At 39.1% G+C, this 288,358-nt stretch overlaps 2 long non-coding RNA genes across 2 annotated transcripts; one reads left to right on the top strand and one right to left on the bottom strand.

Annotated features, from left to right (window-relative positions):
* Nucleotides 1-69,639: 69,639 nt before the first annotated feature.
* On the top strand, nt 69,640-230,657 carry LOC103100969 (uncharacterized). Its single transcript, XR_001623785.2, has 6 exons — nt 69,640-80,676; nt 82,151-82,267; nt 184,487-184,544; nt 194,969-195,173; nt 202,657-202,735; nt 228,698-230,657. It is a non-coding gene; the product is annotated as an uncharacterized LOC103100969 (long non-coding RNA).
* Nucleotides 103,277-105,446, bottom strand: LOC130455408 (uncharacterized). Its single transcript, XR_008913360.1, has 3 exons — nt 105,343-105,446; nt 105,101-105,258; nt 103,277-104,326 (listed from the first exon to the last, which is right to left on the bottom strand). It is a non-coding gene; the product is annotated as an uncharacterized LOC130455408 (long non-coding RNA).
* Nucleotides 230,658-288,358: the final 57,701 nt, after the last annotated feature.

The raw sequence follows: 288,358 nt of genomic DNA on the forward strand, positions 1-288,358 counted from the left end.
CCTCCTCTCTCTGTCTCTGTCTCTCTCTGTGTCTCTGTCTCTGTCTGTCTCTGTCTCTCTGTCTGTCTCTCTCTGTCTCTCTCTGTCTCTGTCAATGTCTCTGTCTCTGTCTCCCCTTCCACTTTCCCAAGGGATGATTATTTGCCTTTGCTTTAAATATTTACTTTTTCTTTGTGAACTGTGAAATTTACTAGTAGTTTATATTTATTGTGTATATATGTGAGAAGAAAGAAATGAGAGAAAATATTCCTAGAGAAGATATAGCAATAGATCAAAATCGGAAATATTTTTCAAGGAGTGCTATCTCTTTTTTGGGCTCAGAGTTAACAAAAAGATAAAGAGAATTACAGATCTTATGATTCAACTTCCCAACACAGAGGAGCATCTAGACTGGGAAACCAATTTGGGCAATAAATCATTATTAAGGTGAAGGCAAAAAAGGGGTTGAGTCAGGCCAGCCACTGTAGCCTCTCTTTGAAACAACTACTTAGATAGCTAAGAAGAATAAGAGATCACTTTGGCTGGAAGAATTGCAAAAAACTTTCTTGGATAAAATGCCCTTTGAGTTTCTCTTTGAAGAAAGAGTAGGATTCAGATAGGCAGAGGTGAGAAGGGATGAAGGAGTTCATTTTAGGCATCATAAGCACTGAGGTAGAAAGGTATAGATGATCTTTATATTTATATATATAGATATTTATATATATAGATATTTATAAATATCTATAATATATGTCATATCATCTGCATTAAGAGAGTTTTACCCCCTCTTTGCCCATTCTGATTCCTTCAATTTCTTTTTCTTCTCTTATTGCTATTGTGTTGGGGCAATGGTCTCTAGAATGGGTTGGTTCAATCGGATATGTGAAGAGTGATAATATGAGATATGGCTAGAAAGGTAGATTGGAACTTGATTGAAGAGGTCCTTTTATATTTGGACAAAGAGTCTGGCTTTTATTTGGTAGGCAGGGTGAAATTATTGAAGGTTCCTGATCAGAGGAGTGACAGAATCAGAAGAATTATGCTTAAAGATGAAATCTGGTATGATGGGGGAATTGGAAGAAAGTAGTGAAAAATGAGACTCTAAACTGAGGTGGGGACTGATTATGGGAATGTTAAAGAGGAGAGAGATGTCTGGGAAAGTTATTCTGGAGGTAGCATGAACAAGAATTAGTAACTCATTATGGGTATGGGTATAGGAATCATACTCAAGAAAGCAAACAGTTTGTTATATAATTGAAAATAGTGGCTAAGTTGACCATTTGCAGAGACAAATTCACCAAAAGATAGCAAATCCACGAGAACTTTCTCAAGGAACACTAAGGATATTTAAGGGAAATAACTTGCACGTCAGTGGTCAATTAGTTGTTACATCTGATCAATTTTACAATCTAGAATGTATTGGAAATCCGTTCCCTTCTTCTACTTATATCTATAGCTTAAATAATTAGAACAACTTCAAAATTGGTCTTCCTGCTTTCAGTCCCATTTTTTCAATCTATAATCCGTACAGTTGCTGAATTGATATTCCTATGGAAAGATCACTGACCCTGAAGACAGAGACCCTGAATTCAAATCTTATTTCAGTTGTTTACTACTTACATGTCATATTGGGCAAGTAATTTAACCTCCACGGTTCTTAGTTTTCTCATCCTACCAGAGACACCAGCTCTGCGACTGTTCAAATCATATAACTTGTAAGTGCCTTAATTTCCTCATCTGAAAAATGAAGGAGTTGTAATTGATGGCCTGTAAAGTCCCTTCAAGTGCTAAATCTATGATTTCTCTCTTTAAAACCCTTCCCTTCTGTCTTAGAATCAAAGCTATGCATTGGTTCCAAGGCAGAAGAGTTGTAAAGGCTAGGCAATGGAGGTTAAATGACTTGCCCAGGGACACACAGCTAGGAAGTGTCTGAGGTTAGATTTGAACCCAGGACCTCCCATCTCTAGGCTTGGCTGTCAATCCACTGAGCCACATAGTTGCCCTCTAAATCCATGATTTCTTAAAATGAAAGGGTTGGCCTAGATGATTTCCAAGGCATTTTCTCTATATATGTGATTATATGGACTGTAATTTTCTTTAAAATTTAAAAACAATTGATTGAATTTTAATTATTTTTTTAATTTTTTTAAACATTATTTTATTTGGTCGTTTTCAACATTATTCACTGGAAACAAAGATCATTTTCTTTTCCTCCCGTCCCCTCCCCCCCTGCCTTTCCCTCTCCCATAGCCGACACATGATTCCACTGGTTATCACATGTGTTCTTGACTCGAACCCATTTCCCTAATAGAATTTATCCACAAGTATCCCCTCACTTCTCCCCCCTCCCTGAATCACAGAAGGCACCATCTTGGAGACAAATATATTCATACAAATTATGTCTTTCATATTTCTACCTTTTAGTTTAATCTTTCAAGGTGACATTCACAATTTATTCTTTAAGTATTAAACCTGTAGCTGTGACTGATATTTTCTTGGTTCTACTCATTTCACTGTTTATCATCTCATGTAATTCTAAGTTTTATTAAAATTAGTCTGCTCATAATTTCTTATGGTGTAATAATATTCTATCACAATCATATACCACGATTTTTTTAGCCATTCCCCAGTTAATGGACATCCTCTCAATTTCCAGGTCTTTGCCACCATGAAGAGAGCTGCTATGAATATTTTTGAAATTATGGGTTCTTTTCCTTTTTTTCTGATCTCCTTAGGAATAGTGTTGCTGGATCTAATGGTATACACAGGCATATAACTCTCTAGGTGAAATTCCAAATTGTTCTCCAAAATGGCTGCATCAGTTCACAGTTCCACCAACACTGTATTAGTGTGCCCATTTTTCCACATCCCCTCCAACAGTTGTCATTTTGCCTGTGTGCCATTTTAACCAATCTGATGGGTATGAGATGATATCTCAGAAATGATTGTGTTTGCATTTCTCTAATCAGGAGTGATTTAGAGCATTTTCCCATAAACCCACATATGGCTTTGATTTCTTTATCCAAAAACCATCAGCTATGAACTGTAATTCTAAAGCAAAGTTCTGACCATCCCATTCCCCTACTGAAGAAGCTCCAGCAGTTTCCTGTTGTCTCAAAGATAAAATATACTGATGTTATTCAAAGCCTTTTGTGATCTGGATCCAACTTGTCTTTTTAGATTTTTCTAACATTTGCTCTCTTGTACAGTTCCGGTCAAATTGGTCTATATGTGACATGACATCTCCCTTGCCCATGCCTTTGCCCATGCTGTTTCTGATGCCTATAAATGTGTGCATTCTCTGTCTCTCTCTCTTTGTCTATGTCTCTCTATCTCTCTGTCTATCTCTGTCTCTGTCTCTGTCTCCACTCCGTCTCTTGTGATCCTTAGCCCTACTTCATGCTCCCCTCAGATGTTGCCTCCTACAAGAGACCTTTCCTGATGCTCCTGCCTGTTAGCATTTCCTCCTGAATTTATTTTCTATTGACTTTTGTATACATCTTGAATTGACTTATCTGTGTCCATGCATTTTCCTTCAGTAGAATGGAATTTCCATGAGGGCAGGAGGTGCTTCCATTTTTGTTTTTATATCCTAAATGAGCAGGGCAGTGACTGGCACATAGCAGGCATTTAATAAATGCTTGTCAAATGGACTCTAATGAATGTCTCCCATAATTTGCCCCAGGGGCTGCCACTGGCAGAGATGGAATGCTGAGCAGGCGGGATTGTGAGTCGGACTCCCCTTGGCATTCCTTGAGGACTCCTTGTGTAACACAGTTGACTTAGTGGTCAAGGTTCATGAAAGCCTTTGGGATCTGGTACTTGAATCCTGGAATAAAGGGGACAATGCAAAAATGTTCCAGGAATTTAGATCCTACATAGCCTTGAAGGAATAGTTACTGTTGGGGACACTGAGTGGAAGTGTGGTATCACAGGAGATAGTCTAGAATTTAGCAGGTGACCCTGAGTTTAAATTGTGATTGCTTTTTCTTCCTTTTTCATTTTTTTAACAAGATTACTAGGTTGATAGGTCTGGGGAATGGTGTTCACATGGCCTGCTTTGATTTCAGCAAGGCATTGGTCACAGTGTCTTCTTTTCTAATCCGTACCTTCTGTCTTAGAATTAATAATAAGTATTGGTTCTAAAGTAGAGGAGTGGTAAGAGCTAGGCAATGGGGGTTAAGTTAAATCTGAGACTGGACTTGAATCCAAGATCTTCTGTTTCTAGGCTTGGGTCTCAGTCCATTGGACCACCTAGTTGCTCTTCCATAATATCTTTTGATATTCATGTGGACAAGAAGGAGAAATGTTTCCTAGATAAATACCATTAGTAGATTGGAACTAGATGAATGGCTGAACTTAAAGAGCTTAATAATTTAATTGATCATAAAAGTCTTTAATAGTCTAGCATAGGGAGTCTATCTTTGACCTTGCAGTCAACATTTTTTTAATTGACTTTTTTTGCTTTTTTGTTACATTAAAATATGCAGTTAACCCCTCCCTTGCTTCCCCTTCCCACATGAGAGAAGACATCCTTTGACAAAAGGATATATTATAAAACCACATCTTACTTATTTCTATTTCTCTCTTCTTTTTTCGAGGGCAGAGATGAAAATACCCTTAGAAAATTTTGCAGATGAAACTGATCTAAGAGGATTAATTGATATGAATTGTTGTTATTCAGCCATTAAATCATGTCTTATTCTTCATGACCCCATTTGGGTTTTTTTTGGTAAAGACTCTGGAGTGTGGTTTGCCATTTCCTTCTTCAGTTCATTTTACAGATGAGGAAACCAAGACAAATAGAGTGAAATGAAGCTTCCTCAGGTCAACCAGCTAATAATTGTCTGAGGCCAGATTTGAACCTAGAAAATGAGTCTCCCTGACTAGACCTGGTCCTTTATTCATTGCTCCACCTAACTTATAGATTACATAAATGTAAAAAAAATTGATTTAGGCTAGAACGATGCACCAAATTTAGTCTAAACAATTTAAGAATAAATACGAAGTCCTACTTTTGGGTTCTGAAAACCAACTGCTTAAGTACTGAATGGATGAAATGCTGTTAGACAAACTATTCATGTGGAAAAATGGTTTTAAGGGACTGCTTTAGGAATGGAGAGATAAAAATAAAAAATCATCCCTGCTCTAAAGGAGCTTACAAATTATCGTGGAGGTGAAACAATTTATACAGAGATAAGTCAGTACAGAAATATGCCATGTAATATAAAATGATTTTGGAGAAGAGCTAACAGTGGGGGCAGAGGAGGGGGCAGGAAAGACTTCTTAGAGGACGTCATACTTTAGCTGAGCCCTGAATGGATCTGAAGGTGCCAAATGATGGGGTTGAGGAGGGAAAACATTCCAAACATAGTAGGGGAAGTAGGAGCAAAGGCATGGGGGTGGGAGATGGTATGTCTTGTACAGGAAACATCAAGGAGGCCAGTTTGGCTAGAATTGCCCAAGAGGTAGCAATGTGAAATCGTTCTGGAATGATAGGTAGTCGCCAGATTAGGAAGTACCTCTGTGCCAAACAGAGAAGTTTATATTTCACCCTAGAGGCAATAAGAATAAGGTACCATTGATGATTATTTGAGCTGTGGAATGGCATAGTCAGACCTTTCCTGTAGCTCCTTTATGGTTTAGCTCAGTGCCTGACACATAGTAGGTGCTTAAAAATGTTTATAGATTGATTATGGATTTGAGAAAGGAGAGAATAGGCAGGGAACCCATTAGAAGACAATTGCAATAGACTAAGGGTTTGCTAATGAGGGGCTGAACTCAGGGGGAGTCAACAGGAGTGGAAAGAAATGGACTGATGTTGGGAAATCAGAATTGACAAAATTTGTTTAAAAATTTTTTTATGTATTCTCTCTTTTATTATTATTATTTGTTTTGTTTTTATTCATTTATCAAAAAAAATTAAATTAATTAATTATTTTTAAAATTTGGTCAATTTCAAACATCATTCCTTGGTGACAAAAGTCATATTCTATCCCTCCCTCCCCTCCTCCCACCCTTCCTGTAGCTGACATGCAATTCCACTGGGTATTACATGTGTCCTTGATCAGAACCTATTTCCATGTTGTTGGTGTTTGCACTAGGATGTTCCTTTAGGGTCTACATCCCCAGTCATATTCCCTTGACCCATGTAGTCAAACAGTTGTTTTTCTTCAGTGTTTCTACTCCCACAGTTTTTCCTCTGAATGTGGATAGTGGGCTTTCTCATAGATCCCTCCAGGTTGTTCAGGATCATTGTACTGCTGCTAGTAGAGAAGTCTATTACATTCAATTGTGCCACAGTGTATCAGTCTCTGTGTACAGTGTTCTCCTGGTTCTGTTCCTTTCGCTCTGCATCAAGAATTGACAAAATTTGAAGAGTATTTGGATTTAGGGTTGGAGGAAGATGGAGGAATCTAGGAGAGCTGTCGATGGGCTGGAGCTTCTCTGGACAAGGAAACTTAGGATCTGGAAGGGCTGGAGAATCACTCCACATGCAAAACAGTTGAAAAAATTGGGTCTATTTAGTTTGGAAAGAAAGAGAATTTTGATGAACATAATAGTTATCTTCAAGTTATATGAAGGATTCTGTCATGGGGAAGGACAATTCTCACCCCCCCCCTCCATTTGTCAGAATAAGGAGCAATGGGTAAAAATTGAAGAGAGCCAGATTTGGTCCATTTAACTTCTCATAAGGACTATGCCCATTGTAACCAGGCTGCCTTGGGAAACAATAGTTTGTACCTTGCTGAGATCTTCAAATGAAAGCTAGGTGACCATGCATTTGTTGGGGACATTGGAATAATAATAAAATAATAAACAATTAAATGTTTGTTAGCAGCAGCAGCCAAATCACTAATAAAAACAATGATACCAGTTATTTGGCATGCTGGATGGAATGTTAGACTTCCAGTCAGGAAGATCAGATTTCAAAATTAGCCTCAGATAGTCAGTGAGTGACACTGCATAAGCCACTTAATCTCTCTAAGCCTCACTTTTTCATCTTTTAAATGGGCACAATAATGGTTGATATGAGAATCAAATGAAATATTGTGTATATAATATATATATATAATATATATATATATATATATATATATATATAATTTTGTGAACCTTAAAGTACCCTAGAAATGTTAACCATTATTATTGGTGGTGGTTATTACCACTGTTATTATTTTATGTTTTAGAGGAGATTCTTGTCCAGGCATACATTTACTCGATGACCTCTGAGGTCCCTTTTTACTCTAAGATTCATGAAATGAAAAAAAAAAACAGAATAAGTGATTATCTACAGGTTGCTGATGATACATTTTAAAGCCCATTCCACATAGTAGGCACATTTGTTTCAATATATTGTCTTCAGCAAATTGAAGGTAACTCTTCAGGTCAGTTGTAACTATTGTCCACAACTGAGTGTGGAAGCATCTTTCTTGTCAAAGGAAGCCAGTACTGGAGGGGACTTAGAGATCATCCTCCCCACACCTCCCCCCTTCCCAAAGTCATAGTAATCATGGCAGTTCAGTGATTCAGATTTCAGTTATTAGAGGAATATTTATTATGTATCTAGTCTTGTAAAACTCTTTCTACCCCATTTTTCTCTCTTGTGCTTAAGAAACCCCAAGTAAGTTGAAACTTTGTAAATTAAACCACCTTTGGCATGTACTCAGGACCCATTTTTTTTAAACCCTTACCTTCCGTCTTGGAGTCAATACTGTATATTGGCTCCAAGGTAGAAGAGTGGTAAGGGCTAGGCAATGGGGGTCAAGTGACTTGCCCAGGGTCACACAGCTAGGAAGTGTCTGAGTTCAGATTTGAACCTAGGACCTCCCATTTCTAGGCCTGGCTCTCAATCCACTGAGATACCCAGCTGCCCCCGGGACCCATCTTTTTAAAGGAACCCTTCTTGGGAGCCTTTTGTGCTGCAAAGAATTATTCTCCATTGTATTTCTTTTAAGTATCAGTTGTCATAGCCTGGATTTTGTGAAACACACCTGTTGTTGCTTCTTACTCCTCTTGAATATTTATACACAGAAGATAAAGCTGGACCATTTTCACTTTCTATTTAAATTAGAAATTTAATAGAAGTCCTTTTTTCATAATATGGTGTGGTTTTAAAGTCTAAGGATTTTGTAGGACTAAAGGAAGATTTAGAGAAGCAGTGAAATAGCTTGGCCTGGCTTTAGAATGATGCTGGGCATCCCTTTCCACAAAAGGTCTCCAGCTCACCGCTTGACTGATGCAGGTTCAGTTCTGGGGATGCTGAGCTCAGGCTCTTTCTTATTGGATCTAGCTTTTGACATCTCTTCCCCAAAGCTCTGGGAGAAATCACTTAAGGTTTACATTTGTTTCATGTCTAAGGTCTCCCTAAAAGGGATTAGAAAATTATTCAATATACAGTGCACATCCAGCACGGGATAATTTTTTATTTCCTCTACTATAGAAAATGTGTTTAAAATGCAAAAGACATACATCTAAATGTACATCCACGGACTTAAAGCACCAAACAGTAAACCATTATTCTTATTAACCCTCCCAGGTTAAAACACGGAACACTTTTTGGACTGTGGAACAGGGACTTCATTTTCACCTTGGCTTTGCACTTTCTGAACAATTTTCTCGAGCTATATCTTCCTGCATGCTAGGGCATGGCTTGAGTTGATGTGTTTTGCTGTGGTCTTCTCCTCTGAGAAGGTGATACCTGCCTATTTATTATCTTTGACTAAGTAACCCAGGAACTCCCAAGCAACACTCCTGAAGTTGTCACATTCAAAGGTTCATCTTTCATGATTGTGCTTCACTCTGCTACGTGTAGGCAAAGGAATATAGAGCAGAAGAGGAAGCCAGAGGAACTGAGATCGAGGTTCAGGATCATTGACAATACCTATATTTGATGTCATGGGTGAACAGTGATCCCTCTGCTGTGTGAGAGGAGTCCTTCCTGCTTTCCCACAAGGAAGTCCCAGAAGAGTTCCAAACCACATATTTTAAGAGAAAGAAGGAAGAGAGTGAAGACAGAAGCGCCACCCCCCCCCCTTCAATCTACTGAGTGAACTGTTCTTGGTTGGCTGGCTGGTTCTCTTGAATATATTTCCTACTTCTGCTGGGTTATTATTATGGGGACCAAAGGATTGTGATCTAAGAACCCTTTGGGGCTGAACATATGCCTATGGAAGTGGACAGAGATGTTCAATTCAGTTCTATATATGGTCTAGTGGGATCACTTCTAATACATACGTGATAGCATGATCTAAACAGTAGAAAACTCAGTTCTCATCTGTCATCAAGAATTTTCATGAATTCAATTAAGCAAAAATCTCAAAATGTCTTATCTGTGCCACATTACCAATATGAAATATAAGATGATCTTGTTTTTAGAAAGCAGATGTCAATAGAGCTAAGTGGTTCTTTTACATAGCGTCAACTTCCCAAACCTTTAGTCATTCCATTGCACCGGGTATGTATTGTCCCTTCACTCATTTTTTCATGCCACGTATACTTTTTAGATTTTAAATTTTATTTCCATTTAAAAATCTCTCACTACCCCCTCAGCCACCCACTGAGAACACAAGAAAGAAAGTATCCATTATTCACAGGAAGTAATACAAACATTTCCACATTAGTCATGTTGTGGGGGCAAGTGGAAGAAGCAAAAAAAATGAAGAAAGTGAAAATAAGTCTCCTTCCTTCTGTATTTACAGTTCATCAATTCTCTCTTTGGAGGTGGTTAGCATCTTTCATCATGAGTTCTTTGGAATTGGTGTGGAACACTGATTATATTGAGCAGAGTAGCCAAGTCCTTCACAGCTGATCATTAATACAATATTGCTGTTTCTTTGTACAATATTCTTCTGGTTTTACTTACTTTACTTTGCATCAGTTCATATAAGTTCTCCCAGGTTTTTCTGAAATTGTCTTGTTTATAATTTTTTTATGGAACAATATTATAGGATAAATAGGATTCCATCACATTCACATACTACAACTTGTCTAGCCATTCCCCAGTTGATGAACATCCCCTTAATTCTTTCCAATTTTCCACAACAGAAAGAGTTGTTATCACTATTTTTGTACATATGGGTCTTTTCCCCTTTTCTTTGATTTCTTTGGAGGGCAGAACTAGTAGTAGTATTACTGAATCAAAATGTTTATAGTCAATTTTATAGACCTTTGAGTATAGTTTTCCAGAATGGTTGGGCCAGTCACAACTCCACCAACAGTGCATTAGTGTAACTATATTATGATATATGCCTATATTACATACCTATAATATATAACTTTAACTAAAATATAATAAATTAATAATGTGCATGTATATTATAATATACACCTAAATAAAATATATGTATCAAAATATAATATACACCTATATTATAGTATATGCCTATATTATACGATAGTATGTATGTTATAATGATTAAGAGAACACATACCTAGTTTCCCCAGCTTCCTTCTAAGCTCAGCCCAATTATTGCCTCCTACAAGGGTTTTATTTATCCCCCCAATACTTCCTAATACTCCCTCCCCTAATTGCCTTGCATTTACTGTATATATTTTATATGCTCTTCTATATGAGCATGTTGTTTCCCCAATATAATATAAGCTTCTTAAGGACAGGAATAGTTTTATTTTGTATTTGTAACCCCAATGTAACCCACGCTGCCTGCAACAAAGTTGGCACTTAAATGTTTATTGATTGATTGGATTGACTGACTCAAAGATTGAAATCTCAGATAACCCAGAGGGCAATGGAGAGATGAATTCTGGATTCTTGGAGGCCATAGCATGCAATCAACAATGAAATACTTGAGAGAAGTGGCATAAGATTTCATTTAGAAGTAAATCTGCCCATATGGCAGGAGAGAGGCACAGCAGATGGAGAGCCCAAATGTTACACCAGTACCCACAGAAGTGAGTTAGAGAAGAAGACTTCTGACCCATTGGGTAGATCTTCCTTGGAGTTCCTTGGCAAGAACATGGACAATGTCTAAAGGAAGGGTGGGCTGTGGAACCATGTTACAAAAGTCACCTTTCACATTTAAACAAAAAAGTGGTAGAGCATCATTCAGATCCCATTTATTTAAATATTTCTCTCTTGATATATGTAGTATATATACATAAACACATATATGTATATATTTGTCAGCTTTGGTTTGTCTCAGTTTCCTCATCTGTAAAAGGAGGATAATCATATCATCTGAATAAAGATCTTAGCACAATTCCTGGCATCTAGTAAATGATATATAAATGTTAGTCATTATTATATACTATGTACAGTGCTCTTTACAGGGTATCCCAAAGGTCTCAGTGCAGTTGAGCTATTTGTAAGGGTTAAATTAGGAATTTTGACAAAATAAGAGAGCAGCTTTTACTAAATTTTTTTAAGTTTTAAGTTTTTTTTAGTTTTTTTTAAGTTTTAATGAGAATATAGTAGCGTTGTAAATTAATATTCTCCCTTTAATTCAGAGAAAAGAAAACTTCTACCAGTTTTTAACAATTAACAGTTTAGTTTAATTAAAATAGATATAGTAAAAGAATCTAGTAAAATGAATATAGTAAAGGAGAGAAATATACAAGAGAGGTAGAAAAATAAAATTTCCTAATGCCGAAATAGATTCCCTATAACTACCTATAATTACTACCTAAACTGCCTATATCTACCAACCACCAACCAATCACCAACCCATACCACCAGCTACCAACCTCCAATGACCAACTCTGGCCCAGCAGCCAGCTTCCCTCAACTGCCAGCCCTAAGTCTGCAACTGACTCCTTTTAATAACCTTTTTACCTCACTTCCTATCTCTATGGTTCCTCCTTCCTGTCTCTATATATCTCCATGGTAAGAGGACCTCCAGGTCCCCCATTAAACTAAAAAAGGAATAAAGAATTCCTTTTGACATATTGAAGCTCAAAACCTCACTGAGATCCTTGAGATACCCACCACGTATGTATATTGTTGCAGACATGATGTCATTGGCATAGGAAGATGAAGATGAGGAAACCCCTTTTAATCCTGCAGCACCTGCTCAGCAATGTATTGTCTTAGACCCTTGCTTGGAACAAAGAAAAGTTAAGTGAATTTCCCCAGCATCCCAAGGCCAGTGGTGGATCTTCCTCTTACCAAGGCAACACTCTGGCCATTATACCTTGCTTTTCAATATAGAGGACAACACTGGATCCAAAATACAATGCTTTTCCAATACAATTAATACGACCGAGACTTAAGAGGAAATGTTTAAGCTACTAAACTTCTAAAGAGAGCACATTTTTTCAAGTAAATTAAAGGGAAACTAGGTGGCACAGAAGATAGAGTTCTGGACCTGAAATCAGGAAGACTCAGCCTCCTGAGTTCAAATCTGGATTCAGATTCTTATTAGCTATATGATCCTGGGCATGTTCTACAACTCTGTTTTCCTCAGTTCCCTCATCTGTTAAATGAGCTGGAGAAAGAAATGGCAAACCACTCCTGTGTCTTTGTCAAGAAAATCCCAAATGGGGTCACGAAGATAGACATGATTGAAATGACTGAACAACAGAAGCAAATAAAGAGAATGCTAATTGCCATTGACCTTTATTCATTGATACAAATGGGATAGGACTTCTATTTGATTTTCCTTTCAAGTTTAAAATTACTTTATATGCTTGAAAACAGCCTACTGTTTTTAGACCTTCCTTTCCTTCCCTCCAATTAGTTTGAATTATATTAGTAAGCTTTTTTTCTACAGATTCTACTTTTTTTTACATTTAATTGCTTTTCTCATTCAAGTTCTCATCCATCCTGGGTGCATGGCTCTGGATAGATGGGATTGTTAGGGTTAACCATGGGTATCATTTCAGCAAAGCCAAATGAGATTGTCCTTGAGTGGCCTAGGAAACCAGGATAAGTAGGTAACACTTAGATGCATCTTATTCTCCCTCCCTCCCTCCCTCCCTCCCTCCCTCCCTCCCTCCTTCCCTTGCCTTCCCTTTCTCCCTCCCTCCCTCCTTCCCTTGCCTTCCCTTTCCTTCCTTCCTTCCTTCCTTCCTTCCTTCCTTCCTTCCTTCCTTCCTTCCTTCCTTCCTTCCTTCCTTCCTTCCTTCCTTCCTTCCTTCCTTCCTTCCTTCCTTCCTTCCTTCCTTCCTTCCTTCCTTCCTTCCTTCCTTCCTTCTTTCCTTCCTTCCTTCCTTCCTTCCTTCCTTCCTTCCTTCCTTCCTTCCTTCCTTCCTTCCTTCCTTCCTTCCTTCCTTCCTTCCTTCCTTCCTTCCTTCCTTCCTTCCTTCCTTCCTTCCTTCCTTCCTTCCTTCCTTCCCTCTCTGTCTCTGTCTCTCTGCTCTCTCTCTCTGTCTCTCTCTGTCTCTCTCTGTCTCTGTCTCTGTCTCTGTCTCTCTCTCTCTGTCTCTCTCTCTCTGTCTCTCTCTCTCTCTCTCTCTCTCTCTCTGTCTCTCTCTCTCTCTCTCTCTTCCCCCATTTTCCCTGTTCTCTCTCTGTTTCAAAGGTTTTGGCTGACTAAATCATTTTAGGGAGAAAATGCTATGTGTGGCTTGGGTGTAAATAATGACTCAGCCTCAATCTGGTTCAAATGGACTAATATGGCAAAGATACAGCCTCCATAAAGAAGTTTCAAACCATGTCAGGCCAGTGCCATGTGTGGCTTCACTGACGTGGAGGAGTTCTATTTTCAGGTTTGCCAAGTGTCAAAATGAATACTTATCACCCGTGACTATGGCATGGTCGACTTACTATTGGAATAATGAACCTGAACCTTTTCCTAAAGGCAAGAGGCCCAGATTTTCAAGTCTTGAAATCTAAACTAAGGAAACCAACTATTTATACTGGGTGCTTTGAACATCCTCATCCCCTAAAACAATGCACCAATTCTCTCCAGGATGATAAATTTAGCTTTATCTTATAATACTTCCAGGACTCTGATGGTTGGAACAATAAGATAATGGTCAGCCTGGGAAGGTCATTAGGACACGGGTTGCGCTCAGGGCAGGCTTAGCGACCCAGAAACTTAATGGTTATTCCAAAAAGGGAAGTTTGAACTTGACATGGCTGTATGGCCTATTGCCTCCAGGGATTAATGAAAGTGATGTCAGTTCAGTTGAACAAAAGGTAGTATTCACAAGGCAACCATGCTAGGCCCTTGAGAGGCAAAGACAGAAATGAAAAACCTCACCTGCCCTCAAGGTACTTACCTTCTACTGGGATGGGACAGGATACATCAACACAACAAAAAATGGTCAAAATAATACAAAGGAACTTAAATAGGGAAAGGGTTGGGGGCAGCTAGGTTATCAGTGGATAAAGAGACAGGCATAAGCCAAGAGGTCCTGGGTTCAAATCTGGCATCAGATACTTTCTAGCTGTGTGACCCTGGGTAAGTTACTTAAACTCCATGGCCTAGCCCATACCACTCTTCTGCCTTGGAACCAATTTCCAGTATTGATTCTTAGATGAAGGTAAAGGTTTAGGAAAAAAAAAGAGGGAAAAGTCAAAATAACTAGGAAGATCAGAAAAATTGTAGAGATAACACCAGAGCTGTGCCTTCAAGGAAACCAGGAATTCTATGAAGCAGAGGTGAGTATGAGGTACATCCCAAATGGGGGGTGTGGGTGCTCTCTGTTCAAAAGCCTGCCAATGGGAAAATTGGCATCTCATAGCGAAAACAGTTAACAATTCACAACTGGAATAGAGAATGCAGAAAACCAAATAATAGGAAATCAGACTAGAAAGGCGAATGGCGAAAGGCGAACCCATGTTAAAGCTCCTTAAATACAAGGCCAGGATTTTGTATTTTTTCCTTGTTACCACAAACACAGAATTTTAGAACTGGAAAGGATGTCAATATCTATGTACTCCAAACCCATATTCTAAAGGACTATCTTCCATGCCATGAGTGGTAAATGGTCATTCAACCCCTGCTTGAAGGCTTTCAAGGAGGGGGGATTTACTATCTCTATAGGCAGCCCAATTTGCCTTGATAAAAGCCCAATATTTACCTTTTTCATCTCCAATCCATTACTCCTGATTCCATCCTTTGGGTCCAAATATGACAATTCTAATCTCTTCTCCATGGCAGCCCAGGTATTATGTCTCCCTTGAATCTTCTCTGTACAAAATATGCCCAATTCCTTCAATTGGTTTTTATATATGGCAGACCCAAGGTTCTTTGCCATCCTGCTTGCCCTTCTCCAGCTTATCATAGTGCTTCCCAAACTTAGACTGAACACAATGTCCCAGGTGTGGTCTGACCAGGAGAGAGTACAGAACATTGAGGGCCGCCATATTTCTAGAAGCTTTTTCTCTCTTACTGCAGACCATGATTGCATTTAGCAATAGAGAATCCTAAAGATTTTTGAATCCATGAGTGATATCATAAAACATGTATTGTAAGGATTATGGCTTGGGCAGCCATTTGGAGGATGGATTGGGGAGAAGAAAGAGTAAAAGCAGGGAGTTCAATCATAGATTATTGCTGAACTAGGGTTGGGGTCATGTGAGCAGAGAGAAGGGGGTGAATGAGGGAAATGTTATGGAGAAGAACAGAAGCTTGAATTAACATCCCAAATGGGACTATTTTGGAAAATTTCAATCACTCACCAAAATTCATTTAAAATGTTTTCCGTTTTTCTGTAGCAGTTTGAGAGCTGTCATGTCATCTCACTAATTCAGTTGTCAGTGTTCTACGTTCTTATTTAGGGAACTCATTCAAACTCAAGAATGAAAGAATCAAAAGAGTTTTCTGTGTTTAGTTAGCTTTTAAAAATCAATCTAGTATCCCATAGGATTCAATGCTTGAGATCTTTTAATGTGAAATTATAAGACAGTGGTGAGGTCACAGAGTAGCAGACAAAAATGTGCGAGCACAAGTTAATAATAAAGATCAGAGAAGCAAAAACTCTTACTTCAAGTTTTGTTTTTTGTTTTTGTTTTTTTTGTCATGAAATCTGGCTCCTGATGGAAAAACCTCTCAACACAGTTAGAACGAGATCAGTAAATCTGAAGATTAGAAATCTTATTCTGAATGAGAAAATTAGAAAAATCTTGTTTTGAGTTGCAGCTCAGGGACACTCACAAATTGTGTGTGAGACTTTGGGCAAGTCATTTGTATTTTGAAAGTTTAAAAAACAAAGATGTATCGGGGTAGTTCTGATGGCTTAAAACTCAGGTACATGTGGATATAAGCTGAACCTTAGTAAAGTCACCATTTGAAAAAAAAGTGAATGAATCAAAAGCATAAATAGAAAATATTTCTTCATAACCCCAAATGATTTTAGTGACAGCTCAGTGGTTCAGTGGATGACAACCTGGTCTAGGAGTCAAGAAGTACATGAATTCAAGTCCAGCCTCAGATACTTACCAACTGCATGATCCGGGGAAACTCAGTTTTACCCTTATCTTCCTCAGTTTCTTCAACTGTAGAATAGGGTTAATAATAGCAAATACCTCACAGGGTTGTTATGAGGATAAAATGAGATAATATTCATAAGGTGCTTTATAGAACTTATAAATAACAGTGCCTATTATTATTATCAATTCTAAGAAAAAAGAGTTGCAAGGAGTAGGCAGAATTAAGTGACTTGCCCAGGGTCACACAGTGAGGAACTGTCTGTGATCAGATCTGAACCTAGAACTTCTTGAGGCCTGGCATTCTATCCACTGTACTATGTGACTATTATTATTTAGGAGAGGTAGCTTTGGTATAGTGGAAAGAGCCATGAATTTGGAGGTGGAATATGTGGGCTTTCTTTCCACCTTATCTTCCTCCTCTTTAAAATGGTGATACTGCCAGCACTTCCCAGACCAGGATGTTGTGAGAGTCAATAAGAGACTGTAAGTAATTGAATCTGTTAAACAAAAAGCATCATTATCAGTAATGTTAACAACAATAGCTTATCCTGTGCTGAACTTTACAATAAATGTTGAAGTGAGTAGATTCCTTCATAGCTGTCTCTGCAGCAATAGATTCTTATTCCAGGACACCCAAAGATGTGGCAGCATTCCTTCTGTAGCATTGAGAATGAAAAAATGTTCAAAATCACTCTTGATTAGAGAAATGCAAACAACTGTAAGGTACCACCTCACATCAATCAGACTGGTCAATATGACAGTAAAGGAAAGTAATAACTTTTGGAAGGGATGTGGCACAATTGGGACACTAATGCATTGTTGATGGAGTTGTAACTGATCCAATCATTTTAGAGAGCAATTTGGAACTATGCCTAAAGGGCTGTAAGACAATACATACCCTTTATTCCAGTAATACCACTCCTTGATCTGTATACTAAATTGATTATAAAAAGTGGAAAGTTCTATTCATACAAAAATATGTATAGCAAAGAATTGGAAATATTATTCTATATGGTGATGGTGATGGTGATGGAGTACTATTATGCCATAAGAAACAGTGACTAGGATGATTTCAGAAAAAGCTGGAAAGATCCACGAGAATTGTTGCAGAGCAAAATAAGCAGAACCAGAAAAACATTGCATACAGTGACAGCAATATTGTACAATGATTAACTATGAAAGACTTCTACACTCAGTAATACAATGATGCAGGACAATTCTGAAGGACTTATGACAAAAAATGCTATCCACCTCCAGAGAAAGAACTACTGGAGTTGGAATGCAGATCAAAATATTCTATTTTTCACATTAGTTTGTTTATTGGTTTATTTCGGGTTTTGGTTTTAGGAGTATTCTCTTACAATAATGACCAATATGGAAGTGTGTTTACATGACAAAACATGTATAACCTGGATCAAATTGCTTACTATCTCTGAGAGTAGGGAAGGAAGGGAGGGAGAGAGACAATTTGGATCTTATGATTTTGGAAAACATGTAGATAATTGTTGTAACATGTAATTGGGAAAATAAAATATCTTTGAATAAAAAAAGAAAAGAACATTGAATTTGAGGCAAAGGATGCAGGTTCAAAATGGGTTCTGTTACCTATATGACCTTGGATAAAGCTCTTCACATTTCAGGGCCCCATTTTCTCCATATATCAAATAAGAGGGTTGTCATCTATGATCTCTCATTCTCTTTACATCTTTGTAAATGATTCTATAAGCCCTTTGAATATTACTTTTCTTATCAAGGAAATGGGAATAATAATTTATACATTTTCTACCTTGCAGAAATGTGAAAAAATATAAAATAATTTAGGTGTGTTGGAAAACTAAATATACTTGTGAGCTATCACTATTTTTAATGTAATTAAATAACATATTATGATTATATTGAGGGATCATAGTTTAGTGGATCGAATATTTGGACTTGTGGAAGACCTGAGATGAAATCTCATCTTAGTCTCTTACTAGCTGAATGGCTTTGTGTAAGTCACTCTACCTAAATATTAGTTTCCTTATCTATAAAAGGAGAGATTTGGGTTTAACACAAGGATCACGTGATCTTTCTCAGTATCTGGGCAACTTGCTCCCAACATATGACTAGCCTACATCTTTTTCCAATAACACTTCTCCCAAACTATACCTTTTGTCATTTCTGAGAACTCTCTATTTGTGACTGATGAGATGTGTGAAGTCTCAGCATCATCGATTCATGATGCATCTTTTCAGGTCCTTCCAGCTCATTCCATTCTGCATTGGTTGCTCTGCCTGGGAACGTATCTGTGCTAGGTCAAGCCCATCACTTTGAATCTCATTACCACACTGCAGACTCAAGCCTTGATTGACACCACATCCCTTAACCTCTTCTTTCCTCTCTGATTGGAGGACTGGCAGGAACAGAGTGAAATTCCCCCCAACGCCTTCCTTTATAAAGGAATGAAACCGGACTTTTGGCTTACTTCGTTCAACATCTACTGCCCTGCCTGATTTCAACATCACAGAACAAAAGGTCTTCATGACCCTCCTCACACAGTTGACCTCCTTTTGTATCTCCCCAGTAGATTGTAAGCTCCTTGAGGGCAGGGGCAATCTCTTTTTTTATTAATCATATCCCTGGAACTCAGCACGGTGCCTGGCACGTAAGTGCTTTTACATTTTTATTGGTTGGATCTTTCTATGGCCTTTTGGATTATCAAAAACTTTAATATCATAGCTAATCAACAAGAATTTATTAAGTGCTGAACATGTGCTTGGCCTTGTACTAGATGCCAGGGTTACAAAGACAAAAACAAACAATCCTTACCCTCAAGAAGTTTAAAGATCGGCTACCCCACAAGATTTTTGTGAGTACAGAAAAAAGAATTTTTGTGTCAGATTTCTTTGAGAACCACAAATTACAGGAGGAATAGATAAGACCACTGACTGGCTGTGGGATCTTGGCAAAGTCATTTTAGTTTCCTCATCTATAAAATGGGAAAGTCAGATTAGATTAACTATAAATCCTTCATAGTTATTATGGCCAATCATTTTATGGAGCCCAGTGCACACTTACTTGGTGGGCTAGAATATCTTTGAATCAAAGCCTCTCTAAACTCCAAGTGACAGTGGGGGAGAGAGAGAGAGACAGACAGACAGACAGACAGACAGACAGACAGAGAAAGAGACAGAGAGAGAGACAGAGAGAAAGAGGGAGAGGAAGAGAGAGAGAAAGAAAGAGAGGAAGAGAGAGAGAAAGAGAGGAAGAGAGAAAGAGGGAGAGAGAGGGGGGAAGGGAGGGAGGGAGAAAGGGAGAGGGAGAGGGAGGCAGAGACACATCAAGATAGACAGACAGACAGATAGACAGACAGACACAGAGAAAGTCATCCATATGACTGGTGTATGAGTATTTTGCCTGAGGAAGAGATGACTAAGAAGATTGCTAATGAACTTGATAGAAGATAGAAGTGGCAGAATATGAGGCAAATAAAACTTTAGGGGAAAATCTAGTAGTTAAGGGTCTAGAAGTACATTGTCCTTGGAATCCTAGTGGGGGAAATGAAATATAAAAAATGTTTCCAGACATTACTTTACCCTCTTTCTCCTTCCACCAAAATGTATGCTATATGCAGACATCATTGTTGGACAGACTGAGTTTTCTTAACTCATAAGCACTGGAGAATGTGCAATGGATTTGGAGTCAGAGGGCGTGGATTCAAATCACAATACTGTAACTAGTTAGTAAAAGTTACTGTGTGACCTCTCTTAGGTTACTCTCCTGTCCTTGCTCTACCTTTCCTCCACAATAGGCTTTCGATTCCCTCATATTTAAAAATGAGAGAGTGAGACCAGCCCCTGTCAGATTCTTTCCAGCTCTAAGTCTGAGAGCAGGACTTTGTGAATTAAAAGTAGATTCTCAGCCCTTCTCTAGTCACATTTTAGAGGGGGAGAAAAGAAGAGGAATGGAAGAGGGACAAGGAGAGGACTCCGGATCTGAGTGCAATAAAACCTTTAAACAGTTAAGAGTAAAGTCTTTCATTTAGTTTAAGAAAAGCTTTCCTTAAAAACAATCTTGCTAGCTGTAGGATTATTTGCACTGCTGGTGTTCTTATGCTCTTTTTACAGATGAGGAAACTGAGATAATGAAGTATAAAACGTCTTGTCCCCAATCTTGAGGCAAAGAAGCAGCCAATTCTGGACTTTGGGCACCAAGGCCAGTGTTTCTATTATGCCAGGCACAATCTATACTTGAGGGCCTTTCTTACCCCCTTCCCCAATCTCAAAAAGTGGGCACAGTTTAGTATTTAAACATGGAAGTCAAATAGACCAAAAAGGAGGCGGGGAGGCGTCTTTGTGCCTCTCCTTCCTCTCACTCAGTTCCTTCCTACTCTAGCTAATACCCCTTGGTATTTATGTTTTCCAGTGATTTCTGACCCTGCTAGTAAAGGGCCTGGATATGCCATGTCCTACAATCAGACAAGAGATTTTGTTTGAAATGTGGATTACATTGTGTTGACAAATACTGGTGTCTGTCAGGCATGGCCCTAAATACTGCCATGTGTTCAACATGAAATCCCCTGGTGTATGAGTCTGTCTCCCCAGGATCCCAAGGATGACAAGGGCCAACAGAAAGTGAGGATTTCTGTTTGTTTTCCTTCTGTGCCCTATTTATATACTGTATTTAGTAATGTCCAAGGGGCAGATCTGATTATCCTTAATATTCCTGGTCCTCTTTGCAACTGCCCTTCTCTTCCAGCCCCAGATCTTTGCAACATTCCCCTCAGGGGCCCCTCTCCCTCTCCTCCTTCAGTCTTTTCCATTCTTCTTTTTCTCTTCCCCCCAACCTTTCTTGTCTCTTCTTCTCTCCCATTCCCTTCTTTCTTCTCCTCTTCTCTCCCTCTCCTTTCCTCCATTCTTCCCATCTCTCTTCTCTCCTCTCCTCTCCCTCTCTTCCCACCCCCTCTGTTGTCTCCCTCTCTCCTCCTCTCCTTCACTTCTTCTCTCTTTCCCTTTTAAAACTTATTCCTACAACTCTAACTCCCAGGCCTTGAGACAAGGATGCTGTTGCGACACACCCACTGCTCCCCATGCCTTTGGCAGTGCATGCTTTCAATGTGCCAAAAAATCACGCAAAGGAAGTGTGCGTAATAATGTTTCCTCAGAATTGAATTCAAGTGGAAATCAAACCTTGAGCAGCACTTGTGAAAAATGTTCTGGTTCTTGGCTCCAGTAGAGCTGGACTAATGACACAGCTGTAGAATGGATCTTCCCCAAAACGTGATTTGGGAAAAGGTCATTTTACTACCCAACTTATTTATATCATGTCTCCATAGAACACAGAGTTCTGGCAGTGTGTGTATTTAGGAGGAGGGAAGGAGGAGGGAATAGGGAAGGAAGACTTCAAAGGATGTGACATATTGGGCAAAGATACTTTATTGGGCTAAAGAAAATCACTGGGATAAGGCTGGTGTCAGAAAGACTCAGATTCAAATACTACCTCAGATATTACGTTGTATGACCCTGGGCAAGTCACTTCTCAGGCTGAGAGAAAAACTGAGAATCTGGAAATCAGCATTTTAAAAAAAAAATTTTTTTTTAAACCCTTACCTTCCATCTTGGAGTCAATACCGTGTATTGGCTCCAAGGCAGAAGAGTGGTAAGGGCTAGGCAATGGGGGTCAAGTGACTTGCCCAGGGTCACACAGCTGGGAAGTGTCTGAGGCCAGATTTGAACCTAGGACCTCCCGTCTCTAGGTCTGGCTCTCAATCCACTGAGCTACCCAGCTGCCCCCAGCATTTTTTTAATGGAGGTGATTCCACTTTTTATTTTTTAAACCCTTACCCTTACTTTCTTGGAATCAGTATTGTGTATTGATTCCAAGACAGAAGAACAGTAAGGGCTAGATGGTAGGGGATTTCATGATCACAGAGCTATGAAGTGTGGGAGGCCAGTTTTGAACCCAGAAACTTCTATATCTAAATCCACTGAGGCATCTAGCTACCCACTGATGATACTTTTAGCAACTACTTCACAAGGTTATTTTAAGACTTAAATGAGATAATTCACAGAAATTTTAATGGGAGGCAGTCTAATATAGTAAAAAGAGCACTAGCTTTGGTGCTAGCGGTCCCAAATTCAAATCCCACCTATGGAGCATCCTGAGTGTCCTTAAGCAAGTCCACTCTCTCCAGTGTAAAAGGAGAGGGTGGGACTAGATGGACCTGGAGGTTACTTCTAGCTCTGGAGCTAAGATCTTCTGTAAACATCAGCTTTTATTAAAGAGAGTCTTGGAGCCATTCTTCTGTCCCAAATCATTCTTACTGAGATGACTCAAAGCACTTAGGATAATGACTGCTCTCCTCTCCAGCCTCCAGTGAGTGTTCATCTGTGTCAGGGAGTGAGGAGAGCCTCTGGGTGCCTTTCGAAGGTTTTAGCATCATGTGGCCTGCTATTGTAAAGAGCTTAGTTTTTTATTTTTTAAAGGGGGAGGGAGTGATTTAAAAAAAATCTCCCCAAAGCATGTGCTTGTTGCCCTCTAAAAAGACCTACAGTATTTAATATGGAAAGTTAAATATCTTTTAAAATAAAAACAGCTGGGCATCTTGGTTTATCTTCACATGGCTCTGGGTTGGGTATCCTTGTTTAACGTGTAATTTTAAACACACGGGTGGGATTTTAAATACCAAACTGCTAACAGCGACAAGTAGGATTTATTGGCTAAAATGCTTGTTTGGCCATAACATTTTATATATTCTCTCCCTAACCTGTCATGCTCATTGAAAGGGCTGCGACCTTCTTTTTTCCCATCATCCTTCCATCTCCTTTATGTTTATCCTTGATGTGCCCCCCAAATGGCAGTCGGGTGATTACAAATGAAAACCAAAGAAACAGATTTTCCCCCTCCTGTTTCTCTTCCTTTTAAGAATTTCTCTCGTGTTAAGACCTCATTAAACCTTGAGTTTCCCCTGCTGAAAGGTGCATTAAGAAGGAAAACAAAAGGAGCCCCAACCTTTAAGGTGAAGAACAAAAGAATGGAATCAGAATCAGGAAGGCTGCTTTACTTAGAAAGCCTCCCCTCCAAATCGTTGGTCCTTTTACTTCAATATCTTTTCTCTATGACGGTTTTTATAGGTCGGGCCTTTCAGCTTCCTCTGGTTATTCGATAGTGTCGATGGGATCTAAAGTGGCCTTGCCCAGACTTCCAGAGGAAGTCTGAGAAAAGAGTTCTCCCCTGATTGAACATTTCTGCCTTTTCTGAGCTGATTTACTTCTTATGTAACAATCAAATTAGATGGCTCCATGGAATTCCATATTGGTGAGATAATAAAAGGGAACCACTATGAATATCAACTGCCTTATGAGAGCATCACCCCTTCCCATGATTGAATTCTTCCCTGAGAAATAACAGCGAAGAAGTGATTTTGATGACATCAAAAAATTTGCAACGTAATATTACAAAGAACAGTATATTTCTTAAAGTGAAGAAGTTGATTGGGGACTTGGAAAAGATCTCCCTCAACCTTGGTGGCTGTTTTATTTTACTTTTTGGAATTATATTTTATTCTAATACCAAATTTCCAATATGTTTTTTGAAGTTATATGATTCCTATTGTCTCCCTCCCTTCTTCCTTCCCCTCCCCCAGAGCTGGCAAACAATCCAGTCTGGGTCTGTATTATCTTACAAAACCCAATTCCATGTTACTCATTTTTGTAAGTGAATTATCTTATAAAACCAAAACGCCAGATCATACACCCAAATAAACAAGTGATAAATCATATGTTTTCATCTGCATTTCTCCTCTAGTAGTTCTTTTTCTGGAGGTAGATGGCATTCTTTCTCATATGTCCTCAGAATTGTCCTGGATCTGTTAGCGCCGGGAGTGGGAAGGGAAGAGGGGAGGGAGACAACATCACTCATGTAACCATGGAAAAATATTAAAAAAAAAAGAGTTGTCCTGGATCATTGTATTGCTGTTTGATCATCCCACAATTTTTCAGTTACCACATCTGATGGTTCTGCCTATTTCACTCTGCATCAGTTCATGTAGGTCTTTCCAGTTCTTACTGAAATCATCCTATTCATCATTCCTTATAGCACAATAATATTCCATCATCATTATAAACCACAATTTGTTCAGCCATTCCCCAATTGAGGGACATCCTTTTAGTTTCCCATTCTTTGCCTTGGTGGCTGTTTTTTTAATTTATTTTATTTTTATAAAACCATTACCAGATGTCTTAGAATCAATACTGTGTATTGGTTCTAAGGCAGAAGAGTGGTAAGGGCCAGACAATGGGGGTTAAGTGACTTGCCCAGGGTCACACAGCTGGGAAGTGTCTGAGGTCAAATTTGAACCTAGGACCTCCTATCTCTAGGTCTGGCTCTCAATCCACTGAGCCACCCAGTTGCTCCCCTTGGTGGCTGTTGTAGAAGAATGGTTTGTTTTTTTTTTTCTGGAAACTCAACTTTTTTTTTTTATTGATAGTATTAAGACCAGATGAAGTTCATTGACCTTCTAGTCTTGTGTGGGTGATATTAGCTTGAAAAGCAGATGGCTCAACAAAACTGCATCAACAAAGTTTTTATTAAGCTTATTATGTACAAGGCACTATGCTAGGCTTTGATGATTGGGATGGGGATAGGGATTGGGATAGGGATATGGATACATATATAGAGAAGGAGGAGAAGGATTGGTCTTGTGGTTTTACTGATAGGGAAAGCTTCCAGAAGAGGAAACTCATTCTACCATTAGAACTCAATATCTTCTCTTCCACCCAGAGTCTTAGAGAGTTAATTAGAATACTGAGAGGCTCAGTGATTTGCAGTCATTTAACCAGCATGTGTCAGAGGCAGGATTTAAACCCAAGACTTGCTGACTCTGAACCTAGCTCTCTCTGCATTGGGGATATGAGGACAAAATAAATCACTTCTTCATTGTACACAGTAACAGCAATACTGTGGAATGGTCAACCATGAAAGACGTAGCTATTCTCAGCAAGACAATGATCCAGGATGATTCTGAGGGACTTATGACGAAGAAATCTGTCCATCTCCAAAGAAAGAACTGTAGGAGTTGAAATACAGACAAAAGCATATGATTTTTACTTTAGTTTATTTGGGGTTTTATTTGGGGAGATTATTTTTATATGATTATTCATTTATCTAATTATTATATGCTTATCTCTATATGATTGTATGACCAACCAACATGGAAATATGTTTTGCATAATAATACATGTATAACCCAGATTGAATTGCTTTCCAGCTCCGGGAAAGGGAAGGGAGACAACTTGGATCATATAAGTTCAGAAAACTTACATGGAAAATTGTTATGACATGTAATTGGCAAAATAAAATACCTTTATATGAAAAGTAAATGAGGAAATAAATTGGTTCTTGCCCTCAAGTAGTTTCTCTTCTACTAGAGGGATACTACAAGGAAATACAAAGTTTTTATTTATTTTTAGGACTGAGGCAGCATTAATGATTGAAGGAATCAGGAAATGCTATGCTTAGCTGATGCACCTGAGATGATCTTCAGGGAGAGCTAGGACTTCCAAGGAGGGTGGTGAGGTGAGGAGGGAGAATATACTATATGGGCATGGAAGTCAGCCCTTGCAAAGGAAACGGGATGTTGTGCATAAGGGGTAGCAAGTGGGGCATTTTGGGTAAAGTGATTAGGAGTACTAAGTCTGCAGAAGTAGACTGGAGACATGACTGTAAAGGGGTTTAGATGACAAGTTGGGTAGTTTGTAGCTTTTATCCTGGGTGGGGGGCAAAAAGCAGCTATTGAAGTTTCTTGAGCAGGGCAACATGATCAGATTGATACTTTAGTTACTTGTTTGGTAGCTGTGTGAAGGATGAACTGTAGAAGGGAGGGAATGAAAGTATAGAAATTATCTAAAAGGATATTGTTATAATCTAGTTAAGAGGTGCTAAACTAAGGAATTGGTCAGGGGGATGGAGAGAAGGGGGCAGATATAAGGGATTTTGTAGAGGTAAGATTAAAAAGACATGGCAGCTGATTGGATATGGGGACAATGGCAATGAGGGCTTGAGGATGACACTTGGGTTGTAAATGTGGGTATCTGGGAAGATGTTGGTGCCCTCAACAATAATAGAGAAGGGAGGGCTTAGGGGGAAATATGAGGTCTGCTTTGGACATGTTGACTTAGTTGGAGGCATCTTGGGGACAGCTGATCATCTTCATTGAGATGGCAATTGAATCCATTGGAGTTAGAGAGTAGAGTAGAGCTGGTTAGAGAGTAGAGAATAAGAAAGAGAGCCCAGGTCAGAGCCTTGTGATAAACCCATAATTATGGTACAGGCTATGGATGATCAACCAATAAGTGAGACTGAGGAGTGGTCAGATAGGTAGAGTTGTAAGAGAGAAATCAGATCCAGCATGCAAAAGACCAATCCAAGCAGGGGAAGGGCAAGGAAGACCCAAGATTAAAAAAAAAAACCCACAAAAAACTAGAAGAGCTGAGAGGATTCAAAGTAGTTACTTCACTTCTTCTTGGGAGCCTACCTGGAGTGGATGGTCTGAGAGGAAGCCTCTGAGACAGAGAGCCTTTCTGAACACTGATCATCTTCCAGTGAACCCCAAATTTCTCTGGTTCCAGCAGAAGATAATAAAAGTAGATTTGGGACTTTGTAGAAAGCCGTCTACTAAAGAATATTCTCTATCCACAAAATTGTCCTTGAACTTCATTTTACAACTAGATTAGATTAGGAGGAAGGACAACCTCAATAAATGACCAAAATTGGGTCAGGCAGACAGCCTGAACCCTCAGCCTTGTGTGTCCCCTAGTATAAAGAGTTATCCTTTTAGATCAGGTCTGCTTTCTTTTTTTTTTTTAATTTTATAATATTTTATTTGATCATTTCCAAGCATTATTCATTAAAGACAAAGATCATTTTCTTTTCCTCCCCCCACCCCCTACCCCCAGTAGCTGATGCGTGATTCCACTGGGTATCACATATGTCTTGATTCGAACCCATTGCCATGTTGTTAATATTTGCATTAGAGTTTCGTTTAGAGTCTCTCCTCTGTCATGTCCCCTCAACTGCCATAGTCAGGCAGTTGCTTTTCCTTGGTGTTTCTACTCCCACAGTTTATCCTCTGCTTATGAATAGTGTTTTTTCTCCTAGATCCCTGCAGATTGTTCAGGGACATTACACCGCCCCTAATGGAGAAGTCCATTACATTCGATTATCAGGTCTGCTTTCTAATATCACTGTAGGGGCCTTAAGCTGTGGGGTGAATTATATCTTTCTCCCCAAGGAGAGGAGTTAGCTCCAAACCAGGCTGTAGAGTGACTCAGGTCTAAAAGGGAGAAAGAGAGCAATTGGGAGATTGGGAAATCAAGGGGCAGGAAAATTACTCTGCCCTTCAACAACCAAGATCAAGAAGGGAGGCAGTGGGTCAATTCTCTAAGACCCTCTCCTTCAGGCCTTGACCTCCCTATTCAGTATAATCTCTGAAGGGACATATTATGTCCCACCAAAAGACAATTTGTACTATCTCCCCCAAAGGGAGGAGAGGGGAGAATCAATTTCTTCCTTCTCTCCATTTCTTTAGCTCCTTCACATCCTCCTTTCTCTAATTCCCCATTGTAAGTGTAGGGGACCTCATTCTGGTCTTATATTACAGAATGGAAAGAACACTATCATGGGAACTCAGGGATGAGAGAACATCTAGCAGGAGAGGATGGTGAACAAGGTCAAATGAGGAAGAGAGTTCCAGAAAGACGAGGACTGAGGAAAGGCTTCTGGATTTAACTAGAGGGAAAAATAAAGGAATACGCATTTATTAAGCACATGTCTACATGGGCACTGTGCTAAGCACTGTCCAAATATCTTGTTTATCTTCACAACAATCTTTGGCAGAAGGTACTCCTTCCTTTTTACAGTTGAAGAAACTGAGGCATATAGAGGTTAAGTAACTTGCCTTGAGTCATATAACTAGGAAGAATCTGTGATTGGATTTGAACTCAGCTCGTCCTGATCCTAGTCCTGATATTCTATTTACTGTGCTACTATCATCAATATCTTTGGAAAGAGAAGCTTCTGTTGAGTGATGAAGTCAAATACCAGATTAAAGAGTTTGGGAAGTGAGTGAGAGAAGAGGCAATGCATATAATTTCCCCCTAATTATTGAACTGTGTAAAAGAATAAAAGATAATGGCAATAACTTGAGGGGATGGCAAAGTCAAATGAGGATCTTCTAAGAATAGGAGAGAGCTTGGAGCTAGATAACTATTTGTAGACAGCAGGGAAAGTGCCAGCAGATAGATGAGAATTTATTTTCAGAATGAAGACTCATAGGTACCATGAGATCATTAGTCATTAAAGCAAGTTCATAATTGAGTTAATAATGACCCACTGAGCAAGGAAAAAGGAAAAGAGTGCTGGATTTGAAAGAACAGAAAATTTCAGTTTAAATCTTACTATCTGTGTGCCTTTGGGAAAGTCACTAAACCTACTACAGCCTCAGTTTCCTCATCTGTAAAGTGAAGAAGTTGGCCTAGGTGACCTCTGGGATCTGCTCTAATCCTGACTCTATGGACTGAAAAATGATCCTGGTTTCTTGAAGGCTATGGCACAGAGTAGGACTATGGCTCTGGCAGATGCTCCTAAACTGGAATGGTTTCCAGGACAAACACAAAGAGGGACTGGAAATGTTTTATCAGAGTATGAAATTAGCCTCATCATTATGGTGGTGAATTTTGTTTAGATACAGCACATCTTAATACCTTCAGGAAAGGGGTTGTGATCTGCATGATGGAGGGAAAATACCCAGACAAAAGCATAATGGCTTAAATTGTTAAGGTCTATATTACTATACTTACTAAGGCAGGAAACTGGACTGTTTCATGTAGAGTGACTTTGAACAGCCCACAAATAGATTTCTAGTTAGCATTCAGTTAATCAGAATTCATTCCTGAGATTTGCAATTAATCAAGGTTGGACTGTGCCAAGAATAAAGGGGTATGAGAACACAAAGCAGAGAGAGACTTTTAGAATATTTCCAGACTTCTGAGATGCTTTTATGTTTTCCCTTTCTGATCCCTCCTGGAGTGGTTTACAATCAAGTGTGCTTGACCTTTCATTAAAGACTCTAGAATATTATCTGGGTGAGTAAGACTGATATGAAGATTAAAAGAATCCTAGACTTTCAGAATTGGCACACTGATTCCAAATTTAGCTCCTCCTTCCCATAAGTCACCCAAGATTTGTGAGTTGAGAAGGCAAATCAGAAAAGTATATCTCTTCCCTTCCCTGCACCCTAACCCAAGGTGTGGCAGTTTCAACATGGCTTTGGGATTTGAAGTGGAAAAATCTGTTTAGCAGAATCCATGAGGCTTTTTTTAAGCCTTTACCTTCCATATTAGTATCAATACTGTGTATTGGTTCCAAGGTAGAGAGTGATAAGGGCTGGGCAATAGGAGTTAAGTGACTTGCTCAGGGTCACACAGTTAAGAAGTGTCTGAGGTCAAATTTGAACCCAGGACCTCCCATCTCTGGGACTGACTCTCAATCCACTGAGCTATCCAGCTGCCCCTCCCATGAAGTTTATAAAGGTTCAAGGGAGTTGGCATTGAAGAAATACAGTATTATATCAAAAAAGGAAAAGTCAAGATGGCTCCATTGGTACCAGCAAATTTTCATCAGTCAAAATGACTTCCTCTGGTTGTGGAAGGTGCCCAAGGAGGCAATGGGAACTATTCTGAAAATTTGGTTGAGGAAGCAACATTATTCCCCTAATCAATCAGTTAAAAAACAAATAAAATCTATCCTTTTTTTACACTGACCTTGAAAGAGAATATATTTCTGATTTTATTATATTTTTTTGCCCCAAAGTCATTATCTCTAGGGCAAGAAGGTTTCTTTGGTTGTTTCATAAATGCATAGCTAAAATGATAATAACGATGATTATGATAACTTCTTACTAATAATACAGAGCTAGATATGGCCTTGGATTCAGGAAAATCTGAGTTTAAGTCTCACTTCTCACATACACTGGTTATGTGACCCTGGGCAAGTCACTTGAACTTCAGTGAGCCAGTGAACAATTGCTGATCTCCATTGACAAGAATGCCTTTTTTTTTTAGGATTTTTTTCTGCTACTGAAATAAACAAAAGCTCATACTTATTAACCTACCAATATTAGGATAGCAAGGCAGGAAGATCCAATTCAAATCTGGCCTTAGACACTATCTATGTCAACCTGGGCATCTCTGTTTGCCTCAATTTTCTCAGCTGTAAAATGGGGATAATCTCAGATTTATGATAAAGATCAAATGAGATAGTAATTGTAAAGCACCTGGTACAGACGGAAATTTGTTAGCTTTGATGATGGTTATCATTTTATAGAAGAGGAAATGGAGATCAGATGAGGGACTTGTTCCAAGTTACCCAGTCGGTGGTTCAGAAGTGGGAATTCGAATGATGTCTTCTAGATTTAGCATTCATTGCTCTGTAACTCATTCTTTGAGTCTGTTTCCTCATCTGTAAAATGGAGATAATGATTACAACCATCCGGCTGGGTTGAGGTGAGGATCAAGTGAGATAAAGTGTGTAAAACTGATTGATTAATTCAAGTACTCTGCAAACGTTAAAGTCTTATTTAAATGTTAGTTCTTCTTATTATTATTACACTAGGCTAACTCTCAGAGAAAACCTAGTGACCTATTACCCCATTGTCCTTCTGTAAGCAATCTTTCCCACCCAGGAATATTCTGGTAGAGCACTTAAGAGCAGTGCATTTGAGGAGGAAGATAAGAAACACGTCCAAGGACTTTTCTCGTGACGTGCTCTTAGGGGTTCAGGAGGAGAACACGTCAGCCGGCCTTGGTCCCAGCGCTGTGCATGTTGTGGCTGATTGCAGAGCTTGGCGCTGAGCACTTAGAGTAGCCATCAGCTTGGGTCTGAAGCTGGAAATGGTTCTAGCAGCCAGGCAACGGGGGCTATAAACAGTTCAAGGAACTGCCTCCTTGTTCCTCCAGGAAGAAGCGGAATTCACCAAGCCCTGACTCCTCTGAAAACATAAAAAAGAGAGAGAGATTCTGTGTGTGTGTAGGGGGGGGGGAGAGAGAGGGAGAGGGAGAGGGAGAGGGAGAGGGAAAAAGAGGGAGAGGGAGAGGGAGAGGGAGAGGGAGAGGGAGAGGGAGAGGGAGAGGGAGAGGGAGAGGGAGAGAGAGAGGGAAAGAGAGAGGGAGAGGGAGAGGGAGAGGGAGAGGGAGAGGGAGAGGGAGAAGGAAAGAGAGAGGGAGAGGGAGAGGGAGAGGGAGAGGGAGAGGGAGAGGGAGAGGGAGAGGAAGAGGGAGAGGGAGAGGGAGAGGGAGAGGGAGAGGGAGAGGGAGAGGGAGAGGGAGAGGGAGAGGGAGAAGGAGAGGGAGAGAGAGAAGGAGAGAGACAGAGAGACAGAGAGACAGAGAGACAGAGAGACAGAGAGACGGAGAGACAGAGAGACAGAGAGACAGAGAGACGGAGAGGGAGAGAGAGAAGGAAAGCAAGAGGAAAGAAGAAATTAATGGGACACAGGCACTCTGGATATGGATATGGAGCATATGGTCATTGAAAGGCATCTCATGGGGCCATCACATAACAGGATTAGACCAACACTACAATTACTTTCCATATGAAGAAACTGAGTCATAGGGAATGGAAGTGATTTCCAGGTCACCTAGTTAGTAAGTGGCAGAGGTGATTTGGGAATCATTCCCAATTCTCAAAGCACTGCATAGCTTCTAAGAAATGTCAGGCTCTTCTTGAAGTGAGCTAATGGCCATGCATTATAGGAGATATATAATGACATAATGGATAAAGTACATGGATTTGAGTCAGGAAGACTTTTATTCAAATCTTGGTATTGACTCTCATTAGCCTTGTAGTTACCAATACTTCTTAACCCTGGGGTAGGTAACCTCTGGCCATTCTTCAAGACTTACCTATTGGAGGCAGCTGGGTAGCTCACTAGATTGAGAACTAGGCTTAGAGATAGGAGCTCCTGGGTTCATATTTGGTCTCAGATACTTCCTAGCTGTGTGCCCCTGGGCAAGTCACTTAACCCCCATTGCCTAGCCCTTACTGCTCTTCATTTGAGTCTAAGGTGAAAGGTAAGGGTTAAAAAACAAAAAACAAAACATTTACCTATTAGAGTTGAATTAGAATTGTTGTCAGATAAGATTTTTTTAGTTTTATTTTTTTTAAAACTTGGAAAATTTTATTTAATTAATTAATTTAGAATATTTTTCCATGGTTACAAGATTCATGTTCTTTCCCTCCCCTTCACCCCTCCCATAGCCTATACACAATTCCACTGGGTTTTACATGTGTCATTGGTTAAGACCTATTTCCATATTATTGATATTTGCACTAGGGTGATCATTTCGAGTCCTGATCATATCCCCATCAACCCATGTGATCAAGCAGTTGTTTTGCTTCTGTGTTTCTGCTCCCACAGTTCTTTTTCTGGATGTGGATAGTGATCTTTCTCATAAGTCCCTCAGAATTATCCTGGGTCATTGCATTACTGCTAGTAGAGAAGTCCATTACATTTGATTGTACCACAATGTATAGGTCTCTGTATATAATGTTCTTCTGGTTCTGCTCCTTTTGCTCTGTATCAGTTCCTGGAGGTCTTTCCAGTTCACATGGAATCCCTCCAGTTCATTATTCCTTTGAGCACAGTAGTAATATTCCATCTAATAAGATTTTTTAAAAAAATCCTTATTTGAAGTTTCCAGGCCTGGCTCTCTATTCACCCAACAGTCCCCAAGCAATATGGATCAGGTAGATAATACAAGTCTAGAGTCAGGAAGACTAGAGTTCAAATCCAGCCTAGACATTTATTGGCTGTGTGACCCCAGGCAAACCACTTAAACTTTGCCTCAGTTTCCTCACCTGTAAAATGGTGATAAAAATAGCACCTACTTTCCAGGACTATTGTGAAGGCCAAATGAGATATTTGTAAAGTGCTTAGTACAATGCCTGGCACATAGTAGGAGTTACATAAATGTTAGCTATTACTATTCCTCTCTCACCTTGACATTCATTCCTACCCAATAATATCTTGTGGGAAAGGGGAATCCTGCTTCCTGTTCCTTGGTTAGAGCTATAATTGTCACTTTTGACATGTGGGTAAAACTTGCTAAAAAATACATTCTGGTGCAGAGGACAAGATACCAAAGGGGGCACAGCTTGGTACCAAGGAACAAAGAGAGGCCACTGCTGAGGACTTGGGTGGCCATGCGTGTATGTATGTGCAAGAAGGAGTGAGAAAGGGCTGGCTAAATGGGAGCTTACCTAGAAGAGAGGCTGAGGGTGTGGAGGAAAATCTTCTAGTGGTTTCCTATTTCAACAAACTATTCTTCCCAATGAAGGGCTACCTTTGGTTGGTTCTACCCAGCTGAAGACTCGTAAGCACTTCCAGAATCCTCTAAACTTTGGAGAATCCCCGCCTCCAGACACGTCGCTGCCCTTCCACTATGTGGGCAAAGCACTGGGAGCCCTTTGCTGCTTTCCCAAGTGGGATAATTCATCTATTGTTTGGGCTGTGAGAGAGGAAGGGGGGATAGGGAGAAAGTAAGAGGGGGAGGGAAGGAGAGGCTGGGGGATGGGGAAGAGGGAGAGAGACAGAAAGACAGAGACAAAGAGAGAGGGAGGGGAAGGAAGGGAGAGATGAAGAGAAAGAGGAGAGGGAAGAAAAGGGAGAGAGTGGAGGAGAAAGAGAGAGGAGGGGGGAGAGGGGAAGACAGAGAGAGAGGAAGACAGAGAAAGCACATGCACATGAGAAAAAGAGAGAGAGAGAGAGAAAGACAGGAAGACAGAGAGAAAGAAAGGAAGACAGAAAGCACAGGCAAATGAGAGAGAGAGACAGAGAGAGAGACAGAGAGAGAGAGAGAAAGAGAGAGAGAGAGAGAGAGAGAGAGAGAGAGACAGAGAGAGACATAGAGAGAGAGAGAGAGAGAGAGAGAGAGAGAGAGAGAGAGAGAGAGAGAGGAGGGAGGAAGCGAGAGACAGAGAGAGAGACAGAGACAGAGACAGAGACAGAGACAGAGAGAATTTGGTTTTTATTACTGAAGCCCAAGGACAAAGCAGATGTAAATATGTCATTTCCCTCTTGCTGCCTAGAATCCCCTAGGTGGGTGGGTGGCTGGGGGTATTTCAAGGCCTTCAGCCTCTGGTTCTAGTCACCCCATTTCTTTCCTTCATTAGCAGATGCTACCATTAAAACAACAAGCCGAGTCACAGTATACACAAAGGCATATTCATGCTACTTACCAATTCTCTTCCAAGGCCTGGCTCTTTGAACGGGCATTAAAGTCTGTTTCTCATAGAAAGCAATTTAGTTAATTTCAAATGTGCTCTGCGAATATCAACAGACCACCCAAATGTTTACCTCTTTAGGCCGTCTTCATGTAGGTTCCAAAAAGCCCATTTGCTTTTGTAGGGAAGAGAGAGAGGAGGGGGTGGAAAGCCATCCATGACTATAAAGGGCGCCTTCTGTATTCAGGTGGCCTGGCTTATTCCCTTAGGGAGGCAGGAGAACCCCCCCATCCCGAAGGGCCCTGGTTCTGTCCTCTCAAACATCCCTTCAGACTTGCTCCAGGTGTTGGCCTTTATCTTCCCTCGTCTTCTACAAATGAAGAAAAACTCCAGGGCCAGAGACCTGGGTGCCTGGCAGTAAGTAGCCTGCTGCCTTGGATCTCCTGCCTGTGAACATTCTCTTGGATCCGCAAGAGAAGAAAGTTCCAGATTCAAAGAATTGTCCTTGGAAAAATCCCTTGCCTCTGGCTCCATAGTCAAATGCCAAATGAAGCTTTGAGCTGGGTGGACGCCAGAGCTCTAACTGTTGGACCTGGAAGAGAGAGACACCCTGAGGTGGTGGCTGGCACCTGGCTGGATCTTTTTCTCTGTGTCTGTCCCAGTCTCTGTTTCTTTCTCTTCCCTCCTTTTCTCCATTTCTCCCCTCTTTCTCTCTTTTCTCTCTACCCTCCCTTCCTTTCCCCTCCCTCCCCGAAGGCATTTCAGAAAGAACAGTCAGAGCCCATCACTGAACTCACAGTAGTCCCAGTGTTCTGCCAACTGGAATGTTTTGGGTTTTCGACACCAGGCCTAATTGACATCCTCACGACTGTGCAGAAGAGTATATTCCAAGAGTCATATTGTAATCCGTTGGACAGGAAACCCTTGGTGCATTTCTTCTAGCTAGGCAGGGCACCAGAATCCTTCTACTGCTTTGGCCCAACTATAAACCAGGCTTTCTCTCATCTTCAAAACATTCTGAATGGTTGCCTTAAAAAATGACATCTCGACTCGTTAGTTTATCTTTTGAAAGTGTTTAGATGTAGGAAAATGCAGTATTTAAACATCTTTGGGCAAACTTGCAGAAGCTACCAGACGTGTCCCACCTTGGGACTGTGGCGTATAGACAGCATTAGGCAAGGTACTGAAGCTAAACTGGATAACATACAAAGCCTTTGGATGGGGGGCCATTTAATTCAGCTCAGTTCAAAGACTGAGAACTAGGAGGCCATTAGACCAACCTTTTCATGCTGCAGAGGGGGAAACAGCAGCCCACGGAGGTTAAATGATTTATGGAAGATTGATTTCAGAGGTGGTAAGTGTATAACTTAGTCTTAAAAGCATTTATTAAACTCCTACTGCATGCAAATACTGAGGATACAGACAAAGAAAAAGCCATCAGTATCTGCCCTCAAGGGACTTCTATTCTCCTTGTGGTGAAAAGAACTTATATATGAAAGATGTAAAAAAATAATTTGGGTGGGTAAGAGCAGAGAGTACTAACAAGAGAAAAGATCAAGAAAGGCCAGGTACTGGGAACAGTTAGGTGGCTCAGGAGAGAGCCAGGTCTAGAGACAGCAGGTCCTGGGTTCAAATTTGTCCTCAGATTCATCCTAGCTGTGTGACCCTGGCAAGACACTGAGCCCTTATTGCCTAGTCCTTATCTACAGAAGGTAAGAGAGAAAGGAAAGGAAAGGAAAGGAAAGGAAAGGAAAGGAAAGGAAAGGAAAGGAAAGGAAAGGAAAGGAAAGGAAAGGAAAGGAAAGGAAAGGAAAGGAAAGGAAAGGAAAGGAAAGGAAAGGAAAGGAAAGGAAAGGAAAGGAAAGGAAAGGAAGAAAAGAAAGACCAGGTACATAGAAGATGGTATTTGAGATGAATCATATAGAGGACTGGGGATGCTAAAAGACTGAAATGAGGGGGAAGAGTCTTCCATTCATGGGATACAACTTGTTAAAATGTTTGAAAGCTACAGATGAGGTGTTATCTAGAAAGAATTCAAGTGGGCTCCTTTGGCTAAATGGTAGAGAGAATAGAAGGGAGTAATGTGAGATTAGCCTAGAAAAGTAGGCTGGAAATGGATTATGAAGGGTTTGAAATGCCAAATGGTGGACTTTATATTTTCTCTTAGAGGAATTAGATAGTCACTGAAGCTTCTTGACCAGGTGAGTAGCATGGTCAGACCGTACCCCAATCTGGTTTCCATCTGTCCATCCAGGATTATTTTCTACTATTCCCTTTCAGTTACTCAACCTTCTAGCCCAAATTGGATCATTAGACTTCCTTCATAGTGGATTCCTTCTTCATTGCTATGGATATCGTACAGGCAGACTTATGTCCATTTAGCTTTTCTTATTTCCTGAGCCTGGAATACCTTTCTTCCTCACATTTCCCACTCAGATGGCTTCATTCTTGAAGACTCATCTCAGATGCCCCATGTGTGGAAGCCTCCCCTGATTCCCTTCTCTCCTCAATTATGCTTAGCTGGCTGCATGCTTTGTGCCCCTTGTAGAATTGAAACAGTTTGAGATGGTTTTGCCTTTTCATATTTTTGTATCCCTATCACCTAACACAGTGCCTTGCATATGTAGTAACTGCTTTTTAATAAATGCTTGCTTCATCGAACTGAATGATGGTAGGACTTTGTCTATTGGAAATTGAATACTTAAGGACAATTTGGGCAGGGCTGGGGTTGGGGGTCACTCAGAATCCTGTGTTGAAATGCAAACCTCAAGTTTGGAAGAGAAGAGGTTAGGAATAGCTAGTGTTTATATTGGTACAGTGGATAGAATACCAGACCTGGATCCAGGAAGGGTCATCTTTGTAAGTTCAAATGTAGCCTCAGACACTTACTAGCTACATGATGCTGAGCAATTTAGCAACTTACTGAATCCTGCTTGCCTCAATTTATTTATCTGTCAAGTGAACAGGAGAAGCAAATGACAAACCCCGCCAGAATTGCCACCAAGAAAACCTCAAATGGGCTTACTGAGTCAGACACAACTGAAAAATGTGTATTTTTTGCTTAGCGCTTTATAAATGGAAACATGATGTTTCTTAAGATATAACAACAGAATAGATGATATTTCTTAAGATACAATAACAATAGATAATAGATTTATTCTCATTTGGTCCTCATAACAACTGTGTGTGATGTCCTATTATTGTCTTCATGTTACAGATGAGAAAACAGACTAAGAAAGGGTAAATGATTTGCCTTGGGTCATGTGTACAACTAGGGCAAATCTGAGGGAGAATTGACTCTGTCAGGCACTCTAACTTCTTCCACCCCTAAAATTTTGCTAAAAGCAGATCATCACTGAAATAAAGTCAGTCAACAAACATTTATTAAACGCTTTTTGTGTGCCAGGTACTGTGTTAAGTGTTAATGATACTAAGAAAGGCAAAACAACAAGAACAAAACAGTCCCCACTCTAAAGAGACTGATAATCTAATGAGGGATTGTGGTGGAGAAAACAAGACAGCTATGTACAAACATGATAACTATAGGGGAAACTGGAAATAATCTCAGAGGAAAGGCACTAAAATTTAGGAACCCTAGGAAAGGCTCCTTGTCTAAGGCGGAACTTTAGCTGAGCCTTGAAGGAAGCCAGGGAAGCTAGAAGGCAGAGATGAGGAGGGAGATGCTAACAGACTTGGGGAAAGCCAGTGAAAATGCATGGAGTAGAGAGGAGTGTTGTGTGTAAGGAACAGTTGAGGGATCAGTGCTACTGAATCCTGCATCACAGAGTATATAGAAATGCGGCTGGGCTGGTAAGTATAAGAAGACTGGAGAGGTCTTCCAAAGGGGTCAACGTATGAAAGTCTTTAAGAGCCAAAGGATTTTATATTTGTTCCTGGAGAGGACAGGGAGCCACTGGGGTTTATTGAGGAGGAATAGAGGTGGCATGGACAGACCTATGTTTTAAGAAGATCTTTGAGAGCTGAGTAAATGATGGACTGGAGTAGGGGGAGATTCAAAGCTGGGAGATCGACCAGGAGGCAATTTTAGTAATCCAAATTTCATTCAGCGAGGACTTGCACCAGGGTGGTGGTGGTGTCAGAGGAGTGGGTGGGACAGGGGGGTATATGCAAGAGATATTTTGAAGGTAGACAGAATTTGGCAAGTGGTTGCACATGGGAGTGGGGGTTAAGTTTCCAGAAACCCTGAGGCTTTTGCTTCCAGTTGAACAATGAAATACCCCCACTTATGTATGAAGAGGTTGGAATCCCAGCCTGTCAATTTATAATCTATTATATAAACCCAGAGAGAGCATGGTAGAGTTGATAGGGTGCTGAATCTTCATTTAGGAATCTCTGGGTTCCAGTGTTGTCTCTTGACATTTACTATCCATGTCATCCCCAAGCAAGTAATTTCACTGGAACCTCAGTTTCTTTATCTATAAAATGGGGATAACAATTTTCATTCTATCTCACAAGGATTGCTGGGAAGCTCAGATGAAATAATGTATTTTAAGTGCTTTGCAAACCTTAAAGTTCTATGCAAATGCCTCTTATTATTATTAAAATTCCTACTTTCCATCTTAGAATCAATATGAGTTATCAGTCCCAAGGCAAAAGAATAGTAAGGGCTAGGCAACTGGGGTGAAGGGCCTTGACCAGAGTCATACAGCTAGGAAAGATCTGAGGCCAGATTTGAACCCAAGACCCCAGGTCTCCAGGCCTGACTCTCTCAATCCACTGAGCCACCTACTTGCCCCCCTATGATTATCATTACCATTATTATTATTTCACAGCAGTTAGGCAAGCCACCCAATCTTTTCCAGACTTAATTTCCTAATTCTTAAAATGAGAGGATTAGCCTGGGCAATCCCTAAGGTCCTTCCCAGCTCTAATTGCTCTAGCCTTGTAACAAGCCAACTGAACTTGAAGCAGCAGCTGCTGCCCATCTCCTTCTCCAAGCTCTCTGTCTCCTTATGTGAAAGGGGGAACATTACAAATGAACCAGCTTGGCTCCTCCTGGCCCTGATCTGATCAAGTGGACAGAGGGGAAGCCTTAAATAGAAGCAGCTGCTTGATTCCTCAGGTCAGTCCACAGGAGACTATTTACTCAGCTCCAAGGAAACTATTTTATTTGGCAGATTACAACTTTCAAAGTTTTCTTGTATGGAAATGTTAGCATTCCCACCCTCTATCTGTTGCTTTATAAGTGTAGTCAATTAGTCTCACATATAGGCTTTCCCTACCCATCAGCATCCTCACTAGCCCTGACCTCCCTTGTCAGACCTGGAGATTTGACAGTGGCCTGAAGGAGCACAATTCTGGCATTGGAAGTCAGTAAGTGGTCAAGGAGCATCTTTTCTGAGGTTGGTGAAAATTCTGCTATTCCCACTGCCAGAGTTTGAAGAGTTATTAATATTTGGTGGATTCAGAGCTGGGTTGATGATACACTTGCTGTCCTCTGTGCTGGTGAGAGCACACCTGGGGAATGGTCAGCTCTGGGTATCAGAGAGGGCAGCCAAGATGGTGACGGCCACTGACTTCATGCCATGTGTGAATGAAATTAGACCAAAGGGATGGTCGGCTTGATAAGAAGACTGATGGGGGACATAGGAGGAAATCTATGGGCTCTCTTCAAGTTTTTGAAGGGCTGTCGGATGAAAGAAGCCTTAGACATGCTTTGCTTGGTCCTCATGGGCAGAATAGGATGGGTGCAGGTTGCTGGGAAAGTCTGCTTACCAGAATCATGCCAAAGGAGAATAATGGGCTGCTGCAGGAAGTAGTGGTTTCTCCTTTCCCTGGAAGCATCTGGATGAATGACAACTCACTGGTATTGGGGTCTAAAGGATGTTCCTTATTAGCTATAGGTAGGCCTAGAAGAACTCCAATGTCTCTTTAGGGAGATATGTAAGAGGAATAGTCAATCAGTATCATAACAAAAGCTCACACTCAAATGGCACAAAACACCTTACCCATATGATTTTATTTCCAACTTGATTCAAAACACACATCATCTACTACATTCAATGTCTTGTGTCCAGTGCTGGGAATTCAAAATTTTCAATTTAGTGAAAGAAGAGGCATCTATACGAATAAAGATGAATTCAAATGAGAAAAGAATCTAAGGAAGGTCAATCAGGTAGAGAACAAGAAAGGGGGGGGGGAGGAAGGAATTTCCTTGAGTCTAGACCAGGGGGTTCTTTTTTTTTTGTCATAGATTCTTTTGGCAGCCTAGCAAAGCCCATGGACCCCTTCTTAGAATAATCTTCATCTTCTACATTTATAATTGTAAGAGTTAAAATTTAGGGGAGACTGAGGCAAGATAGAAATTAGTTTCTCTCTGCAAGGAGTATTATATTTTTATGAGGTTTATTAAAGGTTAAGGATTAAAGAAAATACAGAATAAGAAAGCACATGTCTAGGCCAGAGAGGCCTAGACAAGATAACCTCACATCATGAAAGAGACGCGTCTAAAACCGAAGTGGAAGAGAGGCCAACCCTATTCACAACCAGGTTTAAATACTCCATCTCGCTCTTGGCCCAGGTGAGAATTCAGTGAGATTAGAGGGCATTCTGGGGAAGTGGAGCAAGGATTTCTGGGGATTGAAGTCCTGGATTCGAGTCTATTTTTACATAATGGATATAATATATAATGTTAATTTTATAATGTTATATATATATATAAAATGGTATATATATGTATATATAATATAATGTTAAATTTCAATGAGAGGCTAATAAAAATAAAGATATGAGACTTTTCCCATCCATGTTGATAGAGCCCCTAAAATATAGCCATGGATTCCAGATTCTGGGAAAGCTGGTCTAGATGATCAAGGATGGTTTTAGAGAGAGGGTGATATCAGAACTAGACCTTTAGGGAAGGGAATGGTTTTTAAAGGTGAAAGAGTGGAGGGAACCATTCCTAAGCATTATGCACAGTATGCTCCCATGAGTTAAGGTGGGAGAAGATAGGGAAGTATGGCAGCATCCTTAGGAGTCTAGTTCATCTGGAACACAAAGCAGGGTAGCATGAGATAAGGCTGGAAAAGTTGGGGTAAGACTCAGACTAAGGAGGGCATAGTAAGGAGTTTATAACGCATAAAAGGCATGATCAAATTACTTGGGCAATGGGAAGGATTCATATGAAAGGGATGAGACTCCCAAATCTCTCAGCTACTGGAGCCTCCTCCCCAAAATTGTCTACAAGTATGCATGCATATGTGTATGTATATATGTACATATACATATATAATGCTTTTGTTTTTAGTAAGCAGATATGTGTAAATGTCCCTCCTATAAAGCAAGCACAAGCTCCTTGAAGATGGAGACTATGCCAGTTTTTGTGTTTGAATTTCTAGATGTTTGTTGATTGAGTGACTGAAAGGAATCAGATAAGAGGCTATTACAAAAGTCTCAACCAGAAGTCAGGAGAACTTTGGTGGTGACTTTGGGAATTGAAGCAGGTACACTGTGAAATTAAATTGAACAATATTTGGCATCCAGATATTGGTATATTAATGAAAGAAGAGATTAAAATAATTTTGAAATTTTGAGCCTGGGTGACTGACATCAATAGAAAAAGATAGCAGGAGCAAGGGCAAAGTTTCTGGGGAAAGGATAATGGTAATGAGTCAATAGTTTGGAATGAATTCAGTTTTGTACACGCTGGGCTTGAGGTACAAAAAAGAGGACTTCAAAGGTGGAAATGTACAGCAAGCAGTTGGAAACTGGGGAGTGGAGCTTGGGGGAAAAGTGTGAAGACAGGAAATTTGGAAACCATCTACATATAGATAGATGATCATCAAAGCTATAGGAATGAATGAAATATGGCAAGAGAAAATGGAAGACCTAGATTCAAGGAGGAGGAATGACCAGTCAAGGACATCAGGAAAGAGCAGTAAGAAAGATGGGAAGAGAGCCAGTTAAGAGTGCTGTGTTTCAGCATGTAATGCCCAGTGGATTTACGCGTCGGCTATGGGGGGTGGGGAGGGTGGGGGGTAGGAAAAGAAAATGATCTATGTCTTTAATGAATAATGCTTGGAAATGATCAAATAAAATATAATTTAAAAAAAAGAGTGCTGTGTTTCAGAATGGAAGAGAAGCAGAGTAAGGAGACAGGCGAGTGTTGGAATTCACGGGGTTACAGTGAGTACATGCTGAGGAAGTAAAGACTACTTTTTGTTGATTTTAGAATCTTGGTGCTAACTGGGAGGAGAGAATTTGAGTGATAACTTGAAGATGTAGAAGCATTAAAGGAAAGGTTTTTCGTTGTGCAGGCTAGAAGAAAGCTATGTATGTTTGGAGGTAGAAGGAAAGGATTAAGCCAGACAGAGAGATAAAGATAGAGACCAAGAGAAAGAAAGAGACAGAAAGAGAGAGAGAGAAGATTATGGAAATTAACAATGGCTGGAGGTCCTGGAGGACTCAAGAACAAGATGACTTGAGGAAAACTGAGATCTAGGCAGGAAGGGGGCTATCGTATTCGCTTTGACTTGAGGAAAAGGAGGATGACTGGGTAAAGAGGCATTTCTTTCCTTCTTAAGATCATAGTTTTAGAGCTATAAAGTCCAACCTCTTAATTTTACAGATGCGGAAAATAAGTCACAGGAAGGTAAATGACTTGCCCAGGATAGCCAAGATGTGTGAAGGATAGACTTTGAAGGCAGGTCTTTCTAATTCCAAGGCCGACTCTGATCATTATATGGTTCTGCCCCTCCTATATAACAAAGGTATAAACATGTAACTATTTTCAGATCTCTATATTGTTATATACAAAATAGGTTCTTGGTAAATTGTGTGCGTGAAGGGATGAGGTAGTGGGAGGCATTTGAGGGGAAAAGGTTTCATGTAAACTCTTGACATCTTAGGTGAGCCTTGAAGGCAAGTGAGCATTCTAAGAGGCATAATGAAGAGGGAGTGAATTCCAGGCTAGGGGGCGGGGCTCACAGCACAAAGTCACAGAGATGGGAGATGGGCTGTAGTGGATAAGGAAGAGATAAAATTTGACTAGAATGTGGAGTGACTGAAGGGAGTAATATGTAATGAGGGCTGGGAAGGTAGGATGAGACAAGATTCTAAAGGGTTTGAAGTACCAAACAGAATTTAGATTTGATCCTTAAAGTAATAGGAAGCTACCCAGTACAGTAGATCATCATCTGAGACAAAGATGGTGGGATAGAATTGGAGATGAAGACAATTTGGAACAGCCCCATGGAGACTGTGATGGAGAGATGGCCAGTAAGGGATAGTGTGCAGCTGTGAGAGCCATCTCTATGGCAATTAGCATCAATGCATAGGAGGGGCAGTTTTGTGACATCTTCCAAGAGGGCCTAGCCAGAGGAGCACTACTAAGTTTTGGGCAAATGGAGACAAAAATGATGTGCTCTCATCTCCAAGCCATATCTATTCTACTTGGACAGATGTGCACTAATATAAATAAATATAAACAAAGTCAATTCACTCTAACTGGAGCAGAGGGGAGTTAGCAGCAGCTGGAGGATCTTCATGGAGAAGGTGACATGAAGGTGACTTGATGGAAACCATCGTTCTAAGAGTTGGAGGTGAAGAGGCCCATGTAAATAGACAAAGGAGAGGCATGGATGAGGAACAGCAAGAAAGCCACTCAGGCTGCTCTGTAGAGTTGTAGAGTTTAGAGAGGAGGAATATATGTAATAAGAACAGAAAGTTATTTAGGCACCTCCTTGGAATTGGGTTGTAAAGGGCTTTAATGGCCAAACAGAGTTTTTCGTTGCTCCAGGAGGCACTAAGGAGCTACTGAAGTTTATTGGGTAAAGGGGTAACTTTGCCAGATCTGTGTTTTTGAAGAAAAAAATCCACTTTGATAGCTATGTGGAGATACCTGAGGAATAGAGAGCAATTGGTTTACTGTAATAACCTGGGTAAGAGATGATGAGGGCTGGGTCAGGATGTTAGTTGCCTAAGTGAAGAAGCCCCCTGTTGTTGTTTAGTCATGTCTAATTCATGACTCCATTTGGGGTTTTCTTGGCATGGAGTGGTTGGTCATTTCCTTTTCTGTCTCAATTTATAGACTAGGAAACTGAAGCAAACAGAGTTAAGTGACTTGCCCAGGGTCACACAGCTAGTTAGTGTCAGAGGTTTTATTTGGATTAATGTCTTCCTCACTCCAGCACCCACACACATTCTGTCACCTAGCTGCCCAGAAGAAGCCCATACCCATTTAAAAACTACTACCTTATAGTAGAGTGGCCACACTATGGGCTCTGAGTCCCAGGAGTTGTTAATCTTCAGGTCCTTTAAAGTAAAGCTAATACGAATTTACTAAAGTACTGACTGTGTGCCAGTCAGATCTTTGCCTTCGAAGTTCTCCAAGCAGTGACCTTCCACGTGTAAAAAAAAAAATAACAGTGGAGCCCAGGGCCCAGAGGGCTAGCAAACCCATCTCTTCATTAGCTGCAGGTGGCTGAGCTCAAATGGTCTGGGGATACCACTCTGATCCCAGAATCCCTCTCTCTCTCCAATGTGCCCCGGGCTCCAATGTGCCTCACTGGGCCAGCTTTGGGGAATATAACCCCAGGAGAGAAGGGGCGGAAGGGCAGCAGTCTGCCTATTGTAGGAAGCCTGTGCACCGGCACTTGTTGATGCTTGACTCCCCCCAGGGGTCAGGAAGGCAGGGGTGGGAGGATGATGGTTTGCCCAGAGATGTCGGAACTTTTTTCCCCCTGGAGTTTTTCTAGAGGAAACCAAACCCCAGATGCAGAGAGCACAGCTGTTGCGACATTTCCACTCCAGCCCTGGCCTTGTGGGGGCACACAGCTTGGCTTAACGCAGATTGGAAAGAACCACGCAGGGAACGTAACTCCTCCTGGGAGTCTGGCCCCAAGTTCAGGAAGGGAGCCAACCTGGACAGTTCCAGCAGCTGACCTCTTACCTGGAGGCTCTCTTTGCTGCTTACAAAGAATTCAAAGGGGAAATGGACTTATTTCCTTAGGGTTGCTTCTGCTGACTCAGGCTTTGGAGCATTGCGGGTAGGAAAGCCTTGGTGGGGGTGGAAGTTTAAAATGGTAAAGCAGTCCAGGCCCCTTAATCCCGCTGTGGGTGAAGAGAGCATGTTCTTGTATTCTTCTCCTGCTGCCGAGCCTGGGGAAGGGTGGCCCTTTGGATTGCATCACAGAAAACACAGCTGGAAAAAAACAGTGACCTCTTTAATTTGGCCTTTCTTTAGAAAAAAAAGTTAATTATCCTACTTGAGGAAGTTACACAACTATCTCCCCCCTTTCTCTCTCCTCCCCCTCTCTCTCTCCCTCCTACACCCCCTCTGTCTCTCTTTCTCTTTCTGTCTCTCCCTCTCCCTCCCTCTCTTTCTCTCCATCTCCTCCTTCTCCTCTCCCTCTCTCTCTTCCCCCCTCTCTTTTTCTCTCTCTTCCTCTCTTCCTTCTCCTCTCCCTCTCTCCCTCCCCTTCCCCCCTCTCCCTTTCTCTTTCCCCCTCTTTTTCCTCCCCCCTTGTTTTTTTCCTCCTTTCTCCTTTGACATTTCTTTCTCTTCTATATCTTTTTGCAAAGTTTTGAGAAAGTGCGAAATCCTTACTCTTGTCAGAACTACAGAAGTTCAGACTGGTCTCACTGACCCCCAAACCATGCCAGGTTTGTTTGCCAAAAATATGTTTGTGGTTGTTGGAGATTCAGTGAAATAAATGAGCAAAAAGACACTTTTTAATTCAAGCAAAATGTTCCTGGAGTGAAGCTGAAGGCTTGGTGTTTGTTTAAAAGAAACTCAATGATGCTGCAGCAGCAACTAGGGTGATCCAACTGGGGCTTTGGCCTAGGATACTAAAATCTTGCAAACTCAAAAATTTAAAGTTATTTTAAAACATTTTGAAGTTTTAATATTTGTTATACTTTTATTTGCCTAGCAGCACACTTCTCCAATTTCATAGGAAGAAGTGAACTTGGATTCTAGTCAGGAAGAATAAATGATTGAAAAAGAGCTCATGGATGGTTCTCTTCCTCCCTCAGAGCAGCTGCACCCCAAGTGGACACCTTCTGGCCCTGGTCTGGCCCCATCTCCTTTACTGTCAGTATGTTCCCCAGCAGTCTCACTGTATTCTGGGGTCTCTTTCCCCTGAACCTCAATTGAATTTGTCTTAGTTACTTTTTGTATTATTATCTGTATCTGTATCTGTTGCCCTCGATTATACACAGAGGAGTTCATTGATTTTAGGAAAGATTTTGTGCTGCTTGTCCTGGGCATCCAAGTTATTAGTTATGGCTGTGACTTTCAGCTTAGTTTTTAGGGAAATAAAATTTGAGGGTTTATTTGAACAAATGAACTCCGTCTGCATCTCCATTGTTCTGGTTTCACTAACATTGCAGACTACTACCCCACCAAAAGTAAATATGGATATTTGTTAAAGGCAAAGTCCAAAGGGAAACCTCTTGTTCTTCTTATGTTAAATGATCAGGTTGGACTGTATAGCCTCCAATACTAGCTAGGTTTTTTTTTTCAATATCCTGACAGAGCTTTAACAATGACAAATTATCTTCCTCTTCCTAAAATCACATTTATGCATGACAGAAGACAATCCCCTATGAAAGTCATGGATCTCCACAGCTGTGCTTTGGGCAAAAGATGGACTTTCTTATATGACTTAGTTGGTAAGATTTTCTTAAAAAACCATTTCTGGGTTTAAAAGATTTATATTTAATGTTTATAATTTCATAATTCTAGAATTTAGCATTAAACTGAATATGCAAAATACTGGTCAGTCATCTGGATAGCATCCATTATGCACCAACTATGTGTTAGACACTGTGCTAAGTGCTAGAGATGAGAAAAAAAGCAAGAAATAGTCTTTATTCTTAAGAAGTTTATAGTCTAGATCAAAGAAAAAGGAAAAGGCTCCATGTGTACAAAAATATTTTTTTGTGGTGGCAAAACTTTGGAAATCTAGGGGGTGTCCATTAATTGGAGAATGGCTAAACAAGTTGTGGTATATGATTGTATTGGAAAACTATTAGACTCTAAGAAATAGCAAGCAGCACGATTTCAGGAAAAACCTGGAAAGACTTCTATGAACTGATGCAAAGTGAAGTGAACAGAACCAGGAGAACACTGGACACAGTAATAGCAAAAATGTATGATGCTCAACTGTGAATGATAACGATTCTCAGCAATACAGTGATACAAGACAGTTCTAAAGGACTTATAATGAAAAATGCTAGCCACTTCTGGTGAAAGAACTGATGGAGTATGAAAGCATATCAAAGAATACTCTTTGTTAAATTTATTTTTAGTCTGTGTTTTCTTTTGAAACATGTCTAATATGGAACTATTATGGAAATAATATAATAAAACATAATATATTTTATTATGTTATATTATACTATTACTTTATAGCCAAATACACATTCTAATAAATAAATATTAATTAAAATTAAATAAATTAAAAGCAATTAACTATATTAAATGTAATAAATACTAACATGGAAATATGTTTCATATAAGTACACATATATAGTCTATATCATGTGGTTTGCCTTTTCAGGGAGTTGAGAAGGGAGAAAGGGAGGGAGAGAATTTGGAAATTGAAATTTAAAATAAGAGTATTAAAATTGTTTTCACATGTAAATGGAAAAATATTTTTCAAAATTTAAAAGCAAATATAGTCTAATTTGAAGGAAAGTAATCATCACAGCTGAGTTGAATGAACTGTAATAATTAAAATTGGGTGGCCAAATGTAATAATGAAAAATTTGGTTTGACAAAGATAATAATGGTTAAAAAAGAATTGTGGTCACTGTTTATAAAAATTAAAAATTAAACTATGAGCCTGTTAGTAGCTTTAGTAGCTTTATTTACGACAAGGTAGAAGTATTAAAGTGGGAAATATAGGAAGGAGGTAGAAAAAATATCACCTGGCTAAAAATATCCCAAGTCCAAATCCTAGTGCCTTTAGACCACGAATGTGAATCCAAATTTGAATCTCACCAGAATCCAAAATCTGGATCAGGAAGCGGAAATCCAAATAGCCAAAGATGCTGCAAATCCACAGAGAACCTTCAGTGTACGTGAGGCCAAGACTGCCATGAATGAAGAGCTCACAAATCAAGAGCTCAACAATAAGACCCCAAATCTCTTTTAGACTCCCACTTATATACATACAGTTTTCTCCACCCATCAGTTCTCATCACATCTCAGGAATCATTCACAGCCTTTCAATTTTCCTGGAACTGACTGGGGTGGGGGTCAGTGCTTGTGGCTTTTTAGGACATCAACTTTCTTTGTTAGTGACTGACTAAGTGTTAAGTAGGGATACTTTAAGTTCTCAATTGATTAACTTAAAATAGACAAAGGGAATAAAAATTCCTTTTCACAGAATGAATGATGGAAAAGCATTTAACTTTTTCTTAGATGTCTATATCAAGTGCTAGAGATGCTGATATTAAAAGCAAAGACTCCTTGCTTCAACTAACTTGCATTCTAATAAGACTTGACATCATGTCTAATACCATTGGCCCAAACCAAATTTTCATTCTTGTACCTTTCCCCAATATTGATTACTAACTAGTTAATATCTTTCCTCTATCATTCATTGATTGTATGATTTATTATCCTAGTATCACAAAACCAAGTAACCTCAATTAGCTTTTATAAGTGATATTTACAGAGATAATATATACAAGTATAAAACATTCTCCTAGAAATTGGGACATACTTTTCTCTCTACCACCTCTATGCCTGGGGAGAGTGGGCTCCATCTTTAAACAGTTGATTAAAAACATTTCCTTAATCAAGTTTACTTCCAAATGTAGTATCAGTTAATGGATAAGGTCCTTCCTGAGAACATCATCTTGACTCCTAGGTCTAGTTTGATGCTTGATTGCTCCTCAGGACCTTGATGATGCTCTCACTAGACCTCTGGTCCTCCAGGCTTTTGAGTCTCACAAGGTCAAAGCCAAAGACTGTTTTATCTTTAATATTCCTTCACCTAAGAGCAGAAAAGTATAGATACAACAAGCAACAGTAGTTTTGAGCACTCATGGGACAACTGGTATCTTTCAAGATGTCATTCTACTTTAAGACAACTCTCATTGTTAAAAAGTTGTGGATTATACTGGTGCCTTCCTAGAGCTAATTTTTTTAACCCTTATCTTCTGTCTTAGAATCAATACCAAGTATTGGTCTTAAGGCAGAAGATAGGTAAGGGTTAGGCAATGGGGATTAAGTGACTTGCCCAGGGTCACACAGGAGGCCAAATCTGAACCCAAAACCTCCCATCTCCAGGCTTAGCTCTCTATTAACTGAGACACCTATCTGCCCACCTAAGTTTTTGAGACTGATCTCCCTCACCATTCCCTTTTCCCATTCTGTTAATATATTAGGGAAAAGGTAAGATTTGAAATTCTTATCTGCAAATGATATACATTTCTAATAGTGGTCCAGAGCCCTGATTATAAAACTCCAATGTAAAGGGCACCTTTGTAGCAGAGAGAAGTCAACTACCCTTAAAAGAAGAAATGTAGGTAGTCATGGATTACTACAACCTTTCAAAATTGCTTAAATGGAACCGTGTAGTGTGCAGTTTTTAGAGTTGGCTCCATTTCTTTCCCAAGAAACAGCTAAGTGTTACTGCTAGTTTCATTGAATGTATGTCCTGTTCAGTCCACCTGGTTTGGAGTGGGGGCTACACTCTGCAGTTACTACTATTAGGAAGGGAATCAATCTATTATCAGTTTGCAGCATCCTTATTTCTTCCTTCCCAGGTTTTTGCTGTAGCAAAATTAATTCATCATGCTAGTGGGTAGTAGTAATACAGAAAGCATTTTTTTCTTTAAACATATATTATGCAGAACTACCAGATCCTAGGACTAATCCAAAATGGTATTGATGGGAGGAAAAAGGTATTTAATTGATGTGTTGAATACAAGTTGGGATTACTTCCTTGTCTCCAAAGCTTGGTAAATGTGAATCTTCCTAAGAGTGTGGGGGGACTAAATCATTGGGTGCTATGGGAATATTTATCCAGGGTCATGCACAATTATGACACTGGTACTCAGTTCCCTCTCTCCTCTCCCTTCACTGACCTGTGAAATCTTTGTTCTCATTAATTGCATGACTTCCTTAAGTCTTCTGTAATATGCATTTATTATCACTTTTAGCCTTCATATCAGTCTCCCTGTCTTGCTTGCTGAATCTCATGGGAACATTCATGTAAAATTCTTTTCTCAAAGAGTGATGCATTAATGGGCCTCGTTTCATTACAAGTCTCTTGGTAACTTTTGGAGATGTTTTATGGGGGGAAAATCTATACCCATTGATATGTATTTTGCAGCATCATTAAAAGGACCATTGAACAACACCCAGCTGTAATGAAGCACTCTTATGAATGTTTTATATGAATGAAACATACGTAGATAGTTGTAAGGCATTTTATTTTTTTCTGGTGGGGTGCTCTGTAAATTTTGATTTATAAGTATATTGAGGGTATTGGCTGAAAAAAGTGTATGCATATATATCTATACACGTGCGCATACACACACACACACACTTAGCTTTTATGTATTTTGAAACATGTTCTGCCTTACAAAGAGATAATAGGCCTTTTGTACTCAGCTTTTGATTTTTAAGTGAATAAGCTTCTTAACACATAATAAACTTAGAAATTAAAAAAAAAATAGTTTCTCCTGCCATCTAGCCTAAATTGGCTTCTGTGCATTCACCTAAAGCAGTGATGGCAAACCTTTTAGAGACTGAGTGCCCAAACTGTACCCTCACACTACATGTGAGCCATCCCTTTACTCCAGACAGGGGAGGGAAGAAGTGATGCCATTGGGCTGCTGGGCAGAGGGGTAGGTGTAGTGAAAAATGTCTTTTGGGGCAGCTGGGTAGCTCAACGGATTGAGATCCAGGCCTAGAGATAGGAGGTTCTAGGTTCAAATCTGGCCTCAGACACTTCCCTGCTATGTGACCCTGGGCAAGTCACTTAGCCCCCATTGCTTAGCCCTTACCACTCTTCTGCCTTGGAATAATACAAAATATTCCAAGACAGAAGGTAAAGGTTTAAAAAAATGTCTTCAGGTGTGGTGGAGAGGGGGAAGAGGAGCAGCCCCTTCCATCAAGGATGTCATAGGTTCTCCAATAGGGACCTGTAGACTCTGAGATATAGCTCTATACCTCTGAGACCAAGCATATTAAATCTGATTTCTTTTCCAAATACAAAAGACACCTATGATATCTCCTTCTAAACCCCAAGGTTAATCTTCTTTAGAAGAGAAGGGAAGAATAAACCTATTCCTCATAAATGAGGGTATAGACGTTAAAAACAACAACAACAACAAAACCCTACACAACAGCAACTGTTTAGATCTGGGAAATTAGATTACTGTTCATCTCTAAGCTCTACTATGGCTCTAAATCCTATTCAATGATCCAATATCATAGGTATCCATAATCAAATAGTACTGTTGGTAAAACTACTGTGTAAAAGGAGTCAAAGTCATGGGTTGATCTGTGACATACATACCAAAGGTGGCATAGAGATACTTCAAGTATCATCTTTACCCCTTTCTCTTGCTTCTGTTTCCACTATTTGTAGAACTGAGACTATTACACACATCAATCCTATTAAAGCTATATGTTCACCCTCTAAGATTATCTTTCATTTACAGTGTATATACCTTTATGCAAATACTATTACATTTTATTATGTGTGAGTCCCTCTGTCCCTTTTTTCATTGTGAACTCTTTCCCCATCCAGTGATCTGAAAGATAACTTCCTCCTTCTCTAGTTTGTTTATGATGTGCCTTTTATAGGTTACATATCCATTTGGTGCTTGTCTTGGTGCATGGTGTGAAGTGTTGGTCTAAACCTAATTTCTGCTAAACTTTTGTCCAGTTTATGTTGTCTTTTATGTAGAATTATTTGCATATTGTCTTTTCTAGTAGAATGGGAGTTCCTTTAAGGTGAGGACTACAGTTTTCTCTTTCTTTGCATCCCTAGAGCCTAGCATGTATGAAATGCTTAATAAATACTTATTGACTGATGACTTTATTTTGTCCTCTTCTTTGGACAGAGGAAACACTGCCTCTCTAAATCTAACCAGATATTTTGCAAATATGTGTCCTTATTCACAAAAAAATGGAAAGTTGGGGCCAGTGACAGATCTATCCCCACTGCTAGAAACAGAGCTCAGAGTATATGGAACATCAACATTTTTGGAAAAAGCAATAATTACTTTCAGACTTAGGTGAATTACATTCTTGGATGCTGAAAAAAGCTCAGTTATATGACCATGAAAATACTTTGGGGTAGACTTGTACATTTATGGTTCCAGGAGAGTGGAAATTGGTAAATGTTGTGCCAATATTCAAAAAAGGGTAAACATATTTTGGACATATGAAAAAGAAGAGCAGGAGAAAGGATGCTATAGTAATGGTTACAGGGGGGTGGAGGCTACACTGTACGTAGGTTAGGTTAATATATTTGTGTATGGGTCTTTAAGGAAGAGTAGCAACTCTGGTTTGATGGTTTGCTAAGTCCTTTTCAGAGGTGCTTATTCAGCTTTGGTGTCCATCTGGAACTTAACTTTTGCCTGTGGCTCCAAAGAGATATCTTGTGTATAGTGGCCACACCCCAGCAAATCATCTTATCAGCTGGGCTAAACCAATTGGAGGGTAACTGATGGGCCACAGGCATATTGGTGAGTTATGACAAATGGCTACTGGAATTTTATGAAGACTTACTCTGGTGGAATGGGTACATGAGAACAATCTGTTCCAATGACTGAAGCAGATACTGTGGAGTTCTTAGACCTTGGTCAGACACTGAAGATGCAATCGTCATTCACCACATCCCAGGACATTGCCAGTTGTCCTGAATTTTGTCTTGCTACTGGACTTTGGAAGAGAGAGTGAAGCCTTTGTGCAATTTGTAAAAGTTAAAATTAAATCTTAATAATAAAAATATTTATATTTAAGAGATTTATTAAAGATCATTAGAAATCAAGGAATAAAGAAAATACAATAATGACCACATGCCCATGACTGATCAGCCAGTTCAAATACCTGCCTTATCCCACCAAGATTAGGATAGGAAGTAAAGAGCTGGGACCTTCCATGTGCCTGCCTAATATCCCCTATCTACAGGAAGTATGTAAGGACAAGAAGTCAGTGGGCTCCTGGGAAATGTAGTTCTTTTTTAGGGTAACAGATTTTCAATTATACATTACCTCCCTGAGATCCATAGAAGATTGGTTTCTCCAATAGATCTTGTAAACATAACCAAATTTGAAATTACAATAATTTGGGGGAAAAAAGGAAAAGAGAACAAAACCAATGATTGCCCCCTAATTTGGATTTTTGTCAACGCACCTAGCAAAACATTGTTTTTTTTTCTCTCTCTCTCTTTTCTATTTCCCTCTCATCTCTATTGTAATTTCCTCTTAGAAAGTGAAATATTGTATACATTTGTAGTTAGAAGTTTTTAGGACTACAAGATGATTATGTTAAATGATCAATGGGGAGACTAGTCTCCCAAAGATCATTATGGGGATTGTGAAGATTGAATTTGGCTCTCCCCTGATTGTAACAGTGAAGGTACTTAGCTCTTCCTTGATTGTGAAGATTGAATTGTAATTCCCTGTCTATTTTTAGATTTTAATGCCTAAAGTGTAAAGCACAGTACTTGAAGTTGAGTATGGAGATCTATCCATTTTGGATGTTAACCACAAAAAAAAAGTGTGAACACCCATTTCATACACTGAGTGGGAAGTCTGTGACCCACCTGTGAAAGCATGGGCAGTCCTGGAATGGAGTGTCAGCTGTGATTGGTAGATGTAAAAATTTAGGGGAAGTGACTCAAGAGAAAAAGGTCTTTAAAAGTGGAAACAGACACACACTGGAACTTGGCCATGGAACTCAAATTTGGAGGAGCTCATTCGAAAGAACTCAGACTGCTTTTCTTTTAGATGGTCACCGTGGGGAGTATAAAGGCTGACTTCCTTCCTTGCCCTTCCTGGAGGTGTGAGCCTCTGGGAAAGGCCCATCTTTCTGACACTCCTTTCCCCTGGCTGGGGCCTTAGAATTTCTACCAGGCTCAGAGGAAGTCAGAGTGTTCTCTCTCTCTCTCTCTCTCTCTCTCTCTCTCTCTCTCTCTCTCTCTCTCTCTCTCTCTCTCTCACTCACTCCCTTTTCTCTTCCTTAATATCTTTCCTCTATTCTAAAATAAACTACCATAAATTCCATTTGACTTTAATAATAATTCATTTTGGGAATTTAGAAATTAAATCCATTGCAACCAATTAAATATTCAGGTTAACCATAAAATTAACAAATTCTATCACTTAAATCCCATCAATGCACAAGTCAGAACATCATCCTGTGATGGCATTGAACCTCTTAAAAAATGATTGACAAATAACAACAATATTTGTCAAATCAGGATAGCTATCATATCTCCTCTGAAGCTTCTCTTTTCTCATCAGCAATGGTCTAGTCCTTTCCACCAGTAGTGACCCTTAATCCATTTGTTACACTTTGTTATTCTGTGTTGGTAGTTTAACCACATCTTTTGAGTAATTCTAGATCTCATTTATCATTCTCCACATTGTTTCAAGGCTTGATGGAATCCATACAAAATCATCTGTAAATAAATAGAGCTGGAGAGTTTCTACCCTAATCCCTTTTCCATTTGGACTCTATGTAGGATATATTTCCTAACAGTGCACACACCTCTGGTGAGCCCATGTTTTCATGTTTTATATCTTACTTGATATTTAATAATCAGACAACAGTCAAAATTATCTACATTGTTACATATTTCAAGGAAATGTATAATTTAAACATATATATTAGACAATTGCCCCACCACATTGTTGGAGTAGAATTTATAAGGTGGGTTTTTTTCTCTAGCAAATCAAATGCATTTTTTCTGGTCCACAAACAAGCACAGTTGGAGCTGGTTTTCTCTATGCCTTGTAATCAGTTGTGTGATTTTAAAGATACAGTCTGCTATAGAATAACATTTGTGGGAGACTGCTTCTTCATTCTCAAAACAAGCATCAAATATCTTTCACAAATATGTGGGGAATTCTCTCAAAAAGGAAAGTAACCATTGGGATCACTAGTTACTGATAATTCATTTCTTTTTGTGTGTCTGTGGTTTTAGTCCCCCCTGCCCCTAAAAGCCTATGGTGTACTTTTCTCTTTCAGATACTTTGAGAATTAACTCTTCATTGCTCTCAAAACTGGGTTGCCTCCAATGGAAAACTAGGGCTATTTAGATTTGGGCTAGTCCAGCTGTTCTTCCTGTTTTGTTTTATATAGTGCCTTTCTTCTACTTTATATAGTCTATCACAGACTGTGTGATCTGAGAGTCTAAATCTGGTGGCTTCGCTGTCATTGATGGAGAAAAGAATTTGTTATAGAAATCTTGACAGATCTTTTCCATTTCTCCTCTGTTCATTGTCCTCTTTCTCAGTTCATCCTTAAATGCCCTTGGGGTGATTTTACTTAGATCTATCTTGCCAAGCCTCCTCTAATCTTGTGTTGTTGTTGTTGTTTTCTGCACTACTCTTCACTGTTTTATGAGGTCCTACTGTTCATAGTACTCTTGTATAAGAGTTAACAAATGAGTTTATATTCTAAACCAGTATTGCCAGTTGAGGACCATTTTGTATTTTTCTTTGTTTCCAGAGTTGCCATGGCCAAAGAATTCATCACCAAGTCACCAGCCTGCTGGTAATGAGTCTGTCTCTACTTAGCTAGGCTGATCATTGGAAAACAGATGTATTCTGTTGCCAGGACTGTGCTTAAAGCCTTTCCAGTATGGTAGAACCTGCCAGAACTTTTGCACTGTTGGAATATCTAAAAGAACACACAGGGTCACCTCCATTCCAAAAAAAGGCATCAGAGGACATTGTGAAGGATACTGACTTTAAAAACATTCAGAAAAAATAGAAAAGAAAGATTGCAGTCTGTAGACAGAATTTTTACAAAAAAAAATCTCTAAAAATGTATAGGTGGAGAACTAATCACAAGGGGAAAACATATTTTTAAAAGGATTAAAAAGGAAGGGAAATATTGATAATATATCTGGTATGTTTACTGAGAAACTGACATGTAATCAATTTAATGTTTATGGGTGATTTTCTGTTCTGCTTAGCTGTCTTCTCCGCTTTGAAGTTTTAAAGAAAATTACTCTTGATTCTATTGATTGGGAGAAATTATCACAGTGAATATTGGTGGACTTTAAAGAGGATACAAATGGTCACTAGGGCTGCCAGCTGCTGGTAGTTAACTGATTAGAAATTACTTGAACATAGAATAGGTGTGTAAGGAGGCCAGTCCCCTGCATATCTGAGACAAGGAGAAGAACAGGCTTTGCTTAGGAGGAGGATTGAGAATTGATATTTACTTTGTGTGGATTTGTAAAGGAAGGAGACTCTGTTAGGCTAACTGAATGGTGCTATGACTCCGAAAGAGTGATTCCGGGGTTTGGGTGTTGTGTGGGGATGGGGTGTTCCTGTGCAATTTGATGGGGAATTTCAGAATGATGAAGATATCTGGAACCAAGTAAGTAAATCTTTACTTGTGACTGTCTGGGGTGAGTAGGATGAAGAAAACGTAGGCAGCTCCTGCCTGTCTTATAGGCTCAAGAGGATGGGCAGCCCTAGATCCTTGGAGTGAATCCTACGGAGTGGTATAAAGAGTTTGGGAGCTGGAGTGACAAAGCTGTAGCAGATATGGATTTGTTAATGTACATATTAATAATGTATAAATTCACCTGAAGTTCCCAGTAATGTCTGTAATTGACAAGTACGACTGACCAGGGCAGGGGATGCAGGTAGTCCCAGAACCAAAGCTCTGGGTTTTAGTATTCCGTGGGTATGAAGTATTCCGTTCAATGGCAACACTACAACTCATCAATGTGGCTATTTCCATGTGTAAGTTTATTATAAGGATTCTTCCCAGTGTGCTGGGGGCCTTCCTAGTTTCTCATGATAGCTTGAAGATACCAAAGGAATTCCCTCTTAAAAAATGAACAGAGGGGTAGATGGCTTAGTGAATTGAGAACCAGGACTGAGATATGGAAGGTCCTGAGTTCAAATTTGGCCTCAGACATGTCCTAGTCATGTGACCTTGGGCAAGTGACTTAATTTCCATTGCCTAACCCTTAACACTTTTTTGCCTTAGTATTGAAGGACAATATTGACTCGAAGATGGAAAGTAATGGCTTAAAAGAAAAGATAAAAAGTGACTAGCTAAAAAAAAATTTTTTTTTTGGTTGGCATGCCTAGGAAGCTCAGTACTGGGCCTGGAGTCCGGAAGACTCATCTTCTTGAATTTGAATCTGGCCTCAGATTCTTATTGGTTGTGTGAGCCCTGTTTGCCTCAGTTTCCTTATCTGTAAAATGAGCTAGGGAAAGAAATAGCAAACCACTCTAATATCTTTGCCAAGAAAACCCAAATGAAGTCACAAAGAGTTGGACATGACTGAAAAATGACTAAACTACAACAATCTTCTTTACCCTTCTATGTCTTTGATGACATCATTTATTCCATATTTACATAAATTCCTATTGCATTCTAATCCCCAAGAACTCCACTTTTGACTTTCCAAACCCTAGGGAAATAGCAAGGTGACAGAATGCCTGGAGTGCTAGACTTAGAGTCAGGGAAACCCTACTATGTGACCCTGAAAAATTCACTTAATTTATATTTGTCTCAGTTTCCCCAACTGTAAAATGGGGATAATAATAGTACCTACCTCTCAGGGCTGTGAGACCAAATAAGATAATATTTGTAAAGTACTTAACACAGTGGTTGGCATATAGTAGACACTATAGAAATTATAGTTATTATTATTATTGTTATTGTTATTATATTGCAGCCTACCCTCATATACTATACACTTTTCATTTTTACTTCATCAGAGACTGTCTGTTCCATGTGTCATAACCAATATCTCCTCTCACTTCCACCAACCCATACTTTAAAAAATCCACATTTTATTGATGTCTTTTATTTCTATAACAGTTATTTTTGAATATATCTTTCCCATCTTCTGCCTCAAAATTGAACCCATCACGGAAAAAATAAGCAAAAAACCTACTAGAACAGTTGACAGTTGAAATATTGATATGCTTATCAATATATCACCACCTTTCTGCTCTTGTAGTCCCCCGATTCTCTGCCAAGAAGATATTGATATGTTTCATTTCCTGTTCTTTGACACTATTATTGATTTTTTTAGTTATCCAGAATTTAGATTCCTTTCAACGATCTTTTCATTGACATTATTATAGCAGTTAGATATGATGAGTTTAGAGTAGAGACCTGGGGTCACATGGTGGCTCTGCCATCTATAATCTATGTGACATTGGGCAAGTCAATGGGCTTTAGGCTTCTAATTGATAAAATGAGGGGTTGCTTTGTACTAGATAGCTATTTAATGTCCCTTCAAACTCTAAATCTATGATCCTATTATTCTGGGAGTCATTGTATATATTTATCTCTCTCTACAAGGTTTATTATGCTAAAATTTACTATATAAGCAGTCCATTTATTAGTCCCTGTCTCTGTAGATATGCTATAATTTGTAAAGTGAAGACACATTTGCTTTCATATTAGTCTGTAGTGTAATCATTTGGATATAATGCTTTGATACTCTAGTAGGTTTCTGATCTCATCAATGTAGAAATTCTTTCCAATATGTGGATCATAATCCACCCATGCCTTTCCATTCTTGTTACTCTTTTCCGTGCCCCCCAATAACTTACCATAGGGGGTCTATCCAATGTACTTTCCTCATGTTCTCTTAACTTTGGGAGGATACTGATGGAACATTGTTGGCTCTCCATCAGTCGTCCATTATTAGAAACTTAACCCTTTTGAATTGAGAACTTGATTGGTGGTCTCCTATCTCTAGCAAGTCCAAGCCATGCTGGGCCATCCATCCTGACTATCTTTTTGCTTTCCTTCCTACTTTGGACCTTTCCAACTTTGTAATCATAATCAAATCAGCCCTACCATAGCTACTCAGGAAAAGGTGGTCATTCTAAACCCTAATAACTCTACTTTAGACTTTCCAAATCAAAACACCCCCTCCCAAGTCACCACCCCCCTGTATATGCTGTCTCACCCCTTCAGAATCCCAAGATAATTGAGGAAAGGGACTGAACTACTTGTATTTGTATCAAGACAGTTCTTGGTATAGGAGACCTAATCAATACCTTTTTCATTCATCCATTTATTTCTCCTTTCACTAATCCTCCAAATGACTGATCCAGCTTCTTTCCTTGTCATACATTTCTCTGATATCTTTTATCCCACTTCTCCAGCTTAATTCCTCATTTTTGAAGTGTCACAGCCTACTCTTAGCCATCATGCCTCTCTCCATTGACCTTTGCAAGAGCTTTGCTTCAGTTACACAGAGACCATAATATTCCTTGTCTTATAGCTTGTTATGGTATCATGATGCAACCAGGTGGATCTGTGGATAAGCAGGATCAGAGGAAGACCCCAGTTCAAATCTTGTCTTAGACATGTTCTAGCTATATGACTCTGGGCAATTCACTTAACCTCTCTGAGCATCAGTTTTCTCATCTGTAAAATGGACACAATAGTAGCATTTGCCTCACAGGTATGTTGTGAGGATAGCATAGATAATATATATATATATATATATATACATATATATATATATATATAAAATATAGTAGTTCCCTGCTCTCCCCCTTATCCATAGTTTCCCTTTCAGTGGTTTCAGTTAACCTTATTCAACCTCCAATTCCAGAAGGGAGACCAGAATGGGGCAGCATTGGATGAGAGACAGGGCTGGTGCTCAGTTCAAGAACCTATGGAATCCAGGAACAGACATCAGTGTATGAGTGTATACATGTGGAAGAGAGATATGGGGGCCAGCAGCCGGGCAGGTAGGGAGAAGCAAAGGTCTCCTGTCTCTGTGCTGGAGGTCCACCTGCAGCGGTGGTCTCTGGTCTCTCCATAGGACAGTTCTTCTGTTTTCACTTAAAAGGTTCTTTTTTACAGGGTCTGTTTTTTTTTTCTTTCTTTGTAGTAGTGATGGTGATGGTGGTGGTGGGGGAAGCCAAGCTGAGGGGCAGGAGCCTGGAGACAGCACAGTGTTATGAGGGTAGAATTTATATTAGTGTCAAAAGTTAAGGGTTCTAGAACAGGACTACCCAGGTTTTCATCCATCCACAGTAGGTCTTGAGACACGTCACCTTGTGGATTCAGGGGTCCTACTGTATACTGATGTGTGTGTATACACATAGCCATATGCATATGGATAACTGAATATTATGAAGTGCTTTACAAGTATTAGATACTAGCATTGCTAGAAGAATATTGGCTTTAAAACACTCAGTCTCTTCAAGGAAGAGCTCCCCTTTCCCAGAAGCAATCCAACCCACCCTCCTCTTTAGTCTTGGGCCGAGTGCATTGCCTGGTTGCTACATCTATTGCAGATAGGCATACGGAAAGATAATGCCTGTTAAAATATTGAAGATTTTTATAAGATATTGTGTTTATGGGATTTTTTTGGGGTGGGAATGGCACAGAACAGAGATGGGCAAGGGGAAATAATGATAAGACCTTCCTTAGGGCATAAAGGAGCAATAGTTATAAAATACACAGGGCAGCTCATCGGTAAGAGAGAAGATGAGGGAGAATCCATCGTGTCTTGGCAGCTAGGTGGCTCAGTGAATAGGTGCTAGGTTTGGAGTCAGGAAGACTCATCTTCCTGAGCTAGAAAGCTTTGTGCCTTGCCTCTTTATCCTATTTGCCTCAGTTCTTCATCTTTAACATGCATTGAAGAAGGAAATGGCCAACCACTCCTGTATCTTTGCCAAGAAAACCCCAAATGTGGTCATGAAGAGTTGGGCACAGCTAAAAAATCTGAATGACAAAAACCCATTCATTATAATTGATAGAATCAATGGCGAGATTGGTCACCAGTCAAGGGTGGGGAAAGGGGTGAATGAGGCATGCCTTGAGTTAGTGTCTATTATCAGTAATAACCACAGATGACATTTATATAATGCTTTAAAAGTTGGAGGGTGCTTTGCAAGCATTACCTCTGATGCCTGGGATGCTTCAGGCAATTTGATCCCAAATTTTCAGAAATGGAAACTGAGGATGAGATTGGTTGAATGAGTTTATTGTAGTCATAAAATAAGGATTTGAACCCACTTCTAGAAGTAATGCAAAAAATGAAATAATCTTTCCTCTCCTCTCCATGAATTTTTAACATCTAGTCATGATTTTGCTGATCGTCACACACAGGACTCCATCTCCCATCACTATGCTGTGCCCCTTGCCTGGAATTTTCTCTCTCATTTTATAATTCTTGACTTTCTGGAAGAGTCAGAGCCAATACCCGTAGTAAAAGTTCAGCATTCTATCTGAGCCAAAAAAAAAAAAAAACTGTCAAAGCTCAGAATCCAGATCTGACAACAGTACTTACCTTACCTCTGTGGTCTACAAGCACTAACCATTTGTTTAGGCCAGTTTCAAATACCACAAATAATTCTGTTTTCTTTGGAGGTTATTATAAGAGAATTCTAAATGTGCCAAATTAAAACCACATTGACATGGATGGGAGGTAAAACAATGCAGACACAGAGCAAAGAAGTTACAGACTGCACAGAACTCCAGTTATCAGGAAGACTCCTGGGATTTTGAATGCTGGATTATCACCACTAGCTATGTGATTAGGAGAAAGTCTCTCCGAGCCTGCTTTCTTCTTTGAGAAGTGGTGATTACAATACCATTAGGACTTATTTCATGAGGTTGTTATGAGGATCAAATGGGTAATAAGGGCAAAGAACATGTTTTAGAAATTTTAAAGGGCTCCAGTAAAATTTAATGAAAGCTAATACTATGAGCATGCTGAGGCCCAAAGAGGAAAAGAGTATTAGATCAGAAAACCAAGGTCCTGGGTTCAAATCTTACTTTTACCACTATCTGTGTAATCTTGGATAAGTGACTTATCTTTGGGCCTCAGTTTCCTCAGGTGTAAAATGAGGAGAGTTGGTCTAATGACCTTTATGGTCCTTTACAACTCTATATCTATGATCCTATAAAAAGGTAAATAATTATGATACCTTCTATGCCATGAAGGTTTTCTAATGATTCCAGTCCAGAATATTCTCCCTCTTATTTCAGCTCCTCTAATCCTTCTTTCTTTACCCTTAATTTAATTCTTAATCGCATATTGAAACTTGCTATGTGGAAATGAATAACATTTATTAAGTACTAGCTATGTGCCAGGCATTGTGCAAAGTCCTGGGCATACAAATACAAAAAGGACAGGTCCTGCCCTCAAAAAGCTTTCATTCTAATTGAGGAGACTATGCATATAGTGGAGTGATGGCCAGAGCAGAGGGTTTTAGGTTGAGGCACAAGAATCTTAATTGGAGCAAAAGGCAATTGATTATAACATCTGAGATTCACCCAGAGATCCTTTGTATTTCATCTTTAACTTTTTATTGTCTTAAAACTTTTCTCCCAAGTAGCTTATAAGCTCTTTGAGAATTTATTTTTCATGTATTCTGTTCATTCCTATATACTAGGGAGCATTACTGTATATTCATGTATCTGGGATTTGGGTCAGAGATATCACCTAGTCTGCTCCTTTTTGAATTTTCTTTATCCTTGGGAATCCCAAGAATAGCTTCTTTTGTAATAGAATTTGGTTAATAAATGGAGGGAGAAGGGTTCCTTCAACTTCACCTGTCAGTTTGAGGATGGGGGTCTGATGGACACCCTCTTAATTAGCCATCACCAATTAAGGATATCCTAGGATGATCAAGAGAGGCTGAATAATGAGCTACTAAAAAAATCTATTTATCAGACTGCCTAGTCCAGCTCAGGAGAGTCATGAAAATCTATATCACTTTATTTATTATGATGCTGGGCTAACTAATAAACCTGACATAATCAATAAACATATATTCTTACCCCCAAATCATCCTCTTAAGATAATTTTAATCATACACTAGATAAAATTTATTTAGTTAGAACTTTGCAAAATACTCTGGACCTAGTAGGTACCTAATAAATATTTGTCAAATGTGTAAATAAATGAGTGAGTGAATGAATGAAGAATACTGATAGCTCCCCTCTTCTATGAGCCATCCAGATGACATCTGTCTTGTTGTGTTCAGTTTCAAAAGCAACATTTTAGGTTAGGATAGAGTCACGTGATCACTGTCTTCTAGTGATATCCCCTGTTAGACACTGAAAGTCTTTCCTTCCTTCCCTCCTTCCCTCCTTCCCTCCTTCCCTTCTTCCCTCTACAATAAGGAAACATTCCTCAAGAGACTAAGTGACTTCTACTTAAAGTCATATAGTAGCAGAGCTGGTATGTGAACCCTACTTGTCTTAGTAACTCCATGGTACCATGATGCTTAAAGGGGTATATTCTTGATAGAAGGATGATTGCCTAACAATTAGCCCTCACCAAAAGTGGAAAGATCTATCTTTGGGGCTATTTTTTTTTAACTCCTAGAAGTCCTCAGGAACATTGTAGAGGCAATTCTTATTGAGGTATGAGTTGAACTAGATGACCACTGAGGTTCATCACATGAATGAATGAACAGATAGATGGATGGACTGAATGAATAAAATTTCCTAATACAGGCATTACCTTTCTCCAATACCCTGAAACACCCAAACATGTGATTCTTCTGTGATTGAATGACGGAAACATAAAACTCCTGGCACCCTATTTTGATGAGTTTTCTTGAGAAAGAAAAAGAGGTCAGAAAAATGCCCTTTCTCTTCCAAAATGAGATTGGTATAGTAAGCAGAAAAACCTAATGCAATCTTGGACTACAATAAGGAAGGCACAGTGACACAGTTTCCAGGCATAAGCAGGTGATAATCTTGCCCTGCTTTATGCCCTACTCAGAACCATCTAAAGTATTCCGTTTTATTCTAGGTACTGCAATTTAGAAACAACACTGATAAGTTAGAGCATGTCCAGAATAAAGTAACCAGAACTGCAAAGGGCTTCAAGTCCTTATCATTTGAGGATCACTTGATGGAACTAGAAATGTTAACTCCAAGAAGACTCAAAAAAAAGGAGAGTAATATGAAAGTGGTCTTTAAGTGCCTGAAAGCCTAGATGGGGAAGCTGAATTAACTATATGGATTTGACTTCAAAAGACTAGGAGGAATGGGTGGAAATCAAAGAGGAAAATTTGACTTGATATCTAGGAAAACTTCCTACCAATTTGAATTTTCAGAGTAGAGTGGGCTCTTGGTGGTAAGTAAATTCTCCTTCCCAAGAAGTCTTCAAATGATCATTTGTTCAGCATGTTCGAGTGGGGATGTTTTCAGGTGTAGGTTGAAATAGGTGACCATTGATGTAACTTGCAATTCTGAGAGTCTGATTCTTCACTAAGTTGCCAGCAAAACAACCTTTTTGGCAGTGGGTCTAGCCTCATCTGAACCTATATTTTTTTTACAAAGTAAGTTTTGCTTACTTTGCATCAATTCTTTTAGCATATTTTTTCTGAAGCTATCCTGCTTGTAATTTCTTATGGCATTGTACTATTCCATAACAATTATATACCACAACTTGCTCAGCCATTCCCCAATTAGTGGGAATTTCCTCAATTTCCAAATTGTTGCCACCACAAAAAAAGATCTGCTATAAATATTTTTGTATATATAGGCACATTTTTTTTTCCTTTGATCTCTTTGGGAATCAGAACTAGCAGTGTATTTTGGGGTTTGCAGTTTTATTGCCTTTGGAGCATAGTTCCAAATTGCTCTTCAGAATAGTTGGACCAGTTCACAACTCCACCAACAATTCATTTCTCTTCCTATTTTTTCACAACCCTTTCAGCATGCGTCATTTTCTTTTTCTGTCATATTAGTCAGTCTGATAGATGATAAGTGGTGCCTCAGAGTTATTTTGATTTGCATTTTTCTATTCAATAATGATTTAGAGTATTTTTTTTTATTTCACTATAGTCTGCTTTGATTTCTTCTTCTGAAAACTTAGTGTTCTTATCTTTTGACCATTTATCAATTAGGGAATCATTTGCATTTTTATAAATTTGGCTCAGTTTCCTATATATTTGCAAAATGAGATATTACTTGAGAAACTTGTAAAAATTCTCTGTTTCCAGATTTCCTTTTGATTTTTACTATATTGATTTTTAATTCCCTGTAATCAAAATTATTCATCATAATGCCCATAAACCATTATATCTCTTATTTGATCAGGAGCTCTTCCATTACTGTTAGATTGTTAGATTGGTTGAAGGCCTTAAACTGTAACAGTTAAAAGAGTGATGTAAATTGTAGTGAGTTAAAATGGTGGAAGATATAAATTGTGATAGATATAAGAGAGGGTGAGTAAATTTGACTGCAGAAAATATGTTTCACTACAGTGTCTTGGTTTTTAAATCAAATATAAGGTGGTCGCCGGGGAAATATTCCCAATTATTCAAATACCCAAGTCAACTGGGTTTTATAGAGATTTTAATTAATACAAATGTGGAATTAAAGAAAAGAGAGAAAGAGAGAAAAAAAGAAATAAGTATGAAGGGCCTTAAGCTAACTTAAGAGAGAGAGAGAGATCAGTCAGTCAGTCTTATCACACACAAGGCCTGTCTAAGCAAGGATTCTAGGGACACCAGGCCAGCTCCATCTCAGCTGACTTCACCAGAGAGAGTTCCAGCTAGAGACTGTTCCAAAGGGCCTCTCTCCAGAGCCTCCAGAGGGACAGAGTCCCCTCAGAGGAGCTCCAACGAGACCTCCTTAGCGATTGTCCTCCAAGAGCTTCCCTTCTCCAGAGCCTCTCTCAAGAGATTCTTCCCAAGCGATCCTCATAAGAGCTTTCTCCAAAAGGATTCTTTTTTTTTTCAAGAGATTCTGCTTTTTCTTATATAGGGGTTTTTCTCCTATGTCACCTCCCCTAAGTCCTTACATCTACCAATCACTGTAGACGTTTTCCAAAGGACTGCCCATCTGAATTCCTGCTAAGTCCACTAATCTCCTCAGTAAATCTGAACCAGAAAAAATGCTGCTGTGTTGACTAATCTCATTAAGAGAAAACTTGCCCAACCCTTTTAGGTACCTAGCATCTCATTGTATCATTTCTAAAAAACAGGCATGGCTCAAAGAACTCCTTGCCTTATTATAAGCATGGGTCCAAGTACTTTCATTGTTTAGCAAGGAGTTTTCTCCCCTAAAGCAGTCTTATAAGTATGGGTGGAGTAGAGGTCCTCCCATAGCAAGGATTTTTCTCCCCTAAAGCAGTCTTAAGTACCGGTGGAGTAGAGGTCCTCCCATTTCTGATCCTGGCGAGTTCTCACATCAAAATGGGAAATGTTTCCCAGTAGGGAATTTGTTCCAATGGAGGATTCCTCAATGTGGAAATTTTTAACATTCACAAGTCTGAGAAATTTCAAGATTTACATTACCCTGACAGATCTGACAGATAAAATTTCTATGCTCCTCTAATTTGCTTATGTCATCACCCATTATGTTTAAATCATGTCCCCATTTTGTTCTTTGTTGTTATATGGTGTAAGACATTGGTCTATGCCTAGATTCTGCTTAACTGCTTTCTAGTTTTCCTAGCAGATTTTGACAAATAGAGTTTTTGCCCCCAAAGCTTGGGTCTTTTAGCTTATTGAATACTAAATCACTCGTCTTTTACTACTATATATTCTATACTTAATCCATTTCATTGATTCACTGCTCTATTTCTTGGGTATTAGCAGGTTGTTCTGATGATTACTGCCTTATAATATAGTTTGCAGTCTTACCTCCCTTCATATATTTTTTCATTGATTTCCTTGATATTCTTGAATTTTTGTTCTTCCAGATGAATTATTACTTTTTCTAGATCTAAAAGCTATTTCTTTGGTAGTTTGGTATGGCATTGAATTAGCAGATTAATTTAGGTAGAATTATAAATTTTTTCATATTGCCTTGGCTTGCCCACTAGCAATGAATAATTTCTCCATTTGTTTAGTTTGTTTTTATAGGTGTGAAAAGTGTTTTGTAATTTCGATCACATAGTTCCTAGTTTGTCTTAGGAGGTAGATCCCAAGTATTTTATTTTGTCTACCATTATTTTAAATTGAATTTCTCTTTCTATCTCCCCTTGCTTTGTTTGTTTGTTTTTGTTTGTATACAAAAATGCTGATGAGCTATATGGATTTAGTTTAAGTTCTATAACTTTGCTAAAGTTGTTTTTGTCTCAACAAGTTTTTAGTTGATTCTCTAGAGTTACCCAAGTATACCATCATACCATCTTCAAAAAGTTCATAGTTTTATTTCCTCATTGCTTATTTTTAGTCCTTTAACTTTATTCTCTTTTATTATTATAGCTAGCTTTTTGAATACAATATCAATTAAGAGTTGTAAGAATGGACAGTATAGATTTGCTCTTGATCTTTTTTGGGAACATTTCTATTTTATCCCCATTAGAGATACTGTTGTGTTTAGTTTTGGATGCTTATCATTTTATGGAAAACTCCATTGATTCCTACACATGAACTATTATATCTCTTATTAGATCAGGAGCACTTCCCTTATCCATATATCTGATGTAAAATTTTTGAATGCTTTTTAAATTAATTAATAGTTTGTTATATTAAAATTTCCAAGTATCTCCCTCCCTCCCCTCCCCACACTAGAAAAGGCATCATTTGACCAAAATAAAAATAACACATATGCATATATAATATGACTTCATGCTTGTTTTTTTGATCAGTTCTTTTTCTGGAGCTGGACATACACAATTCATTTTTCAAATAATATTTCGGTTACTATATTTAATGTTCTCTTAGTTCTGCTCATTTTACTCTTTATAATTTCATGTAGGTCTTTCCATGTTTCTAAAAATATTAACCTCATTATTTCTTACAGGGCAATAGTATTCCATCACAATAATATGCCACAACTTGTTTAGCTATTCTCAAATTAATGGGCATTCCCTCAACTTCCAGTTCTTTGGCACCACAAAGAGAGCTGCTAAAAATATTTTAGAATGTATTGGTTCCTTTTCTTTTTTCCAACACCTCAGGAAAAAATCCTAATAGTGGTATTGCTGGGTCAAAAGGTATAGGAATGGGTATTGTATTTTGTCTAAAGATTTTCTATATCTTCTGAGATAATCATATGATTCTTGTTGTTTTTGTTATTGATATAATCAGTAAAGCTTATGGTTTTGCTTATTTTGAACCAGCCTTACCTTCCTGATATAAATCCTACCAGTTATTAGTCCATGATCTTTGTGATATATTGCTGTAATTTCCTTTGCTGTTATTGTTCAGTTATTTTTCAATCAAGTCTAAATCCTTATGACTGCATTTGGAGTTTTCTTGCTAGTCAGATAGTCAGATAGCTAATAAGTGTCCAAGGCTATAATTGAACTCAGGAAGGTGAATCTTTGGTCTCCAACTCTGACACTCTATGCACTGTTACCTAGCTGTGTTACCTTGATAGTATTTTATTTAAAATGTTTTTTTTTTTAATCAAGGAGAAATTGGTTCTAATTTTTTTGTATGTCTTATGTCCATCCTATTTTCTTCTATTTATCCTTCTCTTTCTCTGACTACTTGTAATATTTTCTCCTTGACTTGGAAGCTCTGAAATGTGGCCATAATATTCCTGGAAGTTTTTATTTTGAAATCTCTTTTAGGAGGTGACAAGTAGATTATGTGAATTTCCATTTTACCCTCCAAGTTCTAATATATTGGGGCAGTTTTCCTTAATAATTTCTTGTAATATGAAGTCTAGGTTGTTTTTTGATCCTGGCTTTTAAAGCAAAATAATAATTCTTAAATGATTTCTTCTCAATCCATTTTCTTATTTAGTTTTTTTTCTGATGAGATATTTCACATTTTCTTTAAAAAACTTTTTATACTTTGGCTTATTTCTTGATGTCTTATGAAATAATTCATTTCTACTTGTATAATTATAATTTTTGAGAAATTATTTTCTTCAGCGAGATTTTATATTCCTTCCCCATTTAATCAACTTTGCTTTTTTTTTTTGGACTTCTTTTCTTCATTGAATTTTTATTTTCCCTTAACCATTTGGCCAGTTCTGTTTTTCAAGATGTTATTTTCTTTAGTATTTTTTGGGCTTCATTTACCAAGCTATTAATTCTCTTTTCATAATTTTCTTTAATCTCTCATTTCTTTTTTAAACTTCTTTTCTACCATTCTCATCTCTTTCTTTAACTCTTTCAGGAATTCCTGTTGGCCTTCTGTCCATTTCACACTTTTTTCCTTTAAAGCTTCACTTGTAGCTACTTTGACATTGTTGTCTTCTGAGTTTTGTATTGATTTTCTCTATCACCATAGTAAATCTTTTTATGGTCAAATTCTTTTTTGTGGTTTTGCTCATTTTCCAAGCCTATTTTTTTGACTTTTTATGTCAAGGTTGGATTCTACTTATGGGAGAGTGGGAAGACATTGTTCCAAACTTTAAAATTTTTTATGCTGCTATTTTAAGAGCTTATTCTGGGCTCTTTAAGTTTTCAGTGCTCCCAAGGTAGTATGATCCAAGGATGAGCATGGTCACTTTTCTCCTAGTCTGTACTCTCCTCTTTACCTAGGAAGGACCCTACAGCCACAATAAGCCTTGGAACTATTATAAAGTTATTGCTCCCTTGTGACTTGACCACAGGCTCTCCTCCTTTCTCTGAAACTATGATCTAAAACTGTGCATGGGCAATGGAGTTGCCAAAAAGAACGAAGTCCTTTACCCAGTGCCAGTGAAAGCCTTGTAATCTCTTTTTGACCAGTTGTTGGGCTCCCTTACTGTTTCTGGAACTCCAGACTCAGCTACTGCTACTATCACCATTTTTGAGGCCCAATGCTGCTGCTATCATCTTGTATTATGCCCAGCTGGCTCCCTCCACTTTGCCCCCCTCAATGTCGCATACCTTTCCTTCTAGTTGTATTGAGCTGAAAAAAACAAAACAAAACAAAAAGTATGACCTTTTGTTGTCTCTGCTTCTCCAGAATTCAATTTGACCCATTATTATTAAGTTGTTTGAAGGAGAATGTTGGGAGAGTTTTGCAGGGTGACTGCCTGTACTCCACCATCTTGGATCTATCCCCACCTGAACCCATGTTGAAAGGTTTTGTGAAGATGATCAGGTGTCATTAGTGCAGCTTAGTACACTTCAATTCCCAAATTTCCCCCCTGCGTAAGAACCCTATTTGGAGTGTAGAACAAAGTTCCATCGCCTTAAGATAATTTCAAGAAATCTTATATTTTCTTGAACACTCGTGCCTCTCTAAGCTTTAGTATGTGTAGAATACAAAGTAAGATTATTATTCTGCAGACCAGAATACTAGAAAAGCTCACAGGGAACCTAGGAAAAGGAAAATTCACAAATACCTGGAAGAATGGGGTTTGTGGGTGGAGATGGGTGGTGGGTAGTGGTCTCTGGGCTGGTTTGGGCAGGGCCCTTCCACAAGGAACCTACCCAAACTTCCATGTCCTTTACGCCTTTGTACAAGTGGTAAGAAGGCGGTGGGGGGGGTGACAATTAAAATGAAAAATTGCTAAGAGAAAGGAACAAAGAAAGGAAAGGGGCCCTTCCAGGTTTCAAGGTAATGTTGCTAAATGAATCCAAGATTTAAACTAATTGGTTGTAATCATCTTAAGGAAATCAAAATTTTGATCCACCCCCACCCCCATTTCCTCTTTTGGGATTTCCATGCTTAGAGAACCTGCCCCTTTGAGTCACTGGGTTTCAGAAATGATAAAGTAAATCAGATCAAGCAGATTTCTAAGCCTGGTTAACCCTATGCTGACATTTGGTCTTTTTTTTTTTAATGACTGCCCTTGTTCCTCTCCTCTTTCTTTTTTTGATTTTCAACCTTTTTGATCAGGAAGTAACAAGTTGAAATATAGGGGTGAAACTCTAATATAGAACTGAAAGGGAAGGGGCAGCTATGTGACTCAGTGGATTGAGAATCGAGCAAAGGGAAGGGAAGTCCTAGGTTCAAATCTGGCCTCAGACACTTAGCTGTGTGACCCCAGGCAAGTCACATAACTCCCCTTGCCTAGCCCTTACCGCTCTCCTGCCTTGGAACCAATACACAGTATAGATTCTAAGATGGAAGGAGTACGTGTTTAAAAATAAACCTGAAAGGAACTTTAGAAAAATCATTGAGTTCAATCTTTTCATTTTATAGATGAGGAAAATGAGGTATGGAGAGCTTACATCATTTGGCCTAGGTCACCCAGCTACAAAGGTTCCAGAACCTAGATTTGACCTCAGGTCCTTTGACTCCAAACCCAGTGTTCTGCATTTGCTACTTGTTAACAGCTGGGTAGTATTTAGGATTGGTTTTCCCATCTATACTCTGAAAAGATTAGACTGGGTTCATTAATCCCAAATGCTTGTTAAGCCCCTGCCACAGACAAGGAATAGGTTAAATAAGAATAACAGACAAAAAATCAAATGGTCTCTGCCCTCTAAGAGTTTATCAGAGAAATGTAAATGGATGCAGATAAGAAAATAGAAGGTAATTTAAGGAGACAATGAGCAACTAGAAAGAGGGGCGGATGTATCATGGGAGATTCTGCTTCTAATATCAGGTTTAGCATTCTACATATAGAAAGGATACTTTCTATCCTTTCAGTGGCCCCCTATTGAATCTCAGATAAATAACCACTCCACAAACAGTGTGACATTTTAAGAGCACCAGAGTTCATCCATAGCTTACTTCTCCAATCTTGCTTTACCTTACTCCTCTTTATGTCACCCACAAAGCAAATGACTCAACAGTTCCTCAACATGGACTTCTATCCCTTCATCCAAATTGGCTGAAACTGACTCCTCCTAGAGGCCTTCCATTCCCTCCTAATTCTAAGTGCCTATAACCTCCTTCAATGATCTTATAATAATTACTTCCCCCAATAGAGAAAGTCTTTGGGTGACCATGGACAAATCAGTGATTCACATCCTCTGATAATCACTTTAATTGGCTACAAATTGGGGACAGTCACATCACTCCCTTTACCTTCAACAGAGGAAAGTACTTCATGGATAGAAGGCAGTGTGACCCATGGATAGGAAGCTGGCCTTGGAGTCAGGTCCCTTGGGAACATAATACTTCCATGACTATAGGCAAGTCAGTTACCCTTCTAGCATCCCAGTCTATAATTTTTTTTAACTCTTACCTTTCATCATAGAATAAATACTATATATTGGTTCTAAGGCAGAAGAGTGGTAAGGGCTAAGCAATGGGGGTGGTCTAGGGTCACACAGCTAGGAAGTCTCTGAGGTCAGATTTGAACCCAGGACCTCCCATCTCAAGGCCTGGCTCTCAATCCACTGAACTACCCAACTGCCACCCAGTTGCCCCTCACCCCAGTCTACTAATTACAATGTAGTTGTTGTTGATCAAGTATATTTCCTTGATGGGAGAGCTGTACATTAATGACATTGTAAGAGAGTACAAAGATATGATATTATTTTAGGGAAATATGACCTATGCTATATTGCTTCATTCATTCATTGGAGCTCCATTTTTGGTTCTCCTTTTATTGAGTCTAGAAAGAAGGAATGGGGTTTAGAATTCCCTCTATTCCATTAGCCTTCCTAGTATAATAGTTGCTTAAGTACAATGCAGTTGATTTAAAATAACCATGTGTGAAGAAGTGATACACTCCAATCCATCCTCCAGGTTCTTTCAGGGCAAAAACTGTCTCACTTTTTGTATTTGTTTACCCAGGGTTTAACACTGTGCTTAATATGTAGTCATCATCAAAATACATATCACTTTTTCATTCCTTTTAGTCCTTCATTAAATCCCTAAGTCTTCATTTTTTTTCTTGGCATTTGACTCTCTCTACCTTCTTTTTTTTAAACACTTACTTTCTGTCTTGGTAACAACCCTATGACAGAAGGTACAGGATAATGCAAATAGGGTTAAATGACTTACTTAGGATCATATACATAGGAAGTGTCTGAGGCCAAATTTGAACCCAGGACATCCTCCTGACTCCAGCTCTGGCACTCTCAGATGTCCCTTCCTTTTCTAGTCTTCTCTACACACTTAACTCCCCTCTGTACACTGTGATTCAACTGTTCCATACATAAAACAATTCATCTCCTGCTAGCTTGCCTTTATATCAGCTTCCCCCATGAATGTAAAATATTCCTTCTTTCCTTCATTTTTTGAAATTTGTCATTCTTCAAGTCTCAGCTCAAGTACATCCTCTTTAGGGGGTTTTGCTTCGTCCCTTTAGCTCCTAGCATGTTCTATCCCAAGCTACCTTGTATTTATTTTGCAAACATTGTTATATATATATGAAGCTTCCTCAAACCCGCGAGAAGCCTCAAGATAGGAAGATAGAGGAAGGATAGAAGTTCTGTATGCCGCGAGGGGGATGGCGGAGCCCACTTAGAGATATGAGGTGGCAGGAATGAGTCAGAAATCCAGGCCTTATTAATTATCAAGGAGCCACAGCAGAAACTCCGATCAGTGGACTACTCAGAAGGCTTATACCTGTCCAGTGATCCAAATTTAATACCACACAGGTCGGAGACATGATAGAGAAAAGAGAGTGCCTGGCCAAAAGCCAGGTCCCAGGTGAGAGAGGTAGATCAGGAAAGGAATCAAAGATGGAGCTTGGCCAGAGGCCAAGCTCCAGCAAGGACAGGCATCAGTGAGAGCTGAGATCCAAGTGAAAGAGAGAGAAGAGAGGCGGAGCTTGCTGTGGCACGGTATTTAATCTCTTTGATATGCAAATATACACAATACATAGAGATAATTATCATTGGTCAATGACAAGGTATAGGTGTGGTTTCTCTTAGCCAGGTGAACACAAAGAAACCTGTTTTCCTGACTAACCTGGGGGAATCTGGGGTCAAGGGTCAGAGGCTTTCCCAGCCATGTGCAAGACTGAGCATGCTCAAGACTGAACATGCTCTCTTCTAAGCCATTCTGTACATACTAACTGTTTCCCTTGCCCATAGCTAGGGGTGGACTGCTACTTCTCCCCCTTTTTGTTTAACATAACAATAAGTAGTGCAATATCAAAATGTAACAACATTATAGCATTAACAAATACAAACACTCTGGTGCATAATCATATCCAGATACAGAGATGAAAAACCAAACCAGATTGTAGAACTTAGATATAAAAATCAAGTGTGAACATCAGCATAAACTGATTCAGTGATCAATCTAAAAAACCTAAACTGATCTTTTTTTCTACCTGTCTGCATATCAAAATCAATGTAACAGTCTTAGTAGATATAAAAATGTTAAGAAAATAATTTTCACTCTACTGATCCTGGTTTAATGAGGTAGAATTCTATGGCTCACATGACAGGTGCACTAATCAAACATGCCACCTTTCACAGTCTGGACTATCAGAAGTTGGCAGTCTTTTCAACAGTTAGCAAAATACTATCTCTGGAGATGAAGGATAAGTCCTTCCTCTCTCGTACTGATACTGTATCTTGGGGATCTATTCATGTTCACTTCCAGATGCCTGCCACATAGGAAACTGGTTGGTAGCTCGATGCCAGGACATCCAGCAACTGAGAGCGTCAGTGTGCCATGTCTCTGCATTTCCCAACCTCAAACATCCATTTCATATGGAAAATGCATAAGCGTGACTAAGTCTGTCTGGTCCATAATGAAAGATTCATTATGATTCCTGTTTCATGCAATCAGACATCACTCTCCAGAATAGTCATCTGAAAATTAACAAATACTGTCATGTTCTCGTAGTCTCATACTTCCACGTAGCTGAAACAGTAACATACTTGCACCTTTGTAATCCTGGATCAGAGCATCAACAGTACTTTCCTTGTACTTAAAATTCTGGCAATAATTGTGCAACAGAAAAATCAAAATTGAATACTTGAAAATGAATCAAAAGTGTTCTCTCAAATGAACATACTGATATCTATAAGATTCTTCTCCCTTTTCTTTTTGTTTGTGTGTTGGGAGAGATCTCTTCAAAGAAAAACATCCTCTCTGAACAATTCTGGAGGACCATGTATATAACATATCAAATGATCTTAGAAAATGATCCTGGGAACCTGATCCCAAAATTAATACAAAATTCTAGATTCTTGGCTCACTGTTTATGTGGTATCTTTGAAACTGAGCCAATGTGTAATATCAGAACTTATATTCCAAATGGTTTCTAATTCCTGATCTAAATAGATCAAAATTTGCCTTGTATATGAACATAATTTTGCACCATTAAAGGCCTTGCAAAAATATTAATACAACAATTATTGTGCAATTTTTAACAAATACCAATATTCCCATACACTTTACATTCTGATTTGTAGCTTAAATAACCATGATGATGATAATGAAGTAATATTTCAAGTTCCAACTGCATATTTCTCATATCATTCTTATTTAAATCTCTGCTTGTATAAATAAACCCATCAATATGATAACCAAGCATATAACATTACCAATGTTTGCAAAATTCATTCTACCAAACCAATGTTTGGCATAAGTTGTTTTTCACATAGGAACAATTTCTACAGTTTCTTGTACCTATAGAATTTGACATAGCTTTTTCATTCCTAGTTGTCAATGTATAATATTCAATGTGCTTTTTCTACAAGCTTATCCGTGCCTATTGTGTCATGTTTTCAATACATACCCCAGAAAAGTAAAACTTAAATTATACTTTGCCCTTGCTCCATGCATTTGTGTATAATAATTTGTTCCACCTAGGAGAGACAATGACTGCGCGTCCACAGAAATTGTCAAACCCAGAGTCCTCAGTGTGCTCCTGAGGTCTTACTTCTATATACCAGAACGTCTTCCAGTATATGAAAGGGAAGCCAATAGACCCCGAATCCAGAGGCCATCTGAATTTTGGGACTGTTAGGATAGAGCAAGAAATTGTTCCTATCAAGATATTACCCACAAAGACAGGGTATCGGGAGTAATGGTTAACAATGGCATTAACACTTAACTACACCTATGGTAGTCAGCCCGTAATGTCCATCCAGGTATTGTCAGTAACATAAGCTTTGTCTGGATGTCAATGATCTTTTACAATAACTCGAGGTTCCTGATTAAAGATTTCATAGTGCATTTTGCCTGATCTCTCATCCTTTCTTGAGAGTAACATCAGTATCATCTGTCCATTAAACATGCCTGTGCAGCATTTTTTGCTTAGCACCTCATGTTTGTTGTCAGAGGTATCAGATCTATGCTATGAATGAAAGTTTTCTATTTCCTACTCTTTGGAGAGTCATACGAATGTCTATACCCTTGTTGATAGGAGCATTTCTTACAATACAAGTAGTAGTTTTACAGTGCATACAAAATAAATTCCTTTTGACAGTCTCATATACAAAATACAAGGTATACATTAGTAGCTAAACAATTGTAGCTATTTCATCTCAATCCCATAGTAAAGTCTTTGGAGTGTGGGATATATCTGGTGTCTTATATAGACATGAGTGTGTCTTAGTCCTTCTGAGTTAACATCCTTGATGTTGTTCTGGGTACCACATATCAATGGATGTCAGCATGACAAGTGTCTATCAGTAGCCTAATAGCAAATGTCTCTAATAGTGTAATGTCATTGTTCTGGAGTGATATTAGTCACCAGAGAAGTGTCCTTCCAGCATGCCTGGATTGCTGCTGGCATGTAGATAGCTGATGTCAACAGCGTCCGTCTGCTTCTCTTCCTGACCTGTGTCAGCTGGCATGAAGCATGACATGGGTGACCAGATGTTTTCATTATCTGTGAACATACAAACAAGACCTCGACCTAACGTTATTATCCCCTTGGGTCCCTTACAGTCTTAATCTCTTGTGATATTCAGCCCAAATCAGGTATATCATACAATGTAATCTTTAACATTATATTCAAACTGTTATTACAGTATTAGCTCATATTCATTTTAGGGTGAGGAGGAGCTAGATGGTTAGTGATACCATATCCACCCTTGTTTCTTATGAAAGTTGAAATGCCATAGCTAACAAAATTGACTTTTAGATAAGTCTGATTCTAATGAAGACATGCTGTTGTTTGCACATATAATTGACCCTTTAAGACAATAATCATATAAACATTTTGGATAGGAACAACAGTTTGTACTGCAATTGGACAGTATTCAGTGTGGGGTCATAACATTCACAATTGCACCCTTTGATATTTGATCAAAGTTGGCTAACATGGAACAATTCCAATAAAATAATTGTAAGTTACATATTGTACCAATACCATTCAAAATTTTCAGTCATGTGATAAAGTTAGATCTTATGACAAATACCCATATATTCATAGAACAGAATATCTGTCAGTGACTTAACGATATTCTTCTGCATGTAAATAGTTTTTCATACAAGTACATTTGTGTGAATAGTGTGTTAGACCTGCCTATAGGGCAGTGATGATCTTTCCAGCTCATTTGCTGTTTTCCTGGTGTCCTGTGCCAGACACCTCTGCAGTCTGTCCTTTTTCTGGGCAGATTTTCTTGCCATCAGATGCTCTTGGTCATCTTCCATGGACTTCAGGTATCTGAGAAAATAGACATAAAATCTCGACCCCAAATGAAAGCCTCATTGGATTTTGTAGAGTTAGAAAGTGACAGAACATATATACCTTCAGTTTTTGAACCTTGGGGCTCATAAATGCCTTTGAGCTCTATTTACCATAGCTTGCATTTAAGCCATGAGCTATCCAATTCAGCCCATGCATTGCTGTTAAAAGCACTGCTCTCCCAAGCTGTTTGGAATAGACAATTGCGCACAATTATTTACAAGATCTGTAACCACTTTGCTCACTTCTTCATTTGAGCTTGAACCCATAAACCAGGAGAGTAAGTACCTCCTATCATTTCTCACAGTTCAACCTTTATGCCAGGAGCATGTTGAAATGCATCCTTTGCTCTAAAATATGCAGTAGATAGCTATCAGGGGTGGAATTAATCCACAACAGTTTGCATTGATAAGCAATATCACATGCTTGTACAGGATATAGATGTACAATAAATTTGGCCCTCTGCTAGAGCAGAGAATGCTAGCAGCTGTGCGCTCAAAGCAAGCCGTTCTGCAGCTATTTGTGTGTGCCTTTGCAAACCAGCATGCATAGATGCTTAACCATTTGCCTTTTCAGACCCGTAATCATAAAACCATCACACCATAAATCATGTATGATTTCACCCATGTGTGCTGGGATTTGTCTGTCTGCACACAATTTTTGCTTTTTGAAGAAATTCATATTGTGCAATCATTAAAATTGTAGCATTGTCTTGTGCTATAAAAGTATGCACAGCATTATCAAACAGTTGCACAGGAGTTATTATTTCTGAACTATTGCAGTTAACTTCATAACTGAAAAGATCTTGATACTGTGACTAGGATTATTACCTTCATCTGCCAATTCTGCAAACCTTCACTGCAAAAATAGATCACATTGTGCAAGTAACATTTGAATTTGCATTATTATCATAGGTCTCATTTCAATATCATGATCAGCTTCAATATCTGTAATTTGAGTACATGGCAGTATTGCCCATTTCAAATCATTAATAAATCACTGTACTGATTGACAAATTACTTGATAACTTTAGTAATTAACTACTGGTAAACAGATTGAATCCTTCTAACCATGCTTTCACTCTGCTGAGCATGTGTCTTAGTTTTCATAGTTGAAGCTATTCTAGTTATAAATCATTTGCTTTCTGGATACAGGTGCATTAATGTGCCTCACAAAAAGTTTCTGAACTGCATACAGGTTGTTTGAATAATCTCTGCCCAAGTTTTGTCTTGGTGCCCTTATGTCCTGCTTAGGAAAGTGTTAATAATTCCTCCATAGTTAAAATGAGAAAGCATTATAAATTCCTTTAAATCATATTCCAATTCATGCTTATCATATCTTAGTATTAAATTTTCCTTCTGGTTAATTACAGCGTTAGTGATAAAAACTTGCCGGGATGCTGCCTTCCACGTGGCTTCAGGTAAGCCATGTGGCTGAGAGAGAAAAAAGTTTCATGCAGCTTTATATTTAAGCCCAAACCTTAAAATTAATGTTTGCACTTTACCTGGTAATTTATGCCAAAATTCCATTGCAGAGAAAACATTTCTAGTCCTGATATTCTGTAGCATATGACAAAAGTCAGAGAAAGATTTTTATCTGTTTAACTCCTCTATCAAGAAATATAAGCAGACATTCCTTTACAATTTTGCCTTGTCCAACCCAAATTAGAAAGATTTGAGTTTTTTAAAATTCACTTTACCCTCTTTAAAGTCAGAGTTTTCCTTCAACAAAAGCCTGCCTTTACCTGGCCGGACCTCAAACAAAGGATTTCCTAGGACCCTTTTCAAATGCTAAAGTTGTGGCGCGGTTAGCTGATAAGAAAAGCAGTTTGCCCTGTCCCGGACTACAGAATCATAAAATATCTTTTCAAACTAGGCTTTTTAAAAGTAACTCAGGATTATTACCTTGATTTATTAATTTTGCTGATACCTGTGGTTTTATTAGAAAAAGTTTTTAGAAATTATCTCTGTTGCCAATTGATTCTGATTCCTTTCTCCTTTAGCTAAATGAACTTGATTAACATACTGCTCATTTGCATTTGTTTAGAAGCCTGAGTCTTTGAGCCTTTGTCTTAGAACCCGGTAACTTTGAATTTGCACTTTTCTAATGAAATCTTAACTCCTGCTTTTTCTTTTCCTACCTGCTCTGTTTGAAACTCACTATGCCAAGGTAATTCTGGTAGAATTATGCTTTGTGGTGAACTGCCTGTTGTAGATAAAGGAGATTTCCCAAGTTACAGAAATTGTGTCAGTGAGAGGTTGGGGGTGGGGTTACAGCCTTCATGGCTTCAGAAGTCCTTTGCTAAAGTCAGATCCAGCTGACAGCTACCAATCGCTGTGGTGAGGTTTTGCTGGGTTGAAATTCTCCCCTTCCTCCCCCACCTCAGACTTAGCCTCAGGTTAGCAAGCCTGTAGTATTGTATTTGTTTCAAAGGAGAGGAAATCTCTGAGCTTTTAAATTGGTATCTCCCTGGCCAGCTCCTGCCTGTTCCTGCTTTGTGCTGAAGCCCGTGGCTTTGTTTCCTGCGTTTGAGAAATTGCTTTATCTCCAGAACTACAAGTTTGGAAAGGTAGAACATTTAAAAATCATACTCCGACCGACCATGTTTGACCATGTTCAATAGTTTGCCTGCCTAAGTTTCCCTCATCCTGATATTTTTCCAATCTTAGTCTCAGGTAGTTTTGCTTTTGAGATCTTACTTCCTCCCCTGTCAATCAACGACATTAAGAGTTGAACAGGTTTCAGAGGAACCAATCACTCCACCCCCAGCAGAGGAAGACTTACCATCTCAGGCCAAAAAGACCAGCAAACTTCCTCGGACTCCGTCACCACCAAGCCTTCTTTTGATTTTCCCTCGTGTGAGGGGACACGTCCTGCCCCAGCTGTGTGAAATAAAGGGTTGAAAGCTACAAGGGCACCAGAATGAAGCTTCCTCAAACCCGCGAGAAGCCTCAAGATAGGAAGATAGAGGAAGGATAGAAGTTCTGTATGCTGCTAGGGGGATAGCGGAGCCCACTTAGAGATATGAGGTGGCAGGAATGAGTCAGAAATTCAGGCCTTATTAATTATCAAGGAGCCACAGCAGAAACTCCAATCAGTGGACTACTCAGAAGGCTTATACCTGTCCAGTGATCCAAATTTAATACCACACAGGTCGGAGATATGATAGAGAAAGGAAAGTGCCTGTCGTAAGGCCAGATCCCAGGTGGGAGAGGTAGATCAGGAAAGGAATCAAAGATGGAGCTTGGCCAGAGGCCAAGCTCCAGCAAGGACAGGCATCAGTGAGAGCTGAGATCCAAGTGAAAGAGAGAGAAGAGAGGCGGAGCTTGCTGTGGCCCGGTATTTAATCTCTTTGATATGCAAATATACACAATACATAGAGATGATTATCATTGGTCAATGACAAGGTATAGGTGTGGTTTCTCTTAGCCAGGTGAACACAAAGAGACATGTTTTCCCGCCTAACCTGGGGGAATCTGGGGTCAAGGGTCAGAGGCTTTCCCAGCCATGCACAAGACTGAGCATGCTCAAGACTGAACATGCTCTCTTCTAAGCCACTCTGTACATACTAACTGTTTCCCTTGCCCATAGCTAGGGGTGGACTGCTACAATATAGTATTCATTCATGTGGTCTCCTTCATTTAAGTAAGCTCCCTGAGGGACAGGGATTGTTTGTCTTTGTATCCCTAGAGTTTAGCACAGTACCCACACATAGTAAACATTTAATAAATACTTATTAATTTATTGATTGAATAATCATAGAGACCCCATAGTTTGAGGAAGAACCAGATTAGAAGCCTTTTCTGGACCCTTACTAGCTATCTCTGTATCCTTAGGCAAATCATTTGCTTGTGCTATAATTTCCTCTTCTTTTAAATAAGTGAGTTGGAGTACATGGCCTCGAAGCTCCCTTCCAGCTCTTAATTGAGAATCCCAAGACCTTTTTCTGTAATATGTATCAGCAGTTACCCAGCATCATTTTTGGCTCAGAAATGTTGACTTTATCATGAATTCTCATTCTTTCTTGTGTTTTCCAATCTTAGGAAATCTCCTTCTCCTTAAGAAGATGTGGGTAAAACATGAATAAGGCTAGATGAAGAGAGGAGGAAAAGAGGCCCAATATTCCAAATGGGCAAAGAATCCAAGAAGTTAAGTGAAAGGTGAGTCATTAATGACCGATTTGACCTTTCCCGGGTGACCTTTTGTTCTGGCCTTTCTGATTGTAAGCTTCTATGTTTGTTGTTCTTATTTCTGAGTATTAGCTGTGATGGGAAAGTGAATCCTTTCTTTTTCCCCCTGGAAATGACTTCCTTTTTTCATAGACTATCTAAACCTGATTGCTCTACTTAACTCTAAAAAAGTAGAAGTGATTTAAATTTCCTATGTTTTCCAAGAGCTGAACTGGGCCAAGATGACCTCTAGATACAAGGCTGGTTCATCTTCACTCCTGTTGCCAGCTTGGAGAGAGAAGGGTTTTTGAAGCCTGAATGTTGTCATCTTTAGATGGAATTTTAGTCCTGGTTATACTAAGGGCAAATGTTAGGATTTAAACTTGATTTTTAGGGAAGCTTTTGGGCCCCAGTGAGGCACTTTTCCAAAATCTGTGGAGAAAACCAGATCTGGCCAGGCTTATGGCAAGCAGAGTCACATGTTTTCTCAGATGCCCTAAGTTTCCATGATTCTCTCAGGCTCAGCCTGCTTTCTGCTTTCTGTTTTTGGTCCCTCATGCTTCCTCTACTCTGGACCATTAACTGCAACTCTCTAAGCATTTTTGGTTTCCTTCATTCAAGACTAAACTTTAGCACCACCATCATCATAAAAACTTCTTTCCTGATGTTCCCAGTGGCTGGTGCCCTCCTCAGATCCCTCTCATTTTTCTTGAGGTTTATTCTGTATATACTATATATTTTAATCTGGACATCATGAGCTTCCCCCCACCCCAAATATTCATCTGCATTTTAATAAATTTGATTTTCTTTGAAATCATTTATTTTATACAATTAAAAGCACGAGTCTTAGAAGTGGTCCATAGGCTTCATTAGACTCTTAAGTGATATTCCCAGAGTCATGCAGACAGTTGATATCAAAGGTAGACCCTGAACTCAGGTCTGGTTGGCTTCAAGGCCAACAGGTTTCTCAGTACACAGTAGGCACTTCATTAATGATTGTTGTTTGATATAGAGATTGATGAGGTCTTTGAATACCTGGTTAAGGACTTTGATTTTATCCTGTGAGAGATGTCTCACCAAATCTTACCCACCAATCATGACCCAGTTCAAGTCTTATTTAATCCTTCCTTAATATGAGGGAGTTCCCTTCCCAGGATAAATTTCACCAAGTAGGTAATTGATCATTAGTACTGATCACTTTGGTGGCCACCTTTGGGAGTAGTGGCATACATCCACCTCTTTTCTGATCCTCCATTCACAGATTAGTCAGAGTCCTCTTTCCATGATGCCTCAGGCAGCTGCTGTTGCAATCTTCAGCAATTTATGGTGTTTGGGATATAAAATTTGGCTGGAAGGAAGCGTTTTACTTCCTTGGGAGCCATGACCTAGGTCTCTCCTTGGCTTACCTACTAAGCCATTGGGACACGCATGGCCAGGGGAATGGGTCGAGTTCCAGGCTTTTTCTCTGAGCCCCCTATAAATCCACATTGGAGTTAGACACCCAAGAAAAATTCCAAAGCAAATAAAGGAAAAGCTATAACACTGAAGTCTGAAGACATCAACATTGAAACTTACAGAACTTTTCCTTATTAAAGCAGTAAAGTTTTCACCCCATGCAACTTTGCAATCAATTGTACCAACCTGCTTCCACTCTGCCCCCAAACTAGAAAGGCTACAACAAATCACTGTTCAGAGCTCCTGCTCTGATTCTGAAGAAACCCAATAATCCTGTTCAGAAGGCCAGCTGACTTCCCTGAGCTTTTTTTTTTTTTAACTTCTCAAATGGAAAACTTGGAAATCCACAGATCTGTACTAAAAGGGAGAAATAAGCCACAACAATGAAAAAATGTAACCCCTTCTCTCCACCTTTCAGTTTCTTTTTGTGTGTTGTCTTCCCTCATTAGACTCTAAGCTCCTTGAGGGCAGAGGTCTTTTCTTTTTCTTATCTGTGCTGCCCCATATTTAGCACACTGCCCGGCACATAGTAGGCATTTCACAAATGTTTATTGAATTAAATGGAACATAAAAGCACCCATATTTAAGGATTATTAACAAGTGAATTCTGTAGATACCTCACATTCATCATATCTAATAGCAACTCTTTTCCAGTAGACCCTCCCTTCTTCCTTAAGGCCCAATTTTTGTAGGGAATACGATAGTCCTACTAGTCACCATGTGATAGAGGATATCTTCTTCTCTCTTCTCTGTGGCTCACCTCATATAGACAGAGTCAGTTATAAAATCCTATTGATTTTACCTTCTCGACATCAATGGATGTAAGTATCCATTCCCCTCTCGACTCTCATGTTGGAGCGGCTAGATAACTCTGGAGTCTCCCTGAGTTCAAATCTGGCTTCAGACACTTTTTAACTGTGTGACCCTGGGCAAGTCACTGAACTCTATTTGCCTCAGTTTCCTCATATATAAAATGATCTAAAGAAGAAAATGGCACACTACTTTGGTATCTTTGCCAAGGAAACTCCAAATGGGTTGGAAGAGTTAGACGTGACTAAAATGACAACAATTTTCATGCCATCACCCTAGTTCTGTGTTGGCGAAGACAAGGCATGAGTATCTTGGTGTGCTGGAGAGGGCTGCTCCATTCCCCCTCTCCACAGCACCTACGGGCATTCTTTGCATGCCCTGACCAATGTGAACACTTCCTCCCTTCTGTCTCTGGGGTAATTGGAGGGCTCAGATGGCTTGAAGGTGCAGTTTGGGCATCTGATCTCTAAAAGGTTTGCCAATGCTACCCTAGTTCAAAATCCCATCGCTTGTTGCCTGGACCATTTCCATAGTCTCTTAATGAATCTCTCTGCCTGTTTTCTTTCCCCATAGCCACCAAAATAAAAGTCCTAAAGCATAGGAAGCATTTTTCTTTGGTTAGAACCTCCAATGGCTCCCCATTTCCTCTTGGTTAAAATACAAACTATACTAACATTTGTGTTGTTCAGGCATTTCGGTAGTGTCTGACTCTTCACGACCCCATTTGGGTTTTTTTCAGCAGAGATACTATAGTGTTTTGCCATTTCTTTCTCCAATTCATTTTATAGATGAGGAACCTGAGTTCAGCAGGGTTCAGTGACTTACTCAGGACACAGAACTAGGAGGTATCTGAGACTGGATTTGAACTCATAAAGATGAATCTTCCTGATTCCAGGCCTGGTACTCTATGCCACCTAGCTTCTTTCTTTTAGGGACCTTAAAATCATTCTAGTTTAGCCCCTCCCCTTATCTTTTACATGAAGAAAAGGGGGTGTGGAGGGGCAGAGTGAGCTGGCCAAAGTCATTGGCCAATTGGTGGCAAATATTATGATAAACTCATGTCTGTAGACTTTCTATGAGTAAAGGATAGGAGAAGAAACAAAAACCCAACTCCTATCTGTCATGTTCTAATCCCATTCTCAACATTAACCTCCATCTAGGTCTCAGTTTATTCTGTAGATCTTGTTTGTACATGGCTGTTTGCTTCTTGGCTTTCCCATTAGACTGTGAGCTCCTTAGGAGCATGAACTATTGCTTTGCTTCTTTGTATTCCCTGGCATGTAGTAGGCCCTTAATGACTGCTTATTGACTGATTGTCCTTTATTTTTCTTTGTATCCCTGGCACTTAGCACAGTGCCTGGCACATAGTGCTTACTGGTTTGAACTGACATTGAACAGAGGGACCCCAAGCTCTAGAACATCCCCTACATGACTTCAAGACTGACCTAACCATGTGTTACAGCAATGTGTAAACCTTTCAAGCACAAAATCTCTCTTTCAAAAATACTTTAAAGCAAGAGAGCCTTGAGGAACTTGAGAAAGAAAAGAGCAAAGAGAAATCAGACTGGCTGCAACATGACATCATCAACACTGTAGTAGTCTTGGAGTCAGGAAGACATGGATTGGAAGCCCACATCAGATACTTACCAACTGGTTGATTCCAGATAAGGCATTTATACTCCTGGAGCCTCAGTTTCCTTATCTGGAAAACAAGAAGGTTTGATCCAGTGATTTGAAATATCTTTCTACTTCTTATGCTGTTTTCCTTTGACCCTAACTTAAATGTTTAAATTCCCTTAGAACTTACAAACCCAGAGTACACTTCTTTCTCTCTCATGCTTTTATAAGAGTTTTGTCTCTGGCACAAGTACAAATGGGAATTTACTTGGCAATAGCATCTTTGAGGTTCAAGAAGCTAGAAGAAGGAGTTTATCCCAATTTTTAAAATTGGATTCCTTTTAGTAAGGGGGAAAGGACTTTCTCTGAATGAATGGGATGACTTCCCAGCCATCTCCTCACTCTGATGCCTGCTCTCCAGCCATCATTCTCATCTCCTTCCCACCCTAATCTTGAACTGAAACACTCCTGGATCCTCTGGTTCTCATGGATGAGTTTTCACCTTGTCTTGCTCCAAATCAGACTTCCTTGCCACTAACTGCCCCTCTCTCTACTTTGCCAACATGGGAGTACTTGCTTTTTGCAGTTCCCTTTTGTATGCTGTCTGAATGTAAGTACCTTGAGGGCAGGAGTTATGGCTGTTGCTTATATTTGTCCCTTCAGGGTTTAACCCAGTGCCTAGAACATAATAATTTTAATAAATTTAATGAAAAATAAATTGTAACAAATGTTCCTTCTCTCTCTCTCTCTCTCTCTCTCTCTGTCTCTCTCTCTCTCTGTCTCTCTCTCTCTCTGTCTCTCTCTCTCTCTCTCTCTCTCTCTCTCTCTCCCCCCTCTTTTCTTTGTCGCTCTTGTTTTCTGTCTCTCATCTTCTCTGGGTTCTGGATTTTTCTAAATTATAAGTCTTCCTGTTATCTCCAGAAGCAAATATCAAACTCTTTGTTGACCCTTTAAAACCATTCTGACCCATCTTTCCCTTTCCTTGACTTGCCTTGATATTTGATCTTTGAGGTAAAGGGTAGAAGGGTGGGAGAGACAGAGACAGAGTCAGAGAGAAAACATTATTAAAAACTTTCTATGTTGTAAACACTGTAATAAAGCCTGAGGATATAACTACAAGCCATGGAGATAATCCCTGCCCTCAAGGTGCCTACTTTAATCCTCTCCAAACACTCTATGATCCAGCTGCCCTGGCCTCCTGGCAGCTCCTCAAACATAAGGGGGCATCTCTTGACTGTGCTTGGCATAGCCTGGCCCCATAACTACAATACTCTGCCCCCTCACCTCCCTTTCTTTATTGCCTTGGCTTCCTTGAAGATTCATCTCAAATCTTACCTTCTCCCAAGTTTTTGCCTGGTTCCTCCAGCTAGAAGTGCTTTTCATTTCCAGTGAAATTCCATATTCTCTAGAAATATCTTGCTTGTACCTAGAGATTTCTCTGTTGTCTTTCCCAATTAGAATATGCTCTTTGGGAGCAGAGACTGTGTGTGCGTGTGATTTCTTCTTCTTTTTTGCTGTATGGTTTTTGTTTGTTGGTTTTTCGCCTTCCTATCCCCAGCCCGTAGAACAGTGTCTGGCATATAGTGTTTAATAAAGGCTTGTGGGCTGACAAGATAAGAAGAAAAGGGGAGAGAGGATGATTGAATCCTGAAAGCAAGCCTGGAGAAAAGGCAAAGAAAAGTTCTTTAAGAATCTGATAGAGACCCATCTGCCTAACGTGGTTGATGGAAACCTGCTTGGAGACAAAAAAAGTGGACACTGTCACCTCGATAGGTTTTTTCCTTTTTCTGGTTTGAGGGTATGAAACAAAATAGACTTTTCTGAAGTTTTTTCATTCTCAGGTAGGGCCCAAGAGTGGTTTGGAGGCTGTTTTTCTATGAGCAGAAGAGGGACAGAAAGAGTGATTGTGATACAGAAATGGGGGAGAGGGAGTAGTTAGACTGTCACTTCTTCCAGGGTTTGAGCAAAATGTGGGCACTAGCAGAGCTGGAACAGGATGGGGTGGTGATGGAGGCCAAAGGAGAACATTTTAGGCAAAATAAAAGGATTGGCATGATGGTGGCCACTATGACAATGGTAGGCACCAACAGATGGAGAAATGTTTACCCATTTCCAGGGAGGGAATTTCCACAACCCCCCAGCTTGGTTGTTGGCAAAGCTCTGTTTGCCTCTTGCTAGTTACGGCTCTATTGACTAGAGAAATATTTACCTCCATAATGTAGGTACTCCATGCCAACGATCTTCAAAATGAAATGATTTTCTTTCTAATATTTTTGGACCCGATGCTGACACGACTGGCCGCTGCAACTGAGCAACACATTCCTCTCCGATTCCAAAGCATCTTTGTCAGGCACTTTCAAACATTCGGCTCCACATCATTAAGAAAACTGCCCTCACCAATAGCTGATTTGTAGCTCTTCGGCTCAGAGTACATACTTTCCTAATGAGGACATGTTGGTAGGCTGGTCCTAAATATGCCTACAGTAGTCAGAGATAATATCTTGGGGGCTTGGTACAATGTAAATTAACCCCCATTACTGAGAGTTGTTCATTTCTTATCACTTCAAATATCATTTGTCAGTGTGCCATGCTCCTGGGGCCTGGAGCTTTGATAGCAGGATGACTATTTCATCATCTGGGTCTCTCCACCGCTGTCTTCAGGAGACCTCCCAAGCTCTCCAAAGGCTCAGCTCCCTGGCAGACATCTTCCTCTCAAGGAGAGTCGCCATAGAGAAACAACCCCCTGCTGAAAGCTTTTAAAGTTTTTTGCCTCTATTGCTTTTCCTCCCCATCGCAGCCATCTTTCTTCTCCTTGAAATGATGCTCCTCCTCCCCTTCCTCTCCAGAACCAATTTGGTCTATTCCAGGCCTGCAAATTCTTCCCAGGCCAGTTTCAATGCCACCTCCTCCTAGAAGCCTTCTCTGACTACTTCGGAAGTTCAGTGACTCTTATAAATCCCTTCTCCTCATCATCTTTGTGGCCTACATTCAAAACTTAAGGAAATGCTAAACCTCAGTGTAAGGTTAATGAAAATAAAGATACTCTTTTCCATCCAAATCCATAGACTTCCAAAATTCTATCTGTGACCTATGGTCCCAAGGCTAAGAATCTTTGATGTCAAAAATAGTAATGAAAGCATGTCTTTTTTTTTTTAATTCCATCTTAGAATCAATTTTGTATATTGGTTCCAAGGCAGAAGAGTGGTAAGGGCTAGGCAATGGGGGTTAAGTGACTTGCCCAGGGTCACACAGCTAGGAAATATCTGAGGTCAGATTTGAACTCAGGGCCTCCCATCTCTAAGCCTGGTTCTCAATCCACTGAGTCAACCAGCTGTCCCTTTAAGGTATATATATGTCATCTATATTAGTAATATTGCTAATTTTATATATGTATACATACATATATATGTATACATATATATACATATATATACATATACATATATATATATATATATATATACACCTTTACCTTCCACTTTAGAATCAATACTATGCATTGGTTCCAAGGCAGAAGAGTGGTAAGGGCTAGGCAATGGGGGTTAAATGACTTGGTGACTTTCCCAGGGTCACACAACTAAAATGTGTCTGAGGTCAGATTTGAACCTAGGATGTCCCATCTTTAGGCCTGGCTCTCAATCCACTGAGCTAACAGCTGCCTCCTTTAAGGTATATTTTGATGGAAGAGAGGCTCTAATAAGTGGAAGTAACAAAGCAATGTCTCCAAGGCATGAAGGATGGCCACTTCAAAATCATAGACTCAGGGCATGAAATATTCTATGTGAGGAACAGAGAGATCATGGAATGTAGAGGGGCAGTAAAGTTGAATGAAACTGGAAAGAAAGATTAGAACCCTTTAAAAGAACATTACAAGAGTTTGTATTTTACCTTCAAGTCTCTTAAGAGCAGGGACTATTTCACTTTGTTTTTCTTTTCCCAGTGCCTAACACAATGCCCGGAACACAGTAGGTGCTTAATAAATGCTTGCTCAGAGATTCTATCTGTGTCCTATGTCACATGATAGATTGATTTATTGATTTACTTTTGTTCCTGTTACTTGAGGATTAGGACTTTATAGTCTGTATTCTACTCTTGTCAATTCTTTGATGTTAATAACAGTTCCATTATTTTGTCCCAAATGAGTTCTAGGACTTTTCCTTGGTTTTACCTAGTGCTCAAACTTCCGTATCCTCACTTTTCTCCTTCCTCTTACCAAAAGACCAGCATTAAAAGGAAGCATTTGTTGTATTTCATCTGAATGCAGACAAGTTGACCACTTTGAGAAGGCAAGAAGGAATTTGTACGTGAAAGACATCACTTGCTGGAAGTTTGCAGAGGGGCCAGAGGATAAGTAGGATCACAGTCAAAGGCATTTTCCTGGGATGAAAGCTGTCATCACCTCTGTCCCACTACTGTTCTGTACTTCAGTGCACTGCTGTTGGGCAAAACCAGTTCAAAGGAGAGAATGAGCTCTCTTCCCATGCATCATGGGAGTGTACTTTTCATAGGTTTGTGTCAGCTGTTGGAGATAGATTGTTCCTAATTCATAGGAATTGGTCATTTCCTCCTTTATGTGCTTTCCTGGAAGATAAGGGAAGTGATGAGGATGAAGTAAAAATGAGCTTCCTTTCCTGGAGAATCTTAATGGTCAGCATCCCGGAATTACCTGGACTTGTTCAGTTGAATTGCAATGGATCACTTGGTGACTAACTTTCTTACTAGTGAGTTATTCATGACCAAAAGATATGAGGAAACAAAGTCTGTGCTATAAGGTATTCAGACCCCTTTTCACATTTAGTAAAGGGTGTAAATGAATTCTTGAACCACATGTCCCTGAGCCAGGAAATACTCAATTAGAAAGTTTATATTGTTGTACAAATATGAAAAAATCATTTTCCATTCTGTAGACTTATCAAATTTTCTGAAGGATGCTATATATTGATGATATATATATATATATATATATATATATATATATATTGTCAGCACTTTTATAAGCCTCCAACCTGAGAAGGCTGGCACTTAATTTACTCATTTTGAATTCTCTACACTTACTGAAACTCATAAAAGCCAAAAGTTTCCTTTTATGGAAAACAATAGATTTTCATTAAGTAGTCAAAGACACATTGCCAGGAAGAGGTGGGTAACTGAGAGAGGCAACTAATTTCCTAAGGTATTGTCCAAGGGAACTAATCCCACACATCCCCAAATCCTCAGAGTTCCTTCCAGTCATTACCTTGACCGTAAAATATCTTCAAATATCCAACACTCACCATTAGCTTGTTGAAGGTGAACTGTATTCTAGTCAGAGTTAGGAAGTGGTTTCATATTGACATTTGATAGAAATGATAACATTGGGGGAGCTAGATAGCTTAGAGGATTGAGAATCAGGCCTAGAGAGAGGAGGTCCTGGGTTCAAATGTGGATTCATATACTTCCAAGCTATGTGACCCTGGGCAAGTCACTTAATCCCCATTGCCTAGCCCTTAACTCTCTTCTGCCTTAGGACTAATTCACAATATTGATTCTAAGATGGAAGGTAAAGTTTTGAAAAAAATGAGTGATAGTGTGATTGCCATGTAGCCTCAGGTGTATCCTGTTTAAAAGGAAGAAAGAACAGGGAAGTGAATGAATAGACAAAGTGAAAGATAGCCTGAAACATATGATAATGTTTGCTCAGTCATTTTTCAATCATGCCTGACTCTTCATGACTCCTTTTGAGGTTTTCTTAGCAAATGTGACAATATAAAATAATAAATTCACATTAAAGAAACATTCCACATCAATTGTATTTATAGAACTTTTCAAGTTGCCTTTGTGACAGAGGTTATTTGACCCATTTGGGGGGATCCCCATCTTCTTTTATATTATCTCTCCCACCCAGGAGACTCGTGGGAATGCATGTATAGTGCCTACCAGTATACTGAAACTGACTGCCCCTCTGAAGGCAAATAGTTCACAGTAGCACAGAAAGAAAATTTTCTTTCCTTTTCTTTGTTTATATCAGGCAAAACAACTTCTGTGTGGACAATGTCTAAAAGAAAAATATGAGTATGTACAGTAGTAGTAGTAGTAGTCTCTCGGTAACCGAGGATGGCGATTGTCTTTGTGCGTTTTCATCTATGGTGTATAGATGAGTGTGCACAAAGACACTTGTGCGTGAAGGAGATTTAAGTGGAAGAGTCGGTGCACAGAGACAGTCCACTCTCTCGGCGTTGGAAGCCTGGGTCCAGTGGCACGAAAAGTCGTTACACATGAAGACTTCCTCAGCTGCATTGGATGGCCGTGTTGTCCTTTGTGCTCCAACACGCCCTAAGCACTCCACAGTGCCTTGCTGCGTCGCCATCTCAGCTGTTGAACCTTCTTGTTGGTTTCTTCCACCTGTTCCGCTGAAGCAGTCTTCACATGCTGGGTGAGCAAAGCCCTAGTTCACCAGGGGTCGACGTCGACCCGATGGCTACCCTCACAAGGTTCAGCCGGCCTGTTGAAGCCGTTGCCCGGGGTGTGGCCGCTGCCGCATGCTAGCAGCTACTGGGAGCCACAAGTGAGAGCTGGGTGTCAGGTGGGGGTCAGTGGCTGGAGAGCTGCCCTAGAAGGGCACGACAAGCCCTCCATACCAGAGATACTATCCCTCCCTGAGCACCCCATACACCACACACACATACTGTATGTGTTTCATTCTGCCTTCTGCGTCTTTCATTTCCCTATGAGGACATGAGTAGCCTATTTCATTATTAGTTCTCTGGAATTGTGGTTGTCCATTAATTACCCTGTCCAGAGTTCCCAAGTCTTTCAAAGTTGCTTGTCTTTACAGTATTATTGTCTCTCTCTAGTTCTCCTCCTGGCTTTGTTCTCTTCACTCTGCTTCAGTTCATAGAAGTCTTCCTAAGATGCTCTGAAAAAATCCCTTTTATCATTTCCTATGGCATACATTATTCTACACAGTCACCTAACACATCTTGTTCGGCACTCATTCCTCAGTGGATGGGGGAACCCCGCTTCTGAGTTTCTGATTCTTTGCTTCCACAAATAGAGCTGTTATACATATTCTTCTTAACATGGGTCCTGGGCTCCTCCTTGCTCAGAATCTTAGCATCCCCATTTCTTTGAAGCTGGGACTTCAGGAGTGGCTTTCTTATCCAAAAATCAATCTCTTGAGATAACATTAATTACAATAACTTCAACCTAACTTTCTAGGCTTAGGCTGTAAATTACTGTGCACTTTTCTACTTTGTGATGGGTGCATAACAGACAAAAATTCTTCCTGCTTTTCTTCACATGAGACACGCTATCTTCTATCAGGGCAATAATGCTGACTGTCCTCCATGCCTGGAATGCATTCTGTATCACCTTTGCTGCTTACAACTTATGTTTCCTTTAAAGCTCAGTCTAAATACTTCCTGCCACATGAAGCCTTTCCTAATATTCTTCTTCCCCTAAACAATTTCCTTGACTTGATTTTGCATGTATTCACTTAGGCACATTTATCCTTCTAAAATATAAGCATAAGCCTCTTGAAGACAGGGACGTTTTCACTTTTTATCTTTTTATTGCTCATTCAGTCTGTGTATACCATTGATTTTTCAGAGCACAGAAGGCCCAGGACTCTCTTTATAAAAAGTAAATATGATTGAATTCCTGCCCTCATGGGACTTGGAGTCTAGTAGCAGGTTATGACATGTAATCAAATAACAAATACAATCTATAATGAAATACAAAATTATACATTTTTCTTCACAGACAGAATTTTGATCTTTGAATCCAAAAGGACAATTTTTTGCAAAAAATACCTAAACCTGCATAATCCCTCTTATCACAACGTGAGGGATGTCTCCTTACCCTGGTCTCTAGACTGAATCGCCTTCATCACAGAGAGACATAAGCATGGAGAGCTCAAGTTTCCTTATTCTTTTCCTCAACCAGTGTTGATTATTAGATGGTCATTGGTCAGGTTCATTTCCTCTTATAACATTTCTCAAGAATCTGGAATGATCTTCATATAAATATTGGGAGATACTTTGTACAGTAAAATCCCGTAAGTTCTTTTGAAGTGAAACTTTTTAAAAAAAATTAACGATAAAATAAAATAAACAAAATGGCGGCTTTTCTTCTCTACATCTCTGTTAATTGTGACATTGTAAAGATGTGGTTATTCGTTTATATGAAATGTTTCCTACATGTTTCCTTAGTGAAGATGCCTTTAATTCAAGTATAGATGACTCTCACAAAGTTTTCTTATAGAGTAGAGAATAGGTATGTGGGTCAGTAGCTGCTAATGTTTCCTTACGCACCTTTTGTTGGTGTCATTAGAGTCCTAGACATATTCCATCCCTTAGATGTTTGGTAAATAGTTCCTCAATGTCCTCACAATTGCAGCTCCTTCAGCATGGATCTTTCTCCATATCCCTGATCCAATATGGCTTCTTCCCAGTTTTATTTCCTTTAGTGCCAATTTAAATTCCTTTGAAAATTCCTGGGCTGTAATATTATGGTCCACATGGGATGACTTCACTATCCTTAATGGAGAAAACAGTATGTTGCCATCATTTTTGCAAATTGTTTCTATTTTTCTTCTGTTTTTAGTCTCTTCTGTCTTCATCCTTAAGTACTCTTGGGATGGCTTGACTTAGTAGGATATCTTGCCATGCTTTATTTAGAATAGTCTTCTCTGCCAATTCTTCTCTCTGCTTTGGAAAATAACAGTGCTCATAATCATCCATCATGCTTCATAAGATTTTACAGGTAAGTTTATATTCTAACCTGATGTTGCCTTTGAAGCCATCTCTCTCCATTTGGCAATTTCAAACTTTGCTGACTATGGTATTTTCTAGTCTCTTTTGATCTTTGCCTTGTAGCAGTTAATTTACATTTTCTTAACTTCTGGATGAAATTATTATATAGAATATCAATGTTATTTCTGTTATCTATCTCCTTTTTAGAAAAAATGTAATAGCTTGTTCAAATAATTCAGGGTTAAATCTTCTTAAGTGTATGCCACATGTTATTATCATTACTATTCTTTGTTCTTGTTCATTATAAATTCTGATCTTAGCTCTGATGAGATGATCTGCCTATGCAAGGACAGCTGACTCAAGGGTAGCTCTCAGGTTTATACATTTTTCTGATCTGTTAAAATAGTGAGTTTCATTCTTTATGGTGTTATTTAGTTCTTACTATGTGCCTAACAATTATTCTTGTGTTATTTTTTTATTACAGTTTTCATGATTTAGAACCATGAAGCTTCTATGCAGTATACAAACCTTTGACATTTCTCACTTCTTACTCATGAACAATACTTTCTCATATATTGTTCACCATCTCAATCTATGCGTTGAAGTCTCCAGTATTAGTCTATGTTGTTTTGATTTTGTTGGTCTCATCAAATGTTTCATACAATTTCTTCTTTCACTTCAACCTCCAAAATGTAAAATTAAAATTAATTTTCAATAACTCCAAGTATTATATTTTATGAGATTTATTAATAATCACTTGAAGTAGAGGAAAGCAAAAACAGTGAGTAAAGAGCAGTTTTTCCCAGACTGAGTTTGTGGGAGAAGAGAGAGAGGGCAGAGTTACACAAAACTTTATCTATTCAACGAAAGTACATAACATGGGGACAAAAGGAAAGGGATTCTGGGAGATGAAGTCCAGGGGTACAAAATTCTAACTACACAGCAACCAGTGTTGTTAATCAAAGATGTAATTTTTTCATAGTAGTTTTTTTCAAGTACTTATTAATATTGTAATGCAAAATGACTAGATATCTAACAAAATAATGTTTTTGGTAAACTTTGGGATATATAAAAATCAATTCTGACAACCCTTGTCTTTGCTTCTCCAAGGGATACGTGGGGCCCATACTTCCATTTAACTCCAAATTCCTTCTTTCTTTTGGTTTCAATTATAGTAGGACTGTTAAGATATTATAATTCGGCTTCTCTAGCAACAGATCCATTCATTGGACAATATTGGTTATTGTACCAACAGAGAAAGCAAAGTTTGTCACTACCATGTTTTATTTACATAAAGTGAACTACCTCATCCTATTTATTGATAAATTAATTTTAATAATAATTTAATTATTGATAAAATGATAAAAATTGAATAATAAATTAATTTTCTTTTTGGTACATTCAAATAGTAGTCACCCTATTTCGGTTAAAGGTAGATGCAATCCAGAAGAAAGCAAGCCTGATTTTTAGTTAGGTCAGAGGACTGGAGTTCAGATTCCAGGTCTGCCACTTGCAGTTTCCTCATCTGTAAATCAAGGGGGTTGGACTAGATAACCTCTGAGGTCCCTTCCAGACTTAAGTCAGTGAAGCTATTCCAGTTTCTCATAGCGGTTCTAAGGCGTGGTATCAATTGATAGAGAGATAAATAAATGTATGTTGAAAAGGACAAAACTTGAAAGTGATCGATATTTGAATTTAGGTTTTCATCACCCCTGTTCTCTCAGTAAATCACAGTAGTAGACAATTCTTCTATTCTCTTGGATGTTTTTTAGTTTGATAATGTACTGAGCATCCCAGTGTGTACTTGAGGATCTACAGAGCCCATGCAAGACATAATCCTCTGCTCTTACAGAGCTTACCTGCTAAAGAGACAAGATGTTCTTGAAAGTGCCATCTTTTGGGATGGGGATTATTTGTCTTTCTAAACTTGGAGTTGAAAAGAAAACGTCGTCATTCCCTTCTCCTGACGCCTCCCACCCTCTGGATGTACAGTTTCATATAGGAAAATACTTCGCCACTTTCTTACATTTCCAAATGGAGCTGAGTCTATCAGCTGAGTTGAATAGAAAGAATAGCCCAGGTTTAGCCAACTCAGAATTGCCTCGGGGGCCCATGCAGGTGCTGAGCCTGAGACACTGAAGTTTTTGGCAACATCTCCACCTTCTGGGCCTTGGAGAAGGGTGGGGAGCTCTTCTTCTACTCCTGCTCATCAAAGGAAGTGTGACATAGTAGAACAAGGGATGGGTTTGGAGTAGAAGGACCTGTTCAAGTCTTGCCTCTGTTTCTTAGCACTTGTGGGATAGGGAAGAGTCACTGAACCCCTCTGGGCAGTTTTTTCCCCTCATTTAGGGGAATGGACTTTCCAAGGTCTCTTCTAGCACCGAATCTGTAATTCTGTGATTTCTTGTGTGGGAAGAAAGGGAGAAAATGGCTTTAACTCTGACCTTTGTCTATCCCAACTACAAGGATTAGTTCCAAATGAATAATATAATAGCATTGTTTTTCAGAGAGTTTTACGCCACATTATCTCTTTTGATATATAGAACAGTTGTATAGGGGAGGCACCATTTTATCCCCCTTTATAGATGACGAAACCTTGAGAGTTTCATCAGGCCCAGAGAGGAAGCTGCAGAGACCTTCATTGACTCATACCTGTGTCTGAGGTGGGATTTGAATACAGATCTTCCTGACTCCAGTCACTCCTCCAAGTATTCTATTCACTGTATAGCACAGACCCTGTATCTGGGGAAATGCTATTCATCCTTTTTCTTTTTTTTTTTTAACATTTATCATCTGCCTTAGAATCAGTACTGTGTATTAGTTCCAAAGCAGAGGAGTATTAAGGGCTAGGCAATGGGGGCTAAATGACATGCCCAGCCCCTAACACTCTGTGCCTGGGGAATTGCTATTTACCTTTTTCTTAAAAAAACCAACAACAATAATATATATTTTCTGTCTTAAACCCCATGGTTCTGGGGGCAACTGGGTAGCTCAGTGAATTGAGAGCCAGGCCTAGAGATGGGAGGTCCTAGGTTCAAATCCAGCTTCAAACCCTTCCCAGCTGTGTGACCCTAGGCAAGTCACTTGACCCCCATTGCCTAGCCCTTACCATTCTTCTGACTTGGAACCAATACAGAGTATTTAAACAACAAAACAAAACAAACAAACAAACAAAAAACCCAATGGTTCTAAGGAAGAAGAATGGTAAGGGTGAGGCAGTGAGGATTAAGTGACTTGACCAGTGTCACACCACTAGGAAGTGTCTGAGGTCAAATTTGAACCCAGGACCTCCCATCTCTAGACTTGGCTATCAATCCAGAGCTACCAGCTGCCCCCTATTAATCCTTAACAATCACATGTTCTCCCCTGAAGATCCATACACATGTTTATATTTGAATGAAGCTTGGATTTCATCAGTTAAGAGAACTCTTCACATAGAACATCCTTCTACCAAAACAGATGGACAATATATAAATAATAACCTTATTCTAGAAATATTTCTACACATTTCTATTTATATATATGTACATGTATATGCACATACACATAAGGAAGGGTGTGTTAGATCCAGCTCAAATCATCTGGTAAGAGCTGATTATTAAATTTAGAGACCGAGATTAAATTTTTCTTCTGACACTAATTTTGTGCCCCTGTGCAAGTCATTTAATGACTCAGTGTTGAAGATTCTATTTTAAAGTTTCACACACCCATGAACACATTTATAAACACATATGCATGTAAATATATGTATTTATGCATAAATTTATATTTACAATATATATATATATATATATATATATATATATATGAAATTTATTTTATAAATGCATTAAATAATCTAGAGTTGGTAGGGAACCAAGAAGCCATATAGCCCAGTTCCCTGGATTGCCATCTTTTGTAGACATTTATTTCTTCCTAATATAGACATATTTTGTAGACATATATTCCAATCCATCATAGTTTTTCAGAAGTGGAGTTGGGTTATCCCTGGTATTTACTCAAATTCTGCATGGACCACCCTCTAGTAGCATTCAGACTTTCCTTTGAACTTATGTGACACACAGGAAATGAGGTGAGGGCTCCTAGTCCTGCCCAGAAACACACACGCTCTTAAAAAGTCATAGAGATTTTCAGAGTTCGAAGATACTCCAGTGGCCATCGGGTACAACTCATACTCTTCGTGCCCATCACCAATAAAAATATAGAACTCTTCCCCCAAGGATATGACCATGGAGACTTTGGGGACCTAGGTGTATGCAACCTGCCCTGATTTTCTGAGGCTTTTGACTTGGAAAAGAGAGATACCACATGGCTGAGAAAGGGGAAGAGAAGGATGGATTGCATCAGGTCCCTGCTTCTCCACTGGCACTGGGAAAAAGGAAAGGGAGCACAGTTACCTCTATTCCCTTCTACCACATAATTCAGGGGATGGTACGAGCTATCTGACCTAGAGCAGAGATGTAGTACTGAATGGGGATGGGATTAGTCAGCAAGTACAAACTAGAATCTAGAATAGATCATGTTGATTCAGAAGACTGGAGATCAGTGAGATGACTGGAGTCCAGTACACAATATCTTTCTTTCCCTTTGCTTCCTGGAACACTGGATGGTAAGTCACTGTCCACTGAGCTGTCCAACCATTAATTTCACACTCTTTCCCCAATCAGTGGAAAGAGGTGGGGGGAAGACATTCAATTGTCTGACTAAAGTCATTGTGACCTACTGTTAAAAACTTTGTGCCTTTTTTTGTGCTCATCCATGTCTCTATGCTATTTAAAACTTGTCTTTAAGTGTGATCTTAGAGATTGTGAGAGATTTTCCCAAATTCAAGTTCTGCTTAGAAGCTACAAGTTAATTAGAGAAAGATTCTGTGATTTTTAATAATCTCTAAGATATGTATACCTTAAACTACCTTGATGAACCTGGAGGGCAAATGAATGAGAAGATGAGCCAGTAACCATGAGAGATCAAATCTGTTATATGAGTTCAGGGAAGCACACACAGCATCCATTGAATCTTCCCCTAGCTAAAAATAACAGTAGTTGGTGTTTTACTAGATATTAGGGTTTTCTTTTTTCATTTTTAAAAGTTTAATTAATTAATTAAGAATATTTTTCCATAGTTACAAGATTCATGTTCTTTCCCTCCCCTCCTCTCACCCCCCTCCCATAGCCAACAAGCAATTCCACTGGGTTTTACATGTGCCATTGATCAAGGCCTGTCTCTATCTAAACCCTTTTCCTTCTTCCTCGAGTTTGGGAGAACTCAGGCTTTGGCAGCCTGAGCCCCCTGAGAGAAAGTCAAGTTGACTCACACTGGGTTTGGCCCCTTGGCCACAGTTCAGACTGCAACAGGAGTTGAGGTAAAGTCTGCTCAGGTTTCTCTTCAGAAAGTCCCTTCAATTGGGAAGTGTTGGGGGGAAGATTTCTAGTCACCAGCAGGAAAAAGTGGGTAACCCTCAGGAGAAAGTCTTTTCCCGCCTACTCTCTTCAGCTTCTCAAGACTGAAAGACCAAATCCTCTACCAGCCAGAGTCTTCTCCTCCTTTAGATCTCCTTTAGATTCCAATCCTTTGGGGCTCCTCCCTCGTCGAGGTGATCAGTTTCACACACTCTTCAGCCTGGCACTTTTTCTTGAGTACCAGCCTCTGTCACAATACCATTAATATTTGCACTAGGGTAATCATTTAGACTTTACATCCCCGATCATATCCCCATCAACCCATGTGATCAAGCAGTTGTTTTTCTTCTGTGTTTCTGCTCCCACAGTTCTTTCTCTGGATGTGGATAGTGTTCTTTCTCATAAGTCTCTCAGAATTGTTCTGGGTCATTGCATTGATACTAGTAGAGAAGTCCATTACATTCTATTGTACCACAGTCTATCAGTCTCTGTGTACAACATTCTCCTGGTTCTGCTCCTTTCACTCTGCATCAATTCTTGTAGGTCATTCCAGTTCACATGGAATTCTTCCAGTTCATTATTCCTTTCAGCACAATAGTATTCCATCACCAACAGACACCACAGTTTGTTCAGCCATTCCCCAATTGGAGGGCATCCCCTCATTTTCCAATTTTTTGCCATCACAAAGAGTGTTGCCAGAAATATTTTTGTACAAGTCTTTTCTGTATTTGTCTTTGGGGTACAAACCCAGCAGTGGTATGGCTGGATCAAAGGGTAGGCATTCATTTAGAGCCCTTTGGCTATAGTTCCAAATTGCCCTCTAGAATGGTTGTATCAATTCACAACTCCACCAGCAATGCATTAATGTCCCTACTTTACCACATCCCCTCCAGCATTCATTACTTTCCTTTGCTGTCATGTTAGCCAATCTGCTAGGTGTGAGGTGATACCTCAGAGTTGTTTTGATTTGCATTTCTCTAATTATAAGAGATTTAACTTCTTCATGTGCTTATTGATGATATTAGGGTTTTAAAACACTTTATATACATTATCTTATGCAACCTTCAGAAAAATCCTTTGGGGTAGATGTTAAAAAAAATTCTTCCTACAAACTTAGAAAAAGGGAAGTAGAGGAAGGGAAATGGTCTGATTTCAATTCTAGAAACTGAAATATACCATTGAAATTTAAAAAAAAATTTAATTAAAATATTTAAGAAATGTAATTTAATTAAAATTTAATTAAATTGAAACATACCATTGAAATATGTTATTGAAACCCTTTCATCCAAAATGAGCCTCATTGTCTTCTCTCCTAAACCCACCCTTCCTCCAAACTTCATTATTGTCACAGTAGCCAGTGGCTACAGACAATGGCGATGAATTTTAATTCTTCCTTCTTCAATTCCATATAATAATAATAGTAGCTATCATTTGCAATGTGCTTTAAGGTTTGCAGAAACACTTTTACATATATTCTTATTTGACCCTTACAACAACCTGGAAGGTAAGGGGCTTTTGTTATCCACATTTTACAGATGAGAAAGCTGAGGCAGATAGAAGTGTAGTGACTTGCCTGGAGTTAGACAGCTAGTAAGTATCTGAGGTCAAATTTGAACTCGGGTCTTCCTGATTCCAGGCCCAGCGCTTTATCCACTGCACATCTGGCTGCTGTATTTCATAGATTATCTATCTCTACACGATCTGACCCCTTTTCTCCACTCACATGGGCTCCCTTCATTCACAGAATCATCACATTTTATAACATATTTCTAATATAACCCTTGGCTTACAGTCTGTTCCCTCACCAATCATCCCTCTATGCAGCTGCCAAAACAATCTTCCTAAAGTCCAAGCCTAATTAAACCTCTCTCTTATTTGTGAATCTTCAGATGTTCCCTGTTTCTTTTAGAATAAAATACAAAAGTCTCATCTTGCCATTTAAAACCCTTAAAAATGGGCACCAGCCTGCCTTTCTAGATGACCCACAACTTCCTTTCACAGTCTGTATCCCAGTCAAATAGGCCTACTTCCTCTTTCCTCAACTTGGTATGCCCACTGCCCCCCCCCCCACCTCCCACTTATACAATCTGTCTCCCCTTGCCTGCAAGGGATGCTCAGCCTCTTAGAAATCTTGATTTCCTTCAGGGCTCTTTTTATTTATTGAGCTTATGGGAAAACTTTTCCTTCTGATCTTTCTAGTCTTTAGTGCTGTCTCTCTCTCACTCAAATGATCCAGCATAAACCCATCAATTCGCATGTGGCATCCAACATTCTCATCCCCATCCCAATATTCTATAAACTGGAACACAGGGGCTACTCCTACCCCCTCTCCATTGCATCTGTGGTACTTAGCACAATTTTGCACATGGTAGGTTCTTAACAAATTCTGAGGATCTAAAAAATATGGTGAGTGATTAGAGAGACAACTTGTCGCCATGGGTGTTGAACCTAGAGTCAAGAAAACCTAGGCTTGAACCTTGCCTCTGGCAACTATTAGTTGTGTGACCCTGGATAAGTCATTTAACTTATTCAGCCCTAGTTTCCTCATCCATAAAATGAATTGATTAGACAGTATGACCTCTGATGTCCCTCTGAGCTCAAAAATCTATAATCTGATGGTTCAAGATTGCCTTAAAAAGGCCCATGACCTTCTTACCAATGGTTATGTTCATTTTGTAATCTGAACTGAATGAATCATTTTACAAATACACGCCTTTCGAACTCAGCTCTCCTCAAGTAAGCACATCTTTCCCCTCATTTCTCATAGAAGAGATAATTAAATTGCCCTCAGGTAAAGGATGGGCCAACACTCTCATGACATGTTTGTTGTATTTGTTACCCATTGAAATCAGCCTCATTGGACTTGAGAGCTTTCACTCCCACAATCACCATCTGGCACCCACATCCTCTGCCTTAAGAATCAAATAAATTCTGATTGACTTCAGAAATGATTGCCAGCAGTTGGTTTACTAGAAAAATACCCGATTCCTCTTCTTTTAAGACATTGTCTCTCATAATACCCCATCACAATATATATCTATCTATTGGGAACAAATGTCAGGAAAGTGCACTCAATCTTTTTGGCGGGCTCAGGGAGGGAGAGAAGCTGGCTAGACCTTGTGATTTCTCTCCACTGGCAATATCTTAATCCGAGTAGAGCCTGCATATGTTACATCGACATGCTGACTTGCTGAGCTCTGAAGACTTCCTTTGCCAACTCATTCTTTTGTGGCTTAGGGAATGTATAACTCTGAGGCATGTTTCAATCTGATGATGTATGTACAGAAGAATGGATATATGTTGAAAAAATAGACCTTAAAATCCTTAAATGATCATGTGTCATTGTGTTCCTCGAAAACCCTGAGGAATTCTTTGTCAGACTTGATCCCCAAACCTCCCCCTTGGCACGTCAGTGGCTAACATCTATTGGGGCAGAGCGGAGCACTGGCACCCTTCACTTCTTTTCTGGAACAAAAAATGAAGCATAGAGTGCGTTAAGCTTTTTTTCTTTTAATGCTCTAATTGTTCAGAGGTGCTATCTCAGCATCACCTCGAGTCCAAGAAGGGCTTATAAAGGCTTAGGCATCTCAGCAGAGACATGAGACACACACGAAAGTTAATTTTTCCTTTCCTCTTTTGGGTGAAATGGGTTCTAAGCAAGGGCACATATTGACACCGAGTGGAAACTAGCTCTACTTTGGTGCTGATGTCTTAATGGGGCAGGGGATGAGAACTTTTCCTTCTCTCTTATTATTGCAATCCAGAGCCGGCGTCTGAATTTTCAGTGTTCAGATTGGGCGTGGGGTGATTTAAACCAATCCCTGGTAGAATCCATGGCTCTCTGTATTTTCTTTCAATGAAAGGAATTGAGTAATCCATAGACATTATGTAAGTAGAGGGCCCCCTGAGTCTTCATCTGGAGTTTGCATCAGCTTCAGATGCTTTCTGTCCCCATGACAGTGAAGCCGGGTCTAGATGAGGTGAGCATATGCAAGAAGATGGGGTGATTTGGCCTCAAACTTTCTGTGTACTCCTGCCTACACAGAGGAATGAGAGAGCAAACATATGGTAGACATTGGGAGAGCTCCCTGGTGCATGCCTTCTACACGCCCCCTCATCCTACCTTGGCTCTTATCCTAGAATACAGGATGTTAGCTTGGCTGAGATCTCTGGGTCCTCCCAAATGGACCCAGTAACTCATCTCCAAGCTGATCCTATCTAGGAGCCATCAGACTAAGGAGTTTGTTCCATCTATACCTGAGTGTTAAATGGTACAAACAATTTAGGAAATAAATGAAAAATATAAAACTGGAACTTTGTTACATGTAACCACTGGACACAGACAGCTGTCCATCTAGCTGTAGATTGAATTGTAGCACATAAGCAAAGAGGCGTGAAAAAGAACCCAGGCTTCCAAACCACTGTTTGGGGACTGGGGGACTGACCTGTGATTTCACTGGTATAGACACTCCAAAGAGGAAACTTTCTATCAATGCAAATCTGCACCTCTATTGCTACTTTCAGCCCTTAAGACTTGACTGAGTCATGGGGAGGCTAACTGAAGTGCCCAGACTTCATCTCCCATTGCCCTTCCTTTGCACTGGCTCTCCTCCATACTTGGAATGCAGTCCTCACCTCTCTTTCATAGAATCCCTTTCTTCCTTTGAGAGGCAGTTCTTCTACCGCCTTCTCCCATGAAGTCTTTACTATTCCTGTCAACAGCTGTTGCCCTCCCATCTACATTGTATTTAACCCTCTTCTATTTATTTTGATTGGGCCTGTATATGCTCATGTATACCTTTGTTGCTTACCCTGTTAAGCTTCTTGGTAGTTGTAGAGTTGTTTCAATTCATCTTAATTTGTATCACCAACATGTAGCACAAGACCTCAACATAGTGGATGCTGATCGTAGATTTTTATATCACTTCGGTTTTTTAATATAATCCTCCTCCTCCCCAGTGATCCATCCCTTATGGCAATGAATTAAAAAAGAGAAGGAAAGTAAGTACCAGTGGACAAAAGCAGAAACAGTTCCTGCCCTCGAGGAACTTACTTTCTCATTGAGGAGAAAACCCATGACCAGGAAGTGGTATTTTGATTTCTAAAGCTAGAAGGGTGGTATATGGAACCAGAGAGAAGCTTCCTTCTCATGTATCCTTTATAACAATGGCAGTGTCGATTTGACTACGGTTCTAGAACTAGAAAACAATGGGGAGGTTGGGAAGGGGCAGCAATAGCATGGCTAAGCAGATGATGCCAGGATGGAAAGTAAAGCAGAGATGAAGCAGTTGGTTTGCTATCATGAGCCACACATTAGGCACTGAACAATTGGGAAGTTCTGGCATTGAAAGCCATCGGACATAAAGTAGTAATAGCATTTATATAATGCTATAAGGTTTGCAGGGGTGTATGGGGTGCTCAGGGAGGGGTAGTATCTCTGGTATGGAGGGCTTGTCATGCCCTCCTAGGGCAGCTCTCTAGCCACTGACCCTCACCTGACACCCAGCTCATACTTGTGGCTCCCAGCAGCTGCTAGCATGCGGCAGCAGCCACACCCTGGGCAATGGCTTCAACAGGCCGGCTAAACCTTGTGAGGGTAGCCATCGGGTCGATGTCATCCCCTGGTGAACCAGGGCTTTGCTCACCTAGCATGTGAAGACTGCTTCGGCGGAACAGGTGGAAGAAACCAACAAGAAGGTTCAACAGCTGAGATGGCGATGCAGCAAGGCACTGTGGAGTGCTTAGGGCATGTTGGAGCACAAAGGACAACACGGCCATCCAATGCAGCTGAGGAAGTCTCCAGGTATAACGACTTTTCGTGCCACTGGACCCAGGCTTCCAACGCCGAGAGAGTGGGACTGTCACTGTGCTTTGACTTTTCCACTTAAATCTTCATGCACAGGTGTCTTTGTGCACAAAAACGCAAAAAGACAATTGTCATCCTCGGTTCGAGAGACAACCAACCATAAGGTTTGCAAAGAACTTTATGTATATTATCTCATTTGATCCCAACAACAACTCTGTTAAGGTTTGTGGTGTTGGTAGCTTTCTTCTTTCTTCCTCCTCCTTCCTCTGCCCTCCTCCTCTTCTTCTCCTTCTTCTTCTCCTTCTTTTCCTTCTTCTCCTTCTTCTTCCTCTTCTTCCTCTTCTTCCTCTTCTTCCTCTTCTCCTTCTCCTCCTCCTCCTCCTTCTCTTTCTCCTCCTCCTCCTCTTCCTTTTTCTTTCTTCTTCCATCCTTATTAACCACTTTACAGACAAAGAAACTTAGGATAAAAGAGGTTGGGTGACTTCGCCAGGGTCACACAGATAATAAATGCCCGAGGCAGGATTTGAATTCAGATCTTCCTGTCTCCAAGATCAGTAGTCAATCTACTTCATCACAATATACCCAGGTTTCTCTAACCATAGTTTCTCATCTTTGTAAAGAAAGTGCATAGACCATTTAACTATTTATCTGCTAAGTGTTTTATCCTAAAACCCTTCTCTCTCTATAAGGAGGTTGACAGCATTATTTTCTTGTCTAAACCACTGCCTTGGCTCCTAGTTGCTTTACATGGTTCATTAGATGTATTCACATTCTTTTGATTTGCTGTTCCTACCTTCTTAATTAAATTGTACTTATCAGATCATAATGGAGGGCCCCATCGGGAGGGTAAAAATCCCTAGGAGAGGAGATGAATGAAGGAAGCATCTTAACCCATATAACTTATACCTTCCCCCAGGTAGCACCCTGGTAGTTTGTGTTGGTGGACTAGATACCAATTCAAAGACATAAAGATCAAGGGAGGGAGGGGAGGGAAGGGGAAAGGGGGTCAGGGGAACTTGGCCCAAATTCCTTACTGGAGTTGAAATTAATTGGCTTTCAGGATGACAAGCTCAAAACTGAAAATCATGAAACCAGGAATCAAATAAACTATTCCATTAGCCCCACTGAAAAGAGTGAGTGCCCTTATAAAGGAATAAACTTGTGAACACCTTTCCCTTTCAATCATCCCATTGAGCCTACACATTTCTCCAGAATGGCATATGAAAGAGTTCTTCTTCGTTTTGTAACAACATTTTCTTTTTTATGTTGTAACAAATATGCCCATTTATCTATATGGAATAAAACACACTGAGTTCTCACCCAAACCAACACCACTGGATTTATCAGCCACAAAGCTAAGGGGTCAATGAGAAAAGTTATGGTTCTGATGGATCGGAAGAACAGAAAACTTCCATATTCTCCCACTATATATGTTGAATCTGTTTCAAAGTCTTATTTCTAATCTCACCAAATCTCATATCTGTCTTCTCTCTAATCACATAGCTACCACATCAACTCTAACTTAAACTCTCAACATGCCACTTCTCCACCCACACCAACCATTTGGTTCCCTTACCTTAAGTCTCTCCTCACTCCAATCCATCTTCCACCTGGCTACTAAGCTGATTTTCATAAAGCCCACATCTGATCATGTTGCTCCACTGCTCAGTAAACTCCAGTGACTCCTGTTGCCTCTGGGACCAAATATGGATATCTCTGTTTGTCATTTTTAGCTCCTGCCTTCCCAGGCTTATTTCCCACTGCTTTCCTTTCTATACTTGACAATCCAGTCCAAATCAACCTGATTGTCATTCCTCAAATAAGATGATCCATCTCTTAGTGCCATCCCTTTGCATTGACTGTCCCCTCTTATTAGCACACTCTTCCTCTTCATCTCTGCCTCTTGCAATGCCTAGTTCCCTTCAAGACTTAACTCAAGCATCACCCTGCACAGGAAATATTTCCTGATCTCCTTTCCCTAGTTCTAGTTCTTCATCGCCCATTCCTTTTGTCCTGAGGGGGCAGTCAAGGATGAGGAACTCTTTTTTTTTAACATTTAAAAGTTTTTTTTTTTTAATTTCTTTATTACATTAAAATTCCCAGGTATTTCCTTCCCTCCTTTCTTTCCCCACACTATTCTTTTTCTAAAAGTTTACTCACATTCTTATTTTTAGACCTTTACCTTCCATCTTAAAATCAATACTGTGTATTGGTACCAAGGTAGAAGAGTAATATGGGCTAGGCAATGGAGGTTAAGTGACTTGCCCAGGGTCACATAGATAGTATTATAGATAAAAATTAATCTTGAGACTTTATACTAAATTAGAAGTATTTATTAGTAAAGAGAAAGAGAGAAATAAGGTTTCTGGCCTAACACCCCAAAGTTCCCAGCCTTGGTTGCAAGTTCAATTTCCTTGATTCAGTGGTGGCCCTTTTGCTGCACTGCAAGATGGCTCACATAGATAAGCGCTAGTTCCTCCAGTGAGAGGGAGCTCCTTTCATAAGCCCAAAGATGGCAGTGTATAATTAGAATTTTGTACCCTGGCCTTTGTTTCCCAGAATTCCTCTTTCATCCTCACATTGCATCCTTATGTTTTGTAGATAAAGTTTCTGTAACTCTACTCTCGCTCTCTCTCTCTCTCTCTCTCGCTCTCTCTCTCTCTCTCTCTCTCTCTCTCTCTCTCTCTCTCTCTCTCTCTTTCTCTCTCTCCCTCCCTCCCTCCCTCCCTCCCTCCCTCCCTCCTCTTGCTTTCACTGTCCAGAAAGCTGCTCTTTACTCACAGTTTTTACTTTCCTCTTCTTCAAGTGATTATTAATAAATCTTATAAAATATAATACTTGGAGTTATTGGATATTAATTTTAATCTTACAGCAGAGAGTCTTTCTGCTTGTCCTGGCTCTTTTATGTTACACCTACTCTGCAGTCTGAGTCATATGTTCTGACCTCCAGGTACATAATCATATCATGCCTCTGGGTAAGGGGGATTTCATCCTACCTTAATGAGCATGTGCCAATTACGAATTGTATTTCTATGTTAATTTCACACACTAGGAACTATCTGAGGACAGATTTGAACCCAGTAACTCCCATCTCTGGTCCTGGCTTTCTCTCTATCCACTGAATCACCTAGCTGCTCCCTTTTCTTTCATCCTTAAGCCATTACCCAATGGGAAAATGTATTGGGCAACAACAACAAAACTTGTGCTGTTTATTGTGTTATTTAAAGCACAAGACTAAATAATTGCAGAAGAGAAGTTTTCCCTTTCGTGAATGAGAGCTATTTTGCTCCACAAGACTGGGGTCTAGACAGAACCATACCCATGGTTAGAGAGAGCATGTTGTTATGTTCTAAATGAGCTCTGCAGGTTATCTTTAAAGTCAAATACAGAGGGTAGCAATTGTGATCTCAAACAAAGCAAGAGTGAAAATTGATCTAGTTACAAGAGAAAAGGAAGAAAATGACATCTTGATTAAAGGTACCATTGGCAGCGAAGTAATATTAATATGAAACATGTATACACCAAATGGTAACCCACATGAAGTGATGCAAAGTGAAATGAGCAGGACCAGGAGAACATTGTATATAGTGACAGCAATAAAGTATGATCATACGCGAATGACTTAACTACTATCAGCAGTACAAGGATCTAGGACAACTGTGAAGGACTCCCAATGACAAAGTCTATCTACTACCTTAGGGCAAACAGATGGGAGTCTGAATGCAGATTGACACATGCCATTCTTCACTTTATTTCCTCCATGAATTTTTCCCCAGTTGCGTCTTGTTTCACAACATGATGAATGTGGAAATCTGTATTGAATAATAACATGTGTACAATCTATATCATATTACCTGCCATTTTAGGGAAGGGGAGGGATGGGGGAAGGGAAAGAATATGGATCAAAAGAAATCAGAAAATGATGATAGAAAATTGAACGGATATGTAATCTGAAAAAAAAATCAAATACAAAAAGATATGCTCAAGATAATTTTCTTAGTGTGTCCAAATTACCTTGAATTTATTTGTCAAATTTTTTACAAATATTTTTTAATGTAGAACCTGAATCTCCAAATGAAATCCCAGCTTCTTGAGGATAGATGTTGTTTTTCCTATGACATGGTGCCCACCATATAGTAGTTACTCAATAAATGCTTAATTTATTGATGGATTGAGTTAAACAATGATCTCACAGCTGGGAAACCTTCCAAATTTGTCTCCCAATTCCCTTAATGCCAGAAATGTTAATCTCTTATGGTTTATTCTGAATAAATTGATTCTGAATTTGTTCAGATTGATCATGAAAACTCATCGCTTTTATGATTCTGCTTAAGAGAACTCTCCAGAAAGAGCATTGACTCTAGAGTTATAGTACAGGCATTCAAATCAAACCTCTGCCACATGTGACCTTGAGCAAACAATGTCACTTCTCTAGACCTCAGTTTTCTTCATCTGTAAAATAACACAATTGGACTAGGCAGCATCTTTGGCCTCTTCCAGCTCTAAATCTATGACCCCAAATCCCAGAACTCAGTGTTAACTTTTTTTTTAAACCCTTACCTTCTGTCTTGGAGTCAATACTGTGTATTGGTTCCAAGTCAGAAGAATGGTAAGGACTAGGCAATGTGGGTTAAGTGACTTGCCCAGGGTCACACAGCTGGGAAGTATCTGAGGCCAGACTTAAACCTAGGACCTCCCATCTCTAGGCCTGGCTCTCAATCCACTGAGCCACCCAGATGCCCCCTTAACTTTTTTTTAATGGTGGTGGTGTCAAAATTGTTCTCTCAGAGATGAATTGAGAGAAGGAAGTCAGCATTTTCTGCTGTGTGCTCAGTTTTAGGGGCCGTCATGGTCCAACCTGTGATTAGCCTGTCTAACAAGGAAAGGGAAAACAAAAAAATGGCATTTATTAAGTACCTGCTCTAAGCCAGGCATTGTGTTAAGCACTTTACAAATATTATCTCATTTGACAATCCTCAGTAGTAAGTTACGATCATCCTCATTTTCCAGTTTAGGAAATTGAAGTAGTCTAAGGTTAAGTGACTTGTCTAGGGTCATACAGCTAGGAAACATCTGAGGTAAGATTTTAACTCAACTATTCCAGTCTCTAGACCCAGCACTCTGTTCACTGCCCCACCTAGCTACCTTCAGGCAGTGGGAAGGTATTCCTATGTGTGTCAGATATATTCTTTTCAAATTTGGGGACCTTGGAGTCTGGTCAAGAAATGCTCTTCCTATCTTGAGGGACTGTCAAAGGGCATGTGGATTGGGCAGAATTTTCTCAGGAAATAGAGAGGATTTAGAATCCTGGGTATCTAGGAAGCTTCTAGAGAACATTTTAATTTTTCACATTTTATGGTCATTGTGTTTAGATCGCACAATTAGATTCAGAAGGAACCTTAGAGAACATCTAGTCCAACCCTCTTGTTTTATATGTTCAGGAAACTAAGACCTAGGAAGGAAAAATGTCTTGAAGGGTCATACAGAGAGTGACAGGACCAAGATTTGAACCCAGGTCTCTAATTTCACATTGATAACTGTTTTGCCTCTGTCACAAGGCACCTCTATATTTTCTCTCTTCCAAATGGCACCATCCTGCTGTTCTGACTCATCTCTAGAGAAGAAAATTGGATCTTTTCCTCTGCTGAGATAAGGAAGATTTGATAAATTAGAGTCAAGCCTTCCAAGGGAATGCCTCATTTACCTCCAAGGGCACTCTGCTCCTAGCAAGCAATCTGGTAAAAGAGCAGGGCACAGTGTCCTCAGCCCACATTCCTCAAGGGGAGAAGGAACTTGACATTTTTATACCTGAGAATTGTGACCTTTGCTATTTCCAGGAATTTTCTCTTTAATTCTTCCATGCATTTACCATACTATACTAGGATTCAATTGTCTGGTAGGCTCCGACCTTCCATAAAGAATAGAAATTTGAAAGATGCAGTGACCTTGAAGACAGGGTTCCCCAGGAGAAGGGAGAGGTGACCTATGCTGAGACAGAACCTTTCAAAGGAAAAAAAAAAAACCTATCCCTTGCACAGCTGCCAAATAAATTCTCTGAAACCAAAAGTCTGACCACTCCTTTGCTCAAGAGCACTCAGTGCTTAGATATGTCCTAGAGGTGTGACCCTGGCTAAGTCACTTAACCCCAATTGCCTAACCCTCACTGTTTTTCTGTCTTGAAACGAATACTTAGAATCAATCCTAAAATAGAAGGCAAGGGTTAAAGAAAAACACTCGGTTCCTAATTAACTCCAAAAGTAAAATAGAAACTATCATTTAAAAGTTTTCTCCTCTTCCCATGCTCTTTGTTATAACCAGTTGGTCTACTTGAGGTTCTAGATGGCATTCCTGCCCCTAACCCCATAATTTTGAGTGGACTGATCTCTGCATCTGGAGGGCACTTCCTCCTGGACTTTGCTTCCTTTAGAGCTCATTTTAAATGGTACTTTCCCAGAAAGTCTTTCCTGATTCTCTGGTAGCTGCTAGTGTCCTCTCTCTCTCTCTCTCTCTCTCTCTCTCTCTCTCTCTCTCTCTCTCTCTCTCTCTCTCTCTCTCTCTCTCAAATAGGATGTATCCACTTGATATCTATTTTTTGTATTAACTTAGTTTTCACTTATTTCTATTTGGAATAATAGAGTATAATCTCCCTGAAGGCAGAAACTGTTTTTGTTTGTGTAAAATGGAGATTTGAACCCTAGACTTCAATCCCCATAAGTCCTTGGTATTTCCAGAATTCCCTATAATCTCACCTGAGTTTCCACCTGGGCTAGATCACAATTAGTATTTAAACTGGCAGTAACACCTACCTCGCCCCTATGCTCTTCTATGCTCACGCTTTCTCTGTTCGGCCATTTGCAAGATGTAGTAAGTAAGTTTTGAATGGGCTAATAAACCTTAGGCACATGGTTTTCTTATTTGTATTTCTTTATTCCTTGATTTCTAATAATCTTTAATAAACCTCATAAAATATAATATTTCTATTACAGAGACTAATTTAATTTTTACATTGTTTTGGTAAGTTTAAAGATAAGCTCAGTGCTTGATACAATGTAGACACTAAAAAAATCTTTACTTTCATAGTAACAACGCTAAGGCAGAAGGGCAAAGGCTAGGTAAACATTTAAGTGACTTGCCCCAGGGTCACAAAACTAGGAAATGTCTAAGGCCAGACTGGATCCCAGATCCTCTCAACTCCAGGCCTTATGCTCTGTCCATTGTGCCACCTACCTGCCCCTACATTTGAGATTCTTAATGAAATCCATATTGAATGGATGAATTGGTAGATGCAGAATAAAAAGCATTTGGAAGTGATGCCCCTGATACCCCACAATGGCATAGATACATGGCATCTCCTTCTAAAAGTGGTCAATTTGAGGAAAATTGTATGGCAGAAACTAGGTATAGACCAGTATCTTACACCCTATACCAAGATGGGGTCAAAATGAGTATATGATTTAGATATAACGTGTGATACCATAAGTAAATTACGGGAACATAGAATAATTTAACTGGCAGACCTATGGAGAAGAGAAGAATTTATGACCAAACAAGAGATAGAGAGTATTATAAGATACAAAATGAATAATTTTATATTAAATTAAAAAAAAAAACTTTTGTACAAACAAAACAAATGTAACCAAGATTAGAAGGGAAACAAAATGAGAAAAAAAAATTTATGACACATTTCTCTGATAAGATCTACTTTCTCGAATCTATAGAGAACCAAGCCAAATTCATAAGAATACAAGCCATTCCCCAATTGACAAATGGTCAATGGATATAGACAAGCAATTGTCAGATGAAGAAATCAAAGATATCAATAATCATGAAAAAATGTCCTATATCACTCTTGATGAAAGAAATGCAAATTAAAACAATGCTGAATTACCACCTCAAACCTACCAGATTGGCCAATATGCAGTAAAGCAAAGTAATAAATGTTGGAGGGGATGTGCAAAATTGGGACATGAAGGGATTGTCGGTGGAGCTATGAAGTGATCCAACCATTCTGGAGGGCAATGTGGAAGTATGTCCAAAGGGCTATAAAACTGTGCATACACTTTGTTCTTGTAATATCCATACTGAGTCTGTATCCCAAAGAAATAATAAAAAAGGGGAAAGGACCTACTTGTACACCAATATTTATGGCAGCTCTCTTTGTGGAGGCAAAGAATTAGAAATTTGAAAGATGTCCATCAATTGAAGAATGGCTGGACCAATTGTGGTACATGTTGGTGATGGAATACTATTGTGCTCTATGAAATGATAAGTAAGATGATTTCAGAAAAAGCTGGAAAGATCTGTATGAACTCAATAGAACAAAATAAATTGCCTGGGAGAGCATTGGCTCCAGTAACAACAATATTGTATGATGATCAACTGTGAAAGCTTGACTACTCTCAGCAGTGCAATGATCTGGAACAATTCTGAAAGACTTATGATGGGAGGTGCTATCCACCTCCAGAGAAAGAACCGTTGAGTCCAATGGAAGCAGATTAAAGGACACTGTCTTTCACATCAGTATATTTACAGTTTTATTTGGGGTTTTGGTTTAGTATGAGTGTGCTCTTACAGTGGTGACCAATATGGAAGTGCATTTTGTGTGATGATACTTAATGCATGGCCCAGATTGAATCGTTTACCATCCCTGAGTGGGAGAGGGAAGGACACTGTTTGGATCTTATATATGTTGAAAGTTATTATTAAATGTAATTGGGAAAATAAAAAAAATCTCTGAATCTTAAAAAGTGGTCAATCTGAGCAGGAAGAGTGGCCCCAATTCCAACAGAACATATGGATTTGTATAACTCCAAGATCCTTGTTACAAAGTCTTGGCACCTACGATGGCCATCTAGTTATAGAATAGTGAGTGGGGGTGACTGGTGCGGAGCTTCCTTCCTTCTCCCCCGCTGGGTGAAGATATTTGGGATGGCATGGGATCTGTTGACTGCTGGCTCAGACCATGGCTGAATCCTGCACCACTGGGCTGGAGCAACATCAGTGAAGTTGATGGAGAGTGGCCTTAGGTCACCTTGGAGCTCTGCCTAGCCTTTGAAAGAAGTTTGCTTATAAGGATTCTGAGCCTCGCACTTTCCATAAACATTTTAATCACTTAATTAAAACAACCAATGTGGAAAGGAACTCAAAGATGAGCTGCTTATGTGTTAATATAGGTCTAGAGACCCCTGGCATCGGAAATAGAGCCATAGAAATAGAAGGGAAAAGACACTGAAGGTTACTTTAAGATTATTGGATGTACTGTGGAGATGTAAAAACCCACCGAGAAGGAAACACCAGAAATTCCATCCGCGTTTAATCTCAAGGTCACTTTACTTTACAGGGGGCAAGATGTGGGGGGTAGCAGTTCACTTTATATTTAGCCTAGTGAGATAATTCAGGGCACAGGGTACATTTGTTAGCAATTAAGACTCCTGGCATTTCTGATGGCTCAAAATAATGGCAGGGTTTGGGTTTGTTTTGCTAATGTCTCTACCAAATCTGCTTTATTTGTTTTTATTGCCATCAAGATAAACTGGAGAGAAAAGAAAAATCCATTGCAAGGGGAATTTTCAAGATATGGTCCCCTGAAGTTGTCTTTGGATGTGAACCCCAGCATTTCTTTTAACTTAATTTAATAAGGAGCAAAGTAGAACATTCTGGAAGCCCTGGTATACTTTTTATAAATGAAGCCAAGGCCACAGGCCACTTAGAAAGGAAAACATGCTTGGCTCATGGACGATTCCATGCTTTTCCTTTTCATGTTCTTCCTTCTCTCTCATCCCCTTTTACTCTAGAATCCAGAGGCATAATTAACAGGCTGGGGGCCACTAATCAGGACTGAAATAATTCAGAAACTGAGTACAGTATCATGCTAATGTCAACGTACAAGTCAAAACGTTTCTTACCTTAAATTTTGACATGTAGCCAGAGTGAAGATGACCAATGGACAGTTAGAATCATCCGCTAGTATCCTCGAAACATCAAGAGAAAGCAAGGATGGTCCATAGAATGTTGGGTGGATCCTAACTGAGATCTCAGATTGGAGTATTAGACTATCTTCTGTGACTCTAAGAGGGTTCCATCATCAGGGGATCTTAGCCATTGGCCTGAAATGTCTCTTTAAAGAGACTGATGTAGATGCAAGGAACTCACTAACTTATTTATAATTCTGAAAGATTCCATATATAGTATTGATAATAAAATGGAAAGTAAAGATTAAAAGAAAGAAAGAAAGATAATGGAGAGTGAGAAGGGTGCCGCAGGCCTATGGAATGGTAAATATCTCGATTTTCAAAAAGAAGACTGAGGAGGAATTTTTAAACTCTAGTCTAGTAAACTTGATTTTAATTTTTGGCAAAATTCTAGGATGTGGGGGCAGCTGGGTAGCTCAGTGGATTGAGAGCCAGGCCTAGAGACAGGAGGTCCTAGGTTCAAATTTAGACTTGGACACTTCCCAGCTGTGTGACCCTGGGCAAGTCACTTAACCCCCATTGCCTAGCCCTTACCACTCTTTTGCCTTGGAACCAATACACAGTATTGATTCCAAGAAAGAAGGTGAGGGTTTAAAAACATTCTAGGATGTGACATTAGAGGATACCTAGTGAACATCTAAAAAAGGAAAGGGTGATCATAAAATACCAGTATGGGATTCCAGATTAATGTTATTTCCTTTTTTGTGTGTGTGTGACAATATTACTAGTCTGAGAGACCTGGGAAATACTGAAGAAATAGTTTACCTAGATTTTAATAAAATATTTACAAATAACAAAGTCTCATGCTATTCTTTTAGATGCGATAGGGAAATGTGGAAGATGTGAAAGTATACCCGTCATTTGAATCTGTTTGAATGCCTGGACTCCCAAAGTAGTCACTAATGGTGTTTTTCTCAGTGGCTTAGATAGATATATGGATGGATGACATGCTTATCAAATTTTCAGATGCTATTGAGCTAGGATGGAAAACTAATGTGTTGCAAGATGGTGGCAGAATCCCACCGCCACCCAAAAATATCTCACTGTAGAATATTGGGCTGAATAAAGTAAAATGGAATTATTTAGAAATAAATGGAAAGTCTTCCACTTGGATCAAAAAATAGATTTTACAAGTCCAAGATGGGGGTGGGAAATGGCGTTTATTGCAGAAAGACCTAGGGGTTTTAAAGGACCACAAGCTTGATATTAATGAGCTTCATGCTATGGCAGCCCAAAGTAGGAATGCAGGCTTAGACTGTATTGAGATGCATGGCTTCCAGGAATAAGGTGGTGTTCATTGTAACATATTTTGCCTTGGTTGGTTCCTATCTGGAGTATTTTTATTTTGTTTTGGGTGCTTTCAAAAGGACTTTTCTAAACTGGCCAATGTCCATTGTTTAGTGTTCAAAACCTTTTTTAACTTGGTTAGTGTCCAAAGAGAGCAGCTAGAATGATGAGGGGTCTTGAGCCCGTGTTCTATGGGAATAGGATGAAGAACTAAGAATGTTCACCCTGCAGAAGAGAAGACTGAAAATCCACGTGACTGCTCTCTTCAATGATTGAAGAATTATTATGTGTAAAAGGAATCGGACTTCTATGTGGACCCAGAGGGTAGAACCAGGAACAATATGGCTGTTTCTAGTGAAGCAGCATCAGAAGTCTCCATTGCTGTTCCTCACATGTATTTTTGCCCTGTGAATTCCCTATGTCTTGGATCTCTCCATTCATGATTTCTGGGTGTGTCCACACTCCCCACTGATGCTGGGTATCTGCTGCAAAGTGTGTCCCAGGCTTATGGGGGACTTGTTGTGTTATGAATTTTCTTACTATGACATGTCAATAAATGCCTTCACTTTGAGCTACTTGAGTCCTCTAATTTTTTAAAATTCAAATGAATGAATTGGTTATATTAAAATACCAGTGTAACTCCCTCCTTCCCTCCCTCCCTCCCTTGCTTCCCCCCATTAGAGAAGGTATCATTTGACAAAAAGGTTTGTGTATATCTATGACTATGGTCAACAAACCAGTGGGGGCTTGGGAGCCATGATTTCGAGTATAGCTCTATAGAATACCTCGAAACTGGGGTAGTTATCCTTTTGTGGGTCAAACCTAGGAGAGCAAGTTGGGGCATTGCCCAAAGGTGGTGCTACTGGAAGACTTACGCCTTCATAAAAAAAAAATGACGATTAGTATTACCTCACAGTGGAATGGGTGATTCAGGAAGTAGTTAGCCCTTCAGTCACTAGATTGACTCCAGCAAAGGCTACATGAAAAGTCCATCAGGCACATTGCAGAAGACATTCTCATCCAGACAGGCTTTGGATTATCTGGTTCCTTAGGTCCCTTGAACATAGAGATCCTGTGATTCTGGTTTATCTAACAAAAAGACAGTCAGAAAAAAAAAATTCTACTTCCTTTTTTATTTTTATTTTTTTAAAGAATAGGGATTTTTTTTAGTATTGTAAGAATGGGAAAATGAAAGAAGGTTATAAAATGGGCATAAGAAAAATGAGGTTTGGGGCAGCTAAGTGGCTCTTTAGATAGAGAGTCAGGTCTAGAGATGGGAGGTTCTGGGTTCAAATGTGACTTCAGACATGTCTGATGTGTGACCCTGGACAAATCACTTAGCCCTAATTGCCTAGCCCTTACCTCCCTTCTGCCTTGGAATCAATATGTAGTATCATTCATAAGAAAGAAGGTGTTTTTGTTTTTGTTTTTAAAGAAAGATTAGGATGGCAATGGAAGACCTTATAATTTTCCCCTAGGAGTACAAGTGACCCGACTTTCATCAGTTTCATCTATTTTTCAGTAAGATTCAGACTGATACTTCACTTTGTCTTCCATAAAGATAATTTGTCCCTCATCCAAGTAATATGTCTAGCCTGAGTTTTGCTAGATGAAGTTTTTCAAATGAGAATTATTCCTTTAAGACTAATTTAGAGAAGTAATTCCAATGAATCCATTCAGGTGTTGTCATCTATTGAATTATCTTCAACATTAATATATTTTAGTAATTAATTGTGAAAAGAATGATGATTCACTTACCTCCCCAAAGTAATATAATCTCCTTTAGTCCATGGCCATTGGTCCAAAAATCATATTTTAATTTGATATGTGTGTGATTCCATGAGTAATCTGGAATTGGAAGAATATTAATGCTCCAATTTTTACATACCTTTGATGAGAGAAAAGAACTCCATTGCCAACTTAGCTCTCTGCTGGGGAGGGTATTGGCCAACTGGGAGGTAGGTAATGAACATCAGAACACCAAGTGCGCCTCAGCATTCCATTCCCATTAGCGCCAACGTGGGGGAAAGGCATTGACATGAAAGCTGGGAAGAAACTGGAGCATGGGAGTGAGATGAATTCTTGACTAGATACAGGATGAACAGTATTTTGGGATGACACATCTGGAGCCAGAGAGGACCTCACCGGCCATGTACATCAACCCCTCCCACATTTTCTAGCTGAGAAAACTGAGGGGCCGGCCCATGAAGCCTTACTCCCACCACTCCATACCCAACAGTTTTAATGCAGATTTCAGAATGCTTCTTATTTACTTGCTTGTTTCATTCATTCTTCAACACATCATTTATAAGCCTGGCAGAGGCAATATGGCGGAGTCCGTAGTGAGCTTTCTCAGTCAGGAATACCTGGTTTTAAGTCCTGCCTCTGACATAATGGCCATGTGACTCTGGACAAGTCATGACAGTTCAGGGTTCTAGGCAATTCTTTAAGACAGTAAGTTACAGAGTAGGGTGTGTCTGAGTGCAGAGCCCCAGGGTACAGGTGTGGGAGTCCCCCTCCTACCCAGTCTGGGAGTAAGCCTTGATTTGTGGGTATATAGAATATGGACCCTGGGCTGGCCAACCTTAGCCCAGATGCTTTCAAATATTCTGAGACTGGTCCGATTCTGGCTTGTAACGCCTTTCCACATAGTGACATCAATGTCGATCTGCCTGGATAGAGGGAATTTCATCACTGAGAATTTCCTATATCAGTAAGTCCAGTGTGGGAGGGAGAAGTGTGCCAGGCACTGGGCTAGGGGCCTGGGATTCATAAAAGCAAAGCAGTCATTGGCCTCAAGGAACTTTTATTCTATTTGGGGTAAACAACACACACCCAGATATGTAACTGCAAAGCAGTTCCTTTGAGAGGGAAGGAAATAGCAACCAAGGATCAGCAGTCCTCATCTTTAAGATGATGTTTGAGCTTAGACTTATAGGCAGCCAAGGATTCTAGGAGCAGGAGGAGAGGAGTAAATGCATTTCACGTTAGGTTAACCACCTATGCAAAGACATGGAGGTAGTAAATGAAATGTGTGTGGAACACAATAGGAAGTTCAGTGTGGCAGGAACAAGGCTACCAGGGACTGATGTTTTATTAGCCTGCAAAGGTTAGGCTGATGCTAGATGGGGAAGGACATTAAAAGCCAAACAGAGCCAAGCCTGGAGAGGGGCGGTCCTGGACTCAGATATGGTTACACTTCTAACTGTGTGACTCTGGGCAAGTTACTTAGCCCCAATTGGGTAGCCTTTACTACTCCCTTGCCTAGGAACTAATACTTAGTACTGAATCTAAGTCAGAAGGGAAGCATTAAAAAAAATAGCCAAATAGGAATTTGTTTTATATTTAAGGAAAGGAGAAGCTATTGGAGTTTCTTGAAGTGGGCAATGTCATGAACACTTTTGTGCCATTTGTTCATAGAATATATTTTGGAAAGTGCATACTTTATTTCTGGTGTCTCATGCAATAATGTTTTTTTGGCTTTCATTGGACCATAATGGGAACAGTATAGTGCCATGTATTGTTTTTGGCAGTCTGTAGCCCACCTGAGGCCAAAGGTGCTGTTCTAATGGGAGGTTGCCAGATGCTGCTCTATAGCATCATAGAATACCAAATTCCTAACCAACTTTGACACAGCCCTTCCTTGGGGCAGTGGTGCCAGCTTACTCACCTGCTTGCTCATTTATCTCAATCACTCTCCAAAATCCTCATCCACCTGGTCTCCTCCAGGTGTTTCTCTACTTTCCTCTCCTCTGCTCTGCTCTCCCCTTATCTGCTCTCCCCTCCTCTGCTCTCCCCTCCTCTGCTCTCCTCTCCTCTCCCCTCCTCTGCTCTCCCCTCCTCTGCTCTCCCCTTATCTGCTCTCCCCTCCTCTGCTCTCCTCTCTTCTGCTCTCCTCTCCTCTGCTCTCCCCTCCTCTCCTCTCCTCTCCTCTGCTCTCCCCTCCTCTGCTCTCCTCTCCTCTGCTCTCCTCTCCTCTGCTCTCCCCTCCTCTGCTCTCCTCTGCTCTCCTCTCCTCTGCTCTCCTCTCCTCTGCTCTCCCCTCCTCTGCTCTCCTCTCCTCTGCTCTCCCCTCCTCTGCTCTCCCCTCCTCTGCTCTCCCCTCCTCTGCTCTCCTCTCCTCTGCTCTCCCCTCCTCTGCTCTCCTCTGCTCTCCTCTCCTCTGCTCTCCTCTCCTCTGCTCTCCCCTCCTCTGCTCTCCTCTCCTCTGCTCTCCCCTCCTCTGCTCTCCTCTGCTCTCCTCTCCTCTGCTCTCCCCTCCTCTCCTCTGCTCTGCTCTCCTCTCCTCTGCTCTCCCCTCCTCTGCTCTTCCCTCCTCTGTTCTCCTCTCCTCTCCCCTCCTCTGCTATCCCCTCCTCTGCTCTCCCCTCCTCTACTCTCCTCTGCTCTCCTCTCCTCTGCTCTCCCCTCCTCTGCTCTCCCCTCCTCTGCTCTCCTCTCCTCTGCTCTCCCCTCCTCTACTCTCCTCTGCTCTCCTCTCCTCTGCTCTCCCCTCCTCTGCTCTCCTCTGCTCTCCTCTCCTCTGCTCTCCCCTCCTCTCCTCTCCTCTCCTCTGCTCTGCTCTGCTCTGCTCTGCTCTCCTCTCCTCTCCTCTGCTCTGCTCTGCTCTCCTCTCCTCTGCTCTCCCCTCCTCTGCTCTCCCCTCCTCTACTCTCCTCTGCTCTCCTCTCCTCTGCTCTCCCCTCCTCTGCTCTCCCCTCCTCTGCTCTCCTCTCCTCTGCTCTCCCCTCCTCTACTCTCCTCTGCTCTCCTCTCCTCTGCTCTCCCCTCCTCTCCTCTCCTCTCCTCTGCTCTGCTCTGCTCTGCTCTGCTCTGCTCTGCTCTCCTCTCCTCTCCTCTGCTCTGCTCTGCTCTGCTCTCCTCTCCTCTGCTCTCCTCTCCTCTGCTCTCCCCTCCTCTGCTCTCCTCTCCTCTCCCCTCCTCTGCTCTCCCCTCCTCTGCTCTCCCCTTATCTGCTCTCCCCTCCTCTGCTCTCCTCTCTTCTGCTCTCCTCTCCTCTGCTCTCCCCTCCTCTCCTCTCCTCTCCTCTGCTCTCCCCATCCTCTGATCTCCTCTCCTCTGCTCTCCCCTCCTCTGCTCTCCTCTCCTCTGCTCTCCCCTCCTCTACTCTCCTCTGCTCTCCTCTCCTCTGCTCTCCCCTCCTCTGCTCTCCTCTCCTCTGCTCTCCTCTCCTCTGCTCTCCCCTCCTCTGCTCTCCCCTCCTCTGCTCTCCTCTCCTCTGCTCTCCCCTCCTCTGCTCTCCTCTGCTCTCCTCTCCTCTGCTCTCCTCTCCTCTGCTCTCCCCTCCTCTGCTCTCCTCTCCTCTGCTCTCCCCTCCTCTGCTCTCCTCTGCTCTCCTCTCCTCTGCTCTCCCCTCCTCTGCTCTCCTCTGCTCTCCTCTCCTCTGCTCTCCCCTCCTCTGCTCTTCCCTCCTCTGTTCTCCTCTCCTCTCCCCTCCTCTGCTATCCCCTCCTCTGCTCTCCCCTCCTCTACTCTCCTCTGCTCTCCTCTCCTCTGCTCTCCCCTCCTCTGCTCTCCTCTCCTCTGCTCTCCCCTCCTCTACTCTCCTCTGCTCTCCTCTCCTCTGCTCTCCCCTCCTCTGCTCTCCTCTGCTCTCCTCTCCTCTGCTCTCCCCTCCTCTCCTCTCCTCTGCTCTGCTCTGCTCTGCTCTGCTCTGCTCTCCTCTCCTCTCCTCTCCTCTGCTCTGCTCTGCTCTCCTCTCCTCTGCTCTCCCCTCCTCTGCTCTCCCCTCCTCTACTCTCCTCTGCTCTCCTCTCCTCTGCTCTCCCCTCCTCTGCTCTCCCCTCCTCTGCTCTCCTCTCCTCTGCTCTCCCCTCCTCTACTCTCCTCTGCTCTCCTCTCCTCTGCTCTCCCCTCCTCTGCTCTCCTCTGCTCTCCTCTCCTCTGCTCTCCCCTCCTCTCCTCTCCTCTCCTCTGCTCTGCTCTGCTCTGCTCTGCTCTGCTCTGCTCTGCTCTGCTCTCCTCTCCTCTCCTCTGCTCTGCTCTCCTCTCCTCTGCTCTCCCCTCCTCTGCTCTCCCCTCCTCTGCTCTCCCCTCCTCTACTCTCCTCTGCTCTCCTCTGCTCTGCTCTGCTCTCCTCTCCTCTGCTCTCCCCTCCTCTGCTCTCCCCTCCTCTGCTCTCCTCTGCTCTCCCCATCTCTGCTCTCCTCTCCTCTGCTCTCCCCTCCTCTGCTCTCCTCTGCTCTCCCCATCTCTGCTCTCCTCTCCTCTGCTCTCCTCTCCTCTGCTCTCCCCTCTTCTGCTCTCCTCTCCTCTGCTCTCCCCTCCTCTACTCTCCTCTGCTCTCCTCTCCTCTGCTCTCCCCTCCTCTGCTCTCCTCTCCTCTGCTCTCCCCTCCTCTACTCTCCTCTGCTCTCCTCTCCTCTGCTCTCCCCTCCTCTGCTCTCCTCTGCTCTCCTCTCCTCTGCTCTCCCCTCCTCTCCTCTCCTCTCCTCTCCTCTCCTCTGCTCTCCTCTCCTCTGCTCTCCTCTCCTCTGCTCTCCCCTCCTCTGCTCTCCTCTGCTCTCCTCTCCTCTGCTCTCCCCTCCTCTGTTCTCCTCTGCTCTCCTCTGCTCTCCTCTGCTCTCCCCATCTCTGCTCTCCTCTCCTCTGCTCTCCCCTCTTCTGCTCTCCTCTGCTCTGCTCTGCTCTGCTCTCCTCTCCTCTCCTCTGCTCTCCTCTCCTCTCCTCTCCTCTGCTCTCCTCCTCTGCTCTCCTCTCTTCTTCTCTCCCCTCCCTTCTCCTCTTCTCTTCTCTTTTCTGTCTTCTCTTCACTCTGATTCTTGTACAGACACTATCTTCTCTGTTCTCCATACTCTGCTCTTGGTACCCACCATCACAAATACCCAGAACTCATATCTTCTCTGCCAGAACACAATCACCAGTTTTATGACTTTGATGTTACCAAAAGAGTGAGGAATTGATGGATGTAGCTAACAACTGCAGGTAGCTGCATTTCTGGGCTGCCTCTCCCACCCACCCATCTGTTCTTCAACTTGGGTGTCTCTAGAGACTAATAGGTGAGATCTGGTTGCTATCTTGAGCTCCTTTCCACTCCAGTTTGAGTTACATTCAATCATCTTTTCCATATTTGGCCCACTTCACCCCATGGACCAAATGGTACTTTAGTGAACACAAAGAGTTATTGTGTATTAAGAACTGCCTAACTCATACCAGGGAAGTTAGTCACCCTCTAGAACAATTGACCCCAGTAATTGCCCATTTGGATGTGGGAGTTTGTTGGTTAACTTTTAATTGTGTGGTGTAGTGGAAAGAACATTGAGTACATAGCTGGAAGACATGAGTTCAACTTCTGGTTCTGTTGTGTGACCTTGAACAAGTCATTAAGTCATTGAGCTCTTTGGGCTTCCATTTCCTCACCTGTAAAATGAGAACTTGCACAAGTTGACTTCCTAATATTCCTATAACTTATCTTCCCAACTTTACATGAGAACGTAGAATCATAGATCTAGAAGGAACCTTTAAAGGCCATCAACACTCATTTTACAGAAGAGGAAACTGAGGCCCACAGTGTCTAACTGACTTATTCAGGACCCCAGCAGGATGTCAACTCAGGTCTTGATGACTTTTAAGTTCAGTGCTCTAACTCCCACACTTTAAAGCTGCTGGCTCCAACAATCTAATGAATCTGTGTCTTCTGGATGTTTATCCAGTGACACCAATCCCAACTATCCATGCCTGGCTATCCTGGGCAACTCTGGTTCTCATACCCAGCCTAAGATCATAGAAGATCAACTCATAAATCAAGTCCTTTGTATTTCTCTAGAAAGCTGTTGAGGAGTTAGTTAGTGGTTCTCTACTTCACAAAGATACAAAGGCATCCACATTCCACTAACAGGATGTAAACCCTAAAGTCCATTGTTAAATTGTTTTGGCTTCTTTCAATATCTGTGACAAATGGAACAGCTGAAGAAAAATGGACTCCCAAAGTGTGTGTGTCAAATCTGTGATTTTTTTTCTAGCCAAAAAGTTTACACGGACAAATCATCCCACCTACAGCTGCTAATTACAAGGGAACACTTATTTTTGCATATGTACTTGACTTTGTCATTCCTTTTCTTTTTAATGACAAAACCAAAACCAATATATAAAATTTACATCATATTTTAAGGTTTATGAAATGATTGAAAATATTATCTTATTTGATTCTCCTCACAACCCTGTGAGATAGGTGCTATCATTATCCCCATTTTACAGTTGAGGAAACTATGGCCAAAAGAAGTTAGACTTACCCAAAATCACATAGCTAGTAAATATCTAAATCAGGATTTGACTTTAAGTCTTCTTGGTTCTGGGTCTACCCTTCTCAGTATCCTTTTTACCTAGACCTATGTTGGCCAACCATGTGTCTCAGAGCTTGCCAGAGGGAGCTGCTTCCTTATCCCTCTCCATGCATGCCTGAGGTCATTTCTCACATGATCCACCCCTCTGACCAACAACCCAATGGGAGCGCTTCTTCCCTTCCCTGTCTGGGGTTCGGTGGGAGGAGGGGGTGAAGGAGTGGATCACATTCCCTTGCATAAAGGTTGTAGTTTGGGTACTCAGGTTCACCATCACTGACCTAGACTTTTGGGATAGTCTTCTAATTGGCCTCCCAATCTCAGATCTCTTCCCAGTCCAATTCATCCTCTATTCAGTTGCTAAAAGTGCTTTTTCTAAAGCACAAAGCACAAATCTGATCTTATTACTTCCCTAATTCCATTTTAGTGGTAAGTCCCTGATATGCCACCTAGATCAAATATAAAATGCTTTGTTTGGCATTTAAAGCCTTTAACAATCCAGGTCTTTTCCAACTTTCCAGTTTTTTCTTTTTTTTCTTTTAACAATTTTTTCCCTTCTTGCGTTCTACAATTTGGTCATACTGGCCTTGTCATTGCTCACGCACAAGAAGATGCCTCTCTACTCTGGGCATTTCCTTGGCTGTCCCCCATGCCTCTAATGATCTTCCTCTTCAATTCAATCTTTTAGCTTCCTTCAAGACTCAATTCACTTATATACAGAGACTGATACATTGTGGTACAGTTAAATATAATGGACTTCTCCACTAGTAGCAATGTAATGACCCAGGAAAATTCTGAGGGAATCATGAGAAAGAACACTATCTACATCCAGAGAAAGAACTGTGGGAGCAGAAACACAGAAGAAAAACAACTGCTTGATCACATGGGTCGAGGGGGATATGATTGGGGATGACTCTAAACAATCACCCTCATGCAAATATCAACAATATGGAAATAGATCTTGATCAAAGACACATGTAAAACCCAGTGGAATTGCGTGTCGGCTACAGGAGTGGGGTTGGGGAGGGGAGGGAAAAAGCATGAATCTTGTAACCATGGGAAAATATTCTAAGTGAATTAAATAAAATTCTCAAAAAAAAAAAGACTTAGTTTAATCTCACCTTCTTTAGGAGGCCTTTCCACTACCTTCCTTGCTCTACACTGCTAGTGTCTTCTCCAAGAGACCTCCTACATTATATATATGAATAGTTATTTCTATGTTGTCTCCTCCATTAGAATGTGAGCTCTCTGAGGGCAGGAAAAGGGCTTTTGGCTTTTGTTGTACCTTCAGTGCTGACCTACTGTTTTTCTTCACTGCAACACATAGTACAGACTTTTATTCATGCAAGATGTCTCAAAGTCTTAGTGCAACACATGGTATTATTCTTCATTGACCTAGAACCCTTCCCTATTGCAATAAAGACATTTCTTTTAGTAAGAGAAATCTCATTAGTCATACCTGACAATATATGTCAACCTCTGGCGTACTTTGTACCTAGAGTCCCCAACTAGAGTCCCCCAGAAGAGGGAGTTCCGCTTCAGTAAATCCTCTGAAGTCATGATGGGTCCCAGCACTAATCAGAGCTTTGGGGTCTTTCCTCCTGTCTTTGAGCTACCTGGAAATAACTTCAGGCAGAAAAATCTCTTGCATCTTAAAGTAAAATCTGGTGCTGGTGGCCCCTTTAAGTCCATTGGCCCTGTTTAACTAGAACTTGCTGGCTGTCCTAGAAAGGCCATGAAGTCCTTTTTAGTAACACAGGGAGGTTTTACAACAGTGAGTCACCATTACCTACAAAGCCAGACATGTCTTTTTGCTTCTCATGCCAAACCGGCAAGGTCCCAGTTGGCGAAGACAAGAGTTAGAGGGGTTAAAAAAAAAAAGGTCTCATTTACAGATCTAATTAAACATGAAAGCTTCCAAGGAAGAAAGTGCCTTTCTTTGAACGACTCCAACTGATGGCTGATCCAAAGGCCCCCACATACATCAGGGAGCTAATTTGTAATGATTTATACAAAGCATCAATTCGTCCCAGATCGGAAAAGAGGCACGAGGAAGACTGGTATAAACGCTGCCCCTGTGGTGTGCATGGGCAGACCAGATGACTGGGGAGCTGATTGAAATACCTGGCTTCATCTGGGCTCATTGGTTTATGCCTCTGCATGACGCAGTGGAAATACCAGCTCATCTCTAGCTTTCCGAAGATGATAATGATCCATACAGCACACTCTAGCTCCAGCCAGGGGTTACATCTTAAGACAATCCCTCCACCAAGCCACCCTCCCCCTCCATCCCCAAATGGTCCAAGCCAAGAAACCTGATTCTTATTTTCATAATGCTGCAGGCATGCATAGCTAATAACAGCTCCTCTTCAGCTTAGCCAAGAGCCCACCATTTTAGCTGGAAAAGTTTGTTGTTGCCCTAGTCCTTTCTTCTCAGGGAACCTATTTCCCAGAAGGAGAAAAACAAATAAATTTTAAAACAGAGGACTGAATAAATGGGGAGAAATCAACATGAATCATTTTAATGTCTAAAGGAATTTTGTATTTTCATGATGACAACAAGAATAAAGAATGATGACATTTCTATAGTGTTTAAGCACTTTCAAACACTGACTTCTTTGATTTTCACACTAAGTCTTTATGAGGAAGCCATTACAGCTGTGACCATCACAGGAAACTGAGGCTCTGGGAAGTTGGGGGCCTTGCCTCTGAGTCACCCAACTACTCACTGCCAGATTCAGGATTCGAGTCCAGGTTTCTGATAGAATGTGAGCTCCTTGAAGGGAAGGGCAATTTTGTGTTCTCTTCCCCCCAAAACCAAACAAATAAGCAAACAAACTTTGACTTTATTTTGAATTATACTATACATATGTTCATGTTGTCTCTTCCTCCCTCCCCCAGAACATAAGCTTCCGGGGAACAAGAACTGTTTCACTTTTGTTTTTATATCTTTGATGCCAATCCCAGTAGTTGGAATATGCTATGAGTGAATGAATGAATGAATGAATGAATGAATGAATGAATGAATGAATGAATGAATGAAGAAGCCTTTATTAAGTGCTTCCTACTTGCCAAACACTGTGCTAACAGTTGGACATACAATTACAAAAGGAAAGACACTCCTTGTCCTCACAAGAGTTTACATTCTAAATGAGTGACAAGGAATTGAGGTGAATGGTGGTCAGAGCAGGATATTTTAGTTTGGCAAGTTATGGGAGTAATGACTGGAGTCTTAGGGGCGTAGATGGGCACACTCTTTCCGGGAGTAAAGGCGGAGATGATTTGAACATGGTTCTTTTCTCGAAAGAGCTTAATAAATATTTGCTCATGGACAGGCCCTTTATAAATGTTTACAGATTGACCGACTCTTGAATCCAAGTTCCTCTATCCACCAAGCATCCATTTGTTCATGAGTCCAGGCTGGGTTGGTTTTTGAGTCAGCAATGGCTCTCTAGTGCTTAGAAACTCTGACACGATTATGTTTCAAGACCAATTTTCTTGATTTTAGTGGAATGTGCCCCAATGTAACTCTCATGACTAAAATGATACAAAGAGAATGTCCTTGCATTCTCTGTGGAGGTGGCAGGAGGAGGAGAGGGAGACAGTAAAACTGATGGCTTTATAGTAGAAGTGAAAAAAAGTGGTGAGTTCAAATCCTGAGTGAATGTTCCCCATCAATTAATACCTGGAAACCTCGGAAATATTCCCCTAGAACCAGAGGAAAAAAGAAGACATTAGGGCTGCCTGCAAGTGAAGAAGGCATTATTTTCTGAAATGGCATTTTTTCAGGCTGATGGAGGCCTTTGCTTAGATTAAGTTGCTGCCCACTGGACCACAACTGCTTTTAATTTGGTGTTCTGCACTGTTAGTACTCAATAAATGAATAATATCATCCCAATAGTGATAAGGAGTGGACACCATTCATTGAGCCAGCGTCTCTGCATTCCAATGCCTCTGTCTCAAGCAAAGATATTTTTTACTGAACAAAGAAAGGAACTTTTAAAGTGATATTTACCGTTGAGTCCTCTTGTGGACCTTAGTCTGAGCAGGAAGGAACTTCACATTCCATTCTTAGTCCACTGTGGAGTGTCTTGATGTTAGTTAGGGTGCTTCAAGTACTGCCTGTTTTCATCTTCAACAGATGGATACAGTCTCTCCGCCATTTCCTTTTGCTTAAAGAGGGGAAGAGAGTACATTTGAGGAGAGGGTCTGAATGACTTCAGGCAGCAGAAGAGAGTATTTGGGGCCTGAATTTTCTTTAGGAAGGGAATTTTCATGGGATATGCAAAATGTCACCTGAGGCATGGGCTTCCTAGTATCGTACCCTGCATGGTAGACAGCAAATGCTCAGAAATGAGCCGCTCTCCCTACCCTTTCCTCATCTCTTCTCATACTCATATGTACCACAAACAACGGTCCTCCTTTGATCTCTCCCCCCCCAATATGGCTTATGACAAAAGTCACTTTTTCTTTGTCTTTAACTTTATTCTGCAGCTTTAGGACATTCTGATTTTTCACCGTTGTGATGCTATTTTGAAGGGTTCCCTTGGTCTTACCAGTTGCCTCTCTGCCACAGCCTCTAGATCCTTGCATTACCATTAGTTGGATTTATCCTAAGCTTTACCAGTCCTTGCCATCTGCCTTGCAGGTGAACCTTTCTCTGATACCGACACCTCCCCCAGTTGGAATGTTACTTTTTGGGGAGCAGTGGCTGTCTTGCTTTTTTATATTGTATCCTCTTTTGTATGTTTGGCACATAGTAAAAGTTTTTTCATTCATGTTTTATTGCCTGTAATAGGGTCCTCCATCTGCTGTACATATTTTTGAAAACTCTAATTTGGTTAGGGAGTTCCCTATGCATCCATATTCAGCTCTTTAGAAAACTCTTTCTTTTATTCTTCAAAATTGTTTCTCTTTGGGGGCAGCTGGGTAGCTCAGTGAATTGAGAGCCAGGTGTAGAGATGGGAGGTCCTGAATTCAAATTTGACCTCAGATACTTCCCAGCTGTGTGACCCTGGGCAAGTCACTTGACCCCCATTGCCTAGCCCTTACCTCTCTTCTGCCTTGGAGCCAATGCACAGTATTGACTCTAAAACAGAAGGTAAGAGTTTAAAAAATTATTTCCCTTTGAATCTTTACTATTTCATTTTTTAAAATCTCACCACTCTTTCTGGGCTGATTTCCCCTATAGAATTTGCATACACAATATCCTGCCTATCTTTTTTGTCTGACTCCTTTGAAATTTGTTCTCCATAAATCTCAAGGACATGCCAATTTATGCTTGGCTTTCCTCTCTTGTTCTGTTCTGAAGTAAAAAATGGAGGGCTTATTTTCCATGAGGATTTTTGCTCTTTCTTCATTGGCACGTCTTCTTCCTCATATTCATACACTAACAAGAATCACAGAATCATGGAATATACTTGGAGATAATTTCAACCAAATTCCTCATTTATAGATGAGGAAACTGAGAGTTCACTAAATGGCTTGCCCCAACTAATGTACATCTAGGAAATAGTACATTTAGAACTTAAACCAAATGTTCCTACTTCCAAGTTCAATAATCTTTCCATTTCATTATCCCTCTTTTTTGTTTTTCAGTTTATTCAACAAAGGGATTTCTCAGATGGGAAGATGGAATATTAAATTGGCTTATTTCATAGCAATATGCCAATGACTGGTATGAGGGATTTCTTCAGATAATGCCATGCTAGGCATTTGGTTCCAGTTAATCACTTTTCCAGTACATGGGAACTAATTTCCATCTGTTCCTCAATCATCATCATGTAGTGCCAAGACTAAGTGTCCCAGGATGGAAAGTCATGTAAGAAATGTAGCCTAAAGCCCCCAGGTTAGGAAAAAGTCATGTTCAGTTCATATGAGTTGTTATTAAACGTCTTGGAATGAAATTGTGCCTTCTCACCCATTACTCTAGAAAGACAAGGGCCGAGAAAAAAATATGATTGAATATCATTAATAATCCACATTTCCAGGGGCAGCTGGTTAGCTCAGTGGATTGAGAACCAGGCCTAGAGATGGGTGGTCCTAGGTTCAAATCTAGCCTCAGACACTTCCCAATTTTGTGACCCTGGGCAAGTCACTTAATCCCCATTGCCTAGCCCTTACCTCTCTTCTGCCTTGGAACCAATAAACAGGATTAACTCTAAGAGAAAAGGGAAGAGTTTAAAAAATAAGCCACATTTCCTTAGTGCCTTACAATTTAGAAATACTTTCATATATTTAATCTTCTTTGATGTTCACAAATGCTTTTTTTCTGTGGATATGAAACATTCCATTTGCTCCATTTCATAGATGGGGAAATTAAGTTTCAAAAGGAAAAGCCATTTTTCCCAGTATCACAGTATTAGTAAATAGTGAACAAAGTTTGAAACTTTAGTTTCTTAGGTCTTCTAAATCTTTCTAGGGGTTTTAAACTCTCTCTCTCTCTCTCTCTCTCTCTCTCTCTCTCTCTGTGTGTGTGTGTGTGTGTGTGTGTGTGTGTGTGTGTATGTGTATGTGTGTATGTGTATGTGATAGAACCCTTTAGTAGTCTGGTGATATCTATGGACACCTTCTTGGAATAATGTTTTAAAGGCCTAAAATACATATGGTTAGTATGGGAGAGATTAGGTTTGGATCAACATTTCACACCCTCCACCAAGATAAACTCAGAATGGGTGAATGATTTGAATATAAAGAAGGAAACAATAAGTAAAATAGGTGAACATAGAATAGTATACCTGTCAGATCTTTGGGAAGGGAAAGATTTTAAAACCAAGCAAGTTAGAAAAAAATCACAAAATGTAAATTGTAAAATAAATAACTTTGATTACATCAAATTAAGAAGTTTTCATACAAACAACACCAATGCAATCAAAATTAAAAGGGAAGCAACAAATTGGGAAACAATCTTCATAACAAAAACCTCTGACAAAGGTCTAATTACTCAAATTTATAAAGAGCTAAATCAATTGTACAAAAAATCAAGTTATTCTCCAAATGATAAATGGGCAAGGGTCATGAACAGGCAATTTTCAGTTAAAGAAATCAAAACTATTAATAAGCATATGAAAAAGTGTTCTAAATCTCTTATAATCAAAGAGATGCAAATGAAAACAACTCTGAGGTATCACCTCATACCTAGCAGATTGACTAACATGACAGCAAAGGGAAGTAATAAATACTGGAGGGGATGTGGCAAAGTTGGGACATGGACGGCTGGTGGAGTTGTGAACCGATCCAACCATTCTGGAGGGCAATTTGGAACTATGTCCAAAGGGTGATAAAAGACTGTCTGCCCTTTGATCCAGCCATAGCACTGCTGGGTTTGTACCCCAAAGAGATAATAAGGAAGAAGACTTGTACAAAAATATTCATAGCTGCGCTCTTTGTGGTGGCAAAAAAATTGGAAAATGAGGGGATGCCCTTCAATTGGGGAATGGCTGGGCAAATTGTGGTATATGTTGGTGATGGAATACTACTGTGCTGAAATAAACTGGAGGGATTCCGTGTGAACTGGAATTACCTCCAGGAATTGATGCAGAATGAGAGGAGCAGAACCAGGGCACATTGTACACAAAGATTGATATACTGTGGTACGATCAAATGTAATGGACTTCTCCATTAGTGGTAATGCAGTGATCTTGAACAACCTGGAGGGATCTACAAGAAAGAACACTATCCACATTCAGAGGAAAAACTGTGGGAGTAGAAACAATGAAGAAAAACATCTGCCTGATTACATGGGTCAAGGGGGATAGGATTGGGATATATTAATCTAATTTATTATTATTATATTATTATAGATAATTAATCTAAATTATCATCCTAGTGCAAACATCAACAACAAGGAAATAGATTAAGGACCCGTGTAATTCCCAGTGGAAGGAAGGGTGGGGGGAAGGGAGGGAGGGAAAGAATATGATTCTTGTAACAAAGGAATAATGTTCTAAATTGACTAAATAAAATAAAAAATAAAGAAAAAATAAAATACATAGGATTGCAAAAGAAAGCAGTTATTTGAAATATAGTTATCAAAATTAAAAAAAAAAAGGTCATGAATCCCAGGTTAGGGAATGAGAAATGAGAGACAAAACTGTCTCTATAAAAAGCTACTGGTCTTCTAAAGCCACAGGGATTGAAGTTGGATGAGTATAACTAGTAGAAACTTGAACCAGACCTGTCAGGAATCCCTTCACGCTTAAAGGAGAAAATTTGAATACTGATTAGCATACTAGGTTGCATGGGGTTATAGGCTGATCCTGATTCAGGCAGCTCTGTTGCATTAGACTCAAATCCAAATGAAATAAGACACACTTATAGACCATTAATAATTAATAAAAGAAGGTTCAGTTAGCTATAGCAGAGAAAGGATATTCAGCAAGAATACAGCATTGATTCACTTGGTGTTAAATTTATTGGTTGAGATTGAATATCAAATTGGTGGTCACCAGGGATTTAATTTCTAAATCTCAAAAATGAATTACTAAAGTAAATGAAATTTATGGTAGTTTATTCACAATAGAGGGGAGATATTAATGAAGAGAGAAAAGGGGAGAGAGAGAAGGAGAGAGAGAGCTCTGGCTTCCTCAGAGCCAGGTAGAAATTCTAAGCCCCATCCAGGGGAAAGGAGTGTCAAGTTAATGGGCCTTTCTTGAAGGTTCATACCTCCAGAAAGGCAAGGAAACTAAGTCAGCCTTTTACACTCACCATGATGACTGTCTAAAGGAAAAGCAGTATGAGGTCTCCTGCGCGAGTTCCTTCCTTTGGGGTCCAGTTCCACGGCCAAGTCCGAGTGTCTGTCTTCCAGTCTCTCCTCAAGTGTCTGTTTTCCTTCCAGCTCTGAGTGACTGATCCTCTTCAGTCTTTGTTTCCTTTATTTAAAGACTGTTTTCTCTTGTGTCACCTCCCCTAAATCGTCTACCAATCACAGCAGAAGCTCCTCTCCAGGATTGCCCACTCAATGTATGAAATGGGTGTTCACACCTTTTTTGGTTAGATCACACCTTTTGTAGTTAGTTATTTTTTGTAGTTCAAATGGATAGATCTCCTTTAAATACTGAGTTAACACTTTGGGGATTAAAATCTAAAAATAGACAAGGGATTACAATTCAATCTTCACAATAAAGAAAGATCTAAGTACTTTCATTGTTACAATCAGGGGAGAGTCAAATCCATTCTTCACATTGGTTACAACTTCCCTGCCTCTATGTAGGACATGTTAGTCTATTGGTCAAAAACCTAAGAGGGGATAACAACTCCTGACTCCTCCTGATCTGGCTTTTATATTTAAGCTATCAGGAAGCTGCCACAAAGGTCCAATTTTAGGCCTCTGAGCCAATTAAATATTGATAGTTTTAATACCCTTTAAGGAAAAAATTAGCCTAGTCCACAGGGCAAATATTGCTCTTAATACCCGTAGCAAAACATTTATTATTTCTGTCCTCAGTTTCCCATCTGTAAAACGATTATACTACAGTTAGCCTAGTTGAGCTTTGTTAAGCCTCTTTTAGCTTTAACACTTTGAGTGCTATACAAAATTTTACCTTCAGTGGTAGTAGAGAATTAAAAGACCCTGGGAAATGAAAGCAATTGCAAGGGCTATCTATCCAATTATATTACTTTACAGATGAGAAGACTGAAGTTTAAGGTTAAAGGTTCCCCCAAGCTCATAGAGGTTGCAAGATTTATAAGTAGGATTTGAATTCAGGTTCTTATTCTTCCCACTGTACCAGCAAGAAGAGTTTAAGTAGACTAAATATGTAAATTCAAATAGTTCATGGAATAGAGAAAAACTATAAAAATCTGAAGAACAAAGAGCCTTGAACTTGGAGGTTTATGTCGTATGTAATAATTACGTCCTCATGCCTGAAGATTATTCATGCCAAATTAGAGCTCAAACATCGAGGCATGATGGACCAGCATTTTTAAAAGGAATTTGGTTTTCTCAAGGGGTTTTATATTTGTTGTTCTGACTTTTATTTGCCCTCATCATGACCTACCTTATATCACACTAACTCTTACAGTGTCTGATCTGGGAATTATTACACTGTAATTCTCTTGAGAGCGGGGGACTACCCTCCCCCCCAATTTCTTCTGTGTGTTCCTGGTTACAACAAATTGCCATTTGTTAACAAATTAGCATTGAAAAATGGAATTGATGAATCTTGCTTAATCTTAGAAAAAAGAATCCCAGCTCCACATAAGACATATTATTTTCTGTTCTAGGCATCATGCTGTAAGGGAAATGAGGATCAGGGTTCAGATAAGCGATGCTAAAAAGGGGGTCTGAAAACCATAATCTAGGAACAATGGTGGAAGGAACTAGGAAAGTTCATCCAGGAAGAGAGAAGACTCAAAGGTCCATGATGGTTGTTTCCCATTTGGGAAGTTCTGACATATAGGAAGAGGACTAGATTCATTTAGAACACCCAAGAGGATAGGGCTAGAAGCAAAAGATCGATTATGCTGCAAGGCAGATTTCAGGGCAATATGAACCACTTTCTAAGGAAGAATACAAGAGCCTTGAGATCACATGATATGGTGGAAAAAATATTCAATTGATAGTTAAAGAACCTGGGCTCAAATCTACTTGTGATCAGTGTGACCTTAGGTGAGTCACTTAGCTCTCTGTTACAGACTTTATGGGAGAGACAGCCTGAAATACTGGATAAAGCTCTGGTCTCAGAGTTAGAAAGCCCCAGAGTAAAATTCCACCTAGTTGGGTGACTCTAAGTAAGTCACTTCTATTTTGTGGGTCTCAGTCTCCTCATCTGTAAAATGAAGGGATTAGACTTGATGGCCTCTAAGGTCTCTTGTACTCTGGGTCTATAATCTCTTGAATTACAAACAGAGGTGGGAGAGAAAGTTTGAAAGAGATGATTTCTGTGGTGCTTTCTAGTCCTGAAGCTATGATCCTCTGACAATTTCACTTTTAGTTGTGTGTCTCCAGTTCTCTGAAAATCTTAAGGGTCTAAAAAATGTTTATTAAATTGAATTGAATTGAATTGAAGTATCTAAAAATGGCCGGGTGAATTCTCTGTCACTGGAAGCCTTCAAGGAGAGGCTTAATGATCCCCGTCAGTGATATTGCCAAAAGGATTCCTGCTCTGGGTAGGAAACTGAGCTAATGACTCCCTTCCTATTTTGACCTTCTGCTGTCTCATCTCTTTTGCGGGAAAGGCTGCAGCCATCTTCTGGAGCAGCAGAGAGGTGTCTATGGGGCTAGGGGGCATCAAAGAGAGGACAGACAGACAGTAGACTTGGAGAATAGCCTCCTCCCTATTCCAGCTCAGCAATCATTGGTTGTGTAAGTTTTTGATTTGGGTCAATGGAACTGGTGCCAAAAAAACCCCAAACCAAACCAAAACAAAAAACCCTCTTAAAATCTGATACTAACTTCTTTTTCCTCCCAAACATATCTCTTTTGCAATGATGAAGCTTTGACCCAAATCTTGACTGCAGCCCCTAGCCATCTGCTTGCCACAGCTGTTGGTTTCACAAATTATTTTTTGGGCAGTCCCTGAATCGGAAATGTCTCTGAAGGGAGCCATACATAGAATGTAACCCTTAGAAACAGGAAGTCTTGATTTACATCTGGCCTCAGCTACTTCCTAGCTGTGTGACCCTGGGCAAGTCACTTAACCCCCATTGCCTAGCCCTTACTGCTCTTCTGCCTTAGAACCAATACATAATATTGACTCTAAGTCAGAAGGTATGGGTTGTAAAAAAAAATAAAATATAACCAAAACTTGGTACAGGAGATGTGTTCATGGGGGTGTGGGCAGACCTACAGAGCAAAATGAAATTAATAAAGGTGATCTCAGTCAACCATGGCTTTGGCATAGCCCGGTACAGGTGCCACCAGGCTACTCCTCCCAGGCTTCTTTCCCAAGTTGGCAGAAGAGCGGAGGATTTTGGCATCATGCTGAACTTGTGTGGTCCTGCAGAGACACACTTTCAGGGCGGTGCCCATCCTGCTGCAGCCGCTGCCAAGCACGGGCTCTGTCCATGCTTACTGCCTTGTTATTGCCTTGAACTATTTTAACTTTGAAAGCAAACTCCCTCCACGGGCTGTTTACGACATGTCTTGGGTGGCTGCGCCAGCGGCCCCTGAAGATGTTCGAGTGTTTCTGTAGGCATGAAGGAAAGAACCTGGTGAGGTTGGCTGTTTGAGCAACAAAAGTCTAAGGTCAAACATCATGGAGGAGGGCTTGAAACCATCATGCTTTCACAGACCAGGGGCTGGAAGGGACCTCAGGCATCATCTAGTCTAACTCTCATTTTGCAGATCAAGAAGCAGGGAGGATCAAAGACTCCCTACTGGAGTGACCGTCAGAAGCCTTCTAGTCCAACGCTCTTGTTTTAGACGTCAAGAAACTGAGATCCACAGAGGGACGAGGATTTGCCCAAAACCCGAAACTCCCATGAGTTTTCATGAGCAGAGCTGAGAAACAAATCTAGATCCTGGGATCCCAAGTCCAGGGTTCTTTCCTTCACTTTCCTTCTCCCCCGACGTGTTTCTACAAATGTCCCCCTGGTGCTATCCATTTCTGACAGTTGCAAATCAAACTAGAAAGGGTTGGAGTACAGGCCTAGAGACAGACAATGCCTGCTGTCTCAAGGCCAGGGTAACCCACCTTAGGGAAGCTTCTTACTCCCTGGTGACTTTTTTTGGGGAGGGGAGCACATTGTAGGTATAATATTTTTTTTTGTTGTAGTTATTTTTGGATCTTTGCCTTCTGTCTTAGAATCAATACTGTGTTGGTTCCAAGGAAGAAGAGCAGTAAGGGCTAGACAATGGGAGTTAAGTGACTTGACCAGGGTCACACAGCTAGGGAGTGTCTGAGGTCACATTTGAACTCAAGATCTCCCATCTCTAGACCCAGCTCTCAATCCTCTGAGCCACCCAGCTGCCCTAGCACAATACTTCTTTTTTTTTCTTTTTTTTAAAATATATTTTATTTGATCATTTCCAAGCATTATTCGTTAAAGACATAGATCATTTTCTTTTCCTCCCCCCCACCCCCCATAGCCGACGCATAAGTCCACTGGGCATTAGATGTTTTCGAACCCATTGCTTTGTTGATAGTATTTGCATTAGAGTGTTCATTTAGAGTCTCTCCTCTGTCATGTCCCCTCAACCTCTGTATTCAGGCAGTTGCTTTTCCTCGGTGTTTCCACTCCCATAGTTTATCCTTTGCTTATGAATGGTGTTTTTTTCTCCTGGATCCCTGCAAGTTGTTCAGGGACATTACACCGCCATTTATGGAGAAGTCCATTACGTTCGATGATACCACAGTGTATTCGTCTCTGTGTACAATGTTCTCCTGGTTCTGCTCCTCTCGCTCTGCATCACTTCCTGGAGGTTGTTCCAGTCTCCATGGAACTCCTCCACTTTATTATTCCTTTGAGCACAATAGTATTCCATCACCAACATATACCACAATTTGCTCAGCCATTCCCCAATTGATGGGCATCCCCTCGTTTTCCAGTTTTGGGCCACCACAAAGAGCGCAGCTATAAATATTGTTGTACAAGTCTTTGTGTCCATTATCTCTTTGGGGTACAGACCCAGCAGTGCTATGGCTGGGTCAAGGGGTAGATATTCTTTTGTCGCCCTTTGGGCATAGTTCCCAATTGCCCTCCAGAATGGTTGGATCAGTTCACAACTCCACCAGCAATGAATTAATGTCCCTACTTTGCCACATCCCCTCCAGCATTCATTACTTTCCTTTGCTGTTATGTTAGCCAATCTGCTAGGTGTGAGGTGATACCTCAGAGTTGTTTTTATTTGCATCTCTCTGATTATAAGAGATTTAGAACACTTCTTCATGTGCTTGTTAATAGTTTTGATTTCTTTATCTGAGAACTGCCTATCCATGTCCCTTGCCCATTTATCAATTGGAGAATGGCTTGATTTTTTGTACAATTGATTTAGCTCTTTATAAATATGAGTAATTAAACCTTTGTCAGAGGTTTCTATGAAGATTTTTTCCCAATTTGTTGTTTCCCTTCTGATTTTAGTTACATTGGTTTTGTTTGTACAAAAGCTTTTTAGTTTGATGTAGTCAAAATTATTTATTTTACATTTTGTGATTCTTTCTATATCTTGCTTGGTTTTAAAGCCTTTCCCCTCCCAAAGATCTGACATGTATACTATTCTGTGTTTACCCAATTTACTTATGGTTTCCTTCTTTATGTTTAAGTCACTCGCCCATTTTGAATTTATCTTGGTGTAGGGTGTGAGGTGTTGATCTATTCCTAGTCTCTCCCACACTATCTTCCAATTTTCCCAGCAGTTTTTATCGAATAGTGGATTTTTGTCCCAAAAGCTGGGATCTTTGGGTTTATCGTATACTGTCTTGCTGAGGTCGCTTTCCCCCAGTCTATTCCACTGATCTTCCTTTCTGTTTCTTAGCCAGTACCAAATTGTTTTGATGACTGCTGCTTTGTAATATAGTTTTAGGTCAGGGACTGCAAGGCCCCCATCATATGTGTTTTTTTTCATTATTTCCCTGGATATCCTTGATCTTTTGTTCTTCCAAATGAACTTTGTTATGGTTTTTTCTAAATCAGTGAAGAAGTATTTTGGTAGTTCAATGGGTATGGCACTAAATAGATAAATAAGTTTGGGTAGGATGGTCATTTTTATTATATTGGCTCGTCCTATCCATGAGCAGTTAATGTTTTTCCATTTGCTCAAGTCTAGTTTTAGTTGTGTGGCGAGTGTTTTGTAGTTGTGTTCATATAGTTCCTGTGTTTGTCTTGGGAGGTAGATTCCTAGGTATTTTATTTTGTCTAAGGTGATTTTGAATGGGATTTCTGTTTCTAGTTCTTGCTGCTGAGCTGTGTTGGAGATATATAGAAAAGCTGATGATTTATGTGGGTTTATTTTGTATCCTGCAACTTTGCTAAAGTTGTTGATTATTTCAATTAGCTTTTTGGTTGAATCTCTAGGACTCTTTAAGTAGACCATCATGTCATCTGCAAAGAGTGATAACTTGGTCTCCTCCTTGCCTATTTTAATGCCTTCAATTTCTTTTTCTTCTCTAATTGCTACTGCTAGTGTTTCTAGTACAATATCAAATAATAGAGGTGATAATGGGCATCCTTGTTTCACTCCTGATCTTATTGGGAATGCATCTAGTTTATCCCCATTGCAGATGATATTAGCTGATGGTTTTAGATATATACTGTTTATTATTTTTAGGAATGACCCTTCTATTCCTATGCTTTCTAGTGTTTTTAATAGGAATGGGTGTTGTATTTTATCAAAGGCTTTTTCTGCATCTTTTGAGATAATCTAGCACAATACTTCTTAAAAACTATCTATTAAAGGCTAGAGGAGTTTATAATCTGTCAAAGGGATGGAGATAGAAGGAGCTACTGTACTTTGGACTGGAGAAGGGAAGTCTAAGAGATGTCATTCGGGCCATTAACTGTCTCTTTATTAAGGACAGCAACCGACTATTTTCCATTTCTTTCTGGGACTAATTAAGAGTTAATTGGCATCACTTGCAATAGGAGTAAGGAAGGATGCCTTGATAGACAAGGTTGCTAAACAACCATACAACAACCAAAGGAGATCATGGAAACCCATTACCTGGAGAGTTTGGAGCATGAGATTGATACCATCTGTTTGCAGACCTGCCTGGAGAGAGAAGCTTTGAGAAGGCTGGGTTGCTTTTAGTTTTCCAATTCACTGTAGGAGGAAAGGTTAGCCACTGTGGGACTAGTTGACCAGACCTTTGCTACATTCCCGAAGGTCTGAGGCTAGTTCTTGTTCATGTTCACAGAGGGCTCGAGGATGAGGATGAGGATGAAGAGTTGGCCATTGAGACTGGACATGAAGGGTATCATGGATGATCTACAGTTTTAGTAATAATTACAATAGCAAAAATTTATATGGAGTGTCTAGCATAAGACTGGTAAAGCACTTTCCATGGATTTTTCTGTTTGAAACCCACAGTAGGTGCTATGACTATACATATTTAAAAAATGATAAAACAGACTAAGAGGAGGTTGCTCAAGACTACACAGCTAATAAGTGTCTGAGGCAGGATTTGAACTCAAATTCCCTAGTTGCAAATCCTGTGCTCTATCCACTAAGCCACCCTTACCTTCAGTGACCAGTTGGCTGGGGCTAATGAAGGAAGTACAGGTGAGGAAACCAAGGCAACTGGAAGAGATCACAGAATTTCAGAGGGATTTGACTCAATACTTACCTGAAAAGAAATGCACTTGAAAGCATGGGGAAGGGAATAACCTTTTTTTTTCCAATTTAAATTCATTTATTTTTTGTTTGTTACATTAAATTTCCTATGAATCTTCCTCCTTCCCCTCTATGTTCTAGAGAAGGATCCATTTAACTACATTTCTATACAGATAGAGACATATTTGTTGATATCTATATCTTTCTCTATAGATCTCTATAGATAGATATCTCTACATATATCTATTGATATCTTTATATCTCTCTCACTATATGTTTATGAATATCTGTATCTATTCATATTCATATCTATATAGATCTCTTTTTATATATAGAGAGAGCTAGATCATTCATGTTTCTATTTCTCAGTTCTTTCTTTGGATGTAGGCATACACAAGTCATTCTTCAAATAACATTTTTGTTGCTGTATTTAATGTTCTCTTGGTTTTACTCATTTCACTCCATAATTTCATTTAGGTTTTTCCATGTATGTTTTTTTAACTTGCTTGTCCTTTTTTACTGTGTAGTAATGGAATAATAATCATTTAAATATCACCTACTGTATGTCAGATATCATGTTAAGTTTTTTCAAAAATATTATCTCATTTGATATCAATTTGATGCCAATGAGGCAGGGATTATTATGATCTCTATCTGTATAGTTGAGGAAACCAAGGGCACATGACTTGCCCATGACCACATAGCTAGTGTCTGAGGCTAGGTTTGAACCCAAGACTTTTTGACCCCAGGCCCAGATCTTTATTCACTGTGCCACCAGTTACCTTGACCTTGAATGCTTAAGAAGAAGAATATCTAGCTTCTGCTTGAATATCTCCATTAAGAAAAAGGCCTTCAACTTCTCAGACAGAATTACCTCCAATTTTTTTGAATAATTCTTGTTCATGAACACAGATCTAAAACTGAAAGGGACCTTAGAAGTCCTCTAATCCAATCTCTTTTCACAGTAAAAGAAACTGAGGTCCTGAGATGCTAAGGAAATTGTTTAAGGTCACATAAGTACCATCAGAGGCAAGATTAGGACTCAAGTGTTCTGACTCTATCAAACCTAAATCTGTCTTTGAAGCTTTCTGCTAATGTCCTTTGAACCAAATGAAAGAAATCAGGCCCTTCCCTAGGTAACATTCCTTCCAAAATCAGAAGACAGCTACCATTCCCTTACACCCTGAAATCTATGTTCTTAAGATTCTAAGTTCCTTCTGTTTCCCTTTTTAAGTTTTCCTTCTCACACTTTCTTCCTTTGATCAAGAACCTTCTTAATTAGCTAATTCAACCATGATAGATGAATGGACTGAGGTCAGGAAGGGTAAATCTACTTATCAAAGATGTCATAGAAGTCTAAGCCAAAATTTGAACCCAGCTCCTCTAAAAGATTTTGTGTTTATTTTACTTCCCTCTACTGCCTGATTGATTTTAACCCATTTAAACTAGTTATTTTTATTTTTTGTAGGCAGGAAGTATAAACTTGTCTTTATACCACAGTTTTCTTTCCTTTACTCTTCCCACCACCGATAGATTTAAAGCTATTTGAGAGCTGAATCTTTGCTCCATTTTTATACCTTGATCACTAGAGTGCCTTGCACATAGTAGATACCTAATATATGTTTCTCTGTAGCTGACCCGTGCAGTGATCTGAGATCTTAAATCTTTCAGAGTTGTGTTTCCTTATCACATTGTAGTCAATATCAAATTGTTCTCCAGGTTCTGCTGACCACTCTGAATCAACTCATACAAATCCTCTCAGGTTTCTCTGAATCCCTTTCTTTAATTATTTCTTATAGTGAAATAACATCCCATAATTTGTTCAGCCACCACCCCACTGCCCAAGTTATATAGCACTGATTAAGTGTTTCTTAAGTGCCAGGTTCTGTGTTAAATAGTGGGAATACTGGGAGTACAGAGAAAGGCAGAAGCAATTCCTGACCTCATTCAAATGGGGGAGATAGCATGTAATTAACTAGGATGTATCCTTGGGATGGAAGCTAATCAAAGGAAAAGAATTAAGAGAAGGAGACCAGGAAAGGCCTCCTACAAAAGGGAGAATGTGAACTCAGACTTGAAGAAACCAAAGAAGCTAAGAAGACTGAATAGTCTAGGAGTGAAGGACAAAGGTAGGGAATAGCTGGATTGTAGCATGTACAAATAGGAGTAATGTGTGAGAAACCTGCAAAGTTCATAGAAGGGAGTCAAGTTATTGGGAGGGTTAAGTGTCAATTAGCATATTTCCTATTTGACCATGAAAATAATAAGGATCCTCTTTCAGGGCTCTGCGTATGGCTTTCTATTGCCACAGGAACTATAAAGCATAGGATAATACTTTTAAAAACCAAACAAACTCTAGGGCAAAACAACCTCTGTGTATCTGAAGAGCCCATGAATGATATGTCCAGTTTCATCTCTTGACGAGGTGTCTTGGCTTCCTCTTGCAAACGTAGCAAGTTCCTGGGGCTCAGAGAGTGTTTAGCTGGGCTTCTCCACATCGGTGCCATAGAGCTGGCTAGGAAGACTTCCAGCTCCTAGTTAGGAGATCATGTAATCCAGCTTCTTGCCTACAGGCAGGACCGCTCTCCAAAAGTCCTAGAAAGGTGGTGGCCTGGACTTGTTTTGAAAAAGTCCAAAGAACATACTCCCCTGAGCAGCAAGAATAAGAAAACAGTCTTGAGAATTTCAGAGTAACTTTTCAGTTTGGTTTGTAAAGATCTGGGATTCCACTGCTCATCCTTTTCAATTTAGTTCAAAGAAATTTGGTGAATTTAAATTCAAGGATGCAACAAGCGTTTATTGGGTGCCTGCTTCATACTGAGTGCTGTGCTAAGTGCTGGGTATACCATGACAAAAATAAAATAAGCCCAGCCCTCAAGGAACTTTGGTTCTAAGTCTGGATCAACGGCTGAGATGGCGACGCAGCAAAGCACTGTGGAGTGCTTAGGGCATGTTGGAGCACAAAGGACAACATGGCCATCCAATGCAGCTGAGGAAGTCTCCAGGTATAAGGACTTTTCGTGCCACTGGACCCAGGCTTCCAACGCCGAGAGAGTGGGACTGTCTCTGTGCATCGACTTTTCCACTTAAATCTCCTTCACGCACAAGTGTCTTTGTGCACACTCATCTATACACCATAGATGAAAATGCACAAAGACAATCATCATCCTCGGTTTCCAAGAGACTACTATACTAGGGATATAAGACACAAAACCAGATAGCTACAAAACACAGTATTACATAACAAATTGCTTTAGGTAGGTGCAAAAAAAGTGCTGTGCAAGTGCATTGATGAAGATCATTGGGGAAGTAGGGAGAAGGGAGGGGGCTGGGAAGTCTTAAAGAGGAAAGTAGTATTTAACTTGGGTTTGAAATAATGGGGAGGAATTCAATAGCCAAAGTAGGAAAGGAGGGCATTCCAAGAATAGGGAAGAGCGTGAACAAAGGCCTGGAGGAAGGAAACAGATTTATAGATAGAAGGGACCTTAGAAATAATTTGTTCCAAATCCCTCACTTTTCAATGGAGGAAATTAAAGCTCAGAAAGACAACAGAATGCTAGGATGTCTGGGGTCAGAGGACCTGAGTTTAAAGCCTGTTGCTGATGTTTACTTACCACATGTGTGCCCTTGAGTAACTCACTTACTCATCTGTAAAATAAGGATGTTGGACTATATAGTCTTTGTGATCCTCTACAACTCTAGATCTATGATCCCATGAATCTTTCTTTCCTCTCTTCTCCACCAGGGCCAGTTTCTTCATCTGTACAATGAGGGGGTTGGAATAACTGAATACTAAGGTCTCTTCCAGCTATGAGGTTAAGTAACTTGTCCAAAATCACAGGATTCAAACCCACGTCCTTTGACTGTAATTGTAGCACTTCTTTAACTTCATCTCTGTCCTCATGGGAGAGAGAGTTTTCCAGGTTAGCTGGATAGTAGAACACATATGAGGGAAGACTGGAGAAAGGGGGTGTGGCCCCAGCTCATGCTGTTTTCTTTATTTCATCCCCCCCCCCCAGTAATTAATGCCATTGCTCCCCCCCCCATCATCTTTCCATGGCATTAGCCTAACATTCATCCTGACTGACTCCCCCATCACTTATTTGATCCTTGCTTCTTGGATCTTGCCAAGGAAGAAAGGGACCCTTTCCTGCTGCCACACCCCCTTCAGAGGAGCTGGCTCTGAGAACTCCAGCATCAGCTCCTATTTAGAGTCTTTCTTTCAGACCACATGCCATCTTGAATACTTGCTTTGAAGTATCCTAGCTCGACATTGTCTCTTAGCAACATCTCCTCCTGCCTCTTCATTGCAGGGACCCCAAGAGCACCTCTTCCTTTGATTTTTCCCATTCTCCATTTTCCCAGATCTGTTTTTCTGGCATGGGGAGGGGGGCAGACAGGATCTGAGGGGGTGAGATGGAACCATCCAACTCTAAGCCTCCTGTATATAGTAGGAGTCAGGCGTGGATAGCCTGTGCACGTGTTTATGTTAACAGTGCTGAGCAAGAGAACAGGCTGTTCTGGGGTCTGCTTTCCAAATGTCACATAAATCAGTTGGGAAACATGTTACCATTTTGAAGAAAGAGCAGAAGAGAGCCACACATTCTGGGGGTGGACTCTTCTCAAGCTCTTATTCTAGTAACTCAGGCATCTCTTGTGATTCATTGGAAGGGAGAAGGAGAAAGGATTCACTAGAATCATGTTTGTTAGATCTAGAAGGAGCCAGAAGTGCCTTCAGTCCCCACCCTCTCATTAGGAAAGTGAGGAGGCTACAGCCTCTCCAGAGAGAGAAAAGAGACTGATTTATCTAAGATCCCTCAGGTAGTTATCACATAAGACAATGTATGTATATGAGGCTGGCATTTTTAGTGTCTACTATGAAAAAATTTCTGTGCTAGGCTCTAGGGATACAATGTCAAAAATGAAACAATTCCAGCCCCCAAGGAGCTTACGATGTATCGGGGGAGTCAATATGTGTCTGTATATAGTACATATATATTTTGGAGATCTTTATCCAAATTCCCACTCATCCCAAAGAATTAGAGCATAGACACTAACATCCATCCATGGGTCTAGGAGTAGCCCTGGAGCACTGGGGGTTACTTTTCTAATGAGATAGCACACAAACCTCTACTGGTTGATATCCCTCTCCTTGATTATCATGAATCTGGTTATTCAGCTAGACTTAAGGAGCTTGGATAAAGAGGCATTTACTGGGGTCACATAATTGGAATAGTTAGTATAAAACTTCCCCAAAGTCTACATATAGAGTCCAGGGGAAAGTGGGTTCCAGCTTAGAGAGCACATGTTCTGAATGGGTAACTAACAGCTCCTTTGAGTCCTTTACTGGAGTTCTTGAGATGTTGTCATTGGGTACGGCATAGCTTTGTTGTTGTTGTTGTTTGCTTCTTTCAGCTACTTTCCTCATTGAATTCCACTTTGGCTCTTGATGAAGACAGACATCAATATCACACATTCCAGGGACACTGCTAGGATACCAAGGAAAAAGTCCAGTTCCTCCAGAACTTCCATTGTTCACAATGGAAGCTCTGGGGATAGGAAAGGAGAGGGATGGGGAAGAGAGTGAGACTAAAGTTGAGTTAGTTGAGGTCGAAGTCTTCTCTATTCTCTTCCCCTGCCCCTACCTCTCCAATTTATTGAGCTTAGCTAGAATATTCTTTCCTCTCAACTGGAATCTCTTGAATTCTGAACCTACCCTCTCATTTCATATAGTGCCAGCAGGGAGTCACCAAGCCTTGCCCCTGATGAGAACAGATTTCCTGTGCAACTAGTTGAAATGTCTTAATTCAAAGATAAGTCAACACCTTCTTGACACCTTGTCCTGGTCGATTCAATCAAGATGTGTTCTCATCTGGCAATGGACATTACTCTCAAGTGGGATCCTTACTCTTATATAATATTGTGGAGAGAGAGAGAGAGAGAGAGAGAGAGAGAGAGAGAGAGAGAGAGAGAGAGAGAGAGAGAGAGAGAGAGAGAGAGAGAGAGAGAGAGAGAGAGAGAGAGAGAATATGAATGAGAACATTAACCCTCAAAGTCAGCAAGAAAGGCTTCATGTCAGAGATAGAAACTAAGGTAAACTTGGCTAGAAGAAGATAAGAGTGCAAGTGAATGAGTGCAAATTGGGAGAGGCAAGATAACTTGTCCAAAGTCACAGAGGTGAGAGATGGACCTCGGAGTTTGGGGAAAAGCAACAAGGCCAAGAACATGTAAATAGATAAGAATGTATGTGATCATCTGAGAAAGGAGGCAGCCCTAATGACAGTCTTTCAGAGCAAGCCATTTTACCATTATTTGTTTCATAGAGGGAGAGAGGGAAAGAAAAAGAGAAAGAAGGAGAGATGGAGAGAGAAAAAGAGAGAGTGGAAGGAAGGGAGAGATAAAGAGAAAGAGAAGGAGGGAAGGAAAAAGAGAGAGAGAGGGAGGGAGAGAGAATGTCCTTCCATACTGTGTCCCCATCATGATTTTTGATATATCATGGGTTGGCATAAGAAATTAAATGGGAATTCTTTGGGAGTTTTGCAAAAGCTGAAGATGGCATGTGAAGACCATCAGATGACACAGAAAAGGTTTAGAAACTCATTTTTACCTAACATTTGTAAAATTTAAATTAATATCCAATAACCCCAAGTATTATATTTCATAAGATTCATTAATAATCACTTGAAGTAGAAGAAATAAAAGGATAAAAGTAAAAGTAAAGCCAGCATTCCCAGATGCCATCAGGTGAAAAGAGAGAGAGGGCAGAGCTACACAAAATTTGTATCTTCCCTACCTTAGTATGTAACATAGATACGTAAATGGAATGCTGGGAGAGTCAGTCCCTGGGGAGCAAATCCTAATCATACACATCTGTTTACATCTATCCTATGTCCAAATATGCCACATTTCACAATAAGGTACTGTAAACACCCCATAAAAGGAAAAAAGTCAGACTTCTCTGCTATGAAGGGAGGGCCAAAAGTTTTTATTCAGAATTTATAGATGATGAGGGTGCCATTCCCCCAACCCCTACAATATGGATGGGACACCTGCCTAACATAAGGGGAAGGGGAGGCACTAATAGCTGAGGGGATTAATAAAAGCCTCATGTAGATGGTGGCACTTGAGGGCATCTCTGAAGGAAATGACATTCTAAGAAATGGGCTTTAGAGAACGCTCTAGAAGAGAGGAACATCCTTTGCAAAGCCACGAAGTAATAGTAATGGTAGTAGTAGAGGTGGTAATAGCAGTAGTGGCAGTAGTGGTAGTAGTAGTGGTGGTGGTGGTGGTAATAGTAGTAGTAGTAGTAATAAGAGTTACTAAATGGTCATGGAAGTAGTAGTGGTAGTAGTAATAGTGATAATAGCAGTAACAGTAAGAGTAATAGTAGTAGTAACAGTAGTAGCAGGAGCAGCAACAGTAGTGGCAATAGTGATAGTAATAGTAGTGGTGGTGGTGGTAATCATAATTGTATTAAAAGTAGTGGTAGTAGTAGCAGCAGCAGCAACAACAGTGAGAAGTAGGAGTAAGAATCTGTTATAGAATAGTGGAGAAAATGTTATGGATTTGGAATTGGGAAGTCTTGGGTTCAAATCCTACCTCCAACATTTATTGGCCATGTAACCCTGTGCAGTGGTCAGGTAGCACTGGCTGCTCAGTCTCGAAGACTCCTTAGAGCTCTAAGTCTCTGCGCCTCCCATCGGGACTCCCAACGCCATGCTCTTTCTTCTCCTATCAGGCTTTTATCTACTCTATTAATGCTCCAGGTGGCTGCTATCTCTCTTTAACCCTGACTTCCCTTGAGCAAAGTGGTTGGGGGAAGCGTGCCAGTCCGAGGTGGCAAGCTGCTTTGGTTCCCAGAGAGAATAATACAGTCATTGATCTTACCGACCCGTGTACACGCTGTCCTGATGGAATCAGAGCCCGGATATACAGTTGCGTGCAATGCGTCCTCCCCGGGGGCTCTTGGGTCTGAAGGTTGGGGACTACACACTCCCCGGGGGCTGGGATTGTTGCCCCCTCCCGCCTCCCCCGCCCGGATTGTACCCTGCACCTGTAGGACCTCAGTTAAACTCCATTATTTGTTATTATTCAAGAGGGTAATAAATGTATACTTTGGCAAAATAAAAAAGCATCCGAGGAGCCTGCCAAGACATACAGACATGGTAAAAAACCAGCCTGGGCTCTTTTGTCTGCCTTTTGGCCATTTGTTTGGTTGGGAGCTTCTCTAGGAGAGGCTGAGCAGACCATGGGGAGAAGGTGAAAGCCAAGTCAAGGCCAATTTTGTTCCTTCCTTACAGGGCTTGTAAAACAGAGAGGAGAGGAGGCTGCAGAGAGCTGGGGTGGTGGGTGGAGGGCAAGAGCTGAGGACTTCTGTGAATATCAAAGCTAAGCGATCTCTGCCCACCCTGAGAGAGAAGCATCTAGAATGCGCTGTCCATGGGCTATTTGTTGGATGACTGGGGGATAGGGAGGGGGGGCATGTGTGGGTGTCCATATGCAGATTTTGAGAGGACTCTTATCCCTGCTCACACCCAGCCCCAGAAAGGAGGGAGGGAGGAAGGGAGAGAGAAAGAGAGAGAGAGAGAGAGAGAGAGAGAGAGAGAGAGAGAGAGAAAGAGAGAGAGAGAGAGAGAGAGAGAGAGAGAGAGAGAGAGAGAGACAGAGACAGAGACAGAGACAGAGACAGAGACAGAGAGACACCAAGGGACAGAGGGACAGAGACTGAGAGACAGAGGGACAGAGATAGAGAGAGAGAGGAGGGAGGGGGAGAGAAAGAAAGAGACAGACAGAGAGAGACAGAGACAGAGACAGAGAGACCAGGGACAGAGGGACAGAGAGAGAGAGAGACAGAGAGAGAGACAGAGAGAGAGAGAGAGAGAGAGAGAGAGAGAGAGAGAGAGAGAGAGAGAGAGAGAGACACCGAGGGACAGAGGGACAGAGATAGAGAGAGAGAGAAAGAGGGAGGGGGAGAGAAAGAAAGAGACAGAGAGAGAGAGGGACAGAGATAGAGAGAGAGAAGGAGGGAGGGGGAGAGAGAGAAAGAGATAGAGACAGAGACAGAGGCAGAGAGACACACCCAGAGAGACAGAAACAGAGACAGAGTCAGAGACAGAGACAGAGGGACAGCAAAAAAGAAATGGAGAGAGAGGGAGGGAGAGAGACAAGAGAAGAGAAAAGGGGGGGGGGGCAAGAGAAAGGGAGAGAAGGGGGGGTTGGGGGGAGGGAGAGAGGGAGAGAGAATGGGAATGAGAATGTGTTTGTGTGTAGGGGAAAGGAGTTGCTTTCTAACAGCTGTGGCATTTCTGGGATACTGAGCTCTGCACCAGGCCCTCCCATCTCCACTCTCGAGTTTTTACTTGGTTTTGACCTCCCTTTTATTGTTAAGGCAAACACATGTGGGGAAGCTGCTCTCAAAGAACTAACGGAGTTGCAAATGTCAGAAAACATGAGAGATTCTGGAAAGTGCCTGACCTAAATTCCAGAAAAATGGTAGCATTTCACCCCTCTGAAAGAGGCAGGAAGATCCACGGGCTCCCAGGAGACTCCCATCCCACCCTTCTTGAAAGGTGAGGATCCCTCTTGTCTCTACTAGCAGAGGATGTTTGGGCAGTGCCCGAATCCCACAAAGCAGGGAGGGAATGCAGGGCTCTGCTGGGCCTGTTTGACTGCGAACCAGCCTCTAAGATGTGAAGTGAGTTGCTAGAACCACACCCCTCGTTTGTGTCTGGGCTGGGACTGGAACTGCAGAGTTCCAAGGCCAATACCATTTCCACCATGCTGTGCCATCTTTGTTTTATAAAGTATCTGAAGAACATTTTAAGGAACAAATATTTCCAGTGGGTCCGTCCCTGCCTCTACCCCTCCCCGCAATGAAAGGAATCATACAAAAAACCAAGTCCTCAATCTATTTATTTTTATCCTCGCAACAACCCTGGGATGTTGGTGCTATTATTGTCTCCATTTTACAATTGGGGAAACTGAGGTTCAGAGACGTGAAATGACTTGCCTAGGGTCACACAGCTAGAAAATGTATGAGGTCACATTTGAACTGGGGTCTCTTTTTTTTTCAGGTCTAGCACTCTATTCTTGGTTTTTCCTAGTTAAGATTAATTTCTAGTCCCTTAGCAGTATATCCCACAGTCCCTCTAACTGACTATTCCTATATGCCCAATAGTTGACCATCAGTCCTTCTGGGAAATTCTTTCTTAGGTCTGGTTTTCATATTTCATGCTTGACCTTAAGATAAATTTCCCTTTTTCTCTTGTTATTGGAGACTGGAAGCAGCTGGCATAACACCTCTTCCTTCACGGGTCTTCTCCATTCATTTTAAACAACAGTCATATTTATTAAATATTTATTATTTTTGAGGCATCATAGTCAGTATGGGTTCCGTGATACTGGTCTAGCCTTCATCATGTGTACCACCATCTCCTGCCTTCCTTGTGAAACTTACAGTGAGGTTATGTAAATTGGCCATAATAAAGTGAGCCTCTAGGTCTCATAGGTAACTTTTGGCTCATATTTATCCCAGACTTTCTTATAATCATCAAGATAAAAATAAACCTAAATCATAGTTATCAAACTTAATGTCAGAGGCTCTTCATATTGGTTCATGTGGCTCAGATCTGTTAAAGGGGAGTATATTCCTTTGCTGAAGAAATAAATGGATTTTTCTGCCTTCTAATTGTCTTGGCCTTTATTTTGAGCTAATGGAGATAAATATTACTGCCTGGCTTTGTTCTTCACTGATGCAGAGTCGAGTGCCAGGCATTTCTGAAGCATCTTGTGTTTAAAAAAAGAAAGAAAGAAAGAAAAACTCTTAAAACCAAAATAACTCTGAGAAGGTCTTATCCAGATTTGATCATAACTCCTCCTAGTCATTAATTGAAGTTGGAAAAACCAAGCATTATTCCTTTTTCCATTGTAATTTTTTCTTAAGTTGAGAACAGGTGAGAATCCTTGGGAGTATAAATAGATTGGGTGATTTTGCCAGAAACATGATAATGATAATTGGTCCTTGATTGCCTCTGTACTAAGAGAAAGAGGAAGAAAATTTGCTCATAAAAAGTAATGTCCTATGGCCAGGCAAGATTCTTGATTTTGAGCTGGAAGGAGCTTTAGAGGGCATCTAATCTAAAAACCCTCATTTTATAGCTGAGGCCTAGAGGGGATAAAGGATTGGCCCAAAGTCATCAAGAAAATAAATGGAGGGACCAGAATTCAAACCCAAGACTTTTGAACTCAAAACTCTGCTTCAGATATCAGAACCTTCCCAGCAGTAATCTCCATATGCATGCCAGATGGCAAAATCGCCGCTATATCAAATCCTATGACTGTATTGGTGAACCTATGACAAGGGTGCCAAAGATGACATGCCCACAGAGATTACTCTACATGCCATCTTTGGCACCCTTGTCATAGTTTTCTCCAACCAGTAGCCCAATGGGAATACTTCCTCCCTTCCCTGTGTGGGGTAAGGGGGGAGGAGAATGGCACTTGGTCTCTGGGAGGGGTTTGGGCACAACATTGGGTCTGGAGGGTGGGGTGTGGGTGGGACCTGGTACTCTGCCTCTAAAAGGTTTGTAATCACTGTCCTATGAGATATCCTTTGCTGGAATAAAATGGGTCCCACCCCAATTAAACACAGAAAGTCTAGATTTATTGATGGAACCAAACAAACAAGAAAAAGTATAAATTGAATGTGAACAAGTCCTGGATATCTCTGTGAAATCAATCAGTTTAAAATTGTAAACTAGATATGAGCAAATCCTTAATCTGTTTGAAAGGAATAAAATACTTTGACCATATGGGATGAGATCAGATAATGCTGCAGAGGAAACATAAAGGGACTGGTTCAAAGAATCAGACACACCTCTGAGCTTAAGTTTATTATAGCAAGTCAGTTTAGAATCATATATTCCAGAGGGAGATTCCAACAATCAGCCAGTCTAGTGGTGACCAGAGAACTGCCACGGGGGGGATTGGGAGTCTGGGTGAAGATTGTGTTGCTTTTCCCCTTTTTCTTGTAAGAACTGCCTTTCTGCTTCCTGATTCCCAAAGCTTAGCACATACAAAACACATAATAATCCTTCTTGGAGTGAGTTCTTCCCTTCTAACCACCCTTCCCAGCCATTGACCAGGAAAAAAATTTGTGAACTTTGAAAGGTCAGAAGATGTGAACTTCTCATCCATTTTTGTATCAGTTTCCCGGAGAAATAATGGTTGATGGTAGTGTCTACACTGGAACCAGAGAAACCCACCAAAGACAAATCAGACACACTGGAGAAAGGTGACTTCAAGAGTTTACAAAGACATTGACCTTCAGAGTCTCAGAGACTTTTAGGGCCAAGGATGGTGCTACACTAAGGGTGCCACAAAAAGAAAAAAGGAATACCAGTAGCCAGAATCTGTTAATTACCCCTTGGCCATGTGTGCTGTCTCTCTAAGCCTGGGTTCAAGCATTGGTTGGCATTCAATAGGGGGAAAAGGGGAGAGAGGACAACCTGGGCATAAAGAACCAGCCTGGAGGCAATCCAATGGCTATAGAACCTTTCAGGTCAAAGTATCTTGTTTTCTTAATTCAGCCATGTCCTATATTTCATGACTCTTTGGGATTTTCTTGGAAAAGATAGTTTGTCATTTCCACCTCCAGATAAAAAAACTGAGACAAAGAGCACAATTTTATGAGCACAAGATGGAGAAGCATGGTTAGAGGGAAGTTGTGGAAAGAAGATCTGGGGATTTTAATAGTCTGGAGGATCAGAATGAGCCAACAAGGTGTTGGCGTAATAAAAAATGTAAAAGCAGCCATCCATTGAGATAAATAATATCTAGGACTATGTAGGTCCTCTTGTCCTCTGGAGTATTATGTTCCATTATGGGTACTCTAGGATGGGAAGAACAGTGATCAATTAGAGAAGGACCAAAGGAAGGCAGCTAAGAAGAGGCAATACTTGATTCTATGTCTGGTTGATGGACCTATAGCTCTTTAGTTTGGAGAAGGAAAGGTGGGTGTGTGTGGTGGAAGGGGAAGATGATATGGTAGTTGTGTTCAAGTATTTGCAAATATTTAAAGGGCTGTGGATGAGGGTTGGTGGGGAGGAAGAAACAAGAGAAGAAGGGAGAACTTGAAAGGAAGCAAATTTAAATTTGATAGCAAAAAATTATTGCTAACAAGTAGAACTTTCTCGTCAGAGAAACCTGGTTTCAGATACCAGCTCAGACATTTGTCATCTGTATGACTAGGCAAATTACTAACTTCATTCTGCTTCAACTAAGCTAGTAGTAGAGTAAATAGAATGCTAGGGTGGAGGGGAGGGGGAGGTTCATAAAGGCTAAACTCAATCTTGACCTCAGATATTTGCTGGCTGTATGACCCTAGGAAAGTCACCTAATCTCTGTTTGCCTTAGCGTTCTCATCTTTAAAATGGGGATAATAAAAGCATCTACCTCCAAGGCTTGTTGTGACGATCAAAAGAGATAATAATTATAAAGTGCCTGATACATAATAAACTCTATATAAATGTATGCTCTTGCTATCTATGGGACACCTGGGTGGCACAGTGAATAGAGCACTGGACCTAGAGAAAGAAAGACATCTTCCTGAGATCAAATCCAGCCTCAGTCACTTGCTAACCCTGTGACCCTGGCAATTCATTTAACCCCATTTGCCTGACTTTCCTCATCTGTAAAATTTGCTGGAGAAAGAAATGGCAAGCTACCCCAATCTCCTTGCCAAGAAAATGCCAAATGGAGTGACTGAGCCACAATTATTATATATAAAATAAGAGTTGGAATAGATAATCTTCTATGATCTCTTCCAAAAGTGGAATGGGCTGTCTAGAGACGTGGTGCTTACCACCTCCTTCGAAGTTTTCAGGGCAAAGTTGGATGGCTACTTGTCAGATTTGTTCTAGTGGGGATTCCTTTCAGGTATCAGGCACTCTAGATTTTGCCAAGTTTCTTTCAAAATCTCAAAATTCTGTGATTTTGTCTTCTAATTATCATTCAACTCCATGCCCTGGCATTCAAAACTTTGCTCTATTTGGCCCTACCTTGTCATCCTAGTTTTCCATCAAATGACTTTCCCCTCCAAGATACTTGAACCAGGAAGATTCTGTAGCCAATGAATTGCTTTCATGCTGGTGGGGGCTTTTCATGGGATGTCCTCCTTCCTCTTCTTCCCCAGCTTTGAATGCCAACCCATGCTTTGAAATGTACCTCCAGGAAGTCATTCTATTTCAGTTGGTAATGTCCTTCCCCCTTGGGCCCTTTGTTTCTCAACTCAGTGGATCTATTATGTAATATTATCTGATCATACTTATCTATATTGAAGGATGTTTGATGCCTGTCTAGATTGGGAAGCTCCATGAAGGAGGACTTTATCTGATCTAATATTTGTATCTGTCTTAATGCCTAACAGAGGGATCTACCCACAGTAGGTGCTTTGTTAATACTTCTTCAATGAATGAATGAATGAATAAATGAATAATTGAATGAATGAAAGACTTTTTCAACTACTCATAATTTTAGTGCCTTCCCTTTCTAAATTATTTCCTATTTATCCTGCATATAGCTTGTTAGTTTATTTTGCTTGTTGTCTTCTCCATTAGATTATAAGCTCCTTTGGTATAAAGACTGTCGTTTGCCATTTTGAATCCCCAGAGCTTGGCACAGTGCCTAACACATAGTAGTGGTTTAGTATATGTTTATTGATTAATTGAGTGATCAAAGGAATGAATGAATGGTTTTTAAAAGGCTTTCACAAACAGGGTTTGTCAATTCCGTATTGATCATTTTAAAAGTGGCTTATGTAAAGTTTAGGCACAATACAAGAGATGTACTTACTTTTGAGTTTTAAAACTATTGTTCAATAAATGAAATATTTACTTTAGTTCTCCACAGTAGACCCAATACGTCTCTGTCTTATCTACCAAAATTATGATTTGTTCCCTGAGCAGAATGCCTGGCATGTTGCAGACATTTAAATACTTCTGGAGGTATTGACTTGAATTGTTGAATTTCTTCTTGCTGTCATGGATATGGGTGTATTAAAAGAATATGATCATCTCCTCCTTTCCATGGCTTGGATCATACTGTTCCATAATTGAGTGGATGCTAATGACTCCAGAGCTAGGAACTCCTTCCCTTCCTACATAAAAGGGGAATTAGTATTTTTGCTTCCCCACCCTCTTTTCATTGGATCATAGATTTAGAGCTGCAAGGAATCTTTTTTTATTCAAAGACATTTTATTTTGTGCAATTGCATGTAATAACTTCCAACATACATTTTCTGAAATTATAAGTTCCAAATTGTCTTCCTCCATCCCTCACCTCCTCTTCCTCAAAGACTGTAAGCAATTTACTCTGGGATATACATGTATTATTATGTAAAACATACTTCCATATTAGTCATTTGTTGTAAGAGAACATTCATATAGTGTAATTAGAATTTTGTACTCCAGGACTCCATTTCCCAGAATCCCACTTTCATCCTCACTTTACACCCTTATGTTTTGGAGATAAAGTTTCTGTAACCCTGCTCCCTCTTCTCCCTTCTCCTGTGAACACAGCTGGGAAAAACTTCTCTTTACTAAGGCTTTTCTTTTGTCATTTTATTTCCTCTATTTCAAATGATTGTTAATAAATCTTACAAAATACTTGGAGTTATTGGATATTAATTTTAATCTTGCATTTCAAAATCAAAACCCCCAAATAAAACAGTAAATGAATGAATGTGAAAGATTTTGATCTGTTTTGATCTGTTTCTGACTCCAACAGTTCTTTCTTTGGAGGTGGATAGCATTCTTTGTCACAAGTCCTCCAGAAATGCCCTGGACCATTGCACTGCTGAGAGTAGTTACGTTTTCACGGTTGATTATCAGACAATATCAATGTTACTATGTATAATATTCTGGGGTTCTGCTTACTTCATTCTGCATCTGTTCATGTAGACTTTCCAGGTATTTCTCAAATCATCCTGTTCATCATTTCTTAGGGAGCAATATTATTCCAGCATCAACATATACCACAATTTATTCAATTATTTCCAGATTAATAGATGTCCCTTCAGTTTCTAATTCTTTGCCACTACAAAAAAAAGTGCTACAAGGAATCTTAAAGGCCATCAAGTCTTACTGAGTCATTTTACAGATGAGGACACAGAAAAGAGATATTAAGTGATTTGCCAGGGGCCCCACAACTCATAAATATCAGAGACAGGATTCAAACTTGGATCTTCTTGAGTCCAAGGCCAGCCCTCTATTCACTTCAACTCACTGCTCTCCTTTCTCTTTCCCCCACAAAGCACAGTACAGTGGGTAACTGATGAGGCTTGTCAGGATTCAAGAGGTACAGTCATACATTTAATTTTTTCTCTATCCATTTCTCCATAAAGCTTCTTTTCTAAATCTAAAGAGAGACCCAGATAATTTTCTCTCTTCCCAAGTAGACTTGGTCTAAGTCAAACAACTCCCATCTCTCTTCAATGCATCATTTTCTTGCCTTCGGTCATACCATTTCTGCCTCCTCCATAATATCTTCTCCCTTAACCCAGGAATCACGTTCTTAATTGCTAACATCCCTCCCCTTCCCAGAGTTCTTTATTATTATTTTTATTGTTATTGTATGTTATTGAAGATATTCTGGTGATGATAATGATAGGCTTCTTGACATAATGAATAAGGGACTGAACTTGGTTCCAGGAAGACCTGGCTTCAAATCCTGCTTCTGACAGCATACTAGTTCTGTGACTGTGGACATCATTTAGTCTCATAAATTTTAAAAACCATACATTGCAGATGGGGTAGCAATCTGCATTGGTGGGGGGAATTTCCACCTGGGCAGTCTTCTGGACCAACGAAGTCACAAGTCTAGATTGATTAAGTAATAATAACGATACCACTAATTTTTCTATCATAAAGGTAGTTGATTAGAGTTCTCTGAACTGAGTAATAACATGTTTATATATAACACATCACTTGTAAAGCTCTTTTTATGATTTTTTTTTTGAAAGAGCTATTTGTAAAAGGTAAATTAATCCCATGGTTATATCAGTGGGACTTAATATCATCACATACATTGACTGGTGAACTTTGAAAAAGCCCTGCCAAGAAGGCAGCAAAAGTGTTATTATTTCCATAATGACGAAAAAATGAGGTTTGGGCAAACTCAGAGATGTGACTAGCATTTAGTCCCAGAGTTGTTTGGGAGAGTGGATCAACCACAAGAGGATACCATCCAGGTAAAAGCTTCTATGAAACAAACTTGGTCACTGAGACTTTCTGTGTGTCCAACATGGTGCTTGATGGAACCCTAAAATTCTAGAATTCATAGATTATAGACTTAGAATTCAGAGGGAACTCAGAGGTCACCTGATCTAAGCCACCCATTTACAGATAAGGATATGAAGGTATGTAAAATTTTCATGACTGGCCCCCAAATCACAGGAGGTATTAAGTGACAGCTAGTAGGCACTCCAATGGACTTTTAGTTCGGCCCATGACTGAACAAGGATCCTTGCCTAAAACAGGTCCCCCATGTTTATCTTTCAATAAAGAGGAACCCTCTGCCTCTGGAGGCAGCTCATTCTACTTTGGGACAGCTTCCATTGTTACGAAGTTCTCCCTGATCTCTTTGCAGATTCTACCTATTGTTTTTCCTTCTGCCAACTAGGGCCAAACTTTTCTCCATCTCTTATAATTCGAGACTCAACTCAAATGGTACCATTGTCAGGAGGCCTTTCCCAAGATGCATGCTTTCCACCTACTCTGAATATTTCTAGTATTTCCCATCAAGGTGTCTAGTCTATAGTGTCTAGTATTTATGTACATGTTTCCTTCTCCATTTAAAAAGTAAGCTCCTTGAGGGCAGAGACTTAAAAAAATTAGATAATCAAATGAATTAAATGAATTACCCAGCCTGTTGACAGGGTAGTTGATTATCTCCTGGCATTCATTCACTTTGTTTGTATCTGTTGTCCTCATGGGTTGGACCTCCGCATGACCTCACCATGTCATTATTCATTTAATCAATTGGCTCAGTCCAGACTTTTCCCTTTTCCTCTAGGTGTGTTCTTTCCCACTGGACCTATCCGTTGTTCTTAATCACCCATGGTGGTGCCTACTCCCAGTACATAGCTGATAAGTAGTGGAAGTGAGATGGCAATCCAGTTTTCCTCACCCCCGGTGCAGCTCTTTTTCCACTAGGCTGGGCCATTTACAATGAGGAATGCCACCAGCTAGAATCTCACGTTTCAAAGTTCTCCCCCATACACTTCCCACCAATCCCCATCTTGTAAACTAACCAGTAAAATCACTCCATAAATTACTAACAAATTATGTGATTCACAGGTACATTTACATCTTAAACGAAATGTATAACAGCTGACATCTTAGCTGACAGCACTTGGGTCCTAATGGTGGAATTTTAGACACCATCATGGGCCAGTGGAGGTGGGAGAGAGAGAGAAAAAACGGCCTAGTTCCTGTTTTTGATCTGACTTTGGAAATTATCTTCCCAGTCCCTCTTGGCACATATTATATAGGTACCTTGGCATAAGGCTATCCCTACCACCAAAGCAAGGGTAAGCAGGCCTGAGAAGCCCAGTGTCTCATGGGAGATAAACTAGAAAGGCAGCCAAGGTTTAGTTTCTCTTCTTCTAAACCATCATGTTACAGGCCATGGATAACAAACTTTCCATCCAGTCCTTTGCCCTAGATGAAATGCAGACACACAGAGGTTTAATGTGGTCACCATAAAGGAGAACTTGCAGGGAGCGATAAGGATCTGGACTGGCCCTCTGGCCCTGCTCTGGATTTCTTGTTATCACGACTAAGTCTCCTTTTTATTTTATTCTGGGGCAGAAGGAGCTTTCTGGCATGGTTTCAGGTTACAAACAGAAATGTCAGCCAAGTACTCAAGGAGGTCAAGGTTTGAATAAACCTGAGCCAGTATAGGCTGTGGGTAAAAAATCATATGAAACTCAGGAGTCTCTCAAGGCATTCTGTGAAATGTTACATATTTCAGTGCCCTGGGCTGCAATCCACACCCTCAAAGAGAAATGAAAGCCCTAGACAGTATAACCATAGCTTTTCCTCCCATTATAATCCCCTGAAGTGTTAAGGACAGAGCTGGGGGAGGTGGAGGAGTGGGGGGGAACTATAAATACCACCTTCATGTAGCTTGGGGAATATAGACTGATGAATGCATTGTGGATGATATTGAGGGTCTCAGACAATGGAAAGAACTCCCAGAGTCACAGGGTCTGATTTGAAGTCTAGGTTTTGTCACTGATTTGTGAAAATGGGACCTTGGAGAATCTGGAACCTTGAGAAAGGAAGCATCTTCACTCTTCCTGTCTGTAAAGTGAGGGCTAAATCAAATGAATTCTGGGTTCCCTTCCAATTCTAGATCTGTAATTCTAAGTCAGGGTCAGTGGATTTTGTTATTCTCTTTTTCTGTTCTCTTAGTGACTTTAATGACATCACAGAATGAGTTAGTAGGAGAACCAGGGCTAAGAACTATGGTCCTCCTCTCATACTTAGTAGCCACTTAGATCTGGAGCTCAAGAAAACCAGAGTGAAAGACAAGAAAAGGAAGTGAATATTTGGATATAATTTACTGAGAGGAGAAAATTCAAGTCATGGAAATAATGAATATTTCCAAGAGGGAGAAAATATGTAGAAAAGAAGAGGAATGAGGCCAGAAACATGGTCAATTTGAGAGGTAGCAGGAGGAAGAGAAGATGTAGAATGAGACAGAAGAGAACCAAGAGGCTGTAACATCATGGAAGCCAAAGAAAGAAAGAGTAGCAAGAAGGAGGCCAGGATCAAAAACATAAAAGTACCAAAGTGAGATGGAAAGAAATAGTGATACAAAGTTTGAAATCTTCTTTATAGATTTTGACCATGAAAGTAAGGAAGAAGGTGGAATTAGAGGTTTAGGGAGGTTATAAGATCAGGGAAAAGTTTTTATTGTTTATACCATTAAAATTGCTTTAACCTTCCATTTACAAGGGTATGTATTTAAATATTTGAAGAGAAAAAAAAAACAAACAAATAGCAACCCCATTGAAAGAGTTGTATGGGATATTAAACATAGGTGTCATTCTACCTATTTCCATTATCCCAATTGTTAACCTCAGTCTTAAAATGTGGATAGTAACTTTGCCCCATTTGCTCCACTAATCTCTGGGTACTGCTGCTTTGCCTGCCAATGTTCTCTGAGGATCTCCCTGCCTTGCATCTATAGCTTCCTAGACATATTGTCTTCCTCAATTGGAACAGGAACTGCTTGAAAGCAGGACCTATCTCTCTTTTCTATGTGTTATCATGAGTATAAAATGAAACAATATTTGTAAAACACCGCACAGGTTAAAGGCTAGATAGATGCTAGTTGGAGCTATTATTCAACCATTCTAGATTTGAGTTTGGAATCAGGCAGAAAAAGTGACTAAAATATCAATATAATTTGACCTGGTGGTCCTGCTGCTGGGGAGGAGGGACAGAAGTAAAGATTATATACATACATGTATGTGTGTGTAATCAATCTGAATTAAAGAGAATTACCAAAATAGCAAAAATAAAGAGTCTTTAATCAAAGTGAGATTAGAATCTGGGGTCATCTCATAGCACAGGTCAGGGGGTACCCAAAAGGAGCAAAGGGTAGGGAAGGGTTAAATATGCTTCTGGAGACTCATGGGAGGCACAGCCTTAAGAAGCTGCTGCAAAAGTTGTTTTATATAACACTCTAAAGTCCACAGAGGAGGCTAGAGAGACTGGGAGGCATAATCACTCTCAGGCAATTCATGGCTTTGGGAATGGAGAAATCATCTTATAACGAGCAGCCGTATTTAACTGTGTGTATATACAATCATCTCTATTTATAATTGATATAAATATAATGATATATGTTATAATATGATATGATATAATATAACACAATATGATACGAGATATGATATAACTATATAATATAATATGATATAATAAAATAGGATACAATATGATTATAATATGATATAATATGATGTAATATGATATAATATAACATGATGTAATAAAATATGATACAATATTATTATAATATGACATATGATATAAAATATGATATATGATATAATATATGATATAACATAATATAACATGATATGAAATATAATATAATATAATATGAGATATAATATAATATAATGTGATGTTATAAAATATGATACAATATGATTATAATATGATATGATATAATATAAATCTCCCATCTTATTCCATTCATTCACATCATGCATTCTTTTCAGCTATTCTCTAGTCAATGGGATGATATATTTGAAATATATGCACATATATAAGTGATCAAAGTGCATCTGGGGACTCTTCTGTGCTCTGAAGGTGCCTTGATGATTACTCCAACACATGGGAATGGGGTGCTATTTAGGGAAGAGGTTCATTCCTCATTGGAATTCTTCATTGCTAATTGGGAACAGCTCTTGTTTCCACAACTTCCATTTGAATTGTGACTTTGGCCTTCTTCCTGGGGAGGCAGGTTGGTAATTTTCCTCTTACCACCACTGCAAGACCTTGAGTGGTGATAGCGTAGCCTGTGCTCATTCAGAACAGGAAAGTGTGACATCTGTGCAAAGACTTAGCTCCAAAGAAGGCTTTCTGTGTCAGCATCTATATTAGAACCCGGAAACTAATTTCTATAGTGTTGGCTGTGTTGTAATCTTGACACCCTGACTTTGGCGGTGGGCCATCATTGAACCTTTCCCAAGTCACATTGACATTTGTAAGTCGGACATCCCAAGGAAGGCAACCTTTTAAGAGGCTGAATAGAGACATTGTGAGAACTCCATTGAGCCCCAAAGGAGTGTGCTCTTGGTAAGGGTGGGAAAGCCGGTCTGGTGGCTGAGTTCTTTGGAGGGGTGTTGCCCTGACTGATGTTTATGAAGACTATGGGCCCAGCTGGGGAGTCAGTTCTCACAGAAGGCTTATAAACCACTAGAGAGTTGCTTCCAAAGAATGTTAAACCTTAGACTTCAATGGCTACCAGGGACTTTAGAACATCGCATCTATTCCCTGGTCCCAGGGTATTCAGAGACAAATGTCTATAATCAACCAATCCTTGACAACAAATCTTATTTAAGTATTTACTCTATGCCAGGGACAGTGTTAGTGATAAAAATAAATAAATATTTCCTTACCTTGCTAGATTTACTGATTTCTGTTTTTGTAATTTATGAATAGAAGATGGTATTCTTCAAGTTTAAGTCCCTCTTGGCCTCAGTTTCCCCATTTGCAAAATAAGATTGGACTTTAAAGATCTCTCCCCCAAATTACTCACTCCTTGTCCCCCCAATCTTCTCCTTTAAGAAAAAGAGGAAAAAAATCACATAACTGGTAGAAGTATGGAATTCATAGAGTAGGGTATGGGATTAGGGGTACAAAGGTTTGGGAATCCTGCCTGATATAAAAGACTCACCAGTTGTTTTCATTATTTCCCTTCTCAGACTCTATGTTGTAGTCAAACTGGGCTCGTGACTTCTCACTCTCTTTTTGTCTTCTTTCTTTTTCTGTGCATTTATAATCACCTTCCTCCTGTCTTTAGTAAACAAGTCTTATCCCACCTCCTAGCCCCATCTTTGCCATTTGAAGTCTTTCTCTTCCATCAAAACCAAGCTTAGGTGCCCTTTTCTCCCTGAAACCATCCCTAACTATCTCTATCTCCCAGCTAAAGGGGACCACTGTCTCTTGTATTCAACACAGTATAATACACTATAATTTGCTGCAATATGTCAGCATTAATTAAATACCTGTTGTATGTAGAACACTGAAATAGATGCTGAGGAAGATGCAGAGCTCCATATGTCATAATCCTGGCTCTCCAGGAGCTTACAGTCCATTGGAAAGAAAAGGTATGAGAATTTGTTGTTCAATTGTGTCTGATTCTTCATGATCCTGTGAACCATAGCACAGCACTACCCTCCATGGAGTTTTCTTGGCAAAGACACTGGAGTAGTTTGCCATTTCCTTCTTCAGTGGATTAAGGCAAATAGAGGTTAAGTGACTTGCCCAGGGTCACATAGCTAGTAAGTATTTGAGGCAAGATTTGAACTCAGGTCTTCCTGACATCACTTCTAGTACTCTATGCACCCAGCGACCTAGTAAGGAGTTTGCAAACCAGGAGAGAGACAGCATAGTGTGCTATAATTCACAAAGTCCCATCTGAGGTTTTGAAAGGAAGATTACCATCACCTGAGGGCAGGGACTCTTCTTTTTTTTTTTCCCTCCATAAATTCAGCGCTAAGTCAAAACTTTAAATAAAGGGATTGGGGCTGGACTTTGTGATTTAATTGGTAGAGGAATTCTTAGATAAAGAAACTCCCTTTACTGAGGCAGATCAGCGTCTTCTCTGCAACTTCATCTTAGAGGGTTGTTCAGAACACGAAGACTTTATATCATTTGCCTGGGGTTCCATAAAGCAGTCAGAGGTGACCCTGGAACCCAGGTGTTCCCGGCTCTGAGGCCAGCCCTCTATTCACTAAAACTTATTATTTCTCCTTTAGACAGAGGAGGATGTCAAGAAATCTTGTAAAACTCATATTATTTCATTCTGGTCTTTGATGAAAATGCCCAGCTTCCATGCCACCCCTTTCAAGCCTCCAAGCTAAGAGATTTCTCCATTTCCTGGAATCCTCTTGTGCATATTATACTTTTTAATGCCCTCTTATTCTGTTTTATACTAAAGTTAGGGGACAGCATGACAGAGAGCCCACCTGAACAAGTCAGATCTTTCTTCAAATATTGCCTCTAACACATACTGACTGGGTGACCCTAGTCAAGTCACTTAATATCTCAATGTGTCCCTGTTTGAGCCAAGTATTGATATTCCTCTAAAGGGTTATAACTGACACCATATCCAATTGACCTGCATTGATACAGAGAGTTTCTTCATTCAGGCATTCCCTATATTAGTGAAGTTACCAGGTTTAGTCTCTCTACTTATTTCCTAAGTCTTATATTGACATCTAGATGGCTCAGGGAATAGAGCTCAGGATCTGGAGTCAGGAAGACTTGAGTTCAAATTCAGCCTCAGACACTTAACTAGCTGTGTGACTCTGGACAAGTCTATTGCTTCTGCCAGATTGGTGGTCAATTCCTTATTATCTAATAATTCTCCAATAACCGAAAGGCACATATTTTTATATCCTCTGTAGTAAATGTTCAAAGAATAGTTCTCAGCACTGGAAGATTTTTTATTAGAGGGTGTAAGTCCACTAGAAGTCTACTTGGATGGCAGTGTAAGGCATCAGACGGTTTTGTCTACACCCAGAAGGGGTGGACGGTGTTCACGTGGTGGTGCCCATCCAAATGCACAGTAAATAATTCAATGGAAATCGATTGAGGGTTCTTAATGGCTGTGTCAGATTGTTTAATTTCAGGCTGTACTCTGGTTCTCCCTGGTATTGAGTGGTGCATCTCCCATTGCTCATAGACAGGACTGGCATTCAGCTAGTCCATGAATAGCCTGGAGCGTGAATGCTGTTTCTGCAAACTTGAAAATTAAACAAAGAATGTCCATCTCCGACTTGGAAGGGACCTCGGAGGCCGTTCGGTCCTTTCCCTTTTGAACACGAAAGCCCTTTACAACATGCCCCCAAAGGGACTCTTGAGCCTTTTTTTAAGAAAGACTTCTTCAAAGAGAGAAGCCTCTGCCCCTCTGGGTACCCCATGCTCCTCCCGGATGGGACACTTTTCCTGCCATGGAGCATCGATTTGTGAACCACTCACTGTTCTTACTTCTGCTCTGGAGCCAAGAAGGACACATCGAATCCCTCTTCCACCTGACTGCCCTTCAAATGCCTGGACTTCCCTCTAAATATTCTTCCCTCCAGAATAAACATTGCTATGCTTTCTGCTTAGCATGACCTCAAGATTACTCCGCAGCAGCCCAATGGCTCTCCCTTGCCCACTCTCTCTACTAAAAAATAGTGCTTAGAACTGAACATGTTATTCCAGATAGTGTCTGACCACAGAACACACAGCTCCACCATTCTGACCATTGTATTTTTTAAACCCTTACCTTCAGCCTTAGAATTAATACTAGGTATTGATTCTAAGGCAGAAGAGTGGCAAGGGCTAGGCAATGGGGTTAAGTGACCTACCCAGGGTCACACAGCTAGGAAGTATCTGAGACCAGATTTGAACCCAAGACCTCCTGTCTCTAGGCCTGGATCTCCATCCATTGAGCTACCAGGCTGCCCTTCAGTGTGTTTTTAATCAGAAATAACAGGGTTTAAATCTTGCTTGACACTCAGGACTTGGGCAAATCACTTGCCTTTGGTAAGCCTCAGATTCCTTATATAAAATGATGGGGTTAGACTCTGGCTTCTAAGGTCCTTCCAGCTTTGTATCTATGATCTAATTTTCCTCCCCGGTGGAAGAGGGACAAAATGGACAACATTTGCTTTTATCTAATCCTATAGGACCTTTCCCATTAGCCATAATTTATTGAAGATCACCGATGATGCTTCTGCAGTCACATCTGTTCATCATATCATCGTTCAGTAATTTTTCAGTCATGTCCAACTCTCCATGGTCCTATTTGGGTTTTCTATTCAAAGAAGCTTCAGTAGTTTGCTATTTCCTTCTCTAACTCATTTTACAGATGAGGAAACAGAGGCAAACAGGGTTCAGTAACTTGCCCAGGGGTACCTAACTAATTAAGTGTCTGAGGCTGGGTCTGACTAACAAAGATGAGTCTTCCTGATTTCAGGTCCAGTGCTCCATCCATTATACCACCTGGCTGCCCCTGCTCATCATGGTTTCCCCTTAATATTCATTCCTGTAGTTTGAGATTACATCTCATCTATTATTTAACTAAATAAAAATTTTCTTTTTACAAACAAAACCAATGCAACCAAGATTAGAAGTGAAACAACAAATTGGAATTGGGGGAAATTTATAGTGTGTCATTGATAAAGGCCTCATGTCTCAAATGATAGAGAACAGAGCCAAATGAATAATACTGGGAATTTCCCAAATGATAAATGGTCAAAAGATATGAACAGACAGTTCTCAGAAGAAATTAAAACTATCTAGAGTCATATGAGAAAATGCTCCAAATTGATTAGAGAAATAAAAAATAAAATAACTCTGAGATACAAACTCACACCTATCAGAGTGGCTAATACAACCAAGAAGAAAAATGATCAATGTTGGCAGAGATGTAGGAAAATTGGGGCACTAATTTACTGTTCTTGGAACTGTGAACTGATCCAGTCACTCTGGAGAACAATATAGAACCATGACCAAAGGAACATAAAATTATACGTATCATTTGACCTATTTACCACATCCTTATTCTAAAAAGATCAGAGGTAGGGGAAAAGGAACTACTTGTAAAAAATATTTTATTAGCTCTTTTTGTAGTGGCAAAGAACTGGAAACTGAGTGGTTGTCCATCCCTTGGGGAATGGCTGAATGAGCTGTAGTAGATGGTTGCAATAGAAAGCTATTGTGCCATAAGAAATGATGGAACAAGATGATTTCATAAAAAACATGGAAAGACTTATATGAACTGATGGAAAGTGAAGTGAGCAGAACCAGGAAAACAAATTACGTTTGTCCCCTATTCTTAGAAAACCATCACTAGGTCTTACCTTCCCCCCAGATTCTAATACTCTATATTTCTCCTTTGTTTGGCTCTTAGAAATAGATGTGAATATTTACTGCCTCTGTAATCCTTTGCCATATGGCTTTGGATCTCATGCTAAACCGAGTCTTTTCTCTCCAAAGTTTTCAATGATTTCTTTATTGCTAAATATCCCTCTCTTCTTAGGTCCTCCCTGCTCCATGACTTTGGGTGACACTGATCTCTCCTGGCTCTCTTCTTACCTGTACAATTAATCCTTTTCAGTCTTCTTTGATGGTGATGGTGGGTGTCTTCTAAGTCTATGTCCTGGCTTTTCTTTCCTTCTTACTCTAACAATCACATTTGCTCCCATGATTTTTGTCATCACTATGGAAGTGACTTCCTCCATCTCTATATCTAACTCAAGTCTTTTCTGAGCCTCAGTTCCACATAACTTCCTGATTACAGGAAATTTCAAATCCTACCATTCTTTCGGTATTCCAGGCTCCTAACCTCAGCATTAGGCTAGGCTAGGAATTCCAGCACTCAGCTCCACAGCTCATATCTTGTCCAAATTTTGCCATTTGTACTTCCACACATTTTTCACATCTGACCCCCTCTCTCCATCCTCCCAGCTACTAACCAAGTTCTCACCCTCTTCGCCTCTCACCTGGGTCATTACAATGGCTCCCTCGATATTTTCTTAACTCATGTTTTCCTTCTCCAAAATACACTCCACAAAGCTGTCAAAATGATTTCCTTAAACACAGATCTGACGGTCAGTTTCCCCCTCAATAAACTCCACCAGCGTCCTACTGCCTCTAGATTAAAATATAAACCTCTCTGTTAGGTTTTATAGCCTTTCACAACTTGGCCCCAGTCTATCTTTCTGGCCTCATTACACATTATTTCTCTTCTTATATCCATTCAGTAGTTCATCCACACTGGCCTTCTCTTTGTTCCTCATCCATAAGCCTCCATCTCCTGGGTCTGCGCCTTTGGAGTCGACGTTTTCCATATCTGGAAAGTACTTTCTCCTCTTACTTCTTAGAATCCCTCCCTTCCTGCAAGACACAGCTCAAACATCACCTTCTGTGCAATGTCTTTCCAAATCCCACCATGAGCCATTGCCTTTCCTCTCAAATGACTTTGTATTTCTTTTGTATTTATTACGTATATGCTTATTCTTTATATACTTGTCATATACTCTCTCCTAATAGATTGTAAACCCCTTAAGACCCAAGATTCATTCCCTCTCCTCTCTCCTTCCCTTCTTTTTCTTTCTTCCTCCCTCCTTCCCTCCCTCCCTTTCTTCCCTCCTTTCAACTCTATCCCTCTTTTTTTTATCTTCTTCTCTTTATCTATTTCTAGAGACAGTCTAGCATAGTGCTTAGTGGATAATATAGCTTTAATAAATACCGATGGACTGTATGATTGGTTGATTAGATAGAATCTGTTCTCAGTTCCTCATCAATTTCTCCTTTCTCTTCAGGTGCTCTGGAGATTATTCCATTAAAAACATCACTTCAAAGTCTTTATTTGTTGATTTTCATTTCAACGTTGTCCATCATACCAAAATACCATCAGGTTCTTGTAATTTTCCTTACGTGAATGTATTTTCTTATAATGGTCCTACTTTTCCTTTGCTTTTTGAATAAATGACACTCCTCCAAAGCTGTATTATAGTTTGGACTGTCATCCTACCAAGGCTCTGCAACACAATGGTATCAAGTTTGTTTCCTTGCATTAGTGTTTCTAGTTCACCCTGTTTATTATCCATACCTGATCTGTTCATGTGTAGATTTCTGAGGTCAAACAGTTTATTCCTAACTCCTTTCTTGGATTCCATCTCCTATAAAATTCCAAGTATCTCTACTACTGTTATTTTCCCTAGATTTTAGCTATCCCCTGTGATACCTAGATAGGTTGATACATGGAAGTAATTTCCTAATACCCCCACCCTTCCTGCCCTTTTCTAGGAAACTTCTGAACTCATTCATGACTCATGCTTCTACCGTCCAAACTTTGCTAACTGACCTCTTGTGTCTCCCTGCCTGTGATGTTAAAATAGGGAAATTGGTCAGGCATATCTGAGCAAAGCCTCATTCCTTCCATGTGGAATCCATTGAGTACTGATAAAGAATTGGTGTGAGCAGTTCAAGGGCCACCTCCCCACAGGATCATTGCTGGTGGCCCTTCCCCATCTTGTTATGACCCAAAGATCATCAGACCTATGGTTGGGCAAAATTTTCCTGACTGAAGTCTTCCCTTGATCCCTCCCTCCTCTGTGTTTCTGCCATGAAAGCTCCTTCTATTAGACCTTCAGATTTCCACTGAATATTAAAATATACTCTAATAAAGATATAAAACATCAGTGATCTGTCTGACTCTTTTTTGAATACCTCCTTTTTTGGTCTCCAAACCATGGAAATAGACTGGAACAGTCTATATGTTTAGTGTTTAATAGACAAAGACATAATAGTTAAAGTTAAATAAAAATGAACCTCATAAAGAAATTCAGAACCAGTTAAAGTGAATAAAGAAACAGATCATTTCTTTCCAGAGAAAACAATTCTTCCTCAGATCTCCTCCTCAATTCATAAGACAAACCTTAGGATGAGTGACAAAAACCTGAAATTGGACAACTGCTTCCATGTTTACAGGACAGCTGCTTGATGACATCATAAACCAGGAAAATTGCCCTGCTGTGGAGGGAATAAGCAGATGAAAAGGAAGGGAATTTATAATGGAATATGTGAACTTAACATTTTTTTCTGTCTCCTCCTATATATCCTTCTTAGTTAGGTTCACGCAGAGATGAAGTTACATATGTATATGTTTAGAGAGAACTTGCCACGTAAGACATAACAACATGATTGAGACATGAAATAATGAAGGCTAAGTTTTTCAAGATTTGTTTTGGTTGCTTGCCTGCCTGCCAAAGTTGGGGTTGGGAGATTCCACAAGGGAGTAAATCGAAACATTGTACAATGCCCACTCTCCCACCAAAGGACAGAATCTAAATGCCAAGAAAGTGCCAATGGGCATCACCTTAGCATCTTTCTTAATTTTAAATGTGTACTTCTGAAATCTGGAATGTTGGCAAAAGGTTTGAGCCTTTAATACAGAGTGCCTGAGTAGAGCTCTGGGAAACTCAAGAAGGGATCAAAGTCAAGGCCAATTAATTAGAGGTTCCATCATTGCTATAGTTACTGGCAAAGTCAGGTTCTAAATGGCCTGGGATAAAGCAGGAAAATGGAGGCCCTGAGGCATTTTGGAAAAGTCCATGCAAGGAGAAAAAGAGAATAATTATTGCAAGAAGAGAAGCTAGAAGTATCTGAGTGACTCTAGTCAGTCTGTTAGTCAATAAACCTTTTTAATGTATTTGTTATGTACCTGGTAGAGCAGTAGATGAATGTTGGGCTTGGAATCAAGAAGATTCACTTTCCTGAGTTCAAATCCAGCCTCAGACCCTTACTAGTTCTGTGACCCTGGGCAAATCACTAAACTGTTTGCCTCAATTCCTCATCTGTCAAATGAGCTGGAGATGGAAATGGCAAATGACTCTAGTGTCTTTGTTGAGAAAACCCTGAAATGGGATCATGAAGAGTCAGGCATAACTGAAGAACATATGTGCCAGACCTAAGTGCTGGGGGGCCACAAATACCAGAAGAGAAAGACAATTCCTACCCTCAAAGAACCCCCTCCTCTGCATATTAGAAATGAATGAATATGATATTTCCTTGGAAATATTGACGTCAACTCAAGAATAAACCAATATCATCATCCCTCCCTCATAGGCAACCATTAAGTTAGACATAATTTCTACCACCTAATTCACTTCTCCTGAAAGGTTTCCAGGCTTTAGGTTTCTCTTGTCATGCCGTGATTTGAGTTGTCTCATTTGGGAATCCTTAACACGATGAATGTAAATGGTGAAAGAGCCCTCCACTTTGTGTTTCCAGGATAATCATCCCCCCCCTCCCCATAGTGGAAGCACAAATGCACACATTAATTTGTTAGACCCATATGGATGATGAATTGCCCCAACAATTTCCATCAGTCTCAGGTAGAAGAATACCAGAGAGAAAATAACAAGCTGATTACTGATACAAAGCAAATTGGCCGCTTGAATGAAGGTTCAGTGATTAGAATGACAGATGATATGATGGAGGTCGTCATCAATGTCTATTCTTAATGATTAGTCCCATTGCTAGGGACCAGCTTCCATCCCTTTCTTTCTTTGCCTGCTGATGATTTTAGATGAGTTTGACATTATTTTGCAGATGCCACTGGTACTTCCCAAACTGGTGAACAAACAACTTTGATGTACTAATGATGAACTCTAGTTAAGCTTCAGAGCACAGAGATAACAAATCCTCCAAATTTGTCTTTGAAATGTTTCTATATGAAACGAATTCCTGGCTGGCTGGGTTTTGATTATGTCTCTCTTTAAGTCAACCTTCAGAGTGTGTTGGTTTGGAGAAGGGTATTACTTGAAAGTATGAATTACAAGGATCTTCTGGGTTGGATCAAATGAGATAGTCCAGGTTAATCACTTTGCAAATCTTAAAGTACCATATTTATGCATTATTTAGCATCGTTATTATTTTTAATAGTGATGATGTGAATTCAAATTTGAAATTTGGGGGAGAGGTTACCATGCAGAGAGGCTGGGTCATAATCTATTGTTTGCCTAATAAATACAACAACATAGAGGCAGTATGATTGGGACATTGATTGGTCCTGGGTTCCGAAAGACCCAAACGCAAGTCTCCCCTTTCACATTATTTGTGTGACTAAGGGCAACCCAACTTCTTTGTGTCATAGGCAAATACCAACTAATTCATAGACTGGTCAGATCCTGCTGATGGAGGGAATTCCCATCCTGGAGCACACTGATAACATCACAGATTCTTTGTGTATTTGTCTAAATAATAGAAAAATCACGAGATTAAAGTTGATACGTGATCTTTACTACCAGAGTTACTGAATAGGATTAATCTACCAATATTCATTGAGACACTGTCTCAGTTGACTGGTAGTTACTGGAGGAAAAACGAAAAGATGGAACCCAACTCCTGTCCTTAAGAAACTTGCCATGGAAATGGGGAGAGGATGTGTAAAGTCATGAACATATAATTAACCGTTGTTCTGTTGTTTCAGTTGTGTCCAACTCTTTGGGACCTCAGTGGATTTTCTTGGTAAAGATATATGAGAAAACAAATCAGGTTAAGTGATTTGCCTAGGATCACACAGTTAGGCGGAGTCTGAGATCAAATTTGAACTCAAGTCTCCCTGATACCAGGCCAGGTGATTTATCTACTGAACCACCTCGCTGCTCCATAATTATAGCATGATACAGTCAACATCGAATGTCTATTGAGAAGTATATGCAATAAATATTATTGAGGGTTAGTGATGTACTTTATTTGAGTACACTCATTTGATGCATTCATTTGAACCTTACAACAATCTTGGGATCGATTTTGCACTTGAGGAAACTGAGGCACCAGACTTGCTCAGGCCACATAGCTAATAAGTGACAAAGGCCAAATTTGAACTTAAGTTTTCCTTACTGCAAGCCCAGAGCACCATCTACTTTGCCACCTGGCTGTTTGAAATGATAAAATGTTATGGAGAAAATATATTTGAGAATCACATAAAATTTCTACATTAATCTAGCTTTCTTGACAATAACTTTATTAATAATCACACTCAATTTTCACCTTCTTTCATGTAATTGCTATGAATGACAGTGTTTTTGTTCAGCAGAAGTAAAAGGGAGCTGTTGAAGGGAGAGACCCTCCAGAAGGCATTTTCCATATAAAATCCAGGCAGCAAAACTGCTCAGGAAGCACTTTATAATTTATATTCATATTAATGATTTGAAGTCTAACCTAATAATTCATGGAGATCTATGGGATAAGAAAGGATTATGCTATAATCAAAATAAGTTGTTTTAAGATCAATTTTCTTATGACCAATGCCATTTCCATTTATTATATTGCAAGTAAATGCCTTCTAGTTAGTTAACTTTGCTATATCCTTGAGGCAAGCATGAATATTCTTTCGTTCATGAACTATAAATGGAGATTTTTCTAAAAAGAAACTATAAACAAGTGTGGTTTAATAGTCTTGATGAGGGGAAAAGAATAATAGCTCAAGGCTCTCGTTTCTTTTCTCTTCCTGGGAGGTATCTGCCCCATGTCACTAAAATGCTGATCAGCACCATTCAAGAACAGAACAAAGACATATTCAATCATGCAACATTCATGTGTCCTCTATGTGTAGAATATTGCACTGAGGACTGAGCGCTTGGGGTAGGATGCAAAGTTTTAGAGAAAATGTGGTTGCTGCCCTCCTGGTGGGTACCACATAGCATGAAACGTGGTCTTTATTTTGCTTCTCTTTCCCAACTTGATGGAATTCCTTGCTACTTTGCTTAGGTTCAGAGTGGCATGTTTGGGGGAATGGATTATGGAACTTGACAGCTTGAGCCCCACTCAGTTCATTCATCTTCTCTTATTCACTCATCCATTTAGTCATTATTTGAGTGGTCCAGCACTGTGCAATGAAATTAAAAACAAACATCCAACCAAAAACCAGTTCCCGACCTCAAGATGCTTACTTTCTTTTGGGGAAAACAAAGACCCAGATAAATAAACAATATATACAAAATACAGTGTGCCTTCAATAGCCCCCTTTATCTGACATCTTTACTGGTTCCTCCAGTGCCAAGAGTCTTTTCCCCACTCCATCCCCAAATGGTTTATATTTATAGAGTAGAGATGTATTCCTCATTACTCATTATCTACTTCAATAAAATGTAATCTCCTTAAGGGCAGGGCTGGCTTCATTTTATGAAGCATGGTGCCTGACACATAGTAGGCAATTAGTCAATTCTGGTCAATTAATTGATCTATAGCACTTTCATTTATGCCTACCTTCAAGACACAGATGGTGGAACCTTATCATATAGGCAAAAGATAGAAATAGCTAACATTCCTGTCACATAGTAAGGACTAAACAAAGATTGTTGACTTGGATGAGAGTCGGGATGTAAAAAGATTTTGACAGGCTAGAGAATTGGACCAGACTTAATAAAATGAAATTCAATAGGGATAAATGTAAAGCCTTACACTTGCATTTTTTTCTTAAATCAGCTTTAAGAGATGGGAGAGAAATGATAGCAATTTGCTAAAAAGGAGCTGAGAATTATGCAAACTGTAAGGTCAATATGTGTTGATAATGAGATGTGGCAGTCAGAAAACTTAATGCAATCTTGGACTATGATAAGAATGGCTTCTAGAAATAGGAAGATAATGGCCCCTCGTCAGGCAACATCTAGAATAGGGATTCTGAATTTTTTCTGTGTCCTAAACCATTTTGTCAGCAGCCTGGTGAATCTTATTAAAACAGAATGTTTTAAGTGCATAAAATAAAATACTAGGATTATGAAGAAAACCAATTATAATGAAATGCAGCGATCAAAATACTTTGAAAAAATGCTAACGCACATTAGGTTGAATACCCATCATCACATTTATGAGGACATTGGTAAGTTGGGCATTGTACAGGATCGGCAACCAAATGGTAAATGACCTTTATTCTATATATTCAAGATGGGTTTACTTTCTAATGCATTTTAAAAATAGGAGGGAACCCTCCAAATCCATATTCATGATGAATAGGATTTCCTCTTTAAGGAAGAAAAAGTATATTAATTTTTTTAGTTCCTTGTTGAAGCTTCATTTTGTCAGGTTATAAATAGAATTAAGCATAACTGTCAATTTGAAAACTGGAATGGCTCTCTACCAAACTCTAGTATCCCCAATTATAGCCCTTAAATCTGATCCTTCTCTCATTTGAAAAATAGCAAGGGAGGTGGGAAATGGGATACATGAGCCCCAGAGTAAAGCTCATGGCATCACAAATTTTGAGAACGGGGAGGGACTTCAGAGATAATCCAGACCAATTCCTTCATTTTACAGATGAGAAAGCTGGGGTCCAGAGATGGGAAGTGACTTCTCTAAAGTTGCCCAGATTTTAAGTAACAGAACTGGAAACCAATCCAGGTCCTCTGACATAAAATCTGGTGCCATTTCCTCTGAATCATGCTGACCCTCTCCAAATAGATCTCAAGAGTAGGAGTGATGAATTAAGAACTTTGCTCTACCTCTCTCCTCCTTCGGGACATCCTCCCCAGTGTATTTTCTCTCTCTTAAGAAGGCAAATTTTTTTGTATTCACTTATCTTGGTAATGTCAGAACTGAATGTAAACTCCTTAAGGGCAATCATCCTGTCTTTGTATCCTGTATACTTAAAATAGGGATTCAAATGGTTTTAGATTCCACTGAAGCACTGAGTATAACCATTCATTCTTTCTTTTTTAAAAAATTTTGATTAATTAAGAAAAATTTTCCATGGTTATCTGATTCATATTCTTTTTCTCCCCTCTTCTCCCCCTCCCCCCTCTCCATAGTCAACGTGCAATTCCACTGGTTTTACATGTGTCATTGATCAAGACCTATTTCCATATTATTGATATTTGTACCAGGGCAATCATTTAGACTTTACATCCCCAATCGTGTCCCCATTGACCCTTGTGATCAAGCAGTTGTTTTTCTTCTGCGTTTCTGCTCCCACAGTTCTTCCTCTGGATGTGGATAGTGAATAACCATTCATTCTTTCGACAAAATTACAATAAATACTAATAGATCACTAATTCTTCCTCTCTAGAGCTCCCACTAAGGGAGGTTGCTGTTACCTCATCTGGGAAGGAACAAGGAAATGAATAAAGATGCATGTGGATTTTTACTGAACCAACTCAGGCAAAGAACTCAGTCTGGAGACCTTAATCAGTCTATTGTTATTGAGTCAAAGCATTGCTACCATCTAGTAGTTCAGGCATCACATGTATTGACTCACTGTCCTATCACAGGAATTTTACAAGACTAGGATTTGTCATTCTTCACCTTTCACCATCAAGAACTCAATTGTCTGGCAAAAGTTCCCAGGAAACCAAGAAACCATGGATATTACAAGGCCCCTTCAATTTTGTGTTCTTCCATTGTAAGTCAAAGTTTGAAGATGAAGTCTACTTTCCTTTTGGCTGCTCATATAATTTCAGAAATCTTTGATCAATTCACCAAATCTACTCATTTAACAGTCGTTTATTAAGCCACTACTATGTTCAACACACTTTGATTAGCATTGGTGATTCAAAGACAAAATAAAATATGTGTTCTGAAGGATATTAGAGATATAACATCATCTGTTTATAAATTTAGAGAGAAAAGGGCTCAGAGGCAGCCCTGATTGACTTATTGGCTAGAACATTGGGTGTAAAGTCAGGAAGATCCGAATTCAAATCCAGTCTCAGACACTTACTTATGGTTATGTGACCCTAGGCAAGAAACTAACCACCGTTTGCCTCAGTTTCCTCAACTTTGAAATGGAGATAAATTAGCACCTACCTCTCAGTGTTGAGAGGATAAAATGAGTTAAAATTTATAATGAATTTAGCACAGCGTGTGGAACACTGTAAATGCTTAATAAATATCCCCTCCTTTCTTTTCTCTCTTAGAGGTTGTTTAGTATAACTTCCTCATAAATATTAACATATGCAACTAAAACTTGTATACTCTGGCCCCACTCTCTCAAGGCTGACTGCTACTATTCTCCTCAGATTCTAGAGTACTCTGAGGGATTTATGGGTATCTCTTCTCTACTGCTTTTAGCTGGAGTCTCCCAGTAAGGGTTTCCACTCCTCGTTCCATTTAGCTATTTAATAGATTGGTTTTTCTAAAGAAATAGATACTTCAATGTTGATTTGATCAGGGTTCTAGGATGGAGGAGTTCAGAGGGGGTTGGAAAGCTATCCAGAAGATAGTCAGGGAATAGGAAATGACACCTGCATGAAATGGTGGATTAGGTGAGACAATCACCAAGAGGGCAACTGGGCCAATATTTGGAGATTTATAGGCTAAAAATCTCCAGAACATAATTCTGGTTCAGGTAACAATGTTACTGTAAAGGCTATTGAGAAGATGGCCGGGGAGTGAGGAGAACAACCCTCTGATGTACTGGGAGCAAAAAAAGAATTTAGAGGGGACAGTGAGGTGGTTCAGTGGATAGACTTAGAGATGAGAGGTCTTGGTTCAAATCTGGCCTCAGACATTTCCATGCTGTGTAACCCTGGGCAAGTCACTTATCCCTCATTGCCTAGCCCTTACCACTCTTCTGCCTTGGAACCAATACTTAATACTGATTCTAAAATGGAAAGTAAGGATTTAAGAAAGAAACAATGAATGAGTTGGCTGGGTGAATGAAGAAATAGAGAGAGAGAGAAGTACTCCAAGAAGGTGGAAGGGACCAAATTATAGAGAGCCTGAAATACAAGTCTAAAGAGTTTGAACTTCTTCTGCCAGACTGTGAGGAGCTTTAGAGATTTTTAAACAGAGGTAGCGGGTGCAAGGTAATATTTGAGGAATAAGAATTTAGCAGGTCTGTAAGAAGGGAAATTGGCCCTAAAGAGACCCATCGCAGCAGGTGTACATAGGACGAAAACCAAAACTTTAAATAGAATCTAATAACAATTTATAACCAGTGACATTCTTCTAGGAGGTTGCTACTTAAACTTCATTAGAACAGAAAGGCCTTTGAAGGACTGCTAATTAGGCATTTTTCATTTCACTTTTACTTCTGTTATATATCTGCTAGCAAAATCGCAAGACTTGGGACAATCCTCTTGTTGATGGCCATCTTTGCTAATATAGAAGCTTTTCCTGTTGCTACCTAATGTCTGCTCCTGTAACTACTTCTCTCACTGGATCCGGGAACTCAGGCTATTTCATTATCCCAGCTGTTCCCAAGCTTTTATACATCCACTTTGGTATAGTCTTTGGCTTAAGATCAGGGAGGAAAAAAACACAAAAGAGGAAATCTAAAACTAGACTCAGTCTTGCCCAAAGAGGATATGTGCATTAGAGGTGCACATAGGGATGGGACCAGCTGCTCCATTCTCTAACCATCTTTCAGGAAACTCTTCATAAAAGTCCAGCTCTATTTGAAGTTATAAAGGAAGAGAAAGGATGATGGTTGAGTAGGCGAATCCTCTTTGTACAGCTTCTGAGTCCTAAGCTTGTTCGGTACCCCAGTTAATAATGCCACTCTTCATCAACTCAAATTGCAAACATCTCAGTGATGAGTCATATACAGACAGAAACAAGCAGGCTAAACTGCCAGGTAGTCACCAGAATCAGAAATGGCTACTCCAAGTATGTCTCTATGTTTTAAATTATTTATGTAGTAAGGATGTGAAAACTGATTGGCATCTTTAGGTTTGTAGTTCAGGAGGACTGGCATTCCTATATCAGCCTTGAACTTGGAACTCTCACTCTTTCTTTTTTTTAATTTGGAAAATTTTATTTAATTAATTCATTTAGAATATTTTTCCATGGTTACAAGATTCATGTTCTTCCCTTCCTCTCCCTTCAACCCCCTCCAGTAGTCAATGTGCAATTCCACTGGGTTTTACATGTGTCATTGACCAAGACATATTTCCATATTTCTATAGTATTGATAATTGCCGAAGGGTGATCGTTTAGAGTCTATATCCCCAATCATGTCCCCATTGACCCTTGTGATCAAGCAGTTGTTTTTCTTCTGTGTTTCTACTCCCATAGTTCTTTGGATGTGGATAGCTTCTTTCTCATAAGTCCCTCAGAACTGTCCTGGATCATTGCATTGCTGCTAATAGAGAAGTCCATTACATTCGATTGTGCCACAGTGTATCAGTCTCTATGTATGAGGTTCTCCTGGTTCTGCATCAATTCCTGGAGGTTGTTCCAGTCCCCATGGAATTCCTCCACTTTATTATTCCTTTGAGCACAATAGTATTCCTTCACCAACAGATGCCGCAATTTGTTCAGCCATTCCCCAATTGAAGGGCATCCCCTCATTTTCCAATTTTTTGCCACCACAAAGAGTGCAGCTACGAATATTTTTGTACATGTCTTTTTCCCAATTATCTCTTTCTCTCACTCTCTTTGACCAGGGTAGTGGGATTAAATCAGACTCTAGGTTTCTTAAATGGAGACAGTGTGAGAGACAGACTGAAAAGAAGGAATAGGAACCTCAAGAACTGAACCAACCCTATTGCTGGGGTTAGCCTCCTTAGCTCCAACCAGAACTTAATAAACTGAGTTGAAAAGAATTGATGGCATAGGGCAATGGAGGAATAGACCAAGTAAAATGGAGACCAACACCTCTCCTACCCTTCAACTGCATCTCAGAGCATAAGACTCAGGCTGAAGATACTGGTTGTGCTTTTCCCCACACCTCCATCAAAAAGTGAAGGAAGTTAAAAAATAAAAAAAGGTCTAACCCCCCCCCCCCATTTCCCCCTTCTGTGACTATTTGGTTATAAATATTTTTTTTATATTCTGCTCATTTATATTACCTAAACATTTCTTATACTCTTATTTTTTCCTCAGACATAAAGAATTTAGCTAAAAATAAGTATAAATTTAAATTAGGGCAAAGAGACAAACTTCTGCCTAATAGGAGAAATTTTAAAGGGACCTATTTATTTTAAAAAATGCTTATAGCAGTTCTTTTTGTGGTGGCAAAGAATTGGAAACTGAGGGGATGCCCATCAATTAGGGAATGGCTGAACAAATTATAAGAAATAATGAGCAGGAGGATATATAAGAAAAACCTGGAAAGATCTACATGAACTGATACAAAGTGAAATGAGCAGAACCAGGTTAGGACAGTGTACAGAATAACAGCAATATTGAACAATGATCACCTATGAATGACTTAGCTATGCTTAGCAATACAATGATCCAGGACAATTCCAAAGGACATATGGTGACAAATGTTCTCTACCTATAGAAAAAGAGTTGATAGAGGGGGGCATCTGGGTAGCTCAGTGGATGGAGAGCCAGGCCTAGAGACAAGAAGTCCTAGGTTCAAATCTGGCCTCAGACACTTCTTATCTGTCTGATTCTGTGCAAGTCACTTAACCCCCATTGCCTAGTCCTTACTACTCTTCTGCCTTGGAACTAATATATGGTATTGATTCTAAGATGGAAGGTAAGGTTTTAAAAAAAAAGAACTGATAAAGTCTGAATGAGATTAAAGTATATTATTTTTCATTGTATTTTTGTGGGGTTTGTTTTATATGAGTCTTCTTCTACAATATGACCAAGGTGGAAATATGCTTTACATAATTGCAAATGTATAGCCTAGATCAAAATTTTTGCCATTTCAGAGAGGAGGGTGTGTGAAGGGAGTGAGGGAAAGAATTTGGAACTCAAAGTTTTGGAAAATGAATGCTAAAAATTGCTATTACATATAATTAGAAAAAGAAAATATTATATATCAAGAAAAATAAAAGATGAAAATTTCCTAACTGGGGGCTATGAGCTATTGTAATTCTGCTACTAGCTTTTCATCGGATATAAATTCCATAAAACAGCAAAGGGGCAAACCACATAAGTCTGACGGGTAATTTTATTATCCCCAAGATTAAAAATGAACTGATATTTGTGACACAGTAGTGGATTAAATTTCCAGAGATAAAGAGAGCAAAAAGGAGAGGGCAATGAAATGTACCACTGTAAGTTTTAAAAATATTGTGGCCAGGGGTGACTGCATCCCCCAGCATGCCCCAGGGGTCCCTCCCCGCTACTTCCTGGTGTGGGATTGGTTTTGCCTGGGAAGGGACCACGCCCCCCACTTCCGAGCACCGGATTGGTCTACATAAAGACCAATCCCGAGCCAAGGAAGGGGGTTAGCCTGTAGTTAATTTCAGGCTAGGGAAACTCCAGGTGTTTTTTCTTTAAATACAATTTTTGAAAGATCAAAGTGAGGTAGTGTTCTTTCAACTCTACACCCTTAGGAAATTGTATCCTCCACAAGGCAAGTGGAAGAAGGTTTATAACCACAGTCATGATCTTTCATCAACCAATTAGAGTGAATGCCCCTTCAGGGTAAGTTTTCTTTAATTTTGCTCTTTGTATCGTAGGCTCCTAGCCCAGCACCTGTTTCCATAGCAGGCAAGGCGACAACCATTTATTAAGCACTTACTCTATGCCAGGCACTGAGCTGAGTGTGAGAGATACAAATAGTAATGAAAAAGAAAAGAGTGTTTGCCTCAAACAGCTTACATTCTAATGGAAGAAGACATATAAAAGGGAGTTGGGCAGGGGGAAGAAGGTCCTCCTATAAAGAAATGATGCTGAAATCAAGAAGGACTGAAGCAGTCAAGAGAGGAATGAAAAGTGGTAGTTTTGGGTTCTCCCAGGTCCTATGAGGAACTTACCACTGAAAGAAGGGAGCTGGCATGGCAGGAAGATATTTTAGGATGAAAAGGCTAAAAGGAAAGATGCACTATCCAGGATAAAGTAGCTCCAAATGTTAAGGGAAATTTCAGGGTGATGATAGTAATGTAGTAAAATTTGAAATTTGAATCTCTTTCAAATAGTGATTTTTTTGCCAGGGATCTCAGACTAGTGTCCCCATTCAATGCTCCACACTTCAGGTTCATTCCTACCTCGTTTCCTTTGCTCACTCTCATTTTCCCAGTCTGTTATTTTGTTTGCCATCAATCCATATCCTGCCTTGCCTTCAAGGTCCAGGTCTAATCTCTTAGGTTTAGTGGAAAAATCCCTGAATTTAAAATAAGATCTGGGTTTGAATCCTGCATTTACTGCTTGTTTACTTTATCTGTTCAACCTTAGGCAAGTCAGTTCATCTCAATGGACCTCAGTTTCTCCACCTGTAAAACAAAGGCACTGGATTAGACAATTCCAGACTTCATTTCAACTCTTAATTTCTAATCTCCCATTAAGCCTTCTCTAATTTCTCAAAATTCCATAATCTTTGTCTTCTCTGGACTCTGTTTTCTCTTTCTAGTCTATCCCACATTGCTTAGCCCATAATCGTTTCCAAATTGTTTCCTTTCTGTGGGATTTCCCTCTTTAACTAGAGTCATTAGCTTGTAAATTCTGTGGGGGGAGAGATGATAGTTATATATTTTTGTGCTGCCTATCGTATTTAGCACAGTGCTGAGCACATAGTATGAGCTTGTTGATGCAAGGAGTATATGGGGAAAAAAAACTGGCTGAAATTTTAGCCAGGCTGCATTTGGAAACTGCATCATGTCTTGGAGGCCACGATGGGACTATTTATTATACTCCCAGCAGAGATCATGCTGCTTCTAAAGGGGCCTAATCTACTCTCATGTCATTGGTTATGTTCTGGGGGGAAATCTGGCTCAATGTGTGTTTATTATTATATTGATTTGTTATTATTCAAGTTATTATTGTACATAATTATGACCCGATTCTCCAGTCCTGGGGTCAGATTCACATTGTACACCACTCCAGGGGGAAACTCGGAGATGGTTACAAAGGATATAAACTTGAGCTTATCTTGCCTGAACTCTGATTGACTTCTCTGGGATGGCAGGCTCAAGCTATAAATGTTTTACAAAATAAAAAGTGAACAAAGACACTTATGAAATGCGTGCTTAGACGCTATGTTGTTTCAGGGAGGGTACCGGCTTTGATTCTTGGGATTGTACGGATCCGTGGTGATTGGCTAGAGCTAAGATTGTGGTCGTGTCATATGAGGATGGTGTGTTTGGATGAACTGGATAATGCTGAAGAGGCAGCTGCTGGAAATCTGCAGGCTCTGGGGTGTGTCCACATGAGCATTTTAACAGCAGGCGGTTTTCACTGGGCTTTCCAAAATTACTTCTCTGGACCAAGTTAAGACAGGCTCTCACGGCAGAGAAATCTCACCCTAGAACTACATTAAGCTATATTCATTGGTGAGTACCAATGAAGAGCCACCGTGCCATCCAAATATCCTTGTAAGCTCGGCAGACGTAGATTTTTCAATGGGAGAGTCCATATAGTGTTCATTATTAGAACATGGCAGTAGGGTAAAATCTGGGCACTTGTAACTTCAACCCAGTGCTGCATTTTTTCTCTTTCTAGATCTCATGCCATGGCCCAGTGGAGAGAGCTTATAGCGGAGGGACCTCAAGTCAAAAAGGTGAGACCTCAGATTCCATGTCCTCCCAAATCCAAGATTTCTGCTGTCTGCACCGCCATCTTCCTAGTGTCTTGGGTTCACCAGCCCAGAGTCATCCTCGACTCTTTCCTCTTATGAACTCTCATTTCCAGTCAGTTCCCAAGTCTCAAGTTCTCACATCTTTTCCTTTCTCTTTACTGATTTAGCTGCCATCTAGTTCAGGACTTTATCAGTTGCCATCAGACCCATTTCAGTAATCTCCTAATTGAATGGATCTCCCCTTCTTTAATCCATTCTCTCCACCTGCCAAATTGTTATTCCTAAATCATATATCTGACCATCCTAAAAAAAAAAAATATATGGTTCCTAATGGCCTCAAAAGCAAAACCTTCTACAGTGTGACTTCCAAAACCTTCTTTTAAAGACTTCCAAAATACAGCTTCTGTCTACTTTTTTCAATTATTTTCACCAACTCTCTGTTCCTATCAAACTAACCTTTTGAAAATTTTTAGGTTATTTCTCATTTGTGGGCCTTTGAACAGACTCATTTATATCTAGAATGCCTTCCCCTTCTTGCTACCTCAAAGAATCTTTGATTCTTCCTTCAAGACCTAGATGAATGTTATCCCCCATTTGAGGACTTTCATTATGTCCTAAATTATTAGTGCTCTCTTCTGAGACATGCTCATAAATGTTTAACAACCAGCTTTCCAAAAAAAAAAAGTGCCCATAACATGCTTTTAAACTTAATCTCCATTACTTACATTTTCTCCATCTCTAGACCATCAATAAAACAATAAATCAAACCCAGATTTATAGTTTTTGACAATTTCCAAGGTGTAAACACTCACATTGAGAATTTAACAATTGGCTTAAGCCAGTTGAAGATAATTCTAGCATAACTTTGCCATTCTCCCCCTTCAAATTTCTTCGCATTATTTTAAAAATATTTTATATTTACTTCTCAGGACTTGCCAGTAAAATATAAACTCATTCAGGGAAGGTGTTTTGTTGTTTTTTTTTCATTTTGGCTTTGTGTCCTCAGTGTTTACACAATACTTTGTGTATTTTTATTGTTATTCATTCATTTTAGTCATCCCCAACTCTTTGTGACTCCATCTGGGATTTTCCTGGCAAAGATACTGGACTGATTTGCCATTTCCTTTACCAACTGAGGCAAACAGGGTTAAGTGACTTGCTCAGGGCTACATACATACCTAGTGAGTGTCTGAGGTTGGATTTGACTCAGGTATTTCTCACTCCAGACCTGGAACTCTATCCACTGCTCTACTGAGATGCTTTGCATATAATAGAGGCTTAAATGTTTATTGCATTAAGTTGCATTGAATTAGGCAGATAATAGAACTCAATAGTGAGTGGCCCTCCACTGATCATCATGCCTTCTGCTGTGTGCCATAGCCCACACTTTCCTCTCCATCTCTTTCTCAGCTTGGATTTTGATAGCTCTAACTCTGCAGCATCCCTGTCCTTCTAGCCTAGCTGGAGATAGCTGTTGGAGCTGGGCCAAAAGGAGCAGGAAATTCTACAATCCTCAGAGGGTAGGAGGGGGAACCATGATAACCAAGGTCAAATCCAGAGTCTTGGGACCATTATTAGGTGGATCTTTTTTATCTAGTCATGTAGGAATATTTGGAGGAATACTATGAGTAAAGCTTCTTTTAAATTCAGTTTAAGCATAAAATTTAACTGTCCTAAAATCCAATTTTGTAATTTTGCCCTTGTATCTAATTTATATGAACAGTAAAAATGTTAAATCTGCAACACACACACACACACACACACACACACACACACACACCCCAAAACTTCTGGTTGGGAGCAAGTTTGTGTGTATCTACCCATTATATATTTTAGTCTCAGATTGTTTAATGGAGAGCCAGCCCTGTCTTTACAGGAGGGCCAATACACAGTATTCATTCTAAGACCAAAGATAAAGATTAAAAAAAAAATAAGAAAGTAATCATGGAAGGGCAACTTTAGGAGTAAAGACCATAATTTAGTCTTGATGTCAGGGAAAAAAAAAATTTCCTGACAATTGGAGCTGGCCAGAAGAAAAGTGGATTGTCCTGAGAGGTGATGGCTTTCCCAGCCTTGGAAGTCTTGACTGGGCAAACCACTTGCCAAATATCATATAGTGGGGATTCCTTCCTACGTGGGTTGAAATAGATGGCTTTGAGGTTCATTTCAACCACCAGAATCTGAGATTCTGAACTCCTCAATTTAGGAATTGGAACATTGTATGCATTGAGGGTTATATGCAAAAGTGTATGAGATAGCTTTAAATGAATGCCATGGAATTTTTATCTGCATTTCTTTTTTAGTTTTTGCTATTCTTTTCTTTGAATTTCCATATTCCACCCACTTTAGTTTTGCTATGCCCTGCAGGACTAATCATTCTCCTTAGAATTCTTGCCAAAGCAAAAATCAGGCCTCAATCCCTCTCAGACTGTGGTACACAACAGAGAAATATTTAATGTGATTCCAATTTTAACAAGGCGGAAGAATATTCTAAAAGTTCAAGTGGGTATAGAAAATCAGACCAAGGAATGAATCAGAAAGGGGTAAAGAAAGGTAATTTAAGGAGTGTAAAACCCAGAACACTTTCATCTTTCAATTCATATCCATTAACTACTTTTATTCTAAACAATATCCAATGATTGTGGTAGTGAAAATACATTTTTTCCTCCCACTATTAGCATATTTTGAATTTCACTTACATTGTATGTAGGTTAGAGTGAAAATATGCTGCTTTGTTTGGTTTTTGCTTTTTCCATGGAATGTGCTTTGTGTGTTGAAGAGGGTAAAGGCTCAACTTCCTTTTTTCAAATGAATTTGGACTGGAATCAACTGCTGTATTTATTCTAGTTTTCCCCCTTCTTGACTAGTGAGTTATTCTCAAGCTTGTATACGGTGATTGTATATACAGATAACATTAAAGAAAAGCAATAAATTATCCCTATAAGGTACTTGTAAAATCTTATGATGTGTCTTCACAGAACCAAAACCTAGATGAAAAGTAAAAAATTCAGTCATTCTTCCTATTCATTAATCAGTAAATAAATATTTATTAAGAACCTGCAATGTGCTCTATATTATGCTAAGTGTTTGGACAAAGACAAAATGAAATAGTCCCTGCCCTTAAGAAGCTTTTAATTAATTAAAAAATGAGAGACATCAGGGTTAAGAGACTGGAATTTGATTATCTTCTCTGCCACTGTTTGTCTGATCTTGTATAAATCACTTAAACTTGTTGGGTCTCAATTTCTTTACTTGTAATATCACCGACTTGACTAGATGATCCCTAAGGTCATTCATTCTCAGCTAGAAGTCTATAATTCTACCATCAAACACCTGGAGGTTTGAAAATATCTATTTGGTTCAATAAGTTTTTCACTTTTCATCCAGGTCTTTGATATTGTGTAGAGGTGATCATAGAAAGTTGGGTATAATAAGAAAAAAAATTATATATCTGAGGAAAGCCATGGAAGTTATTTTTGGAATAGCTTTTTAGCATAGAGAGTCTAATAAAAAAAAAGATACATCTTCTATAAGGATAGCAGGCAAGATCAATACTCTCAGTGTATTTGTTTTCTCCAGGTTTGTCCATGAATCAAACAATTCTAATTTCTCTATCGCACCATTGTATATTATATATCATTAAATTTTTTGAATTTTTTATTTCTAATTTATTTCAAATTTCTTATTCTAATGGGGTTGGCAGAGACAGAGAAAGAATTAAAGTTTCATTTATATTCAATGAAGATTAGGATGAGTATGAAGTATTCAGTTGAACTAGAATCAGAAAAGCCATGGAAATTTGAAAGTGAGGTATCAACTTGAATGAGAGTGAGAGTTTGCTGTGCTCAGCACATGTTCCACCAGCACATATTGGGTTGGCTTTTGGTGACTATCAAGCCTTTTGTTTTAAGAAGTAGATCTTTCAAAAGAAATCTATAGATTATAACAGTAATATGTGATCAACTATAATAAATTGGATATATGAGTGCTTTGGTCTTATCTGGTATGGACCTGATAAGCACAGGATCAGCTAAATTTATAGAATTGCAGTCAGTGAATAGTAATTTATTATTTCTATGTACTGCATTGTTCCTAAGCATTAAGGATTCAAAGAAATAAAAAAAAAATAGCTCCTGTCCTGAACAAGCTTATATTTTAATGAGGTGAGAACATGCCAACAATTATGTAAACCAAAATGGAATATAGAATTGTTGGATTGCATCATAGTGATAAGATGTTTTATCTGTACTCAAGGGAAAATAATGAAATCACAAAAAATTATCCTTTTCACCAGATTTGCACTTCATAGGGAAAGTATAAGATAATTATTCCCAGCCATCATTTTGCAAGATCCAATACTGTCTCTGATTATCTTGAAGGTTATCATGAAATTCTCAAAACAGAATTGTTTTTCAATTAAATCTACAAATTATATTTATGTTATATACATATTTGAATTGATACCTGATAAGATAGAAGATTGTGGATGCTTATGAAAGCATAAACCAAAGCAAATGTTCCTGAATGGTTTAAGAAAAAAATAAGACATGTTAAGGGAGAATTGATGACCTACTTATCAGAAATAATCAGAAATAATTATTCAAAATTGAATTCAGAATGGTGAACTTCAACAGAGAAACAAAAAAAGAAAATAATAGTGGGAATTCAAATGAGTCAAAGAGAATATGGAGGAAGGGAGACAAAAACAATAATTCTAAAACATGATTCTATATAAACAAAACATGTTGATCTCTAAGACAAAATGTGTAGATAACAGCTTAAGAAATATAGGTCTCCCAGAAAATCTGACCTGACCACCACAATGCAATAAAAAATATAAGAAATATACCCAGAACTTCTGAACACACACACACACATCAACACACACACACATACAGTGCTAGTAGAAAAGAATACAGATTGTCCCTGGGGGGAAAAATCTATGCTAGAAATTCTTAAAAGAAAATAGTGGTTAATTTTAATAATTCCAATGATAAACACATTTTTTAGTGACCAGGAGAAAGAGTTCCAAATATAAAGCAAAAAGATTCAAATGATGCAAGACTAATTGATACCCACCAAAACCAGAGAAGGGAATGGAATGATATATTCTGAAGAATAAAGGAGCTCAAGATGTAAACCAAGGTGATAGGAAAAAAGATAGATGTTTAATTAAAAAAAAGATGCTTGAGGAATTCCTAGAAAGAAAATAAGATCTAAAGATATGATTTGCTTTGCAAATATTCCTAATAAAAGAATCACAAGAAAGAGATGTAAGGAATTCATATGTAACAAAATAAATTACCCTGGAAAACAATAAACAAACTAAAAAGAGAATGACATCTATGGGCTTACCAAACAAACAAAAACTAATAGTAAGAAAAAAGAGATCATTAAAATACATCTTTCTGCATTCTTTCTTACCCTCTCACCGAGTGGGAGAAGGGAGGAAGAAAAAAGAGAATTTGGAATAGAAAATAAAAATAAAATTGAATCTAAAAGAGGAATTTCTTTCTAAAAGTACCCAGTAGAACAAGGTGAAAATGGAAGTCAAATAGAAATGATGGTGAAGGAATAAACCTAAAACATCAGGCAATTAACCATCATAGTATTCTGCCTACAGGTGGATCAATGTTTGTTGTTTTTTGTTTAAACTACAGTATGGGAGGGTACATGAAAGAAAAGAAGAGAGGACAAAGATTAAGCGGAATATCTGTTGTTCTCCAGTCAAGTCAATGGTTAACAGAAATGGAAAATAACTTAGAGACTAAGGAAGAAGAGGGCCTACAGGAGAACAAGTGAGGAAGTGAAGGAAGGGAATCAAATAATGGGCAAGAAGGGAGAAATCTCATTTCACTGATTTGAAGGAGGGACTCTGAAGAATATTGCCATGGAGGATGAGAAACATTCTAGGTAGGAGGCTCAGTGGATTGAGAGCCAGACAGGAGGTCCTGGGTTCAAATGTGGCCACAGATACTTACTAGCTATATGACCTTGGACAAGTCATGTAACCCTCATTGCCTAGCTCTTACTACTCTTCCATCTTGGAACCAATGCACATTATTGATTCTAAGATGGAAGATAAGGGTATTTTTAAAAAATAGGGGAAAAAAGGAAAAATGTAGGAAATGGGTACATTATAATAGGTATCATATAATCTTCAGGGATTTGGTGCCTAGGGAAGCTACTCTTCTTGCCTAAGGAGGAGAACCAGAACTCCTGGAGGCAATTGGAACCCAGAAGAGTAAGAAGCCTAGACCCAACAAAGAAATTTTGTGACAAGTAAGAAAATAAAAAGACCCATCTTTTTATGGGAATCTTTTTATAATATATATTATTTATTATTATTTTATTTATTACATATTTATATTTATTCAATATATATTACATAATATGTGACCCATCTTTTTATGGGAATCTTTTTATAACATATGTATTTATTATTATTATTTTATTTACTGCATATTTACATATTTAATATATATCATATAAATAAGATCCATCTTTTTATGGGAAAGATAACTGCCCATTTTGAGGCTGGGGTCATCTTTCATTCAGTTTGAAAGTTCTAAATAGACCTGGATAATCATCTGTATGGCTGTGAAGGACCAGGGATGGAATTCCTATTGAGTGAGAGTTGGTATATAGTGATCATAAGGTCATAAATTTAGACCTGGAAGCAATGATAGACAGAAAGGATAGAGGATGGATCAGTAGAGATAAAGATAGATGATCCATAAATGGAGATAAAGATAGGTGTTAGAGGTATAGATATTGGTAGATAATGGATGGATAGAAACAAATAAATGTGTGTTGTTATCCCTATTTCACAGGTAGAGAGAAATGGGCTGAAAAAGGTTAAGTGACTTTGTGTCCTATATTCCTCCCTATAAGATTAAGGCACCAAAAATAAATAAATAGATAGAAAAAGATAAAATTGCTATTTTCCAGAAAAAAATTGTGTTAGTGATATAATACAGACAAAGCAATTCCTGTCTTCAAGGAGCTTATGTCCTGTTTAGAAAGGCAGTAGATAAAGGGGAGATGCAAAGAATTGTGGGGAGAATACACATGAAGTGCTATAGCATATACATTTCTGAGAAATGAGGCGAGATAAGACAAAAGCTCATCCATCAGAACTGAAGGAAGTCCCAGGCAGGATCCAAGCTGGGCTCCAGTGAAGAAGAGGCAGAGATGAAGGCGCCAGTGAAGAAGGCATTGATGATGAAGAGATGGCCAGAAGTTTCCATCAAGTCCAACCCTCTTCCTCCATTTTACAAGGGAGAAAACTGAGGCACAGAGAGGATAAGTAATTTGTCCGGGCCACGCAGCTAGTAAGAATTGATACCCAAATCCATGTGCTTGGAATCCAGTATGCAGTAATTGGTTCATTCTGGACGTAGAAGTTCTTGTTGCCAGATAACCTCCGTGAAATCAAAATGACTTTCAGTGGTCATGGAATCCCAGCCCAGAGAAAGGCCCACAGAGGCTTCTCCTTCTTTGGACACTTCTCAATTTCCTCACACAGGGAATCCAATTATCGGGTCTAGCTCTGAGGGAGGAATTTGGTCTTAAAGTAAACTGATCCAAGATGGCACCTTTCAGGTAGCTTGCAGGAGCACTGCATGTCCATATTGGTGTCATGTTGCTCATTGACGCCATATTGGTCAATGAGGCTGTGGCCATGCTTCAGAGGTGGCATTGGCCAGCAACAACTCTTCTTTTTGGGTGTTTATATAAAATATATATATATATAAACGAAATTATCCTTTATCCTATATCTGTGTAGATAGATAGAAAGAAAGAGTATATACAAGACTGATAGCTAGGTGGCTCAGTGGATACAGTGCTGGACTGGGAGTCAAAAAGACCCAAGTTCAGATCCTGCCTCAGATACTTACTTATATGATCCCACATTACTTCTTCTTCTTTTTTTTTTTTTTGGTCTGTTTACTTATGGAAAAATAATAGCACTTCTCTCCCAGGTCTTTCCTGGGGATCAAATCAAACCAAGTAATATATTTAAAATATTTTACAAACCTTCAAGTATTATAGTATTACCTTGAATCTCCCAGAAACCATAATGGGTCTTTAAAACCTTAAAGAGACACCATAATAGGACAAAGTTTGATTTGGAGAGATTCAGTGCATGTTTCTGTTATTCAGTTTGTCCAAAAAACATCTCTTCATAAAACAGAGCCTTTTCTAACTTTTCATAGAGATGATGTCCATGAAGAATGGCCAGCTTGCTCTGATTTGGTGTGGGGGATGTTAGGGAACAGACGGAGCTGTCCTTCAAAGAGATCCCTACATTCTTGGAAGACAAAGTTCATTGACTGCTAGAATGTAAATAAATAAATGAAAAACATTTATTGTGTTTATCATAAGCTAAGCACTGAGGGTACAAAGAGAAAAAGTAGAGCATTTGTATTCTTTTCACATATGGGAGAGATAAGACAAAAAAGAGAAAGGAGCTGCAGGGTCAGTGGAAAGACCTGGAAGTCCCAAGGGTCCAATACCAATCAGAAAGCAAGGCCTAAGAATCTTTATATTAGGGTAAAACAATGAGTTTGCCTACCAGGGAAAGGAGCCTCTAGGAGACTGACAGACTCGCATCACTGAGGGGAGAGGTGTAGGCCTACGGGTCAGAGAAGAAAAAGAATTCTGGATTCCCTTCATGGGTATACAGAAGCCATGAACCAGCTCATGAGTTGACTGTTAAAAAAATTTAGCTTGGAAATGAGCAAATGCTATAAATCTTGGCCTTATCTACTGGTTTGTTGATTTTTAGACTTAAGAAATGGATGGAGAAAATGTTGATGCAAATTAAACTCCATGCTATGAATGGGATCAGGAGTAGCCCAATGTGGAAGAGGAAGGAGGGTGTCTCTACTTGGTGCCACTTATGGGGCATAATAATAGAAAAGGGCCTAATGTTCATACCACTCAAATATTATGGAGGCCTATTTTCTATTTTTCTTCTCAGTGGATGCAGAATGGTCTGTACTCTTTAAATGGGCATTTGGGGGATATGGAAGTGTGACAGAACTGATTCAAGAAGCCAGTCATGAAGGAAAGCTCCAAAGTGTCACTTTAGTCCATGAAAGGCCTTGTATACATATTATTCTTATATATTTCATAATATACATATTATTTATATTTTACTATATATTTATATGTGTATGTATATATATATATATCAAGAGGAGAGAAGAAAAAATCATTTATATATATATATATATATATATGTACATGCATAAATACTTGTGCATATCTCCATACACACATTCTATATATTGTGTGAATAAATATCTAAGAATTAAGCTTCAGAGCAGTATGTCTTCAATCAGTTTTTAAACTCCTCATTGGGCTATGTGTTTCCTGGGGCAGCTGTCTCACACCTTTTGCAAGGACGTGAGTATTCAGCCAACTTTTCTGATACAAGCTCTCATCTTAAATGACACTAAATTCCGTGGTCCTTCCTCCATCTTGATGTTCATTTCTAAATGGGTTACATGCAATAAGCCCATCAATATCACTTCTTATTCAGAGAATTGGATTTTTTTGGGGTGGGGGTTTGTTTTTCCTTCTATCTGTGAACTTTAGATTTACTCCACCCTGCTTAGTCTAACAAAACAGGAATGTCTACACCCCTACTTAAGGATTAAGTATTTAGGAGGATGGCCTATGACAGACATGTGCTAGCAAATGACAAATCAGAAACAACTGACAGACCCCTAGGCTGTCCTAAGTGAAGCTTAAGCTACCATTGGTACATGTGAGATGCAGGAAAGTGACGTAAAAAATGGTCTATATATTTGGCATCACTTCCTCTCTCTGGTCTCTTTTTGTGGAGTGGTGGCTCTGGTGGCAGTGTGCTGAGTGTCTTGGCATCTTGGTGTGGCGGCAGCTATTATCCGGGTTTGGCGGTGAGAGTCCTTGATACTCTACTGGGGGAAGCTTAGTAACTTAGTTCAGGTGAGGCATCTTCTCTGAGCTCTTTCTCTGAGTTTAGGCTGATTCTTTTCTCCTTTACCTTCCAAAACACTATTCTCTTAGGAAAGCCTCTAATCTTCTGAAAAGACCTTGTGGCAGAGGTCTTTGAACTCCCCCTGGAACAGGCTAGGCTGGAGAAATCCTATACCCCTTCCCTCTCTCTTCTCCTTAATTCCTTCCCTCTATATTAATTAAACCACCATAAAATTTCCAAATTGACTTGGGTATTTTATTTGCGATATTCCCTGGTGACCAATAAAAATTAGATTAAGTCACAACCCTAAAATTTCCCCTTACATATCTCTAACACTTATCTCAGTGCCTGGTACATGGGGCATGCTTGAAAAATGCTTGCTCATCGATTCATTGATTGCAGGAGTAGCTGACCTCATTTGCAAATCTATATCTAGCTACCCAGAAGTCATCACACGCAGGATTCAGGCCAGTGAATGCTTTCCTGAGACATTTCAGCATCATGTTGGCAACATCCCAGTATCAGATTTGGAGAAGGCCAGAGGACAAGAGTGCCCTGACTCCACTGCTGGAAATCATCCTTCTGGTGAACTCAGATGAACTGTGGGCAGATGCTGGAGTTCTGTAGAGATGCTGCGTGTGGTAAGTCTTGTGTTGACATGTTTGCCAGGAAACTGCCAAAAGGAACACACTCAGGCAGGCTAAAAGTCACAAATAGAGGCACCCTGTTTTCTTCGGTAGTTATAACATGTTTGCAGTTCAGCAGTGCATTTTATGGGGACCCAGGGAAGCAGAATAGCCAAACTAGCCCTAAAGCAACTCGCCATTAAGAGAATCTCTAAGTGGCATTAAATTACTTGGAGGAACAATGGAAAATAAAAGTCAAAATTTTCCTGGGGATCATGGAGACCCAGCAGAAAAAAGAAAAAGGAAGGCTAATAGATTGCAAAGAAGGAAGGACATCTAGAATTGTGTTGAAGAGATAGCAAAAAAAGCTGGAAAATCTTGGGTAGGACATGGGATTGTGTTATTCAGATACCAGTCGTGTAATGGCAGATGAGAGCACTATGGACCCACTTAAAAGATCCTGCAAAATGGAAGAGAAAACACAGGATTGAAGAAGTGCATATATTCCCATTTTCCCCAAAAGACAGGAGAGTGGAGTCTGGGAACTTGCAACCAATTGACTCAGCTTTGATACAGGGAAACCTTCTCATATATATTATTCAAAGGAAGTTAGTTCAATGCATACAGAGTCAAGTCTGGAGATGAGATGTTCTGGGTTCAAATATTACCTCAGACACTTCCAAGTGGTGTGACCCTTGGCAAATAACTTCTGCTTTGGAACCAATACTTAATATTGATTCTAAGATAGAAAGTAAGGGATTAAAAAAAAGATGTTAGTGAAAATCTAGAAAGGAAAGCACCAAGTATAAAGAGCCATTTTGACTTCATTAATAAAAGACTATGCCAGACTAGCCTTTTTTGCCCCTTCCCTTCCCTTCCCCCCCTTTTTAAAGACAGTTTCCAGGCTAATAAATCAGGAGAATGCCATGGATATTTTAACATGCATTTCTAAAGCCAGAGAAACTATGGAAATGATTACTGTATCTTTAAGAATCAAATGGAATATGTGGCTGAAAATTTAGAATTATACTGGCAACTCTTACTATAAGGTGATTTTCTCTCTGGAGTCAGTAAAAGTGTGTATGCATTTATCCTTGATAAAAGAGATAAAATATGGAGGACACGGAGAGAGAGAAAGCGAAGAGAAATTGTCTTAACTGTTATTTGATGAACCAACAGTTAAAAAAAAATTTATGAAGAATCTGCAAGAAAATAGCTAATTTTGCATTCTGACCCTATGACTGCCTGTGATAGCTGAAGAGACAATGGAGAAAAAAGATTAATTTCCCGAGAGACTTAATTTAACTGTTATCTTGAGCAATATTAAAAGTATTCTTGAGAAACTTTAATTTGTATCTTAAGGGTACCAAATATTAGAATTACCTTTGTAGAAGTGGAGAGAGCAAACCTGCCTTTATGGTAAAAGTTCTTGTTGTGATCTTTTGTATAGTTAAATATTATAAATACTTTCTATGTCTATTTTCTATTATCTCATTCATAAACTGCATATTAAGCAATTTTAATTCTTTAAAATCACAGAAGACCAAGGAATTTAATATATGTAAAGATGTAAGAACTTTCCATTGGGAAAATAAGTTTCTCTTTTCATTTATTTAATCAATAATATTTGATGAATTAGAATGTGGAGTTCATGCAAATCAAGTAATTAATAAGAAAGACAACTCAATTTGATTAATTACTAGGACATTATCATGCCTTTCCTACCCCTTGATTATAAAAATATTTGAGCTAGTACAAATTAAATATGGAAATGATTCAAGTAGGTGGAAAATAAGAGAATAAGAATGGCTAGTACTTTACACCTCCACCTGCTTGAATTAAAGGGACCACTGTTCAACCTTGCTACACAGAGAGCCTTCTGTTCTAACCCTTAGTACATATAGTTTGGCCATAGCATTTGATAAAAAGTCTGACATTGTTCTTGCAGAAACGATGGAGAAATGTGGACTAGAGGAGAATGAGGTTAGGTCGATTTGGAACTGATCAAATTGCTAGACTGCAAAATAATCATTACTATAAGGAGGATCCAAATGGAGCAAGCCATAGGCCTGTGCTTGGTTTTCTATTGTTTAATACTGTAAGAGAGAAACTGGACTTAATCTGCCAGCAGAACAGAGAGAAGAAGATCTGGCAAGCTCATGTTAGAGTTATATTACAATACTTTGATCAATAATTTGGGTAAAACTATAGATGACATACTTATCAAATTTATTGATGACAAACTGGGAAGAATAGCCAACACATTGGTACAGTCAGTATTCTTCAGACCTTTGACAGGCTTGGGTCCTGGATCATATATAAGAAGATGAAATGTAATAGACACAAATGTAAAGTTTGACATGGGTTCAAAAAATCAACAAGCACCAATGGGAAAGACATGGATCAACAGAAATTTATCTGAAAAAGATTTAGGGGGGTTAATAAATTGCAAACTCAATCTGATTTAATAACATATGACAATCTAATGCAATCTTAGTCAACATTTCAAAAATATGATATCTTTGACAAATGATCATCCTCTGCTGAAGTCAACTACTTCTGGACAATTTATGTTCGTTTTGACAAATGGCGTTTTAGCAAAGACATCATTAAACTAGATTGGCATGATTAGAGGATAATTTCAAAATTATGGAGTCCAGCCATTTTGGAGGGTAGTCTGGAATTATGCTCATAGAATTATAAAAGTGTGTATGTATACCTTTTGGCCCAGAAATACCACTATTTAGTTTATTTCTTAATTGATCAGGGAAAAAGGAAAATAATCCATATGTTCTAAAATATCTGTTGCAACTCTGTGGTGGCAAAAAACTGGAAATTGAACTGGTACTCATCAATTGGGAAATAACTAAGCAAGTTGTGGTATATGATTATGTTGTGCCATAAGAAATGATAAACATTAATTTTGGAAAGGCATGGAAAGATTTACATGAAATTATAAAGGGTGAAATAAGCAGAACCAAGAGAATATCATGTAGTAACAGAAAATTGTTTGAGGAATGACTTGTGTATGTTCATCTCCAGAGAAAGAGCTGACAAATAGGAATAAGTAAGACATGGTCTTATATACACATATATCTTTTTGTAAAATGATGTTTTATTTAATTTGGGAGGAAAGGGAAGGAGACAATTAACTGGGAATTTTAACATAACAAGCACATAAATTAATAAACTTTTTTTTTAAACCCTTACCTTCTGTCTTGGAGTCAATACTCTGTATTGGCTCCAAGGCAGAAGAGTGGTAAGGGCTAGGCAATGGGGGTCAAGTGACTTGCCCACGGTCACACAGCTGGGAAGTGTCTGAGGCTAGATTTGAACCTAGGACCTCCCATCTCTAGGCCTGGCTCTCAATCCACTGAGCTACCCAGCTGCCCCCATTAATAAACTTTTTAAGAAAGAAAAAAGAACTATGGAGGAAACCCCAGCAGTTTCAGGGTCTAGTAAATAGACTCTAATCAATATAGAGACTATGATTTGAGGCCACAACTTTTTCCCACTGGTGTATTTTAGTTGATTCATTAGATGCATTTCCAAAGAGATGAATGCCAAATGCTTAATCAAAATAATCTGTGCTCTTATCAGCTTGGGGTTAGCCATCAATAAGGCAGAACACAAACTCATCATTCATCTTGTGTGACTTTTGTCCATGTGCTCCCATGAATTCACCAAAAGGTGTCCTGCTAATATGACAGTGACCTTCTTCCCTTTCACCCGATATCACAAGCACAGTGAAGCACTGAGACTGTCCACTGATTATCCTTTCTTTTCACTACTTGACTAACTCTTCTTGCTATTGAACATTCTTTTGATGCCACCATTTCCTTTATTTATTTTTTTGCAAATGCATATTTTGCATTTTATTATAGCCTGCATAAGTCTACTATGAATATTGTATCCAGTTCTGGGTGCCAGATTTGATTGAAAACCAGGATATGCTGGAGGGCAAACTGAGAAAGGCAAAAACTGCCCTTTAAGTGAATTTCAATTTTGGTTCTTTGGAAAATGGCATTCTATAACTTATAGTCATATACACCCCCAGAAGAAATATTTGTATTAAAGACATGAGTTTTTGTTTCTCCCAATTAGGAAGAAGCTTGTCATTATTAAAAGAACCTGATGTTTTCCAAAGACAATCCAGCCTTCCTTCTTCCTCCTGGTAAATTTTGGGTCTGACTATCAATTTAGAATGCTTGCTGAAAATTCTTACCTCCGGGCCACTGTCTTCCTGCCTTTTATGTCTGTCTTTTTCTCTCTCCCTTTATTTCTCTCTCTTTTTTCTTCCTTTCTTTGTCATGCTAATGTTAAAGCTCTAGAATTTGTCCATCAAAATGCATATCAGTTAAAGAATGAATATGAAAGTCCAATTCTATATTCCTTCTGGCCTGCATCAAAGTGCCTGATAGGCTTTCTTTTCCATTCTAGTTGAACTGCCTTTGTCAAGGCTTCTAATGCTTTATCTTTAAAGGTTTTTTTTTTTTGGGGGAGGGCGGTCAGGGTCTCTTCCTCACCTTTCTGTTTTTGCTTCTCTCTCTACATCAGTTCTTTGAGTCGAGGCCAAACTATAACAAAGATTTATGCCTTAAAACTTTTATTAAAAGTAATATTGCTTTAGCACCATTTGTAATGGAAAGAGATCCCTAATTTATAAGTTGCTTACATTTCTAATTTCTAACTATGGAATTCATTAAAGTGAAGTTTCAGTTTCAATCCTGTGTCCTCTAGTATAATGTTGGTCAGAAGGTGTTTAGTTCATAAACTATTAGACTAATGGCGGTACCAGTGAATTTCTTTTTTTATGTCAAGTTCTTCACCTGGTCCTGTTCAATTTAGCACTAGGTTTACAGTATCTTAGATCTAGAATGGGAAGGGATCTTGGAGGTCATCTAGTAGTCATTTTATAGATGAGGAAACTGAGGACCAGGAAGATGAATTGATGTATGAAACGTCATGAAGGTAGTTAGCATCACGCACTAGATTCAGAACTTTGTAATCCATGTTATCTTTACTTTTAAGGTGAAGGGAGGTTCAGCATGAACTCATATGCACCATTTACACAGGCCCTTGGACAATGGTATGCACAGAATTTGTAAAATGCAGCCAGCCAGAGGTTTTCCAGTGGGTATGCCAATGTAGTAATGCTAGTACTTCCAGATGTTGCCAAGTAGACAAGCCATAGCATTCTGAGCAGTTCTAAATGTAATAATATCAAGCCATTTCCCTTTAGTAGAGAGACATTGTTCTTTGGACTTGTTGGTGTTCCATGATCCTCAGCCATCTAACACCTCAGGAAAACTATTGCTATTAGACAAGGTATTAGAGGCAGTCAGGAAGACCTTATTTCAAATCTGACCTCACACATTTACTAGGTGGGTGAGCTTGGGCAAGTCACTTAATAGGTCTGCCCAGGAGGAAACTAAGTGGCTCCATGAACACAGTTCTGGGCCTGAAATCAGGAAGATCTGAGTTCAGATCAGTCTTTAGACACTTATTAGTCATGTGATCCTGTGCAAGTCACCTAACCTCTGTTTGCCTTAATCAACTGGAGAAGGAAATGGACAACTACTTCATTATCTTTGCTAAGAAAACCTTGTGGACAATATTGGCATGCTATGGGGTCACGAAGAGTTGGACATGACTGAATGTCTGAACAAGAACAAAAGAATGAATATTAGAACCCTGAAGAATTGAAATTTTAGGTAACCAATGGGAAAAAATGTGGTACAAGTACAAGGAAGCCCATTAGCAGTTAGTATCCAAGATATGAATTATTAGAAGAGGAAATGAACTAGTATATATAGCAAGAACCAAAGTACAGCCTGAAACCTGTAGTGGTAGACACTTAATTTAATTTTTTAAAATTTAATTTTATTGATTAATCAAGAAAAATTTTTCATAGTTCCATGATTCATATTCTTTCCCTCTCCTCCTCCCACTTCCATCCTATAGCCAACAAACAATTCCACTGGGTTTTATATGTGTCATTGATCAAGACCTATTTCTGTATTATTGATATTTGTTTTGGGGTGATTGCTTAGTCTACAATCCCCAATCATATCCCCATTGACCCATGTGATCAAGCAGTTGTTTTACTTCTGGGTTTCTTCTCCCACAGTTCTTTCTCTGGATGTGGATTTATTCTTCCTCATAAGTTCCTCAGAATTGACTTAGATCATTGCATTGCTGCTAGTAGAGAAGTCCATTACATTTGATTGTGCCACAATGTATCCATCTCTGTTTACATTGTTTTCCTGGTTCTGCTTCTTTCACTCTGCATCAATTCTTTTAGGTCATTCCAGTTCACATGGAATTCCTCCAGTTCATTATTCCACTGGGCACAATAGTATTGCATCACCAACAGATACCACAATTTGTTCATCCATTCCCCATAGCCACTTAATTTTAAAAGTCTCAAAGGAATTCCTTCAGATTGATTTCTGGACCCCTTGTGGAAAATTGTGGCAAAGCGGTGGATGAGTGGGACAGACTAAGATGGTCTAGATGGTTTGATGCTTCTGCTTTTGGTTGAAGAATATTCATATTAATAAGATCGTGTTTTAACTCAAATACAGACTCATAGAGACATGGTCCTTAAAAACGCAAACTACAAAGTCATGCTTTATAGGATTTTGAGAAAACTTTAAAGGACATTGAGATTATTAGGTTACTTTCAGATCAAAAGTTTGTAAATCCTGACAAAGACCCACCCTAATGAGGAAAATTCTGAATTCTACCTTTATTACATCTCCGGCTCTATTTTCAGGGAAAAAATATGAAGTGATCTCTTCCTTCTTTTATACTTCAACAGGTAGCTACTATTCCATAGGAGAGTGAGTGCCCAGGTAATTCTTAGAAGTCATCACTGCTTAGGTTATAGGTTAGCAATCTGCACCTTTTCTTTTTCATGGTCATTGATGCAGGACAGCTTGCCTAAAATTATGGTGCAATTCCCACAAATCTCTTAAGTTTTCCCATGGCACACTGTTATGCTACTCAAGGTGGGGTTGGAACTTGTATCGAAAGCATTCACCCCTTCAATAAAATATGGAGATCAGAGACCAGAGAAAAAGTACAGTCATCACACATACATAATATAATATATACATATATATGATATATATGTACACACACACATACTATGAATTTTAAAACTATTCCATCCGAATCAGGCCATACTTTAGAAGATCTGATTTAGCTATTTCCTAATCAATAACAATAGAGATACTTGGACCAACAGAATCAGGTCTTGGGAACCCTGAATTTTTCCACCCTCCTTAGTCTAACAAGAATAGGAAGGTCTGCACCAAACTCAAGATTTAATTATCTGAGGAAATGGCCTTTAACAGACGTGCAGAAAAAGTGGACAGACTCCTGGGTTGTCCTAAGTCAAGCTAAGCTATCATTGGTACAGATGAGATGCAGAAAAGTGACATAAAACTGTCTATATAAGGCATGTCACTTCCTCTTTCCTCTTTTTCCCCAGAGAGGCGACTCTGGCTGGCAGCTTGCTAGGCGTTCCGACCATCTTGGAGTGGTGGCAGTTATTTTCTCTGGGTTTTGCGGTGAGTTTGCCCTGGAGCTGATTTCGGGTTTGGGCATCTTGGATTAGCACTTTCCTTTTTGGAGTTCAAGCTGACTTCTTCCTCCTTCATACTCCAAAACCTTATCTACTAATCTCCCCACTTGGTACTAGCCAGGTGGAGGGAAGAAAACCTATTCTTTTCCTTCTTCTTTCTCCTTAATCTCCTCCACTATCAATTAAATCACCATAAAATTTTCCAGCTGACTTGGGTGTTTCATTATAAATAAAATCCTTGGCTACCAAAATAATTATTACATTCAGTCTCAACCATAATTTTAACCTTTACAATATACACACACACATGTATATATATATATATATACATATATATATTTCTCTATGAGTGATCTATTTGTTTGTCAAATGAGTCATACGCCATTTATATGGGCACTACAGGAACTGAGGAAGTTGATGTTACATTCCTTCTAGTGCCGTTATTATGAACATTACACATAATACAAGCAGTCATGGATGGATTTAGCTAATCTCCCAGGCACAGAATTCTGAGGCCTTTTGTCTTGATGGTGGCTATGAATGCAGGATACTAGTGTAGATGGCCCACTCACTAATAATGACTCACAAAATCAACTGACTGTTCCTCTAGTTCTGTTTCTTTCTGGGTAGGAACAGCTCCTTCCCTTATCTATGATAAGATATTTATGAAATAATGAAAGGGTCAGTTTTAGAAGGTGTCACAAGAGAAATAGGTGAGGTATTGGATGCCAAATTAATCACTGATTCCAAATCTTAATAATTGAGAGAATATTAAGCTAGAAATATTGAAATATGAATTTACCTAAGTTACTTCTCAGGATGAAATGTTTTCTTTTTTCCTTTTGTTTATTTATTAGCAATTACATGTAATACCACATGAGTTTTCTGAAGTTATATGATCCAAATTGTCTCCCTTCCTCCTTTACTTACCCCTTCCTGGAACTGGCAAACAATTTGATCTGGGTTTTATATATATATGTATTTTATGCAAAACAAATTTCCATATTGTTCATTTGTGTAAGTGAATAATCATATAGAACCAAACTAAAATCCAAATAAACAAGTGAAAATTTTATGCTTTCATCTGCATTCCTGCACCAGGTGGATAGCTCTCTTTGTCAGAAGTTCCTCATATTTGTCCTGGATCATTGTATTGCTGAGAGTAGCTATCACAGTTAATCATTCTACAATGTTTCTGTTACTGTGCACAATGTTTCCCTGGTTCTGCTCATTTCACTCTGCATCCGTTCATATAGGTCTTTCCATTTCTTTCAGAAAATCATTAGGATGAAATGTTTTCAATGAACTTGCATTTATTATCAAATAATATCCCAGTTGATTATTATTGTTTAAGCCTCATCATGAGATCATAGAATCAGAACTCAAAAGGACTTAAGAGACTAATTAATGTGACTGTTTCTTTTTCCAGAAAAGGAAACAGACTTAGTGAAGGTTAAATGACTTGCTCATAATCATACTAGGAAATATAAGAAATGGGATTTGAACTCAAGTTTTCCTGAGTTCAACCCTGGAACTCTATCCTCAACCTCTACCTATTGGGAGCTAAAGAACATTTTACAAAAGAATCAGGCCAATAAGTGCTTAAAGCAGTAGGCATTTGGTATGTTTTACTCAGAATGGTTTAAAAAGACAACTATGAGTAGGAACAACACAACCAAGGAAACACTTCCCCAAAGCAAACCCAGTGAGTTTGGATGCCTCAAAACCAGGACCAGCAAGTGTGCCTGATGATTCAGACAAGGGCCATGAGTTTGATAGGGAGGGTGAGAATTTCTTGTTCCAGCACATGCGATTGATTTTCCATCTCAGATGTCACAGGCAGAGATACCAGGAACTGGAAGGCAAGGCTCTGACTGCATAGGCATGGGCCATGGAAATTTCCAACAAGGAAATTTCAAGTGTAGAAAATTGCAGAAAACATCAAGGGAGTGGTATTAGGAAAAGGGAGGACCCTGTTCAGAGCTGAGGTAGGATGCTACAAGAGAGGCTAGACTTGCCCAGAACATTTTTTAGGTTTTTTTTTATCAATAACATATAATATCTGTATTTGGAAACATCTGGAATAATGATCATGCACACCAGCCATTTGAATATAACTCCATCTCTTCCCTTAGGCACCTGCCTGCTCACCATTATTTTATGGGTTGCTAGCTCTATTAGGGAATCAGATCTTGGCTGGCAACTTGAAAATCTCACAAAAGGGCATGGGTGGTCCAGAGTTATGATAACTACCTATCTTAAATTATAAGGAATTAAAAGTGCCAACTAACTGTTGCAGAGAGGGCAGATGGATCACTGTCCAGCCCTCTCTGATGTGGTCTGTTGCTTTCAGCAGGAACAAAGATTTGGGAAAATGAAATGTACCAAAGACAGGAAATGAGGGCAGTCATTTGAATGATATACTGTCAAAGTCCTGTGAAATATGTGGGGAGTTGGTGAAGCCAGGGGCATGCCCAGAGGCAGAGCCCCATCACAGCACATGCCTCTTTTTTATATTGTTGATGAGTCAGTGTTTAGAGAAATCAAAGATTGGGTGAGAAAAAGAAACCCTTTTTTCTTCCCCCCCCCTGCCCCCTGCCTCCCTTCCTCCCTCTCCCTCCCTTCTCCCCTCTCTCTCCTTTCCCCTTCAGGGAGCACATGACTCCCTGAACTGACCAAATTAGCCAGCTTTCAAACAGTCCAGTGGTCACCAATGGTTTTGAGTACTGAGAGCTAGCTGGCTTCTGAGACAAAAAGGTTTTGCCTCAAACATAATAGTAGGTGTATTATTAATGCCCAATGATTGAGAATTTAATAATAGTTACCTAGTGTGATGATATCCATGATAATGTTAATCACAATAGTATTTAACTAGCTACTTAAGATTAAGATTCAAGAGCTTCAGAAGTCATCAGAAACCATCTAGCTCAACCCCTTCACTTTATAGGTGAGGAAACAGGGTCACAGGGAGGTGAACTGACCTGCCACACAGGGAGTAACAAAGGTAGGATTTGAACCAAGCCTTTCTGACTCCATAGCCAATTTTTTCCCACTGTATCACAATATAGAATAGTCATATGTATATGTATTATAGGTTGCCAGAAATCTCAGAGCCATCCCCTCCATAACAACCCAGCCAAGTAGTCATCCAGGTGACACTTGAAAACCTCTAGGGATGGAAAATTCCCTGATCCACCTTTGAATACCTCGAATTGTAAGGAAGTTTTCCTTTAAACTGGATCTAATTCTGCAATTTCCACCTATTGCTTCCAGTTCTGCAATAAGACTTGGGGTCAAACAGAATAGGATGTAAGGGAAGGAAAGGACTGACAAGGATGGGGAATCTAAGTCTAAAGAATGCAAGGGTACTTGTGAGCCTGAAAAAAAAAAAGGATATTTTTCTTTCAATCTGCTAAGTGGAAGAGCCCAATATGATACAAGAGAAGGGAAGAAGATGGTACCAGAAACTGGAAAACTTGAAAGCTATGCTAAGATATTTGGACTTTACTTGTTTGGTGATAAAGAGCTTCAGAGGGTCTTAACCAAAAAATGACAAGAAAGAAGAAGATTCTTCTGCCAGTAGTATGGAGGGCAAAATAACGCCCATCATCTGATGGACTTGAAGGGGGAATAAATAAAGGCCAGGCGACACTTTATGCAATTATTACTCTAAGTGAGTGGTAATAAGAGACCACACAGCAAGGAGGTGGCAGTTAGGGTTGAAAATAAATAAGAGTATAAAGATAACCATGAAGGCCTAAACTATTATCAACAAAATAAGGTTCCAAGATAAGTCCAAGGGACAAATGACCAAAAAGCAAAACAAAACAAAACTGCTACCCATAGCCAAAGGAGCTATTGGAATCGGATTGCAGATCAGAAGGAAGGAAGGAAGGAAGCAAGCAAGCAAGCAAGCAAGGAAGGAAAGAAGCAAGCAAGGAAGGAAGCAAAGAACAAGGAAGAAGGGATGAAGAAGGAAGGAAAGGAGGAAGGAGACAGGGAGGAAGGAAGGAAGGAATGTGAAAAAATAGAGTAAGAAAGAAAAATAGAGGGGAGATAGGAGAAAAAAGGAGGAAGAAGGAAAGAAACAAGGGAAAAGAGGGGGTGTAATAAAAGAGGATATGTTTTTGTGTGTCAGAGAGACAGGGAGAGAGACAGAAAAATAGAAAGATGGGAGATGGAGAGGGGAGAAAGAGGCGATGGGGAAGAAGAAGATGGAGAGGTAAAGGGATAGAGGGAAGGGGTAGGAGGAAGAAGAAAAGAATTATGGTACAATGGAAAGAATGTTGGATTTGGAGTTAGAGGACCTGACAAGTTCTTTCCCTGATCAGGGCCTCCCTTTCCTCAACTATAAAATAATGGGTTGGATGAGATAATTTTAAAGCATATTGTAGTTCTAGATTTATGATCTTTAGATAGGGAAGCAAAAAAAAAAAAGAAGACACAGAAGGTAAAATTGCAAGAAAGGAAAGAAATTTTAAAAGTTTATATATATATATCATAGCTAATTTATTTAGCTGTCAAACATATGAAAAATAAAAATTATTATGGCATGTCTTTTGTATGGAAGCAGAGTTTTCTTTTAGACTCTGCTTATTTTCTCTGAAAATGAAAGAATGTTGGATTATTTTTCCATCTGAGGTATTGTCCTGTTGCTGGTCTTCAGTTAATGAGTTGTAAGAAGCAAGTTGATTATTAACTTGCTTAAGAAATTATGTCACTCCATTACTTCACCTTTTGTTAACTTTGTAGTTAGGCTTTGTGTTTAGAAGTAATTGGAACTCCAGTTATATGGACAACATTCATCCAAAAAGTATTGTCAGAGGAAACAGAACCAGGGCTTTTATTTTTCCATTTCTAACTTCCAGTCCAATTCATGGGTTTCATTTCCCCAAGAAAGAAGTTAGAAAAGGATATAAAAAATGACTATTTTGGGACAACTTCAGAAATGAAAGACAATGGAGAAAATGTTAAAAACTAAGTTTTTCCAGACCAGGAATTATGTGCAATTTGTGACTTTTCCCTAAGCTTTCTAAGGTCTGGTAGAGAGCTTAATTCATCTAAAGGGTGAATCTCTTGTCCTTTATGGGAATGTTAATGTCAAAGCGATTTTCTCCAGATGAGACAAAGGAAATAATAATCATTCATATTCATGAAGTATTTTTCATACATTTTCTCATTTGAACCTCACAAAAACCTGGTGAGATAATTATTATTTTTATTCCAGTTAATATAAGGGAGGAAAGTGAGGGTCCAAAGAGGTTGTTACTTGTCACAAATCTAATAAATGTTAGAGATGGGATATGAATCCAAGGCATCCTGTTTCAAACCCCAGTCTTCTATCTTCTTCTCCATTATCAGACTGACAGCTCTGGAGGTCCCAATCTGTAGATAAAACAATAATCTTTTCTCTGAATTATTTTTAAATAATTTTAATTATGTAAATAAATAATTTAAATAAATATTTTATTTTTTAAATTACATGCAAAAATAATTTCAAATATTCTTCCTCCCTCTTTTTGTCAATTATTGAGAAGGCAAGCAATTTGATATAGGTTATACACGTGAAGTCATAAAAAACTTATTTCCACATCAGTCATGTTGTATAGACACCCCCTCCAAAAAAGAAAAAGAAAAAGAAAGTGTTTTAGAAAGTATGCTTCAATCTGCATTAAGACTTCATCCATTCTTTCTCTGGATATGGATAATATTTTTCTTTGTAAGTCATTCAGAATTATCTTAGATCCTTACATTGCTTAGTATAGCCAAGGCACTCATAATTGGTCCTTGTATAATATTGCTGTCACTGTGTACACTGTTCGGGTTCTTTTCAGTTTACATTTCATGAGATCATGTAAGTTTTTCCAAGTTTTTATGAAATCCTCCTGCTCATCATTTCTTATAGCACAATAGTATTCTATCACAACCAAATACCATGACATGTTCATCCATCCTTCAACTGATGGGCCTCTCTTCAATTTCCAATTCTTTGCCACCACAAAAATACCTGTTATAAATATTTTGTATATACAAGTCCTTTCCTTTTTTATTTTTAATCTCTTTGGGATACACTTAGTAGTAGAATTTCTGGGTCAAAGGTACGCATAGTCTTATAATCCTCTTGGAATAGATCCAAATTGCTCTCCAGAATGGCTGGATCAGTTCACAGTCCCATTGGCAGTGTATTAGTATCTCAATTTTCCCATATCCCCTCTAACATTGGTTAGTTTCTTTTTCTGTCATATTATTCAATCAGGTAGATGTGAGGTGGTGTCTCAGAGTTGTTTTAATTTGCGTTTCTTTAGTCAGTAATGATTTGGAGCATTTTATATGACTATAGATAACTTTGATTTCATCTGAAAACTTTATATCCTTTGATTATTTGTCAATTTGGAAATGTCTTACATTCTTATAAATTTGACTAATTTATCTGTATATTTGAGAAATGTGATCTTTATTAGAGGAACTTGCTGTAAATTTCCCCCCCTTTCTACTTTCCTTTTAATCTTGTTTGCATTGGTTTTATTTGTACAAAACATTTTTGATTAAGTGTTGTCCATTTTACATCCTGTAATGCTTTCTCTCTCTTTTTTGGTCATATGTTCTTCCCTTATCCACAAATATGACAGACCATACTCTCTTCATTTGCCTTTGCTCTTACCCTTCATTTCTAAATTATGTGCCCATTTTGATATTATCTTGGTATATGGTGTGAGAAGTTGGTTTACACCTAGTTTCTGCCAAACAATATCAGGAGGTATTGTCAAATAATGAGCTCTGGTCCCAGAAAGTTGGATCTTTTAGTTTATTAAACAATAAATTATTATAGCCACTTATTACTCTGTATTACGTAACCAATCTTGATCCACCACTAAATTTCTCAATCATCAGCAGATTGATTTGCTGATTATTGCTTTGCAATATAATTTGATATCTGGTATGGTTTAACCACCTTCCTTCACCTTTTTTCCATTACTTTTCTTGTCCTTTAGATGAATATAGTTTTTTCAGATGAATTTTATTATTTTTCTTTCTTTAAATTCATAATTCTTCCCTTCCAATTTAGGCTGAACAAGGCCATAATTTAAGTGTTATCTTCAGGTCATCGAATGAGACATATTTAATGTTTACCTTATCTTTGGGGATTTTTGTGGTGTTCCATTTCACTACCTTGCCAATGGCAGAAAAATACTCCTTCTAGGACTGGCCTCTGGGAAATGACAGCAGATTCTCTCTTCCTTTTCTATACCTCAGAATTCTACACAGGACATCCAGAGAGAGCAAGATGTTTTTATTTACATTTTGATTTGTTTATGTCTCGGAATGGGTCCATTGTGTCTTCTATCACTAGCACCATGTCTCTGTTGACTATAGTGATGACTTCTCACCCACACCCTTAACTTGATGTCTTCTCCTGCCTTTCTGTAAGAGCCTGTGAGTTAGGGGAGGGATCCTTTTCAAACTACACTTAGCTTAGCCTGTGGCCCCCGTCAAGCTCCGAAGGAATGTCATGACAAGGTTCGTTCAATCAGTTGCTGATCTGTGAACTGGAGGAAGGGAAGTTCGATCCTAAAAACAAAACATTCAAACATCCTGAGGTGAGTTTTCAGAAGGCTGCTGGCAAAATAGATCTTCTAATGCTTACTGAGCTAAACAAACACAGGACTTTTCTATTCCGGAAACCCTGAAGCGAATGTCACTGGGGAGTTGTGTGCTTTCAGGGATGTTAGAGAGTCCTGGTGAGTGATGAAATGGAATTAGGAACCAAGTTCATATGAAAACAATATCTGGAATTTGCCATACCAGGACAATGAGGACTAAGTTTGACCTGTCTCCCATTCTCTGTGTTTTCTTTTTCTTATTCTGGTTTTGGTTACCATTTTAATATTTCATAAAATCATAGTTTTTAAGAGCTGGGAGGGGCCCTGGGCTCATCCAGTATTACTGTTTTATAGATGGGGAAACTGAGGCTCAAAGAAGGTAAGTGATTAAAATGAGGTCATACAGGTGGAAGATGTGGAATTTGAACCCATCGTCTATCCTATGTGATGATGGCTCTTCACTTTACACATAGTGAGACTGAGGCCTCGAGAGACAAAGGGGATTGTCCAGGGTCATTTAGGCGATGAATTGCAGAGCCAAGGTTTTTAGTCAGGTTGTCAGTCTCCAAATCCAGTTCTCTTCACACTTCACCATGCACTGCCAGTAGAGCATATCACAACAAGCTTTTGATAGGTTATGAACTCCAATGGGCAACCATTTGCTGGGAATCCACTCTTCATCCAATTCTTCCATTGCTTAAGAGTAAAGTCCACTATTCTTAATCTTCTCTCCTTCTAGCTGACCTTTCTTTCTTCCAAGTTGCAACTCTAGGAATCAGGGGATCTTTTCCATCTTTTTCATTGACATTTAATCAGTTATCATTTGTGCTTGTTTTTAATTAATGAAATCCTATTTCCCCCATCCTTGGAGAATGCCATCCAGACTCTTGACATTTATTTAGGGAGCTGTGTTTTGCAAAGTTTTGAGGCCTGGTTGTTTGAAGAGGACAATTATTCAAGCCCTTCTTCTAACTGAGGTGTTTCCTCACCTTTATAGGATTGGACTAAACTTGTCTCCCTGTATATGAATCATGTTTCCATCACACTGAAATTCCAATTCAGGTTTTGGCTTTAAACGATCAGCGCTCACCTGGGAAATGTAAAAAATAGACTCAAATACAGGACTACAATCCCCACAAGCCTTTGCTGCACTTCCCCAAAATGCTTTGTAATCTCACGGGAATTCTAAGGTGGGCCGAGATCGAGGAAGGATTTAAGCTGGTGGCAAAGGTTTTTGGGTTCTCTTTTGGACTTCCATTTTGGAGCAGATGCGTCTCTTGCGTGATGTGAGGTTATTTTGTCTAGGCCTCTGGCCTAGGCACATGTTTCTTACTTGTATATTCTTTCATCTTTAACCTTTAATAAACCTCTAAAACATATAATACTCCTTGCAGAGAGAAACTAATTTCTACCTGCCTCAGTCTCCCCATATTACTAAATTTTAATCTTTACAGTTATGATAGAGTACTTTAAAGCCATGATATTTTTCTGTTCCGTCTCAAAATATGACAAACATCTTCTCAACAAATACTTCTTTACCAGAAGGTTATTTTGTTCCTGCCTCTATGTACTGCACCTAAACCCCCCCAACTATTATCATTATCATCGTAATGTCTGGCAATTATTACAAGAGAATTTGTTCTGTCTAGATTAGTCTTGTGGATGAAGATCCCCATGAAAGAAGTGGCTAAACCATTTGTTATGGTTTCTTTTGCTAAAAAATTTCACTCAAATAGTTCAATTCTCTGCTCCATGATAAATATATGGGGGATGTGATTGGGGATGTAGACTCTAGGTGATCACCCTAGTGCAAATATCAATAATATGGAAATAGAGCTTGATCAATGACACTTGTAAAACCTGGTGGAATTGTGTGTCGGCTATGGGAGGGGAGGGAAAGAACATGAATCTTGTAACCATGGAAAAATATTCTAAAATCAACTAATTAAGTAAAGCTTTAAAAAAAAAAAAGTAGGATTTGACCGCCCTCCCCCCCCCAATGAATAAATAAATAAATAAATAAATAAATATCCATACCATTCTGATGGGGAGTAGATTGACCTTGGTAGTTGTTGGGCATGGCTTGTGATGGTTATTGATTGATTACTCATGCACTCATTTATAGACAAGAAATATATATAATTTGTTGATGTAGTTTAAGTACATTAGAATTTTAGAAGATCTTGTATGGGAGGGAGAAAGAGAATGGAAAGAAGTAGGGGGAAAAACAGGTCCTTTGGCCCAGGGAGACGTTTGGCCTAAATTTATCAACCCTCAGATGGATCATAGATTTAGAACCAGAAAGGATGGACCTCCAAAGTCAGTTCGTTCAGACCCCTAATTTTACAGATGAAAAATCGAGGCTGAGAGAGGGGGAGTAACTTGCTCGAGGCCACATGGGTCGTAACAGATAGGATTTGAACTTGGAACTCATGGCATCTAATTTCCAATCCAGGGATCTTATCACTCTTCCATCTTGCTTCATCAAGGAACATTTCTAACAACAGAGATGGCAGCAGGAGCTGTTGAAAAAGAGATCTCCTTCAGTATGTTGGCCTAGAAGTCCTAATGACTGTAGATGAATATGTGTGTGTGTGTGCGCTCACATATCCACAGCTGGAATGTGAACTCGTTGAGAGCAGAGACCATATTTTTTAACTTTCTTTGTATCTTAAATTAATATCAACTCCCACTTCATATCCATTCTAAACATAATGCCTAGAACACAATCTCATTAATTAATTAAATATATAATAAATAATAAAGCAAAAATTAACCAACTAATTAATTAAATGACTAATAAATAAAAATGATTAATAAATAAATAATAAATTAATACATTAATAAATAAAATTAATAAACAATAAAAATCAATAAATAAATAATTAAAATATCATGCCTTACATAAAACATAACGATATTCACACATACATGAAGACACGCACACATATATTCAATTAAGTTCCACAAATGTTTACTAAGTGTTCCTCCATGCCAGGTACCATGTTAGGTGCTAGAGACAGAAAGATGAACACATCAACAGCTCTTGCCTTCAAGAAGTTTACATTTTGAAGGAGGAAAACAACTGACATGTAGAAAATCCCCCCACCACTTCTCCCATAGCTGGAGCACAATGGAAATGTGAATTTCAAAAAAATAAAATGGGATTTGTTGAACAAATGGCTTATTTTTAATTAACTCAGGCTGGATCCTAGTTGTTACCACTTTCCTTTCTAAATTCTTTTAAGCTTATTGTTAAATGATCTCTTCTTAAATGTTGCTAGCCTATATAGCTAGTTGTTGTTATCCAACTTTTCCATACTTTGAAAATTGGGATGCTGCATATTTCCAGTTTGCTGTATCTCTATTTCCTCCCAAGTTTTATATTTCAAGATCCCAAATGAATCCGAGAGACAGAGACAGACAGACAGACAGACAGACAGACACACACACACACACACACACACAGAGAACACCCTAGGGTGATCAGATTTTAGAAACATATGTTCAGTAAATAGAAGGCCACATAACTGAGGACAAATCAAATAAACATGACATAAATTTGTGCAACACTTCAAGCTACTCTCAGATTTAGATAATCAACTATTGCTAGAATTTAAGGCTTTAGATCCCATCTTATTCACTCTTGCTAGATTATAGCAGTTGCATAAATTCAATAGCAGAAATATTTAATCAAGGCATTAAAAACATAAATGACAAAGAAAAGATCATATAATAAAACACATTCTTCGGCTATACACAAAATGTACAATCTTCTACAACTTATAGGAAATTATAACCAAATCCCCCTTTAATTCCTCTGATTTTCCACGATGGCAAATGGGAGTTTGAGAGAATGGGGGAAACATGAACACTTTGGGATTCACAGGCTCAGCTGTAAGTATTTAGGGTAAGATGTTGTGCCTCTTGGAATTTCTTTCCAAGGTCTTCCCTTGCTTCGGGAATCATCATAATTGAATTGCAGCTCTGTTCCAAGGGGTGCTCTTCTTTCTCCAAACTCACCCAAAGCTCCTCATCATTCCTTTCCTCTGCGTCATCATTTTCCTCTCTACTTTTGCTCTTTTCCGTGCTATCCTCATGCAGTTAGTGAACCTCTTCTAAAAATCCTTAATTCATATAGGTCAGCTCACCATCTCCTACTAGGGATACCACCATTCTTTGGGCTCATCATTCAGCCTTCTGGGAAATGTGATGAAAGACAACGAGGTGACACAGTGGTGAGTTCACAAGATTTGAAGTCAGAAAAAAAGATCTGAGTTCAAATGTGGCCTCAGACAATTTCTGGCAAAGTCACAACTTCTATTTGTCTCAGTTTCCTCATTTGTACAATGAAGATAATGATAGCACCTACCTCCCAGGGAGAGTTTTGTTTGAGAATTCAATGAGACACTATTTGTAAAAGTGCTTTGAAAATCTTAAAGTATTATAGAAACATCAACTATCATAATCCTCCTCCTCCTCCTCTTCCTCCTCTTCTTCCACATTTCCTTCATCACCCACATCCTCCTTTCCATTGTTGTTGTTTAATTCAACGAAATGTATATAGTTTAGTGTCTACAAGACCAAAGCACAGAATGAGTAGAGGCTTTGCAAAAATACTAATGTCATTAAAAAAAAAAAACTTTTCAAAGCTCATTTTAGAGCAAGAAGTGAATAGACTCAGTGCTTGGGGAAGATGGTGTAAAATAAATAATTTGTATCCTTCCATTATCCTTCCATTCAACAAATTTGGGAAATTAGATTGTAGTTTTTATAGATCTGAACCAAGTATAGTGATGTCCTCCTGAGGCTTTGGGAGGATTGGGCGTCCTTGACTGAATCAACTTTCTGGAATTGTTTCAAATAGTGAATGTAACAGATAAGGAAACCAAAGGCAAATGAGGTAGGACTTGCTTTCCTCTGGTCCAGTCATATTAAAATTGTGGTTCAAAAAATTTACCAAATATCTACATTTGGTAAAAATACACAAAAAGGGACTTCTTTAAAAATTGAATTAACAATCTATTATTATTTTGGGGGGAGAACAGCAATGGTTGGGGTAGTGCTGGAGGTGGAGTAGGCAGACAGTAATTTTTTTCATTAAATCTGAAGACATGGGGTGGGGTTAATTTTTCTCAGGTATCCAAATCTTCAGAGAACTTAATGAAATTGAGTTTCTTGTGGTGGTTCACTAGAAACTGAAGTCTATGGACAACAAGAACTTTAGATAGGTTTGCCATGTGTAGAATCACTGTAATCTATTCAGAGATAGGCTGGGGAGTAAACAAGTTAAGCAACTTCCTAAATTACAACACATTGGGTGGAGGGGCATAGTTAGGGGGCACCTCTTAATATTAGTTTTCATAAATGCTTTTAATAGAAAACCAGCTTGATATAATAGTTAGACCATCAATTTGAATTCTTCCTCAAACATTTATTAGCTGAATGACCCTGGGAAAATCATTTAATCTCTCTGAGACTCAATTTCCCTATCTATAAAAGCAGTAATATGATAGGATAGATATTGCAGGTATGTTGTAAATAAGAGATCATGCATGTAAAATGTTTTGGAAGACACTAAGAGCAATATAAAGGCGAGCAATTACTAATGAAAAAAATGCCACTCTTCATGGCATGCAAGTATTTTTGCATCAATACACACTTGAATTATATTTAACCTTATTTAATTAAATTCAATAAGCATTCATTGTTCAACATGACACTCTTTGTAGAAAAGACACTAGATTGGAGGTCAGGAAGACCTGAGTTCAAATCCTACTAGAAAAATTTGCTCAATGTGTGACCCGAGAAAAATGTTAATCTCTCTGTGCCATGGTGTTCTCATCTTTAAAATGATATTTATCCACCTCCAAAGAGCTTTCCTATTTTAAATCTATATGTGCTATAAGTCTATATGTTACCAACAGGTGGTGTTCTGAATTGGTTATATCAGGTCTTATTTTTTTCTTCTTCTTTTCTTTTGTTCTAGCCATTTATGATGTTGAAATAAATAAATATACATATTTTTGGAGGAAAGAAGGCAAAGAAAGCAAAGAGGTATAGAAGGACAAGGTAGTGATTTAAAAGGTTAGTGGGTGACAAAATGACTAAAAATGCTAGGAATGAAAAGATTTTGAGTAGAAATCACAAGAAGGAAAAAAATTAATTCACCACGATAAAAGCCCAAGAAATTAAGCTAGACTTTACATAAGATAGAAGAAATGACTCAGGACAGAAATGAGGCAGGTAAAAATTCCCATTCTGATCAGTAATATGATTAGAGTCCATAATCTTCATAGGAAGTCTCAGTCTAAAAAACAAAAGCAAAAAAGTTTGAACATTAATGGACTAAATGCACCTGTAGAAATAAAATGTGTTATAGAATAGATAAAAATATAAGCTTCACAAACCTATTATCTACAGGAAACACAATCACAGTTTGAAAATGAGAGGTTGGGATGAAATTGTGGTATATCAGCAGACTAAAAAAAATCAGTGATTATTTCAGGAAAAGTTAGTTCTAAATAAATGTATCAATGTAAAAGCATTTAATAAGTGTGAAGTAGTGTGCTTTTGCTCTGTCAATAAAAATAAAAAAGCAGGATAGTTCCTGCTTTCAAGAACACATCTCTTACTAGGAGAAAATGACACTGAGAGAAGAAATCAGCTGTAAAGCAGATGGAAATATGCATTGGAACTTTAGAGCACAGCAGCAAATCAGATGTCAATGCATCTTCTTTAATGGTATTTCTATTTTTAAAATTATTATCTGTTTCTGATGTTGAATCGTGGCAAAGCACAGCATTTTGGTGGTAAAAACTTTCTTTTCTGAGACTTCAGAGCAGTGACTGCTCAGTAGTAAGAGATCTACAGACTTTCGAATGGATTTGCCAACCAAGTCTCTACAAAATTTTCTTCCCCAGGTAATGACTGGAAACTGAGTTAGTGACGTTAGAGGTGTTACTATTTCTTCCCTATTCATGGCATTTTCTCGTTGGTTGCTGCTGAGTAGGATTGTGGGCGCTTTTCCTCAGACATCACTCTTCTCTATGATGACTAATGAGGCTTCGCTGGAAGGATGAGCGATCTGGGGCACTGTACTATTACCAGGGCTCTGGGGCTCATAGTCCTTGGTTGTATCCACTAGTGTCTGGGCAGACGTTATTGTCAAGATAGCAGGGTGGTTTAACCTACTTTGTAAATCTCACTTCCTATCTCTTCCTCAGGTCACCTTATTATTTCAGCTAAACTAACTTACCTGCCTCTTTAATGATAAAGCATTAAAAGAATGATCACAGACTATAAGATGACAGATTCAAAATAGAAAGGGACCTCAGAGGCCTGTTAGGGGACTTATTGGATAGAGTGCAGGGCCTAGAGTTCAAATCCATTCTTAGATACTTCCTAGTTGCGTGACTGTGAAAGTCACTTAACTCTATATTCTTTACTTTTCTGGCTTAGACGGAAATGACAAACCACCCCAATATCTTTCCCAAGAAACATCCATGGGCAGTATTGGCTTGCGATGATCCATGGGGTCACAAAGAGCCAAATGGGACTAAATGACTGAATAATAACAACAAAATCTTACCAACCTCTTTAATGACAAAGAAAGATTGTAGACTTTAAGATCACAGATTTGAGCTAGCTAGGCCTTCAGAGATCATCTATTTAATTTAGGATGAGGAAATAGTTTCAAATGTTTAATTACTTGAACAAAATCTGATTGGAAATTGTCATTATTAAAGAAATCAGGCATCATATATGTGTATATATAATATACATGTTATGTTATACATATGTATTTAATTTGAGGCAACTCAATGTTTAAGGAAAAATGAACTTTATTATAAAATAGTTCAAAAGAATTAATATACTCAGAGAATATGCCAAAAAAATATGAATAAAAAAGTTATAGAATTGAATAGTATGATGAAAAATAGATTGGAAAGACATAGAGAATGAAATGACATTCTAAACCAATTTACTTCTTATTCAAATCTATTTGGACACATACAAAAATTTATCAAAGTCTAGCACACAAATAACTTACAGTTGCAGAAAATGAGATTATATGTGACTTTTCAAAACCATCATGCCATTTGAATGATAAATATAATAAGATATAGACCTGAATTTAAACAAAAAAAAATTGCTTAGTAATTATTTGGGTAAAAGACAATATCAAAATAAATAATTATATAAAAATGACATTATATAATGATATCCTCAAACTTATTAGATGCTATTAAAGCAGTCCTCAGAAGTATTTTCCCTCTTGAATTCTCGCATTAGCAAAAGAGTTAGTTTACATTAAAAAAATTAACGCAACCAAAATAAAGGAAGATCTGACTAAGTTCAAGGGAGAAATCAACAGAATCAAAAGTGATGAAAAATATGTAAAGATGAATTTTTAAGAAAATCAGAATAATTGATAAAGTGTTACCTAACTGAACAAAATTTTTAAAAGATATAGGAAAACTTAACAAAATACAAAAATGAGAAGAATAAATCACAGATACTGAAGAAATTAAGAAACTCATTAGAGAACATTGCTCATAATTACATGTAAAACAAAACTGAGAATATAAAAGAAAGGGAACAATAATTACAAACAAAGACCACTTTCTGAATATTTCAATGTCATGCCTTCAATTCTCTAGTTTCTACCTCTCTTTGGAAGGGGAGGTCCCATTCCTATATCCTTGAACTCTACTTGGTTGACATTTTGCTTTTTCTTCCTCGGTCTTTAGCCTATCAACTACTGCCTTCACTGTCCATTTTCAAGTAATGTCTTCCATTCTAATTCTAGATTTGAGAATAATAGTCAGTTAACATTACCTTTCCTTGTAAATAATGCATCAGTCAACTGCCCTACTATACTAAATACCCTTCTATCTGATTTATTAGTCCTAAATATTTTTCCCTAGCCACCACTCTACTATATTTATTGTATTCCTCTATTAAAATGTAAGCTCCTAGAAGATAGAGGTTGTCTTGATTGTTTATGTTTGTATTTCTTGTGCTTTATACAGGGTTTAGCATATCAAAATGCTTTAAAATGTCTTTTAAAAAACTCATTCATGTAGTTCTTATAAAAGTATGAAGCATTTCAATGGATAAGATAATAGTGCATCTAAATAAAGCAATTCTAGAAAAAATTAAATTAATGAAATCTTTGTTTCAAACAATATTAAGGAACTATTTTGTTAAAGCAAAACACGGGAACAAATAGTAGCAATATATGTGTATATATATGCACATATATATCACAAAGACAGCATTATGCTGTCTTTTTTTAAATAAGAAAACTGTGTTAGAAAAATAGATTCAAGACAATATTATTAATTATTTTCAATGCCAAAATTAATATAATGGGCTTCCAGGTAAAAATGGTGGCAGAATAGACCCCGGACTCTTCCTCTCCTCACCAACTACCAATATAGACTACCTCAAAAAGCCAAAAAAACCCAAATTCATATGAATGAAGGGACTCCACAGTAGGGTGCAGCATTGAAGGTACATGGGATTTGGGCATTTCCACTCTATAAGGGGGTGAAATAGCTTCCACCAAAATGCAAACTGATCAACCCGCCCCCACCCCACCTATGGAGCAAGAGTCAGCACGAGTTTCTAACTCTAACTCTAACCCTAAATCAGCAAGCAAGCGAGGGGCACCTCTAGATCCTTGGCAGCTGATTAAGACCACCAGGGACTTGCCCCTGAGAGCAGCTAGATCTGAGACCCCAGCTGGCTGAAGAGAATGGACCTTGGGCACAGAGATAACCCAGAGAGGGGCAGCACATAGTAGAAGCTGTGGAGATGGGAGAGGTGGCCTCAGGCAAAAACCACTCTCTTTAACTCCATACACAGAGAGCCTGCCCTCCTCACTTAGACTCCTGACTAGAAAGGGAAGGAAAAACTGGCATAGTGATGGCAAACAATACCCAGAAAATACAACTTCCAACCATCAAGAAAATCAAGAAGGCTTTGAACTTGGATAATTTTTATGGAGAAAAAACCCAGACTACAGAGGAAATAGCAGAGGACAACAAACAATTAAATGCATCCAAACCTTCAAAAAACCCCAGAAATTGTCCACAAACTCTTGAAGAATTTAAATCTGAGATTTTGAGAAAAATGGAGGAGTTCTGGCAAGAAAAGTTGAAAATAGTTCAAAAAGAAAATAACAGTCTAAAAGATAGGAACACCCAATTGGAGAAAGTCCAGAAATCAAATGAAATGATAAATAAACTGGAGAACCCAATTAAACAGCTGGAAGCCATGAAAAGCAAGATAGACCAAATCTGAAAAACACAATTAAAATATTGGTAAAGTGCAGCAGTATATCAAACCAAAATTCATTTCAATGAAGAAAGATTTATATCAGAATGACAAAGCTACTTCAATATTAGGACCTTTAAGCAAGATAAAATATATTAGCAACAAAATAATAAAAATCATATGATTGTCGAATAGATATAGGAAAATATATTTGATAAAATATAACATGGCATCTTCCTTTGTGAAGAAAACAAAAAAAATATGAGAATGAACAGATTTTTCCTTAATACAATAAAAAAATTTGAACGCAAGATTCATTCACTTATCTAATGGAGGAAATTTAGATACTTTTGTATTCAGAATTCCAGTTAAGTAAATCTTTCCATTGTCACCATAATTTTAGTATACATGCTTGGAAATATTGGATATGACAATAACAAGAAGGAATAAATACTTGTAAAGATGAAGTTAAAATCTACAAGTCTTCCCAGGTTTCTCTGAAACCCATTCCTTTTACTATTTCTTTTGATGTAAGAGTATTCCATTACATTCCAATAATATTATTCATTCAGCTATTGCCAAATACCAAGGCTCTACTTAGTTCCTTGCCATTACCAAAACAACCAACCAAATAACCTATACATATTTTTGTATATAGAGATCTTTCTACCTCTTTATTCAAACTCTTTGGGCTAGAGTTCACCTAGTCAAAAAGAATGCCCAATTTAGTGACTTTTAATGATATAGTTCTAGATCACTTTTCAAAATGGCTGTACCTGTTCATGGCTCCACCAACAATTCATTAATGTGCCTTTCCCATAGCACCTCTGAGATTTGTCATTTTCCTTTTTTGTCATATTTGCCAATATGATGAATGTGAGGTATGATCTCAGAGTTTCTTTGATTTACATTTCTCTAATTATTAGTTATTTCAGGCTTTCTCCCATTCCTATTTTCTTATTGATAACCTGGATTTTTTCTTTTGAGAACTGAATATTCATTAATACCCTTTGATCATTTTTCTATTAGGGAATGGTTCTTCTAATGAATTTGAATTTGTTCCTTAAATCTTGGAAATGAGGTCTTTTTTTTTTCAGAGAATCTAGAAAAGATCTCCCCAGAATTATTTGTTTCCCTTCTAATTTCAATGACATTGGTATTATTTGTGCAAAAACTTTTAAATTTTGTTTAATCAAATGACCAAGTTATTCTTTTGTGAACTATTTTTTCTCTTGCTTAGTCATGAACTCTTCTATAAAAAGTTCTGAAAGATAATTTCTTTCTTGAATCCCTAATTTTCTTATAATGCGACTTTTTAATTTCTAGTCCTGGAACAATTGAGAAGCTCTTGTTATGTAGTATGAGATGCTGTTTTATACCAAATTTTTCATTGCTATTTTCTAATTTTCCTAGCATTTTTTGTTGAATAGTTATTCTTTATCCTATTTGCTTGGATTTTAGGATTTATTGAAGATCATTCTATTATGTATATTTATACATGTTATGTATTGAATCTGTTCCACTAATTAATCTATTTTTAAACATTACCCAATAGCCTCTTTCCCACTTATAAGTCCAATTGCCTATTAAAGAGAATATAAACAGGCAATTAACAAACAAAACAAACAAAGCAAAACAAAACAAAAACACACTTGCAAATATAAATAATCACATTTAAAATGTTTGGAAATCCCCAATATTTAGAGAAAATACAAATTAAGACATCCTTGAGATTTCATAGAACTTTGAATTTCCAGAGAAAACTAACATAGCCATTGTAAAATAGATAGTTATGAATTGATCCAAATCTTTTGTTTAGTGATATGGAATTGTGCAATAAGAGACAAAATCATCTAAATTCTTTTGAAAGAGTGGGCCCAGTACTAGAATATCACAAGGAAGATAGGACAATGATGAATTCATATTGTAAGCATATTAAAGAAGGTAAAAGAAAAAACTGGGCATTCAAGGAAAATGTGTTTACTATAATGTTTAGTCAATATATTTATGGTGGAGTTAATAGCAAACAATGGAAATTATAAAAACATTATAGATATTTTAGAAATGTTTTTATTTACCAGTTCTGGAGGTGGGAGATTGTTCTCATAGTATAAATTTATTTTTCATATTTTTTTCTTATAGTCTAGTTCATATATTTGAATATCTTTGCTTGCAAAAAGAAGTTAAAATAATTTTTTTAAATGTTGAATTTAAAAAACAAATAAACAGCCTCTTTGGACCTTGCAAACCCCTCAAGTTCTATCTTCCTTTTTCTTTACATTCTTAAATTTATAGCAAGACAGTTGTTCAGGAGGGCAGAGGTCACCAAATTGGACATACAAATAAAAAAAAAGTTGAAAGTGAACAAATTAAAAATCCCCAGGTGAAAACTAAATTAGAGATCCTGAAAATTAAGGGACAAATTAATAAAATCAAAAGTGAAAGAACCATTGAATTAATAAATAACACTACAAGCTGATATTTTGAAAAAAGAAACCAAGTAAAAAAGACAAAGTACTGGTTAATCTAATAAAAAAAAGGAAAGAAGAAAACCAAATTAACAGTATCAAAGATGAAAAGAGAGACCTCACCTTTAATGAAGAGGAAATTAAGGCAATCATTAAAAGCTATTTTGCCCAATTATATGACAACAAATATGGCAATCTAGGTGATATGGATGAATATTTACAAAAATATAAATTGCCTGGATTAACAGAAGTAGAATACTCAAATAATCCTGTATCAGAAAAAGAAGTTAAACAAGCCATCAAAGAGCTCCCTTAGAAAAAATCCCAGGGTCTGATGGATTCACAAGTGAATTCTATCAAACATTCAAAGAACAGTTAATCCCAATAGTATACAATCTAGTTGACATAATAAGCAAAAAAGGAGTTCTACCAAATTCCTTTTATGACACAAATATGGTACTGATTCCAAAGCCAGGCAGAACATAGATGCAAAAATATTAAATAGGATACTAGCAAAAAGACTCCAGCAAGTGATCAGGAGGATTATTCATTATGACCAGGTGGGATTTATACCAGGAATGCAATGATGGTTTAACAACAAGAAAACCATTCACATAATTGACCATATCAACAAGCAAACCAACAAAAATCACATGATTATCTCAATAGATGCAGAAAAAGTCTTTGAAAAAAATACAACACCCATTCCTACTGAAAACACTGGAAGGTATAGGAAAAGAAGAGCCTTTACTAAAAATAATAAACAGTATCTATCTAAAACCATCAGCAAACATCATCTGCAATGGGGATAAACTAGAAGCTTTCCCAATAAGATCAGGAGTGAAACAAGGATGTCCATTATCACCCTTATTATTTAACATTGTACTAGAAACATTAGGAGTAACAATTAGAGAAGAAAAGGAAATTGAAGGAATTAAAATAGGCAATGAGGGGACCAAGCTATCACTCTTTGTGGATGATATGTTGGTCTACTTAAAGAATCCTAGAGAATCAGCTAAAAATCTAGTTGAAATAATCAACAACTTTAGCAAAGTTGCAGGATACAAAATAAGCCCACATAAGTCATCAGCATTTCTATATATCTCCATCCCAGTTCAGCAGCAAGAATTAGAAAGAGAAATTCCATTTAAAATCACCCTAGACAATATAAAATACTTGGGAATCTATCTGCTGAGACAAACACAGGAACTATATGAATACAACTACAAAACACTCCACGTAATTAAAACTAGATCTAAACAATTGGAAAAACATTAATTGCTCATAGGTAGGATGAGCTAACATAAAAAAAATGACCATCCTACCCAAACTTATTTACTTATTTAGTGCCATATCCATCAAACTACCAAGAAACTTTTTAATGAATTGGAAGAAAAAAAACATAACAAAGTTCATTTGGAAGAACAAAAGATCAAGGATATCCAGGGAAATAATGAAAAAAATACAAAGGAAGGTGGCTCTGCATTCCCAGATCTCAAACTATACTATAAAGCAGTGGACCTCAAAACAATATGGTACTGGCTAAGAGACAGAAAGGAGGATCAGTGGAATAGACTTGGGGCAAGTGACCTCAGCAAGATTGTCTATGTTAAACCCAAAGATCCCAGCTTTGGGGGCAAAAATCCACTATTTGACAAAAACTGCTGGGAAAATTGGAAGACAGTATAGAAAAGATTGGGTTTGGATCAACATCTAACACCCTAAACTCAGAATGGGTGAATGGCTTTAATATAAAGAAGGAAACTATAAGCAAATTAGGTGAACACAGAATAGTATACTTGCCAGATCTTTGGGAAAGGAAAGATTTTAAGACCAAGCAAGAGTTAGAAAAAATCACAAAATGCAAAATAAATAATTTTGATTACATTAAATTTAAAAGTTTTTGTGCAAACAAAACCAATGCAACCAAAATAGGAAGGGAAGCAACAAATTGGGAAAAATCTTCATAACAAAAACCTCTGACAAAAGTTTAATTACTCAAATTTACAAAGAGCTAAATCAACTGTACAAAAAATCAAGCCATTCTCCAGTTGAAAAATGGGCAAGGGACATGAATAGGCACTTTTCATAATAAGGAAAAAGACATGTACAAGAATATTCTTAGCTGCGCTTTGTGGTGGTAAAAAATTGGAAATAAGGGGATGCCCTTCAATTGGGGAATGGCTGAACAAATTATGGTATATGTTGGTGATGGGATACTATTGTGCCCAAAGGAATAATGAACTGGAGGAATTCCATGGGGACTGGAACAACCTTCAGGAATTGATACAGAGTGAGAGCAGCAGAACCAGAACATTGTACACAGAGACTGATACACTGTGGTACAATCGAATGTAATGGACTTCTCCATTAGTGGCAGTGCAATGACCGAGAACAATTCAGAGGGACTTATGAGAAAGAACACTATCCATATTCAGAGGAAAACTGTGAAAGTAGAAACACAGAAGAAAAGCAACTGCTTGATTACATGGGTCAAGGGGGATATGACTGGGGATATGTAGGCTCTAGTGCAAACATCAACAACATGGAAATAGGTTTTGATCAATGACATGTAAAATCCAGTGGAGTTGCATGTTGTCTATGGGAGGGGTTAGGGGAAGGGGAGGGAAAGAACATGAATCATGTAACGAAGGAATAATATTCTAAATTGACTAATTAAATAAAATTTTCAAAAAAAAAGACAGTTTTGCACTTCATGCCTCTAGTTCTTTACAATTCATTTCATGATATTAATGTGTTAATCATAGCCTTCATCTTGATGCTCTCTTCCTTTGACTTTATAATGTTGCCTGCTCATCTCTGATGGTTTATTTCTTGTCTCATAATATGACATTTATTTTTCTTGCCTCCTATCACAGCTCTTGTCTCATCTCTTATTTTTTCTCTATGTACTCTCTTTTTTGTCACTACTCTTTGGTTATTCCCATGACTTCTATTTTTACCTTTATTCCCATAGCATTCAACCTTTATCTCCTGTTCTTAATTTTTACTTGAGCTTTGGATCTTTTTTTTTTTTAATGTTGATAGGGATGTAGATCATTGTTCGAGTCCTGATCTGCCACTAACTCATCCAAGGAAATTTCATTTATCTCATTTAATAAATATTATTTATTGACTTGCTTTCTTTCTCTGATTCATTCTTCCTTTAAATATATATATGTGTGTGTGTGTGTGTGTGTGTATATATATATATATATATATAATATGCATTCCTTATTACTATTTCTATATAATAGACAGTTTGGGAGTAGTAGTCAGGAAACTTGCTTCAAAGTCATGTTATACATGTGCTCAAGTCCCATTTCTGATGCATATTGGCCTATGAAACCCTGGGTAAGATATTTACCATTCAGTGTTCCAGTCAACTCATTGAAAATATATGTTTCAAAGCAAATGTCGATTCTGCATCTTTGCCAATATAAAGGAATTTCTCTATTGTGAGCTCCCTACATCATGAAATCACAGGTCTCCTTTTTTCCTTCCTTCCTTCCTTCCTTCCTTCCTTCCTTCCTTCCTTCCTTCCTTCCTTCCTTCCTTCCTTCCTTCCTTCCTTCCTTCCTTCCTTCCTTCCTTCCTTCCTTCCTTCCTTCCTTCCTTCCTTCCTTCCCTTCCTTCCTTCCTTCCTTCCTTCCTTCCTCCCTCCCTCCCTCCCTCCCTCCTTCCCTCTCTCTCTCTCTTCTCTCTCTCTCTCTCTCTCTCTCTCTCTCTCCTCTCTCTCTCTCTCTCTCTCTTTCTTTATTTTCTTCTCTTTCTTTCTCTCATTTTTGTACATATGTTAGACAGGATTAAATAAATCTGGGTTTAAGTGGAATAGAGCATTAAAAGGACAAAGTATGGCTCATCCGTCTTTTTAAGTCACTCCTAGCACTAAGCACCATGCCCTGTACATGACTATAGGTCAACAAAGATTTGTTTGTTGTGTAAAGACAGTACAGAGAGAACTTCTCACCCACACCAACAAGATTTTAAGTGTGATTAACAGACACATGAGGATTAAGTGATAACCAAAGCCACATAGTTGGAGAGGGACAGATACCCAGAATTCACACCATGAGTCCTAACTTCTAATCTCTTGCACTTAGCCACTTGACATTCTTTTCTTTATCAGTCACCTTCTCTCAGCTAATTCTCTTTCCATGTTTAATATCTTGTCATGGATGACTCAATACTGTGATGCTATGAGAGGGAAGTTTTAGTATATCCCTTTGCAGCATTTATTTTTATTAGCAGGACAACAGAATCATTGAATTAGAAGTCAGAGCAATCTTTGATATTTTCTAGTCCAACACCTTTTTTTTTTTTACAGAGGAGCAGATTGAGGAACAGAAAAATTAAGTGTATCATCCTCACATAGATAGTAAAGGGCAGAATGGGATTTGAACCTATATCTTCTAGTTATACATTCCATGTTGTTCTTTCCATTATGGCATGCTGTCTCCCATGAGATACTATTGTTTCTTTTGAACTAACCCTTGTAAAGTCCATGGAACAATTCTGCTGGACAGCTGAGAAATACTAGAAGCGAGTTCCAATTATCAGCAGTCTGCACTTTTAAAAATGTGTGGCACTGATGTATTTTGCAGTCCCAGGAGTTCAGAATTAAAGCATATCCACTTTGATTGAATTTTTCAGACTCCAGATCCTTCCCTCCTGAGACCTACCCTCCCTTGAGTACAATGCCATTCCGGGACAGGTACCAAACCTATCGTTCTATTCAAGTATTCCAGGAGCATTGCTCAGAAAAGCCAGAAGCCCATTATTCTGGCTATTCTACACTTTCTCCATTTGACCTCTCTTTGTCGAAATGGAATAGACATCAGGCCAAGCGCATCTCTCCTGTCTTTGTCTGAGCTGCTTGGTATCATAGTAACAGTGTATGCCATACAGTTGCAAATATTTTGCAGATAGCTGTAATCTATGGATATAAATTCTCAGGACACAAAGTGACAGTCAGTAACAAGGAATCCAGTGAATGACATTTGATGGAGCAGAAAACTATGGCTCCTGCTGTGATGATATTAAATTCCTCAGTAGCCTCCTTTTCCCTCAAGAGTGTTCTGGGGGGACTCATTTCTGAAACAAGACTTACGAGATGATTTCAAAGTCATGGCAGCTTTGATAAAGGACCCAAAGTGAGGAGAACCAGTAAGAAGCAAACACATAACCAGATCCTATTGGGGAGAGGACAGCAGATTTGGAGGGACTCCCTTGCCAGATGTGAAGACCATTAGACACACTGCCTAAGTCCTTTCCAACACCAGCTATTCTGTCTTAGGACAGACACTCTTATGATCTGCCCACTTGTCTGTTCTAGTCTCTTGACACATTACCAAATGTAAGATATTCAGAACTTCCATATCATATAAAGCTACAGGACTTGGGCAAACCCTGGAAAGTCATTTCAACTCTACAGTTTTCCTCCCATATTTTTACACCCCTCCCTTACCAATATATTTTTAGGGAAATGTGATGCGGATTCATTTATATTTAACTTGTAAAATAGCTTTGTTTAAATTGATTCCATCTAATTGCCCTAAGTTTTTTCTTGACTTCAACTTTCTTCCTCTGACACAGGAAGTCATATTTTGTCAAGAACAGATGAACTTGAACCCAAAGAAGCTTGGATTCCACTGTAACCTCAGAAACCACAAAAATTGAAGAAATTTGGAAGTAAGTAAAAATTCGTGCGTCCCATCTATAGTGTATAATGTTTCAATATCTCATTGGAATCTGTGACTTTTTAGTGTCATCTCCATCTTAGCATCTTGATACACAGACACATGATGGAACTTGGGAACACCATCATTAGAAGACAGTTTTCTGAAAATTACTTTTTAATTTCTAATTTAACCCTTGAAAATAGCTGGCCAGATCCACAAAGATCTCCTCTGTGCTCAGTGCTCATTTAGAGGACAAAGGAAGTTAAGGGAATAGTATTAGGCTAAAAGATATTTGGATTATTAATTATAGTAGTCCTATTGTAATTTCTCCAGACTATGCATGCATTCATTCATTCATTCAATTACTCTTTATTTCATTGATTCATTCATAAGGAGTATTTAAAGTAGAGGCATAACTGAATGGCCAAAGCCCTCAGGATTTCTGGTGGCACCATTAGTAAATGTTTTTGGCACAGTTACATGCTCTATGTACCAAAGCATCAGCAAGGTAAGCCTGAGCAGGAAGAGTAAGAAAACATGGAAAGGATGAAGAATGGCTAGAGTGGCCCATCCTTCTGGGGTTGTAATTACCAGCCCTTTTTCTCCTCCTCCTCTGCCAGATAAGGAATCTCACACAAGAGTGTTCTGGCCATGTCTATGAAACCTTATGGCTCTTTTGGATATATGAATAGGAGATGCCTTGTTAAAGGAGAATGTTTAAGATTGGGCTTTGCTGAATTAGATTAAAAAAATAATTAAAGTATAAGTAGTATTTCATATTCTCTATATCTGTCAATTGCTAAAGATTAAATGCAAGGTGGAGATTTTATTCCCTAACTCCTTTCAGCTCACTTAGTAACAGGATATAATCACAGATGATGAAGTGGTACTATGCCAACAATGTGCTAACATATTGTTATCCCTTTACATTGTGTGAATACCTTTCTCTGATAAAATTTGAAGGGGCAAGACTATTGGATGGGTTGAAAATATTCCAGCCGCCTGGAGGTTTTACTATCAATGGAGTAAGGGATATTTGGATATAATATATATATAATTATATTATATATATATATATATATATATATATATATAAGGATATAAAAGATACCTTTAAAGTCAAAAGGTGAGATGTCTTCTTTGACATTATGCTTCTTTGTAATTGGGTAACATTCACTTTCAGTTAGTTTCAGACTATTATTCTTTCTCTTTGAACTGTTTCTGTCAATGCGTATATTTTTTTGTCTCACATCATTTCATGTACATTTTAAAGCATTTCTCTGTATTCATCTAACAATAATTTCAAAGAATAATGGAAAGATGGGTATCCTTGCTTTATTCCTGTATCTACTGGGAAATATTCTAGTGTATGATGCTTGATACCTTCAATTATAATAAAAAGAACCTTTCTATACCTGAATATATTTTGTAAAGTTTTTTAATAGCATAAGTGAGTATTGTATTTAATTAATTTTTTCTATATCTATCAAGATAAAATGTGATTTGGTATTTCTTGAAATTTTATATGATTTGCATTGTATTCCTATTGCTAGAACATCATCAATGAGATTTGTCTGAAGTTATCCATCTGTCCTTTGTCCTTCCATGGTTTAAGTATTAGGATTCTATTAGTCTCATCAATAGTCCCTTTCAAAGCAAGTTCTTTCTCAGTTTTTGACAGTGTAATATTGTTATTATCTATTCATTAAAAAATTGATAGAATTTTTCTTTGATTTTTTCCAGGAGTTTAATTTTTTCTTTCATAGTTTCTTTATAACTAATCCAATTTCCTTTTCTAAGATTGGGATCATTTAAGATTTCTTGATTGTCTTCTATTAGTTTGCTTATTTTCTTATTGAAGGTATTCTATTTCTTTTGCGGTACTAGTTTTGGTAGCATATATAGCTGTTCATAGTAAGTTGTGGTTTTTAAAAAATTAAAAAAAAATTTTTAAAATATATATATATATATATTTATTTCCTTGCAGGTATATAAACATTTTGACACTGTTCTCTTAATTTTCTTGTTTACCTTTTTTTGCTTCTCTTGAGTCTTATATTTGAACATAAAATATTCCATTCAGGTTTGGTCTTTTCATCAGGAATGCTTGGAAATCTTCTATTTTATTAAATGACCCCCTTTTCCACTGAAGGGATATACTATTTTATTGGATAGATGATTCTTAGTTGTAAACCTAGTTCCTTTGCTTTTCAGCATATAATATTCTAAGCCTTCTAAGCTGTCAATGTAGAAGCTGCTAAGTCCAATGTAATCCTGTCTGTGGCTCCATGATATTTATATAGCTTTATTCTTAGTGCTTGCAGTATTTTCTCCTTGCTTGAGACTTCTTGAATTTGGTGACACTTTTTCTCCATAGGTTTGTCATGTGGTGATTAATTTCAGAAGATGATCTATGGATTATTTAAAATTCTCTTTGTCTATCTTGTTCAAGAATATCAAGACAATTAACTTAGATAATTTCTTGAATTATGATGTCTAGGCTTTTTTAGTGTGACTTTCAGGTAGTTCAATAATTCATAAATTGTCTCTCCTGGATTTATTCTGGCTCAGTTTGTTTTCAATGAGATATTTCATGTTTCTTCTTTTTTCTTCTTTTGATATTATTTCATTATTTCTTGATGTTTCATGAAGTCATTAACTTGTAGTTCCTCATTTCTAATTTTTAAGAAACGATTTTCTTCTGTGAGCTTTTAAATGTCCACTTTCATTTGGCTAACAGATTTTGGTGCCGCTTTTTCCATTTGGCCACTTGTGCTTTATATAGCTTTCATCTCTTTCCCCAGTTTTCCTTTGCCTCTCTTTTTTGCTTTTTGAAGTATTTTTTAGATTCTTCCAGAGTCTATGACCAATCCCCATTTTTAAAAACTTTTGCATCTAGCTGCTTTGATCTCGTTGCCTCTAGCTGAGTCTCTGCTTTGGTTTTTCTTTTCTCCTTAATAATTTCCTTTGATTAGGTGTTTATTTTTTTTATGTTTGCTCATTTTCCTAGCCTTTTCCTCAACTTCTATTTTTATCTTAAAGTTGGACTCTGTTCTCTTGGTGGAGGGGGCAGACTCTTTAAACTTTGTTTTTTCCTTGCTATTACCCTCAACTCTAGTTTTGGGTTTTTGCAAGTTCCAGTTCTTCCAAAGTGGCATGATGGCCTTTGGGTTGGGGCCTTTGAAATCCACCTCCCCTTGCTGGTTTGGCTTCCCTCAGGGGCCTGCTAATGGCTTACAGGACTCAGAGCACCATGAGCTGCCCTGTGCTAGGGCTAAGGGCCTACCCTCAGACTTAGGCATGGCTCTAGGACTCATTCTGGCCTCATACTGGCTCGGCATATTGTAGACTGACCTTGGTGGGTTCAGGTCCTCAGTGAAAGCTCGGGCAGGGGCTCAGAGCCTTAGTCTGTGCCTATACCATTTAGGTACAAGGAGGACTGCCCTTGTGCTAGGGCTTGGTGCCTCACTGTAGGCTTGCCCCAGGGCTTAGAACTTCAAGGGGTGGGGTGTTGGGATGCTCTGCTACTGGCTTATGTAGGTCTCCAAGTCTTGAAGTGGGCTTTGACCCAAGTTCAGAAGATGGAGCAGTAGATGTGAAGTAGGGGCTTGCTGTTGGCTTGTGCTGGTTCTTCTTGGTGTGGTCTTGTTGGAGGCTGTGTAGCCTTGCTGTGTGAGTGATGCTCTTCTCATACTCCAGGGAACCAGATACTCTATGCCCACTTTCCCTCTTGTTGGGTCTGCCCTTCCAGTGTTCATTTTGAGGCATTATTTTAAGGTTTATTAGTGAGGATGCTCAGAGAGGATTGAGGTTTTTCATGCCATTTCCCCATCATCCTAGATTCCCCTCTCTTAACTATTCTAATAGCTTTCTAGTTGATTTGCCTACCGAATTCTCTCTCTACTCCAGTCCACCCTCCATTTAGCTGCCAGTGTAATATTCCTAAAGCATATATCTAACTTTGTCACCCCTCTGTTCAATAAACTCCAGTGGCTCTCTAATTTCTAGGAGCAAATATATTTGGCTTTCAAAGCACTTTATAAACATTCTTCCTCTCACTAGCTTTCTAGTTTCATACCATACATTTAGCCCTTCCCTGTTCCTCCTCCCTCCAACACATATCTTTGATCCAAAGACACTGGCCTCCTGTTTCTTTGTGGAACAAAAAATTTCCATCTTCCAGCTCAGAGAATTTTCCTAGTTGTCTTCCATGACTGGAATTCTTATTCCTCATCCATCTGCAACTCCTCACTTCTCTGGTTCCTTTCAAGTCCCAGCTAAAATCTCATTTCCTAAAAGAAGACATTCCCAATCTCCTTTAATGCCAGTGCCTTCTTTCTATTGAGTATCTAACAGTTTATCTTGTGTTAAGCCTGTCTATTCAAACTTGTTTGAATAATGTCTCCATCATTAAACTGTGAGCTCCTAGTAAGCAAAGATTGCCTTTTTTCTTTCTTTGAATCCCCAGTTCTTAGCACCATATGAGGCATATAAAATAGGCCTTTAACAAATGTTTATTAGCTGCTTGGTGATATTTCCCTCCTCCTGAAAAGAAGAGGGAAGATGCTTTCTTTAGGGCCAATCTTGGTCGATGTGATTCATAACACTTAGTTTCTGTTGTTTTCTTATTGATATTTTCCATCTATTCTCCTGTAGTAAGTAGAAATGTTGTTTTCATGATTCTACATACTTTGCAATAGCTAATAAGTTTTCCCATACTTTGTATTATTTGTATTCTCAATTTCTCAAGGCATAGTAAAATTCCACTACATCAATGTACCACAATTTGCCTAGCCATTCCCCAATCAATGCTCTCCATTTTTCCAATGGCCTGTATCCTGAGAGAGGAAATTGATCAAAACTAACATGTGTTTGAGAGGTGCTCACTGTTCCATGGCTTTTGAAGATAATGATCAGAGCACTGCCCTGGTAGGAGCCCTTTGGGAGCCCTTTGAATCTCTTTAGTTTATCTTGTATATCTTTCTCTAAAATCAACTCGATCATTAAGGATTGACTGAATCCCTTTGTGAAACACAAAGGCCATTTGCTTCTTCTCTTTTCTTTTTCTTTCTTTTTTCTTTCTTTTCTTTTCTTTCTTTTCTCTTCTTTTCTTTTCTCTTCTCTTCTCTTCTCTTCTCTTCTCTTCTCTTCTTTTCTTTCTTTTCTTTTCTTTTCTTTTCTTTTCTTTTCTTTTCTTTTCTTTTCTTTTCTTTTCTTTTCTTTTCTTTTCTTTCTTTTCTTTTCTTTTCTTTTCTTTTCTTTTCTTTTCTTTTCTTTTCTTTCCTTTTCCTTTCCCTTTCCTTTCCTTTCCTTTTCTTTCCTTTCCTTTCCTTTCCTTTCCTTTCCTTTTCCTTTCCTTTCCTTTCCTTTTCCTTTCCTTTCCTTTCCCTTTCCTTTCCTTTCCTTTCCTTTCCTTTCCTTTCCTTTCCTTTCCTTTCCTTTCCTTTCCTTTCCTTTCCTTTCCTTTCCTTTCCTTTCCTTTCCTTTTTTTGGCCTTTTTATTGCTCAATAATCTCTCTACTAGAGGGCAACAGAGGAAAAATGAAAGGAGAACCTGAAATTAATCACCTTTCCCTACTTGTTAGTGACTGACTCTGTTAAATAGCTTTTTGGGAGGAAATGTTGAAAACTACTTATTGGATTATCTGTGGGTTTCAGTTATCCATACTATTCTTGGCACAGGAATACAGAGAAGTAAGAATTGACAATAATGACATTTGCATTGCTTGTAACTAGTATAACATAGCTTTCCAATTGCTTGAATTAAGATAATTTCTTTTTTCTTCCCAATGGTGAATGCTTAGTTCTGATGATGAAGCATAAATTATTTAGCAAAAAAGAAACATTTCCCCTTATGTACTCACCTGTTTCATTTCTTCTATGACAACAGAGTATTTTTTTGTAGATAAAGACATTTTTCTTGGTTTTCCATGAGCAAAATATTTTTAGTTCAGGGAATGTTGGTAGAATGTTGAGGCAAAGAAAGTACTTTGCTGGTCAAATATCACAGAATCTAAGCATTAGAAGGGACTTCAAAGTCCAACACATTCATGATTCATTCCCTTGAGAACATGCCAACAAATACCCATGTGGAATCCTAACAATTGGGAATTCACTATCTCCTGAAGCAGCTCCTTCCTCTTTAGGACACTTCTACTTGTGAGAAATTTTGCTCTAGATCAAGTTTAAATTTGCCTTTTTGCAACTTAGTATTAAAGATCTAGAACAGAAAAATCCTTCCGAGATCTAGACTAAGCCTCTCATTTTATAAATATAAATATAAAAAATCTCATTTTATAAATAAGGAAACAAAGGACCTGTGAGGTTCCTGGCCTTGCCTGAGATAACAGAATAGCAGAGATGGGCTATGAACTCATGTTCATTGATGCTAGGAACAGTGCTTTGTGCTACTGTTGATGCTACTATTTTTTATTCTAGCTTCCCCTCACCCTAACCATTGGGGGGCCAAACAGAACAAGTTTAATCCATTTTCATATACTATTTTATGATAGCTGTCATATCCCTTCTTAGGCATTTCTTCTCCTCACTAAACATCCCCAAACCCTTTATTTCTTATATGGCATGATCCTAAGCCCCTTGATTATTTTGGTCCTAGGATTTAGATGTACACAATAGATTTAGACATAAAAGAATTCAAGAGGAGGTTCCAGACCAGGCATAGGAAGGACATATTGTGTAGACAATTAAACAGCTTGCCTAAACACCTAAATACTCAATCAAGCTCTGTTATTACAAGATTATATAATCTTGGTCAAGTCCATTCTTTTTTCTGGTGGTCACTCTCAGTTTCCATTGAATTCATAAAATGTTAAGTCTCAAAGTGACCTTAGACAACCCATTCTTTGATTCTTTGGAATACAAAGAAACTGAGATCCAAGGACTCTGTCCATAAAAGATCTGGGTTCAAATTCTGCCTCTATTTACTACCTCATTAACCTTGGACATGTTAACTTAACTTCTCTGGGCCTCATTTTTCTTTCTGTCCAATGGCAAGGCTGAATGAGATTCCTTCCACTTCTAAATATTTGATTCTAGGACTCAAGTGTACAAAGCTAGTTAAATCCAATAGAACAAAAATCTTAATCATCTTTGAATCTCATCACTTAAGTGAAATTATCTTCTCAAAATTACTATTGAAGAGTATCAGACTTCAAACTCTATTACAAAGCAACAATCATTGTATCATTGAATGATATGAACAATCATTGATAATGATAATTGATAATGAACAATCAATATAATAATGAACAAACAAATGATAATGAACATTGAAACAATCTGTACTTTCTAAGAGACAGAGTGGTGGATCAGTGGAATAGATTAGATGCATAGAACCTCAACAATAAATGACCATAGTAATTTAGTGTGTGATAAATTGAAATATCCAACCATTTGGGAGAAGAATTCACTATTTGACAAAAACTGTTGGGAAAATTGGAAAATGGTATGGCAGAGCCTGGGAAGAGATCTATCTCTAACACCATCTACCAAGATAAAGTCAACATGGGTACATAATCTTAACATAAAGGGTGATACCATACACATATTAGAGGAGCCTAGACTAGTCTGCCTGTCAGACCTATGGATAAGGGAAGAATTTAGGACTTTAAGAAGAGATAGAGAGCATTATTAAATATAAAATAGATCATTTTGGTTTGGAATAGACAAAACAAATTCAACCAAGATTAAAAGGAAAGCAGAAAGTTAGGGGAGAAATTTTGGGAAAAAAACTCAAATTTCCCAACTGTATAGAGAACTAAGTCAAATATATAAAAATAAAAGTCATTTTCCCATTGATAAATGGTCAAAGGATATGAATAGGCAGTTTTTAGATGAAGAAATCAAAGTCATCTATACTCATGTGAAAAAATACTCTAAAACACTTTTTTTCAGATTTTTTTTATTCCAAATTTTATAAGTCCAAATAAATAAATATTTCCCTCTACAAAGAAAAAAGAAGATTGCACATAAATGAAGTCACAAATATGTTATATGTTTAACTTACTTCCCAACACAATAAATCCCATCTACAAGTATTCTAGCCTTTCCTACTCTCCCTGCAACAAAAAAAGTATCATCTGAGACACTGACATATTCATATGAATTAAGTTTTTCATATTTTTCCCTTTCAGTTTACCATCTGGAGGTAACATTCAAAATTTATTCTTCCAATATTATGCCATGTAGTTATTTCCAATTTTTAAAAAATAATCCTGCTTATAGCTTCTTATGATACAGTAATATTCCATCACAATCATATGCCACAATGTATTTAGCTATTTTCCAATTGATGGGCAACCCCTCCATTTCCAATTCATTGCCACAACAAAGAGAGCTGCTATAAACAATTTGGAACATATGGTTCCTTTTCAGTTTCCCCTGATCTCCTTGGGCAACTGACCCAGCAAAGGTATCTTTAGGTATATAGTAAAGAGTCTAAAGGTATAGAGTGTTTTTTAACTCTTTGGGTGTAGTTCCAAATTGCTTTCCAAAATGGTTGAATCAGTTCACAGCTTCACCAAGAGTGCATTAGTGTTCCCATTTTTCCACATCCCCTACAACATTTGCCATTTTGTCATTTTAGTCAATGGATGGGTGTAATACGATATCTCAGAATTATTTTTAGTTTGCATTTCTCTAATCAGTAGAGATTTAGAGCATTTTTATGTACCTATATATTTCTTTGTCTTAAAATTGTCCTCATATCTTTTCCTCATTTTCCAACTGGGGATGGCTTTTCTTATGAATTGGACAAATTTCTCTATGTATTTTCAGTGTGAGACCTCTCTCTGAGAGGCCATCTATAACCCCCACCCCCAATTCTCTGCTTTCCTTCTAATCTTAGCAACATTTATATTATTTGTACAAAAAAAAAACTCTTCCCTGACCCTTCCCAGAGCTGACAAGCAATTCCCCTGGGTTATACACATATTATCACTCAAAACTTATTTCCATATTATTCATTTGTGTAACAGTATATAATCTTTTAAATTCAAACCCCCCCAAATCATATACCCATATAAACAAGTAATAAATTATGTTTTCTTCTGCATTTCTTCTCCAGCTGTTGTTTATCTAGATGTGGATAGCATTTTTTCTCATAAGTCCCTTGGGATTATCCTGGATCATTGCATTACTTTTAGTAGCAAACTCTATTATATCTGAAGCTCCCACAGTGTTTCAGTTATTATGTGTACAACATTCTCCTGGTTCTGCTCATTTCACTCTGCGTCAATTCATGGACGTCTTTCTATAAAGAACACCATAGTATTCCATTACCATCATATATATGTGTGGTTATTTTAAATGGAATCTCTTTCTATGTCTTCTTACAGGACTTTGTTAGTAATATATAGTACTGTTGATGATTCATGTGGGTTTATTTTATATCCTGCTAATTTGCTAAAATTATCAATAATTTCAACTAACTTTTTAGTTGGATCTCTAGGATTTTCTACATGTATCCTAATATCTGCAAAAAAAGTTTCATTACCTCTTTGCCAATTCTGATTCCTTCAATTTCCTTTTCTTCTCATTGCTATTGCTAACATTTCTAATACAAAGTTAAAGAATATTGGTAATAATTTGTCATCATTCTTTCACTCCTTATCTTTTCAGGAAGACTTCTAGCTTCTTTCCTTTACAGAAAATATTTGCTGATGGTGGACATGCTTCAAATAATTTTAAGAAAAATCCTCTTTATGCATATGTTTTTATTATTTTTAAAGGAATCAGAGTTGTATTTCATCAAATGCTTTTGTGTATCTGTTAATATAATCTTATGGTTTTTAAGAATTACTTTTGTTATTGATATTATCATTCATGTGGATAATTTCCCTTATATGAAACCATTCCTGCATTCCTGGTATAAATTCTGTTTGGTCACAATGTATTATTTTTGTAACATTTTGTTGTAGTCTCTTAGCCAATATTTTATTTAGGATTTTTGCATCCAGATTCATTTATGAGATTGGTCTATAATTTTCTTTCTCCATTTTTACTTTTCCTAGTTAAGGTATCCACATTTCTTTTGTAAAAGGAGTTTAAACAAGCTTATTTATACATTATTTCAAATAATTTATTTAATATTGGGATTAGTTGATCCTCGAATGCTTGGTAGAAGTTAATTATAAATTCTTCTGGTCCTGATCCTTTTTTTTCTTAAGGAAGTTCATTTGTGGCTTATTCAATTCCTTCTTTTAAACTTGATTGATTTATATATTCAATTTCTTCCTCTGATAATCTAAGATGTTTATTTTAGCAAGTATTATTCCATTTCCCTTGAATTGTTAAATCTGTCTTCATGTAATTGAACAAAATAATTCCCTAAAAATCAACAAAATTAATAAACTAAGGGTTAACATGATAAAAACGAGAGGACAAAATCAAGTCACTAGCATTAAACATAAAAATGTTTTGATATCTTTTTTTATCATATTAACCCATAGTTTATAAATTTTATTGATTTTTTATAAAAACAACTATAATTATTTATTAATTCAATGGTTTTCTTACATTCAGTTTTATTGATATCACCTTTAATTTTTAGGATTTCTAATTTTATGTTTAGTTGGGGCTTTTTTTTCTAACTTTTTAAATTGAATTCTCAATTCATTGAACTTTTCTTTCACTGTTTTATCAATATAAGCCTTTAGAAATAGAAATTTTCCTTTAATCAATGCTCTTGCTATATCCCACAGGTTTTGGTATGTTGTCCATTATCATTATTCTCTTTAATGAAATTTTTTGTGATTATTGCATCATGGTCTGAAATTGATGCATTTAATATTTTTTTCTTTTCTATATCTATAATTATAATGTTTTTCTGCCATAGCATAAAGTTAATTTTTGTAGAGGTGCTATGTAGGGCTTAGAAGAAGGTATAGTCTTTTCTATTCCCACTCAATTCTCTCCAGATATCCATCATGTTTATTTTTTTAAATTTAAAATTGTTTTATTTTTTTTAAACCCTTACCTTCTGTCTTGGAGTCAATACTGTGTATTGGCTCCAACGCAGAAGAGTGGTAAGGGCTAGGCAATGGGGGTTAAGTGACTTGCCTAGGGTCACACAGCTGGGAAGTGTCTGAGGCCAGATTTGAATGTAGGACCTCCCATCTCTAAGCCTGACTCTCAATCTACTGAGCCACCCAGCTGCCCCCCCCCATCATGTTTAACTTATCTAAGATCCTATTCATTTCCTTGACTTCTTTCTTATTTATTTTTGTTAGCTTTATCTAGCTATGAGAGGGGAAAATTAAAGTCTCCCACTATTATTGTTTTATTATCTATTTCCATCTATAACTGTAATTTCTCCTTTAAAAATTTGGATGTTATAACATTTGATACGTATGTGTTGAATACTTTTAATGCTTTATTATCTATGATACCTTTTAAAGTAATACAATTTCCCTGTTTATCTCTTTTGATTATACCTATTTTAACTTTAACCTTGTCAGGGATCATGATTGCTATCCCTGCTTTCTTTGTATCAACTGAGGCATAATATATTCTGCTCTAGTCCTTTATTTTTACTTTATGCTTTTCTCTCATTTTAAAGTGTGTTTCTTGTAAACATCTTGTCAGGTTTTGGATTTTGATCTATTCTACTATCCTTTTTCTTTTTATGCTTGAATTTATTCACAAGTCTCTTCCTTATCCTCCCCCCACTCCCATTCATGCCCTATCATTTCTTGATATGAGTTCAGTTCTATAAATCAACCCCATCTTGTTTTCTATCTATATATACCTTTTCAAAGTACCTAAGTAATGATTTCATTCTGAAGGATTATAAATGACATTTTCCCATGTAAAGATTAAATAGTTTGACCTTTTGAGTAATTTATAATTGGTTTTCCATAATTACCTTTCTATGTTTCTTATAGATCAAACTTTCTAATGACTTTGGGGTTTTCCCCAGAAATAGTTGAAACTCCTTCAGTTCATTAAATATTCATTTTTACCTCGTATTAATATGCTCAACTTTGCTAGGTATGTTATTCTTGGTTATAAACCCAATTCTTTTGCTCTTTGAAAAATTATGTTTTATGACCTTCATTCTTTTAATGTTGGCTGGGTGGCTCAGTGGATTGAAAGTCAGGCCCAGAGATGGGAGATCCTGGATTCAAATCTGGCCTCTCAGACACTTCCTAGCTATGTGACCATGGACAAGTCACTTAACCCCCATTGCCTAGCCCTTCCACTCTTCTGCCTTAGAACCAGTACCCAGTATTTATTCTAAGACAGAAGGTGAGGGTTTAAAAAAATGTTGAAACTGCTAAATCTTATATTACTATGACTATAGTTCTACAATATTTAGATTATTTTTTTCTTCTTTGTTTCTTATAGTATTTCCTTCTTAATTCAGGATCTATTGAACTTAACAATGATGTTCCTGTGCATTTTCATCTTTGTGTCTCTTTGTGGTGGTGATTTGTAGATTCTTTCAGTTTCTATTTTACCCTTTGGTTTTAAGTTTTCTGGGCAGTTAATGCTGATGATTTCTTGGAATATGATGTGTAAAATTTTTTGTGATTGTAACTTTCCAGGAATCTGACTATTCTTATGTTGTTTCTCCTTGATCTTTTTTTAGGCCAGTTGTTTTTGTGATAAGATGTTTCATATTCTCTTCTATTACTTTACATATTCATATTCTCTTCTATTATTTCATTCTTGTGATTTTGCTTTATTATTTCTTATTGTCTTGGGAAGTCATTAGCTTCTCTTTGTCCATTTCTAGTTCTTAATAAATTATTTTCTTCTGTGAGTTTCTGGAACTTTCCCCCATTTTTATGATCTTTCATAATTTTCTTGCATTGCTTTTATTTTGTTTTCCTAATATTTCCTCAACTTATCTCATGAGGTTTTTGTTTTTTTTTTTAGCTCTTACCTTATGGCTTAGAATCAGTATTGTTTTGGTTCCAAGGTAGAAGAGAGGTAAGGACTAGGCAGTGGGGAGTAAATGACTTGCCTAGGGTCACACAGGAAGTATCTGAGGCTAGATTTAACCCAGGACCTCCCATCTCTGGGCCTGACTTGTAATCCACTGAGCCACCTAGCTGCCCATTCTCATAAGGTTTTTAATGTATTGTTTATTGTTTTTCTTTCCAGTTTTAGAAGTAGGTGTATTTAGTTCACTGCCCTCTCAGTATGAATTCATGTCTTCTCTGTCCTCATATTAGCTATCAGTAATTGAATTTTCTTCTTTCCTAGATCGTTAAAAAAATTTAGCTGCCAGGAAAGTAAATTTAATTATTATCTTTATGCTGGAGTCCCAGGATTCCTGGGGTGCTGGGGGATAGTGCCTCAGGTTTCAGGGGTTTTGTGGTCATTGATTCCTTGGCCCTATTTAGTTCTTTTAATTTCTATAATCCAAGGTCAGATCTTATCCCTGATCCTCACTCAAGGTCCAATTCAAGACTGAGTTCAGGTGCTCCAACCAGAGCCTCAGGGTAGCTCCGTCACTATTACCGTAAGCTTAGAAGAGTATTAAATGCCAAACATATATTTATACTTTATCTTAGACATTTTTAGCCATTGGAGTTATTGAGTAGAAGAAGTGGCATGGCCAAATCCATGTTACAAACTGAGAAGAGGACGGATTGAAGAAAGGAGGGGTTTGAGGCACAGAGACTAATCCATAGACCACTGCAATAATGCAGAGGAGAGAAAACAGAGGCCCAAATGAGAGGTTTCTTTCCAGACAGTGCTTTCTGGGTTACTTCCATCTTCCCAATCACCCATCGTAGCCATGTTGGAGTCATCTTCAATTCTTTCTTTCTCTCTCACTCCCTCCACCCATCAGTTCTTCCTCAACATCTCTTACTTCTGTTCCTGACTCTTCACAATTAAGGGTGGGATTGAAATGTGTCCCAATTTTTATACATTTGACCACAAGTCGAATTTGGGCTTCTTTCTCCTTTTCCATGAATTATTGCTGAGGTCTCTCAATTTATCTCTACTCAAGTCCCTCTCTGCTTCAATCCACATTCTTCTCAGCTGCCAGACTGATTTTCTCATTTGACTTTGTTGCTCTCTCTTTTCTATAAACTCCAATGACTTATACTTTCAAGATCAGTTAAATGTCACTGGGTTGCATATCTTTGTTTGTTAGAGCAATGCAAACCTCCCTTTGTGAACCCTTCAGTGATTAGTGAGTGCCTCATTTTTTCCCCACCCAAGATCTGAACTATGAGAGGACTAGCATTGGAGTCACGAGGGAGACAGGAGATGAAGGGACAGGCAGAAGAAACAGCAATAAAGCTAACTTGGCTGGACCATACAGTATGTCAAGGAAAGTAGTATGTCATTAGACTGGAAATGTAGAACAAGGTCAGCTCGTGAAGAATGATTACATGCCAAACGAGTCTTTGTAGTTGGTCTCAAGGGAAGGATATAGTAAAAGACATGGTAACTTCCTTCCTTCCTTCCTTCCTTCCTTCCTTCCTTCCTTCCTTCCTTCCTTCCTTCCTTCCTTCCTTCCTTCCTTCCTTCCTTCCTTCCTTCCTTCCTTCCTTCCTTCCTTCCTTCCTTCCTTCCTTCCTTCCTTCCTTCCTTCCTTCCTTCCTTCCTTCCTTCCTTCCTTCCTTCCTTCCTTCCTTCCTTCCTTCCTTCCTTCCTCCCTCCCTCCCTCCCTCCCTCTCTCCCTCCTCCTCCTCCTCCTCTTCCCCCATCCTCCTCCTCCTCTTCTTCTTGTTCTTCTTGTTCTTCTTGTTCTTTCTTCTTGTTCTTTCTTCTTCTTTCTTCTTTCTTCTTCTTCTTTCTTCTTTCTTCTTCTTCTTCTTCTTCTTCTTCTTCTTCTTCTTCTTCTTCTTCTTCTTCTTCTTCTTCTTCTTCTTCTTCTTCTTCTTCTTCTTCTTCTTCTTCTTCTTCTTCTTCTTCTTCTTCTTCTTCTTCTTCTTCTTCTTCTTCTTCTTCTTCTTCTTCTTCTTCTTCTTCTTCTTCTTCTTCTTCTTCTTCTTCTTCCTTTTTTTTTTAGATAAAGCTTTCCATGGTTGTGGGTGAGAAGAAATAAGGGACATCAAGGAAATACCAATCCTAACAAATTTGGGCTCCTTGAATATGTTTTTAAAAATAGTTCAATCACTGTATTTCAACATAATTCATTTCCTTTATAATGCTATGTATTTTATTTCATGCATTTAAAAAACATTATTCTAAGAGTGAGTTCATGGGCTTCACCTGGCTCCCACAGGGGTCTAGGATCTTAAAAACATTAAGAATCTCTACTATAGATTTTTGTAATCCTGGTAAAATGCTCTAAATTAATCAACTAAATAAAATTAAAAAAAATAAAAAAGAATCTCTACTGTAGGCAGTTGTTACACGTTTGGGGAATGGGAAGAAAGGGATGATTTGATATAAATCTAGATGTTGGGAAGCCATAGTATAGTATAATGAGATTCTATACTTACAGATATCCTGGGATCCCAGATTCATTCAGTTTTAAGGTCCACTCTGATTTTCTTCTTTTCTAAGGAAAGAAAATATTTTCTAGACTATTTTTAACAGTCTACCTAAAAATCTCTAAGGAATCCTAAAGGCCAAGGATCCAATGGCTTTGTCGGTTTTCACTAATTCAATTCATCTGAGGGAAATAGAGTGAACTTTATACCTTATCTCATTTCTAATGAGCTCATCTTTCTCCACCAAGCCTGGATCTCTAGGGATACATGCATAGATGCTTGAGAAGAATATCTGAAAGTGGACCCAGTCAGTTTTAAAGGTGGAATGTCTAAGAGCTATAATCCTCAGACCAGAAGAGCTGTGGCATGTCATGGTTTTCTGGTCTACCAGGAGATTGATCTGAGATTCAGGTTCTGCAACTGATGAATAGTAGCAGCCCCAGCAAATGATTTTTAGAGAAATGAAATATAGTGGCCCTGGAGGACTTGAAATCAAGATGAGAGAAGACATCTACAAAGCCCAATCCATAAGCATTACTGTATGTTGCAACAGACACTATATCTGCCTGCCTTTTGAAAAGTTCTTTCCCCCAACCCTCGCAAGACAATACTAATTGCCCAAACCAGGGATTTTTAACCTTTTTCATATAACAGCTCCTTCTGTTAGAAAAAAAATGAAAAGAATTGTTGTTTACCTTATGAATTGAGATTCCCTCCAGACATGCTACTTCTTGAATGGTAATAGCATCATTGATTTAGAGCCATCAGGGACCTTAGAGGTTTCCTGGTTCAACACCATCACCTTTTATATGAGGAAAACTGAGGCTTAGAGAAGGGAAGTCATTTTCCTAAGATAGCCCTGATATTTCATGGCAGAGTCAGGACTTGATCCCACGTTTAATGACTTCACAGCCACTTGGTTTTCCATTGTATCACTTGGCCTCTTGTTTATGACTTTGGGGCAGTTTTTGCAGATACCAAAGTCTTGATGCTAGTCACAGGTTATACTGAAATGGTCAGACATTTTTCTTCTGTGCCAATTTGACCGGTTAATTGTTTCTCCTCACTCATGTCTGAGACAAGACATGCCCCAAGAGGATTTCTTGGTTTTCGGCATTTTCATCACCTAGCCTACTTCTTCATTCAGATTCTACTCTCAATTCTACTCACTAAACATGTGGTCTTGGGTGATTCTCTCCCAACAACCCCCAAGTCCCCATTTTCTCCATTGCAACATGAAGTACTTGAGGCTGCCTAATTATAATGGAAGGAGCACTATGTTAGGAAACCAAGGACCCAAGTTCAAATCCTTCCTTAGCCATTTATTATCTATATGTCCTTGGGCAACTTAAAATCTCTCTGTTTATTCTCTGTCCAATGAAGGGTCTAGAACAGATAACTGAAGTTCCCTTTCAGCTCTTACCCCTCGATAGAAAGGACCTGGCAAAGTCCCATTTTATCCACCCTAATTCCAGTTGTGCCAACCCTCAAAGCACTCTGCTTAATTTCCTCTTTGTTATATTCCAAATTATTATTAATTGAGCTTCAAAATCACTCCTCAACTGCTCTCTTCACCCAGACTCTCCAGAATTTAGATGCCTCTGGACACAGGAAAGTAATACAACATGTAGAATTTGCTGCCAAAAATATCAGCTTGATTAACTTCAAATCTGTGTCCCAGAACCGAAGGCTTACAGGCAAGTAATTTGGTAATATTATCCCATAGCAATCTGGCCCATGGTCTCTTCAGAACAATGGTCAAAACAAATGTCAATACCATTAAACAGACAGAAAACAAAAATATCTTCGGAGGCCGTAACAAGGTATAAGCAAATCTTAACAGATGTAATTGCTGTCCTTCTTGCTGATGAAGTTAGTAACCTTTTGCAAAGAGACATGGAATCAATAGCTTGCCCAGAGGCTGCAGCTGTAGAAATTGTAAATGGGAATTGACTTGCAAGTGAGGTGTGGAAGGCAATAGCAGAATATTTAAACCAGATGAAAATTTTAAGGTTAGTTTTAAACAAGTGACCTTCAAAGCAGTAGGCTACCAAGGAAATGGAGAATAAGAATAATGATGTATGCAATTGCCTTTGAAAGAAACCCGATGGAGGCTTATGAAGGAATATAGTAAGTGTCAAATGAGGCTGGGGTTCATCCAACTCAGGAAAGGGGGATAGGTAGAGGTGGTGCTTTGTTTTTGAAGGGAGGAAACAATAGAGGACATTCTTACTAAGAAATAGGAAACTAATGCAAATGAGATTAAAGAAGAGCAGAAAATTGCAAAAACTATTTCTAGAGAGCTTCTCAGATAGAGATTGCATATCTAAAATGTTTAGAGAACTTGGTCAAGTTTTAAAAATATGAGCCATTCCCCAAATGATAAATGGTCAGAAGATACGAGAAGGCAGTTTTTGGATAAAGAAATCTAAGCTACAAGTAACTATATGAAAAAATACTCTAGATCATTATTGATTAGAGAAATGCAAATCCAAACAGCTCTGATGTCTCAGATCTCACCCCTATCATATGGCCTCAAATGATAAAAATGTAGAATGAAAATATTGGAGGGACACTAATACTGTTGGTAGAACTATAAACTGATCTAACAATCTTAGGGAACAAGCTGGAATTTTACCCAAATGGTATATAGCTTTTGAGCCAGCGACCACTGTTAAGTTTGTTTCCTAAAGTCATCAGGGAAAAAGGAGAAGAATTTGTATGTTCTAAAATATTTATAGCAACACTTTTTGGGGTTAAGGAGCTAGAAATTGAGGGAATGGCCATCAATTGGGGCATGGCTGAATGAGTTGTGGTATATGATTGTTATGGAATACTTCTGTGCCATAAGAAACAATAAGCAGGTTAATTAAAAATGTGAAAAGATCTACATGAAAGTGGAATGAGCAGAATGAAGAGAACATATATATGTATGTATATATATATATATATACTATATAATACAATATGTAGATATTGTTTTTAAATGATACTTTCTCTAGCACAAGAAGGGTGGGATCTATAAATATATATATAAATATAAAAGGACTATAAATGTTAATGGAATAAACTCATTAATTAATTATTCAAAAAAGGAAATTAAGTCATGAAAATGATTGTTAACATTTAGCTCATTTTAATGGTATGACTGATGGATAGATGGCTAGGCTGCATGGCAGGAAGAATGAGGTTCAGATCCTAGCTCTTATTCTAGGTGGCCCTGAGCAGGTCACTGAACTTCAGGGTGCCTCAGGACACTCCCTAGGACTTAGCCAGGAAATTGTAGGACGTTTGCAATCTGCAAGAGAAGGAAGGAGTCCCCTTATAAGAAATCTCCCACACTAATGAAAGCCCAGATGCTCTCCGTATTTCTTCAGTATTTCTCTTTACCAACATGTTGTCTCTGTGCTTAGAATTCATAGAGTTATTGCTAAGACCCTCATGAGAACGTATTGGATTGGACTCTATAGTTACGTGGCTTCAGAAAGCTAATCGACTTGGAACCTGAGAAATTAAATCCAAAAGGAGTGGAGGAAGCCTTAAACTCCATTCTGACAATCTGAACTTAATACCTTCAGGACTTTCTTGCTATTAAATAAACCAAAGTGCCCAGATTGCCCTGTGAACCTAATAGCATCTAACTGGAACAACAAAGAAAATGTGTTTTGAAGACCTCTGAGGCTTTGCGGTTTCCAATTTTTTCTTGTAAGGACATCCTGATTCTTTTTTCATGGACTAAAGATGAATGAGGCGGACTGAAGCAACAGTACAGGAGGGCATCGGGGCTTTTCTGGAGCTGCCTGGCCAGGGGATGATCCGGTCAGAACTTTACTTAAGGAATATCACCCTGACAGCCATGAGAAGGAGAGATTGAAGTCTGAGTGCGGAGACTTGAGCTAGGGAGACCAATGGAAGACGAGTGGCAAAGTCCAGGGAAGACGTGATGGGGGTTTGCACTAGGGTGGTACGGTAGGAGTCAGAGGGACATTGTGGATGGACAATGCCAACTGACTGGATGTGTGAGGGGAAGAGGGTAGAGTAAAGGGGCTCTGCAGGTAGCTAAGAGGCTCAGTGGATAGAGAGCCAGACCAAAGACAGGAGTCCAGGATTCAAATATGGCCTCAGCCACTTCCTTGCTGTGTGATCCTGGTGTACTCTCTTAACCCCCACCACCTAACCCTTGCTGCTCTTCTGCCTTAGAATACATTGTTTTGATTCTAAAATGGAAGGTGAGGATTTAAGAAGAAAGAGTAAAAGAGGTCTATTCGGTTGTGAATGGAAGGATCATAGTACACTGAAAAGACAAAGCAGAAAATAAGTTAGGAAGAGGTAGGTGGGTGGGAAAGAAGATGACTTCAGCTTTGGATATGCCAAATTCAAGATGTCAATAGTCAAAATTCAAGAGAAAGACCAAGATGAACTCTCTCTCTCTCTCTCTCTCTCTCTCTCTCTCTCTCTCTCTCTCTCTCTCTCTCTCTCTCTCTCTCTCTCTCTCTCTCTCCCCCCCCCTCTCTCTCTCTCTCTCTCTCTCTCTCTCTCTCTCTCTCTCTCTCTCTCTCTCTCTGTCCCTCCCTCTCTCCCTCTATGTCTCTCTCTCTCTCCCCCTCTCTGTCTCTGTCTCTCTCCCTCTCTTTCTCTTCCTTTCCTATTTTCCTATCTCCTTCCCTCTCCCTCAAGACTAGCCTTAGACACTTAACTATCTGTGCGATCCTGGGCAAGTTACTTAAACCTCTGTTTGCCTCAGTTTCATCATCTGCAAAATGGGGAATAATAATAGAAACTATTTTCCAGAGTTGGTGTGAGGACCCAATGAGATAAAAATGGTAAAGCACTGAGCACAGTTCCAGACATACACATACACGTTAGATAGTATTATTATATACACCTATGTGCATATATAGATAAATATATGTAATTATAGATACATAAATACATTAGTGTTCATCAATATGTAGGCAAATATAGATGTCTTTGGATATATATATATCTATAGAGCTAGAATTCATCTGCATAGAGATGATACTATAATTGAACTCATGGGAGGTGAGAAGATTGCAGAGAGAAGATGGAGAATTCAAGGAAAGGTTCATAGAAGTCACTCTTCTTTTACCTCCTCCTGTTATTATCCCCATATAAACTCAGCTAAAGCACCAACTCCTTACATGACACTTTTCTTTTTTTTTTTTAAACCCTTACCTCCTGTCTTGGAGTCAATACTGTGTATTGGCTCCAAGGCAGAAGAGTGGTAAGGGCTAGGCAATGGGGGTTAAATGACTTGCCCAGGGTCACACAGCTGGGAAGTGTCTGAGGCCAGATTTGAACCTAGCACCTCCTGTCTCTAGGCCTGGTTCTCAATCCACTGAGCTACCCAACTGCCCCCATGACACTTTTCTAATCATTCAGCCATGAGTGTCTATCTCCATCAAAATTACCTTATATTTCCTTTGAATGAGAGGTGGTATAGCAGAGTCAATAGAGAGCTGGGTTCAAATCCTGACTGACACTTACTACTCTGTGACCTTAGGAAAGTCACTTAACCTGAAGTCAGGAATGATTTGATTTTGCCTGTATATCCTCAGTAACCATCCATACTTGGTACATAGTAAAGAAACTTTCATAAATGCTTGTCAGTTGATTGATTGAAAGTCTCCATGTAATGCAGTCTGTGCTTGAAATCCTTTCTTCACAAAGCCTCTCCTAGACATCTACAAATCAGTGTTATCTCCGGTGACAGCACTTAATATTCGATCATTCAGTTTCCCAAAGGATGGAGTATTTATTCATTTACAAATGAAATGCCTCTAGAAACATTTCAAGAATTCACTTATTGCATGTGGAGAATGATATTGACATGACAAATGACAATAGTATTTGGGGTGACTAAATCTTTAGGTCTAAACTAGGATTGGGAGATTCTTGTATCCCATTCTTAGATTTTATGCTATAAAAAATGTTCCTCTTTTATGCCTTAAACGGTAGGCAAAACCCTTAATATTTTATGTGAACCTTGTTTAGTCTGAATAGGTTAGAAATTGTTGGACTATTTATCCCTGTACGCACTTTTGCCATATATTTATATGATAATGCCATTTTATTCCCATCCAATTCATGGGGCCATATAGTACCTTGTGAATTTCTACAAGCAGTAAATGTTCAGTTGGAAATTGGCGATTTAGATCCAATAGAGAACTTACCTACCTTCATGAATAAATGATTCACTTTCTATGGAAGACTTTCTCACTCCCATTATCCAAACTGCTTTTCATGCATTAATGATACTTTGGAAAGTGTCTGCTCTCCCTCATGTGGCTGGCCCCTCCGTTATTAGCAGGTGATAATCCTTCCCACTCTTTCTCATCCTGTCATTCTTACATGTGGTTTCACATGAATTTTTCAGAGTATCAACCCAACGAACTGGAGGTGTTCTTGTTCTTTAAGGGTTTTACGAGTGTTATGGAGGCCAGAGAGTCAACTTGGCTGAGAACCAGAGTGATCTAAGCTGGACCTGAATAAGTAAAAGGATGTCACGTAGAGAGCTCTGTATTGGTATTTACTATAACTGATCTAGACTTGAGGAATATTTCATTAGCCAATTACAAGGAAGGGACCAACCCCCAACATTTCTATCCATACCTTTAGGAAACCAAGATGGACAGGACAAGATTTTCAGGGAATAAGAGGAAGTAACTGTGGAAATAAGGGCAGAGTTGTGTGTTTTTTAAAAACCCTTCCTTGCCTTTTGTCTTAGAATCAATATTATGTATGGGTTCCAAGGCAGAACAGTCAAGTCTCAGGACTAGGCAATGGAGTTCAAGTGACTTGCCCAGGATCACATAGCTATGAAGTGTCTGACCTCAAGACTTCCTGTCTCTGGCCTGGCTCTCAATGCACTGTGCCATATTACTGCCCCTAAGAGTTGTGGTTTGTAAAAAAAATAATGGACTATGACCAGATGAATGAAAATTTAATTCACACGTACTCAGCAAGCTCATTCCCCATAACATTGATCAGGAGCTATCTCAGGACTCAAAAAAGGACTTCAATAAATCCATATTTTCTCTATATTACTTCAAAACTCCATTGGTGCCCACAGTAACAGCTTGGTACACATGGCAGGATGAAACTTGATTGGTTGTCTACCATTTGTGACATCCCTAGGTGGTAGAGTGGGGAAGAGCTTGGGAGAATTATCTAGATAGCACAGTTCTGGGAACAGACAAAATGCACAGAGAGTGACTATAGTTTCCAGATATTACCTCACTAGATATTCTATTGCCTAGGTCAGACATCAAACTCTGGGGAACTAATGGTTTCCTACCCTAAATTCCCTCTTTGCAGCCTCACTTTCCTGAGAGATGATTACTTTGGCCAATCACTACATCCAGACTTGGGTTTAGGTCGCATTTCCTCTCACTCCCTTGACATTTTCTAATCAGCCAAAGCATACCCATTCATATTCCTTCCTATCTACATCTACATCTACATCTATATCTACATCTATCTATCTATCTATCTATCTATCTATCTATCTATCTATCTATCTATCTATCTATCTATCCATCCATCCATCCATCCATCCATCCATCTATCTATCTATCTATCTATCTATCTATCTATCTATCTATCTATCTATCTATCTATCTATCCATCCATCCATCCATCCATCCATCCATCCATCCATCCATCCATCCATCCATCCATCTATCTATCTATCCATCCATCCATCCATCCATCCATCCATCCATCCATCCATCCATCTATCTATCTATCTATCTATCTATCTATCTATCTATCTATCTATCTATCTATCTATCTATCTATCCATCCATCCTTCCATCCATCTATCTATCTATCTATCTATCTATCTATCTATCTATCTATCTATCTATCTATCTATCTATCTATCTATCTATCCATCCATCTATCCATCTATCCATCCATCTATCTATCCATCTATCTATCTATCTATCTATCTATCTATCTATCTATCTATCTATCCATCCATCCATCCATCCATCCATCCATCCATCCATCTATCTATCCATCTATCTATCCATCTATCTATCCACCCATCTATCTATCTATCTATCTATCTATCTATCTATCTATCTATCTATCTATCTATCTATCTATCTATCTATCCTCCCTATATATCTTTCAAGTGTTTCCAGTTGTGGAACCATGATCAAATGAATTTTCATTGCATTTGGTCAGGGCATGTCAACCTACTTCTCCGTGACTCCACTTACTAACCCTATAACCAAACCAAACCAACTTGGACTCCTGTCTACCAGTCTCCTATATGTGTGGTTGCTCTCTATTATAATGTATGGGGCATTCCTTGAGGGCAAAGACTATCTATGTTTTTGTACTTGTGTTCCCATCATTCCAGATAATTCTTGGTGAGAGCTAAATTAATGCTTTTTAAATTCATTTCTTTGAAGAATGGGGTTTGGGGTGCAGAGTTTTCTTTTTGTGGTTATTTCAAGGCTATATATTTAATCTGCTAGGTCTACATCAAAAGTAGTGGAGTGCAGGTATAATTGCAAATGAATGGGGAAACCTAACTCATTTCTGATCTCCTTAATAAGCTTCTGATATGATACTATAATATTTCCATATTTATTCCACTAAAATAAGCAAAATTAAATTTAATCAGAAATAATCTTTGCCAAAATGCATTAACTGGAAATCAATTATAGCTATAAACTGAATTTAATCAAGTCAAAATATTGTTTCTAAGATTTTGCTGAATTAAATAGTGTAAAAATTCCTTTTCCTATTAGTTCATAATATTACCTTATATTTGTATAGTGCTTTGTAATTTACAAAATGATTTTATATATATTAGCTTTTCTAATCTTAAAAATGATTTCAGGTATATAGAGCAATTATTTTTGTCTTCATCTTACAATGAGAAAAATAAAACTGAAAGAGTTTAAATGTGCTAGGTAGGTGTTCTCAGTCTTTTAAAAAACAATATTTTATTTTCCCCATTACAGGTAAAAACAATTCAACTTTTGTTTTTTTAAGTTTTTGAATTTCAAAATCTCTCCACTCTCTCCTCTCCCTGATATGGTAATCAATCTGATATAGATTTTTTAGTGCAATTATGTAAAGCATTTTTCTATATTAATTAATTAATTAATTAATTTTAAATATATTATATATAATAAATAAGTGATTTATTTATTATATATAAAAATTAAAATTAATTAAAATTAATCATTTGTGGAAATTATCTTGAACAAAAAAAATTGAAGAAAAGAAGTGAAATATAGTATATTCTAGTTTCCATTCAGACTCTATCACTTCTTTCTCTGGGGGAGGATGGTATTTTTCATCATGGGTCTAGGGGATTGTCTTATATCATGATGTTGCTGAGAATATTGGTCATTCACAGTTGTTCATCATACAATATTCTTGTTACTGTGTACAATGTTCTTCTGGTTATACTCACTTCACTTTGCATCAATTCATATAAGTCTTCACAGGTTTTTCTGATACCATCCTGTTCATCCTTTGGGATGTGATCTTTTCATTAAAAAAATGGGTTGAAGATTTCCTTGGTTGTCTAGTGACACTTGAATGGAGGCTGGTAATGCTTCTGCCATGTTTCTCCTTTGTAATTTGTCTAAATAGGGGGAAGAAAAAAGGATAATCTTGGATTTTGCTGTAAGAGAAGAGAAATTGTGGGGGCTCTAGGAGCTGGGATGTCACATGGCAGAAGACTAGGAGATATGCCCAATACATGAATGATGGAACACTACCTGTTTTACTTCATCCTCAACCAAAGGTTTTATATGCTCATCCAAGCCCTGTTTGGAGTTCAGAGCATTCCTCCTTTCCCTCCTATTTTGGGGTACATGTTGTGAGGCAGGTTTGAAGGTGTAGACTAAACAGAAGTGAAACAAATCACACGCGTGACAATAGAGTTTGATGTTCAGAAATTGAGTACATATTAATGGTCCATGGCTATTTAATATTTATTAAGATTTAAAAATGGGGTTGTTATTGGGGCCAAGGACTGGAATTAACTTGGCCTGACAAAAGCAGGCTTAAATCCAAAAACCTGGCAATGGTGTTTGCAACAATCCTTCTAGACTCAAGAAACACCCTGAAAGACAATAGCATGAAAATAAGCTATGAGATTAGAACCATGGGCCTTGCTTTTCATATTTTAAACATATTCATATATGACTGAGGCAATTGGACAAAGAGTATAGGGTAGGGGAAGGGGAGGATGACCCTGGAATGGGATGGAGTTGGATGAAATGATTTCCTCAGACAAAAGAGATGATGTTTAATGGACAGAATACAGGAAACTTGAACCAAGCATGTGCAGCAAGCTCATTCCCCAGAGCCACAATTATGTAGAATCAATAGAGTTTTCAGAAATTTCCCGATTCTTCAATATTTTTTCTTCAAGCCATGTAGTGATCTTGGCAAAAAGCAGCACTCTACATCGGTGTTGTCAACTTAGATAGAACCCTGGAGTCTGGATATTGACTTAGAAAACCACTAATTAAAGTTCTCTCTCTTTTTAAAAAAAATATTTAATTGATTAATTTAGAGTATTTTTCCAGGATCACAAAAATCACGTTGTTTTCTTCCCCTTCCCCTAACTCCCCTCCCATAGCTGACACACAATTCCTCTGGGTTTTACACATGTCATTGGTCAAGACCTATTTCCATATTATTGATATCTGCACTAGGGTGATCATTTAGGGTTTATAACCCCAATCAAAATTCCATTGACCCATGTCATCAAGCAGTTGTTTTTCTTTTAAAGTTTTCTCTTTTTAATTGTGTTTTATTTATCTTAGTCAGTATTACTCAGTTGCTTTTTAATCAAGTTTAGGCCCCAGTTTGGGGACATCGAGGCAGCATGTATCTCAGTTTCCTGGCCATGAGTTTAAGACCTCTGCAAGGTGTTAAGGCTACTAGTGTACCCAAGAGTACACCTACTCATTGAAGTACTAGGATACCAGTGTACTAATTGAATTGCTCACTTGTTGGCTCCCATTCTGAAAACATGAGTGGTCCAGCTACTTTTTTTCCATTATAACTATGTACTATAAAATTATACATCATCTCCTTGAATGTCAGTTGTTGGTAATGCGCTAGAATCTGTCTATGCCTACTGTGGATCTTTCCACTGTACTTTGGGCTATCTTTCACCTTAATTCTTCTGAGATAGTGCCCTTTCCTGAATCACAGAGCCTTAGCATCCCCAGAAGAATATTGATGTTAGACACGCTATAATTTTTGGATCATTGAAAGCACAGTCACTGTTAAGACAGAATCAAAGCCAGCCAAGACTGCGCGATTTCCATGAAATAATTTTGGCAGAGTATAGAAAGGCATTTGCATTGTACTCTTTATGCCCAAGAGTCAGACATCCTGGATCCTTCATATCATGAGAAGACCCAGCCTCACAGTTTACTTTCTACCAACTAGCTCAACCTACATCTTCCCCACCTCCACATCAGCTTCTTATTCCTCAGACAATGATAACTTTCTGAACTCATTCCTCAACAATTAGAATACTCCCACCCTATCCCATCGATTCTGATTTTACATTTACCCTACAGATTTTGCTCTGCACCCTTCTCCCTCACTGCTTTGATCTTAAATCTTTTCCCTTTTTATTTCCATCTTCGTATACTCTGCCAGATCTGACTTCTTTTGAATGACACAAACTCCCTGGTCACTCTTTTGTAGCACTGGCTACACTGTCCCTCATACCCCAGCTCCTCAAATCTGATCATAGAAAGTTCAAATACTCCTTGTTTCCAATGGCCACTTTCAGATTTTCCATCTATCACCACCATTCAGTAATATTTCTTTTTGAGGTTTACTCCCCAAACCAGAATTTTTTTAAACCCTCACCTTCCATCTTAGAATCAATACTCTGCATTGGTTCCAAGGCAGAAAAGTGGTAAAGGCTAGGCAATGAGGGTTAAGTGCTTGCCGAGGGTTACATGTCTAGGAAGTATCTGAGGCCACACTTGAACCCAGGACCTTGCTTCTTTCTCTGAATATCTGATATTGTTGACATTTCTCCTGGCAACCTTAATTCCAACTTTTGATTCAACCAGCCTGGCATTCACATGATGTACTCTATGTATATGTTAAATAAATAAGATGACAATATAAAACCTTGTTGTCCTCCTTTTCCAATTTTAAACCTATAAATTTCATGTTCATTTCTTGGTTTGCATATATATTCCTCAGGAAACAACTAAGATGATCTGATACTTCCATTTCTTTGAGGAACTGACACATTTTGTTGAGATTCACATAGTCAAAGGCTTTAGTGTAGTCAATGGAGAAGAAGTAGATGTTTTTCTGCAACTCCCTCTACAATCCAGTGAATGATGACAATTTGGTCTCCAGTTCCTTTATCTCTTTGAAAATAAGACTGTTCTTTTGGAAGTGTTCAGTTCATTTATCGAGGAAGCCTACCTTGCAGAATCTTAGGCATAACCTTGCTGGCATGTGAGAAGAGCACAATTGGCCAGTAATTTAAACATCTTTTCTTTAGGATTGGGTCATAAACCAATCCAGTGGCCACTGTTGAGTTTTCCAAATTTTCTGGTATATCGAATGCAGTTCTTTAACAGCATCATCTTTTAGGATTTTAAATAGCTAAGCTGGGATTCCATCACCTCCACTAGCCTTCTGGTTAGGAGAATGGATCTTGATCCATTACTCTACTGTATAGTCTTGCCACCTTTTCTTGATCTCTTCTACTTATGTTAATTAAGTCTACCATTTTGGGCTTTTATCAGGTCTTCATTGTGAAGATTGGAGTTGGCTCTCTCCTGAAGGTACTTAGCTCTTCCTTGATAGTGAAGATAAAATTGTAATCCCTGGTCTATTTTTAGATTTTAATCCCCAAAGTGTTAACTCAGTATATCTACCCATTTTAACCACAAAAGGTGTGAACTAACTATAAAAAGGTGTGAACTAACTATAAAAAGGTGCAAACTAACCATAAAAAGGTGTGACCACCCATTTCATACACTGGGTGGGAGGTATGTGAAAGAGTGGGAAATCTTGGAGAGGAGTGTCTAAATTTAGGGGAGGTGGCACAAGAGAAAAAGGTCTTTATATAGAGGAAACAGAGGCACACAAGAAGAATTAATAGATTATTCAGTCACTTGAAGTTGGACTGGAAGACAGACACTTGAGTAGAAACTGGAAGATAGGCACTCATACTTGGAGTCAAGTCACTTGGCTGTGGAACTGGACTCCTGGAGGAGCTTGTGCAGGAGACCTAGGACTGCTTTCCTTTTAGATAGTCATAGTGATGAGTGTAAAGGCTGACTTAGTTCCTTGCCCTTTCTGGAGGTGTGAACCTCTGGGAAAGGCCCATTGTCTTGAGACTCCTTTCCCCTGGCTGGGTATGGCTCTCTCTCTCTCTCTCTGTCTCTCTCTCTCTCTCTCTCTTTCTCTCTCTCTCTCTTTCTCTCTCTCTCTCTCTCTCTCTCTCTCTCTCTCTGTCTCTGTCTCTCCTTCTGTCTCTGTCTCTCTCTGTCTCTGTCTCTTTCTCTGTCTCTCTTTTTCTCTCTCATTTATCTCTTTCTCAATATATTCCCTCTATTGTAAATACAGTACCATAAATTACATTTTACTTTAGTAATTCATTTGGGGATTTAGAAATTAAATCCCTGGTAACCACCAATTAAATATATTCAGCCTAACCATATATAAATTTAAACATCATCCCAGGTACTCTAGGATTCAGTAACACTAGCCTCCTTATTACTGTTGTATAAGACATTCAATCATCTAATTCAGTTTATTTTCACAATTTGTCCCCCATACCTGGAAATCTCTCTGACTGAACAACAACATGCTTGTATAAATGTATGCCTGCCCAGAGGTATTATGCCATTATGTTGTCTCTGATTTGGGTACTTGTAATGGGATAAGTATCCATTCTTCCCCCTCTGCTCACATCTCAGTTAAGTTGGAGCAGATCCATATCACCCAGTTGCCCACCAAGGGCAAAACTTTCCCCCACATCTCTATCTGCTGCTGCCATTTATCACAGCAGACAAAGAATTAGCCACTGCTAGATTTTCTTTTATATAAAGCAGAAACAGCTTCCTATGTAATAACCATAATGGCGAGCCATCTGGGAACCAATCCTTTGTAAGGAAATAGCAGCCCAAGGTACCTGGAGAAAAGAATTGGCTTCTTCCCCATAGCTCAGCTCTCAGAACAGATCATCCACTAGCTTGACAGAGTGATGAGCTTCAGACAAAGTCCTCTTTAATAGTGGAGGGAAAATGCTAAACTCCCTCTGGTGATGCTGTAGCCCCTAAGCATGCTCCATCATGTCTGAACCAGAGAGAAAGTTGCTCCTCAGCTCCCAACTCTCACTGACCACTGAGCCCCTGGGACTATGGAACAGAGACGGGCTATAATCAACAGTCAAACCTGCTTTCCTTAGTCCTTGCCAGGAGAGGCAAACAAGATGGACAGCATAACTCTATTCTGACTCTCTTAAGTCTCTAAAAACAGTCTAGAAAACCAATTTGAAGAGATGTCACCCAAATCTGGGAAAATGTCTCCTTGGATCTCTGATCTCTATATTTCTAGTCTCCACCAGCTTATGATGTAGCTTTTGCCATACTATGGGGTCACAACTACCTTTTCTATCTCCAGCTTCTGGGTTTTAGTGCTGTCATTCAAAAATAGCCATTAAAAATCAAGGAACCCAGGGCACAAGAATATAGTATGTTAAATGGTAGAGTTGGAAGATGTCCTTCAACTAAACATGCCAACTGATCGGAGCAAAAAGATGTAATCATTTGGTTTATAGAGAGGGTCAGTATTTTTCTAGACCTATTTGTAGATCTAGAAGGATTACTCTTGTGACAAATCTACACAAACACTACCATGTACAGAAATCTTTGTGAAAGATGGATGAGCTAATTTTGAAAGAGGTACATTAGATGTTTTTGAGCAGCCCTTCTTCCCCAGAAAGGTAACAGTGAAATGGAGTTATAGTTTATTAGAAGGCTTTGAGTGGGCAGCTTGGTGACTTAATGGATAGAGACCCAGGCCGGGAGACAGGGAGTCCTGGGTTCAAATCTAACCTCAAACATTTCTTAGCTGTGTGACCCTGGGCAAGTCACTTAACCCTGATTGCCTAGCCTTTACTGCTCTTTTGTATAAGAATATATAGCATTGATTCTAAGATGAAAGGTAAGGTTCTTCCCCACCCACCTCCTTTTTAAGAAGGCTTTGAGAAAGGTTCCCTTCAGAAGCCAGAGGCTGACTTTATTCAGACTGAGAATAAAAGTTCCACTTGGTTGTCTGAGCTAGATCAACTCTGATGCCTTCACCTGTTGACTTTGGTCTAGGATTTTCCTCCTCCATTTGGCTCTGGCTCCATCTTTCTTAAGTGGAAAGAGAACTTCTCTCAGAACTGTTTACTAATTAGCCAAAGTAGATTTAGTAGACTTCTGGCCCAATAGAAGTCAGCAGAGTAATGTGGCAGACCAGGAAACTTTACTGAGAGGCATCTCTTCTAGGAATTGCAAAGTCTTATAGGCTGCCTTCATCAGAATTCAGTTGGAATATTGTGTGTGGTTCTTGGTGCCTTAGGAAGGACATTGATAAGAATAACCAAAATTGGAGGAGAAAGAAGAGGACCTAAGGAATATGTTAGTCCTGGAGAAGAGATGACTCATGGGAGACAAGATAGCTTCCTTCAAGAATATGGAAAGCTTTCCTAAGAAAAGAGGTAATTGAGACTCATTCTATTTAATCCAAAGGGCAGACATTGAAAGAGTAAAGGAGCTACCAAGAGGCCAGTGTAGACTTGATGGGAGAAAAGACATTCTGATTAGAACTTGCCCCTAGTAGAATGGATTGCCTTTGGAGATGACAGATATTTTCCCATATAAATGGAACTTTTTTTGTTGTTGTTTGTTTTAATAAATGCTAGAAGACTCCTTGGTATGTATCTTATAGAGGGGATTTTGGATCATCAATGGGGTTGGGCCAGATCTTTGTGATTCCTTCTAGCTTTGAGATTCTATGAAATTACAACAGGGTACTTTTTTTTAGAGGAAAGGAAAATGGGAATACAGTTTGCATGAGATTTGGATAGTTCCCACCTCCCTTCTATCCATTGGTTTAAGCCCCAGCTTTTTATTTATGTTGCTAGTAGATCATTGTTCTTGGAATAAGGGTATCCTACATCTTAATCTTGCATCTTCTGAGTATGTGCCTCTGGGAAAGTTATTCAGACATCTTTACTCATCTGTAGAATGGGGCTAATAATAAATATAATTGTAAACCTCAAAATACTATTTAATTGTCACCTTTAATTGTTATTGTTCATTTTCCAACACCTATTTTTACATTTACTCTCCATGTTTTATCACTTTTGGAGGGTGGAGTGGGGAGACATTAAGTGGGCACAAAGCAATGTAGTAACATGTTAAAAGAGAGGTTTTAAGCAGTGGTTCATCAATTAAATATTTACCTTGGTTTAGGATAGTTTGAACTAATTCTTATTCATAATAATAAGAGGGGAAAATGGAATAAATAAGCGATCAGAAGCATTAAAATAAATAAGAACCAGAAGAGGAGACAGAGAAGGCAATAGCACCATAGAGAGCAGTTAGTAGAAACCCTATGAAAAGTAGCAGGAAATAATAGATGAAGAGCTCATCTGACATGGGTTCAAATCCCACCTCTGACATATATTGGCTATACACCCTGGGACAAATGGCTTAATTGTAACCCAGGCAACTCTCCAGTACTATAAAATCCAGGACAAGTGCTCATCAGCATGGGGAAAGTCGTTTCCTCACTAAGACTTCCATTTTTAGATGAAATCACAGATTCAGCCCCCATCCAGACAAAGGAGCCCAAATGTGTTGAATAATTTATGAAAATGATGATTCTATACAAGGGAGAAGGGGAGCAACACCCCTCCTCTTCTGCATCCCTCCACGTTAATAAATATGGCTTAAGGTGAGGGCAAAGAAGGAGCATTCATCCCTCAATATCAAATGCTCCAATTATTTAGCTCTCTGAATGGATATTAATTATGAAGCCTTCTCCATTTGCTAGTCAGAAACAAGAAGAAGTTTCCATTAAGTTATGCAGCTTATCTTTCCAAAGATCCTACCCTGCTATGATAAATGCAAGAGCTTGAGAGTCATTTGTTTAAAAGTCAGCCTGGGTTAGTTACACCAGTTATTTTCAGCCTCTCTTGCAGGCCATTTTTCAGCCTCTGGGTAATGACAAAAACAGCTTCATGAAAAATAATTTCATCTAATAAACCCAGGAAATGTGTGTTCAGGGGTGTTTCCATGCAGCCGATGTAGAAATCTAGTCTCAGCAATCCTGAAAATGACCCCCAAAGATTTCTTTGGTGTTTTGGGACCAGTCTTGAGATCAGCCACAATCAAGCAATATTTTGACCAGTTTTCATTGGCTTGGCTCAGATTCTTCCCCTTTGTTGTAATGGCTTTAAAACTCCAAAAAGAAATATCAGTTGGAGCTGAAAATGTTTTTCACTCTTTTGCCCATGAACTGTGGCTTCCTGTTGGTTTGACTCTTAGATGGAGAGGATTATGAAGAAATCCAAGTCACCCAGAAAAAAATTAAATGGGCATCTTCATATCTTGGCATCTGATTACATGGTCAATGCACTGGTCCCTCAGCTCGGAGGAATTCCCACAGGAAGGCTTCTCCAAGTGGGCTAGGAAAAGGGGGAAAAAAGCTCACCATTTCCTTCTTAAAAACTTAAAAACTGATCACTGAAAAAAATCAGGTCACAGGAAAAAAAAAAGACCATCTCAAGGAAAGGAAATGGTTCCAACTGAGGTCTTCTAAGATGTGTTATTATGTGCTGACTCGGGGAAACTTTGGGAAACATGCTGAAAACATTTTCAGGCCTGGAAAATAACTGGGGTTTAATAATTCAAGATCCTTTTAAGTTGTTTTTTTTTTTTTAATAAAAAGAATAGTGCCCGTTCAAATGGCAATTTTTTTTATGGGAAGCCACTCTTGAAAACCAGACAATTTGAAACACAAAGCTTATTATCTCAAGCAAACCCAGCTTTGCAGAAAGCTCAAAGTTGACAAACAAACATCAAATAATCAAATGAAGACGTTTTCTTATATATTTCACGACAGCAAAGCAACCAGATGAGAAACGAAACATACAATGTGTTTTCTCCATATTGCCACACATCTGGACATGTCCAATGAGCCTCAATATCTGGATGTTTGGCACTGTACAGTAGACCATCCATATGCTTGAATTGATTTTTCCCTTTTGTTTTAGATGGTTCGGTATCGTATCGGTCTAGGCTTTGAGCTTAGGAATTCTCCAGAACCCTTTTCCCACTTTTAAGGCTCCAGTTTCTTGGAGGCTTAGGAGATGAAAAGTGGATCAGAATCTCTCTAGAGTCTCCTTGGGCTTCTTGGAAACAATAAGGTAGAAAAGACCATAATAGTTTTTGGCTGATCATCTGATGGTCAGTTGATCTTTGGGGAAATAATTACTTCAGTCTGGCTCCCTCTCCTCATTCTGGCTTCTTAGTTTTAAGTTCCCTCCACCCAATGGACAACTGAGCACAGCTGATCGCTAATTGCTGACTGTCATGGTGGCTGGAATACTTCATTTCACCTCTTACATCCAAACACTGATATATCGATGATTTCATCAAAGTGGGTATTAATTCTCTCCAATAGGGCAGGTTGCAGCTCATCTATGTTTTCTCATTCTCATAACTGCTTTGAGCAAGAAAACTGCCATATTGGAACCATTATATAGATTAATCCTAAAATGGAATGAAATGAAACGAACATTTTATGTGCTAGCATTGCGCTAAGCATTTTCCAAATATTATCTTCACACAAGAACCCTAAGAGGTAGGTGCTGCTATTTACCGCTGTGTGATATAATGGAAGAACTTTGGTCAAGGAGCCAACACTGGACCATTGACTACCAATAAGACCTTGAGGAAGTCATTTAAAGACAGCTAGGTGGTACAGGGCTTGGGGTCAGGAAGACTGTTCTTCCTGTAGCAATGGAAAATAAAGGGTGCAAGGAATGATGGACAGGGGCTTGAGATCAGAATCTTCCTGAGCCTGGTTGGGTCAGAATTCCTTTATTTTCCTTTGCTACATTCCTAAATTCAAATCTGGCCTCAGACACTCACTAGTTAAATGACCCTGAGCAAGTCACTTAATCCTGTTGGTCTCAGTTTCCTCATCTGTAAAAAAAGATCTGGAGAAGGAAATGGCAAACCACGCCAGTATCCTTGCAAGAAAAGCCAACATGGAGTCATGAAGGGTTGGACCCAATTTAACAAGTCATTTAAACTGTGTGGGTCTCATTTCTTATTGAGAAAATGAGCTGTTTAGACCAGATGATGTAGGAAGCTCCTTCCAGTTCTAACTTTCTGCTCCTGTTCAGTCTTTCCTTCTGTCCTATGACGAGGTTGGGGAAAGTAGAGAACAGATGTTTGTATTCAAGTTCAATGAAGTGCCCTCTGCAGGAATCTCAGTCACCTCTTCACTGGAGATCCAGGAGGTGGCCTTAAGCAACCTAAAATGAAAAGGCCTCTCAGTAAATTTCAGGGTCCCCAGTGAAGGAATGCTGGGAGAACTCTGAGGCTCAAATGCAGGTTCACGTTCAGAATTCTATGGTGTGAAACTGAAGGGAGCAAGGATTCACGTCCAGCGTGTGAACTGAGCCATCCATAGGAGCGGTGCCAAGAAGTGATCCACCCCCAGAGATGACTGGCCAGTATGGTCGATGACAGGAGAATATTTCCAACGTTTCACCCAAGGTGCAATTAATTCAAGATAAGCGATGATCCCACGAATTGAAAATTGTCTGTTATTAGAAATAGAGGTTGAACCATGATACATGTATAACCCAGTGGATCTGCTTGTTGGCTTTGGGAGGGGGGTTGTGAATCATGTAACCATGGAAAAATATTCAAAATAAAGAAAGGTGACCCTAAAAAAGGGAAAGAAAAATGTCTGTTATGAGTTAACAGACAGGCAGAAGCACACAGTAGAATAGGGTGCTCAAGACTTTGGCTTGTCTTCAAATTTCAATAACTGAACCCCATTTTAGTAGACAATTATTCAATAGAGAACAATAACATGCTAGGCATGATCAGCTTGATATGATAATTCTTCTAATCATGCTGTATGGCTACCAACAATGGAAACTCACAGTCATGAAAGACTAAATTGAGGATCACACAAAACACAAGGGTCACCTGAGCAAGGCTTCAACACATTAGAAATAAAGAACTGTGCTTGAAGACCAGCATAAAGGATGTCATCAGAAAGTAGTACAGGGGGCAGCTAAGTGGCTCAGTGGATTGAGTCAGGCCTAGAAATGGGAGGTTCTAGGTTCAAATCTGGCCTCAGACACTTTCCAGCTGTGTGACCCTGGGCAAGTCACTTAACCCTTAACCCCCATTGCCTCGCCCTTCCCACTAAGACTTCTGTCTTAGAATCAATAAGGGTTTTTGAGAGAGAGAGAGAGAGAGAGAGAGAGAGAGAGAAAGAGAGAGAGAGAGAGAGAGAGAGAGAGAGAGAGAGAGACAGAGAGAGAGACAGAGACAGAGAGACAGAGACAGAGAGAGAGAGAGACAGAGACAGAGAGAGAGAGAGAGACAGAGAGAGAGAGAGAGAGAGAGAGAGACAGAGACAGAGAGAGAGAGAGAGACAGAGAGAGAGAGAGAAAGGAAGGAAGGAAGGAAGGAAGGAAGGAAGGAAGGAAGGAAGGGAGGAAGGAAGGAAGGAAGGAAGGAAGGAAGAGAGAAAGAGAAAGAGAGAAAGTATTAAAAGGGGAGCTACATGGCTCAGTGGAAAGAGAGCCAGGCCTAGAGATGAAAGATCCTGGGTTCAAATCTTACCTCAGACACTTCCCAGCTGTGTGATCCTTTGCAAGTAACTTGATCCCAATTGCCTAGCACTTACTTCTCTTCTGTCTTGAAACCAATACTTAGTATGGAGGAAGAGGAGGAGGAGGAGGAGAAGAAGAGAAAGAGTATTAGAAAGTAGTTAAAAGCATCTTACTTGGAGTCACAAAAGTCTGGATTTGACTCTTGCCTCAGAAAAATGTAATCATGCCATATCTCTGTATCCTTATCTCTAAAGTGGAAGGATTGAACTTTTTCACCTTTAAGGTCCTATAAGACAGCTGGCATAGCAAATAGAAAATACAAAAGCCAAGCTGTAGGTGGGTAGAGTAGTTCAATAAGAGGCTGGAAGTAGTGGGACCCCTGCATGGGGGATCTTCTGGCAAAGACTGAATGGATATGCTGCAGGAAGTTTCTTTGTCATGTACAAATTAGAATGGATGACCACTGAGGTTAGTTCTAATTCTGAATTTTTCTTGTTCTTTGTTGAAATTGAAGTATATGCATTAGAGAGAAAAACTCAGAGCAGGTTATCAGGATTTTGCCATGAGTTTCCTTTTCCCATGGTGTTCTCTCTCTCTATGTCTTTTCTTCTCTCTATCTTTCCATCTCTCTGTCTCTGTCTCTCTCTCTTTCTGTCTCTGTCTCTCTCTGTCTCTGTCTCTCTCTCTGTCTCTGTCTCTCTCTGTCTCTGTCTCTCTCTCTGTCTCTCTATCTCTCTGTCTCTCTGTCTCAGTCTCTCTCTTTCTCTGTCTCTGTCTCTCTCTGTCTCTGTCTCTCTCTGTCTTTCTGTCTCTGTCTCTGTCTCTCTCTCTGTCTCTCTGTCTCTCTCTGTCCCTCTCTCTCTCTGTTGGTAGTGGTGATGGGTATTCATGGATGTCATTCATAGTTCATTACTTGGCTGTCTCAGCACTCTCACACTTGTGTAGCAATAAATAAATTTTATTTAAAATTTAAATTTTAAATAATTCTATTTAAAAATTAGGGAAAAAATTTTAAAAAGGGGAAATAAAGTTGATGGATGATGTTGAAATATCATTTCTAGTCCAGTCCTCCTTTTCTGAGTCACATCATCTTAGGCCTTTCCTAGTTTCTGTTTCTAGAGATCACAGTGAATTTCAGAATTTTGAAGTTGAAGATCAATGGGCTCTGGACCCATGGTGATCAATCAATCACTCATTCATTCAGTAATCATTTATTAAGCACCTAGTATGCTTGAAGCACTTTTTTTCTAGGTGCAGGGGGTACAAGGGAAAAGCAAATAGTCCTTGTCTTCAAGGGTTATATATGTTTTTTAATTAGAGGAAACATCCTAGGCTTATATGAGTATATACAAAATCTTTGGGAACTCAGAAGCCATCTGGCTGATTTCCCTCATTTTAAAGACGAGAAAACTAAGATCCTGAGATGGGAAGTGTAAACCTTAAAATTTCTTAGACTTGTTAATGTTGGAAATTTCACCATTGGAATGTGAACCCCATTGGCAAGGGAGGTTCCTCCTCCTCCCTTCTTAAGATTACTTTAGGACAGAAACCTTTTGCTGAACAATGGAAAGGGCTGCAGCATAGATCAAAATTTAATTATTCCAATCTCCACCCTACTCAGGGTAACAGGATTTAGGAAGGGCTGTAGCAAAGGATCAAGATTTAATTATTTGAGAATATGACCTTCAACAGACATGTGCAAAGCCACAGACCTCTGGGCAGTCCTGGGTTAAGCTAGAGCCACCATTGGCACAGGGAAGACATGGACAGTGATTGGTAGATGTGAGAACTGAGGGGAGGGAACTTGGATGGTTTCTTTAAAGATAGCGAGGTCTGAGGACTGAAGGGGGTTGGTTCCAGAGGTTGTTGGTTGGAGAGGTTGTGCTCTGAGAAGCTTGCTCTGAAGGAAGCTGGAGGTGGAGGCCCCTGAGACTGTTTCTCCATTTTGGTCACGTGAGTGATAGGGACTGATCTCTTTTCTTTGCCTCAGCTATCTAAGGGCTTGGGGGAGGTATCCAAAAATACACAAATCATGTGACAGAAGCAGGATTTCAAGCCAATGGATAGAGTCAATATACAGGTATCCCTTCCACATTATCGAGATTAGGAGCATAGTACCCATACATACATAGTGGTAGTATCTCGGTGACCGAGAATGACAATTGTCTTTGTGCATTTTCATCTACCGTATACCCTCATATGACTTTGAAGTCCAAAGACTCCTACCCATACATACAATCTGAAAAATCTGGGCAAAATTTCTTAGTCTTTCCTTTGTAGAGGGAAGAAGTCTGGATTTTTTTCTTTTTCTTTTATGGAAAGTTTAAAGTATCTAATTGTAAAATTTGGGTTAAGTATTTGGTCATAGATTATATATAAGTCATTGTTAAGATATCCCTATAGTTCTAGCCTTTGTTTTTCTGGTGGCATTTGAGTTCTTTTTGAAAACTAACTTTTTACTTATTTTAACTTTAAAAAAGAAATTGTGTGCATTTTTGGTATTAAAAGATAAACTATGTGAGGGGATGCCCTTTGTGGAATGGCTGAATAAATTGTGGTATATGTTGGTGATGGAATACTATTGTGTCCAAAGGAATGATGAACTGGAGGGATTCCATGTGAATTGGAACAACCTCCAGGAATTGATGCAGAGTGAGAGGAGCAGAACCAGGAGAACCTCAAACACAGAGACAGATACACTGTGGTACAATAGAATGTAATGGGCTAGTAGAGACTAGCAGCAAAGCAATGATCTAGGACAATTTGGAGGGACTTATCAGAAAGAACGCTTTCCATATCCAGAGAAAGAACTGTGGGAGCAGAATCACAGATGAAAAACAACTGCTATCAATGGGGATATAACTAGGGTTGTAGACTCTAAATGATCACCCTAAAGCAAATATCAATGATATGGAAATAGGTCTTGATCAATGACAAATGTAAAACCCAGTGGGATTGCTCCTTGGCTACGGGAAGGGGAGGGAAAGAATATGATTCTTGTAACCATGGGAAAATATTCTAAATTAACTAATTAAATAAAATTTTCCAAAAATTAAAAATTAAAAAAGATAAAATATATTGATATTATACAGTACTATATACTGATGAGTTTCTAAACTTTTTCTGTGTCATCTGATGACTTTTACATGTCATCTCCAACTTCCTCAAAACTCACCCCAAATTTCCATTTAATTTCTTAGGTCAACCCACAATTCATTGACACCACAATGGAGGAAAATGCAATGTAGAAGGGGCACCTATATTTGGAGTCAGAAAGACTATCTCAAATACTTTCTAGCAATGTGCCTCTATGCAAGTTGCTCTCAGCCTCAGTTTCCCCCTTTGTAAAATGCAGATTAGAATAGTACTTACCTCCTAGGTTTGTTGTGAACATCAAGAGATCACAGCCAAATTGTGTTTCCAACTCTAAAGCACCATAAAAATGTTATGAGGATAATGATGACAAAGCCAACAGTGATGATGAGGGTGGTGATGATACACATACCACTAAGCAGGGACCCTGCATTTCCATGATACTGAGTCACCAGACTGATCTTCCAAGAGGAGTCAATGACTGTTGTTCTTTCCTATGCCCTTGAAAGGCATGGAAAGGGCAGGATAGGCCCACAGGTGCGCCATCACTGCCTACTTGGGGCAAGTGCTTACCATGATTTTTCCAACACAGATTCCTTGGTGCTCCTCCCCCATTCCCACTTTCATTTCTTTCCCCATATAATTCCCAAACCATAAAAAAAAAACCCCAAACACTTTCTTCTAAATACTTCTATTTCCATGGTGCCCAGTGATGGCCAACACCTGGCTGGCTGCTCCCCTTAGAGAAGAAAACTGAGGCCATTGAAAAGGATATTACTTAAGTAAATAACTCACCTACTCAACCTTCATAATTCCTTCTCAAAACCCAGAGAATATGAAAAAAAATGACCCCAGCCCATTCTCTCTGCAACTCAGGAACAGATCAGACGCTCGTTTGTTCTAGTGCGCCTGTGGTTGGAGGTCAAATAACACCTGTGTGTTCCTTTGAAAGAATCTAATTGAGGCCGAATGATTTAGAGGATCTCGGGTTTTACGCCCCGGTGGGCTGTCCATGGCAAGGGGAGACATTCCTTTGGAACCTTGCTGCCTTCTTCCTGCAGGTGATGCTTCTCAGAGGAGGATCGATATCAGACCCATCGTAGGACACGCTCAGAAGCGAACTCAATGACAGTAAAGGTTTGGTATTGTTGTTATAATCATTAATAAAGAGGAAAAATTTATTGGACGTGACCATGAAAACTCCTATTTGCCCCTAGTGCTCAGGGGTCTGGAAGAAACCAGAGTAGGGCAAACGGATGCCAGGCAGGGGATCCAATGTGAAATATAACGCTTCCCTACTTTTTTCGGTTCCTTTTTTGGCTCTTTTCACTGGTGAACAAAAGGGGGATGTAACACTAAGTTCCTTGTGGTTCCTATGGATTGTAGGGTACAGTGGAAACTATCCTGGATGTGGAGTTCAGAGGAGCCATGTTCAAATCTTCTCTTTAACAAATACTCCTAGTATGGCATGGGGCAGGTCTCTAAATCTCCTTGGACCTCAGTTTTCTCATCTGTAAAATGGGGCTCTTGGCATCGCTCTCCCCTGAGGTACCGTGAGTTTTCCATCTATGATCTTAAGAGAAATGGATAAGATTTCTGGGGAGGGACAAGGGGGGATGTTGAATTAATTACTGACATGAGGATACGTGATCAGATTGAATGCTTTTGGGTGGTCTTTTGACTTGGGTATAGACATAGCCTGAGCCAGGAACAAACATGTAGGTACATGAGGCAAGGTTGGAAAAGAACCCCCAGACATCACTCCCTGCCCCTTATTGCCCAGTTGAGACGTTGAGCCATTACCGACACAAGGTTAGTAGGGTTTGTCTCATTCTTGATGCTTGTATCCCCAGTGCCTAGCGGAGTACCTGGCACAAGCGCTTGTTTATTACATACGTTGACTGATTCATGAATATGCCATTTAGGAAATGGGATTCGGAGCTGGAAGGGATCTTGGGAGATGATGGGAGACCCTCCCCAGCACACAGAGCCAGTATCAAAGGAGAGCCTTGTTGGCTGGCTCACAGAATGATGATGGCGCTATGTTCTGAGAACCTTTCAAAAACATGAAATTTGGAACCTTTTAGACATTTCTGTACCTTTTGTTTTAAATGGAGCTCTTTATAGGAAGAAATTAGAATTCATTTAGGGGGCTGGACTTTCCTAGGATAATCCAGAAAACTCATGTTGAGGGGGTTTCTTTTTAGTGAGTGGAGCTCTCTATTTTGGGCATAGTCCCCTTTCCTTGCCTCTCCTTTCTTTTCTGGAATCCTCTCTGCCTGGAGCTTTCTATGATAGAAACTGCGAGGAAATACGACATAGAGGACAGAATTTGGATTCACAAAGACTTGAGTTCAAGTCCTACTCGAAACACTTCCTGCATTAGAATGGGAGCTCCTGGAGGGCACGAAGTGTGTTTTTGCTTTCCTTCATCCCCTTTCTGTGTGCCCTGCCCAGAAAACTCATTTAATAAATCTTTCTTGACTAACCAGCCGATTTCACATGGTCCTTGGCAGCCCGCGTTAGACTTCTCATCTTCCCTTGTGTAAGTTAAGCTGTGCTTTTCATGAAGTCCCTCTGCTTTTAGTATCTCTGGCTGAGATGTCTCTTCTGAAGAAAACTCTTCATTCCCCAAATGGCTAGAACAGACTGGGTGTACTACCATAATCACTTTTATACTTTATTTCCTGAAAAAGAACATTTTGAAGCAGTTTTAAAAAATAAAATGCCAAAAATATTTATTCCCTCACATATGGTTCAATGAAAACTGAATTAAAATATGCAGATGTCTACACATGACTTTTTTTCCCCTGAAAATTCCAGAAAGTCCCATGTACAAAGCTCTTTTTTTCTTGACCAGACCTGTGGTTTCTTTCATCTTTAGGGAGCTTGAGACTTTAAGGTACTCCTTCTACCAATGTACTTAAGCCCCTTTGAAAGGATAAATGATTTACTCAGGACATACAAGCAGTATGTCTGAAGGTAGGACTTGAATTCAGGTGCCCCTAATCCTGAGGTCAGTTTGTGATGCTACTGATCTATTTCTGTCTACCTAAAATACCCAAATTCTACTTCTCCCTATAAATCAAGGTCTTGGACTTTGAATGCTGAGTAAATCTAACTCTGCTTTGAAAAAAAAAAGAAAAAAGACCAGATTTGGAATTATTTTCAGCTCCCTTTCCTGTTAAATGCCTTTTTAAAAAAGAAATACAGAAACATTTCATCACAAGCCTAACTGTGTTTTTCAGGGTTTGAAGTCAGAAAGCTAATACTTCTTGTTGGCTTTGAATATCCTCATACCAGACAACTGGAAACAAAGGCAAGTTTCAGAAGAAGAAGGAAACAATAACATCATGAGTTTAATTAATTAATATTAAGGATATCCAGTCTAGACAATAAGAAAAAAATGTACATTGGCTGAAAGAAATAAGCTCTAAGCCAAAGAAACAGAAAACGACATCAAAGTATGTTCCCTAAAAAACAAATTTAAAGACTTTTCCAATCTGCTTTTATATGATTCCCATTTATGAGGTTTAAAATTCTCCTTATCATGGTCTGACTGGTGTTTAGTAAACAGGAATGAATGAAGGACAGTTGTTTATTGACCAATAATTCCATTTGCTAGAATGTCTTCCAAGGACACCGAAAACACCTATCCATGATTTCCACATTTTGGTATCGTCTCTATGTGCCTTCATGGGATGGGAAACAAAGCCAGAAAATGTCCAGAAAATGTCTCCATTAGATTGCATTCATGACCGATCTATTGGAAGCAAATGCTAATCCCATTAATGATTGGATTGGAAAATCACAAACTCAAGGAGTTCTCCTGCCACCATCTTCCCCTGTGCAGCATGCCCGCCCCATGGAGTGATCCCAGAGTGTCAGTTCCAAATGCAGAAATCCAATTGGTTTCTCCATTGGCTCCATATTCAATTGCAAAGCCAATGACCATGTGTCCCCTTTGGCCTCTCTGTGATCCCTCTTTAATTTTTATTTTTTCCATTCTATGGGGCTGCCCTTCCCTGTTGGGTCCCCAAGCAAGAGACATAATTCTAACTGGCCAGCGAGCCTGCTACAGATTAAGCACCCAGAATGTTGCAGCTCAGCTGAAAAGTTTCATAGTCTAACCAGACAGCTACAACTATTTCTGGCACCAAAAAACACTTTTCCCCCTACAATAAAGGAGGCTCAGAATAGCCAAAAAGGAACAGCAGGGGTGCTATTATCATGAGATAATCTCAGCCTTGAAGCACTCAGCCTTGAGCCTAAGGATATGGGATATGCTTCTCTTATAATAAGTTCTGCTAACCACAAACCATGTTGTTTTATTGCTCCAATTGTATTTTCAAGGGCAATGTCATCTTTTTAAGGGGCATTATTGCCTTTCATGGGTAGATGGAATTTTTACAGAGTCCCAAGCCCGGTGAGCTAGCTAAGCATTTGGCTCCCCAGTTATTTGGGGCTTGACTTTTTCATAAGCTCTCATCATTTATATTGAACCCTTAGAACCTTGTGATGTCTGGAAGGCCATTAAAGCCCAATAATCCTTGCCTTCAACTCTCTCTTCTTGCAGTCTCCATAGATTCAGTCATTCTAGATAAACTGGCCTACCAAGAGTTCTGAGGGACAACATTCTGTCTCCTGTCTAGTGGCCTTTGTACACGTGAACCCCTTTTCTGAGCACGGCTCCCTCCTCACCTCTGCCTCAACCTCCCTTTAAAGTGATGCTCAAGGGTGGCTTTCTCCCTGAGAGCTTATTCAATCTCTCCCCTCATTTCCATCTCTTTCTAGAAATTACTTTGTGTAAATGTCTTTTTTTATATAATATCCACGATATGTTTATAGACCTTGTATGTGTTGATTGTAAGCTTCTTTTTTAATTTTTAATTTTTTATCTTTTATTTTTAATTGTAAGCTTCTTGAGGACGGGGACTGTTTTTGTCTTTGTGTTCACTTTGCAACAAGTTGCTTTTTTAGTGTGTTTCTTTTTAGACCAAGATTTAATCAATGGGGACCAACGTTGGTTTGAGTACATTTATGATAAGATCACAGATTTAGACCCAAAAGGGGCATTAGAACCATCGAGCCTTACTTTTCCATTTTGAGGTTGAGGGAACTGAGGGACAGAGAATGAAAAGACTGACCATGAAATGCAGCTCGTAAGTGCCGATCAATTAATCAGTAGACTGGGCACCACTGACCAAATCTTTGTTGGTTTTTTTTTTTAAACACTTAATTTTTTTTCCACTCCGGCAAGGCATCTGACCTGGTTCTAAGGGGCAAAGGTCAGATCCTCAGACATTCCCAGTTTGATGGAATACTTGAGGCAAAGGGGATTCCCCTTGCTTATTAATGTAGGGTTTAAATGGCTGTGAGCTTTGCTGGAGGGAGTTTTTGGAGAAGCTGAGAATTCTGTGGCATATCAACAAAACTGTCAAGGAGGGAAAGCATTGCCTAGTTTGGGAAAAGGGGAAAGAAACAATAAGCCTTCTCAATGAGCTTTAAGAGGACGAGCTGAACAAAAGATCTGCTGGATTTGAAGGAAAAGCTTTTTTCCCCCTTATCGTAAAAATGACTTACTCTGCTAACCTCTCCCAGTGAATGCCTCCACAAGGCTGTGGCTTTTGAACACGCAGAGTACGTTTTGATGTATTTATTCTGATAAGGACGTCCAGACGGAGGGCATTTTCTTGTCGATTCAGTAAAAGTCCACATCAGACAGTCATCCTTTAAGTGCCAGGCATTTAAAGAAATAAATATACATATTATGTCTGTCTGTCTGTCTGTCTGTCTTTTGGTCTATCTATTGGTCTCTATCTTCAAAGGTCATGTGGATCTGATGTGGAAACGTAGCTGAAAAGAGAGAAAATCAGTAAAGCCAATCCTATTTCTCTGCCTACCTTAAAATGCTTTCTCCCCAATTCAACTTAAAAATTATTAAACTTAATTATTTAATATTAATTCATTATATTATTTATTATATGTATTATGCTTATTAATTTTATATTTATTAATAAATGGTTTGATTTAATAATTTAATGAATTTATTGGATAAATAATATTTATTAAACTTAATAATTTAAACTAATGAAACCAGGATCTCCTGTGTAGACATAGCCAGGGTATTTTAGTTTAAAACAATGTCAGTTGTGGCTATTGATCACCTAGATATCCTCTATCTTGCTTCTCTTAATTCCTCAGGGTTTTCTTTGTACTTGGAAGACCTTTTCCATTCTTCTCCATCTGACCAAATGGTCCCCATTGTTTAACGCCTGGTCTCATCTCTCTTACAAAGCCTTCCTTGTCTGTTCAGCCACTTTGATTTCACCCACTTCTGTTTACTTTATAACCTTTGATCATTCTATCGGCATTCATTAGATTGTCACTTATTATATTACATTAAGCATTAAGTTATTAATAATAAATAAATAAAAAAATAAAAAAAAATAAAAAAAATAAAACAGATAATAATATTTATTATCTGTTTTCAGTGATAATCTTAGAAAGCTGCCTAAATCTTTGAGAGATTAAAGTCTTGCCCAATGTTGCTTGGAGAGTATATTCCAGAGATTTTCCTGGCGTTGAGGCTCACTCTGTTCATTATACCCCTGGATAGCTCTCATTGATTTTCTTCTTCTTCTGCCTTGTTTCTATGTCCCTCATTTTGAAATGTATTCATTTGCTGTGTTGCACTTCTCTCCAATTAGATCGAAGGTCCTTGAGGGCAGGCAACTCTATCTAATGTCTCTGTGTATGTATCTGGGTAATAGACAATAGCACTGAAGAGCAGTGTTAACGTTTTTTGCTGTTTTTGTTCATCTTTCATTTCCAAAGAGGACCAAATGACATCATTGTTGATATCTTGACTTGCAAGTGAAGTGAGGCAGTTGCCCCAAATTGTTGGCCTCCCTCTATTAGAGGTATACAGTAAAAATTTGTTGAATGAATGAACATAAGTATAAATGGATTTAACCAATTGGTGAAGTTGATTTCACAACGTATGGGCTTCCTGAGGAGTGAATCCTGAGTACTCAAACCGTGAGCCAGGTCTGTAAATCAGCAGATTGCGAAAAGAGATGCTGCAGAGTTTAACCAGATTCCTAAAGGCCCTAAGATTTCTTCACACGATCCACCCATCTCATCTCCACCATTCTTCTAGGACCCTCTCAAATAATCAGTCTATAGGATGGTTGTGTGCCTGGTAATTGGTGGAAGTACTTCCTGCATAGTAAGGCCTTAATAAAATCTTGCTAATTTGTTTGTTAATTTTTTAAGTGAATTTATTTAATTAATTGAGAATATTTTTCCATGGTTATGGTTACATGAATCATGTTCTTTCCCTCCTGTAGCCAACAAGCAATTCCACTGGGTTTTACATGTGTCATTGATCAGGACCTATTTCCAGGGGCAGCTCAATGGATGGAGAGCCAGGTCTACAGACAGGAGGTCCTGGGTTCAAATCTGACCTCAGACACTTCCAAGCTGTGTGACCCTGGCAAGTCACTTTACCCCCATTGCCTAGCCCTTACCGCTCTTTTGCCTCTGTGCCAATACATAGTCTTGATTCCAAGATGGTAGGTGAGAGTTTAAAAAAAAAAAGACCTATTTCCATAAGCTTTCTAACTTGTTAACCAGAAACCAGGCCGTGTAAATTCTGTATCAAAGCACCCATTCCACTTGGCCGATTTAGCCAAACAACTGGTCAATGCACTGAATAAGATAATCAGTTGGATTCAACCAATCAAAGGAGTTGATGGGATAACACTCTGGAGCCATGACATTGCCTTTTCACATGGACAACAAATCCCAGGAAAACCAAGGCTTCAGGACATGGATAGGAGAGACACAAAAAGGCAAAATCTCCTGAATTCCATGGCCTGATTTCGTTAAGAACCTTGCTGTGTGGATCAGCATTTTCTTATCCACTTGATGCCTCTCCATTTTTGTCAGGTGGGATTTATATTGGATTCTCAGCCCTTTTTCGATGTCTGAAAGCATCTCCTTGGAGAACTCTGTGTACCCAGAAATGAACGTGGTCCCTACCGTTCCTAGTGTAAAAATTAAATTAGTATCTAGTAATAAAATATTATATTTTTTGTGGTTTAATAAGGATTATTAGAAATCAAGGATGTGGAGACTCAGGTGAGATTATAGGGAATTCTGGGAAATACCAAGGACTTCTGGGGATTGAAATCTAGGCAGAAACAATGGCCTCATTTCTTCCCCATGTCTGAAAGTTTTTTAATCATTTTGCATCCATGATTCACCAACATTCACCCAATAATCCATTCAATGGATGGACGACTTATTCTTTCCCCACAGTAGTGCCCCACGCTGTTGGGTTCAGAGAGCAAAAGGCCTTCATCTTGTCCTCCAGGAGAGAGGGGCCCAGATGCATTCACTGTTCACCGAACACCATCCTAGGGGAAGGCGCCCTCCAGAACGAGTAATGAGTGGCGAGGCCAGAGGAGGGTATTCTAGGGGAGGGGAATGGCGTGTGAGCAAACACGCAGGGAGGGAACATGTGTGTTGTGTTCTGAGATGGTGAATAATCCAGTGAGGGAGGAAGAGATAAGGTCGGCGCAGACCCTAGCAGCAGGAACAACAAATAAAAACAGTCACGCTGACATCCCTAAGTATTCCTTGAATACACTGCAAACATCTTGTAGGGCAGGCAGGCAGGCAGGCAGGCCTATCTTTCTCTTTGTTCTGTGGCTCACCAGACCAAACCCGGTGACTCATCTGTGGGCTCCCTCACATCTGCTCCTAGCAAGTTATTTGCAGATACTTAGCGGGTTGGATCCAAAGGGAGGGGAGAGGAAAGATGAATGATGAGGGTTACCTATCTGTGTTCCATTGCAGACCAAGCAGACTGTGATAAGTGATGGGCACAACCTTAAAACCCTTGGAATTTGGGTTTAGTCCAGATAAGCTTTGTAGAGTTCAGATATGCAAAGATTGTCTGTTCTTTCTAAAACACCCCTGGCCAAAGCATGTGGGGCAGAGGCCACCCCGAGAAAAGGAAGGCTCCCTGGGTGGGCCAAAGGAGGTTAAAGCGAGGGCCCTGGATGGACTCTCAGTCTTTGTCTTCCACTCTTCCTAGCCATCTTTGCAGCGACAAAGCGATCGTGGGACACTGGTAGCTCCAATCGATAGCTTCCTCCCTCTGCTTGGGACGAGGAAATAAAAAGGGCAGCTGCCATGTTTGGGGAAGGCCTTGGGGATTGGGGGAAGAGAATTTGTGCAGATACTACATTCTGCTTTTATAGGTAGGCATGACATAAGTATGGCTGAAAAGAGCAGACACGCTGCTTTTCCACTGGTCAAGGACCGAGGGAGCCCTTCTGTTTGGAAAGGGAATTCCAATTAATCCATGGCAGATCCCTCTTCTACTGGAGGTGGGGGAGGGAGAAGGGAAACACATCTTGGGGAAAATCTTAGTATTTGTGATGGAGAGGGGCCACAGGCCAAATCTGAGGATTTCTCCTTAAATTTCCCCCTAACATAGTTTGCTCTTTCTACTTAGTAGTCTTTTGTCCTCCTCATCAGCAGTATGAATAGGGGCAAAAACTGAGATTTCATAGGTTTTGGATACTCTGGATAAGTAACTTCTTTATAATTCACATGGGCACCTCCTCGGCTTTAATCAAAGCTGATTAGAGCTATTTGGCCTGATCACAAGGCCAGTATAGATAAGAGGCAGGATTTGATCTCAGGATCCTGTGTGTTTCTGGCTCCAAGTCTAGCTCTCTATCTGCCTCACCAGATGACACCTAAGATGATTTTTTATTGTATTTTTGTTTTATGGACATTATTTTTTTGGTACTGCTATTATTTCCAGTGATAACCATATCTCCTACCAACTCATTAAGCCCTTCTTTTTGTCATAGAAAAAAATGAACAATGACTTGACCAGATAAGTGATAGCAACACTTTATGTCTATAATCCTTCATATATCCTCTACAAGGACATATATATATATATATATGTATATATATATATATATTTTTTTTTAAACCCTTCCATCTTGGAATCAATAGTGTATATTGCTTCCAAGGCAAAAGAGTGGTAAGGGCTAGGCAATGGGGGTTAAGTGACTTGCCCAGGGTCACACAGCTAGAAAGTGGCTGAGTCCAGATTTGAACCCAGGACCTCCCACCTCTGGGCCTGGCTCTCCATCCACTGAGCCACCAGCTGCCCCCAAGAGGTATATTTTGTAAACTCTTCTCTGGAATGGAGTCCAGTCATTTTTAATAAATCAGGGCTCTGCTGCTTTTTTGGCGTTGCTTTCCTTTACATTTTTGTAGCCATCAGGTATCTGGCCTCCTGGTTCTGCCTACTTCTCTCTGTATCCATTCATACAAGTCTTCCATTCCTTCTCTGAGTTCCTTTTATGACACAATGACGTTCTATCATTCGCATTGTTTATCTGGCCTCCTGGTTCTGCCTACTTCTCTCTGTATCCTTTCATACAAGTCTTCCATTGCTTTTCTGAGTTCCTTTTATGACACAATGACGTTCTGTCATTCGCATAGACCGCTTGTTGCAGACATTCCTTGGTTGATGATGACCTGTTTTCTTTTCCGTTGTTGCTTCATACAAAAAAGCCCTGTTGCTTATTCTTGACCCCCTAGAGATAGGGTTGTCCAAACCGAGGTAATACATTGAAGGAGAGGCAGCGAGGCCCAGGCTACAAAGCCGGGGGGAGGGAAGAACCTTCTCCCCAGACCGGCACCTCCTTTAAGGAGTCTGTGAAGTTGCCGAGGTCATCAGGACTCTACAGTCAGGAGGCTGCATGGCTGTGGGAGTGTGCACTGCAGAACTGTAAAAGAGGAAAACTAGCTGATGTAAGGAAAATGGTGCAGCTATGGCGTCTATAAACAGGATGGGAAATAATCAGGTTCCTGGGCCTTTTTATTTGTTTCTGGATTGATTCCCAGTCAGAGCTGATAACCTGCCTACTACAAGGAGGAACATCATATGTAAATGTAATGAGATGATGAATTATTCCCCTGTCGTCAAGCTCACAATTTATGGAGAGACATTATCTGCTAAAAGCCCAGGCTGAAAGAATATTGATTTCCCTTTTACCAAGATAGCCATTTAAAACTTTTTGAAGACAGCTAATGATTGTTTATAAGGCTAGCTCTGAAGCAGTGGGGGGAAGGGAGGAAGGAAGAGAGTGATGGGGCTGAATCTTGAAATGGGTCTGAGGTTGTGATGGACTAGGTGGTTGTATATTGCACTCTCCCATCCCCACTCCTCTGCCCAGAATTCTGTTTCTGGACCTTTTCAGGGTCTACATTTCTGCCTCATAGGAGGAAATGGAATATTTTTCTCTGCTTCTCCATTGGGAATGAAGAAGTGCTTTTATTTTCCCAATTAGGAATCAGAAAGGAATTTGGAATGGAAAGGACTTCCACTGAATCCAATGCCCTCGTTTTACAGAATACAGAACTGGGGCTGTGACTTTATAGCCTATTTTTCTGAGGCAGTTGAATTCTAGTCTTCCTGGCACCAAGGTCAGTACACTAGTCAATATGCTACCTACTTATGGCCTGAACAAATCTCAGGACCATAGACCCAGAGCTAAGGGGACATTGAAATCCTTTACTTCACAGAGAAGGAAACTGAGATCAGGGAAGTTTAAGTGACTTGACTAACAAATATCCTCTCTGGGGCAGGATTTGAACCCAGTGACTCTAACTGCACAGTTAGTACTTCTCTGTTTCTCCTTTCGACTTCCTTTCCCTCCTTCACTTTACCCTATTTTATTTTGGGATCCAGAAATAATTGTTTATGAAGCATTACTGATAGTGCTGCTATTTTTTCTTTTCTTTTCCACAGGAAAAAAAGCCATTGTTTTAGAAGGTGAATGCATATGGTGATTTGGAGATAAAGTTTTTCCCCAAAGCAGAGAGAGAGAGACCCTCTGAGTTATTTTCTCAGAAGGAACAAATGGTGATATGGAACAAGTTGGTCAGAATCAACCTAAAGGGTTCTGGGAAAAGGAAGGATGGAGTCCATGTGTCAGTAGCATGATAATACTACCCAGGTTGGTGTCTGCTTTCCAAGTATGCAGTAAATTATGAGTTATTTTCTTATATGAGAAAGTTATCAAATCTGTCTTTTTTCTACTAGTTTTAAATAATTTGGAATCATAATGATCATAGATCTAGAGCTAGGAAATGCTCTTAGAGACCAACTACCTCTCAGTTTGGGGATGAAAGAAGTGAGGTATGAAGAAATGAAGTGATTTGATTGGGATTAGGAAGAGACAAAGTTCTCAGTTCTTCTGACTATAGCTTTAGTGCTCTTCCTCTGCATCAAACTGCCTTTAACTAGACAAAAACCATCTTTGTTGTGTATCACAAACACCAGGTTAAGCCCCCAAATAATTGTAACCTGAGCCCCAAAGTCCTTTGATATGGGACTCTTTTCTCATTGATGGAAATCAAGGACTTTGTCCTGTATGAGGTTTGAAATGGGGTTGTAGACAGTTAAGAGTAAGGTTTTTTTCTCTGCTCCTCTCATGAACTCCATCCAGCTTTGAGATTCTGGTTACAGAATTGAATTCTCTCTCTTTCTAATTAGGCTTGAATTTTTTCTTTCACTTTGGTTAATGCTAACCAGTTGACTGAAATTCAAACTAAAGATCCATCTAACAATTATGACTCCCTTTTCTTTGTCCCCAAATAGAGATCATTTAGTTTTTTCTCCAAAAGAGGGGATCACAGTGTCTTTTAAGTCAGCAAATTCCACCATTGGGCATCACTAATGACTAGGAAGGCTTCTGTTCCATGGAGTCTAAATTTACTTTTCTGTAATTTGATTTTGTCTAGCTCTGACCAGAACGAGGTTTAATCCCCTCCCACTTGGTGTTTCTTCTAATACTTGAAGACAGCTGACCTGTGTCTTTTAAATCTTCTTTTTCAGGCTATACATGCCAATTTCCTTCATACATTCCTATTGTCTATTTCCATGGGTCCTTTCCATCCTGGTCAACCTCCTTGGGATGATCGGTTTGCAGTTTCTCAATTTTCTTTGCAAAATATGTCTCCCAGAACTGACCACAGTACTCTAGATGTTTTCTAACAAGGGCAAATATAAGGCCAAACTACCAACTCCTTAATTTGGGATCCTATGTTTCTCCTAACATAGCCTCAAATCAGAGTAGTATTTTTTTACATGAGTGTGTGCTCCTGCAAGATAGGTTTGATCACAAGGGATAGCTTGACTCACATGGCTCAAGGATGAGATGAAGACTGATCTCTAGATTCTGATAATCCAGTGACCCTAGTCTCCTTGCTCCACCTTGGACACAAAACTATCTCCTGACTTTGGAAATTTTCAGTGCCTAGAATCCTCTCCATCATTTTGTCTACCTCTTGACTTCCCTAGCTTCCTTAAAGTTCCAGCTCAAGTTCCACCTCCTGTACGAAACCCCTAAGGCTAGTACCTTCCTTCTGTGGATATCTACAATTTACCCTGCGTATATTTTGTTTATCTTTAGTTGTTTGCATGATGTCTGCACCATTAGACTGTCATCTCCTTGAAGACAGAATGTGTTCTTGCCTTTCTTTGCCTACTCAGCATTTAGCATATTGCATGACATATGGCAGGGCTTAATAAATGCTTATTGACTTGACTTCATTTGCTCTATTTAGGGGAATAGGAGTGGGACCACGGCTAGGCATTCTTTTCTGTAGTTTCCAGGAAGGGTACCAGATTAGATAATCTCTACAATAGATTCCAAATAAAAGCCACTTCCCTGGTCACTAGACCTTAGCCATAAGGGGATCACCTAAGGTTACACTCAGTGGATTGGTCCCTTCAAATGCCAGTTACATTTAAAAAACATAGTGAATAAACCCATTTATCCAAGCAAACAGCAATGGTGGATGTTCTACAAATTGGCATATATAGGAAAAATATGACTGAATGAATGACCTCTCCCACTTCCTGGGAGTGAGGCAAACTAAGAGAGACGTCCCAATCCCACCCAAGGAGAAATCCACCAGTCTTTAGGGAAGGATGCTAGAAATGAGGAGCATGCTAAGGAATCAGCTTAACTGCAGCTTCTTAAGTCTTTCTTTCTTCTCCTCATTGGGGTTGGTCCTGAAGAGAGTCTGCAACCGTACACTTCCTCCCTAAAGTCCAGCCTTGGAAAAAATGTCTGGAACCAATTCTAGACCTCAAGCAGGCTCATCAGCATTCTCCCCACCACTCAGGAGTCACCTTCAGTATATGTGGCGGCATGTAAAATGCCCCCAGCTTGGCTGGAAACAAGATTGCCAAGATTTCTCAATGGGTATGATGTCAGAGCTAACTTGTTTGCCAACCCTTTGATTACCAATATTAAGTAAGGCATAAACCAAGGGAGAGATTCAGCCCAGAGTCAGGATGGAAAAGGGTTTCCCTATAGTTGGTGAGGTCCTCCAGATGCTGTCATTTATGCTTGATATTGGGGTGATTGCATCAAATGATCAATTATCGAGGAATTTCCCAAATCAAATCTGATACATTGCTGAAGGGTTTGGAATAATTATTCACATAGGAAGAGCCAAGTAAATGAAGAATTCCTATTGTCTGGGCTATGATACATACAGTTGTTTTTAGAGTTGTTCCATAAGTACATATTTGCTGTAAAACTCTATAGAGTGACTATTTAGACAGTATAAAATTAAAAGAAGATAATAGGCCAGGTTATATTTGATAAATCATGCTGTTCTTTTAATGACTCTCCTCTCCCCTAACTTCTTTCTGAAATCAAATTTCCAAATGGTCCTCTAATATAGCAGGAATGAGGCAGACCTTTTGTAGAGTCCATATACTCCATTGTTATCCAAGGAAGACCCCTGCTCCTTGAGCATCCCCATAAATCTCAGGAAGGAGAAGGGAGGAACAAAAGCTAGACAAGGTGAGAAGGGGACATGGAGGGAATTATAATTAAACCATTCAAGATAGCAAGCTCATCAATGAAGTGATAGATTCATAGAACTATAATTGTGCTGTTTCTGCATTGAGTTTGCATTTCACCAGATCCTCTCTTTAAAAGAAATGATACCTAGGCACTGTACCCACCACCACAAGCTTAGACTGTGAAATTGAATTTTTGGACCTCAGCATGGGACTTTGCATTCGTTGTTATTAACTATCTTGTTAATATCTTTATTCTAGCCTTTTGAGAACTTTTTTGAGTCCTGATTCTATCACCCAGTATGTTGGCTATCCTTAGTTACTTAGGGTCATATACTATGATGAAAAATAAATCATTTATATCTTCATCCAAATTGCTGTTTACAAAATGTCAAATAACAGGGGTATCTAGGTGGCTCAATGGATTGAGAACCAGATCTAGAGATGGGAGGTCCTGGTCTTCAACACTTTCTAGCTGTGTGACCTTGGGCAAGTCACTTAAACCCACTGCCTAGCCCTTACTGCTCTTCTGCCTAGGCACCAGTATACAGTATAGATTCTAAGATGGAAGGTAAGGGTTCAAAAAAAATCAAGTAACATAAGACTGAGTAGTGTGGAAAGGAAACAAGACTGACAGTTCCCCATTTATCCCCATTTTCCCCAATCCTATTTTCTTTCTCAATAATTATTACAGTAGAGACCTTTGGAGCTGTCTAATAGATACTCTCTTCTTTCATGTGTTTTCCCTGCCATCACTCCCAGCACTCCAGGGTCAATGGCAAAGACAGGATATCAGAGACCAGGTTTCCACTCCTCCTGGGAAGCCAACATTTCCTCAGACTTCCTAGACCTGGAGCTTTAGAACTCTGAGGAACCAGCTCTGGGTTCCCTGCCCCCGACGAGCTACGAACCTGAAAGATGTTCTGGGTGATAGCCGAAAGGAGAGGGTGAATGTGTGACTCCAAGGACTGGGTGGAGGGTGCAGTCCAAGGGCAGGCGACCAAGAATAGAGCTCCTATCCTATTGCAAAGACAGGTGTCTCAGTGCTGGCAAAACGGGGCAAGCCGTGGCCTGTGTTTCAGTTTTGTGCAACCCAGACTCAGTTGGGCCATCCACGGTTTAGGGGTTTGGCCTCTACATGGCAAAAGGAAGGCTGTGAAAAGGCAGCTGAGGGAGGCTGAGGCCATCGGGAGACAATCTGGTTATTTTCAAAGTTGGGGTCCAGGCAGGATTCTTCCTTTGTGAGGGATGGTCTGGCCAAGGACCTCCTTTCTCTGGAGATTGTGCTCAGAGGGATGAGGCTGGGTGGACTTTCCCTGCCCCTCCATCACTCCCAAAACAACAGAGTCCAAGATAAGGCTTAGGCTTGGAAATTAACAGAAAAAAGATCAATGTCCTTCTGCTCTCAAGGCAGGAAGCAGGGAGACCTTCTCTCAGATCTTGAGGAAGAAAGGGCACCAGAAAAAAGGACTTGGGATCCATGGCTCTACCCAAGGGGAGAGACTTTGGAGAGGAGACTGGACAACAGCAAGGCCTGGGCCGCTGCCCAGCAGCTCTCAGGCCCGAGGGAGAAGGGCTGCCCGGAGAAATGAAAGGAAGCATCTGGGGGAAGTACAAGCCTCGCAGGCCTTGGAGGAGTCTGCCAACATCTTCCTCTATGAAACAACAGAACAGCTTGGCCAGAAGTCCAAGCATGAGTCTTCTGAGGTAATAGATGAAGCATCACAAACAGGAGGTTACAATAGAGCCTGGTGCATGAGGACATGTCTTGGAAGGAGGACAAGGGAAAGAAGAAGAGGAAAAAGAAAAGGTGATGAAGTGATGGAAAAACAGAGAGAGCTGATGAATGTCCTGAGTGTGAGGAAACTCTTAGCCAGAGTGCAGTGCTGTTGGACCATTCCAGAGCTCACTCCCAGGGACAACATGGCGCTGTGGCTGGACAGCTGGCCTTGGATTCAGCAAGGCCTGGGTTCGAGTCTGCGATGTGACCTTGGGCAATTTATCTGCATTCTCAATGCGGTAGATGGGGACTCTGAAGCTACAAATTACAGAGAAGATGCTAATCAGCTTTAAAGGGGAGCCTTCCTTACTCAAAAGAAATCGGGGGCTAAGTCAAGGCTCACACCAAAGAAGACGCCTCACAAATAGGTAGAGGGGGTTTGGGACCAAGGAAAGAGGGCTAGATTTATAGTCAGAGGATCTGCCTTGGAATCCAGTTCTCGGTGTTCAAGCTGGGGAACGTGTGTAAGATTCTCTTCATTGGTGGATATATTGGTTCATCCTCTTGCCAACTCCACCTTCACAGAGGCAGAGAGCATCATCATCGCCACTCTCTCCCCAGTGAGGAGGAGAGCCAAGGCTGAGAAATGATATTTGTGGTGGCTTGGATTCTTAGAGGCTTCCAGCCCTTTCCCGATATTGGCTTCATCTTCTCACCCAATTATCAAGCCTATCTTCACTGGTCAAAAGGGCAAAGCCCCAAGGAGGGAGCCAGAATGCCCCATGTTGGAATGGTCCAAGAGATTAAAGCATGGCATATGGAGTCAGGAGGACTGGCCTCAGACACTTATTCACTGTGTGATCCTGGGCAAGTCACTTAACCTCTGTCAGCCTCAGTGTCCCCAAGTGAAAAAATAATATAATAATAACACCACCTACCTCATAAGGATGCAGTGTTCTTTCTTTTTTTTTAATCCTTACCTTCCATCTTAGAATCAATACCGTATATTGGTTCTAAGGCAGAAGACTGATAAGGACTAGGCAATGGGGGTTAAGTGACTTGCCCAGGGTCACACAGCTAGAAAGTGTCTGAGGTCAGATTTGAACCCAGGACCTCCCATCTCTGGGTATGCCTCTCAATCCACTGAACCACCCAGGTGCTCCCTATTGTGTTATTCTGAAGACCAAATGATTCAGTATTTATAAAGCTCTTAGCACAGTACCTGATCTACTTCTTTCCCTAAATTAGTTAAAAGGGCAGCTACATGGCTACTGGATAGAGTATTGGGTCTGGAGTCAGGAAGACTCACCTTCTGAATTCAAGTCTATTCTCAGACTGTGTGACCCTGGGAAAGTCACTTTACCCTGTTTACCTCAGTTGCTTCCCCCGTAAAATGAGCTAGAGACAGAGATGGCAAACCCTTCTGTAATCTCTGCCAAGAAAATCCCATAGAGGGGTCACAAAGAGTCTGATGTGACTAAAAAATGACTAAGCAACAAAAATGGAGCTGCTAACCTTTTACTGTCCCTTAGTACTTCTCTATTACTTCTCCAGTGTCGTATCAGAGAATCTCCACATTCTTCACACACTTAATTAAACTTCGCAATGGCCCTTAATGAAGTAGCTATCATTTTAGTTGGGTAAATTAAGACAATGGTAATCAAGGTTTCTTGGGCTGATGAGACAACTCGCCTCAGGAAAATTAGAAATCATTATCTGAACCGAGAGGAGTCCCTTCTTCTTTCCCCAGAGTTCTCTTCTTCAAACAACCAATCATCTTACCTAGGTGTTCCCTGAAGCATGGTAGTGGACTAGCTCATTGGACTTGGCCCACTGGAGTCTGAGATCGTCGTTCTTCTCTCATGTTCCATTAGTATGAGCCAAAGAACACCGAGGCTATTAAAAGAAGCTTATCATGTGAGATGTATATACGAGCAAAGCCTTTTCTTCCCCTTTCCTTATCTGGGGGGCTCGCCATTTAGAATATTTCTTGTTCAAAGGAAGCAGACTCAGGAGTCCTGAATTGTCAGGGAAATCTAATCCTTTATCACAAGAAGTTTGTCAGGATCTACAAATGGGTTCCTTAATGCCAATGATAATGGTTGGGGTCTGGGAGGAGAGTAGCCTTTTCCACCTGTTGAGACTTCCTGACATGGTGGTCTTCCAACCCCAAGAGTTGAATAAGCCATTCATTCTTCCAAATTAGATCATGGGGTCATAGTTATGGAGCTGCCAGGGACCAGCCGGACCATCTGGTCAACCGAGAGTCTCCCCTTATTTTAGAGAAAAAGGAGACCCAAGGAGGAGATGTGGCTTTCCCCCAGTCACACAAGTAATTTAATACAGTGGGAGGATTTGAATAATGGCTCCAGAGCTTTTCCTTTACCATGGACTGGTTGGAATGCAAGAAGAAAGACAGTCTCTGTCCTCAAGGAGCTTACAGACTAATTAGAGAAGAGTGGCCAGGAGAGTATTTTGTGTAGGTATGCCGTAGAGATGGAATGACAAAGTAATTTATTGTTGCACTCTTTTTTAAACCCTCATCTTCTGTCTTAGAATCAATCCCGTGTACTGGTTCCAAGGCAGAAGGACGGTCAGGGCTAGGCAATGGGGGTTAAATGACTTGCCCAGGGTCACACAGCTGCTTTTGAACCCAGGACTTCCCATCTCTAGACAGGCTCTCAATCCACTGAGCCACCTCAGTGCTCCCATGGTTGTGTCCTTTTAAGGAACAGTCCTATTGATTTGATTACTGTTCTCATAGCAAGAAGTAGAAGGGAACTGGTGCATATTCTCTCCTTATGCTGTGCTGGCACCAGATCATTAAACCATTGCAGTGGACGTAGATAAAGTCCATAAAGACCTAATTTAAAGGTCCTACTATCATCTTCCCTTAAAGACCTTGGCATAGTTGTCAGCATATTCTGGATCATTTTCAGGCTCCTATCCCTTCCTCCCTTGGAAGAGTGTGTGACAAGGGAGGAAGGTTGAAGAAGCCTGGAAATGATCCTGAATACGTTGTTGGCCCATTCTTCTTTCAGAGCTATTGCCCGATTTTCTACATAAATGTTGGAAGCACTGAGCTCTCCAGATTTCAAAGCTAACACAGGCCAGGAGACCTTCATATTCCCAAGAATGTCTGGCCATACATTGGCTTTTTGGCTGTTCCACAAACAAGGTGCTTCATCTCTTGGCCCCTGGAATTTTCTCTGGCTGTCTCCCATGCCTTGAATGTTCTCCCTCCTCTTTCCATATGCTGGTTTTCTTGACTTTCTTTATTGAAATTTTTAATTAATTAAGAATATCCTTCCCTGGTTCCATGATTCATGTTCTTTCCTTCCCCTTCTTCCCCCCCCCCCTCTACTCCCCACTGGTAGCCCACGCACAATTCCACTGGGTTTTACATGTGTCATTGATCAAGACCTATTTCCCTATTATTGATAATTGCACCAGGGTGGTTGTTTAGAGCTTGACTTTCTTTAAATCATAACTAAAATCTCATT

The sequence above is a fragment of the Monodelphis domestica genome, chromosome 7 (assembly GCF_027887165.1).
Source record: "Monodelphis domestica isolate mMonDom1 chromosome 7, mMonDom1.pri, whole genome shotgun sequence".
NCBI lineage: Eukaryota > Metazoa > Chordata > Mammalia > Didelphimorphia > Didelphidae > Monodelphis > Monodelphis domestica.